Source organism: Salmo trutta, chromosome 21 (genome assembly GCF_901001165.1).
Source record: "Salmo trutta chromosome 21, fSalTru1.1, whole genome shotgun sequence".
Classification (NCBI taxonomy): Eukaryota; Metazoa; Chordata; class Actinopteri; order Salmoniformes; family Salmonidae; genus Salmo; species Salmo trutta.
In genome coordinates this window covers 17,076,028-17,347,892 of record NC_042977.1, presented here as the reverse complement: position 1 = coordinate 17,347,892, position 271,865 = coordinate 17,076,028, and the positions used below count along the sequence as shown (strand labels likewise).

General features: G+C 43.7%; 5 protein-coding genes, 2 long non-coding RNA genes and 1 pseudogene across 23 annotated transcripts; 2 read left to right on the top strand and 6 right to left on the bottom strand.

Moving 5' to 3' along the window:
* Positions 1-25,050: 25,050 nt before the first annotated feature.
* On the bottom strand, positions 25,051-44,569 carry LOC115156837 (carbonic anhydrase-related protein). 5 transcript variants are annotated; one of them, XM_029704579.1, is made up of 10 exons: positions 44,010-44,569; positions 43,776-43,796; positions 40,111-40,302; positions 39,687-39,811; positions 37,088-37,183; positions 35,499-35,561; positions 34,967-35,015; positions 34,756-34,868; positions 30,725-30,915; positions 25,051-27,180 (listed from the first exon to the last, which is right to left on the bottom strand). In XM_029704579.1, the coding sequence occupies exons 1-9, from the start codon at positions 44,080-44,082 to the stop codon at positions 30,781-30,783; spliced, it is 867 nt and encodes a 288-aa protein (XP_029560439.1). In that variant the 5' UTR covers positions 44,083-44,569; the 3' UTR covers positions 25,051-27,180; positions 30,725-30,780. The 5 variants fall into 5 exon arrangements, with proteins under 5 accessions (XP_029560439.1, XP_029560437.1, XP_029560438.1 ...); XM_029704577.1 differs by lacking the exon at positions 25,051-27,180 and adding an exon at positions 27,222-27,390; XM_029704578.1 differs by lacking the exon at positions 25,051-27,180 and adding an exon at positions 27,222-27,384.
* A 21,444-nt stretch (positions 44,570-66,013) lies between these two features.
* On the top strand, positions 66,014-86,839 carry LOC115156836 (ras-related protein Rab-2A). The gene is made up of 8 exons (XM_029704576.1): positions 66,014-66,257; positions 73,956-74,027; positions 74,584-74,651; positions 79,828-79,910; positions 80,367-80,459; positions 80,925-81,036; positions 83,700-83,768; positions 84,987-86,839. Exons 1-8 carry the CDS (start codon positions 66,212-66,214, stop codon positions 85,080-85,082), a joined length of 639 nt encoding a protein of 212 aa, XP_029560436.1. The 5' UTR covers positions 66,014-66,211; the 3' UTR covers positions 85,083-86,839.
* Positions 86,840-88,643: 1,804 nt separating this feature from the next.
* chd7 (chromodomain helicase DNA binding protein 7) lies at positions 88,644-168,750 on the top strand. 4 transcript variants are annotated; one of them, XM_029704575.1, is made up of 38 exons: positions 88,644-88,912; positions 106,489-108,489; positions 120,970-121,448; positions 127,822-127,966; positions 128,932-129,060; positions 129,234-129,299; positions 130,426-130,481; positions 130,804-130,918; positions 131,148-131,231; positions 131,450-131,587; positions 131,746-131,867; positions 134,796-135,039; positions 135,968-136,144; positions 136,461-136,703; positions 136,881-137,067; positions 137,261-137,471; positions 137,813-138,008; positions 138,362-138,529; positions 138,759-138,938; positions 139,265-139,375; positions 141,241-141,449; positions 142,988-143,187; positions 143,823-143,985; positions 147,316-147,405; positions 148,085-148,188; positions 149,860-149,989; positions 150,312-150,430; positions 150,725-151,073; positions 151,412-151,620; positions 151,779-152,666; positions 153,075-153,223; positions 159,435-159,668; positions 161,200-161,367; positions 162,438-162,671; positions 165,120-165,329; positions 165,624-165,767; positions 165,912-166,016; positions 166,166-168,750. In XM_029704575.1, exons 2-38 carry the CDS (start codon positions 106,666-106,668, stop codon positions 167,183-167,185), a joined length of 9,600 nt encoding a protein of 3,199 aa, XP_029560435.1. In that variant the 5' UTR covers positions 88,644-88,912; positions 106,489-106,665; the 3' UTR covers positions 167,186-168,750. The 4 variants fall into 4 exon arrangements, with proteins under 4 accessions (XP_029560435.1, XP_029560432.1, XP_029560433.1 ...); XM_029704572.1 differs by having other exon boundaries at positions 127,819-127,966; XM_029704573.1 differs by lacking the exon at positions 88,644-88,912 and adding an exon at positions 95,521-95,675 and having other exon boundaries at positions 127,819-127,966.
* A 34,164-nt stretch (positions 168,751-202,914) lies between these two features.
* LOC115157775 (uncharacterized) lies at positions 202,915-203,365 on the bottom strand. Its single transcript, XR_003868545.1, has 2 exons — positions 203,115-203,365; positions 202,915-202,997 (listed from the first exon to the last, which is right to left on the bottom strand). It is a non-coding gene; the product is annotated as an uncharacterized LOC115157775 (long non-coding RNA).
* A 15,626-nt stretch (positions 203,366-218,991) lies between these two features.
* Positions 218,992-220,202, bottom strand: LOC115156834 (uncharacterized). 2 transcript variants are annotated; one of them, XR_003868334.1, is made up of 2 exons: positions 219,564-220,202; positions 218,992-219,347 (listed from the first exon to the last, which is right to left on the bottom strand). It is a non-coding gene; the product is annotated as an uncharacterized LOC115156834 (long non-coding RNA). The 2 variants fall into 2 exon arrangements; XR_003868333.1 differs by having other exon boundaries at positions 219,579-220,202.
* Positions 220,203-226,211: 6,009 nt separating this feature from the next.
* Positions 226,212-255,821, bottom strand: asph (aspartate beta-hydroxylase). Of its 9 annotated transcripts, none has more exons than XM_029704563.1 (11): positions 255,597-255,821; positions 241,835-241,990; positions 240,985-241,029; positions 239,173-239,241; positions 230,847-230,924; positions 229,944-230,015; positions 228,773-229,756; positions 228,123-228,224; positions 227,951-227,989; positions 227,738-227,782; positions 226,212-226,902 (listed from the first exon to the last, which is right to left on the bottom strand). In XM_029704563.1, the coding sequence occupies exons 1-11, from the start codon at positions 255,634-255,636 to the stop codon at positions 226,847-226,849; spliced, it is 1,686 nt and encodes a 561-aa protein (XP_029560423.1). In that variant the 5' UTR covers positions 255,637-255,821; the 3' UTR covers positions 226,212-226,846. The 9 variants fall into 9 exon arrangements, with proteins under 9 accessions (XP_029560423.1, XP_029560420.1, XP_029560426.1 ...); XM_029704560.1 differs by lacking the exon at positions 255,597-255,821 and adding an exon at positions 243,163-243,323; XM_029704566.1 differs by lacking the exon at positions 255,597-255,821 and adding an exon at positions 243,163-243,323 and having other exon boundaries at positions 226,212-226,877.
* Positions 232,893-235,329, bottom strand: LOC115156833 (cylicin-2). The gene is made up of 4 exons (XM_029704570.1): positions 235,194-235,329; positions 235,015-235,083; positions 234,399-234,440; positions 232,893-233,855 (listed from the first exon to the last, which is right to left on the bottom strand). The coding sequence occupies exons 1-4, from the start codon at positions 235,228-235,230 to the stop codon at positions 233,383-233,385; spliced, it is 621 nt and encodes a 206-aa protein (XP_029560430.1). The 5' UTR covers positions 235,231-235,329; the 3' UTR covers positions 232,893-233,382.
* On the bottom strand, positions 251,448-251,547 carry LOC115157827 (uncharacterized; annotated as a pseudogene).
* Positions 255,822-271,865: the final 16,044 nt, after the last annotated feature.

Below are 271,865 nucleotides of genomic sequence, written 5' to 3'. Positions count from 1 at the left end.
GAGACGGAGAGAGAGAGAGACAGAGAGGGAGAGAGAGAGAGAGAAAAAACAACCTTTTGAGTGCAACAGCCAAAACAGGAAAAAGCAGAATGGCACATCAATCATCGGGATTATTATTATTGCTGTTGCCATGGAAACATCCCTCCATCTCCTCCACCCAAGCACCTCTATCTCCATGTCTCTGCTTCTTATTATTGTGCTTTGTGATTGGGCGTCATTGAAACTGTAGTGATTACACTTCCGCGAGATGAGCAAATCCACAGTGCCATGGCAACCAAGTACAATACTCTTAATCATTTCCCCTCTTCAATCTCAGATGGAATGGGCTGTCAACCATAATGGTATATGGTGAGTGGTTCGGTGAAATGCTTTGTGTGTATGTGTGTGTGTTCACTGCGGCTGTGCAAAATCATCTGTGTTGTTATTGTTTCATCAAACGCCATGAAAACACCATGAAACCACATACAGTACTGCAACTAGAATGAATTATATTCATTCATTCTACTTCTGTGGTCTGAACATTGACCTAAAGGAAAGCTTTTCCACATATCATTCGGCTAAAGGAATAGGCTTTTCTCACTGTAATAACCTCGCTGTTTATATTTCTTTACTGAGGTACAGCTGCAGACAAAACATACCCTCAACATCAGTGACGTTTTCACACATTTGGCATCTCAAAATGTATACAGTCATTTAATTAAAACAAGACAGTAACAGTTATTTTGATCAAAACCATACAACGACTGCATTTCTTCAGACATGAATACGATTGTACCATTAGGCCTACCCCACCTCCACCAGCAGCATTATTTATACTGTAGCTAGCTGAAAACAGGACCTGTGCAGGTCTTCTGAAGTGAAAAGCAATCAACCCCAGTCTCACTCTCGCTCTCTCGTTCTCGCTCTTTCTTCAGATCACCTCGTGGCCGAGGAGAAGGAGAGAATAATATTCAGCCATTCTGATGGAGGATGTTTGGTGTAAAGACGACATAATGCAAAGAAGTTATGTTTTATTAATGCTCAACTGTCAATGTGATGAGAGGCTTCAACAGAAAAGACCATCGATGGCAGGGGAATCTGCATTGATAAATAATGGAGTGGTTTGTGTGGTGGTGGGGGGGTTGGTGCTATAACAATGCCTTACTTTTTCCCATAATGATTCCGGCTCCAAAGGGTAAAACCACCAAGATCTCTTTATTCTTTATATATACTCTCTGTACTCTCTGTACGGTGCTTACATCTGGCTCCAGGATGAGTTATCCTAGCTCCATAAACAAAGATAGCTTCTTGGCTTTGGATTCTCCACTACTGTTTGACTCTGACCTTGAGTGCTTTATCAAGCCGTGAGAAGACAAGGCTGTATTTTTGGCCGGTGGGCTCTGAGAGAAACCTCCTATACATGTTAAAAAGCCCTTTGGAGAGTTTTAATGGTGGATTGGTAAAAAAATTAGGGGCACAAAGGTGATAAGTGAAAGGTGAATGTCCTCTGTGTTGTTTATGAACGTGTTATGTTGATTTGGTTATGAATGTGTTATGTTGATTTGGTTATGACTGTTTTATGTTGATTTGGTTATGAATGTGTTATGTTGATTTGGTTATGACTGTTTTATGTTGATTTGGTTATGAATGTGTTATGTTGATTTGGTTATGAATGTGTTTTGTTGATTTGGTTATGAATGTGTTATGTTGATTTGGTTATTAATGTGTTATGTTGATTTGGTTATGAATGTGTTATGTTGATTTGGTTATGCATGTGTTATGTTGATTTGGTTATGAATGTGTTATGTTGATTTGGTTATGAATGTGTTACGTTGATTTGGTTATGAATGTGTTATGTTGATTTGGTTATGAATGTGTTATGTTGATTTGGTTATGAATGTGTTACGTTGATTTGGTTATGAATGTGTTATGTTGATTTGGTTATGAATGTGGTATGTTGATTTGGTTATGAATGTGTTATGTTGATTTGGTTATGAATGTGTTATGTTGATTTGGTTATGAATGTGTTACGTTGATTTGGTTATGAATGTGTTATGTTGATTTGGTTGATTTGGTTATGAATGTGTTATGTTGATTTGGTTATGACTGTTTTATGTTGATTTGGTTATGAATGTGTTATGTTGATTTGGTTATGACTGTTTTATGTTGATTTGGTTATGAATGTGTTATGTTGATTTGGTTGATTTGGTTATGAATGTGTTATGTTGATTTGGTTATGACTGTTTTATGTTGATTTGGTTATGAATGTGTTATGTTGATTTGGTTATGACTGTTTTATGTTGATTTGGTTATGAATGTGTCGTGTAGCTGTTATTGAGGGCCCCAAAGTGTTCCCCATAATTCAAACACTTCGCTCAAATGTGGCTCAGATAATGACAGCCAAGTGGCTCTAAACAGGATTCTCAGGAGGTTCGGCAGTCTCCTTCCATGGGGAAGGAGTTCATCCATACAAGAGCCAAATAGACAATAACAAACAGAGATTCCAAAATTCAAATGTACAATAAGTTAAAATCCTGTCTTAAGACATGTGCATGCAGCCCAAACTTTCAAGGAAATTATGGACTGATGTCAATGGAAGATTTGCATGGAAGAATCGCACGCCTTAAGTTAACGTTAGTCTCTCAAGTTAGCGTTCGTCCATGTATAGGCTACATTGTATAAGCATACCCCATATCATTGCCTATTTCAATAGTTCCAGCTCCAGGACTCTCGATGGTAAAGTGCACTGGCAACACCACAAGCCATGACTCTGCTTCCATCTGTCATAAAGCTCAAAATAAAAGGGCCAAATGTGGCCTGGCTGCATACCTCTGTGAACCTGGCAATTACTGTGGACAACCACATGACCTCACCAGCCTCTCCTCTACCTTTGTGATTCTAGGACCTTTGCCAGAGACAGAGTTCCCGTTCCCCCAATCCTTCAAAGGCAGTATTCAGGCCCCAGCTTACACTAATACTACCCCGGAAAACATTCTCAGCAAAACCCCACCACCATCAGCCGCTATCTTTCTTTTTCAGCTTTCTTTCTTTTCTTTTTATCTTTTTTAAATTTCTGTTGTTCTCCTTTCCCCTCTACTGTAATTAATGGCAAATTGTTGCTATCCATCATCTCTAATACAAACTTAATTTTGTTCTTTTCGTGAGGGAAATTTTTCAGAGACAAATCAGGGGATGGATTGAGGTTGATGTGGAGGTTGTTGGGTAATGACCCTGAGGAGAGGCTGGCTGTAGGCAGGTCAAATTGGCCCTAATTTGCTCGTGATGTTTTCATGCAACACTGTACAGGTTTATCAGGTTTATTTCTCTCACACTGGCTGCTGATACACTCTTAGAACCTAAAATGGTTATTTGGCTGTCCTGATAGGAGAACCCTTTGAATAACAATTTTTGGTTCCAGGTAGAACACAGACTATGTAGTACACTGAAATGAGTAGGATACAAGATTAAACACAACCACATTTGATCAGAGTGTCACGACTTCCTCCGAAGTCGGTCCCTCTCCTTGTTCGGGCGGCTTTCGGTGGTTGACGTCACCGGCTTTCTAGCCATCGCCGATCCACTTTTCATTTTCCATTTGTTTTGTCTTTGTTTTACACACCTGGTTTCAATTCCCCAATTACATGTTCATTATTTAACCCTCTGTTTTCCCCATGGTTTTTGTGCGTGATTATTTTATGTATGTTCGGTCCGTTATTGTGGGCTCAGTATTACGACATGTTATTGGAATATTTGAGTAAAGTTACTTGTGTTACTCATCTCTGCTGTGCTGCGCCTGACTCCTCTGCATCAGCTACACCCAGACCACTACAAGTAATCCAGATCAGAGTCCAAAAGTTACAGAATGGCAGGCAGGCTCAGGGTCAGGGCAGGCAGAATAGTTAAAACTGGGAAAACTAGAAAACAGGAACTAGAAACAGACAGGAGCAAGGGGGAAAACGGTGGTAGGCTTGACGATCAAAATGAACTGGCAACAGACAAACAGAGAACACAGGTATAAATACACTGGGGATAATGGGGAAGATGGGCGACACCTGGAGGGGGGTGGAGACAAGCACAAAGACAGCTGAAACAGATCAGGGTGTGACATTAATGGAAGTACTTTTACTATCAACTGTGCTTAAATTGTCCACAGATTATCTAAATAAGCAGTATGTCACGGCTGTCAAAAGGAGAGGACCAAGGTGCAGCGTGTGTGTAGTTCCACATTTAATTTACTCTGTGAAACTATGCAATACATCAAATAACTGAATAGACAAAACAACAAACCATGACGCAGAGGAGAAACAAACACTACTAAAAAATAATCACCCACAAAACCCAGGAAGAAAAACTCCTACTTAAGTATGATCTCCAATTAGAGACAACGAGGACCAGCTGTCTCTAATTGGAGATCATCCCAAACAAACCAACATAGAAATACAAAAACTAGAACCTAAGAACATAGAAATAGAACACATAGAATAAACCCCCCTGTCACGCCCTGACCTACTCTACCATAGAAAATAACAGCTTACAATGGTCAGGACGTGACACAGTAACAAAATTCATACCTCTGCATACTGTGTACCAGTGACGTGCATTCAGGGTAGGCAGGGTAGGCAGTGCTTACTCTGTGATAATCTAATTTTAAAAAGCTGTTATGAAATGCCAAATAAAAAATAAAATGATATAAAAAAAACATAATTTTTTGTTATCTAATGTTTTGTCTCAATGATTCTGGTGGTTTTTATGCTCCAAATCTCAAAATGTGCTAAAAATGCATCAAAACCTCAGGAAATATGGACAGGGTCATCATAGACCTTGCTGCTTTGTCTAGCTTAATTTGTTGCATTGAGACAATTTCATATTTTGTGCATGCATATCGCCTAAGCATGTTGTGTGGGTAAGCCTGGGATAAGCTCTGCACATTTGGGCGTGTCTACATAATTGGCACTAAGTGAACAAAGCTAGCTAGCAAAAACAACCTGACAAAATGGATGCTATACTCAAATCAAATAGAATTTTACATACACGTGTTTAGCAGATGTTATTGCAGGTGTAGCGAAATGCTTGTTTTTCTAGCTCCAACAGTGCAGTAATATCGAACAAGTAATAGTCTTCCCTGTGGCTCAGTTGGTAGAGCATGGTGTTTGCAATGCCAGCATGGTGTGTGCAATGCCAGGGTTGTGGGTTTGATTGCCATGGGGGGGGCCAGTACAAAAAAAAGAAGAAAATGCATGAAATGAAATTCACTAGTGTAAGTCACTCTGGATAAGAGTGTCTGCTAAATGACTAAAATGTCATATCTAACAATTTCACAACAATACACACAAATCTAAGGAATGGAATAAAGAATATATAAATATATGGACGAGCAATGTCAGAGTGGCTGGTGATGGATATTTAACAGTCTAATGGCCTTGAGATAGAAGCTGTTTTTCAGTCACTTGGTCCCAGCATTGAGGCACCAGTACTGACCTCACCTTCTGGATGATTGCGGGATGAACAGGCAGTGGCTCAGCTGGTTGTTGTCCTTGATGATCTTTTTGGCCTTCCTGTGACATCGGGTGCTGTAGGTGTCCTGGAGGGCAAGTAGTTTGCCCCCGGTGATACGTTGGGCAGACCGCACCACCATCTGGAGAGCCCTGCTGTTGCGAGCAGTGCAGTTGCCGTATCAGGCGGCGATACAGCCCGACAGGATGCTCTCAATTGTGCATCTATAAAAGTTTGTGAGGGTTTTAGGTGCCAAGCCAAATTTCTTCAGCCTCCTGAGGTTGAAGAGGCGCTGTTGCGCCTTCTTCACCACACTGTCTGTGTAGGTGGACCTTTTCAGTTTGTCAGTGATGTGTACGCCGAGGAACTTGAAGCTTTCCACCTTTTCCACTGCGGTCCCGTCGATGTTGATAGGGGGGTGCTCCCTCTGCTGTTTCCTGAAGTCCATGATCATCTCGTTTGTTTTGTAGATGTTGAGTGAGAGGTTATTTTCCTGGCACCACACTACCAGAGCCCTCACCTCCTCCCTGTAGTCTGTCTCGTCATTGTTGGTAACCAAGCCTACTACTGTTGTGTCGTCTGCAAACTTGATGATTGAGTTGGAGGCGTGCATAGCCGCGCAGTCATGGATGAAAAGGGAGCACAGGAGGGTCTGAGCATGCACCCTTGTGGGAACCCAGTGTTGAGGATCAGCGAAGTGGAAGTGTTGTTTCCTACCTTCACCACCTGGGGGAGGCCGTCAAGAAGTCCAGGACCCAGTTGCACAGGGTGGGGTTCAGACCCAGGGCCTCATGCTTAATGATGAGCTTGGAGGGTACTATGGTGTTGAATGCTGAGCTATACTCAATGAACAGTATTCTTACATAAGTATTCCTCTTGTCCAGATGGGATAGGGCAGTGTGCAGTGCGATGGCGATTGCATTGTCTGTGGATCTATTGGGACGGTAAGCAAATTGAAGTGGGTCGAGGGTGTCAGGTAACACCCTCAACCCACTTCAATATGATCCTTGACCTGTCTCTCAAAGCACTTTATGATGACAGAAGTGAGTGCTACGGGGTGCTTTCTTGGGTACAGGAACAATGGTGGCCATCATGAAGCATATGGGGACAGCAGAGTGGGATAGGGAGAAATTGAATATGTCCATTAACACACCATCCAGCTGGTCTGCGCATGCTCTGAGGACGAGGCTAGGGATGCCGTCTGGGCCGGCAGCCTTGCGAGGGTTAACAGGCTTAAATGTCTTACATCGGCCACGGAGAAGGAGAGCCCACAGTCCTTGGTAGCTGGTCGCGTCGGTGGCACTGTGTTATCCTCAAAGCGGGCTAAGAAGGTGTTTTAGCTTGTCCGGGAGCAAGACGTTGATGTCTGCGACGTTGCTGGTTTTCCTTTTGTAGTCCGTGATTGTCTGCAGACCCTGCCACATACGTCTCGTGTCTGAGCCATTGAATTGCGACTCCACTTTTTTTCTATACTGACATTTTGCCTGTTTGATTGCCTTACGTAGGGAATAACTACACTGTTTGTATTCTGCCATATTCCCAGTCACTTTGCCATGGTTAAATGCGGTGGTTCACGCTTTCAGTTTGCGCGAATGCTAACCATGGTTTCTGGTTAGGGTAGGTTTTAATAGTCACAGTGGGCACAACAGCTCCTATACACTTCCTGATAAACTCAGTCACCGTATCAGTATATTCATCAATGTTATTCTCGGAGGCTACATGTCCCAGTCCACGTGATCAAAACATTTTTGAAGCGTGGATTCTGATTGGTCAGACCAGCGTTGAATAGTCCTTAGTACAGGTACTTCCTGTTTGAGTTTCAGCCTATAGGAAGGGAGGAGCAAAATGGAGTTATGGTCAGATTTGCCGAAGGGAGGGCGGACAGGGCCTTGTAGGCATCCCGGGAAGTTGAAGTAGCAGTGATCGAGTGTTTAGGCAGCGCGAGTACTACAGTCAATGTATTGATAGAATTACAGTAGCGTTTTCCTCAAATTTGCTTTGTTAAAATCCCCAGCTACAATAAATGCGGCCTCAGGACATGTGGTTTCCAGTTTGCATAAAGTCCAGTGAAGTTCTTTGAGGGCTGTCGTGGTATCAGCTTCAGGGGGAATATACATGGCTATGACTATAACCAAAGAGAATTCTCTTGGGAGGTAATACGGTCAGCATTTGATTGTGAGGTATTCTAGGTCGGGTGAAGAAAAGGACTTGAGTTCTTGTATGTTATCACAATCACACCATGAGTAGTTAATCATGAAACATACACAACAGCCCTTCTTCTTCCCAGAGAGATATTTATTCCTGTCTGCGCGATGAACTGAGATCCCAACTAGCTGTACGGACTCAGACAGTACATCTAGGAGAGAGCCATGTTTCTGTGAAATAGAGTATGTTACAATTCCTGATGTCTCTCTGGAAGGAAATCCTCGCCCTCAGCTCATCAACTTTATTATCCAGAGACTGAACATTTGCGAGTAAAATACTCGGAAGCGATGGGTGGTGTGCGCGCCTCCTGAGTCGGACTAGAAGTCCACTCCGAGTACCTCTTCTCTGCCGGCGATGTTTTGGGTCAGCCTCTGGAATCAGTTCAATTGCCCTGGGGGGGTACGAACAAAGGATCCGATTCGGAAAAGTCTTATGATAACCAAAAGTTCTTCCCGGCTGTATGTAATCACACAAACAAAATGGCCTAATAATGTAAGAAATAACACATAAAAAAATAAAATACTGCAAAGTTGCCTAGGGGCTAGAAGCACGGCTGCCCTCTCTATCGGCGCCATTTTATGGTTCTGCGCCTCAAAGAAGGCTACAAGCTCATGTAAACGTGACAACTGAACTATGTGGAGTTGCCGAAAAAGGCGAAAGGTTAGCTAGACACATGGACACTTCAACCTTGTTTCGGTACATCAAACAGAATACAGAATGATTTGATTGAAGCAGTAAAAGACAGACGAACGGACTTCATTTAAATGCATTTTCCTTTGCAATTTGCGGGTTTCGTTTTGATGAGACAGTTTTTTACATTTTGCACTGCATTTTTGAGTAATTTTGATTGTTGATATGGACTTTTCCGTAGAACTGTATTTATTATATATGTGTGTGTGCAATAATATTGTACATATTAATATGTCTGTGTTTGCCCACACTGCTCACAGTGGATTGGAGGAATTGTAAATCCATTGTGAAAAGCTATGGAGTTTGCGTTGCAAATGATTCGGATGAAACGTGTCCATATATTTTAGTGCCACCTATTGGTTGTAACTGTGGCTCTATGGCTGACTGAGTTGAGCAGTGTGTCATTTTGTCGGATGATGTGAAATATGCCACTATCGGAAGCTATCACATGTGAATCTTGGCTACATTGTTGTTTACATTTTGGTGAAAATTGTTTCTCAAGTTTAGTTAATAGACAATATGAATCTGGTTGTTGGAGCTATCTGTTTTATGGTGAACTTGGGCTTCATCAAGGTTTATTTGTGAGTAAATCCGCTTTGATAATTGCCTACCCAGCCACCGACTTCACCACATGTCACTACAGTGTACCCCACGAGGTGTGGCGCTGTTTTCAGCTGTAATCTTGCAAGAAAGCTTATCTTGGTGTTCTGTTGAGAAAACAGTAGCTTGTATGTTCTTTACTGTCGCCACAGTCCTCCAGTCCTCCAGAGCGTATCCCACACTCCACTGCATGTGTTTCTGTAGCTGTGCCACAGTCAATAAACAGGGAAATGAATGTGTTGAGATATCAAATCACCTTTCGTTTAAAAGCAGGAAGGAGATAGGGAAAAATGAAAGATTTAATTTAAAAAATGGAAGATTATGACGCAATAAACCTCAGTGAAATAGACTGCCTTGGGTCATCTGATTTCATTTTGTTCATCTGTAATAATATTGTGTTAAGCAGATTTTGTTTGCACTGAGGTGGTGTACTACAGACTTTTGCAGTCAGGAAAGGATAAAGCATAGAATAAGATTGGTCCTGCGGGACTTGAACAAAAAGCCCTCTGTATAGGCTAACTGTAGAGCCCAGACTGCAGGGAACCAGGCGAGTAGTGCACAGAACATTGGCTGCTATGAAAAATAATAAACTGTTACTATCAATGCTTCTGAGAATACACAAAACACACTACTGTAACTATGAGAGCTGAGGTTATAGGTTACACTGCTACAGTACACTGCTGTTATCAATATGTGGGTTCCGTGTATAAAGGTCCAATGCAACCGTTTTTATCTCAATATCAAATCATTTCGGGGTAACAATTAAATAGCTAGGTTTCCATCCAATTGGTGACAGATCTTCATGCAAATATAAAAAAATCTACATAAAGAAAATATGCGCATTTTCATAGCCGCGGGAAGATGTTTTGTGGTGGGGGTGCTGCAATTTTTTTGCCGAAGGAATGTGTGTGTGCATCTTGTTTGCAACAAGGCACTAAATTAATACCGCAAACAATGTGGCAAAGCAATTCACTTTTTGTCATGGATACAAAGCATTATGTTTGGGGCAAATCCAATATAACACATTACATAGTACCACTCTCCATTTTTTAAGCATAGTGGTGGCTGCATCATGTTATGGGTGTGCTTATAATCAAGGACTGGGGAGTTTTTCAGGATCCTTTTTTTTACGGAATGACGCCAAGCACAGGCAAATCTTAGAGGAAAACCTGATTCAGTCTGCTTTCCACCAGACATTGGGAGATTAATTGACCTTTCAGCAGGACAATAACCCAAAACACAAGGCCAAATCTATGCTGGAGTTGCTTACCAAGAAGACACTGAATGTTCCTGAGTGGCCGAATTACAGTTTTGACTTAAATCTGCTTGAAAATCTATGGCAAGACCTGAAAATGGTCTAGGAATGATCAACGACCAATTTGACAGAGCTTGAAGAATTAAAAAAATAATAATGGGCAAATGTTGCACAATCCAGGTGTGTAAAGCTCTAAATGTGTAAAAAGTCAAGGGGTGTGAATACACTTTACTCTGGTCTTGGCATGTGTGCTCTAGCCAACAGCTCACAGATACAGTGCCTACCCGCTGTGCATTGTTTGTAATGTATTTTTGTAACCTATTTTGTACATATGACCGAAAATAACTTCTGGACATCAGAACAGCGATTACTCACCGTGAACTGATAGAAGTTTTTTCATTTAACGAGTCCAACGAGTCCGACATGAAGGATATACTGTTTTCCCGGGAACAGGCCGAAATCCCTGTCATTTGTGTGAAGCGAAGACGGAGAAAAAGGGGGCGGAGGTCGCGCTGCCTTCTGAGAATTCGTAGGTGAGCGTGTAAACCCCCACTGCCATCTGTTCTATTGGCCAACGTGCAATCATTGGAAAAAACAATGGATGACCTACGAGCAAGATTAAACTACCAACGGAACATAAAAAACTGTAATATCTTATGTTTCACCGAGTCCTGGCTGAATGACGACATGAATAACATACAGCTGGCGGGTTTTAACTGTATCGGCAGGATAGAACAGCAGCCTCTGGTAAGACAAGGGGTGGCGGTCTATGTATATTTGCAAACAACAGCTGGTGCATGATATCTAAGGAAGTCTCAAGGTTTTGCTCGCCTGAGGTAGAGTACCTCATGATAAGCTGTAGACCACACTATCTACCTAGAGAGTTTTCATCTGTATTTTTCATAGCTGTCTACATACCACCACAGACCGATGCTGGCACTAAGACCGCACTCAATTAGCTGTATACCGGCATAAGCAAACAGGAAAATGCTCAACCAGAGTCGGCGCTCCTAGAGGTCGTTGACTTTAAAGAAGGGAAACATAAATCCATTTGACCAAATTTCTACCAGCATGTTAAATGTGTAACCAGAGGTAAAAAAACTCTAGACCACTTTTACTCCACACACAGAGACGCATACAAAGCTCTCCCTCGCCCTCCATTTGGCAAATCTGACCATAATTCTATCCTCCTGATTCCTGCTTACAAGCTAAAATTAAAGCAGGAAGCACCAATAACTCGGTCAATAAAAAAGTGGTGAGATGAAGCAGATGCTAAGCTACAGGATTGTTTTGCTAGCACAGACTGGAATATGTTCCGGGATTTTTCAGATGGCATTGAGGAGTACACCACATCAGTCACTGGCTTCATCAATAAGTGCATCAATGACGTCGCCCTCACAGTGACTGTACGTACATACCCCAACCAGAAGCCATGGATTACAGGCAACATCCGCACTGAGCTAAAGGGTAGAGCTGCCGCTTTCAAGAAGCGGCACTCTAACCTGGAAGCTTATAAGAAATCCCGCTATGCCCTCGGACGAACCATCGAACAGGCGAAGCATCAATACAGGACTTAGATCGAATCATACTACACCGGCTTCAACGCTCGGCGGATGTGGCAGGGCTTGCAAACTATTACAGACTACAAAGGGAAGCACTGCCGAGAGCTGCCCAGTGATACGAGCCTAGCAGACAAGCTAAATCACTTCTATACTCGCTTCGAGACAAGTAACACTGAAACATGAATGAGAGCATCAGCTGTTCCGGACGACTGTGTGATCACGCTCTCCGCAGCCGAACATTCACAAGGCAGCAGGGCCAGACGGATTACCAGGATGTGTACTCCGAGCATGCGCTAACCAAATGAAAAGTGTCTTCACTGACATTTTCAACCTCTCCCTGTCTGAGTCTGTAATACCAACATGTTTCAAGCAGACCACCATAGTCCCTGTGCCCAAGAACACTAGGTAACCTGCCTATATTACTACTGACCCGTAGCACTCATGTCTGTAGCCATGACACGCTTTGAAAGGCTGGTCATGGCTCACATCAACACCATTATCCCAGAAACCCACTCCAATTTGCATACCGCCCTAACAGATCCACAGAAGATGCAGTCTCTATTGCACTCCACACTGCCCTTTCCCACCTGGACAAAAGGAACACCTATGTGAGAATGCTATTCATTGACTACAGCTCAGCGTTCAACACCATAGTCACCTCAAAGCTAAGCTAAGGAACCTGGGACTAAACACCTCTCTCTGCAACTGGATCCTGGACTTCCTGACGGGCCAACCCCAGGTGGTAAGGGTAGGTAACAACACATGCTGATCCTCAACACGAGGGCCCCTCAGGGGTGCGTGTACAGTCCCCTCCTGTACTCACTGTTCACTCATGACTGCATGGACAGGCACGACTCCAACACCATCATTAAGTTTGCCAATGACTCAACAGCGGTAGGCCTGATCACCGACAACGATGAGACAGCCTATAGGGAGGAGGTCAGAGACCTGGCCGTGTGGTGCCAGGACAACAACCTCTCCCTCAACGTTATCAAGACAAAGGAGATGATTGTGGACTACAGGAAAAGGATGACCGAGCACGCCCCCATTCTCATCGACGGGGCTGTAGTGGAGCAGGTTGAGAGCTTCAATTTCCTTGGTGTCCACATCATCAACAAACTAACATGGTCCAAGCACACCAAGACAGTCGTGAAGAGGGCACGACAAAACCTATTCACCCTCAGGAGACTGAAAAGATTTGGCATGGGACCTTCAGATCCTCAAAAGGTTCTACAGCTGCACCATCGAGAGCATCCTGACTGGTTGCATCACTGCCTGGTATGGCAACTGCTCGGCCTCCAACCGCAAGGCACTACAGGGGGTAGTGCGTACAGCCCAGTACATCACTGGGGCCAAGCTTCCTGCCATCCAGGACGTCTATACCAGGCGGTGTCAGAGGAAGGCCCTGAAAATTGTTAAAGACTCCAGCCACCCTCATCATAGACTGCTCTCTCTGCTACCGCAAGATAAGCGGTATTGGTGCGCCAAGTCTAAGTCCAAGACGCTTCTAAACAGCTTCTACCCCCAAGCCATAAGACTCCTACACAACTAGTCAAATGCCTACCCAGACTATTTGCATTGACCTCTTTTACACTGCTAGTGCTCTCTGTTATTATCTATGCATAGTCACTTTAGTAACTCTACCTACATGTACATATTACCTCTATTACCTCTACTAACCGGTTCCCCCCGCACATTGGCTCTGTACTGGTACTCCATGTATATTGCCTCACTATTGTTATTTTACTGCTGCTCTTTAATTATTCGTTACTTTCTTTCTTATTCAGAATATTATTATAATTTTTTTACTCCATTGTTGGTTAAGGGCTTGTAAGTAAGCATTTCACTGTAAGGTCTACACCTGTTGTATTCGGTGCATGTGACAAATAACATTTGATTTGATTTGATCATCATGTCACCAGAATAAGACCCTGGATATTGATTGGAAAGGAGCATCAAGCTCATCTCTGTGCAATTTCACCACCCTGTGAAGTTCAACATAACTTATTTCATCCGTAGCCTAATACATTTTTTGTACCCTTCCCCAGATCTGTGGGACCTTAAATAGACAGATGTGTGCCTTTCCAAATCATATCCAATCAATTGAATTTACCACAGGTGGACTCCAATCAAGTTGTAGAAACATCTCAAGGATGATCAATGGAAACAGGATGCACCTGAGCTCAACTCAACTTCCAGTCTCATAGCAAACGGTCTGAATCAAATCTAATTTTATTGGTCACACAAGTGTTTAGCAGATGTTATTACAGGTGTAGCGAAATGCTTGTGTTTCTAGCTCCCACAGCGCAGTAATATCTAACAAGTAATATCTAACAATACACACAATCTAAAGTAAAGGAATGGAATTAAGAATATATAAATATTTGGACGAGCAATGTCAGAGCGGCATAGAATAAGATACAGTAGAATAGGATAGAATACAGTATATACATATGAGATGAGTAATGCAAAATATGTAAACATTATTAAAGTGACTAGTGTTCCAATTATTATAGTGGTCAGTGATTTAAAGTCTATGTATATAGGGCAGCAGCCTCTAATATGCTAGTGATGGCTATTTAACAGTCTGATGCCTTTGAGATAGATGCTGTTTTTCAGTCTCTCGGTCCCAGCTTTGATGCACCTGTACTGACCTCGCTTTCTGCGTGATAGGGCCAGACCATATCCCATATCCCAAGCATAACAAATTACTAATCAATACATTGATGACAAGCCACCAATGGCTCACAAAGGAGAAGAGAAATAGCAGTTGAGCTTTTTCTTGTTTGGTCCGTCAATCATCTAGTGTATACATGTAATAAATTGAATATAGTGCATGATGTTTGACTTGTTAGTTTGGGAACGAAAGGAATGTTTTATAAGGGCCAGCTGGGTTTACCTTTGTTAGGCATGACATAGACAAATGAGTTGGCTTAAGCAGAAACAGACAGGCTCTAGCCTAGCTGCTGTTGCACTGTTAAAATGAAGTGCTTTGTAAAACCAAAACTAGTGGCAACTGAGCTGCCACCAACTTGAAGGAGACGAAACCTTTCTGATATTGAAACATCATCCTGAGAAGTTTTGAAACATTACATGGTGTGTTGTAACACCACTAAATCAAGTGTTGTGCAACACCTTTCCAGGAACTGGGAGCACTAACAGAAAATATTGAAAACACTATGTTGGTGTTTGAGTCTTGTTCCGAGCAGAATTAGATACCTTCTCTTTTGGTGTCCTTTCCTCTGTTCATAGCTTCTAAACCCCATTATGATATTTTGAATCCTCTCTAGTGTAGAATTATTTCATTTTTTCTGAAGTGCTGATTTTTAACATTGTTTTATGTAATTTGCCATTTTATACCATTTTGGCAGGCATTGTCAGACACAGTGTTCAAATCACCAGCACTAACTCCAGGCTGAACTGCAAGGATTGAGGAATCTGCCTTTGCCTCTTCCATTGGCAATCATGAGTTCGGGAATGGGTTCTGTCCCCATTGAATCTCAATATAAATCTACTTTTTTTTCTTCAAAAATGCATACAACATTGTGTGAAAGAATCATAAAGTCAAAATGAAGCGACAAGATAGGAAATGCAAGTTGATCAAAACCAGACTTCCAATGAGTTTGATCACTCAATTTTCTCTCTCTTTGGTTATCCTCATGAAAGATACTTACATTTTGAGCAACAAATGAAGTTGGATTTATTCTTACATTATTTTTGGTAGAAGGAAATGAACAAATAATTGAAACAACTTACATAAATGTTTTAAAATATATTTGGGGGGTATTTTGACAATTTATTAAGACAGTTGTGAAATGACAGAGGGGATACAGATAGGTGGGAGAAACAGATTGAATGGTTGGAGCAGGAATTTAACCCCGGTTTTCGCTAGGGAGAGGGGTGACAAACCCGGGTACGTTACAGGTAGTCAACTTCAAATCACCTCAGAATCATTTCTTACAGTTCGGCTATGTGGTTGAGTGGGTCAAATTCCAAGGAAATATACCATCTTACTGTCCCTCCTGTTTCCAATCTGTCTAAATAAATCATTGAAATAATTAAGGTGGAATTCCACAACAAATAATCTCCAAACTGTCTTATCATCAATCAATAATTAGTCTAAAAACCATTTGCATTCATAAACCATTGATTGTATGCAGTAGCAATTTTAGCATGTAAATCTTGGTAGGGCAAAAAAAAATGCATGCCAGCAAAGCCACAACACTAAACAATACATTAATTGCACTATAACAGTGACAAACGGTGCACACAAACTGTTAGGGCCTACATAAAGCTGTCCCAACAGCAGAGTCCCAACAACTTACCACTTCTACAACTGGCTTTCAGCAGAGCCTTGTCTGGCAGCGAAACATTTCATTTAGCCTCATAGCTGATATGGCTGATTTTGCTTAAACAAATGTGGTTTCTACTGACAATTGAGATGTACAACCGATGGCATAAGGGGACGACAAGCGAATAAGAGGCAATCCGTAATTCGATTAAGACATTAATGAGCGAGCGACGACGGACGTAGTAAATATAACTATTTGTTCAGCACTTTTGAAATGTACAGCGGCAGAATTCAGAACATGGGCCATTCTTGCAGTGTTCTCCCTGTACACCAAGTCAGAACCATGGATAAATAAAGGGGGAATATAAGCAGACAATGAAAGCTCTTATAATATTCAATGCTTACATTTCTCTAAAACAGGTTAAAGGCTACATGTGCACCACCAAGTTAGAACCGTAGACAAAATGAAAACGTGAAAATAGACCAAATTATTAGGGTGAGGCACACTGAACGCTGTTTAGATCTCCGCGTGTCAAAAAAGATACACGTCATATAACACTATTTCACCCGTTAATTTGCATGTGCAAGTCAAGCGCCACCACTACTATCAGTAGCACTGTCAAAGCTGTACAAAAAAGTTGGCAAACAAGCACACACTGGGCCACGAACAATGTTTTTACAGTTTCGCGTTGGTGAAAATAGATCAAATTATTAGGGTGAGGCACATGGGCTACTAACAACTTACTACACAACATACACTTAGTATTACTTTCTTAGCTACAGTATACATATCTCCCTGGTATATTACATAATTTATGTAGCAGCATACAAAACATTTTTGGACTCACCTTGTGAAGGTGGTGCAGCGGTCCTTTGTGGGCAAATTTTGTCAATGAACTTTGACGATGACATACTGTCCCTATGAGTGACAGAACACTGAGCCAATCACGGCGCAATGCTCCTATTTTCTGCTGTCTCGCCCCACCACCACAGAGAGCACTGAGCTAGGCTGAAAAACCTGCATTTTGGAGCTGCCTTCCTCAAGAAAACAAAAAGAGACCATGTGTGTATGCAGCTTTATTAACTGAATGATATATATAAAAAATGTACATTATTTGCAAACTGATATGTGACATACATTAATGCCAAAATAACATGCAAAACAGGCAAGTCCCCCCCAAAAATATGTATATTTATTTTATTTTTTATTTATTTTTTGCTAAAAATGTGGGGCTCAAAACACTGATTGTATGACAGGCCATCAGTGACGGGTCGCTGATTGTATGAAAAACAAGTTTTAGTTTTGATGCAGCCTTTTTACATGCACTGAAACCCCAAAAAGTGATTTTACAACACTCTCTTAAAAACTCCAAAATTCAGGTTGAAGAACCACTTTGGGTGTTTCAGAGTACTTAATTTCTGTTTTAAAACACATTCGGTGTATTAAAACACTTCCATTGGGTTTAAATTCAAACACCCTCCAAACACCAGATCTCAGTTGAGGTGTGCTACTTTTCATGATTTCATTACACAATCATGGTGTTTTGAGACTTCCTATTTTTGAAGTGTGGTCAGAAAAAGATTACTGCTCTGCCACAATCCGACCTCTTTTATCAATGATGATTTTACCGTGATCTTACCATTGTTAACTGAGAGTGCCTCATGAATAGACATCATTTCTCACAAGTCTAAGGTTTCTTCCATGAGAGATTAGTCTTTACACAAATGGATAATGACACTATTAAAGATGAAATGGTCTGTACCCTCACTCACACCCAAACACTAATTTCAACCATGGGTGGCTCAGTCTCACACCAACCAGGAAGTGAATTTTGTATTTTTATCAAATCTCTTCCCATTTTTGTGTTCCACCATCAGTATGCATCAGTATCCATGGGTATAATTGTGCAACATCCAGGGTTTGAATGGGACATTGTACTGCTGAACCCTCCCCATAGCATGGGCTCAATAACCGTCCATTTTCTGGGTCCCTGCCCTCACACAATCACACATCAGCTCCAATCTGTCCTTACGATGCTCCACTGCACCCCAGGAATGGCCCACTCCACTCGCACCTCAGTGGCTGCAGTAAAACCCTGCTATACAGTATAGTGAAACGCTGCTGTACAGGGGAAGGGTGGGGTCAGTACCCTCCTCACAGATACCTGGGGTACGTGCTCAGGTAAGGCACGCACGCATGTACACAGAGACACACACACTCACACATACACACAAACAGACACACACACACACACACACACACAACCAGTTCAGTCATAAATACCCACTGAGAGCACAAACACAGAAAAACACACCCACGGTCTAGCAGCTATTACCAGTCTCTGAGATACCTATAGATATCTACACTCATTCACCCCTCACAGAGTACCTGTCATTACATTGTCATTACCACCCTTGGTTAAAGGAAAACTCCACCCCAAAAATATATTTTGGTATTTGTTCCATTAGTCCATTGCTGATATACTCCCAACATGTTTTGCATGTCAGCAATCAAGTTTTCAAGAATAAAACTGTCAAAATACAGAAATACAGCTGGTATTATGCATTTTGTATCATATGATGTTAAGGTTTGCTGTGATGTGAATGACTGGATACAGAATAACATTAGAGTAACGTTATGGCAGCTATAGCTTACCAAGGTCTGTGTCTCCTCCTCTGTGTGTAGAAACCTGCCCATCTGTTTGGGCTTCTGGCTCTATTGTCCGAACGGCTCGAATCAAAAGGGTCACGTTAGGAGAGACATCAATAACCCTTTGAATGGATGCAGAACAATAGAAGAGCCCATTGCTGGGCTATGGTCAGTACATCTGTGTCAAACATCATCTCCTGCTATGAGATAAATCTATTAGACGTCGTGAGAGAATGTTGAAGTGGACAACTGGGAGGATATGGAGAATTCTATGGTTCAGCTTTAAGGTTTTAGTATGTGCCTTTCTCTTTTACTCTGGAAGGGAAGGGAGATATTTATAGAGATGTAGGATCTTAATTTGAGCTAGTTTGCTACAGCAGGAAAATAATCCCGCAGCAACAGGAAATGTGAATTATTATGTGGATTATAATTAATGGAATTTTTTATTGTAGATGTTGATGCATTTTCGTTAGGGCAAATCAAGTCTGAAATTTCAAAGTGGAAATTACAAACCTTAGAAGCCTTTTAAAAACCAAAATACACTACAAGTTCGCATTTCTTGCCATGTAGGAAAATTCTCAGCAACAAAAGAGTGATCAAATTGAGATACCACATATGGAAGGTCAAGAGACATTGGTCTTCTTCTTTAGAAGAAAAGACAGCAGGAAAAGAGGCAGCAGATCGGGCAGCCTTCTGAGAATCCGGAGGCGTGCGAGTAAACTCCCACTGCCATCCGTTCTTCTTGCTAACGTGCAATCATTGGAAAATAAGATTGACGACCTACGATTAAGATTATCCTACCAACGGGACATCAAAAACTGTAACATCTTATGTTTCACCAAGGCGTGGCTGAATGACGATACCGACAATATAGCGCTAGCGGGATTTTCCATGCACCGGCAGAACAGAAACGCTACCTCTGGTAAAATGAGGGGTGGGGTGTGTGTCTATTTGTCAATAACAGCTTGTGCGTGATGTCTAATATTAAAAAAGTCTCGAGGTATTGCTCACCTGAGGTAGAGTACCTTATGATAAGCTGTAGACCACACTATCTACCAGGAGAGTTCTCATCTATATTATTCGTAGCTGTCTATTTACCATCACAGACCAATGCTGGCACTAAGACCGCTCTCAACCAACTCTATAAGGCCATAAGCAAACAAGAAAATGCTCACCCAGAAGAGGCGCGCCTAGTGGCCGAGGACTTTAATGCAGGCAAACTTAAATCAGTTTTACCAAAGTTTTGCCAGCATGTCACATGTGCAACCAGGGGGAAACAAATCCTAGACCACCTTTACTCCACATGCAGAGATGCATACAAAGCTCTCCCCCGCCCGTCATTTGGCAAATCTGACCACAATTCTATCCTCCTGAGTCCTGCTTTCAAGCAAAAACTAAAGCAGGAAGTACCAGTGACTCGCTCAATACGGAAGTGGTTAGATGACGTGGATGCTACACTACAGGACTGTTTTGCTAGCACAGACTTGAATGTGTTCCAGGATTCATCCAGTGGCATTGAGGAGTACACCACCTCAGTCATCGTCTTCATCAATAAGTGCATCGACAACGTCGTCCCCACAGTGACTGTACATACATATCCCAACCAGAAGCCATGGATTACAGGCAACATTCGCATCGAGCTAATGGCTAGAGCTGCCGCTTTCAAGGAGCGGGAGACTAATTCGGACGCTTATAAGAAATCCCGCTATGCCTTCAGACGAACCATCAAATAAGCAAAGCGTCAATACAGGATTAAGATTGAATCTTACTATACTGGCTCTGACGTTTGTCGGATGTGGCAGGGCTTGAAAACTATTATGTAATACAAAGGGAAACCCAGACGCGAGCTGCCCAGTGACGCGAGCCTACCAGATGAGCTAAATGCCTTTTATGTTCGCTTCGAGGCAAGCAACACTGAAGCATGCATGAGAGCACCAGCTGTTCTGGATGACTGTGTGATAACGCTCTTGGTAGCCAATGTGAACAAAAGCTTTTAACAGGTCAACATTCACAAAGCCTTTGGGCCAGACAGATTACCAGGACGTGTACTCAAAGCATGCGTGGATCCAACTGTCACTGACATTTTCAACCTCTCCCTGACCGAATCTGTAATACCTACATGTTTCAAGCAGACCACCATAGTTCTTGTGCCCAAGGAAGTGAAGGTAACCTGCCTAAATGATTACCGCCCCATGGCACTCACGTCAGTAGCCATGAAGTGCTTTGAAAGCATGGTCATGGCTCACATCAACACCATCCTCCCGGACACCCTAGATTCACTCCAATTCGCATACCGCCCTAACAGATCCACCGATGACGCAATCTCAATCGCACTCCACACTGCACTTTCTCACCTGGACAAAAGGAGCACCTATGTGAGAATGATGTTCATTGACTACAGCTCAGCGTTCAACACCATGGTGCCACTAAGCTCATCACTAAGCTAAGGACTCTGGGACTAAACACCTCCCTCTGCAACTGGATCTGGACTTCCTGACGGCCGCCCCTAGGTGGTAAGAGTAGGCAACAACATGCCTGCCATGCTGATCCTTAACACAGGGGCCCCTCAGGGGTGTGTACTTAGTCCCCTCCTGTACTCCCTGTTCACCCATGACTGCGTGGCAAAACACGACTCCAACACCATCATTAAGTTTGCTGATGACACAACAGTGGTAGGCCTGATCACTGACAACAATGAGACGGCCTATAGGGAGGAGGTCAGAGAACTGGCAGTGTAGTGCCAGGACAACAACCTCTCCCTCAATGTGAGCAAGATAAAGGAGCTGATCATGGACTACAGGAAAGACGGGCTGAACAGGCCCCCATTAACATTGACGGGGCTGTAGTGGAGCGGGTCGAGAGTTTCAAGTTCCTTGGTGTCCACATCACCAACAAACTATCATTGTCCAAACATACCAAGACAATTGTGAAGAGAGCACGACAAAACCTTTTCCCCCTCAGGAGACTGAAAAGATTTGGCATGGGTCCCCAGATCCTCAAAAGGTTCTACAGCTGCACCATCGAGAGCATCCTGTCCGGTTGCATCACCGCCTGGTATGGCAACTGCTCGGCATCTGACCGTAAGGCACTACAGAGGGTAGTGCGAACGGCCCAGTACATCACTGGGGCCAAGCTTCCTGCCATCCAGGACAAATTCAATAGGCGGTGTCAGAGGAAAGCCCATAAAATTGTAAGAGATTCCAGTTACCGAAGTTATAGACTGTTTTCTCTGCTACCGCACGGCAAGCGGTAGCGCCAAGTCTAGGACCAAAAGGCTCCTTAACAGCTTCTACCCCCAAGCCATAAGACTGCTGAACAATTAATACAATCGCCACCGGACAATTTACATTGACCGCCCCTCCCTTTTGTATACTGCTGCTCCTAGCTGTTTATTATCTATGCATAGTCACTTCACCCCCACCTACATGTACAAATTACCTCAACTAGCCTGTACCCCCACAGCCTGACTCGGTACCGGTGCCCCCTGAATATAGCTTCGTTATTGTTATTCTTATTGTGTTACTTTTAATTATTGCTTTTTTATTTTAGTCTACTTGGTAAATATTTTCTTAACTTTTCTTGAACTGCACTGTTGGTTAAGGGCTTTTAATAGAGTAAGCATTTCACGGTAAAGTCTACACTCGTTGTATTCGGCGCATGGTGACAAATAAAGTTTGATGTGATTTGCTTAGATTAATCTCTCATACTGACTATGATGTACTGCATCAGTACATTTCTGTTTCTTTCTACCATGAATCTGGACAGGACTTTGGGAGTAGTTGGAATTTAAATATGGATGCAACTACTGTACGTTTTAGAGCCAGAATACCTTTTTCCCTGCCCGTGAGAGAGCAACTACTGATGGGAAAGTGAAATGTACTATACAATGTTATCTGAAGAGGATCCATTTCACGCTGCTCCACTCCAACTTGGTAAAAATCAAAGGACGAGGACAATAGACATTTGCACTCTCTTGAGGATGCATGAGGCACAATTTCGGTTCACTCTCTTTTCCCTCTGTGTCCCTTCTCCTCTCTCACTCTCGTTCGGTGCTCTTGATCATAGAATAATGTAGCTTTTTCTATCCTCCCTCCTCTGCGAGAGTCATAGAAACGAAATAATAGAAATGTCAGACGAGATGTTCCGTCATCGCTGATATTCTCTCTCGGTCCGTGAAAGGCCACGCCTGATCAAACAGTTAGATGCCCTGTGGCCCGGAACATTCCCCCGTTACTTCGCTCTCTCCCTGCCTCTTCCTCTCCGTACCAGGTTCTCACAGCATTGGATTAGAGTGCCCCCTGCTGTTTCACTGAATAACCGCAACTCAGATATATTTGTAAGGAAACTAGCGAGGTATTTGCTGTGAATGGTTGCATGGGCACAGCTGACTCCACGCTTTCTAAAGAATGAAAGCTTAAATCTTAAGATAGTTGGACCAATAGATAGGAAACATCACAACAACACAGGATTGTGCAAGAGATAAAGTCATGATAGTACATGTGGGTCAATTACATGTATTTGTACTGCGACTCACCCAACTAGCCTACTGTATGTGACTGCAGTATGTCTAGCTACAGCCATGTGACCTACTTTACCAATGACCTTTCAGGTGTCGTGTTTTCTCCAGTGCTATATTAGTCATTATCAGTGTATTTTCTCGGACATTTCAAGTGGCTAGGTTTCGATGCTGCCATTAGTCATTCAGACAGAGGAGGGCGCTGTAAGACCTGTTTGGTCTCATTCACAGTCCTACCATAGATGCTCCAGCATAGCGCAGCTGTATATGGTTTCCTGCTCAAACCATCACACTTTATATTAAGTTGCTCTTATAACTATGTAGTAGTTATGTAATTAATTATAATGCAGCTATTTTATGACAGGTAAAACATATATAAATAGCATGATCCTTTTTATGAATAACCCCAATATGTGTATGAATAGTCTCCTCCACTCTTCAAGGCCACAAAACAGTAAAACATGCTGGACATGTTTGTAGTTGATCTTGGCCATGAAAAACTCCTGGCCCAGGTCACATTGTCAGGAAAAACGTCTGGCCCAACTTGCAATACTTTTAATTAAACAAGACCTTTTGGCATAGGCTTTCTAAGCGCTCTCCTGTATTGCATTCCAGTATGTTTATGGCTTATACTATTAATATGGGTGGGTCTCTGTTGTAATGTTGCACTGTGAGATGAGAGCTCCCTATGGGCAGATTAGCTGTGTATTAGATAGGTGGGTGTGGTAGGTTGGATAAGCCTGTTGTTGTTTTAACAGCTTTTACCCCCAAGCCATAAAACTGCAAAACAACTAATCAAATGGCTAACCGGACTATTTGCGTTTTTCTTTAGCTGTTTATTATCTATGCATTGTCGCTTTACCCCTAGCTACATGTACATATTACCTCGACTAACCTGTACCCCCGCACATTGACTCGGATTTTTGGTCGGAGCGGATGGTCGGGGGTCCGGAACATAATTATAATAATTTGTACACTGCATATTGACCACAACTAAGCCCAAAAATGACACTTTTCATACCTTGATTACATTGAGACACATGATTCATTATGGCCCGTGTAACGAGCACATCCTGCTGTAAACATGGCCTCCAGCTGTAGGTGTGATGTCATTAACTGGCTGTTATGTCACCGATCCAGTCTGGAATGCGTTCATAAATTCACTCTGGCTATCTACTCCGATTTCAGAGTGTGCAGTGTGCAGAATAACTGAGGAATTTATGAACACTCAACACCCCTTGAATATGGAAGGTGTAAGTAAACCTCAGCGAAAGAGCGTAATTAAATTGTTGCCAGCAGCATAGTTACAGTCACCAACGCTCTGGATAACATGAAAACAGCTTAACCAGCTCTGCTAGGGCGAGTAAAATGGTCAGAGTGAGGAGTTCCGTCTGGAAGTAGCTAGGAAGTTAGCCAATGTTAGCCAGTTAGCTTGGGTGCTTGACTTCTGTTGTGAGGTCAGAACGCTCGGATCAACCCAACTCTCTGAACGCGTGGCAAGCGAAACACAACGCTCTGAATTTACAAACACACAGAGTGCACTCCAGATGGAAATACGAACACACCCTTGGTTGCTTCGTCAGGGAATGCTGGAGATGTACACTAGTACAGTAGGACCTGACGTATACATGGTATAGTGTGGCAAGCACTGGAGAAGTCTGCGACTTTGGGCCTATGTAATGAAATTTCAATTTAAAATGAAGTTAATCATATACCTACCCATATTAAATGGTAGTGATCCTTTTCAGTGGTGTAATGGTAAATTGAACTGGTGAGATAGTTGAAATAACACCAGGGACAAATGTATTCCTACTGACAGTTTGACCTTTATTAAGTTACAGTAAGAGTAATCTTTATCAGCATCACCATCATCACATTAGTCAGTACAAGAACTGCAGAACCTTAAAATGTCTAAAAACATCACAACAAAATTCTTCATTGTTTAATTTTCATAGCCTATAACTCCGTGCTGTACTGTGTTGTCTATAGCCCTTAAAAGGTCATTTACCTTTGATGGATGTCTCCTTTGTTTTTACAAGAAAGGGCACACTGTGGTCTAATTGTCTATTGTCATGCTTCCTATTGCTAGATAAGCAGATATCGAAAAGCCCAAAAACACTGCGTTTAATACTGCGAGGACAGGAGCCAGAAGCTGACGGAAATATCTCAACAAATATCAGCCTATGAGACATCTGAGATTATACGGCATTAAACCTGACCTGAGGTCATTAAACCTGACCATGTATATTATACAGAACTACAGACGGTTCTGCTTGCTATTCTGAGAGACAGTGCGGTTTTAACAGCATCTTTTTTTAAAGTCATTTTGTACATTTATTTTCCATATTTAGAAAATCCCTAGGAACAGGTGTTAGTTCATTCACATTTTTCTACTTATTACACAAACTGCAACCTGCATGACAGTACAGTACAAGTACATGCCCCATGCTAAATATGCATACCTGTATGAAACCTGCACAAATCCTATCACAAGGACTAAATTCCACCAATAACCCCACTATCACACCAGTAAGAATGCATGCCCAATCCAGCGCTTCCATCTAGTATACTACTGTTAGTGTGGATATTGGATCAGAGCCAATCATGTATCTCCTTCCAGAGCATGGATGTACCAGCCAACAGTAACTGGCTATGTTCCAGGTCACAGGTGAAGCCAGCTGGTTGGTCTGTCAGCGCTGCCTTCATCAACAGAGTAAAATCGTGCCTTTGTGAGCTCCCTCCAAGTCCAGTAGCTATAAATTGTAACACCAGATAATGTGATTTAACCCCAGAAATGTGGACCATTATACTGGTAGTTACAGGTGTGGCTCTACAAAACGTTGGCATTTTTTAGCTAACCTGGTATTGGCGACAATGTGTATGCCGTCATCTTATTTTTACAAATCTTCTCATTAAATCGAGACAGGCTTCTGTCATCCTGCCATGCGGCCCTTTGGGGTGGACCCCCCATCTCAATCAATGAGAGAAGATTTGAAAAAGACAAGATGGTGGTGTACACATTGTTGGATTACTTCATGGACCAAACATTTATTTATTTTAACAGAGCATTTTATCGATTCACATGGACCCCCTGACACTGGACACAGCCATTTTATGAAATGCCTGTTTCCACAATTCGAGGACGAAGATAGTATCGCAAATACTAGGTTAATTGAAAAATTTCCAGCAACATTTTGTACAGCCACTTCTGTAACTACCAATATAGTGGTCCAAATCTGGTGTTACAATCTGTAGCTACCAGTCCAGGGGATTCAATGTAACAACTTCCAGCGATCCAGCCGATTCAACAAGGCCGTTCTCCCTCTCCCCTCCTTTCTCTCGTTTCTCTCTTTCTCACTATGAAAATAAAAAAAGGGGAATATTTTGCAGATATTGGAACATTCCAGCAATCATGTCGCTGCTACGACTGGGTTTGGACACAGAGGTAGCGGGTAGAGGAGCAAAGTGTTATTTTATAAGTCCTATGTTTTGGGTTAGAGTTGTTTGACATTGTGCAATATTCATATTTTCCACTCTTAAATCCACAAACTATTATCCTGTTTTCTGTGTATGTGCTATGATGGTTACAGAGCTAGAAATGACGTTTTCAGGCACACTTTTTGTCACATAATCCTTATGAATCCTTATACCTGTTACGCGGAGTGGAACCCATTAGCAGACTCAGACGAAGAGACTGGGATGAAATAACCAAGTTATTTATTGAAACACAGGGGGGAGATGGAGTGCAGGTCAGGGGAAGCTTGGGCGGGTTGCTGGAAACCAGGTGCGGATGTGGAGGCTGGAGCGAGAGGGGTTGAGACAGGGTAAGCAGGTCCGGAGGGGATTCCAATGGGGTAGTAGAGGGGGGAATCCAGGACAGAGTAGCAGAATGACGAGACGTCGGACTGGAGACAGGGACCAGAGTCACAGTGGGCAGAACTGTAGTGGAGAGGAAAACAGTGTCAGGCAAGGATAACAGGCACAACAGATTCTGAATAGTAACAAACGGCTAGAAACGTAGACTGACTGAGCAGAGATTACGATCTGGCAGCGTGGAAGTGGCAGGGCTGAGTATTTGTAGAGGTCTTGATTATGGAACAGGTTGCAGCTGGTGGGGATCTGCTCTGACTCCAGCACACTTGTCTCCGCCCACACAATCACACACACAGAGAGAGAGAGGGAGAGGGAGAGAGTACTGGGGGAGTGGCGGCAGGTCAAGGAGACACAGGATGAGCAGTAGAGGGTGTTGCAGAAGCAGATGTGACAATACCAGAGTACCAACTGGGTCAATAACATTTCTAATCTGTTGATAAAAACAACATTGCGGCAGGTAGCCTAGCCGTTAAGAGCGTTGGGCCAGTACCGAGCCGACTAGGTGGGGAAAAAAACTGTTGATGTGCCCTTGAGCAAGGCACTTAACCCCAGTCGCTCTGGATAAGAGTACCTGCTAAATGACTCAAATGTAAATGTTAGCAAAGACAAAAATAATACAGACTCAAAAAAGATATGGGAACGGTTCTTGTTTTTTCTTAAAGGCACAGAAGAATATCATGGACATAAAATATCACTTATCAGAAGATAAGATCTCTCCCTATGTATTTTGTTAGTGTATTTGAGTTTTTGCTTGATATGCTGGTTTTTCTAGTTGGTTATTGTTTTTTGTATTTTATTTGTTGTGGCCCATTGGGCGCGTGTATAGTTTGGTATACTGTGCGGTTGTTTTGAGTTAAATAGGAAAAAATGAAATAAATGGTCTACACAAAAAATATTTATAAAATCACTTATGCAGTTTATTTGATGTAATTGTAACAAGCTAAGTTAGTGCATGCAATTATGCAGTACTGTCAAACCTTTTGTATTTCCATGGTAAACAGTATTGACAATTGGCAGATCCATTTAACTACCTGCATTTACAAATGTGCTACATTGTAATTACATGCATTATTACCTTATGTTTAACAAGTAATGGTTTGGTCATGTAATTGAAGGTATTGCTGAATTGTGCAATTTGACAGTCAGGTCCCCTTCAGAACCCCCTTTCTCTATCCTTCCTTCTTCCTCCTCTATTCCTCCTTTTCCTGGCCCCTCTCAGGTATGGTCAGGTAATATCCCTTACCAAAGAGACAATACTCCACTATCTCTCCCTCTGTAGCTACACTGTTTCCCAGTGGTGTAAAGTACTTAAGTATGAATACAATAAAGTACTACTTAAATAGTTTTTTGGAAGTATCTGTACTTCACTATTTATATTTTTTATAACTTTTACTCCAAAACATTCCTAAAGAAAATATATTTGTAACTTTTTACTCCCTTACATTTTCCCTGGCACCAAAACGTTTTTTTTTCTTTAAATCAGGCCAGACCGCAATATGGTGCAATTTACACACATATCAATATAACGTGTTGTCATCCCTACTGCCTCTGATCTGGCGGACTCACTAAACACAAATACTGTGTTTGTCATTTATGTCTGAGTGTTGGAGTGTGCCCCGGTCTGTCCGTAAATGAACAAAAATAAGAAAATTGTGCTATCTGGTTTGCTTAATATAAGGAATTTGAGTTTTCCATTTACTTTCACTTTTACTCAAGTATGATATGAGTACTTTTTCCACCACTGTAGTTAAGTACATTTAAAACCAGATTCTTTTAGACTTTTACTCAGGTAGTATTTTACTATGTGACTTTTTTTACTTGAGTAATTTTCTATTACCGTATCTTTACTTTTACTCAACTATTATACAACCATTTCCATACAGTTTGTTATACTTAGCCAGTAGCTACTAAAACATCTGTCAAACGACCAAACAAGTGTCCCTTGGCTCTCTGATACAGTCATGTTTTTCTCTTACACTATTTGCGTAATGCAGTAGAGGCCAAGCCACACTTTGTCCCTGTGCCCTCGGTTGAGCACATCCAAATCCATCCACTCAAAATGAGTAATTTTCCAGTTGTTTCCCAGGTGTTCCCAATGCGAGCTCTAAAATAGATATCCCTCCGCTCCACACACACAACACGACAGCTAGTGCTAGATTAGTAGAAGAACTGGGTTAGCTCATTATTACTAAAGCTCTGACACTGCTCCTGTGTTTAGTGGTGCCATTACTATTTTACCTCTGGGAAATGCCTGGCCTATTTCCGTTAAACTATGACTTCCAGGGCATGACAATATCACCCCGATTTCATTTGAAACATGGTTATTTTTGTTGTTGTGGTATAAATGACTTCCCATCAGGTTTGAACCTGGTTTGTGGTTATGAAGAGCGATGGTATCTAGTAGTCACACAGATGTCATAAACACTTTTGAAAATATCTATACATATATAAAGTACACTCTATATACACAAAAGTATGTAGACACCCCTTCAAATGAGTGGATTTGGCTATTTCAGCCACACATGTTGCTGACAGGTGTATAAAATTGAGCACACAGCCATGCAATCTCCATAGACAAACACTGGCAGTAGAATGGCTTTACTGAAGAACTTAGTGACTTTCAACGTGACACTGTCATAGGATGCCGGCTTTCTAACAAGTCATTTTATCAAATTGCTGCCCTGCTAGAGCTGCCCCGGTCAACTGTAAGTGCTGTTATTGTGAAGTGGAAACATCTAGCAGCAACAACAGCTCAGCCACAAAGTGGTAGGCCACAAAAGCTCAGAGAATGGGCCCGGGGAGTGCTGAAGCGCGTAGTGCATAAAAATCGTCTGCCCTCGGTTGCAACACTCATTACCGAGTTCCAAACTGCATCTAGAAGCAATGTCAGCACAATAACTTTTCATTGGGAGCTTCAAAAAATGGGTTTCCATGGCCAAGCAGCCGCACACAAGCCTAAGCTCACCATGCGCAATGCCAAGCATCAACTGGAGTGTAAAGTAAAGCTCGGGAGCAGTGGAAATTCTGCAACGGACAAAATCTGGGTTTGGCAGATGTCAAGAGAATGCTACCTGCCCCAATGCATAGTGCCAACTGTAAAGTTTGGTGGAAGAGGAATAATGGTCTGGGGCTGTTTGTCATGGTACGGGCTAGGCCCCTTAGTTCCAGTGAAGTGAAATCTCTACAGCATATAATGACATTCTAGACGATTCTGTGCTTCCAACTTTGTGGCAACAGTTTGGGGAAGGCCCTTTCCTGTTTCAGCATAACAATGCCCCAGTGCACAAAGCGAGGTCCATACAGAAATAGTTTGTCGTGGAAAAACTTGACTGGTCTGCACAGAACTCTGATCTCAACTCCATCGAATACCTTTGGAAAAATTGGAACGCCGACAGTGCCCGACCTCACGAATGCTCTTGTGGCTGAATGGAAGCAAGTCCCCACAGCAATGTTCCAACATCTAGTGGAAAGCCTTCCCAGAATAGCAGCAAAGGGGAGACCAACTCCATGATTTTGGAATGAGATGTTCGACAAGCAGGTGTCCACATACTTTTGGTCATGTAGTGTATTTAAAAACCATGTACTTGGTATTTACATGGTTGACATTTACCTGTTAAACGTGGAGCTAAAGATCCCCCGTGGAGGATGGACGGGGGAAGGGGGGCGTCACTGGAAGGCAGCCCGGATGGTCCTGTCGCTGAGGGGCTGAGAGGGGCGGAAGTTGTCTCCCAACATCCCGTCGTTCCCCTCAGGTAGATCAGCACCTTTCAGATGGGACCTGAGCCTCCTGAACTCCTCTATCTGGGAGAGATGATGAAAAGGATGGTGAAGGGAAAGAGTGGTGATGGATTAATTAAGATAAGTATTCCGTCTAGTTTCGATCAATGTTCTGTCTAGCTGCACTGCGGCTGCCCTCTGCTCCAGCCTTTACAAACCTAATGTGGATAAAAGCATAAGACATATGTCCATCTTGTGTGGACTAATAAAGTACAGTGCATTCAGAAAGTATTCAGACCCCTTCACTTTTTTCACTTTACAGCCTTATTCTAAAATTGATTAAATTGTTTTTATCCGTCATCAAACTACACACAATACCCATAATGACAAAGCATAAACAGATTTGATTTTGTTGTGAATTTATAAAAAATGTAATAAAAAGGAAATATGACATTTTCATTCGTATTCAGACCCTTTACTTTGTTGAAGCACCTTTGGCAGCGATTACAGCCTCGAGTCTTCTTGGGTATGACGCTACAGGCTGTATTTGGGGAGTTTCTTCCATTCTTCTCTGCAGATCCTCTCAAGCTCTGTTAGGTTGGATGGGGAGCATCACTGCACAGATATTTTGAGGTCTGTCCAGAGATGTTAGATCGGTTGAAGTCTAGTCTCTGGCTGGGCCACTCAAAAGACTTGTCCCAAAGCCACTCCTGCGTTGTCTTGGCTGTGTGCTTAGGGTCATTGTCCTGTTGGAAGGTGAACCTTGGCCACAGTCTTGAGGTCCTGAGGACTCTGGAGCAGGTTTTCATCAAGGATCTCTCTGTACTTTGCTCCGTTCATCTTTTCCTCGATCCTGACTAGTCTCCCAGTCCCTGCCGCTGAAAAACATCCCCACAGCATGATGCTGCCACCACCATGCTTCACCATAGGGATGGTGCCAGGTTTCCTCCAGATGTGACACTTGGCATTCAGGCCAAAGAGTTCAATCTTGATTCCATCAAACCCGAGAATCTTGTTTCTCATGGTCTGAGTGTGTTCAGGGTGCCTTTTGGCAAACTCCAAGCGGGCTGTCATGTGCATTTTACTGAGCAGTGGCTTCTGTCTGGCCACTCTACCATAAAAGCCTGATTGGTGGATTGCTGCAGAGATAGCTGTCCTTATGGAAGGTTTGCCCATCTCCACTGATGAACTCTGGAGCTCTGTCAGAGTGACCATCGGGTTCTTGGTCACCTTCCTGACCAAGGCCCTTCTCCCCCAATTGCTCAGTTTGGCTGGGCGGCCAGCTCTAGGAAGCGTCTTGGTGGTTCCAAACTAGTTCCATTTAAGAATGTTGGAGGCCACTGTGTTCTTGGGGACCTTCATTGCTGCAGAAATGTTTTGGTACCCTTGCCCAGATCTGTGCCTCGACACAATCATGTCTCGGAGATCTATGGATGATTCCTTCAACCTTATGGCTTGGTTTTTGCTCTGACATGCACTGTCAACTGTGGGACCTTATATAGACAGGTGTGTGCCTTTCCAAATCATGTCCAATCAATTGAATTTACCACAGGTGGACTCCAATCAAGTTGTAGAAACATCTCAAGGATGATCAATGGAAACAGGACGCACCTGAGCTCAATTTCGAGTCTCTTAGCAAAGGGTCTGAATACTTATGAAAATAATGTATTTCTGTTTTTGTATAAATTTGCTAACATTTCTATAAACCTGTTTTCACCTTGTCATTATGGGGTATTGTGTGTAGATTGACGAGGGGAAAAAATAGTTTAATCGATTTTAGAGTAAGACCGTATCGTAACAAATTGTAGAAAAAGTCAAAGGGTCTGAATGCATTCCTAATGCACTGCATATCTTATATCTGATCTTATTTAGTATTTTCAGTGTTCTGTACATGTTGGCATTGTACTGTATGCTTAGGCTAAGAGCTCATTTCTTCCTGTCCTGGTCTATTTTACAGACCTCTTTCCAGCTGAGTCTGGTCTTGTGTGTGTAGCAGTAAAATGACAGACGTTCTCCGTTAAGATTTTCATTGGGTACTGGACTGGACACCTAGCCCTAAGCTAATCGTTATCTGGTTGGATGGTCAGTCAGACTTCGCCAATGCAGGAGGATAGTGTTTGCCCGAAACAAACAAGACAGATGGATTCAGTAATACAGGATTTTATGAGGCACAGCCAACTAAGCCTTGACAACAGCAGAGTTTCATAGAGCCGTCTACATAAACAGAGCCATTAACAACCATTATCATATTAATCAATCAATACTGATGACTCATTTACTATCAATAAAATGCACTGAAAGGTGTTTTATTTGTTCTGGCTTCCTTCGATGGTACACATAAGGAACATGTAGTACTTTTCATAGTGCTTTTAGTCAATAGTCAACCATTATAAAACAATGCTACAGCTGGGAGATGGGAAAATCTATATAGAATATTCCATTGAACAATGATCTACCATCACAGCACAGGTTTAAAGGTGTTCCTAAACAGGCTGCATATTGGGTAACTGCCCTCCAGAGTTTATACAACACTGAATTATAGGATCTCTATGAGCTGTCCTGTGTTATTTACTGTATGTGAATAATTGGTCGCTCAATACGTATGAACAATTCATTAATCACTCTGTTTTTTAGCTTTTTGATATTTCAATTCATGCCTTTGCTCTCCACCATAACCTTTCCGTCCTCTCAAAGGGAGGTGTCTGGCCTTTACATGAAAGGCTTGCTCAGAATCAAAGCCTCTGTAGAAAGTGTGCTGACTTGGAGGACAAACTGTATTGTGCAACGCTGTTGAATCAGAGGTTGGGACCTTGCTTCATAAATATGGGCGTATAAGTGCCAAATCAATCACGACACTGTATCTTACCTTCTAGCAGAACACACACACTTCAATGCAGGTAGCTAGAGCAACCTCAAGATCTATGGAAGTAGCCGGTTTGAATAACATTTGGTATAAAAGCAATATGGCCACTTGGAGGGCTAGCAGGTGCCATCACCATTGACATGTGAAGGGATAAAACCTAGGAGTTGGACCTGGGGCAAGGGTCTAGAAGCCAACATTAATCCATTCTTTATTATTTGCCCCTGCTGGTCATCTATGAATGTTTGAAGGTCTTGAAAAATGATCTGGCCTTAATGGCCACATGTACTCTAAAAGCATCACCCAGTACAGCCAGAAAAGGTCTGGTTTCTCTCTATGTTTCTCACTAGGTTCCTGGTAAAAAAAAACATAGACCAGCATATGCTGGTGACTAGTGCTGGTTTTGCTGGTGACCAGCTTATGCTGGTATGCTGTGATGCTGGCAACCAGCATACCATCATAAGTACCAGCATATGCTGGTCACCAACAAAACAAGCATCAAAGTGCTTAAAGGTGCACTATGACGAAATCGCTCCGCCATTTCCTGGTTGCTCTAACTCTAATAGTTTCCATAATTTCTGTTCATGTGACAAAACTAGCAAGAATCATTGTACCATCTACTGTGAAATATATTTTTCATAACCAAAAATATTGTATTTTCAGCTGTTTGAGGCTGGTATACAAAACCGAAAGTAAAAGACGCAAAAAACGAAACTTAAGGATGGCAGGCATACAAATAGCGCCCACATAGAACAGATCTACCGCTTCTTACTTCCTTTCAATGAGAATGACAGATCAAAAACACACATTTCAATGTGAATTTTAGGTTACCCAAAAAGTGACATATTGCAGGTTTAATTATTTAAGACAATACATTACATATATCATAAATGAAGGCCTAGTTTTTCCCTAATACAGTGGCCACGTCAGGACTGGAAGTCACATTATGAACTTTTAGGATGGGTATCTTTAAAGCACTTTGTGAAAACTGCTGATGTAAAATGGGCTTTATAAAATACATTTGATTGATTAATTGAGCCAGACCATTGTGTCAGATGGCCTACCTGTAACTGTGAGATGGTGAGTGGGTAACGGTACAGGATCCAGGTCACACTCTCACTACATGGAGGTGTGGTCAGGGAGCCCTCATACACCCAGTAGTCTCTCAGGAGAGGGTCTGGAGGGAGTAACAAGCACATGCCATGTCTTCATCTAATACTGTGTCACACCATACACACAAGCAGGAATCATACACAATTAGAATGACGGACTCACCAGGAAGTAGTGTGTTGGGATTGAAGCACGGTATGATCTTGGTCTTCCCCTGTAAAGATAGGTCAACACACTAAAATATTTTTTGACCTGATTCATTTGTAATGCACTGTTTATTTAGCCACCATGTTTGTCATGACTGTATTATTGCAGATCGTCTGTACTACTGGAGCTCCTTTGTCACATTCTGCATCAACACTTCACCTGTCTAATCTGAAATGTTTCAGATGGTTTCAAGTCAATCTGGAGCATTGATTGCATCAGGTTTAATTGGAAATAAAATCAACAAATGAATCAATTGCTGCACGCTCCAATCGTTGCACCTCTACTGATTTTCTGTTAAATGCCTAGTTTGATTGTCTATGTACTGTAGGCCTTCCTCGATCTCTCAGTTAAGCATTGGGTATCTACCCCCTTAGGTCATATTAGTAATTTCTCATAACCTCTGCCCTCTCATCACCATGACAACTCATAACCATAACATCATCACCACAACAATATGACTTGGTCAACAATGTGGATGCCAAGATCTTACCTTGTATTGTAGGTCCTGCAGCACTTCTGTTATGGCCTTCAACCCCAGATGCTCCTTCCCTATCTGAAGGAAACGATGTCAATAGCATCAAGTCAAAAAGAGGTCATGAAAGATGGTCCTAACAGATCAACGTAACGTTATGATGCTAACACATCTTAACATGGGGCTGTTGATGTGTTTGGAGCATCCTGAAAGGATGTGAAAATGGTGAAAAAGTGCTCAATTGTCATACTTGAGTAAAAGTAAAGATACCTTAATAGAAAATGACTCAACTAAAAGTGAAAGTCACCCAGTAAAATACTACTTCCGTAAAAGTCTAAAAGTATCTGGCTTTAAATATACTTGTCAAAAGTAAAACTCAATACTAAAATATATTTAAGTATCAAAAGTAAATGCAATAAATACTTTCAAATTCCTTATATTAAAGGGATACTTTGAGATTTGGGCAAGTAGGCCCGTAATCTACTTCCCCAGAGTCAGATGAAATTGTGGCTACCATTTTTATATCTCTGTTTCCTGTATGAAGGAAGGTAGAGTTAGTTTCACGAGCCAATACTAACTAACATTAGCGCAATGACTGGAAGTCTATGGGTATCTGCTAGCTTCCAGTCATTGCGCTAACACTAGTTAGCAAATGGGCTAGCGCTAGTTAGCAATTTCCTTCAAATTGCTCGCAGACATATAAAAATGGTATTCACGAGTTAATCTCTGGGGGAAGTAAAGGGCTTCATTGCCAAAATCCTGAAGTATCCCTTTAAACAAACCACACAATTGTATTTATTATTTTATTTACGGATACACTCCAACACATAGACATCATTCACAACCGAAGCATTTGTGTTTTGTAAGTCCGCCTGATCAGAGGCAGTAGGGATGACGAAGTGTTCTCTTGATAAGTGTATGAATTAAACAATTTTCCTGTCCTGCTAAGCATTCAAAGTGTAACAAGAACTTTTGGGTGTCAGAGAAACGTATGGGAGTAAAAAGTACATATTTTCTTAACCTCTACGGGATCGGTGTATTATCTTTTACCAGATCTAATGTGTTATATTCTCCTACACTAATTTCACATTTCCACAAACTTCAAAGTGTTTCCTTTCAAATGGTATCAAGAATATGCATATCCTTGCCTCAGGACCTACAGACAGTTAGATTTGGGTATGTCATTTTAGGCGAAAATGGGGGAAAAAAGGGTCAGATCCTTTTAAGGAATGAAGTGGAGTAAAAGTATAAGTGGTCAAAAATAATAGTAAAGTAAAGTACAGATACCCCCCCAAAATACTTAAGTTGTACTTCAAAAATATTTTGACTTAGTTACTTTACACCACTAAGTGTTGGTCCATTCATACATTCAGTCATTGCCTCAAGCCAGTTCATATCAGTCAAATGTTATCATGGTTATTTCAATGTGGTGGTTTTTCTCAGTACAATAAGAAAAGTATATTTAGTGTCAAAGCTTTAGTGTCAAAGCTGATATGGATATGATACAAATTACAGTAATAATAAACCAAGTGCCTAACAAAACCATACAGAGCATGAGAAGAGGGGATTCTCATATGACTATAGACTGAGACCAAAGCAATCAATACCTGCACAAACAGAGCGATGATGAGAACTCCGTTCTTCTTACCCAGGGCTTCCTCCACACTGTTGAACAGGGTTGTGTTCCAGTGGATCAGATGGAGCTGGGGGGGAAGCACATGTATTGTATTGTACCATATTATAGTGAAGCTGATCACAAAAAAGATTGACCACATACAGTATGATATTCAGGTAAAGAAAGAAAGAGAAAGAAAATGAAAGAAAGAAAGTAAATGAAAGAATGATGGGCAGAGGGAGGATGCAGAAGACAGGGCCGAGACAGAGCAGGTGTAAGGGACATAAGGGCCCTCTACAGTTTGAAATAGAGCACAAAACACCTTTGATAGAGAAGGAAGCTTATAAAGCCAAACCACCAGTCGCATAGCTTCTTCAGGCCCTTTCAAACGCGTCAATGGCCTGAGTGATGTGTAAATATATGAAACAAAGTAATGAGCTTTAAAAGTCCTGACCCGAAGTAACCTGTTTTTATGTGAACATAAGTCCCTCTTTCTCAAGGCCATCAGACTGTTAAATAGCAATCACTAGCACAGAGAGGCTGCTGCCTACACACAGACTGGAATCATTGGCCACTTTAATAAATGGAACACTAGTCACCTTAATAATGTCACTTTAATAATGTTTCCATATCTTGCGTTACTCATCTCATATGTACAGTTGAAGTCGGAAGTTTACATACACCTTAGCCAAATACATTTAAAATCAGTTTTTCACAATTCCTGACATTTAATCCACGTAAAAATTCCCTGTCTTAGGTCAGTTAGCATCACCACTTGATTTTAAGAATGTGAAATATCAGAATAATAGTAGAGAGAATTATTATTATTTATTTCAGATTTTATTTCTCACATCACATTTCCATTGGGTCAGAAGTTTACATACACTCAATTAGTATTTGTTAGCATTGCCTTTAAATTGTTTAACTTGGGTCAAATGTTTCAGGTAGCATTCCACAAGCTTCCCACAATAAGTTGGGTGAATTTCTCCTGACAGAGCTGGTGTAACAGAGTCAGGTTTGTAGGCCTCCTTGCTCGCATACGCTTTTTCAGTTCTGCCCACAAATTTTCTATGGGATTGAGGTCAGGGCTTTGTGACGGCCACTCCAATACCTTGACTTTGTTGTCCTTAAGCCATTTTGCCACAACTTTGGAAGTATGCTTGGGGTCATTGCCCATTTGGAAGACCCATTTGCGACCAAGCTTTTACTTCCTGACTGATGTCTTGAGATGTTGCTTCAATATATCCACATCATTTTCATTCCTCGTGATGCCATGTATTTTTGAAGCGCACCAGTCCCTCCTGCAGCAAAGCACCCCCACAACATGATGCTGCCACCCTCATGCTTCACGGTTGGGATGGTGTTCAATGGCTTGCAAGCCTCCTCCTTTTCCCTCCAAACATAACGATGGTCATTATGGCCAAACAGTTCTATTTTTGTTTCATCAGACGAGGACATTTCTCCAAAAAGTATGATCTTTGTCCCCATGTGCAGTTGCAAACCGTCGTCTGGCTTTTTTATGGCGGTTTTGGAGCAGTGGCTTCTTCCTTGCTGAGCGGTCTTTCAGGTTGTCGATATAGGACTTGTTTTACTATGGATATAGATACTTTTGTACCTGTTTCCTCCAGCATCTTCACAATGTCCTTTGCTGTTGTTCTGGGATTGATTTGCACTTTTCGCAACAAAGTACATTCATTTCAAGGAGACAGAACGCGTCTCCTTCCTGAGCGGTATGACGGCTGTGTGGTCCCATGGTGTATATACTTGCGTACTATTGTTTGTACAGATGAACGTGGTACATTCAGGCGTTTGGAAATTGTTCCCAAGGATGAATCAGACTTTTTCTGAGGTCTTGGCTGATTTCTTTTGATTTTCCCATGATGTCAAGCAAAGAGGCACTGAGTTTGAAGGTAGGCCTTGAAATACATGCACAGGTACATCTCCAATTGACTCAAATGATGTCAATTAGCCTATCAGAAGCTTCTAATGCCATGACATCATTTTCTGGAATTTTCCAAACTTTTTAAAAGGCACAATCAACTCAGTGTATGTAAACTTCTGACCCATTGGAATTGTAATACAGTGAAATAATCTGTCTGTAAACAATTGTTGGAAAAATTACTTATGTCATGCACAAAGTAGATGTCCTAACCGACTTGCCAAAACTATAGTTTGTTAACAAGTAATGTGTGGAGTGGTTGAAAAACGAGTTTTAATGACTCCAACCTAAGTGTATGTAAACTTTTGACTTCAACTGTATATACTGCATTCCATACTTTTCTACTGTATCTTATTCTATGCCGCTCTGACATTGCTCGTCCATATATTTCTATATTCTTAATTCCATTCCTTAGATTTGTGTGTATATGTTGTGAAATTGTTATTTATTACTTGTTAGATATTACTGCACTGTCAGAACTAGAAGCACAAGCATTTTGATACCCGCAATAATATCTGCTAAACACATGTATGTGACCAATACGATTTGATTTGTAACAGTGGCCTCCAACTTAGATAAACATGGTCAGGGCCTTGAAGCGGACAGTGTGTGTGTGTGTGTGTGTGTGTGTGTGTGTGGCCGAGACCCATACCTCCATGGGGAAGGCCTTAAAGTTGACGGTGTGTTCTGAGCCCCTCTGGTTCTCTTTGCCCCAGTGGAAGCGCACCTCATGCAGCTCGTACTCATGATCAATTTGCAACGGTCCACCAGTTACCACTGCAGACAGGAAACCCAGAGCATCATGGGAGAGCAGACACAGGAAATACAGACCACATCAGATGATCTTGCGTTTTGAACGTAGGCTTGAATTCTGATTCATCTCTGAAGGGTATGTGTATCTCCCTTGCAGCACACAGTCATTGACTCAACTTTCAGGGGTCACGGCTAATGTAAAAATTATTGAAAAAGTGCATTCAAGATCATTACTATAGTGGAGGGTTGACAAATTCTACCCATGAATTGTTTTTGTGTACCATGGTAATGTTAAATTAACTTTTTGGATGTGTGTTCTGCACCTGATTTGGACCTCAGCATGATGCGTACGGTGTGTCCATCGTTGATGACCTCACAGTCCCGACACACAACGTAATTGGGTGTTAGCCCCACGTCCAGAAGCAAGGGGTCATAATGCGCCTCCCGGGAGTTCAGGTTGATGGGTGACTGGTACTCCCCATTGGCATCAGGGAACAGCAAACCCCACTCGACACCTGCAAATACGCACAACTTAGACTTACACTCTACGTCACTGACGCTTGCGTAAAGTCACAACCTGGCATGCACTGAGATCTCCATGCACTGAGATCTCCATGCACTGAGATCTCCATGCAGAGGCCTCCATGCAGTGCTGTGTGATTCACAAAGTGGTGACGGAGTATGTCTAGTGGAGTGTAAATCCAGCCTTCGAATACACAAGCAGCATAATCAAAGTGTATAAGTGAGGACGCACTAATGTGTGCACATGCACACACACACACAGAGACACTCGCATGCACACACACACCACACACATTGCAGTTAAAGAGTTCACCAATCCCTCAGTGTCACTGCGCTGAGCAGTTGGGGAGTCGGTACCAAGAATAACTGTCACCAGAGGGATACAAGGACGCTCTAGTTCGTGTTTCTTCCCACCTCTCACACTTTCATATCTCCCTTTTTCCCCCTCTATTTCTTACACACTGTTATTCCCACATATCTCCATTCTGTGTGTAAATGGTTTGTGAAAAAAAATCAACGTTATCATATTCTCACATCTTTTCACACTCTGTAAGAGCACTCTTTTAGCTAGGTGTCTTAGGTCTCTGGTCTTTCCATACCATGCCCTGAATTATTTCATCGTTATTTCATATCACTGTACTGTACGTGCAGAGAGAGTGCAAAACGCAATTAATGTAATCAGATTTGAGATCAAATCTGTCAGGGACACACCCTTCTTGCAAACTATTATAGACTACAAAGGGAAGCACAGCTGCGAGCTGCCCAGTCACACGAGCCTACCAGACGAGCTAAATCACGTCTATGCCCTCTTCAAGGCAAGCAACACTAAGGCATGCATGAGAGCATCAGCTGTTCCGGACGACTGTGTGTTCACGCTCTCCGTAGCCGACGTGAGTAAGACCTTTAAACAGGTCAACATATACAAGGCTGCGGGGCCAGACAGATTACCAGGACGTGTGCTCCTGGCATGTGCTGACCAACTGGAAAGTGTCTTCACTGACATTTTCAACATGTCCCTGATTGAGTCTGTAATACCAACATGTTTCAAGCAGACCACCATAGTCCATGTGCCCAAGAACACAAAGGCAACCTGCCTAAATGACTGCAGACCCGTAGCACTCACGTCCGTGGCCATGAAGTGCTTTGAAATGTTGGTAATGGATCACATCAACAGCATTATCCCAGAAACCCTAGACCCACTCCAATTTGCATACCGCCCAAACAGATCCACAGATGATGCAATCTCTATTGCACTCCACACTGCCCTTTCCCACCTGGACAAAAGGAACACTTATGTGAGAATGCTATTCATTGACTACAGCTCAGCGTTCAACACCATAGTACCCTCAACACCATAGTACCCTCAAAGCTCATCACTAAGCTAAGGATCCTGGGACTAAACACCTCCCGTCAGGAAGTCAATCCTGGACTTCCTGACGGGCCACCCCCAGGTGGTGAGAGTAGATAGCAACACATCTGCCATGCTGATCCTCAACACTGGAGCTTCCCAGGGGTGCATGCTTAGTCCCCTCCTGTACTCCCTGTTCACCCACGACTGCATGGCCAGGCACGACTCCAACACCATCATTAAGTTTGCAGACGACACAACAGTGGTAGGCCTGATCACCAACAACGACGAGACAGCCTATAGGGAGGAGGTCAGAGACCTGGCTGGGTGGTGCCAGAATAACAGCCCATCCCTCAACGTAACCAAGAATAAGGAGATGATTGTGGACTACAGGAAAAGGAGGACCGAGCACACCCCCATTCTCATCGACGGGGCTGTAGTGGAGCAGGTTGAGAGCTTCAAGTTCCTTGGTGTCCACATCACCAACAAACTAACATGGTCCAAACACGCCAAGACAGTCATGAAGAGGGCACGACAAAGCCTCTTCCCCCTCAGGAAACGAAAAAGATTTGGCATGGGTCCTGAGATCCTCAAAAGGTTCTACAGCTGCACCATCGAGAGCATCCTGACTGGTTGCATCACTTCCTGGTACGGCAATTGCTCGTCCTCTGACCGCAAGGCACTACAAAGGGTAGTGCTTACGGCCCAGTACATCACTGGTGCTAAGCTGCCTGCCATCCAGGACCTCTACACCAGGCAGTGTCAGAAGAAGGCCCTAAAAATTGTCAAAGACTCCAGCCACCCCAGTCATAGACTGTTCTCTCTACTACCACATGGCAAGCGGTACCGGAGTGCCAAGTCTAGGACAAAAAGGCTTCTCAACAGTTTTTACCCCCAAGCCATAAGACTCCTGAACAGGTAATCAAATGGCTACCCGGACTATTTGCATTGTGAGCCCTGCCGAACCCCTCTTTTTACGCTGCTGTTACTCTCTGTTTATCATATATGCATAGTCACTATAACTAAACACTCATGTACATACTACCTCAATTTGGCTGACCAACCACTGCTCCCGCACATTGGCTAACCGGGCTATCTGCATTGTGTCCCGCCACCCACCACCTGCCAACCCCTCTTTTACGCTACTGCTACTCTCTGTTCATCATATATGCATAGTCACTTTAACCATATCTACATGTACATACTCATATCTACATGTACATACTCATATCTCAATCAGCCTGACTAACCGGTGTCTGTATGTAGCCTCGCTACTTTTATAGCCTCGCTACTGTATATAGACTGTCTTTTTTACTGTTGTTTGTATTGCTTTACCTACCTATTTTTCACCTAATATCTTTTTTGCACTATTGGTTAGAGCCTGTAAGTAAGCGTTTCACTGTAAGGTCTACACCTGTTGTGTTCGGCGCACGTGACAAATAAACTTTGATTTGATTCTACAGTGTCTCTCCCTCTAGTCCCATGATGGGGAACATAAACGGGATCAAAGCTCTCCCTTCATACATCACTGACCCAATCTAAATACAGACCCACTCTGAAGTGTCTGACTTCCTACACACGTACTTAGCCTTGTAATTAAGATGATGATACCATGGCTTTGAATCGCAGAGGGAGCACATAGCACAAAAACATGCTTTCTGAAGCAAAGCCAGGAGTTAGTAAATGAAGCGGCTAATGTGTTACCGCTACAGACAAGTCCCGTCACCTCCTTCAGCGTATGGATGACTTTATCCCCTACCAACAAGATAAAGAAATGTTTTCTCAAGTCAACACCAATAACAATATGACTATTAGAGTCACTAAAAGGTCAGCTCTTGACTTAGATGTTTCAGTCTCTCATGTTCTTTTCCCAGTTACTGGAAACCTTGACTATTACCCATAGAGCCCAGAGGCAAATTTGAGACACACAAAGCGCACAATGGAGCCCTGGACAAGAGCTGGTAAAGCTCAAAACCATGAAAGCCTGGTAGCTAGACCACTACTCTCTTAGAATACCAAATCATTGGTGTGACTCCAGAATCTCAAGTTCAGTTCGAGACAGCTAATTTGCATGATCAAGTTACCCCAATAAGGAGTGCATTGATCAAATGACCCTACCTTCTTTAAGTTCTTTACCTACTGTATGAGAGAGAGAGAGAAATAGAGAAGAGAAAAAGAGAGAGACATTTCTCTTTCTGTTTATATCTGTGAAGAGAGTACTGTATTCCCATATCAATGCATGTGTTTGGTGCCAAAAATGGGGAAGAACATGTTATTTTTCTGAGCTCTGTTTTATGCGAGAAAAAGAGTGAAAGGAAACAAGGTGTATACTAAAACCTCCAAATCCCTTACCTTCTTGATATCCCCAGTCCAATTCATCCTTCCCAGGGTAGTAGTCTGACTCCTCAATCACACTGTCTGCCATGGCTGTGGCAGTATGGAACAAGTCTTCTCACTTAACACACTTGCTTTGATTTGAAGTCAAAGTCACACTCTGGCTTTTGTTCTTATCTGTCTTCTTTTTGTTTTCTTCCTTCCTTTCTTTCTTTGTGTGGTAGGGAGGGTTTTCTGTCAGATGCCAGTGACTTTGAGAGCCTGTGTTCAGTGAGGTGCAGCAGTACGGGCTGGTACAGCGGTTCAGCTCCAAATACTGATGAAGACGGTGCTCAGTCCATCAAATAGGAGAGAGTGAGTGTCCCAAAAGAACTCTCTCTCTCTGTGTGTGTGTGTGTGTGTGTGTGTGTGTGTGTGTGTGTGTGTGTGTGTGTGTGTGTGTGTGTGTGTGTGTGTGTGTGTGAATCCAGGCTGCAGTGTAGACTCTCCCACTGTAGGTCAGTGCAAGCAGCTAAGAGTTTCACAACTCTCTCTAAGCACCAGCAGCCCACAGGGTCCCCACCCCCACACATACAGAGTAAGTTTGGATTGGATGAGTCAAGTGCCTGTGCAAATCTCATTTGGAGCACCTTTTAAACAGCACAGCATTTCACAATGGTGTAAATGGGGGGGGGGGGGTTATATTTCTGCCTGGGGTGAAGGGTGAAGGAAACAGGGAGTGGTAGTGATAACACTACTCCCCGGGAGAGGCGGGAGAGGTGGAGAGCTTTTCAGGGGGGGTTACTGTTAGGAACAGATATTATGATCCTGATGTTTTTGAGGTGAAGAAAATGCCAGTCAGCATTTCATTATTAGACTGTGATCTAGTTTTCCAGATTTGTCTTACCTCTGAGAAAATACGGGTTCATTTTTTGCATAATTAAAAAAAAAAAGAGAACAGATTAACAATATCATTGGAAAATATAAGGTTTATGTAATATTGGTGTCAAATATTTCATGTGAACCTTCCTTTGGAATTTGAAAGTTCTTTACTGGCTAGTTATTTGTTTTTTTTCTATCAGCAAATAGTAAACCAATAATGTATTTCTCAATAGATACAAAGTATATTGTCATTCTCAATAGAGCTTACAGAGTAGAACTGACCAGTACTGTTCTGGCATGATATAATATATCCCGCTGTGTCTTATTCCTGTCCCAAAGTGTACAATTTGTCCAAAGGGTTTAAGACTGATTAATTGCTTTATATTATGTAAAAGGAAACCACCTTGACCCTCATTTCTCATTTCCTAAATTGAATACATTGCATAATCCACTCTGTCAGAATATTCATAATGAGGTCATTTTGATCCCAGAGGACCAGATATGATGCTAAAACAATTGGGTTTTAAATAGCATGACTTTTAGCATAATAACCATGTTCAGCAGCAAATAAATCATGAACATAGTTGACACTGGTCTACTTTTCTTTCTTTTCTAATTTTGACTTTTTCATAAAGTTTTATATTATTGCATATTTTTCTCATATTCTTTGTTGATTTATTAGAACCATTTTTCCATTCAGGCTTAAGTCTACATTTTCTTTAGTCATTATTGGTAATTGATATATACTCACTATGTCTATTAGTATTATAGTATAGTATTATTATAGCTAAGTATTCTGTTAGATTTCCATTATTGCTGCAGGTATTTCTTATTTTTCTCCAGCCGGCAGAATATGCCAGGTCCGACTCTCAACTCCTGTCCAAGGCTCCTATTTCAATTTGGATCACAAATCAATAACGACACTGCCCTCTAGCGGGCACTAAAGGATCTTGCAGAACACTTATCTTGCTGAGTATGATTGACTATAAATGATGAGTTCCACCAGCGGTTCGATTTTTGACCTAACACTACACAGCTGATTCAAATTAAGCTTTGATGCTTTGATTCAGCTGTGTTGTGCTAGGGCAAAAAAAACCGTGCACCCCTTGGAGTCCCAAGGCCCGAGTTTTGGAAAACCTGAGTTTTATTCTTTAGAAAAAATATGTAACTCTTTTGTATCTCTTAATTTGTAATGTTGTATGAAATTAGTTCAATAATTTGGTAATTTTAGTTTGTTACAGTAAATATTAGAATGTACACACAGTGTTTCATTAGGCCAATGTTTTCTATTGCTCTGTTCGCTGATTATAACTTGTGACGCAAAGAGTGGCTAAAATATGGTTATGACGTTTCATGGGACAATGCACACTATAAGTTCTGTCCTGGAAATAGTTGTTTTTGGAAATGGACTCCTTCACTTGGTGCTTCCTCTCGTGCTGGTTCCACATGAAGGCCCGTAGGGACTGACCCAGATCAGCGATTTCTGGTGGCCTAGGCTCCGTGCCTGGTGCCACCATCATTCTCCTTTTCTCCCTCTGGATTCCCATACTCTTCTTCATCCTCACGGAACTCCTGCTCCGGCTGTTCTCCTGATTCCGCCGACCCCGTCAGCGTGCTCCTGGTGCTAACCTTCTTCTCATTCTTAGGTGACCCCCTGCTGGCCTGGGACCACTGCTGCCACCAATTGTAGAAAAGTAGAATGTTGAGGGCCTGGGGAGATGTCAGGGAAGCGCAGGACAACAGAGTTCTTAGTGTCATGGAAATTCCACACATGGGACACTCAAAGTCAATCTGAAATGAATCATAGTTTATTAACAGTAAACTGGAGAGGTTCCAACAAACCTGACGCACCATTGTGAACGTCTGTCATGAGTTCCCCCCGGGGCAGTCCCGTTAGATCCCATATATACAGACATCTTATATTTGCATGATTTAGCTTATTCATTCATAAGTAATTCATCATTAACATTTGCTTCACCTAATACTGGGTCACACATGTGACAGACCAACACCTCACGAGGCGTCTTCTCTCTGAGCTGAGACCTTGAAACTGAGATATCTTTCATTCTCAAAACAAGGGTCTGGGCGTACTGCCAAATTGCAGATACTGATAGTGAAGGTTCGTTCAATCAGTCACTTGCATGAAAACGGTTATCAGAAAAGCACAAACATAGAACACAGAAATTGGTAAAAAGAAAAGCTACAACATAACATTTTCCATCACATTAGTTTTAGATGTATATTTTTTTCCACCAAGTGAAGGAGTCCATCTCCAATAACAACTATTTACAGTGAAAATCTCCACCAAAAAAAAGAGAATTATTTCAAAGTTCACTCAGTATGTACAACTCTAGCTCAAAACAGCCATTGTTGGGACAGCCCCTTCCTCCTCAAGGTCTGCAACAGACTTCTTAAATATCAGAGTATGACTGCCTTTCCCTCCTCAGGACTATACCAAGTCTCACACAAATAGGGGAGGATTTCACTTTACCTAGAAAACAGGTAAGTTCAACACAATTAGTTGCACATAAATAATATACCGCATGACTAACCAACATTCAGGTAAGTATAGCCAACATTTCCCGTCTGTAATAATTATGAAAAACCCTTTCGTTGGCATTAATGATGAAAACAGGTAGACTATTCCTGTGTAAATGTGATGACGTTTACACAGAAAGTGCTGACACCACTGCACTTGACCGGCAGCCGTCTGTTCACTTGCCGCGGTCAAAACGACTGAGAACTCTGAAAAATACAAGGTCAAATCATGACATCAGTGATCTTCAGGTCGGAGCTATAGAAAGAGGTCAGAGTTCCCGAGTTGGAATTCCGAGTTGGATGACAGTTCAAATCGATTTTCCAAGTCGGAGCTCGTATTTTTCTGAGTTCCCAGTTGTTTTGAGCGCAGCAACTATTCGCAGTGGAGGCTACCCAGGGTGTAAGCACAGGTGTTCGTTAAACTGAAATACTTTGGCTATAAACTTTAACAAAACAGGGAACTAGTCACAGTGCGAAGTAGGCTCAAAGCCGCTTCATCACACTCCCATAGTGGGTCTCGAACGTAGGCCACCGGCACCGATTACAAATGCCCTAACCACTGTCCCATTAGCAGGGGTGGACTGGGACAATAAGTCAGCCCTAGCATTTTATCCACACCATCCCACATCACTGCACGCGCCACCAACTCACCCCCAGCCATACACACACACACACACACATCCTGACCCTACCCACCCTACTTATTGTCTTGTTTTGTACGCTTTGTACAAATAATAAAACACAGAACTACAGGATGTTTCTTAACATAACTCTTTATTAACTAGCTACAACTATATGTTCGCCTATCTCCAACCACGATCAACTGACGATGCCCTAACCGTCTGGGTGGTCTTAACCAATCACTGCACAGTAGGATACGGCGGTAAAATGCATCCAATTATAATTCAGTATGTATTCACATATGAATATTACATCCCCCTTCTTTTAAAACAAAATACAAATGTTTTACATATTCTAAGCTTTTCTTTTGAATACATGCTCTGTAGTTTGAACTCAAGGTAAGTAACCATTTATATTGCATACTACACCAACTGAATCAACATACTCTGAAACAATGATCCAACATACTGTTACTTTTCAAACAAGGGATTCTCAGCAACTCTCAGCTTTCACTGTAGAAATGACATCTTAACATTTCAAACAAATACAATACCAAAGCATGTCAAGTGAACTTTCAATAACAAGTTTACAGTCTGGAACTCTTTTAGGGCAGCGATCCGCCTACACCCTTTGACATTTCACAGGTCGAGGACAGCTCTGGGCTTGACCTCTCTTCCTGACCTTGTGCGATATGATGTTGAGCATGCTTCTGTGTCAGTCAACAGCTCTTGTGGTGTTGCAGGTAAGTGTGGTGTATGTTGTGCTGTGTGTGTGTTTAGTCCATCACGTTCTCTTTCAGGGGAACAGTTCATCTCATCAGTGTGTTGTTCTTTTGTGTTCAGTAAGTGACGACGATTGCGGCGGTACACTGCTCCTTCTGCTGTGCGGACGTGATATGAACGTTCAGTGTCAGCTGGCTGGATGACGACTGCTGGTTTCCAGAGGCCATGCTCCTGGATTCTAACTGACTCTCCGTCGATCAGTGGTGGCAGTGGTCTAGCTGACCTGTCGTAGTATCGCTTTTGTTGTTGTTGTCTCTGTGCACGTTTTCCATGCATTTCATTGTAGCTGACGACCTCAGGTTGCAGCTGCTGGTTGGTGCTGGGAAGGGTTGAGCGAAGTCTGCGGCTCATCAACAGCTGGGCTGGTGATTTGAAGTTGTCAACTGGAGTGTTGCGGTATTCAAGGAGACTGAGATAGGGGTCTCTCTTGTCTGCTTTTGCTTTGTCCATGAGTGATTTAGCAATCTGCACAGATTTTTCAGCAAGGCCATTACTTTGAGGGTAATGTGGGCTTGTGGTGACATGTGTGAACTCCCATGCTTTTGTGAAGGATTCAAACTCATTTGATTTGTAACAGGGCCCATTGTCAGATATTAAAGTCTCTACAATGCCATGCCTGGCAAAGGCTGCTTTTAGCTTGTGTATCACAGCTGCTGATGTGGTGCTGTGAAGCTTGTCGAGTTCGAAGTATCTGCTGTAGTAGTCCACTGTTACGATGTAGTCCTCGTTGTTCCAGGTGAACAGATCGGTTGCCACGACCTGCCAGGGTCGGTCTGGGATACAGTGAGGTAACATTGGCTCTTTGGTGTTTGAGGGGCGTCTTTCAAGACAGATGGTGCATCTACCAACAATGTCCTCTATTTGTTTGCACATTCCAGGCCAAAACATAATGTCCCGTGCTCTCTGTTTGCACTTTTCCATGCCCATGTGTCCAGCATGGATCTTTGTCAAAATCTCTTCTCTGAGACTGGTAGGAATAATGATTTTCTCTCCTTTGAAAATTATTCCGTTGATCTGTGATAGTTCATCACGATGGTTCCAGAATTCTGAGACGCTCTGAGGGCATTTTCTCCTCTCCTCAGGCCATCCATCCTGTATGACTTCCCTCAGCTGTGTGAGTTGAGAGTCCTTTCCTGTTTCTGCTTGGATCTCCTTCAGTTTTGTGTCACTAACTGGTAAGTTGCTGTACACAGTGTGTACTTGCATGTCCATGCCTTCACTGAGGCTGCTGTCCTTGTAGGTAAGAAACTTCCTGGAGAGTGTGTCTGCGACAGGGATGTCTTTGCCTGGACGGTGAGTAATTGTGAAGTCGTATTTTTGTAGTTGAAGGATCATTCTCTGTAGCCTTGGCGGGGCTGCAGCTAGTGGTTTCCTCATGATTGACTCAAGGGGCTTGTGGTCGGATTCCACAATGACTTGTCGTCCATATACGTACTGATGGAAACGTTTACATCCGAATAGAATGGCATAGAGCTCCTTTTCAATTTGAGCGTAGTTGATTTCACAGTCTGTGAGAGATTTGGAAGCGTAGCCGATGGGCTTTCCTTCTTGCAGTAGCACTGCACCTAGTCCATACTTCGACGCGTCCACTTGGAGTCTGAGCTCTTTGTTGGGGTCGTAGTAGGCAAGGATTGGTCCTGGTTCTCTCGTGATCAAGTCTTTCACATTCTGGAAAGCAATGTCGTGTTGCTTGTCCCAAAGAAACTCACTGGACTGCTTTAGCAGTTGACGCAGGGGTGCATTAGCATTGGAGAGGCTGGGTGCGAACTTGGATAAGTAGTTGACCATGCCAAGCACTGTTTCCAGCTCTGCACGGTTTTTTGGTGGCTCCATTTCTTTTATGGCTGAGATCTTCTGTGGATCTGGCTTGATTCCATTCGCTGTGAGAAGATGTCCGAAGTAGCTGACCTCTGTAGCGCCGACTGTGCTCTTCTCTGGGTTGAGCCGGACTCCTCTCTCGCGGGATCTTTGCAGCATCGCGCGGAGGTTTCGGTCGTGCTCCTCTTTGGTTCGACCATAGACAAGGATGTCATCCACAATTGCCACAACTCCGTCGAGGCCTTCGTACACTTCGTCGATCTTTCGCTGAAACTCGTCTTGGGCTGAGATAATCCCAAAAGGCAGGCGACGGAACCTGTAGCGTCCAAACGGTGTGTTGAATGTTGTAAGCTTAGATGACTCTTCTGTGAGCTTGATAGCCCAGTAGCCTGATCTAGCGTCCATGACGCTGAAGTAGTGTGCTCCCGCTAGCTTGTGTGTGATGCCATCTAGCGTCGGTAAAGGGTAATGGGGCCGTTTGATAGCCTTGTTCAAGTCTCTTGGGTCGAGGCATACTCGGAGCTTGCCTGTGCGTGGTTTCTCCACCACCACTAACGCGTTTACCCAGTCGGTTGGTTCTGTAACCTTGGTGACTATGTCAGATTGTTCCATGCTCTCCAACTCTTTCTTCAGACGGGCACGGAGAGCAAGGGGAATCTTTCTCGGGGGGTAGACCACAGGGGTTGCGTCTGGGTCAAGGTGAATGGTACATTCTCCTGGGAATAATCCTATTCCTGTAAAGACATCAGCAAACTCCTCCAGTACATTTCCTGTCTCTACTGGTGCTGTTACTGATAAAACTAGCTTGATGAGGTCCATGTCTAAACATGCTTTAAGACCTAGCACTGCAGGTGCTCTAGTGTCAACAACGTAAAAGTCCAACATCATGTCACTTTCCTTGTATTTGCATTTGAAAGTGCATGTGCCTTTTACTGGGAGCTGTTCACCACCATAACCAGTCAGTCTGCGCATGGTGGGCTGTAGCTCACACTCAGATGTCAAGCTGCGGTACTTATTCAGAGGAATAATGTTTACTTGTGCACCAGTGTCTAGTTTGAACTTTAGCTTTGTGCCTTGTGTTCCTATCTCAATGTCAGCAAAGGCTTGCTCTGTCTCTGATATGTGACTTTTTCCTGTCACTGAATCAATAAACAGTTCATCATCATTTGACTCTTTGATTGACATTTCATCTTCACTCACTGTGTGTACTGTTTTTCCACGGTAAGCTCTGCACACTTTTGCAAAGTGATTCCATTTACCACATTTAGTACACTGTTTGCCTTTAGCTGGGCAATTTCCTTGTTCGCCATGCACTTTGTATCCACAATATCCACATGTTTTGGGGCGTTTTGAGTCTGTGTCGCTCTGTTTTGGAGTTATGTCTCTCTCCGTTCTGAAACGCGCTCTCTGGGCACCGGAGGTGTGCTTTGATGTCTGCCTGACTGCGTGCACTGCTTGTTCACGTGATGCGCTCGTGCCGCGGCGCGAAATGGTTTTCATCTGAGCCTGTGCTAGCTCGTGAGATCTGGCTATGTCGATAGCTTTGTCCAGCGTTAGCTCAGACCCAACATTCAAAAGTTTCTCTCTCACTCGCGGTGAGTGTATTCCAAATACAATACGGTCCCTGACCATCTCATCCTTGTTTGCATAATCACAGTCTTTCACAAGCAGACGCAGCCCAGTCACAAACGGTTCAAAAGACTCGCTAGCTCCCTGTACTTTCTCATGGAATTTGTACCTAGCGAAAATTGTATTAGTCTTCGGCACAACATATGCTTCAAAACGATCGTAGTATGTTTTCAGTACCTTTGATTCAGCTTCGGTAAGTGTCCATGTGTTGTAAATATCTCTCCCTTTTTCACCGATCCAGAGGAGCAGGTAGCTACATTTTTCCTCTTCTCCTCTTTCCTTCAGAGGACCCGTGAACATTAGCTCCACATGCTGTTTGTACTTACGCCATGCATCGGGTAAGTTTGTAGACTCCCAGTCCATTCGAGGTGAAGGAACTCCATAAAAATCCATATTTTAAGACCATTTACTCTGACACCATGTCTTGTTTTGTACGCTTTGTACAAATAATAAAACACAGAACTACAGGATGTTTCTTAACATAACTCTTTATTAACTAGCTACAACTATATGTTCGCCTATCTCCAACCACGATCAACTGACGATGCCCTAACCGTCTGGGTGGTCTTAACCAATCACTGCACAGTAGGATACGGCGGTAAAATGCATCCAATTATAATTCAGTATGTATTCACATATGAATATTACACTTATAACATGCAATAGTGCTGACACGACATTGTCAGTACAGCATTTCTCAACCAGTTCTATACTAGTGACTGGCGAAACATGGTCCTCCTTTTAACCAGCCGTTTTAAACAAACACAATACGTAAAAACACCACTGGAGATACAACTCACCACTATAATGGTGCTTCTACTCTAGTCATTTTGTTTGCCGACCTGTTGTGCTGTCCATCTGTCTCAGCATCTTCTCTGCAGTCACTCTTTGCTTCTTCTTGTTCTGTCTGTCTGCGTTATAAACACCAAGATAACTACTTAGGCTATATTGCAAATGAATGCCTGTCATATGTGTTCCCCTGAATCAACACTTAGCCTAAGTGTTAATTACTTTTACAGGGCTGCAGGCTAACAGTTTCCCGTGGTGGCAGCAGCCTGTGATTTGGTCAGATCCAAATCATGAGTAATCATCTTGGAAAGTATTTCATAGCGCTTTATTAAAAAGTGTAATAAATATACTACCGAGGTATTCAATAAATACATTGTTTCATCTAACACGTCCAAGCATGTGTTAACGCCTAACCTAATCCAGGGATTGTCTTGAATATTGGGTTGACAATTAGACTACAGTTGCTATATTTTACTGTCAAAATAGGGCTGCAGATTTTTTGGGGGAGGGTTCAATAGTGATAAACTGCATACATCTTTATGTGCACTAACTAATATCGTAGGCTAATTAATAGTCCGAATTAATCTAAGATAATTGAAGAAATCAGTTATTAATTTGAATGTTTTTGCTGAGGTCTTAGATGTGCAATTTTGCATCTCGCTAAGATGTTTGGAGCAGTATTTCAGTGAAAATTACTCGTCTGTCGTTGAATGACAAACACTTCGTTGTAGAATCCCTACTGTTGACCAATCACCAACGAAGTGACGTGGACTTCTGCTACCGAACTTTGGCTTGCCTCAAGAAAAAGGCTGTGTTCCAGAGCGTCAAATGTATTATGGGTGACTGGGTGACCGACTGACTTACAAATAATCATGAGAAGTTATTTATGATGCAAGGTGCAATGTCGAACAGCCGAACACCAAAACGTCACCAAATGTTATCATACTATATAGGCTCTGTCGAGAAGCAACCCCTAACCCCTTCTCCCTAGGCACTTCTGTAGATTTGAAACAACTGGATAGGTCTAAGCGATAGGGTGAATGCACTTTGAAATAAATCTAAGGTCTGTTAAAAGTACACATGAAAAACTATTTTATTATAAGCTGGCAAGCATAGCTAGCACACAGAAATCGGTGGTGGTAGCCAAAGTGATTTTTTTTACTGTAATTCAGTTGATTGGTAATGATGACTTACAGTGCATTCAGGAAAGTATTCAGACCCCTTGACTTTTTCCACATTTTGTTACATAACAGCCTTATTCTAAAATGCATTGTTTTTTTTTTTATTCTCATCAATCTACACACAATACCACATAATGACAAAGCAAACACCGGTTTTTAAATTATTTTGCAAACGTATTAAAACTAAACTTAAATATCATATTTACATAAGTATTCAGACCCTTTAGTCAGTACTTTGTTGAAGCACCTTAGGCAGCAATTACAGCCTTGAGTCTTCTTGGGTATGACACTACAACTTGGCATACCTGTATTTGGGGAGTTTCTCCCATTCTTCTCTGCAGATCCTCTCAAGCTGTCAAGTTGGATGGAGAGCGGCACATCAATAGATGTTCGATCGGGTTCAAGTCCAGGCTCTGGCTGGGCCACTTGTCCTGAAGCCAATCCTGCGAAGAATACTCCTGCGTTGTATTGGCTTAGGGTCGTTGTCCTTTTGAAAGCTGAACCTGTCATGTGCCTTTTACTGAGGAGTGGCTTCTGTCTGGCCACTTTACGATAAAGGCCTGATAGGTGAAGTGCTCCAGAGATGGTTGTCCTTCTGGAAGGTTCTCCCATCTCCACAGAGAAACTCTGGAGCTCTGTCAGAGTGACCATTGGGTTCTTGGTCACCTCCCTGACCAAGGCCCTTCTTCCCCTATTGCTCAGTTTGGCCGGGCGGCCAGCTCTAGGGAGCGTCTTGGTGGTTCCAAACTTCTTCCATTTAAGAATGTTGGAGGCCATTGTGTTCTTGGGGACCTTCATTGCTGCAGAAATGTTTTGGTACCCTTCCCCAGATCTGTGCCTTGACACAATCCTGTCTCGGAGCTCTACAGACAATTCCTTCGACCTCTTGTCTTGGTTTTTGCTCTGACATACACTGTCAAATGTGGGACCTTATATAGACAGGTGTGTCTTTCCAAATCATGTCCAATCAATTGAATTTACCACAGGTGGACTCCATTCAAGTTGTAGAAAAATCTCAAGGATGATCAATGGAAACAGGACGCACCTGAGCTCAATTTCGAGTCTGAAAACAAAGGTTCTGAATATTTATGTAAATAAGGTATTTCTGTTTTTTATTTTTTATACATTTGCCCACATTTCTAAAAACCCTTTTTCCCTTTGTCATTATGTGGTATTGTGTGTAGATTGATGAGGGAATTTTTTTATTTATTCCATTGTAGACTAAGGCTGTAAAGTAACAAAATGTGGAAAAAGTCAAGGGGTCTGAATACTTTCCGAATGCACTGTAAACGTATTGGGGTTGACATCCATACAAGCATTATACTATACTATACATTATACTAAATTATACACATTTTGCTGGGAGGCAATGAGGAGACTCTGGATCTTTCCCCCACGGCCCTTTCCCCATGCGTTTCCATGGCAAATCCATTGTTTTGGTAGAGTTCGATTGACTTCTTTACTGCATCTATGGCAGCGCAAAAAGACACTCTAGCGTGCTCATACAACAAACTGTTTATAAATACGAGCAAATAACAACTTCTGCATAAGCACTTGTGCAACCAATATAGTAATGGCACTTAGTATAGACACGGGAAGTAGGGGGGCTGATGGTTTTGCAGCACCCCCTGATATATCAGGTCTTTAATATTATTTAAAACAAATATTACACCAAATTTGTGCACTGTGCCTTTAATTCTCCTGTATGAGAAAAATTCTCTCAGCAAAGCCAGTTGTACACTACACAATCTTGGCCCCGATTTAGCTGTCCCTGACACGTTTTTGAGATCGGAGACAAAATCCCAATGTCGTTGCCTACCCTTCTTTGAGCAGTCCCAGACGTCCAGATAATTTCCCATTTTTGATTTTATCGGCACAAAATCTGCAATGCTCTTGAGGTGTGAGATGGGCAACGACAAGTTTTGAGAACTGTGATCAGCAATAGCCAATGAGAGCTCACCAGAGCAGAAGCCAGTGAGATGATTAAGTCATTTTGCATCACCCAGAATGTGTAGACTCGAACAGGAGGGATGACGACTACTATTATGTGTTTCTACCTGCCAAAGCCAAAGCGTGAAATCATTACAGCTCTGACATTCAAAAGCAATGTTATTCAATTCAAAATGTTGGCTAGATATTTCAACTCTGTATTGCAAATGCGAATGTCTGAATGAAAATGTTTATGAGGCTGCTTTGAGCCACAGCTTGTTCTAGCTACATTAAATGTAATCCCATCATCACATAATATTTTTTTTTGCGAGACAGTGTGGTATTGACAATCCTCACGACCAAGTGAAGAATCTTGCAGTGTGACCCCTGTCTGTGCCACATCGTTCAGTGTGAGCAACACTACGTTTGGCAAGACAAAAAAAACTACAGGAAGGATGGTTGTTTAATGTGAAAGGCTCAGCAATTTTAGGATTTTGAAGTGTAGAGAAGAGGGGAGCAGAAATGCCTTTTTTACAGTCCCAATGAACTCCAGTTATCAACGCTAACTCCAGGGCGTGTATCACTCTCTTTAGAGATAAGACAACTCTCAGTAGAGTCAATTTAGCCCCCCAAAATATTTTACACTGTGATTTAAACAGTCCTTGATGTACTATGTGGCATAGCAGGAAGATCGGAATGCCATGAACTAAGAGGTTGTGAGTTAAAATCCCAGAAGAGGACATGTTGAATAATAATTACTGTATAAATGAACATGCACAAGGTAATCATGTGTGTCAAATATGTAAGTTGAAAACGTTGTATGTTAAAGCATTGTTTGTGTGTGTACGAGTGTCCACAACCTTGCCAACAAACAAAGAGCTGTGAATGGATCCGTGGTTCACTAATTAGAGCCTTGATTGGCTCGGCCACTGTAACAAGGGGTGATGTGTAATGATGAAACAATAGTTTTTTTGGGGAGAACGTTTCTTTGGGACCATCAGGTGACGTTCTGACTATGTCCAGTTTTCTGTGGGTTAGAAGAAGATTCCATCAACAGCCACCAAAAATACACTAGTCACGTTAAATGAGAACGTTGCAAGAACATTCATTTGTCCAGTTTTCTGTGGGTTAGGAGAATATTCCATAAACTTCCCATTGTCACGCCTACTCCCGCTCCGGCGCTCGACGTCACCAGTCTACTAACCACCGGCTCTTGCAATCTTCATTACGCACACCTGCTGCCCATCATTACGCACACCTGGACTTCATCATCACCTTGATTACTGTGAAGGAAAATGTTATGTTTGTGCTTTTCTAATAACTATTTCGACTGGGTTCATGCAAGTGACTGATTGATTGAGCCTGGGAGGAATCCTCACCATCAGTATAAGCAAGTTGGCAGTATGCCCAGAACATTGTTTTGAGAACCGAAAGGAGTGTCTCAGTTTCAAGGTTTCAGCTTGGAGAGATGAACCCTCGTGAGGTATTGCTCGGGCACATGCATGAACCAAACATTAATGATGAATTAATTATGAGTAATGAATAAGCTAAATCATGCAAATATAACTTGTCTGTCCAAGCAATATATAAGAGAACTAACGGGATTACCCGTTCGCTTTAACAAGGCACACCTGTTAATTGAAATGCCTTCCAGCTAACTACCTCATGGAGCTGGTTGAGAGAATGCCAAGAGTGTGCAAAGCTAAAATATAAAATATATTTTGATTTGTTTAACATCTTTTTGGTTACTACATGATTCCAAATGTGTTATTTCATAGTTTTGATGTCTTCACTATTATTCTACAATGTAGAAAATAGTAAAAAACTGTACGTAAATGTAAATTTAATTATTGCCATTTTGAATTGCATTTACCAGACATTTTTATTGTTAATACTGACATTTCATTAGAACATTTGGAAATAGTATTTACGCATCTTTGTTTATAATCATAATGTATATAGATTTCTCATGTTTCACACATTTCTGTAACTTTGGCTACCAGCTTTTTGCCTTTGTGCATGACCTCCAGAGGCTTTTTCAGGTTCTGGATGAAGAGCTCAATGGTGCCTTTGCAGAATTTGGATTTGACTAAAATGGTCTCTTTCTCCTCGATTAACTCAAAATAATGGGAGTATTTCCATAAGCAAAACGGTTAATGGGGTGACAACACAGCTACCATCTTACTTTGACTTTCGGCTTTACGGTAGCCTATTGGAAACGGGTTAACCTACAGCATGAATTTTGTTAGCATGAGACAAGGCTTATATACACTGAGTGTACAAAACATGCTCTTTCCATGACATAAACTAACCAGGTGAATCCAGGTGAAAGCTAGGACCCCTTATTGATGTCACTTGTTAAGATTGGTGGGTCCCCTGCGGGATGGTTGAGCTAACAAGTTACAAGAACATTTCCCAGGACATAGACATATCTTATATTGGCAGAAAGCTTAAATTCTTGTTAATCGAACTGCACTGTCCAATTTACAGTAGCTATTACAGTGAAATAATACCATGCTATTGTTTGAAGTGAGTGCACAGTTTTGAACATGAAAAGTTATTAATAAACAAATTAAGCACATTTGGGCAGTCTTGATAGAACATTTTGAACAGAAATACAATGGTTCATTGGATCAGACTAAAACTTTGCACATAGACTTCTGCCATCTAGTGGCCAATATCTAAATTGCACCTGGGCTGGAATAACACATTATGGCCTTTCTCTTGCATTTCAAAGATGATGGTGCAAAAGAAAAAAAATTGTATTGTCTTTTACCAGATCTAATGTATTATTTTCTCCTACATTCCTTTCACATTTCCACAAACTTCAAAGTGTTTCATTTCAAATGGTACCAAGAAAATGCATATCCTTGCTTCAGGGCCTGAGCTACAGGCAGTTAGATTTGGGTATGTCATTTTAGGCGAAAACTTGAAAAATCGTCCGATACTTAAATCCACTTCAATCAGTGTAGATGAAGGGGAGGAGACAGGTTACAGATTGTGTATGTGTGCCATTCAGAGGGTGAATGGGCAACACAAAATATTGAAGTGCCTTTGAACCGGGTATAGTAGTAGGTGCCAGGCGCACCGGTTTAAGTGTGTCAAGAACTGCAATGCGGCTGGGTTTTTCACACTCAACAGTTTTCTGTGTGTATCAGGAATGGTCCACCACCCAAAGGATATTCAGCCAACTTGACACAACTGTGGGAAGCATTGGTGTCAACATGGGGCAGCATCCCTGTGGAACGCTTTTGACAACTTGTAGAGTCCATGTCCCAATGAATTCAGGCTGTTCTGAAGGCAGAAGAGGGTGCAACTCAATATTGGGAAGGTGTTCCTAATGTTCAGTGTATATATAACACGCTGGAAGAGACATGCTTCTGAAAGTAATATACGGGTTCATTGACAAAGTATCTAATAATATTACAATATTTGAAGACAGTAACTCGTTATATTACTCTGTTACTCATAAAATGTATACTGTAATATATTACTGTAAGTAATTATTACCCCCAAAACTGGTCCTAAGTGATTCTGTTGCAATTTGTATTTTTTTCTGCATTAAAACCTTAGATGGAACTCTGTGTTGTGTATTGTTTTGGTATAACTGGCATCATCATTGCTTAAATGGTAAACGTGAGAAAGTACAGACATGCTACTATAGATATACATATTTCTGATATTCTGAGAATATGGCAACCATGTTCTGGGTATGGTTCTATCAGAAGCAACACTACCACCTGGGCCATGTTTCAGCAACAAATTAGGAATGTTACACATAGAAATGCAATGACTAGAACTGATGTGATTCCTTATCAGTGACTTTCAAACAGCCGATTTCTACCGATTCCCATCTTTTATTGAGAATCTAATTTTAATTCCATCAATTTACAATTACAATTTAGTCATTTAGCAGACGCTCTTATCCAGAGCGACTTACAGTAGTGAATGCATACATTTCATACATTACTATTATTATTTTTTTTTGTACTACATCAGTAGTGTGTTGTAACTGTTGTCAAATAATGACATTAACAAATATTGTTAAGAATGAGAGAGTAGGATGACCCCTAGCTGGTTTTAAACCTAGGCCACCAGGACCAATGTCGAACACCACTGTCTCAATAAGGGATATCTCTAGGGCATGTGCTTATTGGGCCATTGTAGTTAGATCCTGTCTGGAAGAACCCCTAACCCCTAGGCTCTTGTGTAGATCTGAAACAATTTGTTAGGTCAAATCAAATCAAATTGTATTTGTCACATGTGCCGGATACAGCAGGTGTAGACCTTACAGAGAAATGCTTACTTACAAGCCCTTAACCAACAATGCAGTTTTGAGAAAGAAATAAGTTCAGAAAGTATTTACTAAATAAACTGAAGTAAACAAGAAATAAATAAACATGAGAAAAAAATAAGAAAATAGCAAATAACTAAAGAGGAAGAATAAAATTAACATTTACGAGGCTTTATACAGGGGGTACCGGTACAGAGTCAATGTGCGGGGGCACAAGTTAATCGAGGTAATACAGTGGCTTGCGAAAGTATTCACCTCACTTGGCATTTTTCCTATTTTATTGCCTTACAACCTGGAATTAAAATAGATTTTTGGGGGGTTTGTATCGTTTGATTTACACAACATGCCTACCACTTTGAAGATACAAAATATTTTTTCTTGTGAAACAAACAAGAAATAAGACAAAAAAACAGAAAACTTGAGCATGCATAACTATTCACCCCCCAAAGTCAATACTTTGTAGAGCCACGTTATGCAGCAATTACAGCTTCAAGTCTCTTGGAGTATGTCTCTATAAGCTTGGCACATCTAGCCACTGGGATTTTTGCCCATTATTCAAGGGAAAACTGCTCCAGCTCCTTCAAGTTGGATGGGTTCTGCTGGTGTACAGCAATCTTTAAGTCATATGACAGATTTTCAACTAGATTAAGGTCTGGGCTTTGACTAGGCCATTCCAAGACATTTAAATGTTTCCCCTTAAACCACTCAAGTGTTACTTTAGCAGTATGCTTAGGGTCATTGTCCTGCTGGAAGGTGAACCTCCATCCCAGTCTCAAATCTCTGGAAGACCGAAACAAGTTTCCCTCAAGAATTTCCCTGTATTTAGTGCCATCCATCATTCCTTCAATTCTGACCAGTTTCCCAGTCCCTCCCGATGAAAAACATACCCACAGCTGTAACGGCTGTCGTAGAGAGAGGACCAAAGCGCAGCGTGTTGAGTGCTCATGATGAATATTTATTTTAATTAAAAAATAACAAAGGGAAAACGAAAGCGCACAGTTCTGTCAGGTACAGAAAACTAAACAGAAGACAACTACCCACAAACACAGGAGAAAAAAACCCTACTTAAGTATGATCTCCAATTAGAGACAACAAGGACCAGCTGCCTCTAATTGGAGATCATCCCCCAAAAAAACTACATAGAAAAGTGAAAACTAGAACCTAAACATAGAAATACAAAACATAGAAAAACACAAAACACCCCCTGTCACGCCCTGACCTACTCTACCATAGAAAATATCATCTTACTATGGTCAGGACGTGACAACAGCATGATGCTGCCACCACCATGCTTCACTGTGAAGATGTTGTTCTTCGGGTGATGAGAGGTTTTGGGTTTGCGCCAGACATACCGTTTTCCTTGATGGCCAAAAAGCTCAACTTTAGTCTCATCTGACCAGAGTACCTTCTTCCATATGTTTGGGGAGTCTCCCATATGCCTTTTGGCAAACACCAAACGTGTTTGCTTATTTTTTTCTTTAAGCAATAGCTTTTTTCTGGCCACTCTTGTGTAAAGCCTAGCTCTGTGGAGTGTACGGCTTAAAGTGGTCCTATGGACAGATACTCCAATCTCCGCTGTGGAGCTTTGCAGCTCCTTCAGGGTTATCTTTGGTCTCTTTGTTGCCTCTTTGATTAATGCCGTCTTTGCCTGGTCCGTGAGTTTTGGTAGGCGGCCATCTCTTGGCAGGTTTGTTGTGGTGCCATATTCATTCAATTTTTTAATAATGGATTTAAAGGTGCTACGTGGGATGTTCAAAGTTTCTGATATTTTTTATAACCCAACCTTGATCTGTACTTCTCCACAACTTTGTCCCTGACCCTGATCATGTGACAGATCATGTGACACTTAGACTAATTATGTGATTTCTGAAAGTAATTGGTTGCACCAGATCTTATTTAGGGGCTTCATAGCAAAGGGGTTGAATTCATATGCCTGCACCACTTTCAGTTTTACATTTTTGGGAATTTTTTGAAACAAGTACATTTTTTCAATTCACTTCACCAATTTGGATTATTTTGCGTATGTCCATTACATGAAATCCAAATAAAAATCTATTTAAATTACAGGTTGTAATGCAACAAAATAGGAAAAACGCTGAGGGGGATGAATACTTTTGCAAGGCACTGTATGTACATTACCATTCAAAAGTTTGTGGTCACTTAGAAATGTCAGAATAGAAAGAGGAGTGGAGGCCCCAGTGCACAACTGAGCAAGAGGACAAGTACATTAGAGTGTCTAGTTTGAGAAACAGACACCTCACAAGTCCTCAACTGGCAGCTTCATTAAATAGTACCCGAAAAACGTGTGACCCCAAACTTTTGAACAGTAGTGTTCATGTAGGTAGAGGTAAAGTGACTATGCATAGATAATAAACAGAGAGTAGCAGTAGTGTAAAAATGGGGAGGGGGGGTTAATGCAAATAGTTCAGGTAGCCCTTTGGTTAGCTGTTCAGGAGTCTTATGGTTTGGTGGTAGAAGCTGTTAAGAAGCCTCTTGGACGTAAACTTGGTGCTCCGGTACCCCTTGCTATGCGGTAGCAGAGAGAACAGTCTATGGCTAGGGTGGCTGGAGTCTTTGGCAATTTTTAAGGCCTTCCTCTGACACCGCCTGGTATAGAGGTCCTGGATGGCAGGAAGCTTGGCCCCAGTGATGTACTGGGCCGTACGTACTACCCTCTGTAGTGCCTTGTGGACAGAGGTCGAGCAGTTGCCATACCAGGCGGTGATGCAACCAGTCAGGATGCTCTCGATGGTGAAGCTGTAGAACTTTTTGAGGATCTGAGGACCCATGCCAAATCTTTTCAGTCTCCTGAAGGGGAATAGGCATTGTCATGCCCTCTTCACGACTGTCTTGGTGTGTTTGGACCATGACAGTTCGTTGGTGATGTGGACACCAAGAAACTTGAAGCTCTCAACCTGCTCCACTACAGCCCAGTCGATGAGAATGGGGGCGTGCTCGGCCCCAGTGGTGGAAAAAGTATCCAATTGTCATACTTGAGTAAAAGTAAAGATACCATAAATAGCAAAAAGTAAAAGTGAAAGTCACTCAGTAAAATACTACTTGAGTAAAAGTCTAAAAGTATTTGGTTTTAAATATACTTAAGTATCAAAAGTAAATGTAATTGATAAAATGTACTTAAGTATCATAAGTAAAAGTATAAATAATTTCAAATTCCTTATATTAAGCAAGTCAGACGGCACCATCTTCTTGTTTTTTTTTCATTTGCTGATAGCTAGGGACACACTCCAACACTCAGACATAATTTACAAATGAAGCATTTGTGTTTAGTGAATCCGCCAGATCAGGTAGTAGGGATGACCAGGGATGTTCTCTTGTATGAATTGGACCATTTTCCTGTCCTGCTAAGCATACAAAATGTAACGAGTACTTTTGGGTGTCAGGGAAACTGTATGGAGTAAAAAGTACATGATTTTCTTTAGGAATGTAGTGAAGTTAATGTAAAAGTTATCAAAAATATAAATAGTAAAGTACAGACACCCCAAAAAACTACTTAAGTAGTACTTTAAAGCATTATTACTTAAGTACTTTACACCACTGCTTCGCCCTCCTTTTCATGTAGTCCACGATCATCTCCTTTGTCTTGATCACGTTGAGGGAAAGGTTGTTATCCTGGCACCAACCTGCAAGGTCTTTGACCTCCTCCCTATTATGCAATAGGGTGAATGTACTTTGAAGTAAATCTCAGCTCTGTTAAAAGTAGACTCAAGAAAATATTTTATTGATCATCGTGATTCAGGAGCATCATTAAAACAGGTTAATATGCCCCACCAACATTAGAGAATTTTACAGAAAGCCCTTAAATTGTTGAAATAAGTCAATCAAATCAATGATGAGAGAAAATTCTAATTAGCTGATAGCTGACACAGACATGGTGGTCTAATAGAAAGCTCTGAATGCTGTGAACCTAGAGGTTGTGAGTTCAAATCCCAGGTGAGGACATGTTGAATAATAATTACTGCAGTGGAGGCTGCTGAGGGGAGGACAGCGCATAATAATGTCTGGAATTGCCTAAATGTAATAGGATCAAACACATGGAAACCATGTATTGATGTATTTGATGCCATTCCACTGATTCCGCTCCAGCCATTACCACAATCCCGTCCTCCCCAATTAAGGTTTGAATTACTGTATAAACGAACAAGCACACCGTAATAATGTATGACAAAGTGTGTAAAATATGTAAGTTGAAAATGCTGTATGTTAAAAGTACTGTGTGTATACCTAACCTTGCCAACAGACAAAAAGAGCTGTAAATGGATCAGTGGTTCACCAATCAGGGTCTTGATGAGCTTGGCAATAGTAACAAGGTATGATGTATAATGCATTTTTTGGGGGAGACCGTTACTTTGGGACCATCAGGTGACATCCTGACAACTGATACACAGAAATGTTTTTGGAATGTTCCCAAGAAACGTGGCTATAATATTAATATCTTACATTCTGAGATGGCAACCATGTTCTGTGTATGTTTGGTGAGACGTTAATGGAATATTCTCCTAACCCTCAGAAAACTGGACACAGGAATGTTTTTTCAACGTTCTCATGAAATGTGTCTAGAACACTAATATCTTATATTCTGAGAACATGGCAACCATGTTCTGGCAGGGTGTGTATGATGTGACGTTGATGGAATATTCCAAAATATGCTAAAATGGTTCTCAGAAGGATTTTGCTAACATAGATAGAATGTTCCCATAACTAACAGAAAACTGGACCCAAACATTAGGGGGACATTACAAAAACATACTCTCTCCCTTTTGATTTTATTCTAATTGTTAGCTGGGTTATCTTACATCATTGTGTGTAGGTCTAAATAACTAGCCTATAACGTATGCAAATAATGATGTCTTACAAATTGTTAAATTCAGTAGATTGAGCATCCTATCGGGCTGTATCACTGCCTGGTACGGCAACTGCACCGCCCACAACCACAGGGCTCTCCAGAGGGTAGTGGGGTCTGCATAATGCATCACGGGGGTAAACTACCTGCCCTCCAGGACACCTACAGCACCCGATGTCACAGGAAGGCCAAAAAGATCATCAAGGACAACATCCCCCCGAGCCACTGCCTGTTAACCCCGCTACCATCCAGAAGGCGAGGTCAGTACAGGTGCATCAAAGCTGGGACCGAGAGACTGAAAAACAGCTTCTATCTCAAGGCCATCAGACTGTTAAACAACATCATTAACACAGAGAGGCTGCTGCCTACATACAGACTTGAAATCACTGGCCACTTTAATAAATGGAACACTAGTCACTTTAATAATTTTTACAAGCATTTCGCTACACTGGCAATAACATCTGCTAACCATGTGTATGTGACCAATAAAATGTGATTTGATAACCATGTGTATGACCAATAACATTTGATTTGATTTGAGATTGAGATAAAAAAAAAAGAGTCTTCTAAGTGACATAATATTTAATAAAAAACTGTTAGTGGCAAATGGTTATGGTAACGCCATTATACCAAAGAAGAAGAAAAAGAAGAACTGGGTGTGAGGGCAAGTTGACGGACTTCCGGGGGCAAAATAATCTTCTTCTTTTTTCTTGCGTGCGTGGCGAGGGCGGAACATATGACGTCGTCAGCAGAGGCTTGGAAGTGTTTATTGTTCCTTCCCTTTGAAGAGAGAAAGAAGGCTAGCAAGGAAACGCAATAACGATTACCGAGACGGTTACATAGACAATTTTCATACAGTTTTAAGTAGCGAAGCCACAGTAAACGGCCGAGGCAGGTTGACACAGGACCCAGTGGCCATGGCATATGCGTACCTCTTCAAATACATCATTATCGGAGACACGGGTAAGTATTCACTGGTAGCAAAGATTGCTAACGACAGCTAACGTTAACCGCTATCTTTTATTTCCGCAGTGGTGGAGAGTCCAGTGACGTGGTAAAAGCGGAGACGCAAGGGGTGGGATGACATATATATTTCTCGCTTGCTAACAGCGTTAATAGTATGTCATTATCTTGTCTTTAACGTGAAAAAGAAAACATTATTTTCCACCACATCGCACAATTTGTGGTCAGCTGGTGTGCTAATTTAGCAACTGTTGAAAACACCAAGCTGACGGCCTAGTGTCTTTCCGCTGTGCATTGTGAGAGTGGGGTGCTAAGCTAACAATGCTAACTAGCCTAGGCTAATGTCGTTGGTTAGCTAGCTGTATCTAACGTTAACTGTTGTTGATGTCGCTGTAAACAGCTATCTAATTTGACAGCACTTAAACGACATGGGTGCTTGCACAGACCATGTCAGCCCCTTTGGACTCATTCACATCCATGTTTTGGGCTTTCTGTTTTTTTTTGCGAGCTTGTAACGTATATCTCTGAGCCACAAAACAAGGCCACAAGTCCTCTCTCCCTCGAAATGGCGTTTTACAGAGTTTTGGTACGGTTTCCTACGGCCGCCTCCATGGCTAGGGTTTTACAGTAGCGGTCTAGGCTTTCATGGTCTTGTATAACTGACATAATGTACTCATACACGGGTATTGTGTCAATAATGTTACGCAGTTTGCTGTCATGTGTTGTTGCTAGACGAGGTCTAGAACGGTAACCGAAGAAATATCGTGGATGCTGCCAAAGCAAGCATATATCATCTTCCCGAAGGTTGACTTAGCAGGCAACGCAGGTACTTGTTTATCAATAACAGTGCAACTAACGTTAGCTATGTGCTACTTCGTTTTATTTGGTTAGATCAGTGTTATTATTAATCTGTTGCTTAACAGCTCAACACGGATCCTTGTTGAAATAGCCTAATAGCTCAGCATTTTGCCCAGGGCAAAATATATACTGAGATAGTTAAAGGTAACATGTCTCTGGCTAGAGAGAATGTCAGTCTATGATGCTGAGAAATAAACACATGCAGCTGGTCCACCTGATGTTATGTGTACCTGTAACCATTTTGGTATCTCAAGTCCACAGGGAGTGATGCTATGACTTCCATCTCTTTACTGATTGATCACTAAGGCCTGCACATTCAATGCTGTATGAGGTCTTTTAAAAGTAAAGATCTACTGATTTACTCGGTTTAAAAGTATCAAGGAAGTGTATCCTGCACCCAGGAAAGCCAATAACAGATTTACCAGCTTGAGCCCCTGCATTTCTCTAAGATGAAAGGGAAGAATTTGACTTTGAAGTATTTGCTGACAGCATATCATATGATGCTTGTTTCAAAACATGAGATGTCATTACCAACCCAAATCTCAGAGGTTAGCATATAGGAGTAGTACAAATCTGTCAGTGCATTATTTTCCAGACTCGCCTACATCCAGGAGAGTTAGGCCTACTCCTTACGTTTATTAGTGTAATTACTCATTACTAGAGTTTCCTGACCAGAAACTAGGGCCATGAGTTTTTAGTTCACAGAAAAAAAGTCCAAGCCCTACTTCTAAATACTATTGCTGTCATGGACTAAGAATTCACATACTCCATTTGTCTAATGATGAATTTGATCAGAATCAGTAATGCCTGTCATGTAACGTGAGATTAGTTGGGTGGTATAGTTATAATTTAGGCACGTGTGTTACTATTGGGAAAGACTATTTAAGAATGTTCTGGCAGAGCTGGGCGATATGGACAAAAATCTATATTGCGATACGCTATATATACAAAAGTATGTGGACACACCTTCAAATTCGGCTGATGGGTGTATACAATTTAGCACACAGCCATGCAATCTCCGTAGACAAACATTGGCAGTAGAATGGCCTTACTGAAGAGCTCAGTGACTTTCAACGTGGCAACGTCATAGGATGCCACCTTTCCAACAAGTCGCTTTGTCAAATGTCTACCCTGCTAGAGCTGCCCGGTCAACTGTAAGTGTTATTATTGTGAAGTGGAAATATCTAGGAGCAACAACACTTCAGCCGCAAGGTGGTAGACCTCACAAGCTCACAGAATGGGCCCGCCAAGTGCTGAAGCCCGTAGCATGTAAAAATCGTATGTCCTCGGTTGCAACACTCACTACAGGATTCCAAACTGCCTCTGGAAGCAACGTCAGGACAAGAACTGTTCGTCGGGAGCTTCGTGAAATGGGTTTCCATGGCCGAGCAGTCGCACACAAGCTTAAGATTGCCAGGCGCAATGCCATCAGCTAGAGTGGTGTAAAGCTCGGCGCCATTGCTCTCTGGAGCAGTGGTAACGTGTTCTCTGGAGTGATGAATCACGCTTCACCATCTGGCAGTACAACAGATGAATCTGGGTTTGGTGGATGCCAGGAGAACGCTACCTGCCCCGATGCATAGTGCCAACTGTGAAGTTTGGTGGAGGAGGAATAATGGTCTGAGGCTGTTTTTCATGGTTTGGGCTAGGCCGCTTAGTTCCAGTAAAGGGAAATCTTAACGCCGCAGCCTACAATGACATTCTAGATGATTCTGTGCTTCCAACAATGTCCTTGTGAAGAAAGTGAGGTCCATACAGAAAGGGCTTGTAGAGATCAGTGTGGAAGAACTTGCCTGCACAGAGCCCTGACCATAAACACCTTTGAGATGAATTGGAACGTCGACTGCAAGCCAGGCCTATTCGCCCAACATCAGTGCCCGACCTCACTAATGCTCTTGTGGTTGAATGGAAGCAAGTCACGCACAGCAATGTTCCAACATCTAGTGGAAAACCTTCCCAGAAGAGTGGAGGCTGTTATACCAGCAAAGGGGGGACCAACTCCATATTAATGCCCATGATTTTGGAATGAGACGTTTGACGAGCATACTGTGTCCACATACTTTTGGTCATGTTGTGTAAATTGCCTGGATTAATACGATAACGATAAATAGAACGATACGTTTATAACAATGTGCACCACATCCTTTAAACTATTACTATTGGTTTGATGGTTGTAGCCGTCAATTGTCCCATTAACAATCACCCATATTAGCGAACTTATTTCATTTCAAACTTCACATTTCTCTAGTATAGGGTACTTATCGTCATAAACGATAGCAGCAAAATGTCTGCGATAAGTGATGGGTATGGTTGGTGCCAATCATTTTAGGTTTATCGTCCCAGCTCTATATTCTGTCCACTTTGTAAGTAGCCTAGGCCCATGTCACTTTCTGTGCAAAAATCATTTAACGCCTAGACCTCAGCATCTAGGAAATATTTCTTTCCCAGTCAGAAACTCCAAATTACACTGCTCAATCATTAAACATCTATAAATAGGAGTTTTCCCTCTGAAAGACAGAGCATGCTGGGAGCAGATATCGCTCCTGCTGTCCTCTCTGCCTCTGGTACTAGGCCTAGCAGTAAACAGTCCAGTTGCAACACCACAGACCTGTCATCCCCTAGCTTCACTGTGGGCCGTCATGTGAGCACCTGCAACCCAAGCTATCATATTGCTCATTCCCATTCTACATGGCTGCAGTTTAGGTATGGCTGTCCTAGCTGTTGGAGCTGTTAGATATATCCTGTTGTTGTTTACTAGGCTAGATAAGGTGATGGTGGAGAATCCCCTTCTGTCCAAAAAGATGAATGTTTTTCTCAGCCTGCATAACCTAGTATTTTCAACTGGATGAAAAGGAAACGGTTTATTTTCACATCAGTGCCAAATCAAATGCAGTATTTCAATGAGTGACATTTTATTTGTCATATGCACATAATACACACAGTACAATTAAATGCTTCTTAGCATATAGGGGTTTCCCAAGTGGCGCAGCGGTATAAGGCACTGCATCTCAGTGCTAGAGGTGTCACTACACACCCTGGTTCGATTCCAGGCTGTATCACCACCAGCCGTGATTGGGAGCCCCATAGGGCGGTGCACAATTGGCCCAGCCTCGTCCGGGTTAGTGTTTGGCCGCCGTAGGCTGTCTTTGTAAATAATAATTAGCTTACAATGACTAGTTGAAGGTTAAATAAAATATAGGCCTATCATGAAAAAGCAACAGCTGTTTTGAAAGAACCATATGCACCACAGAACCCTAGATAGAATCACACCTCAAAGTATGATATGCTCATCTCATTATTTCCAACATAGCAATTAGCCTAAAGCTTGCTTAGGCTAATCTTTGATTTGGCAGGCCGGTCTAATTAGAATGAGCAGTACCACTGTTTGTTTTTAACGATAATGACCTGACCCCTAAAGAACGACATGCACACGTCTATTCAGAGCTAGAGGCTGATTGGCTAGCAGGTGCATGGTAACGTTGTGTAATGGTGACTTTGCTTTGTTGTTTCTGTACATCCTTCTCATGGTGTCTTCCATCACCCTGGCTCCCCTGCTTAGCAACGGCAGTGGTAACCCATAGAAACACTAATGAAAGCCTTCTCTGGTGTCCTGAAGGTTTCACCTGTTTGAAGGGCTTTGACGATACCAGTATCGTCGCAATATGTTTTCCATTGCAAAAAATTAAAATACAAAGCAGACCAAACTCTTTGTTCTCAAAAACCTGCTGTATGTAAAATATTGTTCTATATCTTGGAAAATAAATTAATGTGACTCTGGATGACAACATAATGACATTTGTTTCCAACATTAGGTCTGTTTTCCTAAAGAAGTTAAATCCACAATACTAACGAGTATTGCTATACTGGTATCGTCCCGGCCCTACCTGTTTGTGTTGTAACCATGCGGTGCAGCACACAGGTTTTCACAGCTCCCCCCCTCCACTGTGTGGCGGTGTGTTTCACGGTCACGTTTGATTATTTTCTCTCACAGGAGCACGTCACACATTATATTTAGGCCTTGAGTCTACTTTGTGAGAAGTTGATTTAGCCACATTCTTGCATTCATTATGGTCAGTGCTACCTATGAGTATCTTGGTTTCGTCACACCAAACAACCTCATGCGTTGTGGCATTTGACATTTTGTGGGTTGACATTGGGGCCGGCCATTTTATCCATATCAGGAGCGTCCTCATCATGTTGACATGGCCTCTGATATAGATCCTTCTGAAGAAATAATCTTGGAATAGATCGTTCTTCTTAATCCCAGATCTAAGATCAGATAACACTATCCCACTCCCAAACTGAACCATTGAGGGCATGAAATAATATCTGACCCTGAATCAGTGGTTTTAAGCATCCTCTATCAACTCCAGTAACGCATGACAATCAGAATTCTACCTGTTTGACCAGCCATGTGCCAGAAGCCTCTTGATATGCTAACTAGAGCGAGGCTCCAGCCGGACTGACTGAGCTTCTCTACCATTGTGGGGGTGTAGTCAGAGGGCTGTAGGGCCCGATACAGTCAGACATTTTAATCTCTTTCTCTTACTCTGATGTCTAACGTCAAATTAAAGAGATTCAGGGACTTCACAATACGATATTATCACGATACTTAGGTGCCGATACGATATGTATTGTGATTGATTGGAAAGCGGCCGCGGTCATCCCCCTCTTCAAAGGGGGAGACACTCTAGACCCAAACTGTTAGACCTATATCCATCCTACCCTGACTTTCTCAGCCACGATCAAGGTACTAAACGATATCGTAACCGCCATCGATAAAAGACAGTACTGTGCAGCCGTCTTCATCGACCTGGCCAAGGCTTTCGACTCTGTCGATCACCGTATCCTTATCGGCAGACTCAACAGCCTTGGTTTCTCTAATGACTACCTTGCCTGGTTCACTAACTACTTCTCTGATAGAGTTCAGTGTGTCAAATCGGATGGCCTGTTGTCCGGACCTCTGGCAGTCTCCATGGGGGTGCCACAGGATTCAATTCTCGGGCTGACTCTTTTCTCTGTATATATCAATGATGTCGCTCTTGCTGCAGGTGATTCTTTGATCCACCTCTACGCAGACGACACCATCCTGTATACATCTGGCCCTTCTTTGGATACTGTGCTAACAAACCTCCAAAATAGCTTAAACGCCATACAACACTCCAGTGGCCTCCAACTGCTCTTAAATGCTAGTAAAAAGAAATGTGTGCTCTTCAACCGATCGCTGCTCGCACCCGCCCGCCCGTCCAGCATCACTACTCTGGACGGTTCTGACTTAGAATACGTGGACAACTACAAATACCTGGGTGTCTGGTTAGACTGTAAACTCTCCTTCCAGACTCACATTAAGCATCTCCAATCCAACGTTAAATCTAGAATCGGCTTCATATTTCGCAACAAGGCTCCCTCACTCATACTGCCAAACATACCCTCGTAAAATTGACTATCCTACCGATCCTTGACTTCGGCGATGTCGTTTACAAATTAGCCTCCAACACTGTACTCAGTAAATTGGATGCAGTCTTTCACAGTGCCATCCGTTTTGTCACCAAAGCCCCATATACTACCCACCACTGCGACCTGTATGCTCTCGTTGGCTGGTCCTCGCTACATATTTGTCACCAAACCCACTGGCTCCAGGTCATCTAAGTCTTTGCTAGGTAAAGCTCTGCCTTATCTCAGTTCACTGGTCACCATAGCAACACCCACCAGTAGCATGTGCTCCAGCAGGTGTATTTCACTGGTCATCCCCTAAGCCAACACCTCTTTCACTGGCCTATCTGGATAAATAAAGGTGAAATAAAACAATTCTCACAATGCTATATGTTTTGCGATTTGATGTTCCAAAGATATTGCTCACTATGTCTGCTGCAGAGGGACGAGAGAGCATGAGAAAATGAGTTTTGATCAGTCGTGGAAATAAAAGCGCTGAAAACCTGTTGGTTCACTATTTATAAAGGACACGCTTTTTTTGGCACAGGTACAGCCGACTAGTGGTTGGTTTTACAGAGAGTGTGTGTATGTGACTAGGTAATGTTAGTTGTGGGCAATTCCACAGTAAAGGAATTACCCTGAGACTCAGATTTTTCACTTTAAAATGTATGCCAAACAGTGCAGACACTGGCCAAACCGGTACACATTAAGTTTGGTGACAGAATAAACTCATTTTGTTACCAAACTTTGCATCTTCACTGTTCTTCCACTGAATGTGTTTTTGTCTAATGTTCTGTCTGAATTGTTAAAAGTAGTCCTTGTGCAGCCTCCCGAGTGGCGCAGCGGTCTAAGGCACTGCATCACTACAGACCCGGGTTTGATCCCGGGCTGTTGCAGCCGGCCGCAATCGGGAGACCCATAAGGCACAATTGGCCAAGCGTCGTCCGGGTTAGGGGGGGTTTGGCCGGCCAGGATGTCTTTGTCCCATTGCGCTCTAGCGACTCCTTGTGGCAGGCCTGGCGCATGCACGCTGATTCCGGTCTCCAGTTGTACGGCGTTTCCTCCGACACATTGGTGCGGCTGGCTTCCGGATTGAGCAAGCAGTGTGTCAGGAAGCAGTGGGCCTTGGCTGGGTCGTGTTTCTGAGGACGCAAGGCTCTCGACCTTCGCCTCTCCCGAGTCGGTAGGGGATTTGCAGCGATGGGACTAGACTGTAACTGCTAGTTGGATATTAAGGAGAAATAGGGGTGAAGTACAAAAACTAAAAATTGTGCATAGTTGTATGGTTTGTTAAACTTTGAAATTTGAAAGTGAAAAATGTGAGTGTAATTTCCTTACTGTAGAATTGTACCTATTTGTTCATGTGTGTGTGCCTCTGTTTAACCGTGCATGTTGTTTGTTTTGCAGGTGTTGGGAAATCATGCCTATTATTACAGTTCACAGACAAGCGGTTTCAGCCGGTGCATGACCTCACTATCGGTAAGACTCCTTTATCACACATGTCATTATTCATTATAACGTTTAATGACCGACTGGGATTTAAAATGTATCCTGCTTCTGCACTGCCTAGATGCACTGGAGGGACCTCAATTAAATCATCTCAGCATTCCGCTCAGATCCCATCACCGTATTAATGCATTTCTTAAGGATTTTCATCCCTCGCCTCTGGTCTAACCTGTGAAGATGAGGGAGATGTGTTGGCATTAGGAGAGAGCTAGATGTATTAGCATTTTAATATGATTTAATGTCTACCGGTTTGGCCAGTGTCTGATCTACTACACTATCTCTGATGTAACCGCGATGCACAATAGGCTTTTAGCCAGGGCGTATTTGTGGTGGAAGCTGGTATCTAGCTTATGGTTAAGACCAGGACTTTTTCCTGACCATGAAATACTAGCCTAGAACTAGGGCCCATTTATAAAAAAAAATCTGCTCAGATCACGTGGTCATGGAAAAACTCCTGGACCAACTTAGTGTTTTCATGTAGAGTTGTAGACTGATTGTGTAACCTGGTGGTGGTGGGTGTCTTTCCCAGGTGTGGAGTTTGGGGCGCGGATGATCACTATAGACGGCAAACAGATCAAGCTGCAGATATGGGACACGGTAAGATACTTTCCCCGTACCACATTAACAGATGTGATTTTACCTGAATACAGTCGACTCCTTGGTGGTATTCATTAGGGCACCGTGTAGCACTCTATTTCAAAACGTTGTGCAACTGAAATTGGCGTTATGCAACGCCTTGGGACTGTTTGTGATAGCGTCCAGTTGTCAGGAACGATTAAGAAAAATGTGTTAATGTCCACCCACTCTGCCCAGAGTGGCTCAACAAACGCTTTGGTCATTTCACTTATGTTATAAACACATTTACCAAGACAAATATGATTCATTAACTTTATATCCAAAAAGTTATATTTTGTAACCTAATAAGTGCAAGTTCTATTGGCAGAGCGGTGCCGCGTTCTCGCAGCAACTTTTGAGGATTTTTACATGTGGCGGTCGTCTGCAAAGTTGTTTCTGGGGGTCGCAAAAATAACATGACGTGAGTGGAATTAATAGTTAAAGGCTTTGAAAATAGAAAAACTTGCGGTACGCTCAGTGTTCCGTTGACATTTCAGACATGCGCTTGTTTTTGTGAGACGTTATCGAAAATGAACAGGAATTTCACATTAATGAAAAGCGTATAGTAAAATATGTAATGTCTCAATCGATATCAGTCTTACCTCCTATTGTTTTACGTCCTCCGTGTTCGAGAAGAACGATGACCAGTTCAACGGGGAGCCTGTCAGTTAGCTTTAATTCTCGCACGGCGTCCAGCCTAGATGAGCAATGCTATTTTCCTGTTTTTTACCACTTCAAAAAAAAATGTCATCCTACAAGGATAAAAATGTTGAAAGGATTATTATTATTTTACAAATTGGTCAGTGTTTTTTGTTATTTATTTATTGGACACCCTAAATGTAGCTAGTATTATACTGTCCAGATACAGTTAAATGGAATTGTAACTTATCTGAATTGCACTTATGAGGAGTAAACTGTAATCATTAATGTATGAGTACTGTTTTTGTACTAATGTATCTTATCATCAAAGTGATAAAGGTTTTCCACGTAGTGACGGTCACATCCATGTCGTATGATGAGTGGCACCCATTCAGTGTGTAATTCACCCAATATAACCCACCAAGTCTAACAAGACAAGTCTAATATGTTTTTTTTCTTCTCTGAACTCTTCAACACATACAGCATTAAAATAGTCTTAAATATTAGATCCAATATGGGGTATCTCCCTAATGGACTCTTGCACAGCAGGACTAGCCCCCCCCCCCCCCCCCCCCCCCCCCTGTGTCAGCATGGACATGTTGCAAAGGAAAGGATGACCGACTACACAACAGCATTATGTCAGTTGGCTGTTGACACGTTTCACCCTCTTTTCAAATAGTCTCTCAGCTATGTCCTTGTGACGTTTTCTATTATGAGTTTTTGAATGGTGTTTTACACGTGAAGGTTGAGGTGTGAAGTGATAATTAAGGTTTCTTATTGTGCCTTGCTTGTGATTATTCCCTGTGCAGTGCTGAGAAAATATGAACGCTGCAGGAGATGACCTGGTGTAGTATGTATGTTGGCCTGTAGGGGGAGACACAGCCCTACTAATAAGAATAGAATCCCACAGCAATAATGCTGATGGATGGTGGGGGTGGTGGTAGTAGAGTCCTAGGCCCTAGAGAGGCCTTCTGGGCCACAGATGTAGTGCCTGCTGCTGTGTACTTTCTAGGCCACGTGGTAACTTGGGTGCATTTTGGTTGATGAAAAAGGTAAGGCTGTAATTCAGCAGAAATTAATGCCGAGAGAGAAGGTAGCTTAGTGGTTTAAAGAGCGTTGGACCGGTCACTAACCAAAAGGCCGCTGGTTCGAATCCCCGAGCCGACCAGGTGAAAAATCTGCCGATGTGCCCTGCTCTAATTGCTCTTGTAAGTCGCACTGGAGAAGAGTGTCTGCTAAATGACGTAAATGTAATATCTGGAGACCTGGGTTCGAACTTTGGTTATCAACCTAACAAAATCTTATAGGTATTTTCAACACACCATTATGAATATCCCTTCCGTTAGAATTCGCTGTGGTTTAGCCTACATCCCAGACCACCACATGTCCACCCTGCCAAGACAGAGTCACAATCAAACACAGGGTGTGTGTACTGGCCGTGTAGCCTTATCAGTGTGTGGGTGTCTGTGTGTGTGTGTGTGTGTGTGCACAGGAGGAGGAGCCGGGAGGCACTGCCTGCCCTGGGGGTGATGTAATAGACAAAATCTGCATTTCTGGCCTTCCTGTAACCTTTGAGCTCTGGCAGATGGCAGGCATAAAAGTGTCATTCATCATTTATTCACAATGGCCTCCATTAGCTCCAATGTTAGCAGCTGCCTCGGGGGACTGTTGCCACGGACTAACGGAGGGACTGACTGGGCCTTATTGAATTCAAATGTGCTGGAGCATTGGCTGCCTGGCTCGCACTCACCTGCTGCCAGGCCAGAAGAGAACAGAACAGATGAGGTAGAGAAAATCCAGGCTCAATAGTCCTCAGCAGCCATCCAGGGAAGAGGGAAGCCATCTTATCAAACACTGACAATGGTATCTATAGACAGGTCTTGTCTGCCTGCCTGCTCTACAAACCACCCACTGACTGTGGCGAGCGAGAGAACGGGGAGTTGTGATAGGCCAAAGTGGTAGCACGTTATATTATCGGCTGTGTGGAACACAGTGGGCCCCTTGTTTGTGAGGAGTCAGTCAGTCAGGGATGGGACGTAGAGAAAGACAGGAGCCTTTTGTACACTGTGACAGGGGCTTGCCTGTGCTCTGCCTAGCTGCAGAGGGAAAACCAGGAAGCTTGGTTTTGGAATAATGGCGCTCTAGTTGAGAATTTCTATTGTGCTAGGAATGTGTATGGATTAGGGAAAGGCACTGGGAAGCCTGGACCGGAGGAGTGGGGTAGGGGCTAGGAAGCCTGGACCGGAGGAGTGGGGTAGGGACTAGGAAGCCTGGACTGGAGGAGTGGGGTAGGGACTAGGAAGCCTGGACTGGAGGAGTGGGGTAGGGACTAGGAAGCCTGGACTGGAGGAGTGGGGTAGGGACTAGGAAGCCTGGACTGGAGGAGTGGGGTAGGGACTAGGAAGCCTGGACTGGAGGAGTGGGGTAGGGACTAGGAAGCCTGGACTGGAGGAGTGGGGTAGGGACTAGGAAGCCTGGACTGGAGGAGTGGGGTAGGGACTAGGAAGCCTGGACCGGAGGAGTGGGGTAGGGGCTGGGAGGTCCTGGACCGGAGGAGTGGGGTAGGGGCTGGGAGGTCCTGGACCGGAGGAGTGGGGTAGGGGCTGGGAGGTCCTGGACCGGAGGAGTGGGGTAGGGGCTGGGAGGTCCTGGACCGGAGGAGTGGGGTAGGGGCTGGGAGGTCCTGGACCGGAGGAGTGGGGTAGGGGCTGGGAGGTCCTGGACCGGAGGAGTGGGGTAGGGGCTGGGAGGTCCTGGTCCGGAGGAGTGGGGTAGGGGCTGGGAGGTCCTGGTCCGGAGGAGTGGGGTAGGGGCTGGGAGGTCCTGGTCCGGAGGAGTGGGGTAGGGGCTGGGAGGTCCTGGTCCGGAGGAGTGGGGTAGGGGCTGGGAGGTCCTGGTCCGGAGGAGTGGGGTAGGGGCTGGGAGGTCCTGGTCCGGAGGAGTGGGGTAGGGGCTGGGAGGTCCTGGTCCGGAGGAGTGGGGTAGGGGCTGGGAGGTCCTGGTCCGGAGGAGTGGGGTAGGGGCTGGGAGGTCCTGGTCCGGAGGAGTGGGGTAGGGGCTGGGAGGTCCTGGTCCGGAGGAGTGGGGTAGGGGCTGGGAGGTCCTGGTCCGGAGGAGTGGGGTAGGGGCTGGGAGGTCCTGGTCCGGAGGAGTGGGGTAGGGGCTGGGAGGTCCTGGTCCGGAGGAGTGGGGTAGGGGCTGGGAGGTCCTGGTCCGGAGGAGTGGGGTAGGGGCTGGGAGGTCCTGGTCCGGAGGAGTGGGGTAGGGGCTGGGAGGTCCTGGTCCGGAGGAGTGGGGTAGGGGCTGGGAGGTCCTGGTCCGGAGGAGTGGGGTAGGGCTGGGAGGTCCTGGTCCGGAGGAGTGGGGTAGGGCTGGGATGTCTGGCCGGGGAGTGGGGTAGGGGCTGGGAGGTCCTGGTCCGGAGGAGTGGGGTAGGGGCTGGGAGGTCCTGGTCCGGAGGAGTGGGGTAGGGCTGGGAGGTCCTGGTCCGGAGGAGTGGGGTAGGGGCTGGGAGGTCCTGGTCCGGAGGAGTGGGGTAGGGGCTGGGAGGTCCTGGTCCGGAGGAGTGGGGTAGGGGCTGGGAGGTCCTGGACCGGAGGAGTGGGGTAGGGGCTGGGAGGTCCTGGACCGGAGGAGTGGGGTAGGGGCTGGGAGGTCCTGGTCCGGAGGAGTGGGGTAGGGGCTGGGAGGTCCTGGTCCGGAGGAGTGGGGTAGGGGCTGGGAGGTCCTGGACCGGAGGAGTGGGGTAGGGGCTGGGAGGTCCTGGACCGGAGGAGTGGGGTAGGGGCTGGGAGGTCCTGGACCGGAGGAGTGGGGTAGGGGCTGGGAGGTCCTGGACCGGAGGAGTGGGGTAGGGGCTGGGAGGTCCTGGACCGGAGGAGTGGGGTAGGGGCTGGGAGGTCCTGGACCGGAGGAGTGGGGTAGGGGCTGGGAGGTCCGGGTCCGGAGGAGTGGGGGCTGGGGAATCCGGGACCGGAGGAGTCGGGCTGGGGTAGGGACCGGGGGTAGGGACTAGGCATGTCATGAATGAGTAAAACATTGCTAGAGCCAGGAGTTTTTCAGAACCTTGGCTCAGAAGAACCCCTGACCCTAGTAATACTGTGTACCAGACACCGTAGCATTTTGTCTGTCTCAACACACCCTTGAGTACTTGGAGTAAGACTCCTTTTAAGAGTTGATACTATATTGATAGTTACTACTCCTGTTTTGCCCTGCTGTGTGTTCGCTGCACTGTTGTGCGCTGGCGGACTCCGGAGGTGTAGTCAAATTCAAATATGCTAAACCATCGTTTGTGACATCACGATGTTGTCACCATCGATAATGGCTGTCAAACAATCGTCACTAGACGATGCAAACATAAAATAGCCTAACCCTGCTACTACTGCTTCTACTGTTTTGTGCTACTGCTGGCTCTTCTTTGTACCCTTTAACTATAGGTTACTGTGCTTCAGTGCTGAGCTCTGTCTTTACTTTAACTGAGCGTCTTTGTGTGTGTGTGTGTGTTTTTTTTTTTTCTCAGGCCGGCCAAGAATCCTTCCGCTCAATCACCCGGTCCTACTACAGAGGGGCAGCCGGCGCCCTGCTAGTGTACGACATCACAAGGTCAGTCTTGCGGCCATTTTCTTCCCAGGCCTCATCATTCTATATAAACACTAGGACCCCTATGGTAACTAAGTCAACTTTCCTCACTCAAGGTCCTCCCTTAGGATTCAGGTCATGACTGTTGCTCTTGACAGATAAAAATAATAATAATAAGAATGATGTATTTTTAATGCATTTGTTTAGGAGGAAAGGAAAAGTAATCTCTTATCCAGCTAATTCAGTTTAACCGTAGTTAGAGCGACTGAGATTGATGTTTGTATAATACATTGGGATTTAATTGAATGCAATGTCTCCCGCCCAATGTTCTTTATTATGCTCATGTAGATCCACTTTTGTTGTTCCAAAAGGGACCTACATTCACCTAATGATTTACGTTTGTATGCATTAGTTTACTAGGAAAGGACAATGTATTGTGTTCTTATGCTCAGTGTTGCTCCAATGTTCTTTTTATTACAGAAGGGACACCTTCAACCACTTGACAACCTGGTTAGAGGACGCTCGCCAACATTCCAACTCCAACATGGTCATCATGCTCATTGGGAACAAGAGGTCAGATTCATCTCCCCGTCACTCATAGTTACCGAACAACCCTGTCATGGTTGCCATGGCTAAACGGGGTGCGCCTCAAAAGTCTGAAATGGCACCCTTTCCTAATTTCCTCTTCTTAACCTACACTTTCAGATCTATTGATGATGTCAAATCAAAATGGTGGATGCTTGACTGTGTAATTTGCTTTCACCGGGTCAATTTTATGATATAATTGCTGATGAAGGAAAGGGAAAAAGTAGTCATTTTAGACAATTGAAATGCGCCCACCCAGTTTCACAGCCCCTGCTCCCTCTGTGTGCTCTTGTCTCCTCTCGTTAGATGACATATCTCCCAACTGGCAAAAGTGACAGAATGAATTAGCAGATCATTTGGTGCAAAGCACAAGACCGTACTAGCGTAACGCAGGTCTATGGTACTGTATATATCAAGTGTTTTTGTGTATTTTTATTTTTTTTGTACCCATAGTGACCTGGAGTCCAGGAGAGAGGTGAAGAAGGAGGAGGGGGAGGCCTTTGCCAGAGAGCACGGCCTCATCTTCATGGAGACCTCCGCCAAGACTGCATCCAACGTAGAAGAGGTACCTCCTGCTCACACTGTGCTATTTATTGTGTGTGTTGTCAACATCATTTTCTCACACTCACACGTTTGCCCATTAATATACCCCCCCTTTCTTGCTCAGACAAATACACACACCAACGCGCACATGCACGTCTGTTCTCCAGCGTGCTGGGTAGCCAGACTCTTTCTGAGGATTTAAGGCATGGAGAGACTGGTTTATAGAACCCCCCCCCCTCTCTGCCTTTACCCCTTCCCTGCTGCAGAAACCCCTGGTATGATTAATTTGTCTCATTAGTGTCCCCTGAATCCTCCCGATACCTCTCCTCCTCCATCTCCATCTCCCTCTCCGCGACGTGACGTGTACATCGCCCACTTATAGCTCATCCATATTCATAACCTCCCCTCCCCCCTCCTCTGCTCCACTGTCCGCCGCGACAGCTGAAAGCCAATCATGCCTCATCTTTTAGAAGACATGGTGGGTGGGGGGACATTCTTTATATTCCATTGACCCTACGGTAAGCACTATATGAAGAGAGATATGCTCTCTGCCTGTGCTGAGGCTAATGCTGGGTCCCTGGGTTATGCCCTGTGTCTCTATGGCCAGGTGGGGGCGCTCTGCCTCAGGCGGAGGGAAACATCTGTTGCTGTTTAATATGTTAATGCATGAAGAGGCAGGGAGGGTAGAGACAGGACCAGGCCGGGCCTCCTGAGCTGAGGTGGACATTTGTTTTCAGATTCCGCAGTAGGCCTCACTCCGTGCTAAAAATATGAATTTCAGTCAGTATTTACTGTAGAGAGGGGTCCTGCCCTAGGCTTGTTTTTGAGGTGTACATAAGGTTATGATTATACGGCCTAAACTAGGGTGTAAATTCAGGCTAAAACTCCCAATTCAATGGTCTTTGAATGTTTGTACTGTACAACCAAAAAAGAAACCGATCGTACAGGCCCAATTCATCATTACAGTTGATGATTTTTCTCTGTTTATACGTCTACTCGCGTCGTTCTTACAGCGGAGTGCTGTAGATTGATTTTCTGTGGCAACGAGCCAGAGCCTCGTGCTAATGCCTCTCATCCTAAACTCCTGTATATCCCACTCTTTAGAGCTTATTCAGTCAACGAGACTATATATATATATATATAAGCAAAAAAAAAGGTCCTCTCACTGTCAACTGCGTTTTATATGAACATAACAAGATTCAACAACTGAGATGTAAACTGAACAAGTTCCACAGACATGTGACTAACAGAAATGGAATAATGTGTCCCTGAACAAAGGGGGGGGGGGGGTGTCAAAATCAAAAGTTACAGTCAGAATCTGGTGCACTGCAGTGCATCTCCTCCTCATGGACAGCACCAGATTTGCCAGAGATGTTACCCTACTCTTCCACCGAGGCACTTGCAAGTTCCTGGACAGTTCTGTGGGGAATGGCCCTAGCCCTCACCCTCCGATACAACAGGTCCTTGACATGCTCAATGGGATTGAGATCCAGGCTCTTCGTTGGCCATGGCAGAAGACTGACATTCCTGTCTTGCAGGAAATCACACACAGAACAAGCAGTATGGCTGGTGGCATTGTCATGCTGGAGGGTCATGTCAGGATGAGCCTGCAGGAAGGGTACGACATGAGGGAGGAGGATGTCTTCCCTGTAACGCACAGCGTTGAAATTGCCTGCAATGACAACAAGCTCAATCCGATGATGCTGTGACACACCGCCCCAGACCACGACGGACCCTCCACCTCCAAATCGATCCTGCTCCAGAGTACAGGCCTCAGTGTAACGCTCATTCCTTCAACGATAAACGCGAATCTGACCATCACCCCTGGTGAGACAAAACCGCAACTCGTCAGTGAAGAACACTTTTTCTGGTCCTATCTGGTCCAACAACGGTGGGTTTGTGCCCGTAGGCGACGTTGTTGCCGGTGATGTCTGGTGAGGACCTGCCTTACAGCAGACCTACAAGCCCTCAGTCCAGCCTCTCTCAGCCTATTGCGGACAGTCTGAGCACTGATGGAGGGATTGTGCATTCCTGGTGTAATTCGGGCAGTTGTTGCCATCCTGTACCTGTCCCGCAGGTGTGATGTTCGGATGTACCGATCCTGTGCAGGTGTTGTTACACGTGGTCTGCCACTGAGAGGACAATCGGCTGTCCGTCCTGTTTCCCTGTAGCGCTGTCTTAGGTGTCTCACAGTACGGACATTGCAATTTATTGCCCTGGCCACACATGTAGTCCTCATGCCTCCTTGCAGCATGCCTAAGGCACTTTCACGCAGATGAGCAGGGACCCTGGGCATCTTTCTTTTGGTGTTTTTCAGAGTCAGTAGAAAGGCCTCTTTAGTGTCCTAAGTTTCCATAACTGTGACCTTAATTGCCTACCGTCTGTAAGCTGTGTCTTAACGACCGTTCCACAGGTGCATGTTCATTAATTGTTTATGGGTCATTGAATAAGCATGGGAAACAGTGTTTAAACCCTTTACAATGAAGATCTGTGAAGTTATTTGGATTTTTACTAATTATCTTTCAAAGACGGTGTCCTGAAAAAGGGACGTTTCATTTTTTGCTGAGTTTATATGGTTTGATTGGTCCGAGGCTTGGTTTCTTTAATCTAAGTGTCACGTCTAGTTTGTGTTGTGTGGATTTTAGCTCTGATCCTGTACTAATTTGGCTATGTCTCCTTTTTCAGGCATTCATCAACACAGCGAAGGAGATATACGAGAAGATTCAGGAGGGTGTCTTCGACATCAACAATGAGGTAATTTAACATGATAGAAAAACTCTTTTGGTGTCCATTTTGTACACTGCAACTTTTTGACAAATACCATCTTCTTGACATAGCTTAGCTTTTTCGTTATAAGTCATCAACTGAGGTATGGGCAAGTGGTAAAACACCCTTGCTCCTTTTGTAGTGCCCTAAGCCCACGTCATAAACCGAGTGAAGAGGCCGTAAATAAGGATAACACCTTTACAGAACAGCCGTTGGATATAGTCCTATCTAACAAAGGTCATTTTGAAGGCCAGAAAGCTATTGGGTTCGCTAGCTAAACCTATTACGTCGCCACATAGTTCTGCGAGACGATGCGTCCTCTGCGCTTCATATTTTCGAGGCAGAGGCTTATTTGCAGCAGCCCACACTCCATCTTTCTCTAAAGGAGGGAGAGAAGAAGCAGAGCAGGTTCCAGTCTGCCAAGCAAAACTTCCACCGTGTGTTCTTCCGTTTCTCCTTTCTCCCCTCCCTCCCTCCCTCTCTCCCTCCTTCCCTCACTCCGCTAGCCCTGGCTACTGGCCAGCGCATAAATTCCTCACATCCCACAAGGTTACAGCCAGCCTGAAGGAGGCGAGCCCCTGCGCAGCCATTGGGTATGCTTTTTATTAGAGTAGTAGGAAAGAGTAAAAAAAAGAAAGAGGGGGAGAGAGAAAAAAACGAGGCCAGGCACACGGTCCAAACCGCATCAGCTGACTGACGAAGGGGGAAGCCCTGGCTAGAATCCCTGACGCTCACTGGCAAACGTAGTGAGAAACCCCCTCCACCTCCTCCTCTTCCCTTAACACTATAAATCTGATTTAGAGCGATGCAGAGTTTCCTTAAGAGCTACTACTACTACTACTGCTGAAAACCACAGCAGCCCAGGCTCACAGTGGAGTGCCGCCTTTCCGCCGCTCTGCGCTCTCTTCAGCCACTGAAGGGCTGGGGAGATGAAAGCAGTGCGATGGATGAAAGTGCCGCTGGCTGCTGCTGTGTGTGTGTGCGTGTGTGTACACATCTCTCCCACACAAAGGACTGTGACTGTGAGCCAAAGAGAATTTGTCACCATTGATATTGCTTGTTATGATGTCCAATTCATCCACCCCATAAAAACACAAACAACACTCAAACTTGAATCATCAAATCACACCTGACCATCACGATCCATTTTCCTGACTGCCTGAATCCACTAACTGGTTGCATTGTGTTGTGGTTTTGTCTCGGCAGGCTAACGGCATTAAGATCGGGCCCCAGCACGCTACCACCAACTCCACTCTCTCCGGTAGCCAGGGGGGTCAACAGGCCGGAGGGGGATGCTGCTGAACACCCCTCGCCCCTCTGTCCCATACCACCCCACCTTGCCCCGCCCCTTGTGTTTCTACTGGACTGGTCGGGCTCACTAACATTTTCTTAACCCCTCCCCACAGCCTTGCCAATGGAGAGTCTAATTGTGTACTAGGTGTCTGTCAGTCAAAAATACCAAGCAAAACACATTAAAGTACCCTGGTCCTGGTGCAAAACATGCCCCTGTATAAGAGCATTGGAGCCTGTCTTGGTTGTAGATTGATAGGTTGTTACTGTTGTGTTAAAACAGGCAGAGTGCTTTAGGATTGGGGCTCATCATATCGATCTGTACATTTGTCAGACAGTTGTGGATCACGTCTTTTTTTTTCACTCCCAAGTAAGGATTTTGTTTTTTTTCCCTTCCCTTTTGACTTAAAAGCTTAATTGTATTTAACACTACAATGTTGGTCATCGATAGTATTTTAATCGGTTTCATGTGGGAGAAAGAAAGCTTTGGGGAAGTGGGGTGAACTCGAAGTTTGAAATAAAAGAAACAGCTGTGTGAAGTAGCGGCCATGTTTAAAGTGAAGTTAAAAGAAAAGGAGAGAAAAAAAAAGCAGGACTCTTTTAAATCTGTATTTATCAGTCACATTCTGTGTGTATATATAGTTACAGTTATCCTTTCTTGCTTTAGTGTGTGTTGACCAAGCAAGAATTCTTTGATGAATTTGCTGGGAACATCTATACTGTACGAATAGAGCTTGAAACTGCAACAGTATTGCTAAAAAAAAAAAAAAAAAAACCTGCTTTGACACCATTTTAAGATAATATTTTACTTAATTTACTTTTTGTCCTGCCACCTGCCGTCCCCCTCTCTATCTCTGTGCCCTAGATCTGCTATGACTGTGTATAGAAACTCTGGCTCAATATTCTGCATCTATCTGTTTTAATGCCAACATTTTGTGTTTACCTGTGTTTAATATCCACAAATACCAGAATTTGATCACCTCTGCTCGGATAAGAGATCTCAGCTGTTTGCCTTAACGGAAAGATTGGGAAAGCAGAAGAAAATAGGAGAAAAACATAACCAGGTTGCGGCGGAATCATTCCAGTAACTTCATTTTGCGTATTCTTATACATGCTCATAGACACATTCTTACATTAAAACACACATTGCATACTCTAAATGTATACATACACAGATTTAGACAGTACATGCATGCTTAAATGCATACATGTGTCCTTACACACAAACAACCTGCGTATATCTATTTATACATACAAGCCTGCATATATATTTTTTTCTCTTCAGGAATTTGTTTTTCATGCAGTCCGCTGTGGAGCGTCGGTGCAGAGCAGCGTTTTCCTGTAGGTGTGTGTGAGTGGCTCTGTACAGCCTTGCTTTCTTTGGCTGTGCGTTCTGTTAGTAGATATTATGGTGAACATCTCGTCTGTCGTCAGAGGGGCAAGGGAAAAGCCAAACCTGGAGTATCTATGTGACCCCCTCGACATTTATTTGCTGTGTTGGTTCTTCTTAAAAATGAAAAAATGCTATCACAATAAACTATAATAAAACATTCTAAACTGAAATATCATTTGATTGTCATGTGGGGAAAAAAATTGCTATGTTTAAAATGTACATTTTGTAATTTACTTTTTAGAATTGATATTTTGCCTCTGGTCCCCTATAGTTATTTTCTGTGTGTCTGTGTTGGTATATGAATGAAACAATTATATATGGATCCATACTGTATTGTAGCTTTGATTTCTCGATATATAAAGTGAAACACAAAGAATGCATGTCCTCAGAGCTGTGTGGAGTTTTGGAATTTCAGGCTTCGTTCCCAAATGATCACCGCACCCTCTCCCTAATATCAACATGATCTAAAGGGGGGCCACATGCAGCCAGTACCAATTCAACTGGTTTTACAACACACTTCTCTGCTCTACATTGCATGCTTCTCAGGTATAGGCAACCAATGGGGTGCAATTCAAATATTTTCACATCAAATGTGATTTCATTTCTTGGCCTCCTATGTGCTTATTACTGAATATTTAAACATTACTTACTGAAAATACTAATTTCACCACCAATCTGAAAGTAACACTGCGCTGGGTGTTTCTCAAATAGGCTTACAGTATAGCAAATTAGTTTCAGGTGGGAATGGATTGCAGTCAGCCATAGAGACAGTTCATGAGATATTTGTTTTATTCATCCCCATTATATTCCCCAACATTTGGATGTAACTTGAAATGGGCTTTTGTTGGTGGTCATGCACAGCAACAGTTTCTGATGTTAAAGGTGAACTCACATGATCAAATCCTTACATTCTCATGACCTACTTTTCAAAGCTGTAAAGGAACGAAATGTGAAAAGCTTGTGTTGAACAGATTAGTGAGCCATCTGAAACGGTAGAGGTAGTATGCCTGCATTCATTTTATTAACCATTTCGAAAATGAAAGTTTGATTTTAGTGAAATGCAATTAGAGTAGATGTGAAATCAAGATGGCCTTCTCACAGGCAAATTATACCCACAAGCACAAACTACATGTATTTTTAAAGACAAACTAGTAAATGTTGTGCAAAAAACTTCAAAATGTTTAAGTAATCCATTGGAACATTTACAAGCATAAGGTAAATAAACAGTGGATTTGAGAGGACATTGGGCATACAGAAAGGGAGTGCGTGCACCTTCAAATACACAAGTCTTGTGGGGCAGATTGTTATGATAAGCAAATGAATGGCCGCGCAAGGGACATCCGGGTTACTTGCCTGATGATTCGTATGTACGGTAGTGTGCAATGCATCAAGGAAGAGACCTTCACAAAAGTGTGATTGTGTGAAAGGCGTATTTCTTCATCTTGATATATTTCTATCGCAATTTGTTGCACGTGTTAAGCTTTTTACTGTGGTAAAAAAAAGGTCTGAAACTACTCTGAAATCCACAGGGTCTCGGGTTGGCCTTGCGCGTGCCCAAGGGACCAAGTAGAATAATAGGCTCCCTCGGTAGAAGAGCAAATATGTAAATACGAATCGTAAATGTGCATGATGTCCATCTCTATCATAATTATTAATCTGCAGTTGACATGGAATTAGGAAAATCAATTCTCGGGGTCGAACTGATGCACCATACACAAATAAAAAACATCCACTCATTGCAGGTGGTACAGATCCATTTCATTTGAGAACGCTTGTCTTAAACTCGTGTTGAGCTTTTACAGGTCCATCATTTCAGGTTGAAACCGTTTTTTATCTATCTATCTATCTATCTATCTATATATATATATAAGGAGAGAGAGAGATATTTTATTATCCCCTGAAAAGTGATAGGGTTTATCATTTGAGAAGCAACTTGAATCCACGACACATGTTTTCTTACTCTGTTACACAACTCTGCTCTGCCACGCTTTATTAGCATCTGTAGACAGGGAAACTGATGTACAAAATGACCACTAAATGTATGAATAACTCCTACAACCCTAAATAAATAAGAAATGAAAAGATATATCTTTAATAGCGTCTACAATAAATGAATAATAAAGCGCACATTCGTCACAGCCCAGTAGGGTCATCACGCGCACGCATGTTTATCCATTGGAGCCATGAACGCGCCCCCTACCCGTAGAAGGTGAGCGAATGTCTGGAGGAGAGGACTCGAGAACGCGACCGCCGGAATCGATCGGATTAAACTCGATTTGAGTGAAATTAACACAAAGGAGAGAGGCAGAGTCGGTGAGGAAGGGATAACGACACGCCGAACATTATAAAATAACTTGAATTTATTTATAAACGGACCAGAAAGGAATTTACTGGAGATAGCTACTACGGGAGTTAATTTGCGAAACCCTGAACTGACCAAGCTTGTTGGGTAAGCGAGCAATGCTCTTTTTAAATGGTTGGATTCCGTACTCTCTCAGTTCAGTTTGTTCACATGGTAAATGAGCTAGTTGTGTGTTACTCTTACCTGTAAATAACCAATTTATAGTAATGTTTGAAAACTAGATCCCCACTTACAATCGACTTTTAATCTACCATGGAAGTTGGTATGGTAGCTGGGACGTCTATTTAGCAAACAACTTTGTGGAAAACTTATTCTGAAAAGGGAATTGTGTTCCCCTTTTCTCATTTAGAACAAGTCATTGAACGTCCGTAAATTACCATGTTAAAATGCTAACTACAGTTAGCAAGTTTAGCTCGTAACCCGCTGCACTGAGTAGAGTGAGTCCTGAGTTTTTTCACCAAGTGAAGAATATTAGCTAACACGGTGAGCTCGCTCAGTAAGCACAGACAAATGTGAACAACTTGAGTTTGGAAATGTTGAATTGTGACTTTTTTCTTTGTAATACAATAGGCAAGAGTGAGTGTTCGTTAGCTTGGGTTAGCTAATTGTGTGTTGAGCTAGCTAGTGAGACACGAGGTGGCTCGAACGTAGAGGTGAGTCAGTGGCCGAGATGAATGAGTGAGTAACCTTAGTATAGATTGCTAGCGCGAGGGAGATTCCCTGGATGCACTGTGACAAATAAGCAATTTGTTATTGCAAACCACACAATCGGATTTTGTGACTAAAGTTCAACTTGTATTTCATAAATTGATTGTATTCACATGGGATTTAACTTGATAACGACGGGGTGAAAAGTAGCCTGTCCGTAGTGTTTTATAGGACGATGGACAGGGGGTTGCTTGAGGCCAGACGGTCATCCCTGTTTAGTTAGCCTTCTATCTTTTCGCCCAGATAGATCCATATAATTGTTAAAGTACAATGGCTTTAATCAAAACACGGAGTTTAAGCTTCGATGGTTCGAGAGAATTTCGTATTTTGAAGAGAATAACCCGAGGTTAGCGGTGCGTTTCCGTCCTAAACGTGCTTAATAATGTAGCCTAATTAGCCTGCTGCTAGCTAGTTGGAGGTGGCCCATTGCTGATAGTGAAGTTGCGCTTGTAGCCAACATTTGACCACTGTATCATAGCCCTCATTGTCTTGCTGCTAGCCCAAAGGCTAATAATGTGCTAATGGGCTACTTTGATGGCGAATGCCACTTTGTTCAACAGCAAGCAAACCGGTTGCAGTTTGTTTCATGCGTTTCCGCGTTTTGAAGTTTGATAAGAGGGCTTGTTTATCAAGAGATGTGTAGCTACAGTATTATGGAGAACTTTCTTAACTTGTTACCCTCTGTTCATCCAGCGTTTTTCGATTTTAAAACACCTGCTGCTGTATTGTGGGTGGCTGAATTTCTAAATACAAGCTGACATTCGTTTCCAAAATTTTCCCGACCGTGTTGCTCTCCTTCTCCATTATGTTGTAATCGGTCAACTATAGTTCGCATAATGCGTGTTGCCAGTGTCTACTTGCAACCTTTCATAATAGAACAAGAACGAATAGATATTTAACGAAAACTATTCGCATAGCAAATAACGATGTTTTTGTTGAACGAACAAGCTACGTTAATTGATAATCGAGAATCCCATGAAATATCACCGAAGTACTACCCCCACCTTTTGCGAAGTCTCTAACCTAAGATGGCAGCTTCTAATGTATGTCGGCCCACTCCGCCAACAGATAAGAGGCCCGGGGTATGTCGGGCGGGACAGATGTTATTCAGTATTGTGGCTTCTCCCATAGCCTGCATTTTCTTGTGGTTGTTGAGGTACTGCTTTCCGGCTGGCTTATATAGCTGCGTTGACTTTATGAAGGGGCCGGGTATGGTGCGGTGGGGTTCTGTTGAACAAAAGTTTGTGGCAATGGCACCAGTGCTATAGAATTAAGTTTTTGTACCCCACTACTAGTCAACTGTTTTTGCAAAACCGTTATCATAAAGCAGTTTATTAGCTCTAAACATTTCTTTTAAATGTATAACTGAAAACATGATGGTACATTTTTTCAGGGTCATGTATTAGTTCAAGCTCATTTGCAGGATGATGAACTTGGAATTTCTGCTCCATCCTGCCTCAAGTGTACTTTGAAAAGTATCTATTCTCCCTATGACAACATTTTGAATGATATTATGCAGGTTCATCTCTATCTTTTGTCTGGAACCTGTGGTTTGACAAGATTTGAAGTCTAGAAGTATCATGTAAGCGTATAAACAATGCTCTTAAATCCCAATCATGTTTTTGTTATTTTAAGATACAAAACCCAGTCACAGATCTTAGCCGCATATGTAACTACAGGACCCTAACCAGCATACACCGTGGATCCCTAAAGGCCAGCCTCGAGAAACTAAACTTAAAATGCAAGATAGTTGAAATACAAATTCGATGTAGCCATTTTGACCATTTTAAGACAGTTGCCCCATTGAACACTGGGGGGCCTTGTGTACAGCGACATTTTTTTCTGCTGTAAAAATTAGCATTGTTTCCGTCACCCCGCTTTGATGAGTAGAGCAATGCATACTGGGAAGCTGTAGCCCGTCCAAAGTGTCTTTATGTAACCGGTATGAAATGGCTAGCTAATTAGCAGTGCGCACTAGTTGCGTTTTCAATCTAGGGCCATGGCAGTTGTGGAGGAATGGGTAACGATGCTTAATGGGAGGCAATTGTGTTCAGAGGGTAACTGGTTCGAGCCCAGGTGGGGACAAGGAGAGGGACGGAAGCAATACTGTTACATTAACTCCTGGTTTCAGTTGCACAGTGGTCCTTTGTTGCTCAGTTGGTAGAGCATGGCGCTGGTAACGCCAGTGTAGTAGGTTCGATTCCCGGGACCACCATATGTAAAATGTATGCAGTGTAATTCACTTTGTATAAAAGTTTGTTAAATGGCATATATCAGGGTTCCCCAACTGGTGGCCCGCGAGCCAAAGTTTTCTGAGGCCAAAAAACACGTTTGATTTTAAACTTCATTGTTGGAAGTTGGACTGTAACAACACCATGAAATCAGTTCCAAGTGATTTTAATTTTGGAAATCTGTTCCCAAGTATTCCAGTGTGTAATATATTCACATGTGATCTTATACAAATGTAAGCAAGGTTAGAAATTGTTTTAGTCAAATATATCTGTTTGGGCTTATTGCGGTTAATTTGCAGTCAACAAATTATTTGTAATTATTTTCTGACCATCCGCTCAAGAAAAAATGGGCCCACTACTGAATCTAGTTGATGATCCCTGGCATATGTTGTTATATATTATTCAAACTACTACTACTGGGACTTAATTGGTAAAGTATTGTTATGACAATTTAAGTTGCTCAGAGGCACCGTTTGAAGAGGCAGTTAGCTGGCACGCTATCCTTAGAAAATTTCTCACTTGAAAGAGTCAATAATGGTATTTTGGCAGATTTGTGGGGGAATAAAGGGTTATCATTTCATATAAGCCCGTGTGTAAAAGGAAAGGTACTTCATTCTCCTCCATATCCACTAAATCAGTCTGATTGTTGCCACAGCAGTTTGAGTGGCATACAAATCTCTAAATGTAGACCTAATGTATTTACATTCAGATTCAAACCAGGATTTATTGTGTTACAGTAATGTGTGTCAGAAACACACCTGCTGTGTAGGCCCATCTTTCTTCCCTGCCTTGCTCCTATTGGCTAACACCTTGACCTGGAACTGCAGTCCTAATCCTGTCTCGGCATTCTCATCTGATCCCCAGTGTCAGAGGTACTCTCAATCCCAACTGAGCCCTTGTATGAATACAATGGGCACTGTCTGTGTGGATCTGATCTGACCACTTATTGTTATGGCTGCCATTTTGTTAAGTTATGTGGCAGTTGTTGCTCCTCTCAGTGGAAGAAGTTGAGCATAGTTCTGTCATGTCCCTCGCGCCCCGCCGCTCTGCTCCTCGCTGCCACTCCTCTCCAGGTCCGGGGTTTGCAGAAGTGTTGTGGTGGCCTGTTGTGCCTGTAAAAGCAGCCCCCGCTGTCCCACCTCCCTCCCTCCATCCCTCTCTTGCACCACCTTTCTACCTCCCATAGTCCTGGCCTTATGGACCACTCTTCTTGAAGGGAATATTTGAGATGCTGCTTCTATCTGAAGTGTAGACTAGCCAGCCCCTAAGCCTTGTTTGTGTGTCAGTTCCTTTCTTCTAAACAGAACATATTATAGATTGGCCACAGCTGATAAGATGAAATGTTATTCACTCTAATCATCGTTGTATGGCTCATGCGAGGAAGCTTTGTCGACTATATGTATTTCTAGATGGCTAATTTTCATACAGCAGTCGCTCCATCTAGTTATTATGGCTGAAGTAGAGGCTTTTTCCCCTCTGTCTATCCATTCATTCATTGAATTGCCATTTCCCTCAGTACTATTTGCCTGACTAATCAACCGGAATTCTTCTGCTGCTCTGTTCACAACATACTTCAGTCACAGATTGCCATCGTTGTCATCTGTGTGGCGATGTCAAAATTAGGGGTGTTGTACAAAACAAAGTCATGAGTGATTGGATCATCTCTAACCAGCGTATCGAAGCCAATGACCCATTTTCCAAACGCAGCTTTACCCACTTGTGTTCTGGCTCTTGGACCAATCAGAATGCTTAGAATGCGCTTGCGTTCTAGAAATTGTCGGAGGGACTCGGATCCAGACCCATTGTGAAGAAAAAACTAACGTGGGTGAAGTAGCATAGCATTTGGCCAGAGCAGGGCGTTTGGGGAGCCAGGCAACAATACTATCCCCTCATTCAAACAACGGCACAGTCACAGCCGAGATTCAGTATAGTGGTTAAGTGTTAAGATCTGAGAGATAATGAATCTCAATATAGCCTAGAGGAGATTTACAGACCTTTTATAGACTTAGCCTAAGTAGGTCCTTCCTTCATCAATTTGAAATGATGGGTGAAAGCAATACGGCAGAAGACCAACAAGGGATCGCTTTCACCTGTCCAGTGCTATCAGTGCAGCAGCAGAAAAGGATGCACAGTTCATGACAATTGAGTACCACCACTGAAGTGGAAAGTGAATGTAGCCTCTACAGTGTACACAGAGTAGCAGTGGAAGAGGAAGTGAGGCACACTCTCTCCTCCCCATCCTGACCCAGGGTAATCCTCTTCCTGTCCCTCACGCCCTTAACCACAGATCTGGGGTCAGTTTACCTCGAACCCTCATCCCAACCGTAACCATTTTACATGATGAAAATACCTGACTGTTGATCAGGGTGTTGGGAACAACGTGTAGGCCTAGCTCACGGTCTGTTTCGTTCCGTCAGAAGTGCATCAGGACAGACACGGACAGAAATCATCTGCCCTGAGGGAGTGTCTTAAAACCACTAACCCTGGCTGGAGGCTCCATCCTTCCAGCCTTCTCCTGCGCATGGGTTGGTCTAGCCCACCACCTCCCACCCAGCCGCTGACTGACTGAATACTTTTCAGCATGGTCGGGTCAGCCGTCTTTCTGGGAAATGATTTAGCTCCTCTGGGAGGCCCCGGGAATCCTGCAATTGATTCTTGGAAAACGGAGGGATAAATGGAGGTTTTGGGTGTTTGAACTGTTCGTCTGGTAAACTGTCAAATGTACCATATTAAGACTAGCATTGCACATGTTATTTTCGGCACCAGTTAATTGCTCAAATGTCATCTCAACATAACTATAACATTTTATAGGAACAAACTTAGTATGATCTAGCCTAGTTTTATTAGATACGAATAACCTGTAATTGCACATGATCCTAGGTTTGCAAACGAAACTCGGCTAAAGTACAGCTATTTATCACTGTGTTATGAGGGAGTGCACCACCATCTTTCCAGGGTGTTGATGCATCCTCCTCCCGGTACAGCCTCTTCCAACACCACGGGTAGGAGAAGGATATCATTTGCAAAAGTGAAGTTTTGATGTCAAGTTAGCTCATGTTGTTGCTACCTTAACTGTTGTGCTAGCTAACATGCTAGTGAACAGTGACACTAGCATATTGGTATTAAAAGACAAACATATTCAGCTAAAAATGTGTTTAAGCTAGCTAATGATTTGCCATCACAGTTGTGCAAAAATATGATAGCTAACGTCAGATAGCTAGCTAGGCGCTAGCCAGTCAGTGGCGCTGACAGATTAAAACTGCCATCAACATTTTTCATTATATGACATGAGATTGCTAACTAGGCATCAATTAACTAACACAATTATACAGTTTATTAGGAAGATTTAATAAGTTAGACACTCACCGGACAACTTTGGTAGGTAGCTAACTTGATAGCTTGGTTTCCATTTTCCAACAGATTTTTCAAATTCCCCTGATTGGTCTTGGAAGTCATGTGTTCACCAGAAACGACTTCTGGTAAACAGTTTGCCTCTAGTGGCAATAAATATTGTTGCCACAGATTCACCACTAGTGGCAAACATTTGCAAAGTTCTGGCAACATTTTGTGGCACACTATTTAGTTGGAAGCAAATTTGCAGGGAGATTGCTGCAACAAATTCATTTTCGTAAGGGACAGAAATGGTGTGACTGTATATGGACCTGCATTCTGCCCAACCCTACTTTTCTCTTCTTCCACATCTTTCTATGTTTTTCTTCTCCTGGGCCAGACATCCTTGACAGGAAGTTAACTCCTCTTTCTCCCCCTCCTGCCCCAGGCCAACAACGGGCTGACACAAAGGGGCTTTTACCCCGGCTGACCCTGCAGCAGGTACCTCAGCTGTTGGGCAGCCAGTCAGACGAGGAGTGCCAAAGCGGAAGGCGTTGTGGTGCTGTTTCCTTGGAGTCAAGGTCAACGTTCTGCTGAATATATCACTGACAACCTCTTCTATTCCCCATGCCGACTGTTTCTACCTTTCACATGTACACACATACAACCTCTTACTCCTCCTTTGCCCCACGTTTAACCACAAAAGGCCTCTGATTTGGACAGTGATATTTTTTTCGGCAGATATTAAGCCCACATGTTTAAAGTGGAGAGCAGATTGCATAAACAGAACTCCTTCCTGTTTTCCCCCTCCCTGCTCTAAAGAAAAAATAAAGGCCCATTAACAAGGCAGCCGTGCGTAAAACAACCAGATTCCCTCTGCCCCTCTGCCCCCTCACTCAAATCCCAGCCCAAGCATATTGCTCGCACCTCAGCCCCCCCTGCCCCCCTACTCAATCGCCCCACTGCTCACATCCAGTCACATTCAAACACTGTCTTTGTGCAGTTAGCTACCCACAACAGACACATCCATACCCTCTTCCCCATCTGCACACGCACATCAGCATGCCCCCCCCCCCCGTGGAGCAGAGGTATAAAATATGCTCAGGCGCATGCCTTGTGGGGTAGGTGGAGGGAGGGAGTTTTTAGTGGGTTAGGTAAGGAGGGGGCCCTGGAAGGGGGTAGGGTAGATAAAAGGAATGCTGGTGGTGTGCCTCTGGAGAGCTAGCCCCTTGCTGGGACCTGATGCACTGCCTGTACTCTGGGGCTAGGGCTCAGAGAGGGAGACACCACAGGTGGTTCTACCATACCATGGCAGTCCACAGGGCTCTTAAGGCCACTGCTGAATCACATAGCCCTGGATTAGTGGGACCCAGAAATTAAAACCTCTGTAGGGCCTTTTATTCATATTATGAGTAATTTCATATGTTCAAAAATAAGACCTCTGTGACCATAACTTTTGGTTTTGGAGTAAGTGTGGTTAGCTTTTGGAAGTTAGACTGGCAGTGTTTATTCAATTGAACTTCACTCTGCTTTGAATCTACAAAGAAAAGCGCAGACGGTTTATTACGACAATTCATCTTGAAATGTTTACAGTTTGGTTAGGACACTTCAGAAGTAATTTGTCTTCTAACTGATCCTTAAGGTTACACTTGTCTTCAAATAGTTTTTGCAGGTTATCTTTTCAACATGTCAAGTGAAAATGACTTAGTGTCATATTGGATAAGCATAAGTCTAGCCAAGCAGAGGTCCAGCCAGTAGCCAACAAACTTGGACCAGGCGTTCTTCTTGTAGCATGATGATTCCTTGAGGACACAGCCCCTTTAACAACTAGTTCAGACACCCTGAAGTGAAACTCTTCTCTTAGTTAAGCTTGCTTACTAATCTCACATTTTACCTAATTTGTGTTATCATTAAAGATAAAGAACATAAGCCGTTATTAACTTAGGATGTTTGTGAAGTAGGCTTGCTGCTTCTGTAGTCTTGTAAAATTAAGGGGCAGAAATTTGCTCCCATGTCGAAAGAGAATTTCTTGGGAGTGCTCCGATAGTTTTATTTTGGCTTGGTTGAAAGGCGTGGACAAGATCATTTTGGAAACGTCTGTCTTCACTAATCTGTTCTGACTTGAATCAGACCTTTTGCGTATGAAACAAACAATAATTCAGGAAGTTTCCAACCATGATACGGTGCAGATTGATACTTGTGGTGTCTGTTTTTTCTCATTTGAATTTAACAGTCCTCCCCCTATAAACTTGTCTGTGTGTTTGTCGCTCTGGTGCTCTTGTCAATAGCAGCACAGCAGTTGGGAGAGCCAGCCTTCAAACCAGAACAGCAGAGTACCTCTTATGAAAAGACCTATGGTCACGCAATCTGACACAATCAACTTTACAACTTCCCTCTCCCACACGGTCTGCCTACCATCCATGTACCAGGCCATGTTCTGATGGTATTTCTAATGAAAGGCTATTATTATGATGCATTGACTGTTGGTGTTGGTGATAAAGTAAAAATTGTATTGTTGTAGTATGTGACATGGCCTCCCAACCAGGCCCAGTATGTGGCCCACAGGAAATGCCTCCTGTTTACATTTTGGGGATTTCCTGGACAGAAGTGTCATTTTCAACCATCAAGAGAGTAGAGGAGGAAATAACTAGTCCCTCTATTCTGTTGCTTTTTCAGCTTGCTACAGTCCATTTTGTAACTCGAGTTTCGAGTGCAATGGTAGTTACTGAGACAGAGCTGTCGACTAGCAGTTATGGTTAGGATGTTCTAGTGTAAAAAAATAAAAGTAGTCCTGAGTATGGGTGTGAGCATTTAAATGAAATTAGGATCTTAACCACAAGGGAAAATCCTTAATCGAAATCTATTTTATTATTATTTTTCCACAAAACTAATCACAGTGGTGTTATAACAAAACATTTTCTGTGTTATAGCCTAACTAGACGATAGGATAGGGAAAATAGTGTAATTTAAATATTGACTCAGCCATATGAAGTAGGTGCAAAGTAAACGGCATAGTGGGTCAATTTCCTCCCTATTCCCACTACGAGAGATGGCGTCTGAGGAGCAGCGTGGCCAGAGATTTCTACTTTTCAATTCACATTACATCATTGCATTACCTTTCATTGCGGCGGGTAACGCTAAATTCTTTGTCCAAAGCTCAAATTGACCATAAATATCACAGTAGACACTAGCAAGTAAGCACGTATGATTTAACAATCCGAGCAACCTTTCTTCCTAAACATATTACAATAGGAGTACTATATTACACTCTTCAATAATGCAGCAATCCACAACCATGTGCAGTCAATTAGTTTATTTTCTCATCTGTACACATTAAATTAGCTGACAATGCACAGCTTACTCCAGCTAGCTAGCTAACTAACATGCTTCATGATCAAGTAACGTTAGCATATCAATAATGATATACAAATGTAAAAGTACAGTAATGTTATCAGTGTCATTATTATATAGGCTACACAGCTATGTAACGTTAGCAAGCTAACTTGCTAGCTAGCTGTAGCTGAATGCTAATCTTTAGCTGAACCATAGCTAGATAAGCGCTTTAAGGCTTACACTAGCTACCGCATTGAAGTTACTTTAGATCAAACTAAGCCTGTTTTTTTCTATGTCAACGAAGTCATTATGAGGTAAAAGAAAATTGGTGGCTCAGTGCAGTCAAGCAAAAAACATGACTTGAGATTTAAAAGTATGGCCACATTTTCAGAATGTAACAGGATGTTACTATTTCAAGGTACTCAATTCTAGCTTTTTCTATGTGTGTGGTTAAACGAGGCAAAAAAATCGCCACTGTTTTGGTGCCCTTGCTACCACGCTGTGAACCTGTGCACTTGCGCAGGTACTGTGTGAGAGCAAAGGGTTGCATCTTGCTCATCTCTATCTTAGCCTATTCGTTGATGATAGGCCCTGCTTTACTAAATTTGCGAGACCTTGCAAGCCAAAAAATTGCAAGATACAGCATTCCATTGCGAGAGAATGCTTTTGATTGCAGATAGATAAGCCTAGTGCACAGTTCTGTGTTTTGTTGAAGGCTTGGGTTGTATACCGTATATGGGGGTATTTGGAAATGGCCACGGGATGGTTTTTCAATACTGTTAACTAGATTAAAAAAAAAATTGTAGCTACTTAAGTCAAGTAAAGCAGTCAACTTGTGAAATACGTTAGGAGATAAAGCAGATTGCGTTCTTCATTTCACCTGTCACATTATTTTACATTTTGAAGCTTACTGTTGTTCCCCAGAGAAGTTGAGCCAGTCTTGTTTGTAATTAGAACAATAGGAGAAAGAGGGAGCAGGTGATTCCAGCTGTGTATTAAAGGGTGTGCATTTTGTATTGAAAGTCAAGTGTTTTAAAAAAAAAAAACATTTACAGTAGTGATTGGGGACATGCAACTATAGTTTTCCTTCATAGAAAATACATTAGTGTAGAAAATTGATTCATTTTCATCAGATGACAACAAGTGCAACACTATTTGTCTGGCAGCCACACAAGTAAGAGTTTACAATGAAAAAGCAAGGTATTTTTGCAAAACGATGCATGGGCATCATTTCTAATGTTTATCATAGAATGTAACCGGCTACATTTCCTTATGTTTTGCTTGAAGTTAATCTTGCATTATACTGGAGAAAAGTGGACTGGCTACACTGAGGAAAGGACCTGAAAAAAGTAGGTACACACCAGTCCAAGTGTTGACTGCTGATAGAATGCCCATTTGTCAATTGTCCTCCAAGTGAAGTGCAACTGAAGCACAGAATTCGTCTGAAGCCGAGCAGAAATTACAATAAGAAGCTTTTTAGGTCTTCGTTGCGTTTCTTATTTTTCCTGCGTGGAAAAATTCTGCGTTATAGCGACCCCTAAGTTTAACTTGCTTGTTATCTAAGTGGCTGAATTAATGAGGTGACGGGGCATCATTATGTTAGCTTTGTTTGAAAAGTCATAGCCCTTTTGGATTAGTTTGCAGTGGCAGCTGTACAGAAATCTTTTGATTTCCTTGCATTTTTTTCTCCTCTCAGTTCTTGACCCTTCTGCTCTTTCCCCATCTTCTCCGAGCAGTGCAGGCAGACCGTTGCCCTACCAACTCGACTCAACACCGACACAGCGTGTACACATGCTGCTCCAAAGCCTGTACTGTTCTTCCTTCAGACAAGCATGCGTCTTAACTTTGTTCATTTGCACAATATCTCTCGTTCAGATTTGCTTTTAAATGTCCAAACCAAAAATGACAGAGTACTAATCAAAAGTTTGGACACCTACTCATTCCAGGGCATTTCTTTATTTTTACTATTTTTCTATGGAGGAGAGATTACTAGAAACTAACTAGGTTTCCCCTTTTATCTGTGTTTTAATTGTTGGATTAGAGTACACCTGATTTTGTGACTCAAAATGGGTCAAAATTCTACAGAGATTCAGAAAAAATAACCTTTTGCATTTCAGGTAAAACAACCCAATGTTTATATCCCAGGACAAATTAGCTAGCAAAAGCTAGCTAGCTTAATGTCTATGAAAATGTCTTTTTTTTCTTTACCTGTCCCCAAATTTAATATAGTTTGTTTTTTGCTACTTCAACCAATGTGTGCTGATCGCGTCTGGTATGGATGGACAAAATCAACATGCAGACGCGTGCCCGCTCTAGTCCGCATGTTAACCATCTGAAAGGGACAGGCCCAAACTGTCGCTGGCATTAGCGCAGGTGCATTGTGAATTCACGTGGAATTCTATGCGTTTTTGTTATCGTTTTAACAGAAAACTGCAAAAAAAAAAAAAAGTGTTTAAACGGTAGGAAAAATGTTGTTGTTTTTCTTCACATCCCTTGTGATGAGTCGACAACACATAGTCTAACCCCAAGAGAGAGCAAGTGGTGGTGGGAATGTGCATGTCTGATATTGAAGGATGGCTGTGGTGGTCTGGCTCTGTGTTTGTACGGGCAGGTAACTCTGTTGTCTCTCCTGCATCAGGGCATGCCTGACCGCACACTCGCACATCACCAAACACACATTGGTCGGCACCCAGCCTGCGGATTGAACTCTCTCCCACTCCACCTCTCACTTGCTCCGTCTTTTACTCTTCCTATAGCTTGTTCTCTCTCCCACTCCACTCCCTCTCACTGATACACCTTAGCCCCTCCCTCTCAGACACGCACACACCCGGGCGTAGCCCTCCTACCAGAGAGAGCGAGAGGAAGGGAGAGACGTAGAGAAGGCCCTGGCACTGAGCCACATCTGTCACTCTAGAGGGAATTAGGTGAACGGTCAGCCCTCCGGCTTAGACGCCAAATCTGATCACAGGGATTCAAATTTGCTTTTGGCATGGCCCCGCTGCGCACCTCGCTCGCCCCCCCCCCCCCCCCCCCACACTATCCTACTTCCCTACACACACACACCACCCTGCACATGGATACACACACTCCTCCCCACGCACACACACCGTCTCATCTCCTCCCCCACAGTGCAATGTCATAGGGAGGCTGTGGGAGCTCTCTGTGCTGGAGGAGCTGAGCTGCTTAATGGGAGGAGAGGTGATTTATGGGCCAGGAGGAGAGGAAGCAGGGCAACTCCTCTTCCTGCTCTTAGCAGTAGCTGTGAGGTGATAAAAGCGGCTAGTGCTGTCACGGCGACACAGGGCCCACAGGCCCGCCACACTGGAGCCCTCGGCTCTCATTCTGGGACGTTTAAATCATAACAAGGCTCAATCTGGTGAAATGTAGGCCAAAGCACGGAATAGTTTCCCAATCATTTTATTTTGAAGAACGTCCTCTTTCTCTCTCGTTCTTCTTGAGTGTTTCCCTCACGGGCCCAAGTGACTTTTTAAATGAATTTATAAGTGTAGTTGTTGATTGCTATGGCCATTTACCTACTGCTTCATTTTCACTGTGCTTCTGCTGTGTGGCTGAAATAAACAACACAGGGCAAGTTAAAGAGCATGATGGTGGGTGTATAATTGTAGTTGACTCTGTAGATGAAGAGTAAGTAGTGTAATATGTCGTAGTCTGCTGTAGGCCTATATGATGGTTTAGAAGCAATGTTCAATCACTTGTGTAGATTTAAGAAACTACTATAGCCTATGTTGTATTTTAGCTCCTAGGGCTGGCTCAAGTACCTTATAACCGACGGTTATGGATGAAGACCGTAAAATAACCGTAAACATACATCAGCTTAGATCACAAGTGCAGTTATCACAAAACAGATTATTTTCTGTTTGTAGCCTAAAGTTAGGACATTTAAATAATACCAGAGAGGAATAGGCTAACTTTAGGCTACTTTGGTGAATCTGAGAGGCATACAAGACCTTGCGAGATACGGATTACCCAGACCTATGTGCACATTTCTTCCTGCTTGCCCCCTCCTTTCTGTCCCTCACACTGGCTCGCCTGCTCTTTCTTTTGGCTAATGGCTAATGATGCGGGTGTGTGTTCAGTCTGTGTGTAGAATATCGTAGCCAATTCATTGATGATAGGCCCTGCTTTACTGATGTTGTGAACCATTGCGAGATGCAGCATTCCATTGTGATATACATCTCTTGATTGCTGTTAGATGGGCCTTGTTCATGGTTCCGACTCTGTCTGCCTAGTGGCCGACCTGCCTATACTGTGCCTCTCCCCTCTTTCTCCGTCCCTCGTCTATGAAAGATGCAAGTGTTTGTGTTCTCGGAATTACGGCAACTGATCAGTCTCCTCCGTTCCAAAAATACTGAATCTTAGGAGTTGATTTCTAGAGACTCAAATGTGAGTCGAGTAATCAATTATTTTGGAGTCGTCTCCACCAGTTGGAAAAATGGCAGAGAAAAGACAAGCAACAGCAGCGAAGTCCTTTATGGCATTACGATGAGAAGGAAATGCAAACTTTGCGAGGTGGAGTTGAGGTACACTAATGGTAGTACAGGTGCAGTGCTTGACCATCTGAAAGGGACGCACTGTGACAACCTAACAGTTGCTGCCAGCTGAATTGTGAATTCACATGGAATTTTATCATTTTAACAGAGCACCAATAACAAAATGGTGGTATAAACATAAAGAAAAATGGACCATTTGTCACATCCTTAGGACACTCGCAATGGCTGCCTGGTATTGTGAAGCAATGTCTATGGTAATGTAGGCTTGTCATTCAGGCTAACTGATATAGCTCATTCACTGTAATATGTTTTTTGTAACGTCAGTTGAGTTGAATCAGTATATCACAGCACGTTTTAGAAAATGTTACTTCCTGCTCCTATGGTACACTCGCCAATATGCCATCATTGACTTGAAATGGGACTCCTGTTTGATTCATTCTACTTCTATGGCAGCACGTGCAGTCAGGAGACAAGAAACAATGCGTAATAAAAAATATATATTTTGCTATTCTGACAGTTATTTTGGTGACCGCTGTAATTTTGTCTGCTCAATTATCGTTATCCAAAATTCCATGACGGTCACAGCCCTAATATCTGTTACTATATCTTTGTTACTGCATAGGCCTACATGGCGGCCGTGGAATGAGTCTATTCACCACAATAAACAGGAAGTCTGACAGCTCCAGGCATGTCACTCCACTCTCCGCCACATTGGTGGCTAACTACGGATGTGACATTACGCACGCTTCCTACTCAATCATGTTTCGTCACTCTCTCGCTCTTTCTCTCTCTCTCTCTGTGTGTCAACACTCCCCGCTGTGTTGTGGTTTGTCTTTAGAGATCTGTTACAGTTTGTTCTTTCTTCATCTAGTGAGTCGCCCAGCAAATTTTTATTTGAATTCCGTTTGTCTAAGGTTGTTGCTAAAGCAACTTTGTTGTGTTGCAACTTGCGAGCATCATTCTCTTCCTTTACTTTGCGATGTCTTTCCTTTTTGAGTTTGAGAAGGTGAAATTCAGTGTCTGAATTGTGTTTTGCGAAGGCTTACCGGTATGCTAATGTACCCTTTTTGAAGAGTTGCTGTTTAGCAGGAAATAGCTTCCCCTCTCCTCATTGACTAGAAAGGTCAGTGGTAGTAGTGGGTGGGGCTGATGCTAGCAACCATGTGGAGAGGCTTGAAAGAAAGGAACGTTTGGGGTGGGGCAGAGGGAGGGGAATGAAGAGAGGAGGTGGGGATTCTCTAGTGGGGGAAGTGAAGTGTTGAAGTTTTGGACACATTCCTCCTCCCCACTCGTGCACCCAAGCTACATAGTAAGTACTGTGACACACACACACACACACACAAGCCTACACGATCCCCTTCACATACTCAAGCTTACACTAGGATCCAATTTTTGGCTGATTTAGTTCTGTTTTATTTTTCCATGTGTCTATTTTCCACTTTTTTCTTAGGGCTCTCAAACTCACATTTAAAAAATAGAACATTCAAGGTTAATGTTGTTCTAAGTTCAACAATGTTTAAACCACATCAGGAGACTATTTTTGAGGTCTGGGAAATGTAGTGCAAGTGCACACCAGGAAGAGCCATTGTTTCGTTAAGCGGTGTTGCTGTAATGCTCATGTGATTGCAGAGTTTGCAAAACAAATGGCCACTGGATTGACGTAAATAATCATGATGGCGTTCTGCCAGGTAGGCTGGACTACTTTGGCGTTAACTTTTAAGTGAGAAGGTTTTCGGGAAAGCCTTTTCCATCTCTACCAGAAGAAGGTTATCATTAGCATCATCGCTAATGTTTCAGGAAGTTGCATGAAAATACGTATCACTGACGCATTTTGTCTTAGGATTCACTTGGGTAAATGAATGTTTTTTCTAATAAGTCCAATAGATTCAGTTTATTTCCTACTAAGGTCAATAAATGTAATATTGTTGAATTCCGTTTTAATGTCTGGACTCTAACGCTGCTTTCATAGGGCCCTACTCCGCCTCAAGCCTAACACGCACATGCCCACACATAAACACACGTCACGTGTTGAGTTGGACACCCAATCCCTGTGCTAGCTCTCCTTTCCGCCTGGTTTATCTCACACCTCCATAATACCGCCAGCTCATCTGATTACAGAGCTCAGGGGACGCGCAGGTTGAGGACACGCATGGTTAGGGGATGCACGATATGGGTGTAAAATCTAATTGCGTTTAGTTTTTTTACAAAATATTGCTATTTTGCACTTGGCTAAACTTTTGGAACCATTAAAATTAGAATGATCATTCTAGTTTTATGGTTGGAATACAGTGAGAATGCAGTTTTGTTTGGTATGACAATGGAAGTAAGGGAGATGGTTGTGACTGAGTAGGAACCAAATTGTTGGTCAGTGTTTCCCAGGGGACCTTAATTGGGTTTAAATAGATGGGTACATTCAGCCAGATTTCTTTTTTTGAATATTTTTTTGCCTTTCCCCCGCTCATTTAAGAACGAGCTGCACAAGCAGTGCTGATGTATTTCACCGCTGGTACCAGCCTGTATAAGAGCAAAGGTTTGGAAGCAAGATAAGTGGATTTTGCTAGCTAGCGATTAGCGTAAGGGGCTAACGCATGTTTTCTAGGTACATTTGCAGCTTGCTAAGACTAACTAACTAGAGTTTTGCAGAGAGAAAGGTACACAAACAAGTAGTATAAAATAGAAAACTTGGATTTAAATAAAGAAGCAAAGTGGAAAACTGCGTTGTTTCAAAATCAGTTGACTGCTCACTGTTTAGTCAGTGCATGCAGAGTGCAGCTCGAGCACCAGGAACTGCCTGCTTGAGTGACGGGGCGGGTTTTGTGTGTGTGGGATTGGGCAGCGCTCAAGAGACTGAGCGAGAACTCCGTCAACTTGAGCAATAAATCTAAAGTTTAAAAAAAAGGCATTAGACGGCTGTGGCGTTTCAAAATGTCGCTGCATCTGGCGGTATGGATGTTGCACAGTCAATATTGCGATTTCTATTAAACATTTTATTTATTCGTGCAGCCCCACTCACTCGTGATGCACCCAGAAACACACACAAACAAAATATACATGTATGCACTCACTCTTACACACTCACACTTGAGCTCTGCCTCTCTCACTCCTCTGCCCAACAAAACACACACGCTTGAGCAGGTGGCTCCCCTCCTTGTATTCTCACATCTGCTGGGCTGATCTGGCAGCTGCTGCTGTTTAAACACCCCTGCTTCTGCCCAGGCCTTTGTTCTTTTCCAACCAACAACCCATTCTAAAGAATGAATGAGTTTAGGCTTGGTGTGTGTGTGTTGGAAGAAAATCTTTTGTTTGAAAGTAAATGGAAACAGAGGTGGGATGGGGTGGTGGGGGATGGGGATGAAAGGGCTATGGGGGGGGGGGCATTTACAACTGATTAAACTGCTAAACGTGCCACTTTTTAAGAAATCTATTTCAGTTAGGTTAAAGAACAGGGGTAGCGTTGCACAATTGACCTGATATAGCCAATTCTAATGTTCCTATCTCTCTCTTCCCCTTCTCTGTCCTCTTCCTACCGCTCTCCTCTCCCTCCCTCCAGGTCCCATAACCTGGCTTTGCCTGACACTGCGTTCTCATTCTCTGAGAGAATTAGGGAAATATGGAGTGACATGCTGCAGATTAGTTAGCGGATTAGCGGCTTTGAGGACATCCACCTCTGTGTGAGCGCAGATTCCCTGGAGCTCCGCTCCCCCCAGCCGCCAGGTCCCCAGCAGCCATGGCCGACCCAGGGATGTTGAGCCTGTTCGGGGACGACGCCAACCTGTTCTCGGACGGGCTGGAGGGCCTGGGGGACTGTGGCTTCCCCCAGGGCCAGCCCAACCCCATGGGGCAGCAGATGCCCCACGAGCACCAGGGCTACGGTTCGCTCTCCTCCAACTCCCTCCACCACCCCTCGCAGGCCGTTCCCGGACAGCCCAAGATGGGCCACCCCTACGACCCCTTTGCGGGCTACGAGCAGCAGCAGGGCCGGATGTTGGGCAACGGGCCCGCCGTCAACGGCATGGCGTCCCCACATTCGCGCTACCACAACAATCCCCAACAACCTGGAGGGGGGCACCACGTCTATCCCGGAGCGCAGGGTGACGGGCGTGGCCAGCCATTCCCTGACGGAGGAGCCGTGTGGGGCCCCCAGGCTGGCCCCGGGCAAGGAAGGCCTCCATTCCAGCAGCAACAGGCCGCAACCCAGGCCCCCTCCCACCAACAACATGGCCCCTCAGGGCCCCAGGGCCACGGCCACCAGATGGGCCCCTACATGGGCCGGGCCGACTATGCGACCATGCAGGGTCACTCTGGCCAGACCCAGACGCCCCCTAGGATCAACCACTTCCCCCAAGGTATGGGCCAGGAGCCCAGCCACTACATGGGCCACGTGGGCCTCCAGCAGAACCCCAGCATGACAGGTCCCCCCATGCGCCACCCAGCCCAGCAACAGCAGCCTCCACAGCAGCAACCGCCTGCCCAGCAGTTCCTCCACCGGCCCAGCCAGGAACCTATGGCCTCCCACACCCCTCGCTTCCCCCACAGCCCCTCTCGCCAGCAGCAGGTCCTGGCCGGGAGGCCCCACCAGAACATGGGGTTCAACATGCACGGCCAGGCAGCCCCCCCTGGTGCTGTAACCAGCTCAGGGCAATACCCCCCCTACCCCCAGTACGGCAACCTTAATCAGGGATTAGCCGGCAGTGCAGGGATGAGTCCCGTCATGAGCCTCAGCAGCACCAGCAACAACAGTAACGCCATGGGGCCTGCCCAGGTCCAGCGCTACCCCAACGTAGGTGGACCCCCACAGCGCTACACGGGCCCCCAGGTACACCAGCAGCCTGTCCACCCCAACCAAATCACCGGACAGCCTATGCACCCTTCCCAGCCCATGCACCCCTCCCAGGCCCAGGCCACCCCCCAACAGCAGCCCCACCTCCCCACACCGCCTCAGGGATCCTACGGCTCTCCCCCCTCCATGTCCCCAATGAGGGGCATGGGAACCCCTGGGGGCACACCTCCGCCTCAACAGGGCCGCCCCCCTAGTGCCGGCCTGGCTCCAGAGGTAGGGGGCTACCCAGGAGTCCCACTCCAGCCCCCTAACCCCATGGCCCCACCTCAGAGAAACCCCACTCCCATGGGTACTCAGCAGCCACACCCCCACCTGCAACACCACACTCAGCACCCTTCCCACCCGCAGCAGCACCCCCACATGCCCCCGGGCCAGCAGCTCTACCCCGGCATGCCCGCTAACCAACGAGTCCCACTCGGCCAGGTGAGACCTCCAGGTCCCATGGCCCACGGTGAGCCTCCAGGACCCCAGGACCAGCGGCTGCTCCCTCTCCAGCAACAGGCTCCCAGACCTGGGCAGCAGCTGCAGCCTCCTCCCATGGCTTTCCAGCAGCTGCAGCAGGTGCACCCCGCCCAGGCTGCTTTGCCCCCGTCACAGGCCCAGACGCACCTGGCCGGCCCCCACCACCAGAACTCTCCACCCAACCAGCCACCCTGGGCGCCGCCGCCACACCAGTCGCCTCCAACCCCCCAGAAAGTGCCTCACATTCAGGTGAGTTTGCTTTGATGTTGAAGTTTGTGTGTGGGGGTTTTTGTGGGTTTGTTTTCATGTGCATGGGGTATTTGTGTGTGTGGGGGGGTCTGTGACATTTAACTCAGTGGTGCTCTGGGTGGAGGTTGAATGTGAGTTTTGAGGTGTGTGTGTGGGAAATGGATTTTTACAGCAGTTTGTTTCCTCTCCACTGCATATCCTGGCCCTCCCCAAGACCCAGGCGCCACAGTACTAATCTCCTAACCCCCCTCCCATCCCCACCCCCTCTCTCTGAGGGGGAATACTCCCTTCCTGCTCTCTAAGCATCTCTCTCCTCCCCCGTCTGCTCTCTTTCCGCCCGCTCTGCTCTCTCTATTCCATCCTCACTTCCCTCTGTTTGTTTAATTCTCTCTCTCTCGTTGTCTGCCCCTCTATCTTTTACTCTTTCCCCCTCTATCCGTGCACCCTATCCTGTTGTTTTCCATGTCTCGCTCTTTTCTCTCTCTTTCTGTTCTCTCTCTCGTTCTGCTCTCTGTGTGTGTTTGCCTTGTCTGTCTCGAAGGACTCATGCGTGAGTTAATGGTGTACAGCAGGATGTGCCCTGTCGGGAGGGAGAGAGGGGAAAGGGGGGCAGGGGAGGATAGGGGGGAGCCAGTGGGGAGCCAGTGGGGAGTGGAGGTTACCAGCTCTCAATAGTTTGCTGTGTGTGTGTCCTGGCTTCCATTAGCTTGTTTTGTGCTCAAAGCCTCTTTCCCTGCTAACCCATTCACATACAATGGCCGCCCTGTGGCAGCACACACATCCAACACTTAGCATCTCTATTAGTCCTCTTCCTCATTCACACCATCACCACTCTCCACTCCTCCTCTTCCCTTTTACCAGCAGTGGCCCCCTCGCCCCATCCCCCGGTACGGGGACTCCTATTAGGGACTTTTGTGGTTGACATTTAAGATGTCAGAGTTAATTTGCCCAACGCGAATGACCTAGATGTTAGGCACACAGTTAAGCCTCATAGCATCGCTTCGGTGTGCTTCGGTCCCTGGCTACAAGAACATAACCCCGTTATATGTTAGGCTGGCTGAGGGAAATGCGCCCGAGGACGTCAAGACCATGATGGCGTTATTGTTCCTGTGGTGGATCTGATTTCCCCCCCCCCCCCCGGTCGCGGTAGCAGTGTCTGGCTCTTCAGCTCTCAACTCTGCATCACTACTCTCTAATATGGTAATAGGGTTCCTGACAGTAAGCAGCTCCTTTAGCTCCCAGCCGTGTCTGCCCTGGCTGCTGTAATATGGTTATGCGGGGTTCGATATCGCAACAAAAAGTCGCGTTTGCGGCCGTTTGACTTGGCAGTGCGACGCACATTTTTAATTGGTCATAAAGAGTTTTTAAATATATTTTTGTACCTTGATGATAGTTTTTTTTATTATGATTTATTCAAACAGTAATGTGCAATTGACCAAACACAAACCAGCTTTCTGAAGTGCGTATGTGGTCCTGTAGGTCTACTACTTTGTGTAGCCGTTAGGCTTTCGTTAGCATTGCTGACAGTCTTTGTGTAGATGGAAATGCAATTTGGGCTGCAATGCGATTTAAAACTAAAGAAGCAATCCAGTGACCATTTTGTTTTGAAAACTCAATCACAAGTGCGCTCCAGACAAAGGCGGCACGTCATAAGCTAAGGTTCCCATAAAGTAAATGTAATTAAATTGTCAAAATGATATAGCCTAATTAGCCTATTCGTATACAGTTCATTCGGAAAGTATTCAGACCCTTTCCTAATTTTTCTTACTTTAGTCTTATTATAAAATTGATAAATAAAATAACCTCAATCTACACACTATCCCATAATGACAAAATGCTAGCTGTTTTTTGGTCATTTTGGCAAATTAATTCAAATAAAGACCTTAACCTCCCTGGGCAAGGTCCCACCTAGTCAACAGCCAGTGGAAGAGCGTGGCGCAAAATACAAAACCTCAGAAATGCAATAATTTAAATTTTTCAAACATATGACTATTTTACACAATTTTAAAGACACTCTCGTTAATCTAACCACATTGTCCGATTTCAAAAAGGCTTTACAGCGAAAGCAAAACATTAGATTGTCAGGAGAGTACCCTGCCAAAAATAATCACACAGCCATTTTCAAAGCAAGCATATATGTCACAAAAACCAAAACCAAATAATCCGTAGTTATATTCAAATACCTCCGTTTTGTTCGTGCGTTCAGGTCAGTATCCGAAGGGTGACGCGCGAGTGCATTTCGTGACCAAAAAATTCAAAATATTCCATTACCATACTTCGAAGCATGTCAAACGCTGTTTAAAATCAATTTTTATGCTATTTTTCTCGTAAAATAGCGATAATATTCCAACCGGGCGACGTTGTATTCATTCAAAGGCTGAAAGTAAAAAATTGAGAATTCTCATGAGCGCTCATCTCCAGTGTCACTGTTCCCAGCCTGACCACTCACAAACAGAGCTGCTGTACTTCGCCCAGAGACTGCAGACACCCCATTCCACTTTCTGGCGCCTTCTGAGAGCCAATGGAAGCCTTAGAAAATGTCACGTTACAGCAGAGATGCTGTATTTTCGATAGAGATGCCACAGAAAGAGAACAAATTGTCAGACAGGGCACTTCCTTAATGGAATCTTCTCAGGTTTTGGCCTGCCATATGAATTCTGTTATACTCAGACACCATTCAAACAGTTTTAGAAACTTCAGTGTTTTCTATCCAAATCTACTAATTATATGCATATTCTAATTTCTGGGCAAGAGTAGTAACCAGTTTAAATCGGGTACGTTTTTTTTATCCGGCCGTGCAAATACTGCCCCCTAGCCCCAACAGGTTAAGTATTCAGACCCTTTCCTGTGAGACTTGAAATTGAGCTCAGGTGCATCCTGTTTCTATTGAATCATCCTTGAGATGTTTCTACGACTTGATTGAAGTCCACCTGTGGTAAATTAAATTGATTGGATGTGATATGGAAAGGAACACGCATGTCTATGGTCCCACAGTTGACAGGGCATGTCAGAGCAAAAACCAAGCCGTGAGGTCGATGGAGTTGTTCGTAGAGCTCCGAGACAGGATTGTGTCGAGGCACAGATCTGGGAAAGGGGTACAAAAAATTCTGCAGCATTGAAGGTCCCCAAGAACAAAGTGGCCTCTATCATTCTTAAATGGGAGAAGTTTGGAACCACCAAGACTCTTCCTAGACCTGGCCGCCTGGCCAAACTGAGCAATCGGGGGAGAAGGGCCTTCGTCAGGGAGGTGACCAAGAACCTGATGGTCACTCTGACAGAGCTCCAGAGTTAATCTGTGGAGATTGGAGAACCTTCTAGAAGGACAACCATCTCTGCAGCACTCCACCAATCAGGCCTTTATGGTAGTGGCGATAATCAAGGTTCTCTGGTCTGATGAAACCAAGATTGAACTCTTTGGCCTGAATGCCAAGCATCATGTTTGGAGGGAACCTGACACATCCCTATGGTACAGGGATGGTGGCAGCATCATGCTGTGGGAATGTTATTCAGCGGCAGGGACTAGGAGACTAGTCAGAATCAAGGGAAAGATGAATGGAGCAAAGTATACAGAGATCCTTGATAAAACCTGCTCCAGAGCACTCAGGACCTCAGGATGGGGTGAATGTTCACCTTCCAACAGGACAACGACCCTAAGCACATAGCCAAGACAACGTAGGAGTGGCTTCGGGACAAGTCTCTGAATGTCCTTGAGTGGCCAAGCCAAAGCCCGGACTTGAACCCAATCGAACGTCTCTGGAGAGACCTGAAAATAGCTGTGCAGCGACGCTCCCCATCCATCTTGACAAAGCTTGAGAGGATTTGCAGAGAAGAATGGGAGAAATTCTTCAAATACAGGTGTGCCAAGCTTGTAGCGTCATACCCAAGAAGACTCGAGGCTGTAATCGCTGCCAAAGTTGCTTCAACAAGGTATTGAGTAAAGGGTCTGAAATACTTATGTAAATGTGATATTTCAGTTTTATATTTTTAATACACTAGCAAATATTTCTAAACATATTTTTGCTTTGTCATTACGTGGAATTGTATGTAGATTGATGTGTGGAAAAGCAATTTAATCATTTTTAGAATGAGGCTGCAACTTTACAAAATATGGATAAGGTAAAGGGGTCTGACTATTTTCTGAATGCACTGTCTAAATGTGTTTATTGGGTTTCTACATTTGAAAACAAGGATGGTCCAACTTGGGCCATCATGGAGATAGGGAAGCCTTCCAACTTCTCCTGTCTTGTTGCTGTGTTCCCCACTGCCAATGAACCTCGGCACCCCATATTTTAAATCCTTTCGTCAAGAACTCCCTTAAAATCTGGTCCCAATTCCGAAATCACTTTAGCCTAAAACATGCAATCTGCTTCTCCCCATTTTAATGTTCTAATTGTATTTTCAGCATCGCAGATTGACACAGCATTTCAGTTCAGGCATAGGAATGGTCTGGTGTTTATTAGTGACCTATTTGTTGATAAAACATTTGTCTCATTTGATATTCTGAGGGTTGACCATAACATTCCCACAATTTTTTTTTTTTAGGTACCTCTAAACTCTCTGCTTTGCTAAAAAGCATTTCCCTTAATTTCCACTCGAGCCCTCTAATTGTCCAAATCAAAGTTTATTTGTCACGTGCGCCGAATACAACAGGTGTAGTAGACCTTACAGTGAAATGCTTACTTACAGGCTCTAACCAATAGTGTGAAAAAAAAGGTGTGTGTGTGTAGGTAAGTAAAGAAATAAAACAACAGTAAAAATACATTTGAAAATAAGAGTAGCAAGGCTATATACAAACACCGGTTAGTCAGGCTTATTGAGGTAGTATGTACATGTGGGTATGGTTATAGTGACTATGCAGTCGTGAGGTGCTCAGATCTTAACATGTATCTGAAGGGCACAATTTCCAGATTATAGGACATAATACAGAACATTAATCTGCCTTCCTGGGCAAATACAAAATCTCCATGGGAGCAAGACATGGGTGGCGAGCTACACGATGACATATGGCAACATAGTATGTGGCGTATCCACACATAATTTTGCATAAGGCATGCAAGTTCAAGCCTTTGCACTGTCTCCATTACTCGAATGACAGATTGGCGAAAATACATCCAAGTGTTTGAGATGCCACCAGAGCCTAATGACTGTGGGACACATGTTTCGGTCATACCAATCTTTGATTGGTGTCACGGACCACTTTTTTTTTTTTAGATGCATTCTCACTTACAGTACCAGTCAAAATTTTTGCCACTTACTCATTCCAGGGTTTCTTTATTTTTACTTTTTTCTACATTGTAGAATAGTAGTGAAGACATCAAAACTATGAAATAACACATGGAATCATGTAGTAACCAAAAAAGTGTTAAACAATTAAAAATATATATTTTATATTAGATTCTTTAAATGGCCGCCCTTTGACTTGATGACAGGTTTGCACACTCTTGGCATTCTCTCAACCAGCTTCATGAGGTAGTCACCTGGAATGCATATCAATGAACAGGTGTGCCTTGTTCATTTGTGGAATTTCTTCCCTTAGTGTTTGAGGCAATCCGTTGTGACAAGGTAGGGGTGGTATACCGAAGGTAGCCCTATTTGCAAATCAATCAAGTCCATATTATGGCAAGAACAGCTCAAATAAGCAAAGAGTAACGACAGTCCATTACTTTAAGACATGAAGTTCAGTCAATACGGAAAATTTCAAGAACTTTGAAAGTTCAAGTGCAGTCGCAAAAACCATCAAGCCTATGATGAAACTGGCTCTCATGAGGACTGCCACAGGAATTGAAGACCTAGAGTTACCTCTGCTGCAGAGGATAAGTTTATTAGTGTTACCTGCCTCAGAAATTGCAGCCCAAATAAATGCTTCACAAAGGTTAACAGACACATCTCAACATCAACTGTTCAGAGGAGACTGCATGAATCAGGCCTTCATGGTCGAATTGCAGCAAAGAAACCACTACTAAAGGACACCAATAAGAAGAGACTTGCTTGGTCCAAGAAATACGCGCAATGGACATTAGACCAGTAGAAATCTGTCCTTTTGGTCTGAGTCCAAATTTGAGATTTTTGGTTCCAACCGTCTTGTCTTTGTGAGATGCAGAGTATGTGAACGGATGATCTCCATGTGTGGTTCTCACCGTGAAGCATGGAGGAGGTGAGATGGTGTGGGGGTGCGTTGCTGGTGACGCTGTCTGTGATTGATTTAGAATTCAAGCCACACTTAACCAGCATAGCTACCACAGCATTCTGCAGTGATACGCCATCCCATCTGGTTTGGGCTTAGTGGGACAGTCATTTCGTTTAAGGGCTATTTGACCAAGGAGAGTGAGTGCTGCATCAGATGACCTATTCTCCACACCAATTGAGATGGTTTGGGATGATTTGGACCGCAGAGTGAAGGAAAAGCAGCCAACCAGTGCTCAGCATATGTGGGAAAAAGCAGCCAACCAGTGTTCAGCATATGTGGGAACTTCTTCAATACTGTTGGAAAAGTATTCCTCATGAAGCTGGTTGAGAGAATGCCAAGAGTGTGCAAAGCTTCCATCAAGGCAAAGGGTGGCTACTTCGAGGATCTCACATATAAAATATATTTGGATTTGTTGAACACTTTCTTTTGGTTACTACATGATTCCATGGGTTATTTCAGGGTTTTGATATCTCAACTATTCTACAATATTGTAAAAATAAAGAAACCCTTGTGTAGGTGTGTCCAAACTTTTGACTGCTACTGTATGTGTAATAAGTATTAACCCCAACCTGTTCAGCTAATTTTGGAGTACTTCTCCTAGATTAGAATGTTACCACACATCAGGCGAATGCAACGGCATTTGCCTCACTGCTAGCTCTCCGCCCTGTCCTCTTTTTCTGGAAGTCTGCATAGCCAACTTACTTTATGCAGTCGGTTAGGGAGGTAATGTCATCTCTGCCTCTAGAAAAGGTTAGGTGCACTGTGCTTGGGTCCCGACAAAAGTCATGTCTGATCTAGTGGCCGTATTGTGATAATTTTTTTATTCTCCATTGTCTATTTTTTTGTTGTTGTTGTCTTATTTACTTTTCTGTGATATCTTTGTATGATGCCTTGGTAGGTGGAGGAATAAGGGGTTGGGATTGTTGTGCTGTTTTCTTCCTGTTCTCACATCTGAAAACCTATAAAGTACATGGTGTTAAATGTGACCATGTGCTGGTGCCACCAACTCAGTTAGTAGTGCCAGTGGGATAAAGTTAGTGTAGAACCCTGTTGTGGGTGACTAGTAGGGGTGGGAGATATTTGGCAAGACCTCTATCTGATATAAGTATTTAGTACTGTTAATGACTAGGTAATTCCACACTGTAAAATTGCTGTCCTTATTTAAAATAGTTGCATTCTCATTAAATAATCTTAGTATGGTGAAAAAATAAGGCTAAGTTAATTAATTTAGTATTAATTTTCAACATATTGATTCAGCTTAACTGATAAAACTGCAGTTTGGATTTGTAAAGTTCAAATTGATATAGTCAAGCACAATATATTGTCAATGTCAAATATCACTATCTGATTTAATCATATATTGGCCCAATCCTTGTCTAGTGCACGCTGCACAGGGTGACCTATTCTTTAAAAGTCAGTCACGGATGCTGAGCTGATGGATACTGGCTCCATGAACTTTCTTCTATATAGCAAGCAGCACCAATCATGCTCTAAAGAAAGAGTGTGTCACGCATGTAAATATCACTATAGGCCTGAGCAAAAACTATTGCTGATTGGCCTGACGAGATCGGTGTTCTGTCTCCCGCTCCTAGCGACATCCAGAGCAGGCGGCATCAACTTTTCCAACCGAACGACAATGCCTTTTTTTCATATTTTTTTTCTTCTTCATCAGTCAAGGAGGCAGCAGAGCAAGTCTGTGGAGACTACTCTGATTCATCATTTCCCCATCTGCCAAAGCAATGATGTGGGAAACATTGGATTACCAAGCTACCTGCAATATTATGAATGTATCTGCCTGCCTTGTGCCTACAGAGTTGGAAAATATTGCTTTGCATTTTGGCGGGGCCGGCTATATTTATTTTGTTATAAAAGTGCTTTGAGAGGGCCATAAGCTGCACCTGCACGTTTTGAAGGCTACAAGTATGGATTCCATTCTTCTGAGTAGCATTTCGTCCATTATGATCCCATTCGGCGAATGGAGGAGTTTAACAAGCCCATAGATTTAATCAGCAGATGCTAGCTAACTGGACCCGTTTGACGGAGTTAATGTTTACAAATGTGGGCTTCTCCCATGACTGCTGAAACTGGCACGTTTATCACTTCTACTCCCTCTAGTCCGTTTTGTTTTCAAGGGGATAGACTGAAAGACCAATTCAAGAGTACTTTTGAATAAGTAAAGGTGTCCTTGGTGTCATTCTGCCTTTTCAAATTCAGCTGTTGTAGGAATTCTGCACCTGGTTACCTCTTGGCTAACAGTGGATGTTTATTATTTTTGGTTGACATCAACAAACGGTAAAAAAAAAAGATGAGTTAATGTTTTAGTCAATGGCCTTATTCTTTGGGGCTGTTGGATCACCAACTTATCCTCCAGTGATGGTAAGGCCCATTTTAGGATATTCAGCCCTGTCCCTCAAGTGCTCGATCTCCAAAAGACTCAAGGTGCCCCCCCACCACCCTCCCTCAAAACCACAAAACATTGGTTGATTGGCATCTAGGGTCTTTTACATCCTTAAACCACAGGCCTGCCATTTTGATTTAAGAGTGTTGAATTGGTATCAGAGTTGGGAACAATTTCAATTCAGCAAAATGAATTGAACAACCGACATTGTAAAGAAATATTCTGGTTTGAAATGAAACTGACCCTAACCCTGATTTGCACAGGACTGAAGGACAGGGGGTCCCAGGGGTTTCTAACCATAGCCTGTGAGCAGGGGTCTGCCAGTTGCAAAGAATTGACAAACCCCAGACGGTCAAGCCAATGGTTCTCCATCACCAGAGACTATACAGTTGACTGTTTTCAATGCCATCGTTGTCCATATTTTATGCTTCCTTCAAGAAATACTGAATATGAAAAATGGAGGACCATATTTGGTGCGTCGCAATGGCGTCGTTCGCCCTGGAGGTGTTGTGGTGAAGGACCACAGCCACTCAGCAGCAGTGGCCGCCCTCTGCTCTGCTCCTTCAGGGAGTATTTAGCTCAGAGAGCGAGCACTTTGGCTGCCAGAATAACCGGCACATCACTCTTCCCCTCCGAGAGATGAAACCCAATACCGTCCGTATCGTATTCTGCGCTGCTGCTGTCACATTAGCGATGCAGTGAGTGTGTGCGTGCACCGGGCCCATTGTCATTCATGTGATTGATTATCGGGGAAGCTGGGCAAGAGGAGACGTTTATCCATTAAAGCAGCAGTCCAAGCCCTCCTCTCTCGCCTCTCTCTATTTCTATGGCCAGCCTGTCTTCTGCACACCTCTGTTTGGGGATGGGCATAAACGCATTCTCTGTGACCTTGGTGATGTTTGGCATGCACCATGCACCCAATCTGTCTCTGCTTGTTTACAGGAAATTTGCATTTGACTGCCGCAGTTGTGGTTTCTTATAGTTTTTTTTTTTTTTTTTTAGTTGTCTCTGAGCGATCTGCAGGCCTCACAGATAAAACGAGCACGCTACAAACGGGACCTCATCTTTCATTCGTCTGAATTTCCTTCCTTTCTTTCTCTACTCTCTTTAGTGAAAATACTTGCGCACACTCCAACCAGCTCAGACAAGGGGGATGTTTTCAAAGACTCCTTCGGCAAGAGCTGTGGCATATTGCAGTAAATTTGCTTATGTCCATAAATGCACTTCCCCCCCCCCCCCCCCCCATTTTTTTTTTTTACATTTTTTTTTTTTTTTTGAAGTATGGATATAATTTATTCGTGTCATAATGCCTTCGCCCCATCTGCTACTGGGACTGCGGGCAGCTGGAAGCCCCAAACAGCTGCCAACGTGTTTCCTGTCAGCCCAGCTCTACTGGGGATAGAGAGCAGGGGAGAGGAGAGCTACTTTCTGTCTCTACAGGAATAGAGGCTAGACTAGAATTACCAAGTCCCTCTCTTTAGGAATAGAGGCTAGATTATTAGACCTAGCCCCAGACTCTTTAGCAATAGAATTCAGATTAGAGCCAGCACAGTCTGGATAAATTGCATATATTCTCTCTAAGGCTGTAGAGCTCTTTCTCTATAGACATATAGGTTTAGATTTAGTCAATTGTCTCCATGCTGAACTAAAGAATAAATACAATTGTATTTGTCACATGGTTTGTAAACAACGGATGTAAACAGTGCTACGCTTTATTACGGGCCCTTCCCAAAATGCAGAGGGGAATAAATTGAAAAATAGTAAGACAAGGAATAATTACACAATGAGTAACGATAACTAGGCGCTATACACAGGGTATTAGCACGGAGTCGATGTGCTGGGGTACGAGGTAATTGAAGTAGATGTGTACATATAGGTAGGGGTTAGTTCTGAGCGATTAACCCGAAATTAAACTAATTGATTGTCGGTTCAATTACACTGAGCAAAAATACAAACGTGTAGTGTTGCTGAAGTAAAAGTTCCCAGAAATGTTCCATAAGCACAAAAGGCTTGTTTCTCTCAAATGTTGTGGACAAATTTGTTCACATCCTTGTTAATGAGCATTTCTCCTTTGCCAAGATAATCCATCCACCAGACGGGTGTCATATCAAGAAGCTGATTAAACAGCATGATCATTATACAGGTGCACCTTGTGCTGTGGACAATAAAAGGCCACTAACGTGCAGTTTTGTCATACAACACAATGCCACAATGCTAAGTTTTCAGGGAGTGTGCAATTGGCATGCTGACTGCAGGAATGTCCACCAGAGCTGTTGCCAGAGAATAATGTTCAATTCTCTACCATAAGCCGCCTCCAACGTCGTTTTAGAGAATTTGGCCGTATGTCCAACCAGCCTCACAACCGCGGACCACGTGTATGGTGTCGTGTGGACGAGCGATTTGCTCATGTCAACGTTGGGAACAGAGTACCCCATGGTGGCGGTACGGTTATGGTATGGGCAGGCATAAGCTACGGACAACAAACGCAATTGTGTTTTTATCAATGGCAATTTGAATGCACAGAGATACCGTGACGAGATCCTGAGGCCCATTGTCATGCCGTTCATCCGTCGCCATCACCTCATCTTTCAGCATAATGCACAGCCCCATGTTTCATGGATCTGTACAGTTCCAGGAAGCTGAAAATGTCAATTTTTTTCCATGCCCTGCATACTCACCATAAATGTCACCCATTGTGCATGTTTGGGATGCTCTGGATCAACGTGTACAACAGCATGTTCCAGTTCTTGCCAATATCCAGCAACTTCGCACTGCCATTGAAGAGGGGTGGGACAACATTCAACAGGCCACAATCAACAGCCTTATCAACTATGTCGATGTCGCGCTACCTTTTTAAGTATCGGTGACCAACAGATGTATATCTGTATTCCCAGTCATGTGAAATCCATTGATTAGGGTCTAATGAATTTATTTCAAATGACTGATTCCTTAAATGAACTAACTCAGTCAAATCCTTGAAGTTGTTGCATTTATATTATTGTTCAGTATATTTTCGTTTTTTTTTTTCTTCTGTGATCTCAATGCGCACATTGCACAGTTTCTTTAGAGATGCATCACATCCAGCCTGAACTGTGCCATGTTGTAGTTTCCAACAAGCCAATATTCTACCAAGTTTAGTGCATAGAATGTGGTAATTAACTACAATGACCATAATCCATTGCGCATCTACTTGTCCGGTCTGTTTTATTTTACTCCTTCTACAGAAGAGAGAAGGCATGATTGATTGTATTAAGCTGTCAAAGTATGCTTGCCTTAATTTGAAGAACTACAAAGTAGTAATTTTGTCAGGCCGCATAGGCAGCAGCTCGATGAGATGACTTGGAATGAAATAACAGTCATCAAATAAAACAAATGTAATATACACAACTGGAATATTTTATTAAAGTAATGTGAATTAATAATTGGTAAGCAGTCACTAGCATCATGGGACTTTTATTAATTGTTTTATTCTGTTACTCCGTTCAACCCAAATAATCTAACCGAAACTGAATCGACCTCACAAAGCTCTTATCGCTCAGCACTAGTGAGGATCAAGTGACTAAACAAGAGGATAGATAATAAATAGTAGCAGCAGCACATGTTAGCGTTAACATAAAAAGAGGTAGCTAGCTGTTGGTAACTATTTAGCAGTCTTATGGCTTGGGGGTAGAAGCCTTAAGAAAAGTATAAAGCTAGCAATAGCTGTACTGGGATAGAGGTTACGACTACGGTGGGGAACGGCAGGTGTTATGGTTGGAGCAACTTGTGGAAGACATCTTTTTGTTCATCTTTTACAAAAACTGTTTAACCCTAAAGAGTCGTTATGTGATCGGCATTTTTGTTTCCCCTGCTGCTGAAAATATTTACTAATATCTTATTCCTCTTCTCCTGGCAGCATTCCCCTTCAGATCCATCATCCGTGACGACAGCTTCCGACAGGACATCCGCCTCGGGGGCGAACCTCCAGCCAGCCTACCGTGACCAGCAGCCCACGGACACAGAGCCGAAGCCAAAAAAGAAGAAGAAGAAGAAAGCCAACGTGATTGAGGAGAAGGGAGGAGAGGAGGAGAAGGGAGGAGAGGGGGAGAAGAAGCAGAAGAAGAAGAAGAAGAAAAAGAAAGGAGTGATGGAGGAAGGTGACGAGGAGAGGAAGCCGGACGTCGGGGACAGCTGCGGGCCTGAGGCTGACCCTCTGACAGGCGCCCTGGAGGAATCGCCAGCGGCGGATAAGAAGACCAAGAAGAAACCAAAGGAGAAGGAGCCTAAAGAACCCAAGCCACCCAAGACTCCGAAAATGCCCAAGACCCCCAAAGAGCCCAAGGAGAAGAAGGCCAGGAGCACCACCCCTAAGGCCAAGATGCCCAAGAAGCACAGGTAGGTTACATCTGCATTACATAAACTAAATGTAGGCTACATCACTCTAGTAGAGGCTTAACTATTAATAGTAGCACTACATTTAGATGATAGGCTACATCTAGACAAGGCACATACCTCTACATAAGCTGCTCTCTAACTACTGTTATTGAACGCCTTGCTGATTTCAGTCTGTGTTCAGGTCAGTATTTATGCTTTTAGTACTTAGTTGGATAAACCTTGCTCTTCAATCACGTGACCAGTCAGTGGGAAACACCGGTCACGGCCCCGAGTTCGCGAACACCCAGGTGGACGAAGAGTGACGTCCGGGGTCTTGGCACATGTAGGCAGGGACACATGTTGGTTATGTGATCATTGGACTCGGTGAACTAGCTATGCCGCTGGTGTGGTGGAGTGTCCATGGGTTTGTAAGTGTACATTGTGAAGCAGCCATCAGAGGTTAGCAGCAGTAGAGGCACACCAAGTTGCTGCCAAACCAAGCTGAGAGCTTTGGAGCGTTGGCTTACACAGCGATGGGAACCTTCCATCCTCATGCTTTAGTGGGAACATGTTGGTTGGCCTTTAGCATTCAGTCATGACCTAACAAAATCTCCAGTCAACTTAACCTGTGAGGTAGAGGTTGCGTGAACCTGAGTGATTCATCTAGGGCTGGAGATGGATGGAGAAGCTCCTTCATGCTACCTGGTCTGTCCATCTCAACACCATGTCTCACAGACGCTGTTGGCTTCTCTCTCCCTCTCTCTTCTGTCTCTGTCTATCACACGGCTTCAGGAGCCCTCAGCATGCTAAAGACCCTGCGTCTCGGTCTACCTCCTCTCTCTCTCCTCTCCCCCTCGCTCTCTGCCTCCTTGGGTGGAAATGCAAAGCAGGTGGGCAGAGCCAGTGAGCGATCTGGCCTTTTCATTGTGGAGGTAGTAACATGAGCTGCCTGAGGAATGTGTCAGCAGAGCCCCCCGCCCCCGCCTTTCTCTATCCCGCTGCCCTCATCCCCCTCCTCTCTTCCCCTACTCCGCAGTGCTGTCACTCCTCCTGCCGCTTGGCCCCTTTCATCCAGAGGAAGAGGGAGGGGCCAGAGCCGCCAGTCAGCCCCGCATCTGCGGCCCAGCACCGGAGCAGGGGTCAGCAGAGGGGGAGGTGTGTGTGAGAGGAAGCGAGCGATGGGGGAAGGAGAAAAAAAGATTCACGTGTGGCTGTGTGGTAGAGGGAAGTGAGTGTGTTTCTGTTTGTGTGTGTGTGTGTGCCTAGAGGGGGAGGAGGTAATCTTGTGGCGTAAAATGGCCGCTAATGGTAATCAAGGCCATGCTGCCTCATTTAGCCACCAAGCCTGACTCCAGCACCGGAAGGAAGCCCTGCGAAAAGGCTCTTGTCTCTGGGAGCTCCAATCAATTGGGGCCGACTCCCTTCTCCACTAGTGTTGCACGGTATATCTAAATGTGCAGATGTTTTCAATACTAGAACATGAAAAACAGGTTGGTAGTACAATTTGTTACTATCGGTACTTCTTTCAAATGTCTCACGTCATAAACTCAATCCTGTCAAGCTGTATGTCTAGTAATTTGTCAATCTTCTCACGGGGCTAATAGCAAGCTAGCCAGGCTACTTGCGCATACAGCCGACTCAGTGCAAGCCACTTTTGAGAAGCAAGCGAGAGGAGAGAACGAATGCCGACAGCATTGGCTTCTTTTAACGAACATACCTCCACACCCGCAGCTTGTTGACAAAACTGCCTCCAGAAGTGAACTATGGGTATACTTTGCTTACACAGCCGATGAGGGCAAGCCCACCGAAACAACTGCGAAAGCTGTTAAAAGCAGCGCAGTGTAAGGGAGGTTGAGTTGCAAAACAAAAATTACAATATTATTACATTCCAAAAGTCATGTGAAATGCACTCATAACTTAGTCTAAATATATTGCTGTCATAGTTAACGTTAGGCCTACTTTGTGTTTGTCTGGGCTTTCTACCATTAGCCAGCCAACTGCACTGGGCGGAGCATTGCACCCTGGGGGTTGAAATGCACTCTGGGAATTGTAGTGTGCAGTGTAAAGTCCATTGTATTTGTATGACGTCTACACTACACTACACTACTGCAATATAGAAACTTCAGAAATGAACTTAAGTGTTTGTCGTTTTGGAATTACTGTTCATTTAATACATTTAAATGATTTAGCTGTAACGAATAATGTATCTTTGTGTAATTTGTCATTTGACCTAATATTATGGTCATAGATGAGCAAATTAACCCTAAGATGTATCAAATTACATTTTAAAACGCTTTAGATGTAATTGTACAGTTATTCTCATATGGTATGGTTTTGCATCAGGAAAATGTAAGATACTTCTTATTTAATATGGTGTTTAATTGTTTTAGTAAATTGAAAATAGAACATTTCTATTTGTTGTTTTTGTTATACTAGTTAGCAACATTGTTCAATGTTTAAAAAAAATAAAAATAAAGCCCAGTGGTTTAGTCAGTGACTTTAGCTAATACGCGTTGTTTTTGCTGTGGAATGGTTTTGGTGTTGAGTACCATTTTATTATTGACTGTCTTGATGCTAAACCTTGAATCAGTCTGTCTGGTATTGTGAGAGCACCATTCTCCATAACCGTCCTCCATTTTGTGATGGCTAGGCCAATGGGTTAATTTAGCATGATAATGGTGGCAGCTCATTCACTCAACCTCCACCCTGTAATGGTGGACTAAACATTCTCCCAGTCTTCAGGCAGAAGTTTTCTACTCTGTCCAGATCGGAGATCAGACGTCCTCCACCCCAACCCTGGCCTCAACCATGAGGTGGGCGCAATGGAACTGATCCTAGATCTGCCTGCCCACGCCTACCCTGTCTAACTTGGTCTTGGCCAATGGCCATTTCATCTGTCCACAGAGGGTTGCTCCCTGAGCACACAGAGGGAACCTCCGTGTCTGAATTTCTCTGGTCTAAAGTGGCATTCTCCGCCAGGTCCTTTCGTTACACTTTTGGATTTTAGATAAACACCCTAAAAACCCTATGTTTTGATACACTGGACAGGTAAAATTACCTTTCATGATAGGATAGGTGGAAGACATATCTGAATAAGTCATGAGTATAGCTGAAATGGAGCAGACCTCTCCTTTTGCACTGTGTAGAGAGACACTCAGTTTGGCTCGAGTCCATGTGCTCATTTTCTGTCCCCTGCTTCCCTAGCCAGCATCACTGACATGGATGGAGTGAGGGGCTTCAGGAGAGAGCGAGCCAGTGGCTGGCAGGCAGAAGGCTGTCTTTTGACCTTGTGTTTCTGTGCTCGGTCATCCTGGGAGAAAGCGGAGCTATTAATAGCTACACCCTCTCCTGCGTCGTTGCTCCTCTCGCTGCCACACCCGTGTGTGTGCAACATGGGGTGTGTGTTTGCGTCTGCTGGCAGATTTGTTTGCTGTACACACAGCCGTCAGGAAGAGGGAAGCACACATGCAGCACCTCACATTGAGCGTGTTTGTGGCTCTCCCTTAATACAGACTGTGTTAACCCTCGAAACGTGTGATACCACAACGTCTCCTTCATACTGAAAGGGCAGAAGGGCCTTCCTCACTCTACACACACCGGACCATTTATCTTAATCTGCTGCCTACTCGCTCTGCATCGAGGCACCTCCCCTTCCAAGCCAGTCACATGACTGAGAACCTTCCCTTATTAATGTCTCCAGAGTTATTGCAGGCGCTCTGCTGAAGCGGTGTGTGTGGGTACTCCTGTGTGCATTCATTGGCCTTTGCAAGTATGCTAAAGCTGTGTGTGTGTGTGTGTGTGTGTGTGTGTGGGGGGGGGGCCGGGGAGGAAGTGTCAGGGGGTCCAGCTGTGTATGACTCATCTCACCAGCGGACGGCAGGTGTCCTATAACTCTCCCTCCCTCCCTCCTCCGACCTTCTCCTCACTCTATTCCCTCTCCTCCTCCCGTCTCCTCGCTGTCAGCATGGACCATCACACGCGCGCGCACACACACTGAGCAAAGTCTCACACACACACACCACTGCTGGAGGACCACATGCCTAAATGCCATTCAGTACACCCCAGAGACCAGATTCATTTCACTGGTGCAGTTGAACAAATCCTGCTTGTTAATGCAGTTACAACACCATGGTGGCCGACTGGTATTTTGGTACTACATACGCCATCTTATGAAACGTCATGTTTTGTTGCCCTTGTGCTGTACCTATAACAGCGTTGGTTAGCGGCGTTAACCCTCTGTTGCTGCCTCCACTACCTCCCCCCTCCCCTGGGTGCATTACCACACAGCCCCAGAGTCTTTCCTTGAACCCTGCCCACAATACCTTGTGCCTGGAGGATGAGAAGAAGACTGATGGGGGGAGTGAAGATGGGGAGATGGTAGAGGAAATTTGAGTGAAGGAGACGAGTAGTGAGGGAAGGAATGGAGACTTGATAGAGGGGTAGAAAGACATAGGCAGGAGAAGAGATTGAAAGGCCTTTCAAAGGGAAAAGAGAAGGAAAGAGAGAGGGAAGGGGAAAAGGGAGATTAAAAGAAGGGATGATGAAACTGGTCAATAAGATGGACCGGTAGAATGAGAGAGGAAGATAGAGTCTGAGGGTAAATGATGGACATTGGAGGAGCTGGCCAAGAATAATGAGTAGAGGAGAATGGACAGAGGGAAAAATAGAGTAAATCTGTGGTTGATTGGGGGGGGGGGGGGGGGGAGGTGGGGAAGCTTATGGGCAATTCAACAGTTACGGAAGTATGACACTCAGATTTTTCACTTTAAAATGTAGTTTAACGAACCATACAACTCTATGCACAAGGACTACTTAAACAATTTCCACAGGAACACATTTACTTGAACAGTGCAGATGCAAAATTTGGTAACAGGATAAAGTTTGGTAACATAATGAAGCCTTTGGTTTTCGCGCAGTAATAAACTGTCGTAGGGTAAACGTTGTCCTTTAACGCAATATTTTTTTGTCCTATAGAATCGACAGTAAAATAATTTGTTTCTAAAGTGAATGACGGCGTTCTGTTACCAAATATTGCATCTGTGCCGGTCAAGTAAATGTCTTTTTGCTACATTTTCTAGGAAAGTTCTTAAGTTGTCTTTCGGCATAGAGTTGGATGGTTTGTTCAACTTTGAAATCAAATACTTTTGTTTGGCAAACATTTTAAATAGAAACATTGGAGTCTCAGTATAATTGCCCTTATCTAACCAAGATGAGAGCAAGGGAGGGGGGAGGCCATGGGGGAGGGTAGGCCATGGGGGAGGGGAGGCCATGGGGGAGGGGAGGCCATGGGGGAGGGGAGGCCATGGGGGAGGGGAGGCGGCCATGGGGGAGGGGAGGCGGCCATGGGGGAGGGGAGGAGGCCATGGGGGAGGGGAGGGAAAAAGAGGGAAGAGAAAGCAAGGAGAAGCTTTAGAGGAGAAAGAGAGGAGCCATAGAGGAGAGGCGTGATCGAGGGGAAAGAAGAAAAGGAGAAGAGAGGGAGACTGACTGAGTAGAGCAGATGGCTCCAGCCGGTGGCGTCCAGCCAAAGGAACAGGTGCGGGTCATGTGACCGCCGGTTACCAGGGCGATGTGATTGCTCTTGGCGTGCAAATGAAAGGAGAGGGGGGCCCTAGAGGGGCGAGAGAGGGAGGGAGAGAGAGAAAGGCAGGGGGGGTTGACTGCCCACCCCCTGGGCTTTGTGTAATCTGTGGCAGCCGCGGAGCTGTGTGTGTGTGTGTGTGTGTGTGTGTGTGTGTGTGTGTGTGTGTGTGTGTGTGGTACACACAGTGGAAAGAGAGGAGACAACACCCCTTCTCTCCCTCCCTTCTCTCCCCCTCTTCTCTTTCATGTTTTAACCCTCTGTCCTCCAGCCTCAAGGAAAGGACCTCAGACTGTTAATTCAAAACATGGCCTCTCCAAAATGGTTACTTACTAGAAATCCCAGATGACATCCATCTTCTTGTGTATCGAACATCAACTTTGAAACCACAGGTTCATCTGCTGAGTTCTCCTTGTTCTGTACAGGGTGATTTGTTGATTGTTCCAACGGTCATGAAAATGGTCTCGTAAGGTTCTTATGCTATGGTAAAAGCCTTGATATTGGGAGCAGATTATGATAAGAGGTTGTCCCTCATGGTGTGAATGTAATTATACTTTTGGCATTGTTGACTTTAGACTATCAGAGAGACAGGCAACCGAAAGCTGACGGCAATATCTTTTTATGTGCAGTACACAGTGGTGGTGATCGGAGATAGGGTTCAGACTCACTCATCCTTCTCTTTATTATCCATCTCTCACTCATCTCTTTATTTCATTCTTCTCCTTGTCCCTCCTTCCTCTCCTGTCACTCTCTTTCATCCTTCTCCTCATCCCTCTTTCTTCATCCCTTCTTCCTTTCGTCCTCCTCCAGCAGCACTAAGAAGGTGGAGGCAGCAGAGGGCAGTGGCAGCAGTGTGAAGGAGACCAAGAGGAAGAGAGAACCGTCAGTGTCGGTCAACTCCGATGTGGAAAAGTCACCCCCTCCTCCCTCTGATGAGGAGGACGACGACGGTGTCCAGGTACACACACACACACACACACACACACACACACACACACACACACACACACACACACACACACAGTAACGTCAGTTGTTCATACAGAGTAACATCAGTGGTACAGTACAAACAGACACTTTCCAACAATGTCAACCCTGTTAGCATGGGGGTTATTTGGTGACTTCTAATTTATTGACTTTATTTTGGTCTTAATATGGATTTAATAATAGTCATATGGATGATGGCTGAACTAAAGGGGCCAGATTAAGTCCAAGTATGCATCCCAAATGGGACCCTATTTCCTAGATGCCCCTGGTCTACCGGGCGTTTAGCAACAGGCCCTGGTGTTCAATTATTAACTTCACCTGGTCCCGGTGTTTTTCAGGAGTGAATTCAATAAAAAATATCTTAATGCGAGATGCTCACTCAAACACACTACCCTGCTCTGAGCCAGGCATATGGTAGCTGTTAGCTGCAAATGACTTCACCAACCCAAACATCCAGGTCACCCAGCCGTCTGACACTGGGGCATTGTCCAATTTCCACCACTCTTAAACAGTAGGCACGGCCTGACAGGTGTAATACCATGATTGCAGCTGGCACTATTTAGCCCGTTAGGAGAGTGGCAGAGAGGGCTGCCTGCCCTGCGCTAGAGTGTGGCTGTGTACCTCTGTTCGACTGGACTGCCGATTGTGGAAGTTGGAGATTTTTATATATTTTTTTACCTGATTGATCATATCCGCAATATATTATTTTTTTATATATATATTTGTATCCTATCATAGAATTAACCTCTTTTTTTCCACCCTGGTTTCATTTGTCAATCATTTATATTCTAAATCCTGCTGGGATTAACATTTCTGTTATGGTTATTCTGGATTGTCGGACTAGCGCTGTACTGTAAAGTACAACTGTTCACTTATCACCTTCCTCTCTCTCTCGTCCTTCTCTCTGTCCTCACCCGTCTCTCTCTCGCTCTATAGAAGCGTCGCTCCAGTCGTCAGGTTAAGAGAAAGCGCTACACCGAGGAACTGGAATTCAGGATCTCGGATGAGGACCATGATGGAGACTCCCCGGCTCCCAAGTCCCCCTCCAACAACTCTGAACAGCAGGTCAGCACCAACAGAAAGGCGGAGCGAGGTGCTCTGGCGTGTGCGTGTCAGAAAGAGCTTGTCAGACTGAGGGCCAAAGTGTGTCAGATCGTCTTTTTGTATTGTCTGCGGATAGATTTGTGCTGCCCTCATTACTTAGGACTGCTAACGTTGTTCCATCTGTGTGACTGTAGGAGGTGGTGGAGACGGAGGGGCCTGTGGTGGAGAAGATCATGGCCATGCGCATGGGGAAGAAAGAGGTGAGGCGCGCACGCACACATTACTGACAGCTGCGTCTCTGGAGAGAAAGGGTACCAGCACCCCTGCCCTGGCGTCATCTTAACAACCGCTGCTCGACCAGCTCCAAACAGATTCTGCACACACTCATCCTCCCTCCTTGACAGCTGCTTCGTAGACCAGTCTAGCAGTGGTCTGGAATGAAGCCTGTTAGAGTTGTGTGGACTTGGGTCTCTTGACTTTTGGGTTGGACTAGTAATTTGATTAGACCAGACATTCGCAGCTGGGGAGTTGACATGAGCCTTGAGTTTCTTTTTTACATTAAAGTCTAGATACTTCATTGTGACTGTATCCCTTGTTGGCAGTGAAGGGGCAACGCTGTACTCCTCCAGTAGCAGCAGTGTAGGGAGTTGAAGTATAAGGGATGAGAAAACGAGAAGCGCTGTCTAGCGCTTTGTGTTCCCGCAAGACCGGCTGGTTTTATATGGTACATTACACTCCAGACAGGGTGTGTGTGTTAGGGAGTTGTGTGTGTGTCTGTCTGTCTTCAGGGTGTGTGTTTCTTCATTCCATTTCAAAAGCTGCTCCAAAACAAAGCTTAGTTCACCTCTGCCAAAAACAATACGAACACTCGTGCAGGCTGGCTGGCGGCTGGGACTCGAAGTAAGGCAGCTGCGAATGGGTTACCCCCCCACCTTGCACGCACACACCCTGCCTGAGGAAATGCTAGTTTGGCGTCTGTCGTAGCACTGTGGTTTTGGCAGGAAGCCAGGCCCCGGGTCAGCTCTCTGTGAATGGAACCGTGTGCGCGTGTGCGTGTAGTGTGGCTGTGTGTGCATAGAAGTGATTCATGAGTCATCCTCAGCACCGCACAGTAGAGATGGTTGGTCTTTAATGGGTGGGGGGGGCTGGGCTATTGTCAGTTCTCTTCTCCACTACAGTACAGAGAGAACTCTGTACCGAGATACAATTGTTAGACTTGACTACTTTGTTAGAGAAAACGGTGGCCTGGATTTAGATTTCTTTTTAATCAGCGAAACACGCTCAAGGACAAACTTTGCATCCTAACCCAAAACTCACACTCCTATCTCCCAACTGTAATCCACAACAGCTGACACAGATATTTACATCTTGGTTGTTTTTTCACAGATGGAATCGGGAGAGGAAATGGAAGTGGAAGAATTCTATGTGAAGTTCAAGAGTTTGTGAGTGACCAAAGTACCGACACACTACGATACAGGGGCCTTAGTTCACCGTGTCATTTGATTACCTCAAGCTTTTGGGGGGGGAAATGGTGGATAAATGGCATCGTAATAAAACGTGTAATCTAATACACGCTCTGTAAACCACAGGACTACCGTTTGGATTAAGATTATAATATAATGCTATAATTCTCTAGATTAGCGCATTTTTGGTAGGGTGTGTTTCTGGTATATGGTGTGTGTATATCATGGCATGTCTGTTATGGTGTTTGTTATTGTGTGTGTGTGTGTGTGTGTGACTGTGTATTTCTCTCTCTCTGTGTAGCTCCTACCTGCACTGTCGCTGGGCAGATCTGGAGGAGCTGGAGAAGGACAAAAGGATCCACCAGAAGGTCAAGCGGTTCAGGGCCAAGCAGGCTCTCGCCACCTTCGTGACAGAGGTCAGTCCCGCACCTTTATCTTCCCCGCTGTTTGGCTGCCATTTTGTGTCAGTTTTGACACGTGTCGTACAATCGGTTTCTTTCCTCCCACTTTCAACTTCAGAGGATTCAATAACCTAAGGTTATTTGGTTGGGTGAATGTTGGACTTTCTGTGCTCTTCACTCTTCCTGCTATCTTCATCTGCCATTATAATGGTCAGAAGCTAACCTCCTTCCCTCCCTCATGCAGATGGATGACGAGCCTTTCAACCCTGACTATGTTGAGGTGGACCGGGTCCTGGACGAGTCGGAGAGCACAGATGAGAACGGCGAGGTTTGTTCCTTCTCTTTCTTTTCTACCTGTTCTCTATGGCCTTTAAATGACCTCCAAACTTGGATAGGTTTGGTTATGTCCTTGACTTATCCTTGTTTTGAAGTTCATTGGATGAACGTTCCTTTTAAGTTCAGACCAAACGTCGGTTGCCCTTTCCTTTCATCTTGGAGTCACAGAAAGACTCACTAACCCTCTCTCTGCCTCCCCTCTTTTCCCAGCCTGTCAACCTGTACCTGGTGAAGTGGTGCTCCCTGCCCTATGAGGACAGCACGTGGGAGCTGAAGGCCGACATCGACCTGGCCAAGATCGAGGAGTACGAGGCCGTGGCGGCCCGCCAGCCCGAGACCAAGCGCGTGGTGAGTATAAAAACCTCCACACACTTCCACTCTACAGACTCTCCTGCTACCTTTTTCTTACATTTTTTTATGGCCCCGGCCCTTTAACTCGGAGCCAGCAAGGCCACGCTCCTGCAGTCGCACGGAAACCACTAACGGCAGGCTTTTATTTGAAACAGGAGCGACCTCCCACTGACGGCTGGCAGAAATCCGAGAGTTCCAGGGATTATAAAAACGACAACGCACTCAGGGAATACCAGCTGGAGGGAGTGAACTGGCTGCTCTTCAACTGGTACAATACGTAAGGAGAAGTACTATAACGCTCTCTGTGTGTGCTAAGGTGTATGATGTATCTGTGGGAACCACTATTATACAACATGTTTATTATTTAACAGTAGTATGATATCGAGGCTAATATGTGATTTAAATTAAAAAACCCACAGGTACTCAATAACAAATACTTTGTGTGTATATATAGTGTCTGTGTAATTGAGTATGTGGACATCCCTTCAAATTAGTGGATTTGGCGATTTCACCCACACCAGTTGCTCACAGGTGTATAAAATCGAGGACACAGCCATGCAATCTCCATAGACACACAATGGCAATAGAAAATCCTTACTGAAGAGCTCAGTGACTTTCAATGTGGCATCGTCATAGGATGCCACTTTTTCAACAAGGCAGTTTGTCAAATTTCTGCCTTGCTTGAGCTGCCCCACTCAACTATAAGTGCTGTTATTGTGAAGTGGGAACATCTTGGAGCAACATCGGCTCAGCCGCGAAGTGGTAGGCCACACAAGCTCACAGAGCGGAACTGCCGAGTGCTGAAGCACGTAGAGCGTGAAAATTGTCTGTCCTTGGTTGCAACACTCGCTACAGAGTTTCCATGGCTGAGCAGCCGCGCACAAGCCTAAGATCACCATGCGCCATGCCAAACGTCAGCTGGAGTGGTGTAAAGCTCGCCGCCATTGGACTCTGGAGCAGTGGAAACGTGTTTTCTGGAGTGATGAATCACACTTCCCCATCTGGCAGTCCAACGGATGAATCTGGGTTTGGTGGATGCCAGGTGAACACTACCTGCCGCAATGCATAGTGCCAGCTGTAAAGTTTTGTGGAGGAGGAATAATGGGCTGGGTCTGTGTTTCATGGTTCAGGCTAGGCCCCTAAGTTCTAGTGAAGGGAAATTTTTTACACTACAGAATTTAATGACATTCTAGACAATTCTGTGCTTCCAACTTTGTGGCAACAGTTTGGGGAAGGCCCTTTCCTGTTTCAGCATGACAATGCCCCTGTGCAAAAAGCAAGGTCCATACAGAAATAATTTGTCAAGATCTGTGTGGAAGAACTTGACTGGCCTGCACAGAGCCCTGACCTCAACCCCATCAAACACCTTTGGGATGAATTCAAATGCTGACTGCGTGCCGGACCTTATCGCTCAACATCAGTGCCCGACCTCACTAATGCTCTTGTGGCTGAATGGAAGCAAGTCTCCGTAGCAATGTTCCAACATCTAGTGGAAAGCCTTCCCAGAAGAGTGAAGGCTGTTATAGCAGCAAAGGGGGGACCAACTCCATATCAATGGCCAACATTTTTGGAATGAGATTTTTGACAAACAGGTGTCCACATACTTTTGGTCATGTAGTGTAGATGCTATGTTTATCCAACACATTCGCATGGATAATACTTAAACATGTCACCGAACATGCGTGAATACAATCAACACATCCATTCCCCATAGGGTGTCCTCCAACCCATGTGTTATAGGGACATGTGTGTACCCAAGCTGTGCTTTTCTCACACTAATCATTAATGTGTGATCTACCGCTGCTGCACAAGACACACACACACACACACACACACAGACAAACCCGTCACCAGTGTAGCCTGCCTACCCCAATATATCAGTATAACACTCTATAGAAAAGCTTCCACACACTTCTTAATTTGAATGTCATTGATCTGCCCTAACCGGGTTAGCTTAACTGTTCATTAGATTACTCACTCACTAATGGAGTGAACAGAGTTAAGGACACACTATTGCCCATATAGTGGACTACTTGGCCAAAGATAAGGCACTATATAGTCAATAGCGTGTCATTTGAGATGCTATTTCGGTTACATCTCATTCATTGCATTGTTTTCTCTCCTTTCTTTCCTCCTAACTGCACATTTAGACAACTCGCTACCGCTAATAGTGACTGAACTCGCTACCGCTAATAGTGACTGAACTCGCTACCGCTAATAGTGACTGAACTCGCTACCGCTAATAGTGACTGAACTCGCTACCGCTAATAGTGACTGAACTCGCTACCGCTAATAGTGACTGAACTCGCTACCGCTAATAGTGACTGAACTCGCTACCGCTAATAGTGACTGAACTCGCTACCGCTAATAGTGACTGAACTCGCTACCGCTAATAGTGACTGAACTCGCTACCGCTAATAGTGACTGAACTCGCTACCGCTAATAGTGACTGAACTCGCTACCGCTAATAGTGACTGAACTCGCTACCGCTAATAGTGACTGACTCGCTACCGCTAATACCGCTAATAGTGACTGAACTCGCTACCGCTAATAGTGACTGAACTCGCTACCGCTAATAGTGACTGAACTCGCTACCGCTAATAGTGACTGAACTCGCTACCGCTAATAGTGACTGAACTCGCTACGCTAATAGTGACTGAACTCGCTACCGCTTAATAGTGACTGAACTCGCTACCGCTAATAGTGACTGAACTCGCTACCGCTAATAGTGACTGAACTCGCTACCGCTAATAGTGACTGAACTCGCTACCGCTAACAGTGACTGAACTCGCTACCGCTAACAGTGACTGAACTCGCTACCGCTAACAGTGACTGAACTCGCTACCGCTAACAGTGACTGAGAACTCGCTACCGCTAACAGTGACTGAGAACTCGCTACCGCTAACAGTGACTGAGAACTCGCTACCGCTAACAGTGACTGAGAACTCGCTATCCGCTAACAGTGACTGAGGAACTCGCTACCGCTAACAGTGACTGAGAACTCGCTACCGCTAACAGTGACTGAGAACTCGCTACCGCTAACAGTGACTGAGAACTCGCTACCGCTAACAGTGACTGAGAACTCGCTACCGCTAACAGTGACTGAGAACTCGCTACCGCTAACAGTGACTGAGAACTCGCTACCGCTAACAGTGACTGAGAACTCCCTTTCATCATGTTCATATTATGTTTCTCCCCCTCCCAGACGGAACTGCATCCTAGCAGATGAAATGGGCCTGGGCAAGACCATCCAGTCCATCACATTCCTCTATGAGATCTACCTGAAGGGGATCCACGGGCCCTTCCTGGTCATCGCCCCCCTCTCCACCATTCCAAACTGGGAGAGGGAGTTCCGCACCTGGACCGAACTCAACGTGATCGTCTACCATGGCAGCCAGGCCAGCCGCAAGACCATCCAGGCCTACGAAATGAACTACCGTGACGCGCAGGTACGTCTTGACCGTAACGTGGCCGTACTGTAACCATGACCTAACCACAGCACAACTATAAGACCATCCAGATTAACTCCTGCGGCGCATATGCGTGACCATACCGTAATTTAACCTGACCGTAACATGACCATCAAGGCCAGACGCACAGGTAACATGACCTTAATAATAATAACATGACCGTAACGATAATCCCAAGCACACCATGACCTTATTCTATCATAACTTTAGCATTGCATAACAAACATGACCTCAAAAGACGCTTAGGCCTAAATGAGACTATAGTACGGTACAGTAGGCTCTTCACCCTAATCTAAGAATAATCCCACAGTAAGCACTTTTAGATAGACGGTCAGGTACTTAACCTCATTATCCAGAGAGCCACACTGACCTTACCAGACCAAATAAAGACTACAGTGACTGAAATGTGACCGTAACCTACTCCAATAACCATTTTAAATGTGTTAACCCAGCGGTTCCTAATCTTTTCTGATCCGGTGAACACCAAATCCCTGTCGAAAGTTCTTGAGGACCACTATTCGCAGAGTTCTGGAATTTGTACCAAAGTATCTTGCCGACCAAATTGAGTCAATTTTATCGGTAGATGTAACACATTAAAGGCCTATTATTTATTGTTATTACAATTAGCATTGTGAAAAGTAACGTAAAATTAATTATAATACCATTAGTACTCCCAACTGTTATTTTTGGCAACAAAAAAAATGACCAATTCATAATCAAATTTGCGGAACATCTGCAGTACCGCCACGGACCACCAGTTCCTCCAGACCACCAGTACCTCGGCAGACCATGTCATCCTATAACCAGGGTCCTGAGTGTTCCCAGATTGAGTCGCGTGGTCAGGAAAATCTACTCTTCACCATAACACTCCTTTCTCTCCCTCGCTCTGTTCTCCCTCCGTCCTCAGGGTCGTGTGATAAAGGGAGCGTACAAATTTCATGCCGTCATCACCACGTTTGAGATGATCCTGACGGACTGCCCGGAGCTGCGCAGCGTCCCGTGGCGCTGTGTGGTCATTGACGAGGCTCACCGCCTCAAAAACAGGAACTGCAAACTGCTCGAGGGACTCAAGATGATGGACATGGTGAGTTGAAACGGAGAGAAATGTCTAGTTGAGATGTTTGATTTATTTGACAATTCAAAAAAAATGCGCAATACAACCAAATGTGAATACAATGTGTGGTCATTTTTTTGAAAGACTACTTGCCTTTGGACCTGTTGGAAAATAAGCAACTTATTGATGAAATGCTAATATTTCATGGACATTAATGGGACAATATGTTTCTGCCTTCCTCCTCTCCTATCACAGGAGTAATAAAAAACATAGTTCCTTCCAGTAGGTCTTTAAATAAGTACAGTAATGACTAAATACCCCCCCCCCCCCCCTTCCCCCTGTGAAGGAGCACAAGGTGCTGCTGACCGGAACGCCCTTGCAGAACACTGTGGAGGAGCTCTTCAGTCTGCTCAACTTCCTGGAGCCTGAACGCTTCCCCTCAGAGAACACCTTCATGCAGGAGTTTGGAGACCTCAAGACTGAGGAGCAGGTCCAGAAGCTGCAGGCCATCCTGAAGCCCATGATGCTGCGTCGTCTCAAGGAGGATGTGGAGAAGAACCTGGCCCCCAAGGAGGAGACCATCATCGAGGTGTGTTTGACTGTGTGTTTCTCATGGCCAAATAGTGAGATTTTCCTGTGCGTGAATGGAATTATGTTAACGTCAATTCTTGCAACGTGCAAGCCATCTTACCTTTTCTGTTAGATTACTACTGCCGTATTATGAGGAGTCTTGCTGACTGATTTTGTTCCTATCCCCTGTTCTCAGGTGGAGCTGACCAACATCCAGAAGAAGTACTACCGGGCCATCCTGGAGAAGAACTTCTCCTTTCTGTCTAAAGGAGGACCGGGAGGTGGTGGTGGTGCATGGGGAGGCGGAGGGGCTCAGGTCCCCAACCTGCTCAACACCATGATGGAGCTGAGGAAGTGCTGCAACCACCCCTACCTCATCAACGGTACTGAACACACACTAATGCAGATCACACTCATTCTAAAATCGTTCAGCTAAGAATGTGTTTATTTTGGACCCTCTGGATGTTGATTTGGTGTCCCTGTGCCCCACCTGCTTGGCTTGGGTTTGTTTGTGAACTGACTGGATTTAGTCATGCTGCTTTGAATGATTCTGATGCGTGGCCTCTTATGTTCTAGGTGCAGAGGAGAAGATACTGGAGGACTTCCGCGAGAACCACCACGCCGAGATGGCCCAGTTCCACCTGCAGGCCATGATCCAGGCGGCAGGCAAGCTGGTGCTGATCGACAAGCTGCTGCCCAAGCTGAAGGCCGGGGGACACAGGGTCCTCGTCTTCTCCCAGATGGTGCGCTGCCTGGACATCCTGGAGGACTACCTCATCCAGAAACGGTGAGACTGACCGTTTTAGATGTTCTCTTCAATCCCTTAACCCAGGGGTCTGAAACTGGTGGCCCGTGTGCCAGATGCAGCCTGCTAGCCGATTTTTTTTTTAAAAATATATATATATATATATATATATATATATATATATATATATATATATATATATATATATATATATATATATATATATATATATATAAATTTCTCTCTCAATGTTGGCTGTGTTTGTCTTTGAATAGTTGATTCATTTGAACATCATATTTCATGCTATACATATACGTACATACACACGTGGGTTGTTTTAGTAAGACTGTTGAAGCTGACCATGACCGTCTCCGTCCGACTAGGTACCCGTACGAGCGTATTGACGGCCGCGTGAGGGGTAACCTCCGGCAGGCTGCGATCGACCGCTTCTCTCGACCGGACTCTGACCGCTTTGTCTTCCTGCTGTGTACCCGGGCCGGAGGCCTGGGCATCAACCTGACTGCTGCAGACACCTGCATCATCTTTGACTCGGACTGGAACCCCCAGAATGACTTACAGGTATGAAGACTGGGCTGGACTTGGAAATAGTCTCACTACTTAGTTTGATAGTTGAAGATGCAATTTTTTGGAATCTTTGAAAATACTGTGGTCACAACTCAAATAACTGCACAGGTCAATACAGTGCTGTTAAAATACAGTAGACAGACACTAGTCAAAATGCAGTACACAGGTTTGTAAATTAAACAAACAGGGCACAGACGAGTGAACATTCCAAAACAGGGCAGACAAGATGTTATCACACCGGTACACCGCTCCATGACTTCGTTTTATCAGTTGATCTATGCTTTTTGGAATCTAAGAAGCATGTTTTTTTTTTTCTCCATACCTCTTTCTCTTTTCCTCTCTCTCAGGCCCAAGCCAGATGCCACAGGATTGGCCAGAGTAAGGCAGTGAAGATCTACAGACTGATCACCAGGAACTCCTATGAGAGGGAGATGTTTGACAAGGCCAGCCTCAAGCTGGGCCTTGACAAAGCTGTGCTGCAATCCATGAGTGGCCGAGAGAACGCAGCCAATGGGGTACGAAACGCATATAGTTCTCACACAGTCAAATAGCAAGACCAGGCTTGAGGACATCTTGTTAGTCTCTCTAAGTTCTATGTGCAGCAATAGAACAGTGAAGGTTGATCACCTGTCTTTTTGGAAAGAGGGTCTTCTCAACCGTACTTCATTGTCTTAATAAAGGTGAACTTCTGTTGATGTGCCGAGCTCCGTGATCTAAACCCTCAAATGTACTCGACTACCTCAGGTGCAGCAACTGTCTAAGAAGGAAGTGGAGGACCTCCTCCGCAAAGGAGCTTACGGAGCTCTGATGGACGAGGAGGACGAGGGCTCGAAGTTTTGTGAGGAAGACATTGACCAGATCCTCCAGAGACGAACCCAGACCATCACCATTGAGTCCGAGGGCAAGGGGTCTACCTTCGCCAAGGTAGCTTCAATACTCTGTTTCCTATGTATTCTTAGCTCCCTCGTTCAATTCGCTAGTCATTACCATAGGAATTGAATTACTAGAACAGATTTGCCCTTTCAAGTCTATGGGTCTGGGTGGACCGACGCCCCATTCTAGTAATTCTATTTCTATGGTCATTAACACTAGAGAGCCAGGCTCGTTCAGAACCAAGCTGTGCAGTGTCAGTGGGAGCTAACCCAGCAGCACTTCTTTGAGATCAAAAGTGTCATTTGATTAGAAGGTGGAGAAAATGCATTCAGGAGATTCGCTGCTGGGACCGTTTCTCCTTTTCCCTTTCTCCCCAGGCGAGCTTCGTGGCCGCTGGAAACAGGACGGACATTTCCCTGGAGGACCCGGACTTCTGGCAGAAGTGGGCCAAGAAGGCGGAGCTCGACATGGATGCCATCAATGGACGGGTGAGCCTCAGGAAATGGAATTGTGGGAAATGTAGTGTGACGGGTGACCTAGGGAGCAGAGACTTAGCTTGGTCAGTATCTGTCTCAAGGACTGTACAGTAACCGGCTACTTGAGGACAGTGAGGCTACCGATTTCCGATGACAGTTTGGCATCTGTGGCTGACTTCTCAGTTGCAGTATTTACTATGGGAATGGGAGAAACCCAGCCCGGGGTGGTCACACCAGTGTTTCCCCTTCCTTTAGACACCACATGCTAAAGTATCGGAGCTCAATAGTATTATCTCCCTCATACATACACTAATCTAAAGCGTTAATTAATATGGCTTATTACCCCCAGGCTAGCCATGCGTGGCGCCCCAGTCATAACTGGGCTAAGTCAAGCTCATTTAAAACGGTGGCTGTGGGAATCTCTTTCTATTCCTTAATTACCCCGCATTCCCCTCTTCGGTGGACCCAGAGGCAGTAAGCAGCTTATGCTGCTGCCGGAGGGGAACAGAGACATCACTTAGTCAGTCTAGAGAGCAAGTCCTTTTCTCTCCTCGCCGCCTCTACCCCACACCGCTCTTGCTCTCTTCTCCTCCCTCTCCTCAAGGGCCCTAGAGTATAGCACTTAATCCAGCCGCATAAACAGACGTGTCATCTCCAAGTCACCCTGGATGAGTTTTTATATATGTGTGTGTATACAATGCTTTTGGAAACTATTCAGACCCCTTGACTTTTTCCAAATGTTGTTACATTACAGCCTGGTTCTTGAATGGATTAAATAAATAAAAATCATCAATCTACACACAATACCCAATAATGACAAAGCAAAAACAGGTTTTTAGAAATTGTTGCAAATTTAAAAATGTCAAACATACCTTATTTACATAAGTATTCAGATGTGTTGCTATGAGACTCTAAATTGAGCTCAGGTGCATCCCATTTCCATTTATCATCCGTGAGATGATTGATTGGAGTCCACCTGTGGTAAATTCAATTAATTGGACATGATTTGTGAAGGCACACGCCTGTCTATAAGGTCCCACAGTTGACAGTGCATGTCAGAGCAAAAACCAAGCCGTGAGGTCGAAGGAATTGTCTGTAGAGCTCCGAGACAGGATTGTGTCGAGGCACAGATCTGCGGAAGGGAAACAAAAAAAGGTCCCCAAGACACAGTGGCCTCCATTATTCTGAAATGGAAGAAGTTTGGAACCACCAAGACTTTTTCTGGAGCTGGCCCACCGACCAAACTGGGGAATCGGGGGAGATGGGCCTTGGTCAGGGAGGTGACCAAGAACCCGATGGTCACTCTGACAGAGTTCCTCTGTGGAGATGGGAGAACCTTCCAGAAGGACAGCCATCTCAGCAGCACTCCACCAATCAGGCCTTTATGGTAGTGTGGCCAGACGGAAGCCACTCCTCAGTAAAAGGCACGACAGCCCGCTTGGAGTTTAGCTAACAAGTTCTCAGCATATGTGGAAACTCCTTCAAGACTGTTGGAAAAGCATTCCAGGCGAAGCTGGTTGAGAGAATGCCAAGAGTGTACAAAGCTGTCAAAGCAAAGAGTGGCTACTTTGAAGAATCTCAAATATATTTTGATTTAACATTTTTGGGGGGTTAATGCATGATTCCATGTGTGTTTCATAGTTTTGATGTCTTCTATTATTATAATAAAAATAAAGAAAAACCCTTGAATGAGTAGGTGTCCAAACTTTTGACTTGTACTGTACCTAATATATCGATCTCTATCAGCAGAGAAACTGGTAATAAGGTCAATAATAACAACATGCTACCTGTTTTGAGCATTTTAACAGGGAGGGAAATGTGGTTGGGGGGTGTTGACATAATTTCATTTTGTGGGATTTAACTAACAATTTTCTTAGAACACCCTGGTGATTGACACTCCGAGGGTACGGAAGCAGACACGCCACTACAGCTCAATGAAGGAGGACGAGTTGGCGGAGTTCTCTGAGCTGGAGAGCGACGGCGAGAACGAGAAGCCCTTGACCAAACCCAGGCGGCCACAGGACCGAGCCCAAGGGTACCCCCGCAGCGAGTGCTTCAGGGTGGAGAAGAACCTCCTGGTTTATGGGTGAGTGGACATCTGAAAGACTTAGAAACTTGTTAGGGAAGGGTTGACTGTTCTCAAGCCCCAAGTCCCTTTGGAAGGCTAACCCTACATACCCTTGATAGATCTGAAAGAATGTAATATTTTTATTTATTTTGCGATTCGGTAAAAGATTTTCACCGTAGTGGTCAATATCTACAGCTAGACACTACAGACCGTTAGGTGGATGTAAGAAATTAATCAAACACACTAGAGGGATATTACCACAGCCCTTGATTATCACTCATCCAATCCTTTCACATTTACTTCTTCTCGGTCAGGAAGTCCACCTGATTCCTGAGAGATGTCATATCTTCTCTGGCTTCCAGGGCACCTATCTCATCTTTCCTTTCCCTCCTTTGTAGGCTCAGGAGGTTGAGGATATGTGCTTGCCTAAACACCAATCGCAAGCGACTGGTCTGGTCATGCTGCGGTGGTCTGGGGGGAAATGACGCCCACGGAGCGCTAATGCTTGCACACTCCCATGTAGAGTAATTTAACACTTAGCCATCTGAGGCTCCCACACTCAAGGGGCCATTAAACATGCCTGTATACTTACACACACACACACACACACACGAGCCCAGATCGATCTTGCGTGCACTCCTATAATGACCCAACACACAGTGAACTAACCAACCAGCACCTACATCGCACACAATGTCCCAGCACTTACGTATAAACACACACACACTCATTAGTCGCCGTGCCCGGCTGCCCTCCGCAGGGAGAGATCACGGCTGGCTGCATGCACTCACCACGTCTGACCAGCAGTGGGGTTTGTTTTTCACATGCGACCGAGTCAACTGTACTGTCTAGACCCCGGGGCTGTAGGGCAAATTAGAGCCATCACGTCTGAGAGGACTCATTTCAACTGACGCTACTGCCATTGACTCCCTCCATCGCCGTATCTCCCTCCATAGACCAGCCCCAGCCTCCCTCGACCCACAAACGCACTCCTATCGTCTGGGTGTCAGTGGGGTTATCTCACCGCCGCGTAGAAACGTTTTGGGGCGAGACGAGAGTCTTCGCTCGGTTGTCACAAGTAGAAATCTACTCTGGGTCACCCGCGGTAGTGAGATGTGCTGTCGGTTGCGTGTGCGGTCATCAGCGAACGGGGTCACAGAATCAGATCGCGGTGTGACATTGGACCCTGGTTGAAAGGCAGAGAGCCAGACAACACCGCCCCAGTCATACCCACCCCTCAACCTTACTGTAGTAGTTTGGGTGGGTGGGGGGAGGAATATGGAAATATAAAACCTTCCAGCTCCAGGCTGTAAATGTGAGTCATCGGGATAAATGATAATACTTGAGACACTGACTAAATAATTCTCATCTCTCTTTCTCCTCCCCCTCTCTCTCTCTCTCTCTCCTCGCTTCGTTCCTTCGTTCTTCTTTTCCTCTTTTCTTATTTCCTTCGTCTTGTTTTCTCCCCCCCTCTCCGTTATAATTTTCTATCTCTCCCCTCCCTTTATCTTCCCCTCTCTCTGTGACGATCTCCCCCCCCGTTCCCTCCGTGCTAGGTGGGGTCGCTGGGGAGACATCCTGTCCCACGGGCGTTTCAAGCGGCCCCTGCGGGAGCAAGACGTGGAGACCATCTGCCGCGCCCTGCTGGCCTACTGCCTGCTGCACTACCGTGGCGACGAGAACATCAAGAGCTTCATCTGGGACCTCATCACGCCCACCGAGGACGGACAGAGCCGCACGCTCACCAACCACTCCGGTACGTATCCCTACGCACCCTTACTGCAGCATTACCGTAGCTTAACCAAAAACTTAACGAACACACCCCCACCTTTCCACTTTCTCACAGTAGCAACTTCACCAACTGCTCTTTAAGACCTGCCCAATATCCCCCATTAGGACTAGAGTGAATAAACATACGTTGAATTCCAATAGGATTTTTCACAGTACCACCACTAACGTCCCTCGCTCGCTCACTCAACCCCTCACCGCCACAACTCCTCCTGACATGACCTTGCTTTAACCTTATGCTTTGTCAGGTTTAGCGCTGGACTAGAACCGGCTCAAACTGGTTCAGTCTGACTTTACATGACTTATTTGACCTTGATCCTCATTGGTTTCCCGCCTAAGCAAACTGGGATCTGATTTGGTTACAAGAACCATGGAATTAGCCCAATTCCTTGCTATTTCAATTATCAATTATAGTTTGCAGATGGCCATTTCAAATAAATAATTGTAATAATTGATCAAATCCTTGCTGGTACTAGACTTGTCCAAACCAGGTGTCTCTTATAAAGGGATCTCAATGAGACATAATGAATCTATTACTCTAAATTGTAATGTCTCTGACTGTTGTTGTTGTGATTCTTCTCCCCCCCCCCCCCCCTCCTGCAGGTCTGTCTACTCCAGTACCACGGGGTCGTAAGGGGAAGAAGGGGAAACCAGCCCTGCCTGCCCCTCCCCAGCTCCCCAGGGCAGAGTGGCTGGCCAGCTGTAACCCTGACCTGCTACTGCAGGAGGACAGCTACAAGAGACACCTCAAACACCACTGTAATAAGTAAGTCACCCCCAAATCCTAACCTCAACACTGTCGTTTTTTAAACACCACAGGAACAAATTAGCCATTGATCAAGCTCAGTGTTGTTGTGCTCGAGTCCGGTCTCGAGACCCCATGTTTGTCGGATACATTTTAACTCTGTGTCGGACAGTGAGGACTCGCCATTTCTTCCCGAGACCATTGGCGTAAGAAACTCAAACAGTAATTGTCAGTTTCCATTCAGTCAGCGGGTAAAACTGCTTCGCAGTATATACCCACCTTTCATAAAACAGTATCTTATCACCTATTGAAACCTGGGCCTCCTCCTTGACTCATAACATTACTGTTGTTTACTTTCATTGAAAAATATCCTCAAACTTTGTTGCGCTGGTCAGAATTTCCTTCGCTAGTAGGGAAGAGTTAGGGGAATTATTTGCTCGTTGTGCGCTCACTATTAGTGATGGGGAGGGGGGGGTTGTAACAGTCTTAATACCTATTATAGACATGTTTGCTCAGTGGTGAAACGTGGCAACTTCCAACATGTACCGAACTCAAAAATCATACCATCACTTAATGCGCCCAACTGAATAAAACAGGACTGAGCCGAGCTTCTGGCCTACCACTCACATAGATAGCACCCACACGGATAATGCTACCCACAACCACACGCCGCCACGATCACACTTATCACCAAAAGCAAGAACAGTGACACGTCAAAGGATGTGCGAGACAACCTCGTGATGCCGGAAGGACGGCGACCCTAATACCAGGACGCAATATGATGCCGGAAGGACTGCGACCCTAATACCAGGACGCAATATGATGCCGGAAGGACTGCGACCCTAATACCAGGACGCAATATGATGCCGGAAGGACTGACCCTAATACCAGGACGCAATATGATGCCGGAAGGACTGACCCTAATACCAGGACGCAATATGATGCTGGAAGGACTGCGACCTTAATACCAGGATGCAATATGATGCTGGAAGGACTGACCCTAATACCAGGACGCAATATGATGCTGGAAGGACTGCGACCCTAATACCAGGACGCAATATGATGCCGGAAGGACTGACCCTAATACCAGGACGCAATATGATGCTGGAAGGACTGCGACCTTAATACCAGGATGCAATATGATGCCGGAAGGACTGCGACCCTAATACCAGGATGCAATATGATGCCGGAAGGACTGCGACCCTAATACCAGGACGCAATATGATGCCGGAAGGACTGCGACCTTAATACCAGGATGCAATATGATGCCGGAAGGACTGCGACCCTAATACCAGGACGCAATATGATGCCGGAAGGACTGCGACCCTAATACCAGGATGCAATATGATGCCGGAAGGACTGCGACCCTAATACCAGGACGCAATATGATGCCGGAAGGACTGCGACCCTAATACCAGGACGCAATATGATCCCGGAAGGACTGCGACCCTAATACCAGGACGCAATATGATGCCGGAAGGACTGCGACCCTAATACCAGGACGCAATATGATGCCGGAAGGACTGCGACCCTAATACCAGGACGCAATATGATGCCGGAAGGACTGCGACCCTAATACCAGGACGCAATATGATGCCGGAAGGACTGCGACCCTAATACCAGGACGCAATATGTAGGAGAGTGCAGTTTATGTAAAACACACAGGGCCGATAGACAGCAGTCACACACAGCATGATGTTAAAGGACAAGCAGCACATTCACTCAGACATAATAAGCCAGTAGGTCCCAATCATAAGAATACAAAAACACAACCATTAAGCGTTTCCCAATCAAAATGTACAACTATTACGTCCCATTGCAAATGTCTTTTTTACAATCAGCACACAAAGTAACCAGTGAACTAAAGTTTAAATGCAACAACGTTTCACACTGAAGTTATTTCAACGAAATGGCTGCGAGCAGCAATAAAAAAAAAAAAAAAACAGTTCCACTCACCAACAAATTAGCCTTAACATCCTCTTCGGTAGCACCTGCAGCTGCTGCAAACTAGCCTACAACAAAAGCTAGCTAGATCGTGGGAAAACTACTGCTCGCTATTGCGCAGTGACCTGTTGGCTTTCGAAGGAAGTAGTTTCCGTAAATTTTAGGTTAAACGGTCCAACCCATTAAAAATCCACATGTGATTGGTTGAATGTCCACTGTCACTCCAAAATGCTTCCCTAATACAGTTTAGCTAGCTAGATTTATCTCCCCAAAAACCACCAAAGAAAAATCCTTATTGGATCTTTTTTTCCTCTTCAGTGTTAACGCTTTCCTTTCCAACAAAAACTGGAGAGATTAAATCAGAACATTATTATTTGACATTCTCTGAAGGCCCTCATTGTTCCCTGCTGTGTTTGGGTTAGAAACAACTTGTAGAGTGGCTCTATTTTCCCTCAGCATGCATTTTTCATCATTCTCAATTTCTGAAGGCTCCTGAGTGGCGCAGCAGTCTAAGACACTGCATTTCAGTGCAAGAGGCGTCACTACAGTCCCTGGTTCGATTCCAGGCTGTATCACATCTGGCTGTGGTTGGGAGTTCCATAGGGCAGCGCACAATTTTAGTCATGGTCTTGAATTGGACTCATATTTTGCTGGTTTTGACTCGGTCTTGCCCCCCTCCGGTCTTGGTCTTGACTTGGACTCGATTCGCTCCGGCCTTGAATCGGTCTCGAACACACTGGTCAACCCTAACCTCTGACCTTTAACCCCTAGCGGAAACACAACCCCTCCTCACACACCACCATGTTGTCATAGATAAGCAGGCCAACACACCGTTGATAGTTGGTTTCTTTATAATTCCCAAAAATCGAACACACATTAGTCCCCGGTAATCCTATTTCACATGAGTTCCATAGCTCCACTCCAGCTAGCCCCACCACACACACACACACACACACACACACACTTTTCACACTCCTTTTGTTTAGTTCTAGCCAGTGTCCTATTTACTTTCCCTCCTCCTTCCTTGGCCACAACTCTTCTTTCTACTCTGTTGTTGTCGGGGAGATTTTGTGGCGGCCAGGTTTTTTGGGCTGTGGCTGGCGCTGCGCCAGGCCAGGTGCCAGGCAGACCTGTTGGAAGCGGGTGAAAGGCGGCACACACAGGGGCGATTATGTGGTGCCATCTGTCAGGCGCAGGGGCTGGCGCGCGGCGTGGCTAATCAGCCCTGGCAGCGTGATGGATGGGCAACGGCCAGTGCCAAAGATCCGCCACCGCAGCTAGCCGCTCTCGCCAGCTACTGCTGCTGGCGCACGGGACCCGAGTTTCACTTTTTCTTTACCCTCCCCCTCTCTTCCCTTTTCTTTCTTTCCTATTTCTGTCTCTCTCGCTCTCCTCCCCCCCACACAGAGTTCTCCTGAGGGTCCGTATGCTCTACTATCTGCGACAGGAAGTCATCGGTGACCAAGCCGACCGGATCCTAGAGGGAACAGACTCAAGGTTGGCATCCACTCCCTTCCGTCTCCTCCCTCCGTCCCTTTATCTCTCACTCCAACACTCCCAAGCCCCTGCCTGCTTTATCTTCACACTCTCTCTCTGCCCTCCCTCTCCCCTCGTTTCACCCCATCACCCAGATGTGCATGCATATATAATGCAGAAAACGTGCACGCCATGTCGATGGCGTCTGAGGCTCTTCGCTGAATAGCTACAATGCTGTTATTGTGTGTGTGCGCGCATATATGTGCCAGTTAGTGTGTGTGTGTGTTCACTCGTATGTGTGTGTGCCTGTGTATAAGTGCCAGCTTGCCTGTGTGTGTCTGTATTGGATTAGGCCAGGCAGGCTGCTAGTGGTGATAGCATTGCAGGCATCAGGGCAGGCTGCTAGTGGTGATAAGGTTAGGCCTGTTCTGCCTAGGTCTCCTTAGTGATGCGGGCTGCTTTCTAAATGGCACCCTATTTCCTATATAATGCACTACTTTTGGCTCTGGTCAGGGCATAATGTAGGAAATGGGGTTCCATTTGGGCCACAGTGGAGATGTTCCAGCAGCGTGGCTAATGACCATATTTCCTCCCAGATGCCTGGAGATGGGGCCTAATACGGACACGCGCCGATTTTTAGACCCTGTTAATTCGTTTTCCCCTCTTTCTCTCTTCCTCTCTCCTTGTTCTGGGCCGACAGTGAAATGGATATCTGGATCCCTCAGCCTTTCCACGCCGAGGTCCCTGCTGATTGGTGGGACAGCGAGTCAGACAAATCGCTCCTCATCGGCGTCTTCAAACACGGTAAGCCCCACCCGTCCAGTACTCGCACGCACACGCACGCCGCCCGAGTTCTGGCTGCTTCGGCTTGATTGGTGTTCCCATAGCGACCACGGAGCACAGCTGGCTCAGTGAGACGTCAGGAGATTGATTGATGGCTATGTCCAGCAGCCCGAGAAGATGGGCCGTGAAGGTAGGTGTGTGTGTGTGTGTGTGCACACAGACTTGTTGCAGCTTCCATCTAGTCCCTGGTTATCCAGTGTTTTATCAACCACAGTTGGTTGATGCACTTTATCATGAGGTTTGTTTTCTTTTAGCTATGGGCTAGCTGGTTTAGATTTAACCACTTTTTTTTGTATTGTTACAGTGCAAAACAAGATAAGCCAGAATTGTAATGATTTTAAGTGTCAATTGTATTGATGGTGATAAATATTCATATTCATTTGGGATAATTGTCATTATTCTCCGTAATTGCCACCCTCTCTGATTCAATTATGGATCCGAGCTGTGCCTCAGCCCTGACGCGCGCGAACCCGCACGCACGCGCGCTCAAACACACATGGAAACAATAGAGCTAGCCTATAGTTAATCATAATCCTCATTCACTTGGGGGGCCGGGGTAGGAAGCTACTCTGCCTCTGTCACACACACGCACATACACCATGTGCACACACACACCGAACCCTCACACATGTCTGGTACACACACCGTACACTCTCTGCCACTCTCACACACACCCGCATGCGTGTGCACACACACACCGAACCCTCACACATGTCTGGTACACACACCGTACACACACTGTACACACACTGTACAGGCACACACACTCTCCAGGGCTGCGAGAGGGAAGAGTGATGGCCTATAAACCCCCTCATGATTAGCGCTTGGCTCGGGGCGCAGCAGCGGTTAGGAACAATGTGTCACCGCATAAATCCTAATTGAAATGTGATGTTCTGGTGGGGGTTTTCGGGAGTGGAGGGGGGGGGGGGACAGGCCGTGAGGAGTGGAGGTGGGGGAGGGGGGATAGTCTGGTCTGCAAACTGGCACGGTTGAGGGGGCTCCAGCCTGTGCCTCTTCCCCCCTCTGTCTCCCCCTCCTCCCACCCGCCGTGCTCAGTGGGATCTGCAGGCTCTAATCTGTTCTGCTTGGAAAGCTCCAACGGGCACTTTTCTCTCTGCTACACACACTTGGGCAAATACACACAGGCATAGCACACACACACTTAGACACACAAATTTTCTTACACACATTGACACACGCACACACCCAGTCAGACGCGCGCTCACACACGCTACAACAGGCACTGCCCTCTGTCTGCATCTGGACCCTGGGGTCTATCCTTGTTTTGGTTTTTCTCATCTCTTTATACGGATGGTTTTTAGGATGTGGTTCTGATTCTGAACTTCATGAGGAATTTGGTTTTAAACTCAATTTTGCTTCTCTTGCTTTTTGTTGCTACTGTGTATCATGATTAATGCCTAGGTGTATATGTAGCCTATATTTCCACTGTCTGCTTTGTTCTAGGCCTAGTTAGTGCTTGTCGTTTCCCAGTCATAATGCAATCATCTCTCACCCACTCCCTCTCTCCTCTTCACCGGATGTGGAAAGTAGAACTCTGTAATTCAACCGCTCTCACCCGCTTTCTCCTTCTTTCTCAATCGCTCTCTCGCTCTCTCTCGCTCGCCATTCCAGGCTATGAGAAGTATAACTCGGTGCGCGCCGACCCTGCACTGTGTTTCTTGGAGCGGGTGGGCATGCCTGACGCCAAGGCCATCGCTGCAGAGCAGAGGGGGGCGGACATGATGGCAGATGGTCCGGAGGGGTAAGACACTCAGCCAAAATTCACCACCTCTTTTTCCCTCTTCCTCCTCCTCTTTTTCTTATCAACCTCCTGTCCCCGTCACCCTCCAACTCTCATCTTCCCTTCCTGTCTCTCCCTCCTATTTGTTTGTTTTTCGACCTCTCTCGGTCTCCCTCTCTCCACTTGATCTTCCTTTCCCTCCCTGACCTCCCATCTCCAATTTCCCTCATTCTCTTCCTGGCTGTCTACCACTTTTTCCCTTGCTCCTTTGTTTGATTCTGTTTAAGTTCAAAACTCATTTCTCTCTCTCCATCCCTCCATCCCTGGTTCTTTGTGTGTACAGAGAGGATGAGGACCCCGAGTACAAGCCTCTCCGCATGCCCTTTAAAGATGAAATGGATGACTTCACTAACTCTCCCCTTGATGACAAAGAGGAAGCTATGGACGTTGAGAGTGGTGAATGTAAGTGGAACGGCCATCTCTGCTTTCAGATGATGTAGCACTATGTTGACCACCATTTTGGGATAAATTCAATAAAAAGCTTGACAATGTATTATTTACTAGCATTCTGTCTGAAGAGGATTCACCACCCATCAATCCTTTGTTCAAAATATGTATATATTTATTTTTATATCAAACCACCAATGTACACACCCAAAGAAAACAAAGTTGCTTTTCAGAACCATCTCAACAGTATGCAGTCACATTTATTTGTCCTAGTCCTAATATTCCACCCTTTTCTCCTCCCCCTCACAGCTAAACCAGGTGAGAATGGAGCAGGCAGCAGAGGGGCGGGTCGTCTGTACTGGCCTGCAGCCTCAGCCCTCACCGCTAGACTCCGCCGCCTCATCACTGCCTACCAGCGCACGCACAAACGAGAGCAGCTCCGCCAGGAGGCCATGGCCCGGCCCGACGGACGCCGGCGCCGGCGGCCCCGAGAACAGCTCATCTCCATGGTCACAGATGGTGGAGGGGCCTACGTGCATGAGGGCGGAGCCTTCATGGCAGAGGGCAGTCCTTATATGGCCAAGGGCGGAGCGTTCATTCCCGAGGCGACGGCTCTCCTGGCTGAAGGAGGGGCCTTCTTCAAAGAGAGGCGTCAAAGGTATAGAAACATTGAATAGTTTGATTTCATTGGTTGAGTTAATTAGATGTTTTCAAGGCACCCTTCCGTCACAGATTACTTAGTATATGTTATACAACATAAACAATATGTATATAATAAACATTTCAATTGGTTAGCCGGCTGAATAGAAGGAAGTACAGTCAAGAGTTTCTATCAACTTCCTGTATTATTGTTTGGTGCTTGTTTGAGAAGCACTACTTGTAACATGATGTATGTACTGCAGTACCCATAATGCTCCAGTCTCCTAATCAATACACTACTCATACATTGCTTTCCGTCCCATTAGTTGTTGGATTAACCCTTCCGTGTCTCGTCAGGTGGACCAGGCGTGAGGAAGCCGACTTTTACCGCGTGGTGTCCACGTTTGGCGTGATCTATGACACGGCCTGTCAGCGCTTTGACTGGACACAGTTCCGGGCCTTCGCCCGTCTGGACAAGAAGACTGACGAGAGCCTGGAGAAGTACTACTTCTCCTTCGTGGCCATGTGCAAACGGGTGTGTCGCATGCAGGTCAAGACCGACACAGGTAAATGCCCTCACATTTAATAACAGAAAGTATTTGAACACATCTTCAGCCATACCTACATTTACTTAAGCTAAAGCAAAGGATCATTCCCTGGAAAGACTGACTTGATTAACAACTATTTTCCTCTCTCCTCACCCCCCTCTCTCTCTGTCGGGCAGAGCTCCCAGACCCCACCCTGATCATTGACCCCATCACGGAGGAGCGCGCATCACGCACCCTTTACCGCATCGAGCTGCTGCGCCGCATCCGCGAGCAGGTGTTGCCCCACCCCCTGCTGGGCGAGCGCCTGCGCCTCTGCCAGCCCAGCTCTGACCTGCCGGAGTGGTGGGACTGTGGCAGGCACGACCGCGACCTCCTCCTGGGTGCCTCCAAGCACGGCGTGAGCCGCACTGACTACCACATCCTCAACGACCCAGCCTTGGGCTTCCTTGAGGCCCACAGGAAGTTCACCAAGGGGGGATCGGCTGGGGCGCCTCAGCCGCCCCGCGATGGAGCTCCCTCTACTGCCTCTGAGCAGGCCGCTGCTGAGAAACCCTCCCATGTCAAAGAGGAGCAGGAGGAGGAGGAAGAAGGCAAGCAGGTGAAAGAGGAAGGTGACAACGACCTTCCATGTACTAAAGCTGAGAAACCAGACGAGGAGGAAGGCAAGGACAAAGAGATGGAGGGAGAGAATGCTGCTTCTCCCAAGAAGGAGTTAAAGGACGAGAAAGCGAAGGAGGAGGGAGAGGACCTAAAAGACAAGGAAGACCAAGAACTGAAGGAGGAGAAAATGGAGGTCAAAGGTGATGCTGACAGAGAGACTTCCAAGGAGGCCGAACCTGAGAAAGACGACACTCCCAATGAGGACGTCGGGGACCAGGCCAAGAATCCGGAATTCCAGGAGAAACCGGAGTCTTCCAAAGCATCAGAAGACCAAGAAACCAAGAAGGAGAAAGAAGGGAGTCCAGCCAAATCTCCCAATCCAGTGGCTGAGAAAGGCCCCGAAGAGGAGGATGAGGAGAAGATGGAGGAAGACGACAAGTCGGAGAAGTCGTCTCAAGCTGAAGGTATGTCTTACTCCCAACTCCATTGCTAAAATAAAGCTTTTCTCAAGGAAAATTTCAATTTTAGGGTGTGAATTCATACAAACTATCAACAGTGAGTCTCTGTGTAGAGGTCTATACAATAGACCGTTGGGCCATACAAGTGCATGACTCATAACTACTCCTTTATGTTGAAGCCAGCCCCAACACAGTAAGTGGCTGTGTGTAGTTGGTCTGCTTTAGCTGTCATTTAGAAACTACTATGTCTTTATATAGTCTATTTAAGCTTGCTGCTTAGTGTTGAATTGAAGACTCACTGTATGACCCTTCTAGTATTCTGCTGTTGCTAATTTTGAGAAAGCACTACATGAAGCTGTTTGTAAATTCTCGTGTTGCTGCTATTGACCAAGCGTTGTTGTCGTCATTTTTCAGTTGGTGCCACCTCTGAGCAGAAGAACTTTGACGAGGAGAGCAATGCCTCACTGAGCACCACGGCCAGAGATGAGACCCGCGATGGGTTCTGCCCCGAGGATGGAGAACCCTCAGCCATCCAGAGAACCACCTTCTCTTTCTGGCCAAAGGTTTGTAGAACAAAGATGTACATTAATTCACAGATACATGCTCAAATTCATTTAGTGGTCAAATATATACTGAACAAATAATATATGAACGCAACATGTAAAGTGTTGGTCCCATGTTTCATGAGCTGAAATAAATATCCCAGAAATGTTCCATATGCACAAAAAGCTTATTTCTCTCAAATGTTGTACACAAATTTGTTTATACCCCTGTTAGTGAGCATTTTCTCCTTTGCTAAGAAAATCCATCCACCTGACAGTTGTAGCACCAAAAAGCTGATTAAACAGCACGATCAATACACAGGTGCACCTTGTGCTGGGGACAATTAAAGGCCACTATAAAATGTGCCGTTTTTAAACAAAACACGCGGTCACAGATGTCGCAAGTTTTGAGAGAGTGTGTAGTTGGCCTGCTGACTGCAGGAATGTCCACCAGAGCTGTTGCCAGAGAATATAATGTTAATTTCTCTACCATAAGCTGCCTCCAATGTCGTTTTAGAGAATTTGGCAGTACTTACAGCTGGCCTCTCAACCCCAGACCACGTGTAACCATGCCAGCCCAGGACTTCCACATCCGGCTTCTTCATCTGCGGGAGCGTCTGAGACAAGCCACTCGGACAGCTGATGAAACTGAGTTTGCATAACCAAGGAATTTCTGCACAAACTGTCAAAAACCGTCTCAGGGAAGCTTATCTGTGTGCTCGTCATCCTTACCAGGGTCTTGACTTGACTCGAGTTTGGCATCTTAACTTCAGTGGGAAAATTCTCACCTTCGATGGACACTAGTACACTGGAGAAGTGTGTCCTTCACGTATTAATCCTCGTTTTAACTGTGCCAGGCAGATGGCAGACATTGAGTATGGTGTTGGGTGGGCAAGCGGTTTGCTGATGTCAACTTTGTGAACAGTGTCTCCCATGAAACCAGCTGCATACCACCCTGCATCCCACTGCTGGGTTACCGCTGCAGTTAAGCATGTTTGGTCCTGGTTGGTCCCTGGATGGGAGACCAGATGCTGCTGGAAGTGGTGTTGGGGTGCCAGTAGGTGGCACTTTGTCTTCTGGTCGAAACAATAAGATCTGGCATGCCCCAGGGCAGTGATTGGGGACATTGCCCTGTGTATGGGGCCGTCTTTCAGATGGGATGTTAAACTGGTGTCACTAGTGGCCATGGCACTTATCGTAAGAGTAGGTTTGTTAACCCCGGTGTCCTTGCTAAATTCCCAATCTGGTCCTCCTAATCATCCCCAGCTTCCAATTCTCATTCATCCCCTGTACTCTCCCCTGTAACTATTCCCCAGGTTGTTGCTGTAAATGAGTGTGTTCTCAGTCAACTTACATCAGGTCTCCCGGGTGGTGCAGCGGTCTAAGGCACTGCGTCGCCATGCTAGAGGCGTCTCTACAGACCATGGTTCAATTACAGGCTGTATCACAACCGGCCCAGCGTCGTTAGGGTTTGACCAGGTTAGGCAGTCATTGTAAATAAGAATTTGTTCTTAACTGACTTGCCTAGTTAAATAAATAAAAAATCAGGGATTAAATAACAAATGATGGTGGTGGGGTTATGGTATGGGCAGGCATAAGCTACGGACAATGAACACAATATATTTTATCGATGGCAGTTTGAATGCACAGATATACCTTAATGAGATCTTGAGGCCCGTTGTCGTGCCTTTCATCCGCCACATCGCCTGATGTTTCAGCATGGTAATGTATGACGCAAGGATCTGTACACAATTCCTGGAAGCTGAAAATGTCCCAATTTTGTCACAGCCTGCCTGCATACTCGCCAGACATGTCTCCCATTGAGCATGTTTGAGATGCTCTGGATCGACGTGCACGACAGCTTGTTCCATTTCCCGCCAATATTCAGCCACTTCGCACAGCCATTGAAGAGGAGTGGTCAACTCTATGCGAAGGAGATGTCCCTCTGCACGAGGCAAATGGTGGTCACACCTGATTAGGGTTACCAAGAACCCGGTTACCACTCCCTTTCACTGGGATAAGTAACTGTAACTGGTAAATTGTAATAAATTATTTATATGAACCGCATGGTGTTAATTGGAACTGTTAAATTGTGTGGTCCAAATCTGGCATCTCTACAGCGTCTGCATGATGACTCATCTCAGTATGGAGCGGCAGTTCACAATGCATGTAGACCTATCATCTCAGGGTAACTTATTTTCTTGTGACCTATGCTACAGTAATATAAAGACTGAATGTGCGTCTAATTTACCCATCTCCATCTGGCGTGTTTTTTAATTGTAAAGATTACCATTTTTTTTTTTTTTTATTGCAGCTTCAGAGTTTTAAAACAGCTTATCACTCGAATAGTGTTGCTTTAACTCCATTCAAATTGCATCCAAAATAGAAAAGCATGTTCTATATGTAGGGCTATATATCAATATAGATGTCCTAGCCTACCTCTAGCTAATACTGCATTGAATTTATTACCTGAAAGCGGTTGACCGATTATGACGTTTCAATGCCGATACCGATTATCGGAGGACCAAAAAAGGCGATACCGATTTAATCGGCCAATTTTGTTTTTTTCTTACACCTTTTTTTTTTAATATATATATATATATATATGTATATATAATTACAACAATACAGAATGAACAATGAACACTTTTATTTTAACTTAATATAATACATAAATTCAATTTAGCCTCAAATAAATAATGAAACATGTTCAATTTGGTTTAAATAATGCAAAAACAAAGTGTTGGAGAAGAAAGTAAAAGTACAATATGTGCCATGTAAAAAAGCTAACGTTTAAGTTCCTTGCTCAGAACATGAGAACATATGAAAGCTGGTGGTTCCTTTTAACATGAGTCTTCAATATTCCCAGGTAAGAAGTTTTAGGTTGTAGTTATTATAGGACTATTTCTCTCCATACCATTTGTATTTCATATACCTTTGACTATTGGATGTTCTAATAGGTACTTTAGTATTGCCAGCCTAATCTCGGGAGTTGATAGGCTTGAAGTCATAAACAGCGCAATGCTTGAAGCATTGCGAAGAGCTGCTGGCAAACACAGGAAAGTGCTGTTTGAATTCATGCTACGAGCCTGAAGCTGCCTACCACCGCTCAGTCAGACTGCTCTATCAAATCATAGACTTAATTATAATATAATAACACAGAAATACGAGCCATAGGTCATTAATATGCTCAAATACGGAAACTATCATTCGAAAACAAGACGTTTATTATTTCAGTGAAATACGGAACCGTTCCGTATTTTATCTAACGGGTGGCATCCATAAGTCTAAATATTGCTGTTACATTACACAACCTTCAATGTTATGTCATAATTATGTACATTTCTGGCAAATTAGTTCAACGAGCCAGGCGGCCCAAACTGTTGCATATACCCTGACACTGCGTGCAATGAACGCAAGAGGTGACACAATTTCCCTAGTTTAATATTGCCTGCTAACATCAATTTCTTTTAACTAAATATGCAGGTTTAAAAAATATATACTTCTATGTATTGATTTTAAGAAAGGCATTGATGTTTATGGTTAGGTACAGTCGTGCAATGATTGTGCTTTTTTCGCAAATGCGCTTTTGTTAAATCATCCCCCGTTTGGCAAAGTTGGCTATCTTTGTAAGGAAGAAATAATCTTCACACAGTTTGCAATGAGCCAGGCGGCCCAAACTGCTGCATATACCCTGACACTGCGTGCAATGAACGCAAGAGAAGTGACACAATTTCCCTAGTTAAAATAAATTCATGTTAGCAGGCAATATTAACTAAAAATGCAGGTTTAAAAATGTATACTTGTCTATTGATTTTAAGAAAGGCATTGGTGTTTATGGTTATGTACACATTGGTGAAACGACAGTGCTTTTTTTTGCGAATGTGCTTGTTAAATCACCCGTTTGGCGAAGTCGGCTGTGATTCAATGATAAATTAACAGGCACCGCATCGATTTAAATGCAACGCAGGACAAGCTAGATCAACTAGTAATATCCTCAAGCATGTGTAGTTAACTAGTGATTATGTTAAGATTGTTTTTTATAAGATACGTGTAATGCTAGCTAGCACCTTACCTTGGCTCCTTGCTGCACTCGTGTAACAGGTAGTCAGCCTGCCACGCAGTCTCCTCGTGGAGTGCAATGTAATCGGCCACGATCGGTGTCCAAAAATGCCGATTACCGATTGTTATGAAAACTTGAAATCGGCCCTAATTAATCGTCCATTACGATTAATCGGTCGACCTCTAGTATTAGCCTTATATTTAGCTAATTCATGATGGGTTATGCATAATAAGCTTCTGTCTCTTGCGCAACACGCAAGCACCTGTGCGCCACTGGCCTCTACTTAAAAAAACGCTCCATAGCTCTTGGAGTCTCAGGAAAAGTTCATCTAGAATAGCTTGCTTGACTTTTTTTGTTGTTGCAATTATTCAGACCCATAACATTCAATCTTCTTGAAGAGAAGTGAAAGCCTTCTACATCTGAATCTAGTCCTATATTATTCAAGGATGTCATTAGAATTATGAAGATGAGGACAACGAAGCTTATATCATTCAAATGTTGAAAGTGAGGAAAGAATGAAGCAACAATATATTAAAAGGGAGGCAAAATATTATGAAAGGTTCCGTGCATTTGGAAAGTATTTATTCTGACCCCTTTACTTTTTCCACATTTTGTTACGTTACAGCCTTATTCTAAAATGGATTAAATAAATATTTGTTCTCAGCAATCTACACACAATACCCCAAAATAAGCACACACTATACAGTGGCTTATGAAAGTGTTCTCCCCTTGGCATGTTTCCTATTTTGTTGCCTTACAACCTGGAATTAAAATAGATTTTGGGGGTGGTTTGTATCATTTGATTTACACAACATGCCTACCACTTTGAAGATGCAAAATATATTTGTTGGTGAAATCAACAAGTCAGACAAAAACACAGAACTTGAGGGTGCATAACTATTCACCCCCCTAAAGTCAATACTTTGTAGAGCCACCTTATGCAGCAATTACAGCTGCAAGTCTCTTGGGGTATGTCTCTATAAGCTTGGCACATCTAGCCACTGGGATTTTTGCCCATTCTTCAAGGCAAAACTGCTCCAGCTCTGTCAAGTTAAACCACTCGAGTGTTGCTTTAGCAGTATGCTTAGGGTCATTGTCCTGCTGGAAGGTGAACCTCTGTCCAAGTCTCAAATCTCTGGAAGACTATGTATTTAGCACTATCCATCATTCTGACCAGTTTCCCAGTCCCTGCTGATAAAAATCATCCCAACCGCATGATGCCGCCACCACCATGCTTCACTGTGTGGATGGTGTTCTCGGGGTGATGAGAGGTGTTGGATTTGCGCCAGACGGCTTTTTTCTGACCACTCTTCCGTAAAGCCCAGCTCTGGAGTGTACGGCTTAGTGGTCCTATGGACAGATACTCCTATATCCACTGTGGAGCTTTGCAGCTCTTTCAGGGTTATCTTTGGTGCTTCTCTGATTAATACCCTCCTTGCCTGGTCTGTGAGTTTTGGTGGGTGACCCTCCTTTGGCAGGTTTGTTGTGGTGCCATATTCTTTCCATTTTTTAATAATGCATTTAATGGTGCTCTGTGGGATGTTTTTTTTTTGACCTAACCCTGATCTGTACTTCACAACTTTGTCCCTGACCTGTTTGGAGAGCTCCTTGGTCTTCATGGTTCCACTTGCTTGGTGGTGTTGCAGACTCTGTCTGACTATATACTGAGATCATGTGACAGATCATGTGAAACTTAACTCAACCTGTGTGCAAGCTAACTAATTATGGGACTTCTGAAGGTAATTGGTTGCACCATATCTTATTTAGGGGCTTCATAGCAAAGGGGGTGAATACATATGTAAGCACCACTTTTCCGTTTTTTTAAACAAGTTTTTTTCTTTTTTTCCCAGGTCACCAAAATGGACTATTTTGTGTGTCCATTAGATGAAATCCAAATAAAAATCTATTTAAATTACAGGTTGTAATGCAACTAAATAGGAAAAACGCAGAGGGGGATGAATACTTTCGCAAGGCACTATATAGGCACACACTATAAACATAAGGTACTTGAACAGTTCAGTATTAAAGAAATAACACGTCAGTTTACGTAAAGAAAGAAAATGGAGAAAAACTGGAGTGAAAAGCCCTGTTTTCATGTCAGTCCCCACTATCAAAGTACTTCTCTAGTTGTATTAACCCATTCCTCTGTGCGCCATTTTGACTTTCCAGGATCGAGTGATGATCAATCGCATGGACAACATCTGCGAGGCGGTCATCAAGGGCAAGTGGCCCGCCAACCGCCGTCAGTTCTTCGACATCCCGGGCCTGTTGCCTGGATACCCTGGCCCCATGGCGTCAGAATGCCCCCTGCAGAGGCGGGGCCTGGCCGAGTTGTCGATGGTGGCGGCTGCTCAGACGAGCTTTAGCGGCAGCGAGGACCTCACCCTCTCGCCACAGGTTAACGTAAGTAGTAAAAAAATATATTAAAAAAAAATGCCCACTCAACAGATTTAGTTTGTACCTACCGGTTAACATAACATGCATCTCAGATGATTGGTCTTGGAAAATAAAGTGTATTCATACTGATATATAGGGTATGGTCTGAAAATGAATATTCCCTTATTACTACATAATTTTACTTTCAAACCAGTGTCCCAATTTTCTACATTGATTTTCAATCTAATGTATTTATAAAGCCATTTTTACATCAGAAGATGTCACAAAGTGCTAAACAGAAACCCAGCCTAAAACCACAAACGGCAAGCAATGCAGATGTAGAAGCACAGTGGCTAGGAAAAACTCCCTAGGAAGGAGCCTAGAGGAACCAGGCTCAGAGGGGTGGCCAGTCCTCTTCTGTCTGTGCCGGGTGGAGATTTATAAGAGTACATGGCCATTAAGGCCAGATTGTTCTTCAAGATGTTCATAGATGACCTGCAGGGTCAAATGATAATCACTGGTTGTAGAGGGTGCAACAGATTAGTACCTCAGGAGTAAATATCAATTGGCTTTTCATAGCCGGTGAACAGGTCAGGGTTCCTAGCCGCAGGCAGAACAGTTGAAACTGGAGCAGCAGCATGACCAAGTGCACTCGGGACAGCAAGGAGTCATCAGACAAGGTAGTCTGGAGGCATGATCCTCGGGCTCAGGTTCTCCGGGAGGGTGTTGAGAGAATTAGAGGGACCCTACATAAATTAACACAGGACACCAGATAAGACAGGAGAATTACATCAGATATAACACTGACACTAGGCCCCCCCCCCCCCCCCCCCAGGTACATAGACTAATGCAGCATATATACTGGTGACTGAGACAGGGCCAACCAGACAAGATATAACCCCACCCACTTTGCCAAAGCACAGCCCCCACACCATTAGAGGGATATCAACAGACCACCAATTTACTACCCTGAGACAAGGCTGAGTATAGCCCACAAAGATCTCCTCCACCGCACGAGCCCGAGGGGGGCGCAAAACCGGACAGGAAGATCACGTCTGACTCAAGTGTCGCACCCCTCCTGTGGACGGCATGGAAGAGCACTAGTAAGCCAGTGACTCAGCCCCTGTAATAGGGTCAGAAGCAGAGAATCCCAGTGGAGGGGAAGCCGGCCAGGTAGAGACATCAAGGGCGGTTCGTCGCTCCGGTGCCTTGTCGTTCACCTTGTCACCCCTGGGCCAGACTACACTCAATCATAGGACCTACTGAAGAGATGAGTCTTCAATAAAGACTTAAAGGTTGAGACCGAGTCTGCGTCTCTCACATGTATAGGCAGACCATTCCATGAAAATTGAGCGTTATAGGAGAAAGCCCTGCCTCCTGTTTGCTTAGAAATTCTAGGGACAGTAAAGGAGGCCTGCGTCTTGTGACCGTACGTGTAGGTATGTACGGCAGGACCAAATCGGAGAAATAGGTAGGAGCAAACCCATGTGATGCTTTGTAGCTTAGCAGTAAAACCTTGAATTCTCAAACCTATATTTCCCTCTTGCTCTCTGTAAAGGAGGATGCTCTGAGCATGTCGTTGCCAAAGCAGCGTCGTCGCAGGCGGAGGAAGGTGGAGATTGAGGCGGAGCGCGCCGCCAAGCGAAGGAACCTAATGGATATGGTGGCTCAGCTCAGAGAGTCTCACCAACCTGAGTCCCAGAGCCAGGCCATGGACCTCACCAAGGTAGGGTCTTTAGAATTTTATGAATTAAATCTAAATTTAGAATTATGTATCACTTTTTACAACTGCATTGTCTTTTTTTAAATTACGCTTTTGGGTCAGAGTGGTGTTCTACGAATCAGGTTTGAAGAGTTAGCGAGGTAACCTTGGTCAACTCTTGAGTTCAACTCAGGATAACCAGTCGTACCAATGTGGCTCACCTTTCAGTCAGGTACATTTCTATGGCAATGAATCCTACAGAACTAACCTGTTCCAGGGCTGGATAACTCAGACTAACTCATTTATCCTGAATGAAGTGTCTGAGCAGCGAGTTGAGGACCAATTAAATAAGGATTCCCTCCCTCTCACAACGATTGTGCCATCATCCTCTTCATTTGAGGAAGAAGACTGATTTTGAAAAATTATCAAATGTTTTGTTAATATTAAATGTAAAAATATTTATCACATTATTTAGTAATGACAAAATGCATTTGGTATTTTACAGGGACAGTAAAACTTTTATATGACAAGTGTTCTTTTGGTCAAATTATTTCATTGGGGGGGTGGTTGCTCATTGATAAGCACACCAAAGATGGTGTTAATGATACGTAATAAAATAAAGATGTCACTTCTAAACGCATTTCTCATCATACCATACCCTGCTGAATTTGCAACAGAACTTTTCCTTCATTTTGATTTCGACAAAATCTAAATGTGGCACAGTTACAAGACTGCTAGAATTAACGGCAGGTGGACAAGCAATACCCACCATCGTAGTACAGATGAAGCCTGAGCTGGAATCTGAAGTGAACTGAAGCTGGTTTGCTTTAGAAAACCCTGAGTAGATCTTGTTTGCTTTGTGGGATACCCCACTGGTCTCCCTGATAAGCATGAGTCAAATTGATCCCACTGAAATAAAGCATTTTAATATTTATCATAACATCTATTTATATAAAGTAATCAAGTATGTAAGCACTATGGTCATATTAGTTGCCGTATAAATTAACCTCTTTGTTACAGGCATTTCATTTTAGTCTATACATTTAACTCTTAAGTTTCCATTTTGCTTATCATTGGGACTTATTTTTCTCCAGGGCATGCACCACCACAAGGCAGTGTCGTCCCTGGCGGGCTACTCCAGCAGCAGCATGGTGCCTTCTGCTACCCTCAAGGCTCAAATGGAGCTGCTACAGGCAGCCACGCCTTCCAGACATAGGGCCAATGGCTCATTGGCCGACGCTGACCTGCCCACCCGGAGGAGACGAGGCCGCAGGAAAAATGTGGAGGGGCTGGAGCTGCTGTTTGTCAACAACAAGAGAGGAACCACGGTACAGAACATGGTCACTAACAGTCACTACAGAGATATATTTTATTAATTTATTAAAGGTTGAATGCAGCGTTTTCTTAAATTGTAATATCAAATGGGTTCTGGGTAACAGGTAAGTACCGTACTGTGATTGTGTTAAATTAAAATGGTCAAAAAGAAACAAACAGCAATTTCTTAAGGAATTTTGCTCATACTGTCAGAGTTCTGAGTTGGGAGGGGAGAACTGAAAACTAGCTGTTATTGGCAGAGCGGTTTTGAACTCTTATTGGTCGTCTAACTCATTTACCGGCTAAAACTCCATCCCAACAAAACAAAATGAGGTGTGTGTAAAAATGCAGTACCAGTCAAATGTTTGGACACACCTACTCATTCAAGGGTTTTTCTTTATTGTTGAATAATAGTGAAGACGTCAAAACTATGAAACAACACACATGGAATCATGTAGTAACCAAAAAAGTGTTAAACAAATGAAAATATATTTGAGATTCTTCAAAGTAGCCACCCTTTGCCTTCATGACAGCTTTTCACACTCTTGGCATTCTCTCAACCAGCTTCATGAGGAATGCTTTTCTAACATTCTTAAAGAAGTTCCTACATATGCTGGGAACTTGTTGGCTGCTTTTCCTTCACTCTGTGCTCCAAATCATCCCAAACCATCTCAATTGGGTTGAGGTTGGGTGATTGTGGAGGCCAGGTCATCTGATGCAGCACTCCATCACTCTCCTTCTTGGTCAAATAGCCCTTACACAGCGTGGAGGTGTGTTGGTTCATTGTCCTGTTGAAAAACAAATGATAGTCCCACTAAGCGCAAACCAGATAAGATGGCATATCGCTGCATAGTGCTGTGGTAGCCATGCTGGTTAAGTGTGCCTTGAATTCTAAATAAATAAGTGTCACCCGCAAAGCATTAACGAACCACACATGCGGAGATCATCCGTTCAGCTACTCTGCGTCTCAAAGACACAGCGTTTGGAACCAATAATCTCAAATTTGGACTCGTCAGACCAAATTTCCACTGGTCTAATGTACATTGCTCATGTTTCTTGGCCCAAGCAAGTCTCTTCTTCTTATTGATGTCCTTTAGTAGTGGTTTCTTTGCAGCAATTTGACTGAAGACCTGATTCATGCAGTCTCCTCTGACCAGTTGATGTTGAGATGTCTGTTTCTTGAACTCTGTGAAGCATTTATCTGAGGTGCAGTTAATTGCTGATTTCTGAGGCTGGGAACTCTAATGAACTTATCCTCTGCAGCAGAGGTAACTCTGGGTCTTCCTTTCCTGTGGCGGTCCTCATGTGAGCCAGTTTCCTCATAGCGCTTGATGGTTTTTGCGACTGCACTTGAAGAAACTTTCAAAGTTCTTGAAATATTCCTGATTGGCTGACCATGTCTTAAAGTAATGGACTGTTGTTTCTCTTTGCTTATTTGAGCTGTTCTTGCCATAATATGGACTTGATCTTTTACCAAATAGGGCTGTCTTCTGTATGCCCACCCCTACCTTGTCACAACACAACTGATTGTCTCAAAGGCATTAAGGAAAGAAATTCCACAAATTAACTTTTAACAAGGCACACCTGTTAATTGAAATGGATTCCAGGTGACTACCTCATGTAGCTGGTTGAGAGAATGCCAAGAGTGTGCAAAGCTGTCATCAAGTCAAAGGGTGGCTGCTTTGAAGAATTTCAAATATAACATTTGATTTGTTTAACATGTTTTTGGTTAATGCATGAATTCATAGTTTTGACGTCGTCACTATTATTGTACAATGTAGAAAATAGTCTAAAGAAAAACCCTTGAATGAGTTTGTGTCCATAAGGGGGTAGATCAGCTTTAATATTGTCTTCCATCAATGTAATTGTCTGCATCATTTACAATCCCCCATGTGTTTTTTTGGATAGAAGGCTCTTACCGAGCTTCCCAAACTCTGTTCTCGGGATCCCCTTTTTTTTCTAGCACTACACAGCTGACTCAACTAATCATCAAGCTTTGATTCTTTGAATCTGCTGTGTAGTGCTAGGGCAAAAACCTAAACGTGCACCCCTTGTGGTCCCTAGGACCAAGTTTGGGAAATGCTGTTTTACACTTAAAGGGCATTATCATAATTTAACAAATTCAGTATTATTCCAACCTTAGTGTGAAAATATATATAAAACACAGGAAGTCATGTTTCGGACAGCACTGGACCTTTTAATAAATCGTTATAAAGAACCTGGTAGAAAACAGGTTCAACGGGGAAAAGTCTGAATTAAGTTTTAGAAAATGTCAAATGAACACGGTATGCCTGGGATATCTCAATTAGACTAACGTACATTTAAATACAAGTTTGACAGGACTTTGATCAAATGTCATACAAAATCAAACATTTTAGATACAATTTGAGTAGCTAGACTTTACATGGTAATGAAGGAAGAGTTAACTTTACCCGGTCTTCATCCCCCGCCCCCCTCTATAGGAGGATTCCGAGGGGACCAAAGCGTCGGTGGAGGGGGTGCAGATGCCCCCGCGTTCCTACCGCCACAACATTCCCAGCGCCTCCGCCCGCGTCCCCTCTGTCAGCGCTATGGAGGACGGGGATGCTGGTACCCCCTCTGACAAGGACCTGAGGGACTGGCTCAGACAGCACCCCACGTACACAATGGACATACCTACTGCATACACACCAGTATGTACTTCAACAAAATGGAATACAGTCTAGTTGTTTACCAGATGTCCCTGTCCATTAGACCTATCCCATCAGTGTGGAATATGAGCATATCCCTTACCTTCAACCCCCGTTCCCATTCCTAAATCAGATCTTACACCATCCCTTTCAGTCATTTCAAATATGGTTACAAAATGACATTTAGCTATTCTAATTCAGAACGGTTACAGTGTATATCATGAAGTCTTCAAGAATTTCATGTCTGGTCCTGTCGTGATTTCTTATCCCTGTCCACACTCCCGTCTGTCTCTGTAGAAGAGTGAGGAGTTGCTCCTCTCCTCCCAGTTCCCCAAACCCAAGCAGAAGCGGCACCGCTGCCGAAACCCCAACAAGATCGACATCAACACTCTCACCGGAGAAGAGAGGGTTCCCGTGGTCAACCGGAGAAACGGCAGAAAGGTATGGGTTCTTTTCAGTACAGTACAAATTAGCTTTGTCACACATGCATTGGTCGCCATTTGGCAACAGTTTCAATTTGGCCTTTCATAGCAAAACTGAAGATATTGCTATCTTGTCAAACATTTTGTTCCTCTTTTTTTTCAGATGGGTGGAGCCATGGCGCCGCCCATGAAGGAACTGCCCCGATGGCTCCTGGAGAACCCAGAGTTTGCCATCGCTCCTGACTGGACCGACATTGTCAAGCAATCGGTGAGTCTCTTGTCATTCTCCCGTTTAGCCCTCAAATGATTCCAATCAGCACTTGTTTTAGATTTTAAACATATCTGTTGGAAACTGATGTTTGAGGAGAAATTGATGCCGAATCGCAAACTAACCACGGTCTCTTCCCCATTCCACAGGGCTTCCTCCCTGAGGCCATGTTCGACCGTCTCCTGACGGGGCCCGTGGTGCGCGAAGAGGGCGTCCGTCGTCGGGGGAGACGCCCCAAATCGGAGATTGCCAAGGCGACGGCGGCTGCCGCGGCAGCTCAGGCCCAGGCTGCATCGTCCGGGGGCCTGAACCCTCTGCTGATGAATGGCCTGTTTGGAGGTATGGACCTCACCAGCCTGCAGGGCCTACAGAGCTTCCAGAGTCTTCAGCTACAGCTCATGGGCTTCCCTGGCATGGGGGGGGCTGACTCTAAACACGCCTCGGCCATGCTGCCTCTCATGCTGCCTGGTATGGCTGGTATGGGCGGCATGCCAAACATGTTTGGCCTGGGAGGCCTGTTCGGAAATAACCTAGCCGCCGCAGCTGCCTCGGCTGCAGCCACGCCCGCTGCAGCCTCCAACGGCACCAATGACGAGGGCGATTCGGACGAGACGTCGAAGAGAGACGACGGGGAGGGGGGAGAAGAGGGGGATGAGGACAAGGAGAAGGACACTGGGATGGAGGCGGAGTCGAGCGAGGCTAACAGGGACGCCGCTGCTCTGAACGCAGCCGCTGCCGCAATGGCTGCCTCCGGCATGTCGGCCAGCTCCCTGGCCTTCAACCCCTTCCTGCTGTCCACCATGGCCCCTGGCCTCTTTTCCCCCTACATGTTCCTCCCCCCTGGCCTGGGAGGTCTCACTATGCCTGGCTTCCCCCCCACCACCCTGGCTGACCTGCAGAGCGCCATGGCTGGAGCCATGGGGGCTGCTTCTGGAGCTCAGGGCCAGGAGAAGGAGCCCAGCCAGGCTGGCCCTGCCCCGGACCGCCCTGCCGCCGCTACCGCAGACCCAGAGACAGCCGACGACAGTGACTCAGCAGAGAGCCTGGAGAAGACGGCCGAGTCATCAGCCCCAGAAGACGAGGCCTCCGCATTGGCTGAGGAAGCCGACTCGCCGCAAGACCTTGCGGATGAGGAGGAAGGAGAGGATGCCCCTGAGAAGAGTGACTGAAACTAAACTGGCCTTTGACCCCCCCCCCCCCCCCCCCAGTGCTCTCATGACACGTTTACACACCAACTTGATATCCAAATTAGTTTTTTTGTTTTATTTGTCTTTGTTTCTTTTACAGGTAAAAATGAAAATCAGGGAGAGTATACGTAACTAAAAGGCTCTCACTGTAGCGTTAATAGCGTAGTCAGGGAAAAAGCAAACTGAACTAGAGTTTTGCAGATGTCAAAAGGGTGTTATTTTTGGTCTTTGTGCTCTCTGAACAGTGCATACTAGATGAGATGGAACATTTCCTCCGAAATATTATTATAGGAATTAATCGTTCCAATAGTGCTATGCTGCTTTTCTGTTTCTGTATTTTTTGATTTTTTTTTACTCTTGATATTGTGAAATTAAGTAGCATCTCGTAACTCCATTGGCGTACAATTTAACGGCATTAAGCGTCTATATGCTGCTGATGAAAAGGATCTTTTTTTCTTTCTTTTTTTTTGCTGTTGTACTGTTCTGCCTTGAAGAGCAGGATGAAGTCCTCACATATCAGATGGCCTAATAATCTGACTGTTCCCAGTCTCTCACACTGATGATCTCCCACACAAGTCTACACACACCCGACTGTTTCTTCCTGTAGTCTTACACACTAACAATCCAATCTCTGACTCTTCCCCGTCTCAATCGGACGGTCTTACCCTCACCCTTCAACTGTTCCTCTCCCAGTCTATGAAACGACCCTGTGACCCTTCTCAGTCGAACTCTTCCCACTTCCAGTTTTCTGCCGTCTACTACTACTACTAACACCCATATTGTCTGACTCTTCCAAGTCACACTCGTTATAGAAACTGTTTTCCAGTCTCACACACTGATGGCCCTGACTCTCCTGACTGTTTTTAGTCTGACACACTGACAAAGCCAAGCAGGGGAGAGACCTCTCTTCCACAACGCGGAAGGAGACAGCAATAACCTAAGGCAGCTTTTGAATGTCTCAAACATCGCTCTCCCATTAAAACACAACCACAAGTGTCGGTGAAAAAGAGAAACTAGATCGCATATAAACGATGACATGAAAAAGTACTGCAATCAATTTGTCTCACACTATCCCTGTTGATGCACTGGTGTAAGAGTAAAATAATCAGGTACCTTTATTAGAACTATTGAATGGGCTTTTTGTTACTTTTAGCCACCAAGCTGAAATGCATTACCTCAATTCTAACTAGCCTTGAAGTTTACAGACATAAGTTGTAAATGTTTTCTTTTTTGTCTTTTTTTTTTCTTATTTTTTTTTTTTTTTTACATCATGTATGATGAACTGTAGTTATGATGCTTTTAATAAAAGTGAATCATGATATTCGCCTAGGAAACCAAACCCGGAGTGCTTGTTGACCAGTTTTTTTTTTTTTTAATTGGATGTTAAATGTACATGTCTATTTTGAGTGTTAAATGACCTTGGTTGATTCATGGTGGTGAAGTTATTACCCCCAGAATAGGAAAATAAAGGCTTTTTAAGTGCAGATGGACATATTTTTGCCAAATGTGATATCTACTAACAATTCAATAAAATCCACTACAATTAATCACATTTTAGAAATATTTCATTGCGCAATAAGCATAATAATTTGGCTGAACACTAGAGCAACCACACCATCCACCTACCCTACAGGAGGGAAGAAGAGGGGCCCCTGCTGAGAGATCTCTACTTTGGCTGCATGCCAGCTCACCTCTGACTTTGATCAGAAAGGTATTTATAGGTGAAAGCAATCTGATACAACCCTAATTAGGCTTATCTTTATGGTTGTGAAGAAGCCAACGAATGTGGTTAGGCCATTTGAGAATTTGACCAGTCATTGAGTCCTAAGGGTAGCCAACTTGGGTTCTAACTGGAGTGTTCTAACTCATGCCTTATATAAAATGGTCCTTCTGAAGATGCTTTCAACCTATTTATTCTGTATGTGTGGCTCATGCAGGAATCAATCCTACAATGTGTGCACAAAACACTGCCCCAACCAACTGGGCCATTGGAAGCATATGTTGGCTGGTGGGGTCTAGGGCCAGTGGGGTGGAGGCACAGGAGAGAGGAGGGGTAGGGCTAGTGGGAGACACTACTGTGCTTCCAGAGACTGGGGGCTGTCGGTCTGCTAACTCGGGCAGTCATAAATGGCAGCTCTCCCAATGGACCTGCTGATGTGACCCAAACTGACAGGAGGGGCAGACGAGGCAGCCTGTGTGTGTGTGTGTGTGTGGCTGTGGAAGACTAGCTGTGTGTGTGTGGCGGAGAGCAGCCTGTATGGTGGGGAGTTGGAGACCCTGTGTGTTTACTCAAGCGGATGGAGAGGAGACTGTATGGTGGGGAGTTGGAGACTCTGTGTGTGTACTCTAGCGGATGGATGGGTGACTGGTTTTCCCCTGACAGACGTCTCTCATAATCGTGCGCTCTCGATGAAGTGGGTCGTGAAATCCATAGGTCTCCCGTGATTTCCCAGCATGTATTGTGTCGGGGAAGCGTTCAGTGTTAGACAGGGACACTTGACCAGGAAAAAATTTGTAATTGTTCAGTACTTGGATGTTTTTATATAAAGATATTGAGCAATAATGACAGATTAATTAGTGCAGGTAGTGTTGTAAAATCTAATGTTATTTCATTTTAAGGCCTAGTGCAGTCAAAATTAAGTTTTCTGTGTTTAATATATTGTGCTACAGTTGATGAAACTAACACTGTAAAAGGGTGAAAAAATCTGATCAGGGTTATTTCCTAATAGTTGCTGGTTGAAAATACAAACTACACAGGACCTTCTCAACAGGTTTTGGATGTATGGAGTTTTGGCTTGCCTGGTGACATCACCAAGCGATATGTTAATAGACCAATAACAAAGAGTTCCAAATCTCTTTGTCAATAACAGTTAGTTTTAAGAACACATATCCTTCCCATTAGCCCCTCCATCGCTTTGGTGCCCTTACCCTGCCCACTCAGACCACTCCCAGAGAGATTGTTTTTTACGATTTGCTTTTGTCTTTTTTTTTTAATGGTAAACTATTACAGTAAGGTACCTAATTGTTACCCAGAAATTATTTGATATTGAGATAAAAACAATCATAACAGCTGTATATACAGTACCCTCTTTTTTTTTTTTTTAACTACGCAAGTCAGTTAAGAAAAAATTCTTATTTACAATGACGGCCCAACCCGTATAGGGCTGTCTCAACTCCAATGTAAAGAAGCACTTCAGTACAACAAGGTGAAACCTAAAAGCAAGGCAAGGTTGACAGAAGCAAGCTAACTTTCCTGATTCTTTTATTCTGTGGTTTTGTCAATAATATAGGTACGTCCCAGAACTCAATTGCTTCCTTTCCTAATTATCTCCATTTTCATCTGCACTGAAAACAAAGCATAGGTTAAAGCACTAGGTGCACCACTATAGAGAATCTCTTGTCCTGTCCAGCTCTTTCACATCAGTGCAGATAAGGGGAAAGGAGACTAGGAGAGGAAACCAATTAACACTGAGATGCAGCCCATGACTGCTCAGGGTACAAACCTCGGTCTCAACGTCAACAGGGAAGAGGCGACTCTGGGATGCTGGCCTTCTAGGCAGAGTTGCAACGAAAAATCCAAATCTCAGACTGGCCAATAAAAGATTAAGATGGGCAAAAGAACTCTGCCTAGAAGGCCAGCATCCCGGAGTCATCTCTTCACTGTTGATGTTGAGGCTGGTGTTTTGCAGGTACAATTTAATGAAGCTGCCAGTTGAGGACTTATGAGGCGTCTGTTTCTCAAACTAGACACTAATGTACTTGTCCTCTTGCTCAGTTGTGCACTGGGGCCTCCCACTTTTCTGGTTAGAGCCAGTTTGCGCTGTTCTGTGTAGTACACAGCGTTGTACGAGATCTTCAGTTTCTTGGCAATTTCTCGCATGGAATAGCCTTCATTTCTCAGAACAAGAATAGACTGACGAGTTTCAGAAGAAAGTTCTTTGTTTCTGGCCATTTTGCGCCTGTAATCAAACCCACAAATGCTGATGGCCAGATTTATTGCTGCTTTAACACCACAGTTGCAAAAGTGTTTTCTAATGATCAATTAGCCTTTTAAAATGATAATCTTGGATTAGCTAACACAACGTGCCATTGGAACACAGGAGTGATGGTTGCTGATAATGGGCCTCTGTACGCCTATGTAGATATTCCATTAAAAATCAGCCGTTTCCAGCTACAATAGTCATTTACAACATTAACAATGTCTACACTGTATTTTAATAGACAAAAATTGTGCTTTTTTTTCAAAAACAATGGCGTTTCCAAGTGACCCCAAACTGAACGGTAGTGTACATATTGTTCATACTATCTATACACACCACGTATTTATATCCCGGACTCTGACATTGTTCGTTTCAATATTGCTCGTTCTGAAATGTCTATACTGTTAGACGTTTACTGCACTGCTGGAGCTAGATTCAAGCAATCCGCTGCACAGGCTTTATTTCAGGTATTTTAAGTTTTAATGTCACGTGTACAAGTGCAGTGTCTTTCTTGCAAACTCTAAACACAATGCAGTCATCAATATCAATGTAGTACTAAAAATAACAACGTAGAACAAAAACACGAGAAATAAGAACAAGAAGTAAGTAAGTTAAATACAGGGTCAGTTTAACATTGCTAATCTGTGTATGCGACAAATCAATTTTGATTTGGTTTGAAGGCTGGACTGAGACTAATCCTAATTGTGAGGCCCTAGTGAGTTAATTGGGGTATGCTTGCATCCTTAAAGAGGAGATATCGTCAGTCGCCTCAACAGGTCTGACTGCTACACATCTGGATACCATGAGGGCCTACATCTGCACCTTTCCATTGGTCTGCATGCAAACCTGTTTCAGACTATTTCACGTGACTGGAGAATGTACTAGTGCATTAGCCTTGTCCCTAGCCTAGGTAAGATACCAGTATAACAGTGCCTTCAAAGTATTTACACCCCTTGACTTTTTCCACATTTTGTTGTGCTGCAAGGTGGGATTCAAATTGATTTTAATAGTCACTTTTTTGTAAACAATCTACACAAAATACTCTGTCAAAGTGGAAGAACAATTTGTTAAAATACTAATGGAAAACAAAACACTATATCTTGATTAGATAAGTATTCAACCCCCTGAATCAACACGTTAGAATCACATTTGGTAGTGTCTTTCTCTTTGCACACCTGAGTTATGTGCCCATTATTCAACAACAAAAAATGTCTAGCTTTGTCAAGTTGGTTGATTATTGCTAGACAGTCATTTTTAAAACATATCATAGATTTTCAAGACGATTTAAGTAAAACTAACTCAGGAACATTCAATGTCATCTTGGTAAGCAACTCCAGCGTATATTTGGCCTTGTGTCTGTTGGAAAGCACACTGAACCAAGTTTTCCTCTAGGATTTTGCCTGTGCTTATCTCAATCCCAAGTATTTTAAACTCCTTAGTTGTTTCCGATGACAATCATACCCATAACATGATGCAGCCACCACCATGCTTGAAAATATGAAGAGTGGTACTCAGTGATGTGTTGGATTTGCCCTAAACATAAAGCTTTGTATGCAGGACAAAAAGTGAATTTCTTTGACACATTTTATGCAGTATTACTTTAATGCCTTTTTGCAAACAGGATGCATGTTTTGGAATATTTTTATTCTGTACAGGCTTCCTTCTTTTCACTCTGTCCTTTATGTTAGTATTGTGGACTAACTATACTGAGTGTACAAAGAATACTTGCTCTTTCCATGACAGACTGACCAGGTGACTCCAGGTGAAAGCTATGATCCCTTATTGATGTCTCTTCTTAAATTCACTTCAATCAGTGTAGATGAAGGGGAGGAGACAGGTTAAAGTAAGCTTTTTATCCTCCCGAGTGGTGCAGTGGTCTAAGGCACTGCATCGCAGTGCATGAGGCGTCACTACAGCCCCGGGTTCGATCCCAGGCTGTGTCACAGCCGGACCGGGAGACCCATGAGGCGGCGAGCAATTGGCCCAGCGTCGTCCAGGTTAGGGGAGGGTTTGGTCGGCCGGGACTTCCTTGTTCCATCACGCTCTAGCAACTCCTTGTGGCGGGCCAGGTGCCTGCAAGCTGACTTTGGTTGCAAGCTGTATGGTGTTTCCTCCAACACAATTGTGCGGCTGGCTTCCAGGTTAAGCGAGCAGTGTGTCAAGAAGAAGTGCGGCTTGGCAGGGTTGTGTTTTGGAGTTGTCCCATCATTGCAGTGATGGGACAAGACTGTAACTACCAATTTGATATCACGAAATTGTGGAGAAAACGAGGTAAAAATAAAGGAGGATTTTCAAGCATTGAAACAATTGAGACATGGATTGTGTGTGTGCGCCAGTCAGAGGGTGAATGGGTAAGAGAAAAAATTGAAATGCCTTTGAACAGGGTATGGTAGTAGGTGCCAGGCACACCGGTTTGTGTCAAGAACTGCAACACTGCTGTTTTTTCTTCATACTCAACAATTTCCCATGTGTATCAAGAATGGTCCACCACCCAAAGGACCTCCAGCCAGCTTGACACAACTGTGGGAAGCATTGGAGTCAACATGGGCCAGCATTCCTGTGGAACGCTTTTGACACCTTGTAGAGTTCATGCCCCGATGAATTGAGGCTGTTCTAAGGGCAAACTCAACTCAATATTAGGAAGGTGTGCTTAATGTTTTGTACACAGTGTATCCTATCACAGCCATGAAACTCTGTAACAGCTTTAAAATCACCATTGACCTCATGGTGAAATCCCTGAGTGGTTTCCTTCCTCTCCCACAACTGAGTTAGGAAGGGCACCTGTATTTTTCTAGTGACTAGGTGAATTGATACACCATCCAAAATGTTATTAATAACTGCACCATGCTCAAAGGGATATTCAATGTCTGCTTTTTTTTTACCCAGCTTCCTCCCTTTGCGAACCATTGGAAAACCTCCCTGGTCTTTGTGGTTGAATCTGTGCTTGAAATTCCCTGCTCGACTGAGGAACCTTACAATTAACTGTATGTGTGAGGTACAGAGATGAGGTAGTCATTTAAAAATCCTTTTAAACACTATTATTGCACACAGAGTGAGTCCATACAACTTATTATGTGACTTGCTAAGCACATTTTTCCTGAACTTATTTAGGCTTGCCATAACAAAAGGATGGAATACTTATCGACTCGAGAAATTTCAGCTTTTTGGTTGGTATTCATTTGTAAACATTTCTAAAACAATTATTCCACTTTTACATCATGGGGAATTGTGTGTAGATCAGTGGCACACAATGTCATTTTAATTACATTTACATTTAAGTCATTTAGCAGACGCTCTTATCCAGAGCGACTTACAAATTGGATTATCCATTTGAAATTCAACCTGTAACACAACAAAATGTACTTCATGAAGACACTGTATATACCTTTCTGCCTGATAGACATTCCATGACTAGATCCAGCCAGCCCATCTAGACAAAATAAAACAGATACCCCAGGACTGGATCTGCCACTGTTGGGGAAGCTACTCTGAATATATAGTTTACTAAGCTACCGATTACTTCACACTGGAAGATGTTAAGCTACTCTAAAGCTACTCTTAAGAAAAATATAGTTTACTAAACTAAAGTTACTTTGAAAAAGTAGTTCACTACATCAAAACGACTTTGTGGAAAATTGCAAGTACAGATCACTGTGGAGTCAGAATGGGTGAGAAAAAGGCAGTGAAAATTAGGCAGGTCGGATGGTGAAAAATAAAATTAATTATTGCCTACTTCACCCATACTTAATTTTAGCAAAAAAAGGTAGTGTGTTGTTCCAATAATTCCAGTAGTTAGCTACATCGCTACTTGGCAAACAAGTAATTAACCACTGAAAACGCTACCAAGATTTGAATTGAGTTCAACTACCACCAAGCTACTTCAAAATGTAGTTAAAGTACTAGTTAAAATACATGTAGTTCACTACTACCCAACACTGATCTGTTCAGTCCAGTCTTTTGACAGGCTAAATAGCTATTCGAGGCCTAGAGCTGCCCAGAGGCCCACCTCTCACCAGACACTGCTGCAGGCTGCAGTCCCAGTCAGTCCAGACGGCTGTTTGTTGACAGTGCAGACCAGCCGGATGAACCCTCATTTAGCCCACTGGACGTGTCACTTCCTGCTTTGGTCTCCATGGCGGCAGGGGCTCTGCTCTTTGCAGATAAAGAGCCATCTGCGGTCGCCGTGACGACCCAGAGCCTGACCGTCACGGCGGCGTGATTGATCGCGGTAACCTGTGCTGGAGACACCGGTTGGTAGGGGAGAGGGAAAAGGGGAAGGAGAGAAAAGAGGAGGGCAATGGAGGGGGGGCAGATGTCCTTCTCTCCACCTGAGGGGATTTAAAAGTGTCACATGCTCTCACACCACCCGGTTCCCCGGGAGACGGATGTGTGGCGCGTGACATTGAGGGCGAGAGGCAGAGCATCAATCGCGGGCTGCATGATGAGTGTCACAGAGAGAGAGCCCTGCTCCTGTCACTGCACACACACACACACACACACACACACACACACACACACACACTAACTAACACTCAAAAGCACTGATACACACACATAGACTAATTTAAACTCACACCACACACATACATAAACCCACTGATGTGCAAACACACACACCACTTGTGTGCAGTTAAACACCCCCCCTACTCTTACACATTAACAATAATGCACACACTCTCTCAGTCGTAGAGAACCAACCATCAGGCCCTGGCTGCTCTATATGGCTCCTGCTGAGAGAGCAACAGCACAACAGCCACCATTACAGTGTATTCGGAAAGTATTCAGACCCCTTGACTTTTTCAACATTTTGTTATGTCACAGCCTTATTCTAAAATGGATTACATCGTTTTTCCCCCCTCATCAATCTACAAACAAAACCCTTAATGACAAAGCAAAAACAAGGTTTTTAGAAAATGTATAAAAAATAAGCAATTGAAATATCACATTTACATAAGTATTCAGACCCTTTACTCAGTACTTTGTTGAAGCACCTTCGGCAGCGATTACAACCTTGAGTCTTCCTGGGTATAACGCTTCAAGCTTGGAAAACCAAACTCAGGTTGGATGGGGAGTGTTGCTGTACAGCTATTTTCAGGTCTCTCCAGAGATGTTAGAAAGGGTTCAAGTCCGGGCTCTGGCTGGGCCACTCAAGGACATTCAGAGACTTGTCCCGAAGCCGTTCCTGCGTTGTCTTGGTTGTGTGCTTAGGGTTATTGTCCTGTTGGAAGGTGAACCTTCGCCCCAGTCTGAGGTCCTGAGCGCTCTGGAGCAGGTTACTTTGCGCCATTCATGTTTCCCTCGATTTTCCCCCTTGACTAGTCTCCCAGTCCTTGCTGCTGAAAAACATTCCCACAGCATGATGCTGCCACCACCATGCTTCACTGTAGGGATAGTGCCAGGTTTCCCCCAGACGTGACGCTTGGCATTCAGGCCAATGATATAAATCTTGGTTTCATCAGACCAGAGAATCTTGTTTCTCATGGTCTGAGAGTCCTTTAGGTCCCTTTTGCTAAACTCCAAGCATGCTGTCAAGTGCCTTTTACTGAGCAGTGGCTTCTGTCTGACCACTCTACCATAAAGGCCTGATTGGTGGAGTGCTACAGAGATGGTTGTCCTTCTGAAGTTTCTCACATCTCCACAGAGGAACTCTGTCAGAGTGACCGTCGGGTTCTTGGTCACCTCCCTGATCAAGGCCCTTCTCCCCCGATTGCTCAGTTTGGCCGGGCGGCCAGCTCTAGGAAGTGTCTTGGTGGTTCCAAACTTCTTCCATTTAAGAATAATGGAGGCCACTGTGTTCTTGGGGACTTTCAATCCTGCAGACATTTTTTTGGTACCCTTCCCCAGAGCCTCGAAACAATCCTGTCTCAGAGCTCTACGGGCAATTTCTTCGACCTCATGGCTGCACTGTGAACTGTGGGACCTTATATAGACAGGTGTGTGCCTTCACAAATCATGTCCAATCAATTGAATTTACCACAGGTGGACTCCAATCAAGTTGAAGAAACATCTCAAGGATGATCAATGGAAACAGGATGCACCTGAGCTCAATTTATAGTCTCATAGAAAAGGGTCTGAATACTTATGTAAATAACGCTTTGTCATTATGAATAAGGCTGTAACGTAACAAAATGTGGAAAAAGTGAAGGGTTCAGAATACTTTCCGAATGCACTGTATATATTTTCCTATACAGTATTCACACCACAATAGAAAACCCCTCTGACTTCTCCTGTGTCATTCATGTAGCTAGCATTATGGGAAGGTTTAGGTAAAGTATCATACACAAGGGGTACAAACCCACTTCGGGATTTGATACAATCCCCGACAACAACACCATTTACTACTGCTGTCTAATCGAAGCTATGGTTTAAGATATGCCACGACACAACACTGTATTTAGAATCTGGCCTTAGGTGGTGACTCATCCTGGTCACGTTGATGGGTGTTTGCTCATCTGTCCTAGAGAGAGAGAGAGAGACAGAGAGAGAGAAAGACAGAAAGAGCGAGACTTCCATATGTATTGGGTGAAATACCAGTGTGACATCACAGCAGCAAGATTTGTGACCTGTTGCTACAAGAAAAGGGCAACCAGTGAAGAACAAACACCATTGTAAATACAATCCATATTTATGTTTATTTATTTTCCCTGTTGTACTTTAACTATTTGCACATTGTTACAACACTGTACAGTGGCTTGCGAAAGTATTCACCCCACTTGGCATTTTTCCTATTTTGTTGCCTTACAACCTGGAATTAAAATTGATTTTTTGGGTGGGTTTGTATCATTTGATTTACACAACATGCCTACCACTTTGAAGATGCAAAATATTTTTTATTGTGAAACAAACAAGAAATAAGACAAAAAAACAGAAAACTTGAGCCTGCATAACTATTCACCCCCCCAAAGTCAATACTTTGTAGAGCCACCTTTTGCAGCAATTACAGCTGCAAGTCTCTTGGGGTATGTCTCTATAAGCTTGGCACATCTAGCCACTGGGATTTTTGCCCATTCTTCAAGGCAAAACTGCTCCAGCTCCTTCAAGTTGGATGGGTTCTGCTGGTGTACAGCAATCTTGAAGTCATACCACAGATTCTCAATTGGATTGAGGTCTGGGCTTTGACTAGGGCATTCCAAGACATTTAAATGTTTCCCCTTAAACCACTCGAGTTTTGCTTTAGCAGTATGCTTAGGGTCATTGTCACGCTGGAAGGTGAACCTCCATCCCAGTCTCAAATCTCTAGAAGACAAACAGGTTTCCCTCAAGAATTTCTCTGTATTTAGTGCCATCCATCATTCCTTCAATTCTGACCAGTTCCCCAGTCCCTGCCGATGAAAAACATCCCCACAGCATGATGCTGCCACCACCATGCTTCACTGTTTGGATGGTGTTCTCTGGGTGATGAGAGGTGTTGGGTTTGCGCCAGACATACAGTTTTCCTAGATGGCCAAAAAGCTACCAGAGTACATTCTTAAATATGTTTGGAGAGTCTCCCATATGCCTTTTGGTGAGCACCAAACGTGTTTGCCTATTTTTTTATTTAAGCAATGTCTTTTTTTCTGGCCACTCTTCCGTAAAGCCCAGCTCTGTGGAGTGTATGGCTTAAAGTGGTCCTATGGACAGATACTCCAATCTCCGCTGTGGAGCTTTGCAGCTCCTTCAGGGTTTTCTTTGGTCTCTTTGTTGCCTCTGATTAATGCCCTCATTGCCTTGTCTGTGAGTTTTGGTGGGGGCCCTCTCTTGGCAGGTTTGTTGTGGTACCATATTCTTTCACTTTTTTAATAATGGCTTTAATGGTGCTCTATGGGATGTTCAAATTTGTTGATATTTTCTTATAACCCAACCCTGATCTGTACTTTACACAACTTTGTACTTGACCTGTTTGGAGATCTCCTTGGTCTTCATGGTGCTGCTTGCTTGGTGGTGCCCCTTGCTTAGTGGTGTTGCAGACTCTGGGGCCTTTCAGAACAGGTGTATATATAGTTGAAGTTGGAAGTTTACATACACTTAGGTTGGAGTCATTAAAACTTGTTTTTCAACCACTCCACAAATGTCTTGTTAACAAAGTATAGTTTTGGCAAGTCGGTTAGGAAATCTACTTTGTGCATTACACAAGTAATTGTTCCAACAATTGATTACAGACAGATTACTTCACTTATAGTTCACTGTATCACAATTCCAGTGGGTCAGAAGTTTACATACACAAAGTTGACTGTGCCTTTAAACAGCTTGGAAAATTCCAGAAGATTATGATGTCACGCATTCTGTCGCCTAGAGATGAACGTACTTTTGTGTGAAAAGTGCAAATCAATCCCAGAACAACAGCAAAGGACCTTGTGAAGATGCTGGAGGAAACAGGTACAAAAGTGTCTATATCCACAGTAAAACAAGTCCTATATCAACATAAACTGAAAGGCCGCTCAGCAAGGAAGAAGCCACTGCTCCAAAACCGCCATAAAAAGCCAGACTACGGTTTGCAACTGCACATGGGGACAAAGATTGTACTTTTTGGAGAAATATCCTCTGGTCTGATGAAACAAAAATAGAACTGTTTGGCCATAATGACCATCGTTATGTTTGGAGGAAAAAGGGGAGGCTTGCAAGCCGAAGAACACCATCCCAACCGTGAAGCACAGGGGTGGCAGCATCATGTTGTGGGGGTGCTTTGCTGCAGGAGGGACTGGTGCACTTCACAAAATAGATGGCATCATAAGGATGGAAAATTATGTGGATATATTGAAGCAACATCTCAAGACATCAGTCAGGAAGTTAAAGCTTGGTCACAAATGGGTCTTCCAAATGGGCAATGACCCCAAGCATACTTCCAAAGTTGTGGCAAAATGGCTTAAGGACAACAAAGTCAAGGTATTGGAGTGGCCATCACAAAGCCCTGACCTCAATCCTATAGAAAACTTGTGGGCAGAACTGAGAAAGTGTGTGCGAGCAAGGAGGCCCACAAACCAGACTCGGTTACACCAGCTCTGTCAGGAGGAATGGGCCAACATTCACCCAATTTATTGTGGGAAGCTTGTGGAAGGCTACCCGAAACATTTGACTCAAGTTAAACAATTTAAAGGCAATGCTACCAAATACTAATTGAGTGTACGTAAACTTCTGACCCACTGGGAATGTGATGAAAGAAATAAAAGCTGAAATAAATCATTCTCTCTACTAATATTCGGACATTTCACATTCTTAAAATAAAGTGGTGAACCTAACTGACCTATGACAGGGAATTGTTACCAGGATTAAATGTCAGGAATTGTGAAAAACTGAGTTTAAATGTATTTGGCTAAGGTGTATGTAAACTTCCGACTTCAACTGTATACTGAGGTCATGTGACACTTAAATAAAGTCCACCTGTGTGAAATCTAACTGATTATGTGACTTCTGAAGGTAATTGGTTGCACCAGATCTTATTAAGGGGCTTCAAAGGGGGTGAAAACATATGCACGCACCACTTTCCATTATTTTTTTCTTTCGAATTTTTTTAAACAAGTTATTTTTACATTTCACTTCACCAATTTGGACTATTTTTGGGAAGTCCATTACATGAAATCCAAATAAAAATCTATTTAAATTACAGGTTGTAATGCAACAAAATAGGAAAAACGCCAAGGGGGATGAATACTTTTGCAAGGCACTGTATATTGCCATAATATGACATTTTAAATTTCTCTATTCCTTTTGAACTTTTGTGAGTGTAATGTTTACTGTTCACTTTTTATTGTTCATTTCACTTTTGTTTATTATCTATTTCACTTGCTTTGGCAATGTAAACCTATGTTTCCCATGCCAATAAAACCCTTTGAATTGAATTGAAAGAGAGAGAGAGATACATACAGTAAGTAGTCCTCCAGTACTGTCGCTTCAAGCCTTCACAGTGACACCAGATTTTACTGTGAAGTTTAGCAGCCACTGTAACTGTGAAAACCCAGAGAAAAACCAACCAGGGGCCTTTCACTACACAGTCCCTGAGGGAATTTATAGCAGAAGAATTCAGCATGCCTGTAGTTTTAGGGCCAGAGTGAGAAAACAGCCTATCTCAGGGAAATTAACCCCTCTTTAGCCTTGGTTCCCTAGATTGATGTGATGTTTTAGAGAAAGTGTCCCTCTCTCCTGTAGCTGTGAAATCAGAAAGAAACCGTATTTCACAGCAACGCTTCCCTGTAGCTCCAAGGCCCAAGAGGCTGTAATGTATTTCTCAGTTAAAGCATCTCTATAATGTGAGGGCCAGAGTGAGAAACAGTATTTTTCATATAAATTAACCCCTATTAGCCTTGGGGCCCTGGGGAGGTATACGGCTGTGAAATCAGAGAAATAATCTGTATTTAAAAGTAGGGATTCCCTATAGCTTGAAGGCACAATAGAGACTCAGGGTCCAAATCAATAAAAACTGTAAACTGAATTTATAGAGAAACTCAATAAATTACATTCTTCCCATGAGGTGAGAAAGTGTTTGAATACATGTACTGAGTTAAACTTAGTTGCACACATTCTTAAGAATGATTCTCTCAGCATAACAACGTTTAGATGTTTTTGATTCACCCATGAAACCTGGCAACAGAATTTGATTGATTCCTGCTTACAAGCAAAAATTAAAGCAGGAAGCACCAGTGACGGTCTATAAAAAAGTGGTCAGATGAAGCAAATGCTAAACTACAGGATTGCTTTGCTAAAACAGACTGGGATATGTTCCGGGATTCTTCCGATGGCATTGAAGGGTACACCACATCAGTCACTGGCTTTATCAATAAGTGCATTGAGCAAGTGTGTGTATGTATGTATGTATGTATGTAGGTATGTATGTATGTATATGTACATGTGTGTGTATGGATGTATGTGTGTGTGTATGTGTGTATATAGGTATGTATGTGTGTATGTATGTATATGTGTGTGTATGTGTGTGTGTGTGTGTGTGTGTGTGTGTATGTATATGTATATATGTATGTATGTGTGTGTATGTATGTGTGTATGTATGTATATATATATCACTATTGTTTTTTTAGTTATTAAAAAGATAATTTTTTACATTTTATTTAGAAGGGGAAAAAAAATGTATTTTTATTATTATTATTATTTTAATTTTTTTTATTTTTTATTTTTTTTATTTATTTATTTATTTTATTGGGGGGTACGTTCAATTTATCAAAATCCTTGTTCCCATCTCCTAACCCACAAAATGTAATTGTACTGCTGTCTATGTCGGTTGCTGATGGTTTATGTTTAGACCGGCATTGCTTAGCAATGTAATCTTGTGATGCTATATCTTGCTTATCTCAGGGATTGACCCAAGATGAAGCTTAAGTGCACAATATGTTTAAGTTGCAACTTATTCTGTTTAGGTTTATTAGATGCTAATTGAACACTTTATTCGCGGGAGCCTCCTCAGTTCAGATGTTAGTAGAAGTTCTAGGATAATGAGAGGTGAACGTATAGTTGGGATTTTATTTTTGTTTTACCTCTTGTTCGAGGTCGCGCCGTGCTTTTTTGGCATCGGCCAGACAATGTGTTTATTATTTTTATTTTCATGTTTTTTTCTCTCCTTTTTGTGTATGCCTGTTAAATGTGGGTTGATGGGAGGGGTAAATTTTGGGGAAAGTAGGGGAACAGGGTGGAAAGTAAAGGTGCTTGCAGGGGGGGAGGGGTGGGTTGGATACTGCTCGGGTGTAGGTGCTACATATGCTGATCATGATGGTTTGGTGCGCTTTCTTACCTTTTTAGTAACTTACATGCTATGCAGGCCACCATAGGAACTACAAATGAGAGGAGGGCGGGGCTTACATTCACTTCCTGGAATGTCAAGGGTTTAAATGAACCAATTAAGAGAGGCAAGGTCCTAGCCCACTTGAAAGCACTCTCGTCTGATATTATATTTTTGCAAGAAACCCATCTGAAAAACAATTCTCATAACAGACTTAAATGTAAGTGGGTGGGGCAAGTGTATCACTCTAACTTCTCTGCCAAAACGAGAGGCACAGCGATTCTGGTACGGAAAGGAATTCCCTTTCAACATAAAACCACTATTGTGGACAAAGAGGGTCGTTATGTGATCGTAATAGGAGAGATCCACTCTACTTCTGTAACTCTACTAAATATCTATGGGCCAAACATTGATAACCCCTCTTTTTTCAAAAGAGTCCTTGCCCTGATTCCAGATATCTCCCATACTAACCTGGTCATTGGAGGGGACCTTAACTGTGTACTAGACCAATATTTGGATAGATCCTCTACCCGGCGAACCCCTACCTCCTATTCAAGTGAATTCTTGAATACCTACATAAAAAATTCGAACTTATTTGATATATGGAGGATCTCTAACCCTACGGGTAGGGAATACTCCTTTTACTCTCATGTTCACAATGTTTATACTCGAATTGACTACTTTTTGGTTGATGCTAAACTACTCCCCTATACCTGTAATGTGAGGTATCATGATATTATAATCTCTGACCACAGTCCACTCACCTTCTCCCTGAGATTGGGTGACATCGTACCAGACGAGAGGGTCTGGAGGTTGAATCCTCAGCTCCTCACTGAACCAACATTCTGTGAACATCTTAAAGATCAAATTACATTTTTCTTTGATACCAACGACAACACAGAGACTTCCCCAGCATTATTGTGGGAAACACTGAAGGCTTATTTGAGAGGCTGTATCATCTCCTTTCAGACTGCCAGGAGTAGGCAAAACAGAAGAGAATTGGTAGAACTGGAGGGACAAATTCACTTACTGGATAGGGAGAATGCTAGACACCCATCTAGGGAGAAACATAAAAAAATGATGTCTTTAAAATTTAAATACAATCAGATCCTCTCTGCTAAAATTGCTAAATCTTTTCTCTATGCCAAGCAAAAATATTTTGAGTTTGGTGACAAACCACACAAACTACTCGCCAGACAACTTCGTAAGAATGTGAGTGACCGTATGATTCACAAAGTTAAATCTGCATCTGGGGAATTACTCTCTTCCCCCAGAGACATAAATGACAGATTCCGTCAGTTTTATGAGACTTTATATACATCTAAAGCGGACCCTAACCCCTTAATTATGCAAAACGTTTTGGAGAACTGTAATCTTCCTGCCCTGAACCAGGAAGACTCTAACTTCCTGAATAAGGAAATATCTCTTGAAGAAATTACAGAAACAATAAAATCTCTAAAGAGTGGCAAGACCCCGGGCCCAGATGGATACCCGAGTGAATTCTACAAAACATTCAGCAACATGCTCTCTCCCTACCTACACAAAATGTTGGTTCAGGCCAACGAGGATGGAGTGCTCCCATCCACTTTGGATGAGGCCTTTATTACAGTTATACATAAGAAGGGTAAGGATCCGGAAGAGGTAGGGTCATACAGACCAATATCCCTCCTTAATACAGACCAAAAGATTTTAGCAAAAACTTTGGCTAACAGGCTGAGCACTTTAATTGGCAAATTGGTCCATTCAGACCAGACCGGCTTTATCCCTAACAGAAACTCATTCTTCAATCTCAGGCGCCTATTCAACATTATGTATTCTCAGAGGTTACCTAACGTGGACCTAGCCGTTATATCTCTTGACGCTGAAAAGGCCTTTGACCAAGTTGAGTGGCCCTATCTATTCAAGGTCCTACAGAAATTTAATATTGGAGATGGGTTCATAAAGTGGATCCAGCTTTTATATAGGAACCCCTGTGCGAGAATACTCACTAACCAATCATTGTCGCCCCGATTTAACCTACACAGAGGGACAAGGCAGGGTTGTGCGCTGTCGCCTATGCTCTTCGCTCTAATTATTGAACCTCTCGCTCAAGCGATCAGATCTCACGCAGCAATACACGGCTATAATACTAAACATACTCTAAATAAGATTTCCCTATACGCAGATGACATTCTCCTCTATGTAACAGAACCCCAAGATAGTATTCCAGCTATTATGGAGGTGTTTAATTTGTTTGGTACCTTCTCGGGATACAGAATAAATTGGAACAAGAGTGAATTAATGCCCATTCGGTTGCAAAACACCTCCTGGCTAGAACATCTTCCACTTAAGCTATCTTCAGATAAATTTACCTACCTTGGAATTGTAGTTACCAAACAATACTCCTTACTATTTAAAGAGAATTTCCCCTCTCTGATGCAAAAACTTAAGGCAAACATACAATTTTGGAGAACTCTCCCAATTTCTCTGCTCGGAAGAATTAATGCCATTAAAATGGTCTTCCTCCCACAACTGCTCTACCTATACCAGAACATCCCAATATTCATACCTAAAGCCTTTCATAAACAACTGGACTCTATTATCAATCCTTTCATCTGGGATTATAAAACACACAGGATAGGTAAAAAACACCTCTGTAAATCCAAGCTGGAAGGAGGATTGTCTCTCCCAAACTTTATATTTTACTACTGGGCCGCCAACCTCCGCGCTGTTACGTTTCTGCTGGATGACGCACTCCCGCCACCCAGCTGGCTTAGTATGGAGCGAGAGGAGTGCCACCCCTTCTCTATTGGTGCTGTGATTCTGTCACCTGTCAATCTGGAGATGTCACTTTACCGTAACAATCCTATTATACATAGCACAGTCCGAATCTGGAAGCAAATTAAAGTCCACTTTTATCTTAGACCAATATCATTCATGCTTCCTGTTGCCAGGAATCCCTCCTTTGCCCCCTCTAACCTCGATAACACCTTTGAGCGGTGGGGAGAGTTGGGGATAAGTACCATAGGGGATTTATATATAGGGGGAACCTTTGCTTCCTTTGAATCGCTGAGGGAAACTTATAATCTTCCCAGAAGTAACTTTTTCAGATACCTACAGATTAGAGACTATGTTAGAAAATACCTCCCAACATTTGGGAATGCTAAACCTTCCATGTTTGACGGATGCATAAAAATATGCCCCACCTCAGACAAACTGATATCTCGTATATATGATGCTTTTCAATCTGTTAGCGTACCCTCTACTGATGCCATTAAGGCAAAATGGTAGGAAGAACTAGGGACTGACATTTCGGTGGCAGACTGGGAAGATAGCTTGGTGTATATCCACACCTGCTCCATTAACTCCAGACATCGTCTCATACAATTCAAGGTATTACACAGATTACACTACTCCAAAACCAAACTGCATAGGATATTTCCTGGTACATCCCCTATGTGTGATAAATGTCAGGCTGAGCAGGGTACACTTCTCCACTGCTTTGCCCTATGCTCTAACTTGTATGGGTATTGGTGTGGAATTTTTGGGGTCCTCTCTGAAGTTCTGGAGACTTCAATAGACCCAGACCCGCTTCTGATAATCCTGGGAGTGTCCGATTCCCTAAACGGATTAACCAACTCCCAAAAACAACTCATCTCTTACAGTTTCATTTCGGCAAAAAAATTAATCTTGTTGTTTTGGAAAAAGAGGGAAGCGCCCTCTACCAAATTATGGCTCAGCGAATTGGCAAACACTGTACACTTAGAAAGAATTAGATATATTTTGAACAATAAATTATCAACATTTGATCAAATCTGGCAGCCTTTCCTCTCTTACTTGGACCAGGCGGCGCTGTGAATTTGCACTTAACGCACTCTCAATTGTCATGCGGTAATCTACCTTTGGGCAGCGTGTGCTGGCCCCGCCACCCGAGCAGTTGGGAGGGGAATAGGGTGGAATAAGGGGGGATAAAGTGTGGTATAAGTGGGGGGGCTACATCGACCCTTTTTTTTTTTTTTTTTTTTCTCTCCCTTTTTTTTCTTTTTTCTTTCTACCTGTCCTTGTTTTGTATGTCTTGTTTTGTAATATTTGTTTTGTGCCCAGAACTCTGGGTCTTTTGGTTAATGTCTGCTCTCTTATGTTTAGATAAGAACTGTAAACTTGTCTTTTATACCCATACACCATTCTTGTGTATGTGTTCAATAAAAAATATTTGAACAAAAAAATAAGTGCATTGAGGATGTCGTGACTGCATGTACATACCCAAACCAGAAGCCATGGATTACAGGCAACATTCGCACTGAGCTAAAGGGTAGAGCTGCTGCTTTCAAGGAGCAGGACTCAAACCCGGAAGCTTATAAGAAATCCCCTTATGCCCTCCGATGAACCATCTTACAGGCAAAGCGTCAATACAGGACCAAAATCAAGTCCTACTACACCAGATACGACACTCGTCGGACGTGGCAGGGCTTGCAAACTAGTACAGACTACAAAGGGAAGCACATCGAGAGCTGCCCAGTGACGCAAGCCTACCAGACGAGCTAAATAACTTATATTCTCGCTTCGAGGCAAGTACCACTGAACCATGCATGAGAGCATCAGCTGTTCCGGACGACTGTGTGATCACGCTCTCTGCAGCCGATGTGAGTAAGACCTTTAAACAGGTCAACATTCACAAGGCCGCAGGGCCAGACGGATTACCAGGACGTGTACTCTGAGCATGCACTGACCAACTGGCAAGTGTCTTCACTGACATTTTCAACCTCTCCCTGTCTGAGTCTGTAAAATATACATGTTTCAAGCAGACCACCATAGTCCCTGTGTCCAAGAACACTAAGCTAACCTGCCTAAATGACTACCGACCCGTAGCACTCACATCTGTAGCCATGAAATGCTTTGAAAGGCCGGTCATGGCTCACATCAACACCATTATCCCAGCAACCCTGGACCCACTCCAATTTGCATACCGCACCAACAGATCCACAGATGATGCAATCTCTATTGCACTCCATACTGCCCTTTCACACCTGGACAAAAGGAACACCTACAGTTGAAGTCGGAAGATTAAATACACCTTAGCCAAATACATTTAAACTCAGTATTTCAATATTCCTGACATTTAATCCTAGTAAAAATTCCCTATCTTAGGTCAATTAAGATCACCACTTTATTTTAAGAATGTGAAATGTCAGAATAATAGTAGAGAGAGTTATTTATTTCAGCTTTTATTTCTTTCATCACATTCCCATTGGGGCATTAGTTTACATACACTCAATTAGTATTTGGTAGCATTGCCTTTAAATTGTTTAACTTGGGTCAAACGTTTCAGGAAGCCTTCCACAAGCTTCCCATAATAAGTTGGGTGAATTTTGGCCCATTCCTCCTGACAGAGCTGGTGTAACTGAGTCAGGTTTGTAGGCCTCCTTGCTCTCCTTGTTCCTAACTGATGTCTTGAGATGTTGCTTCAATATATCCACATAATTTTCTTTCCTCATGAGGCCATCTATTTTGTGAAGTGCACCAGTCCCTCCTGCAGCAAAGCACCCCCACAACATGATGCTGCCACCCCTGTGCTTCACGGTTGGGATGGTGTTCTTCGGCTTGCAAGCCTCCCCCTTTTTCCTCCAATCATAACGATGGTCATTATGGCTAAACAGTTCTATTTTTGTTTCATCAGACCAGAGGACATTTCTCCAAAAAGTACGATCTTTGTCCCCATGTGCAGTTGCAAACCGTAGTCTGGCTTTTTTATGGCGGTTTTGGAGCAGTGGCTTCTTCCTTGCTGAGTGGCCTTTCAGGTTGTCGCTATTGGACTCGTTTTACTGCGGATATAGACACTTTTGTACCTGTTCCCTCCTGCATCTTCACAAGGTCCTTTGCTGTTGTTCTGGGATTGATTTGCACGTTCATCTCTAGGAGACAGAATGCGTCTCCTTCCTGAGTGGTATGACGGCTGCGTGGTCCCATGGTGTTTATACTTGTGTACTATTGTTTGTACAGATGAACGTGGTACCTTTAGGCGTTTGGAAATTGCTCCCAAGGATGAACCAGACTTGCAGAGGTCTACAATTTGTTTTCTGAGGTCTTGGCTGATTTCTTTTGATTTTCCCATGATGTCAAGCAACGAGGCACTGTTTGAAGGTAGGCCTTGAAATACATCCACAGGTACACCTCCAATTGACTCAAATGATGTCAATTAGCCTATCAGACGATTCTAAAGCCATGACATCATTTTCTGGAATTTTCCAAGCCGTTTAAAGGCACAGTCAACTTAGTGTATGTGACCCACTGGAATTGTGATACAGTGAATTATAAGTGAAATAATCTGTTAGAAAAATTACTTGTGTCATGCAGAAAGTAGATGTCCTAACCGACTTGCCAAAACCATACTTTGTTAACAAGAAATTTGTGGAGTGGTTGAAAAACGAGTTTTAATGACTCCAACCTAGGTGTTTGTAAACTTCTGACTTCAACTGTATGTGAGAATGCTATTCATTGACTACAGATCAGCGTTCAACACCATAGTGCCCTCAAAGCTTATCACTAAGCTAAGGACCCTGGAACTAAACACCTCCCTCTGCAACTGGATCCTGGACTTCCTGACGGGTCGCCCCCAGGTGGTAAGTGTAGGCAACAACACATCCCCCACGTTGGTCCTCAACATGGGGGCCCCTCAGGGGTGCGTGCTCAGTCCCCTCCTGTACTCCCTGTTCACTCATGACTGCACGGCCAGGCACGACTCCAACACCATCATCAAGTTTGCTGATGACACAACAGTGGTAGGCCTTATCACCGACAACAATGAGACAGTCTATAGGGAGGAGGTCAGAGACCTGACCGTGTGGTGCAAGGACAATAACTTCTCCCTCAACGTGACCAAGAAAAATGAGATGATTGTGGACTACAGGAAAAGGAGGACCGAGCCCGCCCCCAATCTCGTCGACTGGGCTGTAGTGGAGCAGGTTGAGAGCTTCAAGTTCCAAGGCGTCCACATCACCAACAAACTAACATGGTCAAGCACACCAAGACAGTCGTGAAGAGGGCACAACATAACCTATTCCCCCTCAGGAGACTGAAAAGATTTGGCACAGATCCTCAAAAAGGTTTTATAGCTGCACCATCGAGAGCATCCTAACGGGTTGCATCACTGCCTGGTATGGCAACCGCTCGACCTCCGACCGCAAGGCACTACAGAGGGTAGTGCGTACGGCCCAGTACATCACCGGGGCCAAGCTTCCTGCCATCCAGGATCTCTATATCAGACGGTGTCAGTGGAAGGCCCTAAAAATTGTCAAAGACTCCAGCACCCTAGTCATAGACTGTTCTCTCTGCTACCACACGGCAAGTGGTACCGGAGCGCCAAGTCTAGGTCTAAGAGGCTTCTAAACAGCTTCTATCCCCAAGCCATAAGACTCCTGAACAGCTAATCAAATGGCTACCCAGTCTATTTGCATTGCCTCCCCTCTTCTACGCTACTGCTACTCTCTTTTATTATCTATGCATAGTCACTTTAATAACTCTACCTACATGTACATAATACCTTTATTACCTCAACACCGTTGCCCCCGCACATTGACTCTGTACCGGTACCTCCTGTATATAGCCCCTCTATTGTTATTTACTGCTGCTCTTTAATTATTTGTTATTCTTATCTCTTAATTTTTTGTTGTTGTATTTTCTTAAAACTGCATTGTTGGTTAGGGGCTTGTTAGTAAGCATTTCACTGTTTTATTCGGCGCATGTGACAAATAAAATTTGAAGATAATCGTTGTATTTCACAATCGGCTCAAATCAATGTAAACACCCCACAAAATCAAGAATAATATGCATCACTCCAATCTCTCAAAAAATTACTAATACACAATAAGTTCAAACATTCCAACATCCCACATCTGTGAGAGTCCACTGGGATATGCAGTAATTCACTGTGAAGGCCTAATCTGGACGACACAGTAAAATCAAGCACTCATTACACATACTTTACCTTGGCGATATCTATCGCTCGGATTTAGGGACCCGGGTGTTAAATTAAAGGAGCGGCAGCGGTGAAATACGAGCAGAGGTTTTTAGAGGCATCCGTCTTCAGGCAGCTGCTACAGTGTTTTATCACATCCCTCTCTGACCCATAATATTTTATAATGATCGTGGCCCCATAAATTATCTCATCATGACACTGAGTATCGATTGGGAAGAGATGGGGATAGATGGATCTCCACTGTGAGTTGACCGATGTTCCCTCTCCCCTGCCTGTTTTGTGGCTTAATTGAGTCATCTTCCTTCCTTCATTCCTCCTTCTCTCTCTCTGTGTGTGTTTGTGTGTGTGTGTTATGCATATGTGATTGCGTATGTGCGTGTCTACAGAATGTGTTGTTAAATAGGAATAGAATAAATCAAAACAATTTGAATTTGTCACATGCTTCGTAAACAACGGGTGAAGATTAACAGTGAAATGTTTACTTATAGGCCCTTCCCAACAATCAGAGAAAGAAAATAGAGAAATAATAGAAAACTGAAAAATAATAAGAGGAATAAATACACAATGAGTGTAACATGGCTACAGTGCATTCGGAAAGTATTCAGACCCCTTGATTTTTCCACATTATGTGACATTACAGCCTTATTCTTAAGAAGGGCCTTGGTTAGGGAGGTGACCAAGAACCCAATGGTCCCTCTGACAGAGCTCCAGAGTTCCTACACTTGTTTTTCAGTGGCAGGGACTGGGAGACTAGTCAAGATCGAGGGAAAGATGAACGGAGCAAAGTACAGAGAGGTCCCTGATAAAAATCTGCTCCAGAGTGCTCAGGACCTCCAACTCGGGTGAAGGTTCACCTTCCAACAGGACATTGACCCTAAGCACAAAGCCAATACAACGCAGGAGTGGCTTCAGGACAAGTCTCTGAATGTCCTTGAGTGGCCCAGCCAGAGTCCGGACTTGAATCCGATCGAACATCTCTGAAGAAACCTGAAAATAAATGTGCAGCAACGCTCATCTTCCAACCTGACAGAGCTTGAGAGAATCTGCAGAGAAGAATGGGAGAAACTCCTCAAATACAGGTGTGCCAAGCTTGTAGCATCATACCCAAGAAGACTCGAGGCTGTTCTTACTGACAAAGATGATTCAACAAAGTTCTGAGTAAAGGGTCTGAATACCTATGTAAATATGATATTTCTGTTTTGTGCGAAAATTCCTAAAAAACAGTTTTTGCTTTGTCATTATGGGGTATGGTGTGTAGATTGATGAGGGAAAAACAATTTAATCCATTTTATAATAAGGCTGAAACGTTACAAAATTTGGAAAAAGTCAAGGGGTCTGAATATTTTCCGAATGCACTGTATATACACGGGGTACCAGTGCCGAGTCAATGAGTGGGGTTACGAGGTAATTGAGGTAGATATGTACATATAGGTAGGGATAAAGTGACTAGGCAACAGGATAGACAATAATAAACAGTAACAGCAGCGTATGTGATTAGTCAAAAGAGTTAGTGCAAAAAGGGTCAATGCAGATAGTCCGGGTAGTTATGCCAAGCAGTTGCCATACCAAGCGGTGATGCAGCCGGTCAAGATGCTTTCAATGGTCCAGCTGTAGATCTTTTTGAGGATCTGAGGCCCATGCCGAATCTTTTCAGAAGAGGCGTTGTTGTGCCTTCTTCACAACTGTGTTGGTGTGAGTGGACTATGATAATTGCTTAGTGATGTGGACACCGAGAACTTGAGGCTCTCGACCTGCTCCAAAACAGCCCCATCGATGTGGATGGGCGCGTGCTCTGCCCTCCATTTTCTGTATTCCACGATCAGCTTCTTTATCTTGCTGACGTTGAGGGACAGGTTGTTGTCCTGGCACAACACTGCCAGGTCTCTAAACCGCTCATCGTCATCGCTGATCAGGTCTACCACTGTTGCGTCGTCTGCAAACTTAATGATGGCGTTGGAGTCGTGCACAGCCACGCAGTCATGGGTGAACAGGGAGTACAGGAGGGGACTAAGCACACACCCCTGAGGGGCCCCCGTATTGAGGGTCACTGTGGCAATGTGTTGTTGCCTACTCTCACCACCTGGGAGCAGCCTGTCAGGAAGTCAAGAATCCGGTTGCAGAGGCAGGTGTTTAATCCCAGGGTCCTTAGCTTAGTGATGAGTTTAGAGGGCATGATGGTGTTGCAAGCTGCGCTGTAGTCAATAAACAGCATTCTCACGTAGGTTGTTCCTTTTGTCCAGGTGGGAAAGGGCAGTGTGGAGTGCAATAGAGATTGCGTCATCTGTGGATCTGTTGCGGTGGTATGAGAATTGGAGTGGGTCCAGGGTGTCTGGGATGATGGTGTTGATGTGAGCATGACCAGTCTTTCAAAGCATTTCATGGCTACAGATGTGAGTGCTACAGGGCGATAGTCATTTAGACAGGTTATCTTGGCGTTCTTGGGCACACAGACTTTGGTGGTCTGCTTGAAACATGTAGATAATACAGACTGGGTTAGGGAGAGGTTGAAAATGTCAGTGAAGACACTTGCCAGCTGATCAGCGCACACCCTGCGGCCTTGTGAATGTTAACCTATTTAAAGGTCTTACTCACATCGGGTACGGAGAGCGTGATCACACAGTCGTCCGGAACAGCTGGTGCTCTCATGCATGGTTCAGTGTTGCTAGCCTCGAAGCGAGCATAGAAGGTATTTAGCTCATCTGGTAGGCTCGCATCACTGGACAGCTCATGGCTGGGTTTCCCTTTGTAATCCGCGACAGTTTGCAAGCCCTGCCACATCCGACGAGCATCAGAGCTGGTGTAGTAGGACTCAATCTTGGTCCTGTATTGATGCTTTGCTTGTTTGATGGTTCATTGAAGGGCATAGTGGGATTTCTTATAAACGTCCGGATTAGTGTCCCGCTCTTTGAAAGCGGCAGCTCTAGCCTTTAGCTCAATGCGGATGTTGCCTGTATTACATGGCTTCTGGTTGGGATATGCACGTATGGTCACTGTGGGAGGACGTCGTTGATGCACTTATAATTGAAGCTGGTGACTGAATTGGTAAACTCCTTAATGCCATCGGATGAATCCAGGAAAATAATCCAGTCTGTGCTAGCTAAACAGTGCTGTAGTTTAGCATCCCTTCATCGGACCACTTCTGTATTGGGAACTTTCTGTTTGAGTTTATGCTTGTATTATGGGATAAATGTGTTTTAGTGCATTTTATTTTGTTAATTTGGACTGTGTTTGACCTAATGGATCCAGTATGTGCCTTACTCATAATGCAGTACTAATTTGATGATTTCTAGGAATGAATCCACATGACTGGCTTACATATTTATCCCGTCACCGTCAAATGTTCACCCAGACAAAACTTTCCACTAGTGCTGTTGCACAGTATTCCTGTAAGGGAACAAATTATTACATCCATAATATCATCAACAACGCTGATATGCAGAACATGCAAGCCTGCACAGACATGCACAAACATATTCTGGTAGTGACACACATAGCCTACACACACTAGAGGTCGACCGATTATGATTTTTCAACGCCGATACCGATTATTTTTAATGACAATTACAACAATACTGAATGAACACTTATTTTAACTTAATATAATACATCAATAAAATCAATTTAGCCTCAAATAAATAATGAAACATGTTCAATTTGGTTTAAATAATGCAAAAACAAAGTGTTGGAGAAGAAAGTAAAAGTGCAATATGTGCCATGTAAGAAAGCTAACGTTTAAGTTCCTTGCTCAGAACATATGAAAGCTGGTGGTTCCTTTTAACATGAGTCTTCAATATTCCCAGGTAAGAAGTTTTAGGTTGTAGTAATTATAGGAATTATAGGACTATTTCTCTCTATACGATTTGTATTTCATATACCTTTGACTATTGGATGTAATAGCTTCCGTCCCTCTCCTCGCTCCTACCTGGGCTCGAACCAGGAACACATCGACAACAGCCACCCTCGAAGCAGCGTTACCCATGCAGAGCAAGGAGAACTACTCCAAGTCTCAGAGCGAGTGACGTTTGAAACGTTATTAGCGCGCACCCCGCTAACTAGCTAGCCATTTCACATCAGTTATACCAGCCTAATCTCGGGAGTTGATTGACTTGAAGTCATAAACAGCGCAATGCTTGAAGCATTGCGAAGAGCTGCTGGCAAAACGCACGAAAGTGCTGTTTGAATGAATGCTTACGAGCCTGCTGCTGCCTACCACCGCTCAGTCAGACTGCTCTATCAAATATCAAATCATAGACTTAATTATAATATAATAAACAACACAGAAATACAAGCCTTAGGTCATTAATATGGTTTAATCTGGAAACTATCATTTCGAAAACAAAATGTTTATTCTTTCAGTGATATACGGAACCTTTCCGTATTTTATCTAACGGGTGGCATCCATAAGTCTAAATATTCCTGTTACATTGCACAACCTTCAATGTTAAGTCATAATTACGTGAAATTCGGGCAAATTAGTTCGCAACGAGCCAGGCGGCCCAAACTGTTGCATAAACCCTGACTCTGCGTGCAATGAACGCAAGAGAAGTGACACAATTTCACCTGGTTAATATTGTCTGCTAACCTGGATTTCTTTTAGCTAAATATGTAGGTTTAAAAATATATATTTCTGTGTATTGATTTTAAGAAAGGCATTGATGTTTATGGTTAGGTACAGTCGTGCAACGATTGTGCTTTTTTCGCAAATGCGCTTTTGTTAAATCATCCCCGTTTGGCAAAGTTGGCTGTCTTTGTTAGGAAGAAATAGTCTTCACACAGTTCGCAATGAGCCAGGCGGCCCAAACGGCTGTATATACCCTGACACTGTTGCAAGAGGTGACACATTTTCCCTAGTTAAAAGAAATTCATGTTAGCAGACAATATTAACTAAATATGCAGGTTTAAAAATATATACTTGTGTATTGATTTTAAGAAAGACATTGATGTTTATGGTTAGGTACACGTTGGAGCAATGACAGTCCTTTTTCACGAATTCGCACCACATTGATTATATGCAACGCAGGACAGGCTAGATAAACTAGTAATATCATCAACCATGTGTAGTTAACTAGTGATTATGATTGATTGATTGATTGTTTTTTATAAGATAAGTTTAATGCTAGCTAGCAACTTACCTTGGCTTCTTACTGCATTCGCGTAACAGGCAGGCTCCTCTTGGAGTGCAATGTAAAGCAGGTGGTTAGAGCGTTGGACTAGTTAACCGTAAGGTTGCAAGATTGAATCCCCAAGCTGACAAGGTAAAAATCTGTCGTTCTGCCCCTGAACAAGGCAGTTAACCCACCGTTCCTAGGCCATCATTGAAAATAAGAATGTGTTCTTAACTGACTTGCCTAGTTAAATAAAGGTGTCCAAAAATAAAATAAAAATCGGTGTCCAAAAATACCGATTTCCGATTGTTATGAAAACTTGAAATCGGCCCTAATTAATCGGTCGACGTCTAACACACATGCACACCTACACAATGACCCCCCCCCCCCCCCCCCACACACACACACCACATTAACACACATCAATGCCCCGGTGTGTATGTATCACTCCAACCCCCACCCCTCCAGTCCCCATCTTAGATTGTTGCTAAGGAGATGGTGCTACTGATTGTTTAGCATACATATTTACAAGCCCAGCCCCCTGCTTAGAACTGCCACTACATTATACTACAAAGAGCCAGGGCCTGAGGGAGAGAGCAGCTAGGGCCCTCACACTGAGACTCCTCTCACACTGTCATTAGGAGGAGGAAAGGGGAGAGGGTGAATGTGTGAGTGCCAGCAAAGTTGAGTGTGCTGGAGAGCACACAAGTATGTGTGTGTGCGTGTCTGTGTGTGTAGGGGCGGGGTTGGTTCTTCTATACTTGTGGGGATCTAAAATCCCCAGAAGGATAGTAAAACAAGGAAAATTCTCCCTTGTGGGGTCTATTCCCACATCCCCATGAGGACAAAGACTATTTAAGTTTAGGGGTTAGGTTTAGGATTAGGGTTACAATTCGGGTTGGGGTAAGGGGTCAGTGGTTAGGATTAGGAGTTAGGTTACGGGGTAAGGTTAGGGTTATGGTAAGGGAAAATAGGATTTTGAATGGAAATTAATTTTAGGTCCTACGAGGATAGAAGAATGTAACCTGTCTGTGTGTGAGAGAGAGAGCGAGAGAGAGAATTGGAAAACAAATCCAATTTTGATAAACTCCCATATCCTTTAGTTGAAATACCAGTGTGCCGTCACAGCAGCAAGATTTGTGACCTGTTGCCACAAGAAAAAGGCAACCAGCGAAGCACAAACACCATTGGAAATACAAACTATTTGCACATTGTTATAACACTGTACATAGCCATAATATAACATTTGCAATGTCTCTATTCTTTTGAAACTTTTCTGAGTGTAATGTTTACTGTTAATTTTTGATTGTTTATTTCACTTTTGTTTATTACCTATTCCACTTGTTTCGCATGACAATTAAGCCCGTTGGATTGAATTGAGAGAGAGAAGTAGGAAAACAAGTAGAATATCTCCTGCTGCTCTCCTTTTCGCCATGCTGACTAATAACCTATCCCCCTCCCCCTCTTACTCCCTCTCCATCTCCTACCCTCCCCCCTCCTCACGCCATCCATCCCCTCCCCCAACCACCCAGGACTCCAAGGGAGGAGGGATGGAGGAAAGACGTCCATCACAGGCCTTTAGATTAACTGCACCGCTGCATAACACAAAAGAGCCCCCCTGCCCGAGCCTCCCTCCCACACAACAACCCTTCCCCCTCTCTCAACCCCCACCTCTCCCCCCCGCTAGTGAGCCAGTGAGTAATGAAGGGGTGGAGACGTGATATCACAGGGACAGAATGCAACTGGACAGACTGTTACGATCCCATCTATGCGGCCCGCTTTGAAGACGTTGCTCTCCTCTCTGCTGGAAAAGTGTCTTCTTTTTCTTCTCATTTTCTCCTCCTCCCCTCTCGGGCTATAGGCCTACTGCCCTCTTTTCATCTCCATTAAAAAATGGTCTCTCTTTCCCTCTGTCGTTGCATCAAATACTTGTTTCCGTCCTCTCCTTTCCTCATAAAGACGTGTTTCTCTCTCTTAATTCTCCAGAGTATTTTCCATTCATCTTTTAGGGCAGTTCCTTTCCATCTCTCTTTTCATTTAAAAAGATATGTGGATCTATTTTCTCTACTCCAAAGGACTCTACTATTTTATTTGTGATTGTGAGGGGGATACCTTATCACTCCCATATCAACCTCTTACCCCTTCCTTCCCCTGGACACATGGATCTGAAAGGATCCAATGGGTGTAAGAAACGTGGTTATATCTCCAAATAGCCTTCTTGTAGGCTCAGCGAACTGTTTTTCCACCATATTGTTTCCAACCATTCAATCCTTTCAGAAATGGTGTCTAAGGGGAGGGTTTGACCTGATCGTCTCCTTCATCCAGATGTGTCGTGGTCAGTAATCATGCACAAAGGATAATGGGGTGGGATCTCTGATGGTGAGGAAAGAGTAGACTACATGATCCACACTCCCTGGCTTTCCCTAAAGTGTTGGATAGTTCATGTGTGTTGCACAGGGTGATCTATATGTGCAATTATGGGGACTTGAGCAAAGCTGTTAATCTACATCAGATAGTATGTTTAGTTTATCATGAGATGATACATTTACAGTAGGCCTACTGTAAGGTATGGTTACATGTCATCTCATCCTCCTGCTCCAGACTAGACTGCACAGACTGCCATTTTATAAAAAGCACCTGCACACTTCCCAATGGTTAAGACAATTATCCCTGGCCACAGCCAGGGTTCTCATCACTGGGTTCTCTTCTGGCTCTGACAACAGGTTTTGTCCCCAGCTCATGTGATACTAAGCACCATTATGGATGGTGCTGACAGGCCATAGAAAACCACTCAGTTGAGGCCGCCTAGAATATTTAATATTACAGTTCTGTTATCATATATTGCATTGTTGTATCTGATGGGGTCTAGACATAATTCTGATTTATATCTAGAGCCCATAAAATACTAAATTGACCAGTGGATATTAGTCCATTACAAGTGCTGTAGATCTAAGGGGTATGCAACAATTAAATTCATTCTAAATGAACTTGCCCAAAGTTAACCCTAAAAAGAGCAATAAATAAAAAAATACAAAATAAAACACAATAACCATGAATACTTACCTATAATCAATGTTAGGCTATCAATGTTAGGCTATTACATAAGTTGTAGGACTGCCTGAATTTTTGGACCGCAAATATCCTTTGCACCACAGTGAAGCACGTGCACCAAAGAACGGACTAAAATGACCCAAATGTATCCGGTTGAGGATTTCAAGGCCACGTTGTCGAACGTTGCAGACTGAAATTCCACCAATATATACGATGTGAATCCTTATTGTATATGTCAGAGGAATATTTCTATGTGAAGTTCTGAACATTCCAAAACGTTGCGTTCTGACGCGCCTGGGACTTGGATAGCACTGCCATCTGGTGGTGGAACGAGGAACAACGTGTGGAAGCATAGGCAAGATATTTTACCACTTCAAATTAATCGGCCTATAAATGCAAAATTAAAGATCTGGCCTTTGCTTTTTACTTATTTCAATGTGAATCAGACGCAAAACATATTTCCCGAGTAATTAAGGGGCTGCGGTAATTAAGAGCAAATAATCAATTAAAGCCTGATTAACCACTATCTCTGTGACGAGGTAGGGTAATGGCATAATTATACATTCATTAATGGCCTAGTATCCATGAGGAGGGAATTAACACGTGGCACTGAACAGACTATAATGGCTATAATTTTGAGAGTTGGTAAGTAAGTAGCCTAGTTTTATTTTATGGAATAACTTGGAAGTATATGATGTGGGGTTAATATTCAGATTCATTAGTAAACTACCAGTAATTGATTTATCACAAAGCACATTTTTTGAATGACAATTGACAGTTGAAAAACATTATAGTCATGGTAGTTCAAAAGAATCATGGTCAAACAAACACACAATGTAGAGGACAAAGGCCATGTGTTTCCACAGGCAGCCCAATTCTGCTATATTTTTTTCACTAATTGGTCATTTGACCAATCAGATCAGCTTTGAAAAAGATCTGATGTGAAAAAATCTGATGCCATTGGTCAAAAGACAAATTAGTGGAAAGAATATCAGAATTGGTCTGCCTGTGTAAATGCAACCGGTGAGTCCCACCCTGCACACAATCCAACTTGGAGGCCTCTGCCCATTTGAACCTGAGTACCATAATTTATAATGCTATGTTATTAGATCACAGGCAGCCCAATTCTGATCGTTTGCCACTAATTGGCCTTTTTGCCAATCAGAACAGATATTTTGCCAATAATTGGGCAAAAGATCCAAATTGAGCTGCCTATGTAAACGTCGAAATTGTAGTAGGGACTGTAAAAGGAAAAAGTAGATCATGATGATTTAACTTTTGATAAAAATTGTCAGAGGTCTCTTTATTCAAATCAAATTTTATTTGTCACATTCCCCCGAATACAACAAGTGTAGACCTTACAGTGAAATGCTTACTAACAAGCCCTTAATCAACAATGCAGTTTTAAGAAAATCCCTAAAAAAGTAAGAGCGGGGCTAAATACAGGGCATACCAGTGTCAATGTCAATGTGCAGGGGCACCGGGTTGAGGTAATATGTAAATGTAGGTAGAGTTATTAAAGTGACTATGCATAGATAATAACAGAGTAGCAGCAGCGTTCCAGGGGACGATGACGACAATGCAAATAGTCTGGGTAGCCATTTGATTAGCGTTTCAGGAGTCTTATGGCTTGGGGGTAGAAGCTATGTAGGAACCTCTTGGACCTAGACTTGGCACTCTGTTACCCCTTGCCGTGCGGTAGCAGAGAGAACAGTGTATGACTAGGGTGCTGGAGTCTTTGACAATTTTTAGGGCCTTCCTCTGACACCGCCTGGTATAGAGATCCTGGATGGCAGGAAGCTTGGCCCCGGTGATGTACTGGGCAGTACGCACTACCCTCTGTAGTGCCTTGCGGTCGGAGGCCGAGCAGTTGCCATACCAGGCAGTGATGCAACCCGTCAGGATGCTCTCGATGGTGCAGCTGTAAAACCTTTTGAGGATCTGAGGACCACTTGGTGATTTTCGCCCCTCTGGTGATGGTACAACTATTTTGGTCTAGGCAGAGAGGATGTGTAGTTTATACTTCATACCAGGCTACACTATTGTAGGTGAGTAGAAAGAGGCCCGATTTGGAATTCCAAGTTGGATGGCTGTTGAAATCGATTTTTCCCAGTCACAGATCTTTTTTTTTCTCCCCAGAGTTCCCAGTTGTTTTGAACACACTGAAGTCGGAGGCCGGAGATTTCCGAGTTCCCAGTTGTTTTGAACGCGGTATTAATCTCAGCGGAGGGAGAGAGCAGCAGAGGGCCCGCCTCTCACGATCCCTGCTCTCTCCTTTCTTTCCTCCGGTGAGACTGACCAGAGAAGGGACACCGTCTTCCACCTAATGGTGAAACTTGAGTCGCACCACATCCTACCAACAGGACATTAAGAACTATAATATCTTATGTTTCACCGAGTCCTGGCTGAATGACGACAAGGATAATATAGAGCTGGAGAAATTTCAATGCACCGGCAGAACAGAGAAGCTATGTCTGGTAAAACAAGGGGTGGGGGTGTGTGTCTTTTTGTCAATAACAGCTGGTGCGCAATGTTTAATATTAAACAAGTCTCAAGGTATCGCTCGCCTGCGGTAGAGTACCTTATGATAAGCTGTAGACCACACTATCTATATTATTCGTAAGACCGCACTCAACCAACTCTATGAGGCCATAAGCAAACAAGAAAATGTTCATCCAGAAGCGGTGCTCCTAGTGGCCGGGGACTTTAATGCAGGCTAACTTAAATCAGTTTTACCAAATTTTTACCAGCATGTTACATGTGCAACCAGAGGGGAAAAAAAACTCTAGACCACCTTTACTCCACACACATAGATGCATACAAAACTCTCCCCTGCCATCCATTTGCCAAATCTGACCATAATTATATCCTCCTGATTCTTGCTTACAAGCAAAAACTAAAGCAGGAAGTACCAGTGACTCGCTCAATACGGAAGAGGTCAGATGCTACGCTACAGGACAGTTTTGCTAGCACAGACTGGAATATGTTCTGGGATTTGTCCAGTGGCATTGAGGAGTACACCATCATCCCCACAGTGACCGTACGTACTGGGGATGCAACGGTACAGTGGACCCACGGTTCGGTATGTTTCACGGTTTATGGGCCACGGTAACGGTACGGTTTCCAAATCTTTATTTTTAAGAAAAGTGTGCGCTTGTATGACGCTCATACAGGGGACAAGTTTGCAACACGTAGCTCTTCATCTCCCAATCCAGTACATAGTGAACCGTCACAGTGAGGGAGCTTTGAGTTGCTCTGGAGGTCCAACTATCAGTGGAGAGAGATAGATAGGGTGTCTTTCAATTCGTATCCAATTTCTCTCTGTGATGGTTCATAGAAGGCAGCATACCACCCTGCATCCCACTGCTGGCTTGCTTCTCAAGCTAAGCAGGGTTGGTCCTGGTCAGTCCCTGGATGGGAGACCAGATGCTGCTGGAAGTGGAGTTGGAGGGCCAGTAGGAGGTACTCTTTCCTCAGGTCTAAAAAAATATCCCAGGGTGTAGGGTGCAGTCTTTTGGATGGGATGTTAAATGGGTGTCCTGACTCGCTGAGGTTGTTCAAGATCCCATGGCACTTATCGTAAGAGTAAGGGTGTTAACCCCAGTGTCCTGGTTAAATTCCCAACCTGGCCCTCAAACCATCATGGTCGCCTAATAATCCCCAGTTTACAATTGGCTCTTTCATCCCCCTGTAACTATTCCCCAGGTCGTTGCTGTAAATGAGAATGTGTTCAGTCAATTTACATGATGTAATAATAAGAGTTTGGGAATTACTTGGCTGCTGAAATGTGAGGGGACTTTGTAACGCGGGTCAGTGTTTTTCATCAGGTGATGAAATCCCGAGTCAGTAACCACCGAATAGGGCTGCAAATCTTTGGCAATGAATACTCCCACTGCGTTCGTTAACGTTATTTCTTTATGTTTTTCTGAATTTGTTGTAGGAAGGCAGCAGCGAAATATTGTTGTTTTCGCTAACACGTGGACTCTCCTTGCTCCAGCTCCACCTGCAAGGGATACGGCCGGGTTACGTAAATGACACGTTAGAAGTGTTTCCACTTGAGTAGCCCACAATGGCAAAGCAATGCTTGCAGACTGTACTTTGTTGTTTAAGGTCTTCTTACCCTCGTCATCGTATTGAACGCTGAATCCAAAATGTTCCCACACAGCGGATTTGAAAGACGATGGTGCCTCTTCATATTTGCTTCTCTCTGTCTCGCTAGCTCTCGCCATTGTCACGTTGGAGCTGAGAGAATATTTGTTTTTAGTTTCCCCTCTCTTCATGGGGCCCCTTTAGGGAGGTTTCCTACTGAGATGTCATTGCAAATCGTCCATTGGTTGTTTAAGGGGGAGGGGGTTGCGGTCACCACATATTGAGGCATTGCTGTGAGGTAAAGTTTGTCAGGCCTCAGGAGCCCCTTAACGGCCTGGGGCCCCAAGCAGTTGCCTGCCAAGCCTGTTCACAAGCTGCGCGTCTGGTTCTGTGGATCTGAATGTACAACGTGCGTATAGTCTGCAGCACAATAAGCAAGTTTAGGAAAATATAGGAAAATGACAGGCATATCTTAATTCCGCGGTTCACATGTGCGTATTGAACCGTAGGGATCGACAACATATGTGTTGTTGTGTGTCGAACTGCTTTGCTTTATCTTGGCCAGGTCGCAGTTGCAAATGAGAACTTGTTCTCAACTGGTCTACCTGGTTAAATAAAGGTAACATTTTTTTTTTTAAATACCGTGTACGGTTGCATCCCTAGTATGTACATACCCAACCAGAAGCCATGGGTTACAGGCAACATCTGCACTGAGCTAAAGGGTAGAGCTGCCGCTTTCAAAGAGTGGGACTCTAACACGGAAGCTTATAAGAAATCTCGCTATGCCCTCCGACGTACCATCAAACAGGCAAAGCAATACTAAGATTGAATCGTACTACACCGGCTCTGACGCTCGTCGGATGTGGCAGGGCTTGCACACCATTACAGACTACAAAGGGAAGCACAGCCGTGAGCTGCCCAGTGACACGAGACTACCAGACGAGCTAAATTACTTCTATGCTCGCTTCGAGGCAAGTAAAACTGAAACATGCTTGAGAGCATCAGCTGTTCCGGACGACTGTGTGATCATGCTCTCCGCAGCCGATGTAAGACCTTTAAACAGGTCAACATTCACAAGGCCACAGGGCCAGATGGATTTCCAGGACGTGTACTCCGAGCATGCGCTGACCAACTGGCAAGTGTCTTCACTGACATTTTCAACCTGTCCCTGACTGAGTCTGTAATACCAACATGTTTCAAGCAGACCACCATAGTCTCTGTGCTCAAGAACACAAAGGTAACCTGTCTAAATGACTACCGACCAGTAGCACTCACGTCTGTAGACATGAAGTGCTTTGAAAGATTGGTCATGGCTCACATCCACACCATTATCCCACACCAATTTGCATAATGCCCCAACAGATCCACAGATGATGTGATCTCTATTGCACTCCACACTGCCCTTTCACACCTGGACAAAAGGAACACCTATGTGAGAATGCTATTCAAAGCTCATCACTAAGCTAAGGACCCTGTGACAAAACACCGCCCTCTGCAACTGGATCCTGGACTTCCTGACGGGCCGCCCCCAGGTGGTAAGGGTTGGTATCCACATCTGCCACATTGATCATCAACACAGGGGTACGTGCTCAGTCCCCTCCTGTACTCCCTGTTCACTCATGACTGCATGGCCAGGCACGACTCCAACACTATCATCAAGTTTGCCGATGACACAACAGTGTTAGGCCTGGTCACCGACAACGATGAGACAGCCTATAGGGAGGAGGTCAGAGACCTGACCGTGTGGTGCCAGGACAACATCCTCTTCCCCAATGTGAGCAAGACAAAGGAGCTGATTGTGGAGCACAGGAAAAGGAGTACCGAGCACATCCCCATTCTCATCAACGGGGCTGTAGTGGAGCAGGTTGAGAGCTTCAAGTTCCTTGGAATCCACATCATCAACAAACTAACATGGTCCAAGCACACCGACAGTCGTGAAGAGGGCACGACAAAACCTATTCCCCCTCAGGAGACTGAAAAGATTCAGCATGGGTCCTCAAATCCTAAAAAGGTTCTACAGCTGCACCGTCGAGAGCATCCTGACTGGTTGCATCACTGCCTGGTATGGCAACTGCTCGGCCTCCGAACACAAGGCACTACAGAGGGTAGTGCGTACGGCCCAGTATATCATTTAATTATTTGTTACTTTTATTTATCTATTTTTTACTTAACACTTATTATTCTTAAAACCTCAAAACATTGTTGGTTAAGAGCTTGTAAGTAAGCATTGCACTGTAAGGTCTACACATGTTGTATTCGGCGCTTGTGACAAATAAAATTTGATTATATGGGAATAATATGCAGTCCTAAACCTGTCTTCCTGCCTTTGGGACAAAGAGTCCCATTGTTAGGGCGGAGGTATGAGCATCTCGTCATTATATACAGGTCTCTGGTTTCAGCCTAGTGCGAATTGGACAGGAAAGTTGGCGAGTGTACAGTGCACTGTTAGGATGCTGGATTGCCCTAAAGTAAATTGATGTTGTTTCGCCAAAATTATATAATTACTTCTGTCTAAATAAAATAATTCAAAATACTCACTACTTCACCAGGGAGCATGATTTAGCCACAGAAAATCATTAGCTTCCTAAATTTTTTTGTTGTTGCTGTGAATTATTTCACATCACTATTGTGTTTGGGAAACGCGCGATTTGGGTAGTGCGCATGGCAATAGGTCTAGCTGAGTGAGTTGCGGGGGTCAGTGAAAAGCATCTAAAATATGTGTGAAGATAATGTGTCTTGAGTATAATTGAAAATGTTGCATCAAGAAGAATGGGAGGGGGATGTGACGAAAATATGGTGCGTCTCTCTCAAGAATGCATGCATTTGTTGGTAAGTGCCATCTTGGCAGTCTGATTTCTGATTGTCTTAACTCACCACGTACACTGCTCATTTTTACTTTGCCTCACACAAGTCAACGAAGTATGTTTTCTTAACATCCGTTGTGAATGATAGTTCCTCAGTATTTCAAAAATCTTTCCAACACGCCCGGCCTCGATAATCACCAAGCCATGTGAAAGACCAAAAATCATGATCACATAGACTACTGTTCAAACGTTTTAGAACACCTACTCATTCAAGGGTTTTTCTTTATTTCTACATTGTAGAATAATAGTGAAGACATCAAAACTATGAAATAGCACATATGGAATCATGTAGTAACCAAGAAAGTGTTAAACAAATCAAAATATTTAATATTTCAGATTCTTCAAATAGACACCCTTTGCCTTGATGACACACTCTTGGCATTAACTCAACCAGCTTCATGAGGTAGTCACCTGGAATGCATTTCAATTAACAGGTGTGCCTTGTTAATTTGTGGAATTTCTTTCCTTAATGCGTTTGAGCCAATCAGTTGTGTTGTGACAAGGTAGGGGTGGTATACAGAAGATAGCCCTATTTAGTTAAAGACCAAGTCCATATTATGGCAAGAACAGCTCAAATAAGCAAAGACAGTCCATCATTACTTTTAGACATGATGGTCAGTCAATGCGTAAAATGTCAAGAACTTTAAAAGTTTCTTTAAGTGCAGTCGCAAAAACCATCAAGCGCTATGATGAAGGACCGCCACAGGAAAGGAAGACCCAGAGTTACCTCTGCTGCAGAGGATAAGTTCATTACATGCTGACCACCCCACTCATATCGTGTATGCGAGCGTTGCTGTCACGTCCTGACCAGTATAGGGGTTATTTGTTATTGTAGTTTGGTCAGGACGTGGCATGGGGTATTTGTTTTATGTGGTTTGGGGGTTATGTGTATGTAGAGGGGTGTTTAATTTATGTGTTCCGGGGTTTTGTTCTTGTTTTGGTATTCTAGGTTTTTCTAGTTTGTATATTTCTTTGTTGGTCTGTGTGGCTCTCGATCAGGAACAGCTGTACATCGTTGTTCCTGATTGAGAGTCATATATAGGGAGCTTGTTTTCACCTGGTTGTTTGTGGGTAGTTGTATTTTGCACTGTTGTTGTATAGCCTGTGAAACTGTCGGTCTTTGGGTATTGTTTTCACTTAAAAATAAATAAAATAATGATGAGCACGCAACCCGCTGCGCCTTGGTCCCCTTCTCTCTTCAAAGACGGCCGTGACAGTTGCAAAATAAATGTACACATACATGTTATTCAATCATTGCACCCACACTGCTCCCGAGCGTCTGCTTGGCCAAGAGCTACAAGATAAATTGGTTCTATTTGTAATGCTCAACGTGCTGCAAGTCCGACCTCTCCCATCACCTCATTGGTTTTTAGGAGCATACGTGGGTGATTTGAAAGATTACCTGAGGTCCGCACTCCAGTCGGTTGTAGTAATGCTGTAAAGTTGGTTGCCAACCGTCATATAAAGTCCAAAGAAAAATAAGCCTGAAGGAAGGAGGAGAGATGATGAGAAATGAATGCAGTTTAACGTTTTATCTGTGGATTAATTGTCGGAGCAGTGGACCTTGTGCATTTCAGGTAAAATAACAACCCAATGTTTATATCCCAGGACAGATTAGCTAGCAACAGCAAGCTAGCTAGCTAAATTGCCATACATGTTTAATGCTTTTTGACCTGTTCCCAAATTAATATAATTGGTTCAGAGTTTGTTTTGATATTTCAACCTGCGTGTCCTGGTCGCTTCTCATGTTGGTGAACAAAATCAATGTGCGGACGTCCGGTTTGGTTAGCATGTTAGAGTTACCAGCCTCAGAAATTGCAGCCCAAATAAATGCTTCACAGAGTTCAAGTAACAGACACATCTCAACATCAACTGTTCAGAGGAGACTGTGTGAATCAGGCCTTCATGGTCGAATTGCTGCAAAGAAACCACTACTAAAGGACACCAATAAGAAGAGACTTGCTTGGGCCAAGAAACCCAAACAATGAACATTAGACCGTTGGAAATTTGTCCTTTGGACTGGAGTTCAAATTGGAGATTTTTGGTTCCAACTGCTGTGTCTTTCTGAGACGTGGTGTGGGTGAACGGGTGATCTCCGCATGTGTATTTCCCGCCGTAAAGCATGGAGGAGGTGGTGAGATGGTGTGGGGGTGCTTTGCTGGTGACACTGTGTGATTTATTTAGAATTCACTTAACCAGCATGGCTACCACAGCATTCTGCAGCGACATGCCATCCCATCTGGTTTGGGCTTAGTGAGACTATCTTTTGTTTTTCAACAGGACAATGACCCAATACACCTCCAGGCTGTGTAAGGGCTATTTTACCAAGGAGAGTGATGGAGTGCTGCATCAGATGACCTGGCCTCCACAATCCCCCGACCTCAGCTAAATTAACATGGGTTGGGATGAGTCTGACTGCAGAGTGAAGGAAAAGCAGCCAACAAGTGCTCAGCATATGTGGGAACTCCTTCAAGACTGTTGAAAAAGCATTCCAGGTGAAGCTGGTTGAGAGAATGCCAAGAGTGTGGCAAAGGGTGGCTATTTGAAGAATCTCAAATATAAAATATATTTTGATTTGTTTAACACTTTTCTGGTTACTACATGATTCCATATGTGTTATTTCATAGTTTCATAGTTTATGTCTTCACTATTATTCTACAATGTAGAAAATAGTAAAAATAAAGAAAAACCCTTGAATGAGTAGGAAGTCCCGAGCTCACTGGCGCAGGACACTCTGAGGGCCCTGAATAGGCTAGATGATAGAATGTAAGTTCACTATAAAGACAGAGTCTGGCAGGACCAAGTGATGATTTGATACAATGTTGCACTTCACTATCAATAGCTCAAGTCAAGACAAAAAGGGAGGCAGACAGGCGGAGTAGATAGATGAATGTGATTGAAAGAACCAGAATTTATATCAGGGTATTTTCTACTGTTTTTATTTGTCAGCTTTAGTCCTATGTATTTTACTTAGTTGACGATGGAAGTTATAGGCCTACTGCTGCATCTCTGAGTTTTATGCTTTCTATCTTTAGCCGCCTATGGATCACAGTGTATCAATGTGTCCATATGGCAGAGGCTAGTGCTCTCGGCATAGTTGAATTTTAACTTTTAGATTTTTATGATTAACCACGTGACAATGATTTTGAGAAACAAAAACATTATTATTGAAATGAAACTGTTCCAAGAAAATGTGCATATAAAAATAATCATAACTGGCACGCAGATTGGTTGGATAAATTGTAAGCTTCCAGGAACTTGAATCTCACGAGCTGCCTATGGTCTTTAGTATTACAGACATTTAACAAAATGTGAACCTGCAAGCGTGTGCACTGTAACAAAATGTGAACCTGCAAGCGCGTGCCCACATAGGAGGTGCCGTTAAAAAACATGCCCGCCTATGGATATCAAAAGGCCCCTCCAACAGCGCAACACAAAAAAAAAAAAAGAGGGCAAGCCTTTATCGTTGGCTTTTCTACAGAAATGTATGGTGATCGACTAGGAATGCCTTAAAGATTGACCAGTCAAGGATCGACCGGCTGCTAACCACTGGCCTAGAACAACACATCACCATAGTTGCTCAAGGCAGTAGCCTGCCCAACCACAGGTTACTGTTTGGAGGGAAGGGTAGCACCAAGCACAGCTAAACTCACACCGTGAGGGTCAGCCACATTTACCTGGTAAAACCTTGCAAAGGTACTGGGCGATACCCAGATGGCAGCCGCTCATATGTCAGAGAGGGGGACTCCCTTAAGCAGTGCCCAGGAGGTGGCAACTCCCCTGGTGGAGTGCTCTACCACAGAGGATGGGGATGGGCGGCCAGCTAGGCTATATGCTTGCAGGATAGTGTTTACAATCCAATGTGACAACCGTTGTTTTGAGAGAGAGTACAGGGTAAGCCTATCTCCAAAGTACACAAACAGCTGATCAGAGCGACAGATCTCCTGAGTCCGCTCCATGTACGCATTTAGGGATCTCACAGGACACAGAGCGAGTACATCAACATCAAGAGCCCCAGGGTGCATGGAGATGTACAAGGCTGTCAGCACCATTTCCCTGTTCACGTGACCTGGCGGCAGGACCTTTGGTAGGATTAGGCCGCAGAGCTTGTCTTACCCGGCCTAGATGATAACACTCATCACTTACAGATAAAGCATGGAACTCGCCAACCCAGAAACGCTGTCTTAAGAGAGAGATATTTCAAGTCCATAGCGTCTAACGGTTCGAAGGGAGGTCTAAACAGTACTCGACAGACTCCCTTAAAAAAATCTTTGTCTGCCAATCGGACCATCCTGCTCTTCATCATGGAATGCTGAAATAACAGCTGCATATACCTTAAGTATGGATTCAACTCTGCCAGCATCAAACAAAGACCTCAAGAACTGGAGCACAGTTTTTATGCAGCAAGATTCTGGAGCAACCCCCTGCTCCCCACACCACTGGCAGAACACGGCCAAGTGGCCCAGGGGGGTTGGATATCGAGAACCAGAGGGAGCACTGTGTGTTTCTCTCTGAGGCCAACAGATCCACCTCCGCTTCCCCAAAGAATCCCCACATTATTCGGGGATGTAGTCACCACTCCTCTTCCGTAGGGCCTTCCCTGGACAGCATGTCCGCTGCAGTGTTCAGAATCCCTGGGAGGTATACAGCTTCTAGTGGGGTCAGATTCTTATGTGACCACAGCAGAAGGGTATGTGCCATCTGGTCATCTTCTGGTCTTGGACAAAAGGATTGAGGTGATCTACAATTTTCTGGACTCTCTCTCTTCGGTGAGGCGAGCCCTCAATAGAAATGAGTCGATCCGCATGCCCATGAACATCAGTTTGTGTGGGGACCAGGTGGCTTTTTTGATGTTCAACCTGAGGCCTAGCTCTGAGATGTGCCTCAGGATAGATGTCGTGTCTGCTGCTGCCTGTTCACGTGACTGAGCGCAGATTAGCCAGTCACTTAGGTCATTTAGTACCATCATCCCTTGTGATGTTAGGGGTGCTAGAGTGGCATCCATGCATTTTGTGAATGTTTTTGGTGCCAGGGAGAGGCCGAAAGGTAACACTTGATACTCGTACACTATGCCGCTGAATGTAAAGTGCAGTAACTTCGTGTGAGCCGGGTGAATCAGAACGTGGAAGTAGGCATCTTTTATGTCTACAGCCCACTGGCCTGGGATGATAGGCTGTAGGATGTGGGACAGAGAGCATCTTGAAGGGGAGGGTTTTCAAGCACCGGTCAAAAGGCCTCAAGTCCAGGATGGGGTGAAAGTCGCCATCCCTCTTGGGGACTAGGAAATATTCTCCATAGAACCCACTGTGCTGTTCTGATGGTTCAAGTTGTCTGATTGCATTCTTCTCCAGAAGGGAGGCAATCTCCAGTTGGAGAGCTTCTCAGGGGGTCAGTTGTTGTAGTTCACCAAACCCCTCTGAAACTGGAGTTTGTACCCCTGTAGTATGGTGTCCAGCACCCAGGGGGACTCCACAAGCTCCTCCCACTTTGACCGATGGGCGTGGGAGAAGTGGCCGATGCTGGGGCCACACCCATCAGGATGAGTGAGGTGGCCCGTCCATCTTCGGAGCAGAGGGACGGTGCTTGTTATGCCGCTGCCTGTGCTGGTGGTGGCGCCACTGCTGACCAAGAGCCTGTTGACGTGGCTGATCAGGGCGTGGCTGGTTTGAGGGTGGGCCCAAGCGGCCTTTCAAGGCAGGGGAGAGCTGAGGTCTAGACTGAATGGTCTCTGGGTAGGGTAAGGCGGTGCAGAGGGACCCATGAAAGACTGCGGGGTCTCTCTGTCCTTCTGCAGCTTCGCCGTTTGGTCCAAAATGGCGTCCACACCAGGACCAAAAACTTGGCCTGGGGAAATGGGGAGCTCCCTAAACTTTTTCTTCACGGAGGCTGACATCTTTGTCTGTGAGAGCCAACAATAGATGAGATGACAGTACGCAGGGCTTTCCCATTAGCATGTGACATCTCAGTGTTTGAGGGAGCGGGGTGTGGACACCGGAGTCATTTCAGCCGTCAGCTCAGGGCCACCGTCGGTGGACAGAGAGACGCAGACTCAGTCTCAACCTTTAAGTCTTTACTGAAGACTTATCTCTTCAGTAGGTCCTATGATTAAGTATAGTCTGGCCCAGGAGTGTGAAGGTGAACGGAAAGGCTGGAGCAACGAACTGCCCTTGCTGTCTCTGCCTTGCCGGTTCCCCTCTCTCCACTGGGATTCTCTGCCTCTAACCCTATTACAGGAGCTGAGTCACTGGCTTACTGGTGTTCTTCCTTGCCGTCCATGGGAGGGGTGCATCACTTGAGTGGGTTGAGTCACTGACGTGGTCTTCCTGTCTGGGTTGGCGCCCCATCCCCCCCCTTGGGTTGTGCCGTGGCGGAGATCTTTGTGGGCTATACTCGGCCTTGTCTTAGGATGGTAAGTTGGTGGTTGGAGACATCCCTCTAGTGGTGTGGGGGCTGTGCTTTGGCAAAGTGGGTGGGGTTATATCCTGCCTGTTTGGCCCTGTCCGGGGGTATCATCGGATGGGGCCACAGTGTCTTCTGATCCCTCCTGTCTCAGCCTCCAGTATTTATGCTGCAGTAGTTTATGTGTCGGGGGGCTAGGGTCAGTCTGTTACATCTGGAGTATTTCTCTTGTCTTATCCGGTGTCCTGTGTGAATTTAAATATGCTCTCTCTAATTCTCTCTTTCTCTCTTTCTTTCTCTCTCTCGGAGGACCTGAGCCCTAGGACCATGCCTCAGGACTACCTGGCATGATGACTCCTTGCTGTCCCCAGTCCACCTGGCCGTGCTGCTGCTCCAGTTTCAACTGTTCTGCCTGCGGCTATGGAACCCTGACCTGTTCACCGGACGTGCTTGTTGCACCCTCGACAACTACTATGATTATTATTATTTGACCATGCTGGTCATTTATGAACATTTTAACATCTTGACCATGTTCTGTTATAATATCCACCCGGCACAGCCAGAAGAGGACTGGCCACCCCTCATAGCCTGGTTCCTCTCTAGGTTTCTTCCTAGGTTTTTGGCCTTTCTAGGGAGTTTTTCCTAGGGAGTTTTTCCTAGCCACCGTGCTTCTTTCACATGCATTGCTTGCTGTTTGGGGTTTTAGGCTGGGTTTCTGTACAGCACTTTGAGATATCAGCTGATGTAAGAAGGGCTATATAAATAGATTTGATTTGATTTGATTTGGACAGGCAAGCTATCAGACTGTGTAGGTATGCCTGCAGCAGAGTGGTTTCATTCATGAGGTGAGCCACCATTGCCAAGGCCATGAAGGTGTGGTCGTCAGCAGCCCAATGAGCTCCCGGAGGACAGCCGGGAGACCTGCTAATGATCTCCCTGTCTGGGAGGACCGAGTTCACCTAAGCCCAAGTTTGACGCAGTTCATTGAAGAACTTGGGGCACTGAGGAATGTAAACTCTGCCCGGGTTGCTGTTAGGGTCTAGATTAATATCCAGAGCTTTCAGAACCTTATAGAGGAGCTCCTGCATATCAGCTGATGAACAGGGCGCTTCACTCTGAGCCCTCTCTGAGCCGTGGTTTGCTGACCCAGAACCGGCCTCAGAGGTCTCTCTGTCTAGGTCATTACCAGCTAGGTTGGAGATAACATCAGGATCCTGTCTTAAGTCTTCAACTTGCATTATTATGCACCATAGTGGTGTTTTTTCATTTTCGTGATGGGAGAGTTCAACCAATTACGTCATTGGTTGATTGAGCCTGCTGTCTGATCTAAAAACGAACAGAGTCATGTTTTGTAGCAATTAGCGTGGCCTTTGTGTTTCGCTGATTGGAAGATCACGCTAGCAGGAAGTAGATATGGTGGGCATTGTTCAGTAGAGCCATTGGACTTGTCTCAATGATGTTCCCATCTGTCACAACATTGCAGGATATCTAGGTTGACATTTTTTCCTTGGCTTTGTGAAGACTACTGCCTGACTGGAGCTCTATTATTTTATCCAATTGTGTTCCCTCCATCTAAAACAGGCTTTTCAAAACGGGGGTACTAGTTTCTACAGGTTCATGGGAGCTATGTTACCATGCACTGTCTATCCGAGATGGCTACCTAAATAATTACAAACAATAACTGCTTCTGATGATTCCTCTTTCCAAGAAGAGCTGGATGATGAACCAGTTTATAACCAGTTATTATGCTGATAGTATATTCCTTGTTTTTGTAATTTTTTAAAGCTTTTGCATTGCCTTTGTCTAAAGTATACTACTATTCCAAGGGTGCATTTAATCTCCAATGATGCAATGCTCCACCTAGTTAGCTTAGCTGGCTAGTGGTGCACGACTCCCGGATTTTTGGAGTCGACTCTGACTCCTGTGATTGGAGTCAAAAGGAGTCGACTCTTGCTCGACTCCCAAAAGACGGATGCGCACACACATATACCAGTGGAGGCTCCTCAGAGGAGGAAGGGGAGGACATTCCTCCTCAGTGAAATTTCATAAAAACACTAAAAAAAGTTATCCTTTCAGATTAAACTATACTTAATATATGTCACCAAATAATTGATTAAAACACACGGTTTTGCAATGAAGGTCTAAAGTAACTTCAACAGCACTCTCTGTGGTAGCACCATGGTATCCGGAGGACAGCTAGCCTCTGTCCTCCTCTGGGTACATTGACTAAAATACAAAACCTAGGAGGCTCAGGCCTCACCCCTTCCATAGACCTATATGGTAATTATGACCACTTCCAGAGGATGACCTCCAACCAATCAAAGCTTTTGCAGTATGAACTGACAGGTCATCCATCCAATCATAGGATTAGGATCATGAACCTAGTTTATTGTATTGGAGTTGTGCTGCAAAGCATTATGGCGGTGTTCTTTATTTTAATTAATTTTCTATATTTAATGTATGTGTTTTTATATTATCCAAAATTATCAAAAACTTACATCCCCACATCAAAAATGTCTTACAAAACACAGGTATAAACAAGAAAATACAAAATACATATAAACTCAGCAAAAAAAGAAACGTCCTCTCACAACTGCGTTTATTTTCAGCAAATTTAACATGTGTAAATACTTGTATGAACATAAGATTCAACAACTGAGAGACAAACTGAACAAGTTCCACAGACATGTGACTAAACAAAAATGTAATAATGTGTCCCTGAACAAAGGGCGGGGGGGTCAAAATCAAAAGTAACAGTCAGTATCTGGTGTGGCCACCAGCTGCATTAACTTCTTATGGCTGGGTGGCAGTATTGAGTAGCTTGGATGAAGAAGGTGCCCAGAGTAAACTGCCTGCTACTCAGGCCCAGAAGCTAAGGTATGCATTTTATTAGTAGATTTTGATAGAAAGCACCCTGAAGTTTCTAAAATTGTTTGAATGATGTATGTGAGTATAACAGAACTCATATGGCAGGCAAAAACCTGAGAAAAAAATCCAACCAGGAAGTGGGAAATCTGAGGTTTGTCGTTTTTCCAAGTCTTGGCCTATCCAATATACAGTGTCTGTGGGGTCATATTGCACTTCCTAAGGCTTCCACTAGATGTCAACAGTCTTTAGAACCTTGTTTGAGGCTTCTACTGTGAAGTGGAGGGGAATAAGAGCTGATTGTATCAGGTGTCTGCCAGAGGGGCATGAGCTTCAGCCATGCGCACGCCCTTGAGAGGTAGCTGAGTTCCATTGCATTTCTAAAGACAAAAGGAATTCTCCGGTTGAAATCTTATTGAAGATTTATGATAAAACCATTCTAAAGATTTATTCTATACATCGTTTGACATGTTTCTACGAACTGTAATGGAATTGTTTTAGTTTTCGTCTGGCCTGCGCGTCGTGAATTTGGATTTGTGAACTGAAGGTGCGAATCAAAAGGAGGTATTTGGACATAAAGGATGGACTTTATCGAACAAAACAAACATTTATTGTGGAACTGGTGTTAGGGGGCTCTTAAAAGAGCCGTTTCACTCCACGGCATACTGCCATGGGACTTCACCTGCTGGCGATGAGAAGTTAGGTGGTCAGCTTCTTCCTCACCGGGAGTGCCTGTCTGGGGGCGTTGTTGGCACCTGCCCTGGTGACATCAGGAAGGGGAACTGAGTGCATTCTGATGAAGATCAAAGGTAAGTGAATATTTATAATGCTATTTCTGACTTCTGTTGACTCCAACATGACGGATATATTTTTGGCTTGTTTTTGTGTCTGAGCGCCGTACTCAGATTATTGCATGGTGTGCTTTTTTGGTAAAGCTTTTTTGAAATCTGACACAGCGGTTGCATTAAGGAGAAGTTTATCTAAAGTTCCATGCATAACACTTGTATTTTCATCAACATTTATGATGAGTATTTCTGTAAATTGATGTGGCTCTCTGCAAGAATCACCGGCGGTTTTGGAGGCAAAACATTACTGAACATAACGCGCCAATGTAAACTGAGATTTTTGGATATAAATATGAACTTTATCAAACAAAACATACATGTATTGTGTAACATGAAGTCCTATGAGTGTCATCTGATGAAGATCATCAAAGGTTAGTGATTAATTTTCTCTATTTCTGCTTTTTGTGACTCCTCTCTTTGGCTGGAAAAATGGCTGTGTTTTTCTGTGACTAGTTGCTGAATTTTAATTGAGATTTCTGTTGTTTGAATTTGGCGCTCTGCACTTTCTTCACTGGCTGTTGTCATATCGATCCCGTTTAACGGGATTTCAGCCGTAAGAATTAAGTACTGCAGTGCATCTCCTCCTCATGGACTGCACCAGATTTGCCAGTTCTTGCTGTGAGATCTTACCCCACTCTTCCACCAAGGCACCTGCAAGTTCCCTGACATTTCTGGGGGGGAATGGCCCTAGCCCTCCAATCCAACAGGTCCCAGACGTGCTCAATGGGATTGAGATCCGGGCTCTTCGCTGGCCATGGCAGAACACTGACATTCCTGTCTTGCAGGAAATCACGCACAGAACGAGCACTATGGCTGGTGGCATTGTCATGCTGGAGGGTCATGTCAGGATGAGCTTGCAGGAAGGGTACCACATGAGTACCACATGGGGCGGCAGGTTAGCCTAGTGGGCTAGTTACCGAAAGGTTGCAAGTTCAAATCCCCGAGGTGACAAGGTACAAATCTGTCGTTCTGCCCCTGAACAAGGCACTGTTACTAGGCCGTCATTGAAAATAAGAAATTGTTAACTGACTTGTCTAGTTAAAAAGGTAAAATACAATTTTTAAATGAGGAAGGAGGATGTCTTCCCTGTAACGCACAGCATTGAGATTGACTGTAATGACAACAAGCTCAGTCTGATGATGCTGTGACACACCGCCCCAGACCACGACGGCCCCTCAACCTCCAAATCCATCCTGCTCCAGAGTACAGGCCTCGATGTAACGCTCATTCCTTCGACGATAAACGCGAATCTGACCATCACCCCTGGTGAGACAGAACCGCGACTCGTCAGTGAAGAGAACTTTTTGCCGGTCTAGCGACGGTGGGTTTGTGCCCATAGGTGACGTTGTTGCCGCTGATCTCTGGTGAGGACCTGCCAAACAACAAGCCCTCAGTCCAGCCTCTCTCAGCCTATTGCAGACAGTCTGAGCACTGATGGAGGGATTGTGCGTTCCTGGTGTAACTCGGGCAGTTGTTGTTGCCATCCTGTACCTGTCCTGCAGGTGTGATGTTCGGATGTACCAATCCTGTGCAGGTGTTGTTACACGTGGTCTGCCACTGCGAGGACGATCAGCTGTCCGTCCTGTCTTCCTGTAGCGCTGTCTTAGGCATCTCACAGTACGGACATTGCAATTTATTGCCCTGGCCACATCTGCAGTCCTCATGCCTCCTTGCAGCATGCCTAAGGCACGTTCACGCAGATGAGCAGGGACCCTGGGCATCTTTCTTTTGGTGTTTTTCAGAGTCAGTAGAAAGGCCTCTTTAGTGTCCTAAGTTTTCATAACTGTGACCTTAATTGCCTATTGTCTGTAAGCGTCTTAACGACCGTTCTACAGGTGCATGTTCATTAATTGTTTATGGTTCATTGAACAACCATGGGAAACAGTGTTTAAACCCTTTACAATGAAGATCTGTGAAGTTATTTGGATTTTTACGAATTATCTTTGGAAGATCGGTTCCTGAAAAAGGGACGTTTTTTTTTTTTTGCTGAGTTTATAAATGATTGGAGACAGGCGCAGGAATACCTAATAGGGGGTTTTAATACTCTACCCAAAAACACAACATGCTTACTATGTCCTGGTTAGTAATTTCTCAACACTTAGGATAGCATTCATTATTAGTTGTACATAGATTGCATGAAAATTGACTGAATTGAAACTGACTCACCGGAGAATTCTGATGCACGTGTTCTTTTACAAGACTAAAGGTAAATGTGTGTTTACCTGTATTGTGGCAACACGTTCACTTTTAGTTTTTTCAGACACACACCTCTCCTCCACTCCTCTGTAAATCAGATCTCCAGTGCCCTGCCCTCTCTCTTTATGGCCATGTCTGAAGTTCCCTACTACGTCTAGGCTTTGAGTAGTCCCTGTATAGGTCTGCAGTTGTGTCAAAAATACATGCTCTTGTTGTTCTCTTACAGATTACACATACATTTTTACACGCACACACCTTTTTCAATAGTTCTTATTTTTTGTAACCTTTTTACAACACACATTCCTGTCATGTTCTTTCCTGTACTTGAATACTTATTAATTCTAATGTTTTCATAGTCGGTTGTTTAATTTGTTTATTAATATCTCCTTTAGACTTAATCTGCTTATTTCTTCCCTACACCTTTGCAGATCTAAGACAAGATGAAAGTAAAAACACATTCTCTTCCTAATTGTTCCCCCCCCCCCCACCTGCATTTTGTCAGACCAGTGAAGATGGTGGTAAACTGTACTATTTGTATGGACCCTAGGTTACCTTTTCCCCCATTGTTATCATACTAACTGTACGTCGTATAACCTTAGAGGTCCTGCTCACCCGATGTACCATGCCAGGTGTGTATAATACTGACGTTAATGAGAGAGGGAAGGGGTTAAGGTGTGGTCTTTACGCCCAAATTTCACTTAAATATAACTTCCAAATGAAGAGAGACAAGGAGACAAAATAATCTGGGGGAAAAAAGTATATTTTTATGGACAATGGTTCTTAAAATAACCTTGGTGTTAGGGGGCTCTTAAAAGAGCTGTTTCACTCCACGGCACACTGTCATGGGACTTCACCTGCTGGCGATGAGAAGTTAGGTGGTCAGCTTCTCCCTCACCGGGAGTGCCTGTCTGGGGGCGTTGTTGGCACCTGCCCTGGTGACATCAGGAAGGGGACCATTTGGCGTGCCCATCTCCATCCGGAGCGGCTACTGGAATGACCTCTGTAGGTAGTTGTGGAGAACACACGTGGCCTTCACGCAGGCATCGACATTTGAGGGGCTGAGACCAAGCACTCTCCGATACATTCTCCACCGGGCTGTCAGAAACCCAAAGGCGAATTCAAAAATGAACCTTGCCTGGAATAAGGATTTTAAACCAACTTTGGGAAAAGTTATAGTCCTATTGAACATTCTGTAAAGTACATCTCATGTCACATAGGGTCTATTAACTAGAGAGCCCTTTAGCTAGCTAGGTTGCACATAAAATATATCTAATATCATCAATTACGGTATCAAAGGCTTTAAAGACTCACTAGAATTTAATTTACCGGAGACAAATTGCCAGGCGTTCAACTGGGCTGATGGACTCCCGGTAGTTGGTATCCATCCGGGCAATCCTGGCTCCAACCATCTGGAGCAGGTGATCGAACTCGCGTCGGTCCAGACTAAAGTAACTTCGGAATTCCTCTTGAATGAGATGGTGTAACTCCCCTGCATGCTTTCAGGACTTCAACCATCTCTGGACTCACACAGACCTGCGCTTTCGGTGGGGCTGGTCCCAGCCCAACAGCACAATCAAAACCCTTTCCTCAACGTTGGTCTCATTGTTGAAAGAGCCTACTCTCTGCTATCTTGAGTATTTATTATTGCATTTCGCTCCAAAGCTATGCATTTTGGAGGAAAATTATATTATAAGCGCTCACAATACATTTTTAGATGTTATCGAATAAATAATATGCAATTTGGCAAATAATGTCTTTACATTTTATTCATTTATGTAATTCCAGTTTTTTTTACTGGACATGTGCGCAATAAATATTCAACATTCACAATTTGCTAGTTTCTGTCAAAACTAAGAGTACAATTTGATGCATACATTCGATTTATCAAATGTATGCACCACACAGAACGCACTGCAACTGCCTCTCTAACGCAATGCTGCAAGGCAAACGCAGCGTTCCATTGGAAATTAATGTATTTCTGGTGTACCAAAACGCAATGACACAGTCGGTGTGTTCGAAGCGTTACAGGCTGACTACACCGATCGAGTCGCATGCACGAGCGTTGCAAAATAAATTTAGAAATCTATATCATTCAATTTTTGCACCCACACTGCTCGTGCCGCCAACAAGCATCTGCATTGCCATGGACTAAAATAGAAGTCAGTTCTATTTCTGACGCAGATCGCGCTGCAAGTCCTGCCTTTCCCATCGCCTCATTGGTTTATAGAAGCAGGTACCCACATGCCATCTCCTCATTGGTTATACCCACGTGGATGACTGAAGATGAACGAGGTCAGTGGCAGTAATGCACCTAATTTATGAAAGCTGCCAATCGCAATATAAAGTCAAGAGAAGAAAAAGCCTGGATGGCTTTTTTGTGTGGATTAATTGGCAGAGTAGAGGACCTTGTGTATTTCAGGTAAAATAATAACTCAATGTTTACATCCCAGGACAAATTAGCTAGCAACAGCAAGCTAGCTAAATGGGACAAATTAGCTAGCAAGTGCAAGCTAGCTAGCTAAATTGCCATAAATGTTTAATGCTTTTTGACCTGTCCCCAAATTAATATAATTGGTTCAGAGTTTGTTTTGATATTTTAACCTGCCTGTCTTGATCGCCTTTGGTGTGGGGGGACAAAATACATTTATTGCACGATGGCGCGCAGCCGTTTTGGATTCCGTGTTAGGATCGGTTATACTGTCACATGGTATCAATGATTGGAGACAGGAATACCTAATAGGGGGTTTTAATACTCCACCCAAAAATACAACATGCCATGAAAGGCACGGGGAGAAGCCCAAAACAATCCCATCATCCATCAAAAATTAGATTAAAGAGAGAGGTTGATGCAGCGCATTTTTTTTCGCGCGCGCTGAAGTAGGCTTTCCACTTTCCTCCGGTATTTATTTCGCAAAGATGATAACACAATCACTCTGGACAGACACAAGCAAAAACTCATTGTATAAATGTTGCAGCAGCCCAGGCTACACCTTAACGTTAGAGATTAAAGTGTTTTCAAAAACTATCTGCCAAATACAGCCTTAGCTACTGTCCAAGCAACCAGCCAACAACACTGTAGGCCTATTGGAACTAATACAAAAATATGAATTTTACAAGTAATTTACTACGAAAATATAGGCTCGCTTGCCTGTAGTCTAAAACCCGGAAATAAGTTACATCTGGTTTGTTCAGCCATACATATGGGGAAAGAATAGGGTTTTGGAATAAACACCGAAAATAAAGTCAGAGGTTAACACGGGCTTTCTTTAATATACGTTTTGTTCTGAGATAAGAGGTCAGTTAACATGACCGTTATGAATTAAGAAGCCTTTATTGGATTTGTTTTTTAGTACTACATAAATTCCTCAAAATTCACAAAAAGTGAAGTTAGCTGATGAAGATTATCAGATAGAACACAACATATACGATCTGCTAAACCTTATTTTCTGCGTTAATCCATGGGCTTTGTCCAACGAACGATGGCGGAGTTAGTACCTCCTAAAAAGACAACATTACTATTTCTCTCTATTTGGAAAGGGCGCAATGCAACGGCTGCCAGAGCTGCGACCTCGACGGTGGAAGTGGTTTTGCCGAATGGAATCATGGGAGTTTGAGCCTTGAACAACAAAAAATATTGTTGCAAGCCAACTATAAATATCATACTATAGGTTTTTGATGGTCTATTTAAAAATGTTATTTGAAGACAACCAGAGCAACATATAGCAGGGAGTTCCAATATGATCAGAAATCTATAGACAGGTTATATAAATGACTATCCATAATTTACTTTATTAGTTATCTCAGGGATTCTGCTTGAAAACGTCACAGAGAAGCAATTTCTGGTTTTGTTCATGACTAAACAGTCAATAAACATGAAAACTACACTAAAACTGTGTAGGACATCACTAAATAAGTCATAATAACAACCCAAATGTTAAGTGGTGAAGTTGCCCTTCAAAGGTCCAAAGCAGCCATTTTATCTCAAGATCAAATCATTTCTATTTCTCAAACACATCTTAATAAGAACTACTGCTCAAGTACTGTGATTGTTTTCAATTAAAATGGTAAAAAAGAAAAAAATTGCATCTTAACAAAGCAATTTCTCAAGCAAGAAGTTTGGTAGCTGTGTCTGTGAGTGGAGAGAGAACTAAAAACTAGCTGTTATTGGCAGAGAGATTTGGAACTCTTAGTGATGTTAGCAGGCAGGCCAAAACTCCATCCCACCAAAACAGGATGAATTTCAGGCAGTCTATTCAAACAGCTCTTACATTAAAAAGGCATTATCATTTTCATTATTTCACAGTATTATTCCAACCCCATAGTGTGGAAATACACTAAGTATACAAAACATTAAACACCTACACCTACCATGACAGACTGACCAGGTGAAAGCTATGATCCCTTATTGATGTCACTTAATCCACTTCAATCAGTGAGATGAAGGGGAGGAGACAGGCAAAAATTTGAGACATGGATTGTGTATGTATGCCATTCAGCGGGTGAATGGGCAAGACAAAATATTGAAAATGCCTTTGAGCGGGGTATGGTAGTAGGTGCCAGGTGCACCGGTTTGTCAAGCACTTGCAACAGTGCTAGGTTTTTCCACAGTCAACAGTTTCCCGTGTGTGTCAAGAATGGTCACCACCCAAAGGACATCCAGCCAATTTGACAACTGTGGGACGCATTGGAGTCAACATGGGCCCGCATCCCTGTGGGAAGCTTTTGACACCTTGTAGAGTCCATGCCCTGACAAATTCAGGCTGTTCTGAGGGCAAAAGGGGGGCATAAAACTAAATATTAGGAAGGTGTTCCTAATGTGTGGTATATATAAAACACAAGCAAATCGACAACACCGGGCCTTTAAAGGGTACCTTAGTGAAGTGTTATCCTGCATGGGATGGTGGACTAACTATGCGCATGTCAAGGTATTCCAATAACCAGTTACACGATAATAAACCACACCATGGTGTTGTCCCAAACCTTTATTGCAGCCCTGGAACAGAACATTTACATCACGTGTCAAACTCATTCCACGGACGGCCGAGTGTCTGCGGGTTTTCTCTCCTCCCCTGTACTTGATTGATGAATTAAGGTCACTAATTAGTAAAGAACTTCCCTGGGTGTCATTGAAAGGAAAAAAAACTCAAATCCGCAGACACTAGGTCCTCCATGGAATGAGTTCGACACCCCTGATTTATAGAAACTGTGACAGCCGTCCAACCCTGCATACAGAATGCATTTTCACAATAATTTAAAAACCTGTTAGCCTATACAGCTGGATACTATGTTTACCTCTATGTATAACATGTTTGTGTGTAAACCCCTATTCATATGTGAACTGCAATAAAAAATAAACACTGAGATTGTAGTGATGTTTTCGGTTACTGCTGGTTGTGGAATGTCTTTCCCTTGGAGTACAGTCCGTTCTGAGCAGCAGAGCCTCAACTGTCACATATGGCTTTGAGAAAAGTGAAGCACTTTCTTTAAAATTTTCATAATTAAAAAGGTCTGATACTAAAAAGTGTATTTTTATTTAAAAATCTAGAACAGATCAATCTCGTAAAGTTTTGTATAATGTAAAATTAACACGTTAAAAATTCACATTGACTTCAAAAGTGTTAGGGAATAGAAAAAGACCCACTAGTGTTATAGAAAAAAGACAAAATAAGTCCTAAGAACTAGATTGCAACCACTTGTTTTCGTGTACGTCGAAACAAACCGTTATTTGGTTTCCTCAGAAAAGATTTGCATTGCCGCATTCCCTACAGTACATCACCTTATCACCATTATATCATCCGGCAGGCCCCTTATTACCATGTACAGAAAACTTCTACAATGGAAAAATTTCAAACAAAAACGCACTCATCTGAATTCACAGAAACATTACAGCGTTGGAGGAACACAAACTAAGCACACGACTGAGTTTCCTTGAAAAAATTAAATCCTTTTTTTTCTCTTCACCATACAGCCTTAAGTTCAAAGCATGAGCTAGCATCATCCTTGCAGTAAAAACAAACCATGACAACATTATTAACGACTACATCAATATTAAATACTAGCAAAAGTCGAGTTAGATGTCGCTAGGACAGAGTGAGCAGGTTACACTGTCACGTTCCCTTCTAGATGTACAACAGCGTTTCTCTTTGAACAGTTGGTTTGGGGGGGGGGGTACTGAAACGCATGCAGAGGGACAATAAGAGGTGGTCCGGGTGTCTGCTAAATCAGCAACAATCACAGACATTCAAAAACCTTTGTTCCAAATGAAGCACTTACCCTGGGCTTGAGCCAGTTAATATACAAGTGAAAGTAGAACTGAGAAAGGGAACAAAAGTTTATGAACATTTTTTTTTTTTACAGTTTAAGTGTACTGAATGATGAATTTCGAATAATCATGTTGCTGTTGGACCATGTGTGTGCGTGTGGGGAGCAGATCTATTGGAGGACCTGGGACACTACACAGCAGCCTGTTTTACCAGGAGACTGGGTTGGGTCAGACCATTAACCCATAACAGCTACACCCACACTGAGCTGCACCTAAGGGTTACTACCATACTCTGAGACATGCCCTTCACTTTGTCTCCAGGTAAAAATCTGTTTTTCCCAGAACAAATGGCATATGTCAACATTTCTCCCATTTGGAGAGTTTACATCCAACCCAAATACAGTAAAAAAAAAGAAGAAAAAAAAAGACCACAAAAAAAAAGAAATAAAATAGTACAAAAATGGACACAAGCCTGGCTTGGGTATAACTCATTGTGTTCCGTTAGATGTTCACCATTCTGGCTAGAGGTATGAGTAAGTCAAAAACACTTTCAGTATTAAAGAAGTAACAGTGAGAGCGAGGTACTAGGAGTTGGAACAAACAAAACTGAAATTGAAACGAAACGAGTCTCAAACGCATCTTAATGAGAACTACGGCTCATAGGATTGTTTTATAGACATACAGTCTATAAAATGCACACACGCAAACATACACTATATATACAAAAGTATGTGGACACCCCTTCAAATTAGTGGATTCGGCTATTTCAGCCACACCCGTTGCTGACAGGTGTATAAAATTGAGCACACAGCCATGCAATCTCCATAAACAAACATTGGAAGTAGAATGGCTTTACTGAACACCTCAGTGACTTTAAACGTGGCACCGTCATAGGATGCCACCTTTCCAACAACTCAGTTCGTCAAATTTATGCCCTGCTAGAGCTGCCCCAGTCAACTGTAAGTGCTGTCAGCACAAGAACTGTTCGTCCGGAGCTTCATGAAATGGGTTTCCATGGCCGAGCAGCCGCACACAAGCCTAAGATCACCATACGCAATGACAAGTTTCGGCTGGAGTGGTGTAAAGCTCACTGCCATTGGACTCTGGAGCGATGAATCATGCTTCACCATCTGGCAGTACAACGGATGAATCTGGGTTAGGTGGATGCCAGGAGAACGCTACCTGCCCCAATGCATAGTGCCAACTGTGAAGTTTGGTGGAGGAGGAATAATGGTCTGGGGCTGTTTTTATTGGTTCGGGCTAGGCCCCTTAGTTCCAGTGAAGGGAAATCTTAATGCTACAGTATACAATGAAATTCTAGCAGATTTTGTGCTTTAACTTTGTGACAGCAGTTTGGGGAAGGCCCTTTCCTGTTTCAGCATGACAATGCCCCCGTGCACAAAGCAAGGTCCATATAGAAATGATTTGTTGAGATCGGTGTGGAACAACTTGACTGGCCTGTACAGAGCCCTGACCTCAACCCCATCGAACACCTTTGGGATGAATTGGAACACCGACTGCGAGCCAGGCCTAATCGCCCAACATCAGTGCTCAACCTCACAAATGTTCTTGTGGCTGAATGGAAGCAAGTCCCCGCAGCAATGTTCCAACATCTAGTAGAAAAGCCTTCCCAGAAGAGTGAAGTGGAAGCTGTTATAGCAGCAAAGGGGAGACCAACTCCATATTAATGCCCATGATTTTGGAATGATATGTTCGACGAGCAGGTGTCCACATACTCATGGTCATGTAGTGTACATCTATACACATTCTCAGTCATATACGTATGGAAGCTCACACACTCACCCTACATCACCAGACTCGTCTGTTCACCTGTCAGCATAACTTTGCCCTAGATATGCAACATCTTGACGTGTAGACTCAATACATACTGGTAATACAAAACTGCAGCTTTGCATCTTCACATTTAACAAAAAACTGAACTCGGCTCAGACGTGAAGTTCTTTGACTAGTAACATGTACCTCTGCTTGCTATACACAGGAAATGGAAAACAACCTACATTCCATTAGCGAAAAGCTACCCTCACATTATCTATCTACATCTGTAAGAGAAATTCATTGATACTTTTCATTATATGAAAAAAAAGGGAGAAAAAGAAAAGAAAACAAATATATATAGGGTAAATAAAAAATATCTAACAAGTTCTGGAAGTGAGATTTTACACTAAAGAAAGAAAAACAAGATTCTGAGTGTGCGAGTGAGAAATGGGAGACAGTGATGAATGCCGTGATGGCGCTTTTCATTCTCTGGAGGTGGGGAAGCGCGGCTGCGCGCGCTCAGTGGGATGCGATGTGGGCTGGTCCTCAATCAGTCTTACCGCGCTGAGACCGCAGGCTCTACGTTTCTATGGAAAGAAGATACTGACCTCACTAAGTGACAGTGATGGAATAAAAAAGCAGTTACCATTCAATTTAATTCATAATACAATTACATCTGGTAGAAAAAAACATTTTGACAACATAACACTTTACACGATTGATACATCATATAATAAAGAATTCAGCGCACAATCTAACAGACAAAAACAGGATGGAGGCCCTCTATTTCAGTTGTAGTCACATCACATGTCATTTAACAAAAATCCTCAAACAATATCAAGATATGGAAAATGCATGGTATGACTAGTTGACTAGTAGACTCCTGCGAGAGCCATTTTATAAGCTGTGTTTCATAAACCAGCCTCAAGGGGGAGCTATAGCCTACACTACAAATAGCTTCATTGGCCTTCATTACTCACCACAAGGGAGAGTTAAGTCTACCTACCTTGATAGGATTAATCCACAGACTACATGTGGCCTACACATATTATAGCACACGCTACCTACTAATCACGTGTGTCCTCACTGGCATGGGCTTCAAAGTCAGGAATATCTTATTATACGACATACAAAGAAAGACCGCCTATTTTTGTCTGCTGTGGATACATGCCCAAAGGTCAGCTTCACTGAGAAAGCTGGGCTTCTTAGATGGCATGAAACCATACTGCTGGTTAATAGCCAAAGTGCAAACTATCTATTAAACAATGATTATGGACTAATTACAGTAGGCCTGCATTCAGCTGTGAAATGTTGATTCTATGAAATGATGATTCTGAACTTGTAGAATGTCTGATTCTAAACTTCTTGCTGTACAATCATACAATAGAGTAAACATGAATGAGAAGATGCAATTGCATTATGACAAGTTTTTAAATTTAAAGTTTACCTGTTGGCTCATCTTCCATCTGTTCTTCTGCCTGGGAAAGCTCTTCTGTTGAAACGAAACATGGTGGACATTTTTTTTAAATGCTTCAACACACGTGCTTTCTACTGGACATGCTTTCAGAGAACAGGGTCAATGACCACCATGAAAGCTTATACAGAAGAGCTGCTCATAGTAATAACACTGGAGCGGAGTTAAAATAATCTTATCACCAACCTATCAACTCCTCTAACTCATCTACTTCAGCTTCATCCTCTGCAACAGAAAACCCAACAGTTGCAGTTAGTTAAAACGGAGAGAGAGAGGAGGCGCTGAAGAATGACATCAGAATATTCTTGCCCTCAACTGAGTGGAGGTATACGGACATAAAATCCCACTCAACACGTACCTGCAAACTCTTCCTGAAGAGCTTCCTCCTGTTGAGTTTTTTCTGATTCAGCTTCTTCTGTTTGTTCTGAATCTCCTGCTCCTGTTTCTTCTACCAGCTCTTCTGTGGAGCAAAGGAACAAGTTATATTACAACACTGTTGTTCAAAAGACAATGAATGACAGCCTCATATTGAGAATTGACGTATTCATCCACAAAATGAGCAGACTTTTAAGTTTCAAGTTTTATTAGTCGTATGTACGGGATATGCATGGTTTACACCATCCAACGATATGCTTACTTGCAGGTTCCTTCTCCACAATGCAACAACAATAAGAAATCATACAAAATGAGGTGGCATGAGCATCACAAAAAACAGATAGGAAAGTGAGTGCCTTATCCACTACCCCAAGATGAGATGGGAAAGGGGCCACTGCCCAACCTCTCTACATACATGTAGCTACTCTTATCAGATGAGATAATGTGTGCATACACTTCTGCAATGCAGCACCTGGTGTTCAACTGTGCTCGTTTTAAACTGTGTGAAGACAAACACCTCATCAGCAAAAACTGAGGCCTTGAGAGGATTTTCTTTCAATACTTTCTGGACCCAGATTAAGCCTACCCCTGGACTAAAAAGCGTTTGTTCTGTTCTGGATTATTTTTCCTTACCCTCCTCTGTTGCTGGCTCCTCTTCCTCTTCCGCCTCCTCCTCCACGGCTTCCTCCTCAACTAGTGCAGCCTCTTCTTCTGCGGGGGCAGCCTCTTCCTCAACAGCGACTTCCTCCTCAACTGATGCAGCAACTTCCTCCTCAACAGGTGCAGCCTCTTCCTCAGGTGCGGCCTCCTTCTCAACAGCTTCTTCTGTGGGAGAAGCCGCTTCTTCAACTGGGGCAGCCTCTTCAGCAACTTCCTCCTCAACTGGTGTGGCTTCCTCCTCAATGGCGGTGATATCCTCCTCGACTTGGGCGGCTTCCTCTACCTCTTCGACTGGGGCAGCCTCCTCCTCCTCGACTGGGGCGGCCTCCTCCTCCTCGACTGGGGCGGCCTCCTCCTCCTCCTCGACTGGGGCGGCCTCCTCCTCCTCCTCGACTGGGGCGGCCTCCTCCTCCTCCTCGACTGGGGCGGCCTCCTCCTCCTCGACTTGGGCGGCCTCCTCCTCCTCCTCGACTGGGGCGGCCTCCTCCTCATCCTCGACTGGGGCGGCCTCCTCCTCGACTGGGGCGGCCTTCTCCTCCTCCTCGACTGGGGCGGCCTCCTCCTCCTCCTCGACTGGGGCGGCCTCCTCCTCCTCCTCGACTGGGGCGGCCTTCTCCTCCTCAACTGGGGCAGCCTCTTCCACAGGGGCAGCCTCTTCTTCCTCCTCCAGAACCTCAGGCTCTTCCTCAATGATTTCAGGCTCATCCACCTCAGGCTCTTCTTCCTCCTCCAGAACCTCAGGCTCTTCCTCAATGATTTCAGGCTCATCCACCTCAGGCTCTTCTTCCTCCTCCAGAACCTCAGGCTCTTCCTCAATGATTTCAGGCTCATCCACCTCAGGCTCTTCTTCCTCCTCCAGAACCTCAGGCTCTTCCTCAATGATTTCAGGCTCATCCATCTCCGGCTCTTCTTCCTCCTCAGCCACCTCAGGTTCTTCCACAACCTCAGGCTCAGGCTCTGTAAGGAAGAGACAGCATTATGCAACTTAGCTGATAACGTGGATTTCCTGCCAAAACCAACTACAGCATTTCCCAAAAGTAATATTTAGTTTAAAAATGACGCTGGGTGATACATGTCTAGGATATTGGCTGACCTTTTCCTTCAAAGAATGTACAATTTCAATGTCTTCTTCAAGCTTACACACCTGATAGGGGAGCTGCAACTTCCTCTGCTTCTGTGGCCTCGATCACTTCTTCAACAACGGGTTCTGGTGCGGCTAAAGCAAGGGGACGCGGGGAAAGAGATAAGGGGGGTAGAGGGGAACAGTTAAGACCATCCTGATCGCAGTTGATCCTTTTACTTAAACTACGGCCTTATTAGGCATACTTCATCATTTTCTTCTCGCACAGAACGTTCCAAATGTCTTAAGGCACATTTAAGAAAGTGCACCAACTTTATGAGGTGACTTTCCATGGTGTGTCAATAAGGAAAAAAAGTGTATGCTACTTCAATATAGATTTCTAAAGTACTAACTCATAGACTTCAGAATAGAAACTGCTGACCTTAACCATGGTAGGTATATGTATGTAACATTAGTTTGTATAATGTGACAACAGGTATTGGTGTCTTGTTGACTGTAGGTGTAAGCATGTCGTGGGGTTTTACACAACAAATTGTGGCAAGTCCAGCTTATCAGAGCCAATGGTTAAAAGGGTAGAGAATGGCTCATGCTCCCACTGCCTACAGGTGGCAGACATGAAATCAATACAGTTTACATGTACGAGTTTAATGGTTAGCTCTTGACTTAGTCGTAGTAGCATCATGTGGGTGTCTGGTGGAGGACACAGTTCTACTGAGGGTAAATGTTTCATAAAGACCCTTTACATCACATACTATGATTTTAGCCGTGTTATGCCACGATTCTGCTGTCCCGGGAAAATGTCCACGTTGTGGGCAAATTCTTAGGTCGTAAACAATTGTCGGACGTCTTGGCTCGTTCGGGGTGACAGGGTCACTACACACATTTCCTCTCATGAGCTTTACCATCTACCACAGTTAATACAGGTGTGTGTGTGTGTGTACACGTGTAGACCAGCAGGAGTTCTACCTTCTTCCACAGGTGCTGCAGGAGCCTCCTCTGGTGCTGCATCTCTGGTAATGACGACGGTAGCCTTCTCTTTCAGCCCTGAGGGTTTTATAAGTGACGCAGGGGGATGAGGACGACATGGCAACAACTCTTGTTCAGGAGAAGTGCCTTTACGAAGACTACACCTCTGTATAATGTATACTGTATTTGGCATAGTAATATTCATGTAAACTCAGCAAAAAAAGAAACGTCCCTTTTTCAGGACCCTGTCTTTCAAAGATAATATGGAAAAATCCAAATAACTTCACAGATCTTCATTGTAAAAGGTTTAAACACGGTTTCCCATGCTTGTTCAATGAACTATAAACAATTAATGAACATGCACCTGTGGAATGGTCGTTAAGACACTAACAGCTTACAGACGGTAGGCAATTAAGGTCACAGTTATGAAAACTTAGGACACTAAAGAGGCCTTTCTACTGACTCTGAAAAACACCAAAAGAAAGATGCCCAGGGTCCCTGCTCATCTGCGTGAACGTGCCTTAGGCATGTTGCAAGGAGGCATGAGGACTGCAGATGTGGCCAGGGCAATAAATTGCAATGTCCGTACTGTGAGACGCCTAAGACAGCGCTACAGGGAGACAGGACGGACAGCTGATTGTCCTCGCAGTGGCAGACCACGTGTAACAACACCTGCACAGGATCGGTACATCCGAATATCACACCTGCGAGACAGGTGCAAGATGGCAACAACAACTGCCCGAGTTACACCAGGAACACACAATCCCTCCATCAGTGCTCAGACTGTCTGCAATAGGCTCAGAGAGGCTGGACTGAGGGCTTGTAGGCCTGTTGTAGCAGGTCCCCACCAGACATCACCGGCAATAACATTACCTATGAGAAGAAACCCACCGTCGTTGGACCAGACAGGACTTGCAAAAAGTGGTCTTCACTGACAAGTCATGGTTTTGTCTCACCAGGGGTGATGGTCGAATTCGAGTTTATCGTCGAAGGATTGAGCGTTACACCAAGGCCTGTACTCTGGAGCGGGATCAATTTGGAGGTTGAGGGTCCGTCATGGTCTGGGGCGGTGTGTCACAGCATCATCAGACTGAGCTTGTTGTCATTGCAGGAAATCTCAACTCTGTGCGTTACAGGGAAGACATCCTCCTCCCTGATGTGGTACACTTCCTGCAGGCTCATCCTGACATGACCCTCCAGCATGACAATGCCACCAGCCATACTGCTTGTTCTGTGTGTGATTTCCTGCAAGTACAGGAATGCCAATGTTCTGCCATGGCCAGCGAAGAGCCCGGATCTCAATCCCATTGAGCACGTCTGGGACCTGTTGGATCGGAGGGTGAGAGCTAGGGCCATTCCCCCCAGAAATGTCAGGGAACTTGCATGTGCCTTGGTGGAAGAGTGGGGTAACATCTCACAGCAAGAACTGGCAAATCTGGTGCAGTCCATGAGGAGGAGATGCACTGACTGTAATTTTTGATTTTGACCCCCCCCCCCTTTGTTCAGGGACACATTATTCCATTTCTGTTATTCACATGTCTGTGGAATTTGTTCAGTTTATGTCTCAGTTGTTAAATCTTGTTAAGTTCATACAAATATTTACACATGTTAAGTTTGCTGAAAATAAACGCAGTTGACAGTGAGAGGACGTTTCTTTTTTTGCTGAGTTTATATGGCTAGTAACAATATAGTAATGTACATTGAGATTTAGGTCTAGGAGGTCATATGCATAAACCTTTAGAAATGAACATAATTAAAAACACAACTATAACATTTAAGGACTGATTTGGGTTTACATTTGCACTTAAACACTGAATTGGTATTGTGTTCTGATATGCTGTGAAAAGGTGAGGTCTGCAGTGCTAAGAGATAGCAAGACAGGGGAGCAAAGAAAAATAAAAAAGGAAAGAGTATTCCAATAGAAACGACTGGGAGGGAATGCCCATTTAGGCACAATGTCTAACCCAAACCTTGTGTATGCATACAATTGGCCATTTGTGTAACACCAAAACATCTTATTAAAAAGTGGGAGACAAGTGCACTTGATAACAGGAAACCTTCAAGAATCCACCAACTTTATTAACAAAGAACAAGCACATAGCTGATCCTTTCCTGAGTTCCATCTCCACCAAATGCAAAATAAATCATTAAGTCCTTGTCTAATTCTACAAATATCTTGTCTAGCGACTTTAAATAAAGCTATATTTACTGATGTAAATTAACACAAAACTAAACCACATCTGAAACTAAGCTTACAGCACCTTGCTGTCCTCTTGGCACCTTTCCTTGTCCAGTTCATACTTCCATAGAGAACAGCATTATGATTTTTTCCACAAGCAGGAAGTGGCTAAAACACTATGCACTATACATTGCGGAAATGGCTGTCCTGCACAGTATGGGGTTTCCTACTCCCCTTCGCAGGGGTCTGTCACTGGAGACCTCTCACAGGTGGTTTTTCTCCTGAATCTTTTAACATCTGTGTCACCAGAGGGAGTGAAAGATCACTGACATCAGTGCAGGTGTGAAGAGTTTAGCATCATTTCCGGACCCCCTTATCAGACATCTTGAGCTTTTTAGCAGCAGCTTTGGGAGACTCTTTATTTTTGGCGTCTTTGGGGACCTCCACCCTCTTACCCTTCACCTCTTTCCCTGACTTCTTGTCTGGCTTTGTCGCATTCTTCTTAGCTTTCTTGCCCTGCTCCTCTTTCTTATTTTCTCCCTCCTTCTCTTTCTGCTCTTTGTCTCTCCTAATCTTGCCCAAGGTCTTCTTAAACTCCCCCTTCTCTGGCTTGTCCTCCATCCTAGCTGCCGTTGCCACCTTAGCCTTCTTTGCCACTTCGTCCCTCGTCACCCCTAGGACCTTCTCCTTCTCCCTGGCCAGGATGTTCCTCACCTCGGCCAGAGCCATCTTGGCAATCTTTTTGGCCTCCATTCGCTCATGGATGATGGCCAGCTGCTGGTTCATGGCCTCCCTCAGCTTCCAGCCCACGTCTTTGGTAAGAGGGTTTTCTGGGACACGAGAATACCATTTAGCGGCTTTGACAGTTTTTTCACTGCCAGGCTGCTAGGGTCACAACGCAAGCATACTGCTGACCACACTTCAAGCGTTTAGTAGGTTGCAAAGCACCCTGGGTAATTGGATTTGCTGACTGGGAATGTTAGGATAACAACAACTGGCATTTTTCTGCACGTTGGAAAGGTTTCGCTTTCCAGACAACATCTGTGGTCAAACACGTTTTGCTACACAGATGGGGTTCAGTTGGTCCAACAGTTATATGATGTTGTCCAATATTACACTCAGCACACCACGCAGACATGATGGATTTCAATCATTTCATACCAAATACCTTATAACTGCAAAAGGGGTAGTCAAATACAACATGCGGCTAGAAACCAATTCATGATTGTATGTCAAGAAGCAGTCATGTTTTTTTTTACCAGTACACTTAAATTCAAAAGATCCCAATATGGTTATTAGAACTATGGTAAGCAAGACTTTCATAGCTCAAACTCTACTGCACACTGGAACCCACACTGTTCCTCATGCAATACCTTTTTTGGCTTTTCTCTTGGAAACATGTCCTGGATTTTTATCTGAGGTTTAGGAAAACAAAAAAGTTCAAATATGGATATAGTCTCAGTAAGACTGGTGTATCTGCTTGGTGCTCAACCACCAATAGGAACAGCCGAATCGCAGAGCTTACCTATAGTAGGGGAGAGCAGCCGTTACAACAGAACAAAACCAAGCTCAACCAATAACAGATGGAGGGAAGTCTTGTACACCTCTCAGCTTTCATTAACACCCTTGGCAAGCTTACTCATGGGTGGGGCTAAGATTTTCTTTCCCAATCTAATAGTAAAGCCTTTGACATAGAGCTTTCGAGAGTATTGGTAGTAATAATGCAGACAGAATCTACTTGGGCAAACCCTCGTCTGGCATTGCCAAATAGTGGCTGCGGGTGAAGTCACAAAATCAGGGGCAAATTCAGTATGAATTAACAAAACTAAAAACCAGCCAGACCTCAAACAGATTCTATGTTACAGCCCCGCCCCAAAAAACGAAACGTGCATGTTGATAACATGGAAAAGCAGACAAAACGCTTCAACACATTTTGAGAGCATGGACTAGACTACAAAGCAATCTGGACACTCATCCACAACAAAGTACCTTCGGTCTCAGTAGCCGCCTCTTTTTTCTTGACCTTTGTTTTTGGAGATTCTGGTTCGATTAAGTTGGCTAAGAAGATTAAAAAAAAAATATGACCACCAACATAAATCAACGCTAACTTAGCAATGTTAAGACTTCAAAACTTTAGCAGAATATACAGGTTTCTTTAGCTAGCAGACCTGCTTTCCATGAATGATATGCCATGCATTCACGCATCTGAAAATTGGCATATGGCGTAGTCGGCTACTCAGAGCTTCTTGAAGTTTTGCTCTCAGCAGAGAGAATAAAAAAAGGGGAGCAGGTGAAGTACCTCTGTGTCTCGCTCTTTTCCGATCGGGTCGAGGTTCATCTGATATTTTTCAAAAGGAACATGGCATTAGAATCTAACAATCCTGTGACCATTACTAATGAACACCAGGCAAAACTAATATACAAAAATTACCAGAACAAAATTTGACAACTCAAAACATGCCCATGCCAAACCCCAAAGGCGGACAGATGCTACCATTCAGGGCTCTACGCTGACCTTTTTTACAAGGAGCATGTGCGCCTAAGTTGAAAAATGTAGGAGCACACCAGGAAATTTGGGAGCACAGTCAAAAATATTTGGAGGTAATAAAGCTAGAATCCTTCATTTTTCTAGGCGCACTGGTGCTCCTAAATACAATTCCAGGTCTTACAGCAAAACATTTAGGTGCAAATACAAGTAAAATGGTCCCACTGTGGACCCTGCCACACATTCACGATTGCTTTGTGCTTACCCATACCTCCTATTCTGATAGTTTTATTACATTACTTGTAAGAGTATGACTTGGAAATGATGACCATGTGAGTGTGACATGACTGTATTACTAATTTTACACTTTATCAATACATTTGGAATCATATTTGTCAATGGTGCCAAAGACCAATCAACTAAAACAATAGATGGGTAGTTGCAATGGAAATATTTAAGATTAGTAAAGTTCATATTCAGTTTAGAGTGATTAACAAAATGTTTAGCATATTTATATATTTTTCCCTTTCTGTAATACACATGATATCCAGTGTTCTGTTCTTAACACACTGGTTGGTCACATGTTATGGATTAAACTCATATCTGTTGATAGTGATTGGAGGTACAAGGACCGAGGACACTGATTATTATTGTATTCTGTGAAACAGTGATTCTGTAGCAGCTGACAGTCACTGCCTTTAGTTTTTTACTTCCTACAAGCTTCTTTGACTGGTGTTGTCTCCCTGTTGCAACTTGTATTAAACCAAATTGATTTATGATTGACTTTATCTGCGACTGCTCTTCTTTTGTTCACCTGGAAATACATTTTACAGTTGTCCACCATCAAAAGGCTTTGAGGCGTCAAAGCACCATTTGTACAATGGCCCTCCAGGAGTCACTGGTTGTTCGCATACTCCCCTTGCCTCTTCGCCTGCCCCGACAACTAAAAAGCAACATCAAGTCCTTCAGGGCTTGTTTGACAGGGTAATGCTAATAACCCAAAAGTCCACGCAACATGACCACACTTCACCATTTGGGTCACTTGTCTAGTTCTATTTTAAAATGGGCAGTTAAGTATTACATGACCCGCTTGAGCTGCGGCGACATAATCTACTACAGCCACTATGACTTATTTTCACACGAGAGCATGAATCTCACCAGTTCAACCTGTTCCTAGGTTCCTAGCTATATGGTCAATGCTTGGTCATTGTACTTGAGTACTAAGTCAAGCCTCTAAATGAGTGAAAGCCAATACGAAATCTGAATGGATTCCACCCAAAAGCTTGCTCAGCAGGTTTATTGTATCTTTGACAGTGCCATTCCTTATACCTTTTGTGCCAGACATGTGTTTGCTAGTACTTACAAGAAACCGGTCTTCGTTTGCTTTCAATGTTGTCATAGACAACACATTTTTGACCATAGATACAATTACAAATTACTGGAACTTCCAATTCTTGAGTTCCATCTATAGACCACAATGTTTAGAGTTTGAAAACTAAACTAGCTGGGTAAGTCTCTTTAGGGCGAGTGGGAGTCAGCATTGACCCATTTCAGAGATCTGGGGTTCAGGTTATGATCTGCGTCTCAAAGCAGGTAAAAGGTCCATGGAGTGTGGAATTCGGTAAAAGTCCTTGAACTCATAGTTGGGCTCAAATCAGGGAGCACGTTTTTCCAAAACCACCTCGGGCTAAGTCTGCAACATCATATTTCATAACCCTGTCCTAGGACGTCTAGAAAGTTGGTTTAAGGAACAGTCGAAAGCTAGTTTCTCAAAGGGTTGGCTTTAACAAAAGTGGCCCGCTAACAAGAAATGATTAACACCTGTGCAATAAGTCCTCCAGCAAGCCGGTCTCTAAATATCTTATGTGCAAAGTTTCAACCCCCCAAAAATCTATGCTTTACCACGCAAGGAAAAAAGAACATTCACAAAAAACACATAAACCTTAGCGAATAAATAATCTGAAAAACACGTTTTTAATTGTGTTTAACGTGTGGATGACGAAGACAGGGATGGGGACAAATAGCAGACCCGAATCCGTTCAAACACAGAACATGAATAGTAATCCTAATATGGACAACAGAAAAATAAATGCGATAATGAGGGAATGCTTCACTGATGAAGAAAATTAGAATCTTCAACAAAACTTTCAATAAAGTAAAAACTTAGACGAAAGGTCAAATTAAAGTAAAAAAGTATAAATATAATTCCTGCTAAGTGGATAAAATGTGCTAACGTTAGGGCCCTAGGGTATGCAGGACTGTGGTTGGAAAAAAGAGAACCGATCTGTTACCCAAGTGCAGTTGTTCATTGCATAAAATCGGTAGTTTGCAGTCTGTTAAGTGGAAATGCACATCATAGAAAAAAGCATTATTCAGCCTGGCATTTAAAAGTGCTGCAAAAATCCTGAAGGCGTAGTCTTCGTCCCACCATGGAAAATCTTCAAAAAAGACTTGAGGGGTCAACTTCTACATGACTTAACCCTTCAAATTATTCTGCCAGGGAATTGTGATTTTGTACGGAGGGTTTTTCAACAAACGCGCCTCAAGCAATGGGAAACAAGTCTAAAGGAGCAACAAGTCCACTTGGGACTTCATGCCACGGGGGATATGGCTACTGGTTATGGTAAGCAAGGCCTACTGGTTGTGGAGGCCTAAGATCACACAACTCTTTCCCTGAACCCCGTCAGTCTGAGAAGTGCCAGCACTCTCCTTCACCGCCGCTCCATCCTCATCCTCAAACAGCTCAAACGGGTTTATGAGGCCATAGAGGAAGGTGAAGAAGCCTTGAAACCAATCGGAGTCCTCCTCCACTAACATATCCGGGACCTCCTCGAGGGAGTCCGACCTTTCCTGACTGCCATCTTTGGTCAGGCCTACGCAAACAGAGGGGAAAACAAGGAAAGGGAGGGAGGGAGGGAGGGAGGGAGGGAGAAAAAGAAAGAAGAAAAAAGGTGGTAGAGCAGAGCAGGGGAAAAAAGGGAGGAAAGGAAAGGGAGGAAAGTTTTAAGCGAGGTCAGGCAGCGAGGGAAACTATGCAGGTCTAAGATCGCATGAAGCAGAGTTAGAGACTAAAAAGAGGAGAGAATAGCAATAGCATAGCCTAGAAGGGGGGGTGGGCATGCCAAAGGACTCTATAGAATCTATCACTAGCAGCAGGGACCACAGCTGTGCCAGACAGGCAGTGGTCTGGGTGACAAAGCAGAGCAGTAGTCTTTATGGCAGACAGCAGCAGAGTAGACCGAGTACCAGAACATGGAACCAACTCATTGGACCAAACACTCCTGAAGTAGGTTCTTCCCTTTCGATTAGAAAGAAATGAGCAACTTTAAGATCATATAACAAGTGACTTAGAGATGAGAGAACACAGAAGTCCTTGTTATGACTGAGCAATTCTTAAAGCATGCAGCAATAGGCCCTGGATGTTATGTCAGTGGTGTGAAACGCGACAGTCAGTATGGAATCGAACTCCAAACACCTTTTCACAACATGCACATGCAGACTTTGTTGATTCATTGTCCGGTTTGGTAGAATTGACTAAAACAGTATCTTGTGGCAGAGATGGGTTAAACCAGTCAGTCATGCAAAAGAAAACCCAAATCAGTTACGTAATCACACAAACACACGTCAATAAATAACAATCCCGTTCAAATCGATGAACTTGCCTAGCAGTACTTTAGCATCCTCCACATCGAAGTCACCATCTCCATCAGCGTCATAGGACGAAAGTTGACCTAGTAAAGTAGCAGGAGTTAGTCTTTAGCCCCGGGTCAGTGGGGGGTTGGGTATGTATGGTGAAATGGGGATGGGTTACGATACCGTACACAATGATTATAGCTTAGGATGGAGGATACGAGCATTTATATTATAATAACAAAACAGTATGTTAATTGCGCTCGTTCTTGGATGAGGATTAGGATAATCATTACTGTTCATTTCTGCATTTCCAGAAGTATTGCTGTTTATTTCTACGATAAGCAATATTATCATGAGTCATTTTTTTTAATGATCATATTAGCGTTTCTGGTCAATCTGGTTACATAATAAAATAATAAAACATAAAATCTTGGTTAACCCAGAAGTAAAATCTTGTGTCATTTGGTCAGCTGTGTGATAAACTTTTGGGTCTATGTGTGTTAGAAGTCTCCACCCTCGCAAGAGGAAACTGCCGCCCCCCTGAACCGATTCAAACAAAATTGTACATTAGCCTGACATTCAATTACTTCACCAATCAATGTGGATACAGGCGCTTGCTATGGAGCGTGCAAGGTATAGGCCTAGTCATTTTGGCCTGGGTGCTATCAGCTGCGTAGCAACACTTGTTTACAATGCGCAATAAACAATCAAGTGTAGGGCGCTAGATGGCAATGAAATTTTGCGGGGAGAGAGTGAGAGTGGGTGGAGGAGGAGGCTTGGCTTGAAGCGCTGGGCATCTTATGACATGCATTATCGGAATTAGACCCACAGAATTACACCTACAGAGGAACAGCTTCTAAAGAGGAACGGCTTCTAAAGAGGAACGGCTTCTACAGAGGAACGGCTTCTACAGAGGAACTTTGAATGTCTTTGAACTTCTGAGAGTTGGACCAGAGCTAGATGGTTAACGAGCTTGTTAGTGCAGAATTAAAAACATGTCTTAACTTTTAGTAGTTAATATATCCAATGTGAAACGTGATACTATATTATCCATAACTAGCACTGAAAAAGTGAATCCATTCTTCTCCAATTAAAAATCTTCCCAATTTCTGAACTACGCTTGTAATGTCAGTAGGTTACAGTAGTCTAAGCTTCGGAGGGGGAGAGGCAAGTTGCACGCACATGCACACACACACGCACACGCACGCACGCACGCACGCACGCACACACACACACACACACACACACACACACACACACACACACACACACACACACACACACACACACACACACACACACACACACACGAGAGCGCGCAAAGATTTTCAGCTGGCAGGCAGACACTGGAATAAGTTTGAGTGACAGAGTGAGGGCTTTGGCACATGCGAGTTGTTGCGTTTGTGTGACCTAAAGAACGTTCTTAACTGTTCCCTGAACCGGTTCCAACCCCTATCACAACATAGCCACACTGTCTTATTTGAATAAATATGACTAGCTCAACATAAAAACGAAGGAAGCAATGATTCAAAATATTATTTTGCCAGCTTTGCATTACATTTGTTCATTTACATTGCATTATATAATCAAACTTATTTGATTGGTATTAAATCATTAAAAAAAATACAGTGTGACTATTGAAAAAAGGTTAAATCTCTTTTATGACTAATGCGACTTAAAAATGTTATCTTTTCTTGTAATAAAAATTTAGTCAAAAGCAAGTGATTAGACGATATGTATGGGAAATAAATTGATTATTTCAATTGAGACTGGAGGTTTGGTGAGTCTCATAGTTAACACATGATTATTTGGGGGCATGATCATGGGCGCAAATATCATACCTTGCAGTGTCTCAGAGAGCTTAATGTGCAAGTCCTTTGCATTGGCTGCATGAAAGATTAAGACCAGACAAAAACATTCACATGGGAGAAATGAAAATATTTGCAAGATTAATAAATGATTAAGTATCAGTTTTGAGATCCAAACATGATTTAGTAAACAGACATGTTCAGATCCACACACTGAGCAAGTGCACACACGCACCAAAGATAAAACTACGTCAAGGTTGAGAAGTTGAAAGTTCAATGTTAAAATGCATCAAAGCACTCAGTATCACTTTGGGTTATTCCTCAATGGCATTCATGATTGTAGCAAAGGCTGAAGGTTCTACCGACTGACTGTGACAGACTGCTGTAGCTAGCAGGAAATGTAGCCTTGTGTTTCCTGTTAAAAGGTTCAATGAAGCTGTTTTTATCTCAATATCAAATGGGTTCTGGGTGACAATTAAGTACCTTACTGTGATTTCTTTCAATTGAAATGGCCAAAAATAACAAAAACAGCTTCTTAGCAAAAATCTATTTGTCAAGCAAGACATTTGCTAGGACTGTCTGGGAGTGGCCTGAGTGAAGGGCCTTATTGGTGGAGCCTATTTGGAGGGATATGTAAGCTGAAAACCAGCCGTTATTGGCAGAGAGGAGGGCAAAATATTTATTGGTCTATTAACTTATACTGCCTGGTGATGTCCCAATAAATGTCCGGCTGTCTTTTCAAACAGCTCTTACACTAAAAGTGCATTATCATTTTCACAATATTATTACAACCTCAGTGTGTGTGTATATATATATATATATATATATATATAACACACAGGGAAATCACATTTTTTCACTGCTCCTTTAAGGTGTCACTTACCGATGACGCCTTGGTAGTCGACCAGGTCGAAGTAGACGACGGCCACAGAGGTCCATACGCCCAGGAGGGCCAGAACCATGAACCAGGTGAAGAAGGAGCTTCTTCCTGCGACCTCAGGCTTCTTGCCATTCTTACTGGCCAGCTGTGCTTTGGCTTCTGTGATGGTGGGTGGGAGAGAGAAAAGTCAGAGAGTCAGACCTGAAACTAATACCGTGCAGGATAAAGACGTGTGTATACGTCAGCTACACACAAATACAACGTGTTCCATTTGAGTTGTATGATCGTCAAAATACAGGCCTAGGCCCAAGTGTTCCAGAAATCAGAAAGCTTTTGTGGTTAAAAGAAGCTGACGGCAAAGAGATATCTTGCGATAATACTCGTGACTAAAGCATTTTAGTTGTTGTTTTGTTCTTGCAGTCAGAGATATAAAATGGGAAGTTAAATGGGTAAGAATGGAGAAATCTCATAAGCCACTGACCACATTTTTGATACATAAAACAACAAAAAAAGTAGATAAAATGTTGCCTATATATAGCATGAAAACCTAAGAACGCCACATTGCAAACCTCAAGAGGCCGGAACATAGGCCTAGAGCTTTCAAGTAACTGAATTATAATTCAGTATTGTCCCCAGAGAGGCAAAAATACAAAAGCGGTGGAGTAATTATTCTGGTTTCTGTTGACACTGAGGTCTATATGGGTAAAAACAACAGTATATAAGGAGAGATGGCAGTGGAAGAATGAACAGGTGCAGAGTCCGCTACCCTAAAGCTAGGTCAAACCATTTCACACATACAGATCAAATTCAATTATATTTGTCACTTGCTTCGTAATCAACAAGTGTAGGGTAACAGTGAAACGCTTACTGGACACCATATATAGACACACAGCACCTGCTTATGTCAATGGCAGTTCTTTATATTTTATTTATATGTATAGTCCTGAAAAAAATCTCCAAATGCCATCAGTCATAATCAATGCACCCATTGGTCATTTGACTTCACTTTCATGCAAACCTCATCTACACACTACAGTTTAAGTTTTTTCCCCCAAAAAGTTCAATAAAGTGGTTCCACATCTGCACCGAAACCAACCCAAAAACTAGGCCCAATCCTATGACCTTATCGACAGAGCTGCGTCGTGTTCCACATCGTCCCTCAGCTGAGTATAACAAACGCCAAAGTATCAACCCCAGATGTGCACCTCTCATAATAACAACGCTTTGTCCACCATCACCAAAAAAGGAACATTTCACGGGTCGAACCAACGTCTATAAAAGTAACCCTCATTCCGGAGAAGGTTGTTATCTGACGACATCGCTCCATCTACCTTCTGTGTGTTCGACAACCACCGCGGGTTCCAACACCGGGGTGGGCTTGACTATCGGCACTTCCATCCGCGCAGACCGTCCCTGACCCGTCCGAATGGGAAAAGCTTCAGTGAGTCTTATCTCCCTTATCCTTCCCCCAAACCCCTTTGCAACAGCTCCCCTCCTCTATTTGTTCCAGGCAAACTCAGCAGGAACCCGATATGGGACCTGAACCAGCCAATAGGGCTATTTTTAGAGCTGTCCAGCTCATCCACCAGAAGACATTCAGGCATTGATATGGAGAGGCGGTCTTAACGCCATGCCAATGTGACATTACCCAGCATCCCTCAGGACAGAACCCCAGGGATTCAAAGGGTCATAAAAAAATGGCTGTTATTATTACCTCCCACACCAGTAACAATAAAACAGCAGCAGGCAGAGAAGGAGAGATCTTTACTAAGTGAACTGGCTGACACTCATTCACACACTACCGTGTGGTGGAGCGGGCTGAGGGAGAGGGATTTAAAGGCTACAGGCCACAGCCCATGCAAATCCTGGCAGACTTTCAGGGACTTTGCTTGGCTGCCAGGGGGATACTCATTAGCCCTACATGGGCGGTTTAAGCAGGCTCTCCGAGAGAGTAGAGGCATTTCAAAACTTCTGTGCACATTCAGGATTGAGGGATGTCATTCACAAACGTACATCACCTGTCTGATATAGGTTGAGTACAAAGTAAATCTGCTGCAAAGAAGTGTGTGCATTTTGGGGAAGGAGCTGGGTTATTGCCAATGTGTTAAATGTTGGTCATCCAAGCCTCCAGAGTGGCGCAGCGGTCTAAGGCACTGCATCGCAGTTCGATCCCAGGCTGTGTCACATCCGGCCGTGACCGGGAGACCCAATGGGGCGGCGCACAATTGGCCCAGCGTCGTCCGGATTAGGGGAAGGTTTTGCTGGCCGGGATTTCCTTGTCTCATCGTGCTCTAGTGACTCCTTGTGGCGGGCCGAGCCCCTGCAAGCTGACTTCGGTCGTCAGTCGGACGGTGTTTCCTCTGACACATTCGTGCGAGCAGTGTGTCAAGAAGCAGTGCGGTTTGGCAGGGTCGTGTTTCGGAGGACGCATGGCTCTCGACCTTAGCCTCTCCCGAGTCCGTAGGGGAGTTGCAGCGATGAGACAAGATTGTAAATACCAATTGGATACCACAAAAATTGGAGAGAAAAAGGGGATAAAGTAAAAATGTTGCTCATCCAAAATATCACTCACATGACCACAAATCACAGCAAAACGCACAATGGGCCACACATTGCCAAGCACACATGGAAATCACCAGGGTCAGGAGATACTAGTATCGCAATACTCGTTACTATCGTGGCAAGGAAACAAAGCACAAAGCGGTTTTTACTTCTTTAGGAAAACATGCCTAACATTGGAAACAAACATTTTGTCATCCAGTGTCACAGTTCTTTATTTTCCAAGCTATAGCACACAATATTTTATTGTTTTGAAAGGACCAAAGAGAGCTCTGCTTCTGTGTTATCATTTTTGCCATGGAAAAAATTGTTGCAATACTGGTAGCGTCCCTGTCCTAGAAATCACGTTCATATATAAAACACACAGGAAAACACAAACTATTATGTCACGCACTGTTACAACCCTGGTTGGAAAGTTGTTGGTCATGTTAAAAGGAAAGGCTGCACGAGAGAGAGAGAGACTCCACAAATCTAACAGCGTAGATTAATTATATTCTTATGCTTGAGCTTTTTTAAAAATTTATTATACACTTCTTTTGCAATCTGAATTCCATTTATCAAAACTCATATACCAACAATACATTGCTTCTTTGACATCAACAGCCGGCTGGTCACGTCGGTGATGTTGGCCAATCACAAGGTACTAAAGTGTCCATAGAGTTATGTTCCTATTTGATCAAAATAAAAAAATAGCTAGCTAACTAAGTGCACCAGGCCATGCAAAACGAACTAGCCCACTGGATCTAGCAGGTGTTTGGGAGTGGAATAAGCTTGCTAGATAGCAAGCTACAACTCCAACACTGCACGTTTTGCAGAAATTAATGTTCAAATACCAAATCAGATTAATGTCCCTGTTTATTTCAAGATATGTATTTCTGCTGAACTGCCTGATCTTTATTGGCCGATATAACTTGCAGGAGATCATGGTAGCCAATGTTTGTGTTAGCCATTATCTGGATTTACTGTTACTGCTGCTAGTAAAACGTTAGTAATGTTAGCATTCAGGTTAGCATGTGGCTAGCTATAGCACTGTCAGCTAGCAACAGAGTTTTAGCCAGTTTGGTTATAGATGTTCAATGTCTACTATGATGGTAAAGGTTCATCTTGATTTTGTGTAACAATACGAGAAATGCTAATGTGATGAACTGCTAATAAGTGATGTGTTTTAAGGCTGCTAGTGGTTAGCGAGTAGGGGTAAGCCAGCAGGGGTGTGGCCTTTTTCAAATTTATGGGCTATTCACAGATTTTTTTAAACGTTATCTCTAAATAAAATTTGTTGTACAATTAAAGGTCAAATACACTGTACTTCAAACAGTCAGCAATAATCTTAATTATTATTATTTTATTTTTGGGGGTCTATTTTACCCTCTTTCTCTCCCCAATTTCGATCTTGTCTTATCGCTGCAACTCCCCAATGGGCTCGGGAGTCGAAGGTTGAGTCATGCATCCTCCGAAACCCGCCAGATTGTGCTACTTAACCCACTTAACCCGGGAACCAGCCGCACCAATGTGTCGGAGGAAACACCGTTCAACTGACGACCGAGATCAGCCTGCAGGCGCTCGGCGCCCACAAGAAGTCGCTAGAGCGCGATGAGTCAAGTAAAGCCCCCCTGCCAAACCCTCCCCCAAACCGGACGGTGCTGGGCCAATTTTGCTCCGTCCTATGGGACTCCCGATCACGGCCGGTTGTGACACAGCCTGGGAACGAACCTGGGTCTGTAGTAACACCTCTAGCACTAGCGATGCAGTGCCGTAGACCGCTGCGCCACTCGGGAGGCCCAGTCAGCAATAATCTAATGAATTCAGGGCTTGTGAAATTATACAGGTTAAATAAGCCTTCCACAAACACAAGACCCACGAATAATTACATTATTTTATCAAAATAGTTGCAATAATCACTGATCTGGCTTTCAAATCTGTCCATGAAAATGCCCTTTTTGTTACAAATTTAACCAGCACCTTGTATAATGCACATTTAGTTCTTGTAGCTGGCATTATGGAAAATGAACACTAAGTTTAGCCAACTTGAATCTATTTGCTAGTTAACAAGGCAGAACAGTTGAATTGTTATGAACACACCCTTCTGTCCTTCTCCAACTGTTTGAACAGCAGGCTAGCTTGTCCACTTTGTTCAGATGTTGAAATCAAGTGGCCTACATTCTTTCTCAGAATGAGAAGGAGTTGCCAATTCCTTATATAAATTGTGTTTTATGCTTATTGCACATTTGTAAAAACAGACTAGACAGCTAGTATAATAGTCTTTGGCTAAAATGCTGCTAGCAGTAACTGGTGCTGCAAGCAGTAACTGGTACTGCAATGAAAAACAGAGGATACATTTTCCAGAATCAATGTTCATTGATACTCCTGTCTTAGTAGTCTGCTCTGCGCGCAATTTGAGCAGTTGAGACAAAAAAAGAGGATTGTTAAATGTTAACTTGTCCTCTATTACAGTAAAATAATGTCTCAATGTGTTTGTGTCCATATGACCCATTCTGATGGACCAAACCTCAAATGCAAATAGCAAGTTAAAACTTTTTGTTTTAGAGGAAGAAGTGATCTCTCATTTTGTTGTGGGAGTGGCAGGGGGAGGGGCTTGCTGTGTGCGTGTATAAACAGAGAGGAAGGGGTGAGGCAAGGTTTCACTCATCAAAATCTGTCCAAAATAAGCCCAATGGATTTTATCAGCTTATTTTGGACCTAAGCGTGTCACAGGCCTTCTCGACTTTGGAACGACTCCCCCCATTGTTAGAGAAGTGGGATTTTTCCTATGGAAAATGTCTCGGTTCTTCCATGGCCTGCATACTCACTAGACATGTCACCCATTGAGCATGTTTGGGATGCTCTGTATTAAAGTGTACGACAGCGTGTTCCAGTTCCCATCAATATCCAGCAACTTTGCACAGCCATTGAAGAGGAGTGGGACAACATTCCACAGGCCACAATCAACAGCTTGATCAACTCTATATGAAGGAGATGTGTCGCGCTGCATGAGGCTAATGGTGGTCACACAAAATAGACTGGTTTTCTGATTCACGCCCCTAGCTTTTATTTTTACTTTTTTATATAGTACCAGTCAAAGGTTTGGACACACCTACACATATTGAATCATGTAGTAACCAAAAAAAAGTGTTAAACAAATCAAAATATATTTTCTATTTGAGATTCATAAAAGTAGACACCCTTTGCATTGATGACAGCTTTGCACACTCTTGGCATTCTCTCAACCAGCTTCAACTGGAATGCTTTTCCAACAGTCTTGAAGGAGTTCCCACATATGCTGAGCACTTGTTGGCTGCTTTTCGTTCACTCTGCTGTCCAACTCATCCCAAACCATCTCAACTTGGTTGAGCTCGGGGGATTGTGGAGGCCAGGTCATCTGATGCAGCACTCTGTCATTTTGCTTCTTGGTCAAATAGCCCTTACACAGCCTGGAGGTGTGTTGGGTCATTGTCCTGTTGAAAAAAAATGATAGTCCCACTAAGCCCAAACCAGATGGGATGGCGTATAACTGCAGAATGCTGTGGTAGCCATGCTGGCGCCTTGAATTCTATATAAATCACTGACAGTGTCACAAGCAAAGCACACCCAAGCATCACACCACCTCCTCCATGCTTTACGGTGGGAAATACACATGCAGAGATCATCCGGTCACCCACACCGCATATCACAAAGACATGGCGGTTGGAACCAAAAATCTCCAATTTGGACTCCAGACCAAAGGACAAATTTCTACCGGTCTAATGTCCATTGCTTTTATTTCTTGGCCCAAGCAAGTCTCTTCTTATTGGTGTCCTTTAGTATTGGTTTCTATGCAGCAAGTCAACCATGAAGGCCTGATTCACACAGTCTCCTCTGAACAGTTGATGTTGAGATGTGTCTGTTACTTGAACTCTGTGAAGAATTTATTTGGGCTGCCATTTCTGAGGTGCAGTTAACTCTAATGAACTTATCATCTGCAGCAGAGGCAACTCTGGGTGTTCCATTCCTGTGGCAGTCCTCATGAGAGCCAGTTTCATCATAGTGCTTGATGGTTTTTGCGACTGCACTTGAAGAAACTTTCAAAGTTCTTGAAATTTTCCGTATTGACTGACCTTCATGTCTTAAAGTAATGATGGACTGTCATTTCTCTTTCCTTGTTTGAGCTGTTCTTGCCATAATATGGACTTGGTATTTTACCAAATAGGGCTATCTTCTGGACAGTCATGGCCAAAAGTTTTGAGAATGACACAAATATTAATTTTCACAAAGTTTGCTGTTTCAGTGTCTTTAGATATTTTTGTCAGATGTTACAATTGAATACTGAAGTATAATTACAAGCATTTCATACGTGTCAAAGGCTTTTATTGACAATTACATGAAGTTGATGCAAAGTGTCAATATTTGCAGTGTTGACCCTTCTTTTTCAAGACCTCTGCAATCTGCCCTGGCATGCTGTCAATTTACTTCTGGGCCACATCCTGACTGATGGCAGCCCATTCTTGCATAATCAATGCTTGGAGTGTGTCAGAATTTGTGGGGTTTTGTTTGTCCACCCGCCTCTTGAGGAATGACCACAAGTTGTCAATGGGATTAAGGTCTGGGGAGTTTCCTGACCATGGACCCAACATACAGATGTTTTGATCCCCGAGCCACTTAGTTATCACTTTTGCCTTATGGCAAAGTGCTCCATCATGCTGGAAAATGCATTGTTGGTCACCAAACTGTTCCTGGATGGTTGAGAGAAGTTGCTCTCGGAGGATGTGTTGGTCCCATTCTTTATTCATGGCTGTGTTCTTAGGCAAAATTGTGAGTGAGCCCACTCCCTTGGCTGAGAAGCAACCCCACACATGAATGGTCTCAGGATGCTTTACTATTGGCATGACACAGGACTGATGGTAGCGCTCACCTTGTCTTCTCCGGACAAGCTTTTTTCCAGATGCCCGAAACAATCGGAAAGGGGATTCATCAGAGAAAATGACTTTACCCCAGTCCTCAACAGTCCAATCCCTGTACCTTTTGCAGAATATCAGTCTGTCCCTGATGTTTTTCCTGGAGAGAAGTGCCTTCTCTTCTTGCTGCCCTTCTTGACACCAGGCCATCCTCCAAAAGTCTTTGCCTCACTGTGCGTGCAGATGCACTCACACCTGCCTGCTGCCAAGCTCTGTACTGGTGGTGCCCCGATCCCGCAGCTGAATCAACTTTAGGAGACGTCCTGGCGCTTGCTGGACTTTCTTGGGCGCCCTGAAGCCTTCTTCACAACAATTGAACCGCTCTCCTTAAAGTTCTTGATGATCCAATAAATGGTTGATTTAGGTGCAATCTTACTGGCAGCAATATCCTTGCCTGTGAAGCCCTTTTTGTGCAAAGCAATGATGACGGCACGTGTTTCCTTGCAGGTAATCATGTTTGACAGAGGAAGAACAATGATTCCAAGCACCACCCTCCTTTTGAAGCTTCCAGTCTGTTATTCGAACTCAATCAGCATGATAGAGTGATCTCCAGCCTTGTCCTCATCAACACTCACACCTGTGTTAACGAGAGAATCACTGACATGATGTCAGCTGGTCCTTTTGTGGCAGGGCTGAAATGCAGTGGATTCAGTTCATTTGCATGGCAAAGAGGGACTTTGCAATTAATTTCAATTCATCTGATCACTCTTCATAACATTCTGGAGTATATGAAGATTGCCATCATACAAACTAAGGCAGCAGACTTTGTGAAAATGTATATTTGTGTCATTCTCAAAACTTTTGGCCACAACTGTATACCACCCCTACCATGTCACAACACAACTGATTGGCTCAAACGCATTAAGAAGGAAAGAAATTCCACAAATTAACAAGGCACACCTGTTAATTGAAATGCATTTCAGGTGACTACCTCATGAAGCTGGTTGAGAGAATTTCAAGAGTGTGCGAAGCTGTCATCAATGCAAAGGGTGGCTATTTGAAGAATCTCTAATATAAAACACTTTTTTGGTTACTACATGATTCCATATGTGTTATTTCATAGTTTTGATGTCTTCACTATTATTCTACAATATAAAAAATAGTAAAAATAAAGAAAAGTCCTTGAATGAGTAGGTGTTCTAAAACTTTGACAGGTAGTGTATATGTACGTACGTACGTACGTACGTACGTACGTACGTACATACATACATACATACATACATACATACATACATACCAGTATTGACGCACGGACCGGTTTGGATTTTTACTTTGTCATTATGGGATATTGTGTGTAGATTGATGAGGGGAAAAAACTATTTCATCCATTTTAAAATAAGGCTGTAACATAACAAAATGTGGAAAAAAGTCAACGGGTCTGAATACTTTCCAAACACACTGTATATCATAAAAAACGGTATACCGCCCTGCCCTAGCATCACCTTATTACATACAGATCTCTGGTGTAAATGGGAAGGTGCACACAGCACAGGAGGAGCGAAGGAGACGAGGCCAAAAAGAAAACATGAGAACAATCAAGACAATCGCTCATAAAAAAAACAGAAAGAAAAACGTTATTCTTGCTAAACAAGGCATTTGGAACATTGTGTAAAAACATCAATTCAAATTGATTCGATACAAATCGCCCAGCCCTAGTGTAAAAGGGGACATGCTAAAAGCCTGCGTACTGTATAAGTGATACAAATATTTTTAGCTGATACAGAATACAGAAATAACAGAATATTGGCAGATGATAAGTTGGCCGTGAATGGGAGTCCCATAGGGCAGCGCTCAACGTCGTCCGGGGTAGGCCGTCATTGTAAATAAGAATTTGTTCTTAACTGACTTGCCTAGTTAAATAAAGGTAAAAGAAAACATTTTACTATCCGTTTTCAATAATAAAACTATTTGCCTCTGTTTTGTACAAGGTATTTGCTACTCGCTTACATTTTCAAACACTTAGCCTTCACAAGATTACAAGAGAATGAAAATAGCCTACCAAGTGGGCCTAAAAATAAATGTCAACAAACTGTCTAAACTGTTGGCATTCCCCGTTGGAACATGGGTACTGACAGTCCTGAAAAGGTTGCAGCCCTAATCTAGCAGACCTACGTTTTAAAGCCCCTAAGCCATTTGTGCAGGCGTTTACAGATTTTGCATGTCATCCTTTCAGAGGGGCCATGCTAATCTTCTCTTGTATCAATCCAATTTTTGCTGCCTAAGCGTTTACTACAACCTTCCCTACCGACTCTCTCTGGAGAGACATACCCCCTCACTCACACTGGCCAGGCTTGTTTCTGGCCACAGACAGACTACCAACTGAATACTGTTACTTCCTTTTTAATTGTGTAGTTAGTTGTAAGAAACTCGCTCTCTCTGTTCTCTTTCTCTGCTGGTGTCGTTTTGTGGGTATGTTGTTCTGTTTGAGCTTGCATAACAATCCTGTGGAATGCCTGCTTTGACACAGTCCCCGTCTCTTTCAAACACACACGCTCTCTCTCTCACACACACACACACACACACACACACACACACACACACACACACACACACACACACACACACACACACACACACACACACACACACACACACACCACCCCTCGATTTTAGGGACTTAAGTTGGTGCATGTGGTCACATTGACAAGATAATGTTACCACCGTCCTCGACTCCCCCACCCCCTGGCTCTCACACAAGGCCAGTTTGATTTAATCATGATCTGTTTGGTTTCCCAACTAATACCACCTGGCTACTTTATACACTGTCATGGTTTGGCTAAAAGGGCCAGTCACAAGTTACCAAGTCCACAGAAAGGGGAGTGGAAGAGACTCCAGACCAGATACAGGAAAGATACAGGGTTAACTAATCAAATGGCTACACAGACTATTTGCATTGTCTGTCCCCCTCCTCAAATACCTCGACTAACCGGTGCCCCCGCACATTGACCCTGTACCGGTACCCCCTGTATATAGCCTCGTTACTGTTATTTTACTGGTGCTCTTTAACCATTTGTTATTTTGAACTTATCTATTTATTTTTTTAACTTAACACTTATTTTTCTTGAAACTACATTGTTGGTTAAGGGCTTGTAAGTAAGCATTTACTGTAAGATCTACACCTGTTGTATTCGGCGCATGTGACAAATAACATTTGATTTGATGCTGCTAAATACTTCCTTCAAGCACATAGGGCCAACACACCAGCCTCCATTCATAACCAAAGTGACCTTTAGAGATACTGCTCACATTACCAGTAACATAACAGCATTCTATGGACTATGGGGGAACATCAGGAAATGAACTATGATGCTCAGTTGAAATCTAAAATGAAGCTTTTTCGCTGATGTAGCACCAGATACAATTTAAAAGCAATTAGCAATTAGCCTAAATCATTTCAAAACCACATTACTGACTCTCCATAAAGACATGCTTGTCTCCTTTAACGTCTGTAGAACAAAGACATTCGGAACCATAGTGCAAACTGAACAAACAGTGTCCGGTCTCTGAGATGCAGCAGGACCACATAATGTACAAAGGACTCTAGTAATAAAATAGGCAAATTGACTTATTCAAATATTGATACTTCGGGGCCATCAATTCAATAGCAGTAAAATTAACTCAAGGATCAGTGAGAGCAACAAATATAACGAATTCAGCATAGCTGACGAGAATGTGCGAAATGTTCACAACTCTCATTCATCAGTTATACAACATTGTCAGTCCTACAACTCTTGTACATACAGCTCGGTGCAAAATCCAAAGCAGAACAGGCAAGCAAAACAACATCCCCTACAAACAAGCTCACACCACACATGCAAGATTATTCCCCAACTATGAATAGTATTTAGTTTGGGGGGGATACACTGCAAAGAAAACACACGAGGTCACATGTCAGTTGTTGCCTTTACCAGTTCTGTGGCCTTCGTCCAATTAAACCATGAGGCTGAGAGAAGAGGCTGGGGGGAGCAAATTCATTGTTTATAAATGATAATGTGACAAGACATAATAAAATATGGCAAGTCAATAGAAACACTGTGTAGAATATCAATGACAATCCAACCTCTGAACAAGCAATATGTTGATAGGATGCAGATTCAAAAGGAACAGCTGTTTTTATATTTTGGTCATACAGTACAGTAATTGACTTCCACATACTTTTTCTGTCTTATTACATAAACGCAGCATATCGAAAGGGAAACTAGGAAATAGCTTTCACGTTGAGGCATCAATAAGTCCCTATAGCAAGTCAGTCAAGAACAAATTCTTATTTACAATGACGGCCTACACCCGCTAAACCCGGCAACTTTCATAAATTAGGTGCATTACCGCCACTGACCTCGTTCGTCTTTCAGTCACCCACGTGGGTATAACCAATGAGGAGATGGCACGTGGGTACCTTCTTCTATAAACCAATGAGGAGATGGGAGAGGCAGGACTTGCAGCGCGATCTGCGTCAGAAATAGAACTGACTTCTATTTTAGCCCTTGGCAACGCAGACGCTCGTTGGCGCGCGCAAGCAGTGTGGGTGCAATAATTGAATAATATAGATTTCAAAATTTATTTTGCAATAATCGCGCACGCGACACGAGCGGTGTAGTCAGCCTGTTAGACCACTGCGCCACTCGGGAGCTATAGGCACGCAGTTGATAGTCATCAGATGTTGGGCAGTGAGTATGAGGCAACATAACCAATGTTAACTAACAGAAATGTATCACAGATACGTCTGTCTTGTTGAATAGTGAAGTGTCAGTTCTACACATAACATTTCTATCAGCAACTTCCTGAACAGTTCACCGAATGAACATGCCCCTGTACAACTTCAACATACATGTAAGGGGAGGAGCCTTGAGTTGTGAAACGCTCCGATAAGAACAGTACATAATGTTCCAAATGACTTTTTATTCTTACAACCACCGTTTGATCATGCATAACATGCAAAGTGTGTACCTTCAACTCATTAGCAACCACTTGAAGTTGATAAAAAGATTGCAATTGCTTACATGATGACTTCTCAACTTTCCCTTATGGCAGGAACCATAATATTCACACTGATATGATCGATTTGCATGATAGTGGCCTGATGATTATCATCTTACTGATAGTGTAACAAAACATGGTATAAATGCGGCGTTCTATATCAGATGAATAAAAAAAACATTGTTATGGAAGTAGCCTAAAAATGAGGGGCACTGAAACACTGATAGTAACAAAAGATGGCCACAATCTACTTACCTTTTTGCAACACATTCTAAGGTTATATAAGTCTACAAGAACTAGAAGTCTACAAAAAACAACTGACTTGCCTAGTTAAATAAAGGTTAAATATATATATTTTTAAATCCAATAAAAACTTCGGGTAAAGTTTTCTAAGGACACGTGTCACAATGACACTGGATTTTTTGAAAAGGGGCCCAATATTTAGCATGACTTGTACAAGCACCCCCTTGCAGTCCGCCCTGAAACCATTCGTTTAGAAAGTTTACAGCTGTGAGCTCAGCCCATGCCGATGTAATTAATCATCTCGATAACTTGGGGAGCGGTCCCGCGATGAGAAAAAGGGGGGGGGGGGGGGGGTCCTTATAATTAAAAGGGATCCATATGGGTCCTGATTCGGAACAGTGACGATATAAGCCACGTGTAATCTCTCCCACGTTCTCCCACTATTGACACGTGAGCACTTGGGAGAAATTAAGGAAAAGTAAATGGGGGGGGGGGACAATACACGCAACTGATGCAGTTTCCGCTGAAGTCTACGAGGTGGATATGTAATTGGTCTCGCTGCGTAAAATGACACATATTGTCATACGTGAGCACAAGATGAAACAGATCCTCACTATTCTTGGCGACCATAGCCAATCTAAAATGCACGGGAAATGGTCGTGCAAACTATTCCTTGCAACCTGACGAATTGCAATAACATTTTCTAAATCGAACAAATGCGCTGTTATGAACAGTATGTATAATGTATAGTAAAATAGGGAAAACGTCTGAAATCTGGATAGAAAGAGACACTGTTTGTGCTGTTTACTATAACTCGAAACAATGTACTGTACAGTTAGTTGATGGCTCCGTAAAAAGGGGCACAATTGCTGGCTTACTTTGTTGGTATGTTGTTGACGTTATGCTACATATTGTCCAGTTGTATAGGCTTCGTATTGTTGTAGGCTAACTTGCAATGCTTAAATGAAAATGTCAATATTGCCCCCCGATTAACTTTTAAAGCCATTCTGCAGCTAAGGTTGGTTCCATGCACCACTGCCACTACTAACATTACGAACCTTTCATTTTGTGTCCTCGTGCGTTTTTCTTCGGGGCCATGGCTATTCGAAGTTGCTTGAATTCAAGTAGAAATGTGGAAATTCAAAATTAACGAGCTTCACTCTCAATTTCTTGCGCTAAAGGTGGCCCTGTACAAATCAAATCTCTGCCCTCATAACCCGAAGCCCATAGCAACCCCGTCCACTGTTTAGTGAATGCGCCCTCAGCCAGTGCGAGCTTCACGAAGACGCGGTGGGCGGAGAGAAGGAAAATCTCGTCCAATTCGCTTTCAGAGGTGGTTGTCTTATTCAATCGTATGGATACAGTCATTGGGATACCCCCGCAGGCTAGAACCGCCTTGTTCATCCCCCCTTCATGTGGTTTTAACTATAAGGGATACAGCTTTCGTCAAAATGGACTTTTCGTCGGTTATGAGAACTACCCTGATGAAGACAGCTTGTCTGTCGAAACGTTGGTTATTAGGTTATTCAATGATTGCATCTGAGCTCCTAGAGTGTGCGGTAGTTTTTTTTTAGAACTTACGCAGCATGTTAGTAGAATTAACGTAGCAGTTTATGATAATTATGTTAAGGTTAGGGTTAGCTAAAATGCAAAAATATATATTTTTTGACATTCGTTTGACAAAAGCTGTATCCCATCTAGACATTCCCGTTTTACGTCAGCGCTCGAACGTGGCAAGATGGAAGATACACTCATCGCGAGATCTGTTTTTCACAGTACTGTATTAGCTCGTTATTACATAACCTATGTAATCTCTGAGCATTTGTGCAGTTGTAACCAGTTTTTAACAAATATGTCGCTTAAAACCACGTAATCTTGTTGTGGAATGTGATTGATGCATGTTTTCTGTGCATTTGATAGAGAACTCTCACTCTCAGTATCACAAAGATGAGACCGTGCAGAGAATGACCACCGTTAGCGTCACACAGATGAAAGACCGTGCAGAGAATGAATCACATAGAGTAGCCTAGCTTCCATGAGCTCAGTAGTGCTTGTGCACTTAAATCCAGTGTCAGCAGTGGTGATTCTACTCTTATTCATCAGAAACCAATATATATTATTATCAAACTAGAGTACCCCCTTTATAAATGTCAAATATTCCATCGACAGCATACTAAATACAAATCATTACTGTCCAGTTAAATATTCAATTCTGATGTAGCCTACACGTGCTAGCCTAGTACACTGTGTGTCTGTAGGTTGATGTTCCATACATTGTGCCCCCCCCCCATTTATTCAATTGTCCACATCATCTAAGACAGTACAGATGGGTCCATTCCAGGCAATGTGAAAATCCTAGACATACTTTGCCTGTATAAAACTACACATAAGTATACACAATTTTGATTGAACTAAGGACATTTAGTTTTAGTTGAAGTCGGAAGTTTACATACACCTTAGCCAAATACATTTAAACTCAGTTTTTCAATATTCCTGACATTTAATCCTAGTAAAAATTCCCTGTCATAGGTCAGTTAGGATCACCACTTTATTTTAAGAACGTCAGAATTATAGTAGAGATAATTATTTATTACAGCTTTTATTTCTTTCATCACATTCCCAGTGGGTCAGCAGTTTACACACACTCAATTTGCATTTGGTAGCATTGCCTTTAAATTGTTTAACTTGGGTCAAAAGTTTCGGGTAGCCTTCCACAAGCTTCCCACAATAAGTTGGGTGAATTTCGGCCCATTCCTCCTGACAGAGCTGGTGTAACTGAGTCAGGTTTGTAGGCTTCCTTGCTCGCACACACTTTTTCAGTTCTGCCCACAAATTGTCTATAGCATTGAGGTCAGGGCTTTGTGATGGCCACTCCAATACCTTGACATTGTTGTCCTTAAGCTGTTTTGCCACAATTTTGGAAGTATGCTTGGAGGCATTGTCCATTTGGAAGACCCATTTGAGACCAAGCTTTAACTTCCTGACTGATGTTTTGAGATGTTGCTTCAATATATACACATAATTTTCATGATGCCATCTATTTTGTGAAGTGCACCAGTCCCTCCTGCAACAAAGCACCCCCACAACATGATGCTGCCACCCCCGTGCTTCACGGTTGGGATGGTGTTCTTCGGCTTGCAAGCCTCCCCCTTTTTCCTCCAAACATAACAATGGTCATTATGGCCAAACAGTTATATTTTTGTTTCGCCACTCCGGAGCAAGTACCATGTTCTTGTAGTGGATGTGAGCTTTGACTGTAAGCCAGTGGAGTGTCCTGAGGAGCGTGGTGACATGGAAGAACTTGGCAAGCTTTAACACCAGGCAGGCTGCAGCGTTCTGTATAAGTTGCAGGGGGTTGATGGCACAAGCGGGGAGGTAGGGTCGTACTCTACGGATGTTGTAGAGCATGAACCTGCAGGAGCGAGTTACTGCTTTGATGTTTGCAGAGAACGACAGAATGTTGTCCAGGGTCACGCCAAGGTTCTTTACACTTAGGGAGGGGGACACCGTGGAGTTGGCAATCGTGATGGAGAGGTCTTGGAGCATGCAGTGCAGAGAGCCTCCGTCACATAGAGAAGAGCAGTCGCGGTTGAGTGACTGGTTAGGGTCAAGAAGAATGTTCTGAGAGAGGTAGTGAGAGAGTTGGTCAGAGACAGCACAATCAAGTGTTTTGAAAGAAATGAAAGCAGGGATGCTGGTCTGTAGTTTTTGATGAAAGAGGAGTCAAATGTTGGTTTCTTGAGGAGGGGAGCGACTCGGGCCATTTTGAAGTCAGAGGGGACGCAGTCAGTGGTCAGGGATGAGTTGATGAGGGTAGTGAAGAATCGGAGAAGGTCTCCAGAGATGGTCTGGAGAACGGAGGATGGGATGGGGGTCGAGCTTACAGGTTGTCGAGCAGCCAGACCTAACTAGTTGCAGGATTTCATCTGGAGAGAGAGGAGAGAAAGAAGTCAAGGCGTAGGGTAGTTCAGTGTGAGTGGGACCAGATGGACTCAATAGACAGAGTGAATGAGGAGCAGATGTCATCAACCTTCCAACCTTCTTTTCAAAGTGGCTGACAAAGTCGTCCAAGGAGAGGGAGGGGGTGGAGGATTAAAGAGGAGGAGAAGGTGGACCGTTGGGGCAAAAGCTTGAAATTTAGAGTGATAGAAAGCGGCTTTAGAAGTGGATACAGGGGAAGAGACCGGGGGAGGGGGGACAAAGTAGTGATCAGAGACCTGGAGGGGCGTTGCAGTGAGATTAGTAGGAGAACAGAGACCTGGAGGGGGTTGCAGTAAGATTAGTAGGAGAACAGAGACCTGGAGGGGGTTGCAGTGAGATTAGTAGGAGAACAGAGACCTGGAGAGGGTTGCAGTTAGATTAGTAGGAGAACAGAGACCTGGAGAGGGTTGCAGTTAGATTAGTAGGAGAACAGAGACCTGGAGGGGGGTTGCAGTTAGATTAGTAGGAGAACAGAGACCTGGAGGGGGTTGCAGTAAGATTAGTAGGAGAACAGAGACCTGGAGGGGGTTGCAGTAATATTAGTAGGAGAACAGAGACCAGAGACCTGGAGGGGGGTTGCAGTAAGATTAGTAGGAGAACAGAGACCTGGAGGGGGTTGCAGTAAGATTAGTAGGAGAACAGAGACCTGGAGGGGGTTGCAGTGAGATTAGTAGGAGAACAGAGACCTGGAGAGGGGTTGCAGTGAGATTAGTAGGAGAACAGAAACCTGGAGGGGGGTTGCAGTGAGATTAGTAGGAGAACAGAGACCTGGAGGGGGGTTGCAGTGAGATTAGTAGGAGAACAGAGACCTGGAGAGGGTTGCAGTGAGATTAGTAGGCGAACAGCCTCTAGTAAAGATGAGGTCAAGCGTATTGCCTGCCTTGTGAGTGGGAGGGTCTCGGGAAGGGTGAGGTCAAAAGAGGCAAGGAGGGGAAAGAAAGAGTTGCAGTCTTATCACTCATCTTTTCAATCATCAAATTATAATTTATTTCTCAACTATTGCAGAAGATGGGATCCCCAAGTGTAACCAGTGAGTAAATATTCAGTCAGTTGTGTGTGTCAGGATTTAGGTTCTGTTCTCAATGTAAACCAAGCCCTGGTGTGAACGAAGCTAGTTGAATGTAATGTATTTTGGCACCTCCGTGTCAGTTTTCATAAAGACCCCTAACAAACTATCCCAACAGTAGACCCAGTAGTGAGATTCCGTTTGCTTGCCTGCTTATCCAAATAGTCCCCAGATTCACAGATAACGCTGCCCCAGGCAGTGGCCTGGGTGGAGTGGGGTCGGGGTGCGGAGGACAGGGGAGGGGCTCAGGTACGGTGTGGGGGAGGGGTCTGGATGGGGGTCTGATATGGTAGTGGGTGTGGGTTTCTCACATACTGTATGAATGACTGAGAGACAACAGGAAGGACAAAAGGCTTTGGTATGACCTGATCACCTCACCCACTTTTGTATTTTGTCGGGGTGTGGACAGGGTGTTGATGAAAGGGAGAGAGGGATGATCCAATCACCTGGATGGAATGTTGGAGGGGGGAGGGGTGGGGTGGGGGGGGGGGGGGGGTAGTGGACTATAGTGGGGGCCTCTTTGGCCCTCCCTGCCTGAGTTTTGTAGTCCCATTTCCAACACCCCTGGCTAAATACTGTACAAATAGGCCAAGTCTATGTCTATTGCTCCCGAGTGGCACAGGGGTCTAAGGCACTGCATCTCAGTGCTAGAGGCGTCACTACAGACCCTGGTTTGATTCCAGGCTGTATCACAACCGGCCATGATTGGGAGTCCCAAAGGGCGGCACACAATTGGCCCAGCATCGTCCGGGTTAGGGTTTGGCTGTGGTAGGCCGTCATTATAAATAAGTATTTGGTTAAATAAATAAAAATGGAATTGTATGTGTCCTAAGGGTTTTGAGCTGTAAATTAGTATATAGTATCAACATGTGGAGGAGATCTATCAATGGTTTACAGTTAGTTGCTGATCAGACTGAAAATGCACATGACAGGTTTACATTCTAAGCATTAGAAGCATTCAAGTTCAATGTCCAATTGACTGTATGGACTGGAATCACTGCCCAACATTGTCTTTACTAGTATTACTGGCACACAATGCTCATCATTCTATCAATGCTTTATTTAATTTGAATTTACAGAACCAAAGGGCTAATCTTAATGCTTTATTTTTTTTATCTGAACAAAGAAACATCTTTAAACCGGTTTATTAATAAAGATATCCCAGAACCATCAAAGAGGTAACTCCAGGTATTGTGAAATGGGATTATCAACTTTGTGATACCTAAGTAAATGTCTAAAATCACATCATCTGTGCTGCCAATATTGTATGACTTCATGATGGCAGTTCAACTCACACTGAGTCACTCAATGATACACAGAGCACATGGAGTGTTCCCATATGCACTAGCCTATATGCTGGTACTGACATAGAGGTGGTGTACATTGTGCATATATGAAGGTGTACATCAGGTGAAACATACTATTTCCATTGACAGGACCCTACTGACTACTAGGTAACGTGTCCTTATACGTATGTAAACATATGTGAACCTGTCTGTCTCTTCCTGTCCGAATGGCTGTCTGTCTGGGCCTCCGTGTCAATAACAATATTCATCTTTATCCCTCAGAGGTTTGAAATAGTCATTGAAATAAATATTTCTGTCTGTAAAATATTACATTCAATGAAGATGATATCTTGATAGTACGTTTATGGAGGTCTGTACAACTCATGGGTTCATGTCTAATAGTAGACCATTTGACAATGATAATTGATAGTCATAAGTATTTTACAGCACAGTAAGGAATGAATGCAGGATATGGATGAGGGACAATGGGATTTATAAAAATACCAACTCATGCACGTTTGGACTCCTATTTTCCCCACTAGATGGCAACACTTGACCGGTTAAGTTACCAGTAAAAAAAAATCTAACCTTTGTGCTTTATGCTTTTTAGCCGAGTCATTTTATGAAATTTCATGGAAAACATAATTGAACAGTCACACACCCACATGTCTGTGGACACTAGTCTATTCCACTGTAAAAGTTATTCCATATCCACATTCTTCCACCTTGGAAGGAAGAGTAATTCCATTGGAGAGAAAAGGGTTTATAACTAGTTAAATATATGGTTGATAGACTCCATAACTAGTTAAATATATGGTTGATAGACTCCATAACTAGTTAAATATATGGTTGATAGACTCCATAACTAGTTAAATATATGGTTGATAGACTCCATAACTAGTTAAATATATGGTTGATAGACTCCATAACTAGTTAAATATATGGTTGATAGACTCCATAACTAGTTAAATATATGGTTGATAGACTCCATAACTAGTTAAATATATGGTTGATAGACTCCATAACTAGTTAAATATATGGTTGATAGACTCCATAACTAGTTAAATATATGGTTGATAGACTCCATAACTAGTTAAATATATGGTTGATAGACTCCATAACTAGTTAAATATATGGTTGATAGACTCCATAACTAGTTAAATATATGGTTGATAGACTCCATAGCTAGTTAAATATATGGTTGATAGACTCCATAACTAGTTAAAAATATGGTTGATAAACTCCATAACTAGTTAAATATATGGTTGATAGACTCCATAACTAGTTAAATATATGGTTGATAGACTCCATAACTAGTTAAATATATGGTTGATAGACTCCATAACTAGTTACATATATGGTTGATAGACTCCATAACTAGTTACATATATGGTTGATAGACTCCATAACTAGTTAAATATATGGTTGATAGACTCCATAACTAGTTAAATATATGGTTGATAGACTCCATAACTAGTTAAATATATGGTTGATAGACTCCATAACTAGTTAAATATATGGTTGATAGACTCCATAACTAGTTAAATATATGGTTGATAGACTCCATAACTAGTTAAATATATGGTTGATAGACTCCATAACTAGTTAAATATATGGTTGATAGACTCCATAACTAGTTAAATATATGGTTGATAGACTCCATAACTAGTTAAATATATGGTTGATAGACTCCATAACTAGTTACATATATGGTTGATAGACTCCATAACTAGTTAAATATATGGTTGATAGACTCCATAACTAGTTAAATATATGGTTGATAGACTCCATAACTAGTTAAATATATGGTTGATAGACTCCATAACTAGTTACATATATGGTTGATAGACTCCATAACTAGTTAAATATATGGTTGATAGACTCCATAACTAGTTAAATATATGGTTGATAGACTCCATAACTAGTTACATATATGGTTGATAGACTCCATAACTAGTTAAATATATGGTTGATAGACTCCTAATGCTTTTTGCTCTACTTCTATGGATTTCTATTTATTGGAGCATAAGGCATAGACTGAAATTCAGAAAACCTGAAAGTTAAAATATCATTGGTAAGAACAAGAAAAATTACAAATGGGGGTAATAATGTTATTTTGTAGTTTCTTAAAATAAAATATTCACTTGATACAGTCAAATTACAGGGGTTTAGAAAACTTTCAAATAAATTAGTGGATAAGTTGTCTAATTACAGTACTAATAATAGTAGGTACAATAAAACTTTCCATATGAGGAAGGAAGGAAAGGGGGATATTTAGTCAGTTGTACAACTGAATGCATTCAACTGAATGTGTCTTCCGCATTTAACCCAACCCCTCTGAATCAAAGAGGTGCGGAGGGCTGCTTTAATCGACACCCACGTCGTCTTCCCAGATGACTGTATCAGGAACCACAGAATGACACAAAGTTCCTTGGAATTACTGGTATGTTCGCATTTCCTCAATGCAATGTTATTGGTCATAGAGGTGTAGCAAGCAGTGTGTTCCAAACAAGCCTCAACTAAAACGTCAATAGAAAAACACAAGAGGCACTTCATAAAAAATCATTTTGCTCTCATCTTGCTCCCAAACTCCAAACAAACAAACTCAAATAAAAGAAATGATTAAATGAATCCATGGTCCAAAAGTGATAGAATCTCCTCAAACATTGACATAGGACTTATGCTCTGCAGGTGAGGCCAAAACGTACATGTCGACCATCCAGTGTTTACTGACCAGTTAGAAAAGGGCCGAAGGTTAAGAAGAAGAGAGTACCCAGGCAAAGTCAACACAACAGACTGTGAAAGAGTCCAGCCGGGCTCAAAATACTGTTGTGAGAGAACCCAACCAAGCTCAACACCCTTCACACTACCACACCAGCTTTTCGACCTTTGGACCATTTCACATAAAGACAGGGAATGGACTAGTGCTTCTGTAACAACATACACAGTTCTATTTTGCACTTATTTTCTCATTTGAGATAGAGATGCTACAATGTGAAAGTTTCTGGGGACAAGTTTCGACAAGTTTCGACTCTCTTTCATGACCCTGTATGAAAATGAGACGAAACAGCAAAGAACTTAATCAATGTGCTCTGAGTTTTTAACACTGGACAAAGGATATTCAGGAAATTCTGCCACTTTTCATCCTCTTATTATCTCCAGCACCAACCCAGTGTCTACATACTGTACAGTGCCTTCAGAAACCCCTTCACTTTTCCACATTGTTGTGTTACAGACAACATTTTAAATGGATTAAAAGTAGAATATTTTTTGTCACTGGCCTACACACAATACCCCATAATGTCAAAGTAGAATTAGGTTTTTGGAAATGTTTACCAAAATGAAAAGCTGAAATGTCTTGAGTCAATAAGTATTCAATCCCTTTGTTATGGTAAGCCTAAATTATTTCAGTAGTAAAAATGTGCTTAACAAGTCACATGATAAGTTGCATCTCTGTACCCCTCACATAAAATTATCTGTAAGGTCCCTCAGTCAAGCAGTGGATTTCAAACACATATTCAACCACAAAGACCAGGGAGGTTTTCCAATACCTTGCAAAGAAGGACACCTATTGGTAGACATTGAATATCCCTTTGAGCATGGTGAAGTAATTCATTACACTTTGGATGGTGTATCAATACACTCAGTCACTACAAAGATAAAGGCGTCCTTCCTAACTCAGTTGCCGGAGAGGAAGGATACCGCTTAGGGGTTTCCCCATGAGGCCAATGATGACGTTAAAACAGTTACAGAGTTTAATGGCTGTGCTAGAAGAAAACTGAGGATAGATCAACAACATTGTAGTTAATCCACAATACTAACTTAATTGGCAGAGTGAAAATAAGGAAGCCTGTACAGAAAATAAAATATTCCAAAACATGCATCCTGTCTGCAACAAGGCACTAAGTAATAATGCAAAAAATGTGTCAAAGCAATTAACTTTTTGTCCTGAATACAAAGTGTTATGTTTGGGGCAAATCCAATACAACACATTACTGAGTACCAGTCTCCATATTTCCAAGCACAGTGGTGGCTGCATCATGTTATGGGTATCCTGGGGAGTTTTTCAGGATAAAAAATAAATGTAATGGAGCTAAGCACAGGCAAAATGTTAGAGGAAAACCTGGTTCATTCTGCTTCCACCAGACACTGGGAGATGAATTCACCTTTCAGCAGGACAATAACCTAAAACACAAGGCCAACTATATACTGGATTTGCTTACCAAGAAGACAGTGAATGTTCCTGAGTGGCCGAGTGTCAGGTTTTGACTTAAATTTACTTGAAAATCTATGGCAAGACATAACCATTATCAACAACCAATTTGATAGAACTTGAAGAATAAAAAAAATAAAAAATGGGCAAGTGTTGCACAATCCAACTGTGGAAAACGCTGAGAGACTTACCCAGAAAAACTCACAGCTGTAATCACTGCCAAAGCTTATTTTAGAAAGTAGCGATTGACTCAGGGGTTGAAGACTTATGTATATGAGATATTTCTGTATTTCATTTTCATTAAATTTGCTAAAATTTATGAAAATATGTTTTCACTTTGTCATTATGGGGTATTGTGTGTAGATGAGTGAGAAAAAACATATAGTTAATCAATTTTGAATTCCGGCTGTAACACAACAAATGGTGGAATAAGTAAAGGGGTATGAATACTTTCTGAAGGCACTATATGTGAAAAAAGCATGTTTCCTGATCTGTGGTTAAAAATATAAGAAAAAAGGTCCTAAGAAATGCTTCTCTGCAAGAATTCAACCTTTGTGAAGGAATTGTGCAGGCGTCCTGCAGGATTTGTCCCTAATGCTCCAGCAGGACTCCTGTAAGAGTATGGCTTGTCCAGCAGAAATGTTGAAAATCCTGCACAAACATGACAATTCCTGCAGGACTACTGCAGGACCGAACCCTGCAGGATTTTGATATTCCTGCAGGATATGGCAATTCCTGCAGGAATCATGCAGGACTGAAACAAGGATTTTGATATTCGTACAGGATATGGCAATACCTGCAGGACCAAGTAAATTGCTACAGGAATCCTGCAAGACAAAAACCTGCAGGATTTTCATATTCCTTAAGGATATGGCAATTCCTGCAGGACCAAGTAGATTCCTGCAGAATTCATGCAGGACTGAAACCTTTAGGATTTTGATATTTGTACAGGATATGGCAATACCTGCAGGACCAAGTACATTCCTGCAGGATGTGGCAATTTCAAGTTAACTAGAGGATTTGAGATACAGTATGTTGTGATAAAAGAGAAAATATACTTTTGAAATATAGTGCAATGTCAGACATTTCAACTCAGCAGATGAGAAATTTAATAAATGACTATGTCCACATGCAATAAATATAATTAATGTTATTTTTATTTGATAGATATCAACACAATTGATAATGCTTTCAGTAGGCCCACAGTTCAGTCAATGTAATAATGTATTTATATACAGAGCATCTGGAAAGTATTCAGACCCCTTGACTTTTTCCACATTTTGTTACATTACAGCCTTTTTCTAAAATTGTGTCACAACGTCTACAGAAGGTGGCGCCTCTCCCCGTTCGGGCGGCGCTCGGCGGTCGTCGTCGCCGGCCTACTAGCTGCCACCGATCTCCTTTTCATTTTCATTTGGTAATGTCTGTTTAGGTTAGCACCTGTTTTGAGTTAGTTATTAGTGGGGGTATTTAGTCTGTCTGTTTTGGTTTGGGAGTGTGCGGGATTATTTGTGTCATTGTATTGTAGGTTGGGAATTTGAGTTTTTACTCTGCCGTTCGGTTTGAGGCACACGTGTTGGTTGGGCTGCGTCCCGACTCCGTTTAAGGTTCTTGCCTGTTGCTTGATTTTTACCTGCCTTGTATTTACGGCACTCTAGGACTGTGTTTATTAAAACGTGTTTTTCCCCACGTACCTTAGTCTCCTGCGCCTGACTTTAACCCTCCTGCATGTTAGAGTCGCATGACAAATTGATTAAGTAAAAAATGTTCCTCATCAATCTACAATACCACATAATGACAAAGCGAAACAGGTTTTTAGCTATTTTTGCAAATGTATAAAAAATTCAAACACTTATTTACATAAGTATTCAAACCCTTTGCTATGAGACTCGAAATTGAACTCGGGTGCATCCTGTTCCCATGAATCATCCTTGAGATGTTTGCACAGTGCATGTCAGAGCAAAAACCAAGCCGTGAGGTCGAAGGAATTGTCCGTAGAGCTCTGAGACAGGATTGTGTCGAGGCACAGATCTGGGGAAGGGTACCAAAACAATTCTGCAGCATTGAAGGTCCCCAAGAACAGTATGAAATTAAGGCGGTATGAAATGAATCATTAGGTTAGCAGTTGTTAGATCTTTCTGATATTGTTGACATGTTGTGGAAGCCATCTGATGTGTTTCCAGCTCTGGGCATCAATAATTCACTTATAGCTTGTCAATGAAAGATTATTTCAAAATAAAAAAATAAAACAAAAATGTTATTTTGTGTGTGCTTGATCTTGTGTGTTTTGAACTATGTAACTCCTATCTTTGGATGATTTCCTCATAATCTCACAGGTGTCTGTAATATTCATATGTGAATACATACTGAATTATAATTGGATGCATTTTACCGCCGTATCCTACTGTGCAGTGATTGGGTAAGACCACCCAGACGGTTAGGGCATAGTCAGTTGATCGTGGTTGGAGATAGGAGAACATGTAGTTGTAGCTAGTTAATAAAGAGTTATGTTAAGAAACATCCTGTAGTTCTGCGTTTTATTATTTGTACAAAGCGTACAAAACAAGACATGGTGTCAGAGTAAATGGTCTTAAAAGATGGATTTTTCTGGAGTTCCTTCACCTCGAATGGACTGGGAGTCTACAAACTTCCCCGATGCATGGCGTAAGTACAAACAGCATGTGGAGCTAATGTTCACGGGTCCTCTGAAGGAAAGAGGAGAAGAGGAAAAATGTAGCTACCTGCTCCTCTGGATCGTGAAAAAGGGAGAGATATTTACAACACATGGACACTTACCGAGGCTGAATCAAAGGTACTGAAAACATACTACGATCGTTTTGAAGCATATGTTGTGCCGAAGACTAATACAATTTTCGCTAGGTACAAATTCCATGAGAAAGTACAGGGAGCTAGCGAGTCTTTTGAACCGTTTGTGACTGAGCTGCGTCTGCTTGTGAAAGACTGTGATTATGCAAACAAGGATGAGATGGTCAGGGACCGTATCATATTTGGAATACACTCACCGCGAGTGAGAGAGAAACTTTTGAATGTTGGGTCTGAGCTAACGCTGGACAAAGCTATCGACATAGCCAGATCTCACGAGCTAGCACAGGCTCAGATGAAAACCATTTCGCGCGCAGCACGAGCGCATCACGTGAACAAGCAGTGCACGCAGTCAGGCAGACATCAAAGCACACCTCCGGTGCCCAGAGAGCGCGTTTCAGAACGGAGAGAGACATAACTCCAAAACAGAGCGACACAGACTCAAAACGCCCCAAAACATGTGGATATTGTGGATACAAAGTGCATGGCGAACAAGGAAATTGCCCAGCTAAAGGCAAACAGTGTACTAAATGTGGTAAATGGAATCACTTTGCAAAAGTGTGCAGAGCTTACCGTGGAAAAACAGTACACACAGTGAGTGAAGATGAAATGTCAATCAAAGAGTCAAATGATGATGAACTGTTTATTGATTCAGTGACACAAAAAAGTCACATATCAGAGACAGAGCAAGCCTTTGCTGACATTGAGATAGGAACATAAGGCACAAAGCTAAAGTTCAAACTAGACACTGGTGCACAAGTAAACATTATTCCTCTGAATAAGTACAGCAGCTTGACATCTGAGTGCGAGCTACAGCCCACCATGTGCAGACTGACTGGTTATGGTGGTGAACAGCTCCCAGTAAAAGGCACATGCACTTTCAAATGCAAATACAAGGAAAGTGACATGATGTTGGACTTTTACGTTGTTGACACTAGAGCACCTGCAGTGCTAGGTCTTAAAGCATGCTTAGACATGGACCTCATCAAGCTAGTTTTATCAGTAACAGCACCAGTAGAGACAGGAAATGTACTGGAGGAGTTTGCTGATGTCTTTACAGGAATAGGATTATTCCCAGGAGAATGTACCATTCACCTTGACCCAGACGCAACCCCTGTGGTCTACCCCCCGAGAAAGATTCCCCATGCTCTCCGTGCCCGTCTGAAGAAAGAGTTGGAGAGCATGGAACAATCTGACATAGTCACCAAGGTTACAGAACCGACCGACGCACAGGCAAGCTCCGAGTATGCCTCGACCCAAGAGACTTGAACAAGGCTATCAAACGGCCCCATTACCCTTTACCGACGCTAGATGGCATCACACACAAACTAGCGGGAGCACACTACTTCAGTGTCATGGACGCTAGATCAGGCTACTGGGCTATCAAGCTCACAGAAGAGTCATCTAAGCTCACAACATTCAACACACCGTTTGGACGCTACAGGTTCCGTCGCCTGCCTTTTGGGATCTGTTCACCTGGAACAACGAGGACTACATCGTAACAGTGGACTACTACAGCAGATACTTCGAACTTGACAAGCTTCACAGCACCACATCTGCAGCTGTGATACACAAGCTAAAAGCAGCCTTTTGGGGGAAGTTAATTAACTATGACTTTTAGGGGCCAGATGTGAAAGGGAAAGGACTTGAATATTGGAACGCCTTCCACATTCCATGAGAGTGAAAAGTTCATTAAATCAGTGCCATTAAGGGCATATTTTGACTTGTATAGTGCGCCGTCAAAAATGTAATCTATACTATCTGGGCTGCTTTTGGACCAAGAATACTTATATTCTAATGCATTGCAGAATTTGGGATCTGATAACCTTTCCTCTAGTTGTTTTTTGACTGACAATTTCATAAACACTGATCTACTCTTGACAAGAGATGGCACATCCCCAGGGAGGCAAGCACATGATGTGCAAAGATCTGGCACTTCACTGCCAAAGAAATACTGGCATGTTGGACAAATATACTGCATTTCAAAAGTGTCATTATGGTCAAAATACTTCTTAACACCCGCCAGCATAACCCGGAAGCCAGCTGCACCACTGTGTCAGAGGAAACACTGTTCAACTGGCGACCGGGGTCAGCCCGCAGGCACCCGGCCCGTCACAAGGAGTCGTTAGAGCGCGATGAGCCAAGTAAAGCTCCACCGGCCAAACCCTCCCCTAACCCGGACGACGCTGGGCCAATTATGCGCTGTCCTATGGGACTCCATGCCACGGACGATTGTGGCACAGCCCGGGAAATTAACCTGGGTCTGTAGTAACGCCTCTAGCACTGCATGTGATGCAGTGCCTTAGACCGCTGCGCTACTCGGGAGGCCCCCACCAATCAGGGCTTTATGGTAGAGTGGCGTGACGGAAGCCTCTCCTCAGTAAAAGGCACATGACAGCCCGCTTGGAGTTTGCCAAAAGGGACCTAAAGTACTCAGACCATGAGAAACAAGATTCTCTGGTCTGATGAAACAAGATTGAACTCTTTGGCCTGATGCCAAGTGTCACATCTGGAGGAAACCTGGCACCATCTCTACAGTGAAGCACGGTGGTGGCAGCATCATGCTTCATTCAGAAGCAGGGACTGGGAGACTAGTCAGGATTGAGGGAAAGATGAACGGAGCAAAGTACAAAGTTCCTTGAGGAAAACCTGCTCCAGTGCGCTCAGGACCTCAGACTGGGGGGAAGGTTGACCTTCCAACAAGACAATGACCCTAAGCACACAGCCAAGACAACACAGAAGTGGCTTCGGGACAAGTCTCTGAATGTCCTTGAGTGATCCAGTCAGAGCCCGGACTTGAACCCGATTGAACATCTCTGGAGAGACCTGAAAATCACTGTGCAACAACACCCCCCATCCAACCTGACAGCTTGAGAGGATCTGCAGAGAAGAATGGGAGAACCTCCCCAAGTACAGGTGTGCCAAGCTTGTAGCGTCATACCCAAGAAGACTTGATGCTGTAATCCCTGCCAAAGGTGCTTCAACAAAGTACTGAGTAAAGGGTCTGAATACTTATGTAAATGTGATATTTCAGTTTTTTATTTTTATACATTTGCTAAAATTACTATGAACCTGTTTTTGCTTTGTCATTATGGGGTATTGTGTGTAGATTGAGGGGTAATTTTTTTAAAATCCATTTTAGAATGAGGCTGTAAAGTAACAATGTAGAAAAAGTCAAGGGGTCTGAATACTTTCCGAATGCACTGTATATTCTGCAGGATTCCTGCTGGATTGTTTTTGTGAAGGGCTACCTGCATAATTCCTACATACAGGAATTGTCTTACAGGAAAGTTGCCCCGAAAATCCTGTGGGATATCCTGCAGGACTTCCCTTACAAAGAATTCTGCAGGAATCCTGCAGAATATATGTCCTCTAGGATTCCTAATCACAACGGCTATGATGGAAACAAGAAATGTGGTGGGATCTTTTTGTGTCAGTAAAATAAATTGTGATGGAAACGATTTATTGCGCAATTGTTGATAGAATAACCATCATGTTGAGGTAAATGTGCAGTCACGCGATGCTATGTTGTATGGTCCTCCCACTACGACTTTAATAAAGCATGCACATTTTATTAAGCTACAGATTAAATAAATGATGACTTTCACAGGATGGTAAGTGCATGGTGATGAGCTTGATGCTCCTTTCCAATAAATATTGAGGGTCTTAATTTGTATAATAGTGACATGATGATCAGTCCTTAGCTGCAAATTAGTAAATAAGAATGATCTTGCTCTTTCTTATCCATCTCATCATATAACCTAACCCCATACTCAACTGGCGGACTCTGATCCGGACCCAGAATGGAGTTAATACCGACCATAGGCCAATAAATATATATATATATATCTATATATGAGTAGTATATATGAGTAGGTGTGTCCAAACTGTTGACTGGTCCTGTGTGTGTATATATATATATATATATATATATTGCTCAAAAAAATAAAGGGAACAC

Excerpts from the sequence above, each read along its gene's own strand:
- LOC115156837 (XM_029704579.1), bottom strand. The coding sequence starts at position 44,082 with ATGGCAGACAGTGTGATTGAGGAGTCAGACTACTACCCTGGGAAGGAT. Across the intron at positions 35,562-37,087 it reads TCATCGCTCTGTTTGTGCAG|ATAGGGAAGGAGCATCTGGG; the intron begins GTATTGATTGCT and ends CGTTTCCTTCAG. Across the intron at positions 35,016-35,498 it reads TGCAGGACCTACAATACAAG|GGGAAGACCAAGATCATACC; the intron begins GTAAGATCTTGG and ends CTATCTTTACAG.
- LOC115156836 (XM_029704576.1), top strand. The coding sequence starts at position 66,212 with ATGGCATATGCGTACCTCTTCAAATACATCATTATCGGAGACACGG. Across the intron at positions 66,258-73,955 it reads CATCATTATCGGAGACACGG|GTGTTGGGAAATCATGCCTA; the intron begins GTAAGTATTCAC and ends TTTGTTTTGCAG. Across the intron at positions 81,037-83,699 it reads CTGCATCCAACGTAGAAGAG|GCATTCATCAACACAGCGAA; the intron begins GTACCTCCTGCT and ends CTCCTTTTTCAG.
- chd7 (XM_029704572.1), top strand. The coding sequence starts at position 106,666 with ATGGCCGACCCAGGGATGTTGAGCCTGTTCGGGGACGACGCCAACCTG. Across the intron at positions 131,232-131,449 it reads GCACAGATGAGAACGGCGAG|CCTGTCAACCTGTACCTGGT; the intron begins GTTTGTTCCTTC and ends CTCTTTTCCCAG. Across the intron at positions 143,986-147,315 it reads CTCAAACACCACTGTAATAA|AGTTCTCCTGAGGGTCCGTA; the intron begins GTAAGTCACCCC and ends CCCCCCACACAG.
- LOC115156833 (XM_029704570.1), bottom strand. The coding sequence starts at position 235,230 with ATGCGTGAATGCATGGCATATCATTCATGGAAAGCAG. Across the intron at positions 234,441-235,014 it reads GGCGGCTACTGAGACCGAAG|ATAAAAATCCAGGACATGTT; the intron begins GTACTTTGTTGT and ends CCTAAACCTCAG. Across the intron at positions 233,856-234,398 it reads CAAGAGAAAAGCCAAAAAAG|AAAACCCTCTTACCAAAGAC; the intron begins GTATTGCATGAG and ends CTCGTGTCCCAG.
- asph (XM_029704560.1), bottom strand. The coding sequence starts at position 243,229 with ATGGAAGTGCCGATAGTCAAGCCCACCCCGGTGTTGGAACCCGCGGTG. Across the intron at positions 230,016-230,846 it reads TGCAGCACCTGTGGAAGAAG|CCGCACCAGAACCCGTTGTT; the intron begins GTAGAACTCCTG and ends CCCTTGCTTTAG. Across the intron at positions 228,225-228,772 it reads GGAGCCAGCAACAGAGGAGG|AAGAGCTGGTAGAAGAAACA; the intron begins GTAAGGAAAAAT and ends TTTGCTCCACAG.